Source organism: Macrosteles quadrilineatus, unplaced genomic scaffold (genome assembly GCF_028750875.1).
Source record: "Macrosteles quadrilineatus isolate MER2022 unplaced genomic scaffold, UCM_ALF_1.0 Scaffold_7__1_contigs__length_78375512, whole genome shotgun sequence".
Taxonomy (NCBI): domain Eukaryota; kingdom Metazoa; phylum Arthropoda; class Insecta; order Hemiptera; family Cicadellidae; genus Macrosteles; species Macrosteles quadrilineatus.
Window position 1 is genome coordinate 71,605,569 of NW_026542600.1, and position 288,358 is coordinate 71,893,926.

At 34.9% G+C, this 288,358-nt stretch overlaps 2 protein-coding genes and 1 long non-coding RNA gene across 8 annotated transcripts; 1 reads left to right on the top strand and 2 right to left on the bottom strand.

The window, feature by feature from the left end:
• The first annotated feature begins 958 nt into the window (after nt 1–958).
• On the top strand, nt 959–241,972 carry LOC128997802 (nuclear factor 1 X-type). 6 transcript variants are annotated; one of them, XM_054423519.1, is made up of 13 exons: nt 959–1,042; nt 108,237–108,392; nt 153,343–153,534; nt 166,690–166,873; nt 172,040–172,096; nt 200,401–200,496; nt 210,085–210,219; nt 213,431–213,628; nt 228,659–228,837; nt 229,863–229,974; nt 233,772–233,974; nt 236,561–236,843; nt 237,678–241,972. In XM_054423519.1, the coding sequence occupies exons 1-13, from the start codon at nt 1,034–1,036 to the stop codon at nt 237,821–237,823; spliced, it is 1,950 nt and encodes a 649-aa protein (XP_054279494.1). In that variant the 5' UTR covers nt 959–1,033; the 3' UTR covers nt 237,824–241,972. The 6 variants fall into 6 exon arrangements, with proteins under 6 accessions (XP_054279494.1, XP_054279490.1, XP_054279491.1 ...); XM_054423515.1 differs by lacking the exon at nt 959–1,042 and adding an exon at nt 66,881–67,488; XM_054423516.1 differs by lacking the exon at nt 959–1,042 and adding an exon at nt 66,881–67,488 and having other exon boundaries at nt 228,662–228,837.
• Nucleotides 219,817–223,813, bottom strand: LOC128997803 (uncharacterized). The gene is made up of 4 exons (XR_008491152.1): nt 223,604–223,813; nt 222,607–222,752; nt 221,594–221,704; nt 219,817–219,940 (listed from the first exon to the last, which is right to left on the bottom strand). It is a non-coding gene; the product is annotated as an uncharacterized LOC128997803 (long non-coding RNA).
• Nucleotides 241,973–250,077: 8,105 nt separating the features above from the next.
• On the bottom strand, nt 250,078–254,107 carry LOC128999165 (uncharacterized). The gene is made up of 3 exons (XM_054425540.1): nt 254,002–254,107; nt 251,550–251,633; nt 250,078–250,326 (listed from the first exon to the last, which is right to left on the bottom strand). Exons 1-3 carry the CDS (start codon nt 254,045–254,047, stop codon nt 250,184–250,186), a joined length of 273 nt encoding a protein of 90 aa, XP_054281515.1. The 5' UTR covers nt 254,048–254,107; the 3' UTR covers nt 250,078–250,183.
• Between the last annotated feature and the right edge of the window lie 34,251 nt (nt 254,108–288,358).

The following is a 288,358-nucleotide window of genomic DNA, read 5'->3' on the forward strand; positions in this document are numbered from 1 at the left end:
AACGGTAGGGGAATAAAAGATGAATTAGGATTTTCTTAATATTGGTAATTGTATAAAAAAGATTATGTACTATGTGAAAAAGTCATTGTGTTGATAAAATAAAGGTCATTCTTGAAATTCCACAAGATTTACGATAAAAATATTACATACACATTGGTGTATTAAATGAGATTCTACTTACTACTTATTATTATTTCTTTAACGAAGACGAAACACTTAATAACTGTTACAATCCTTATTTATATGTCGCGTAGTGCCAATGAAAGTATCAAGTATTATAAAAACTTTCTCTTAAAATTAACTTTAAATTATGTATGATAACCTTTAATAATTGCCGTCACATTGCATACTGAAATTCATGCGTCATTGTAAAAAAATTTATACTACTAAAAATTGATAATTTGAAGTACTGTATAATGAATTTAACATACTATTTTAAGTGCAAACTACTATTTTATTTGTTTTCGTTTCGTTTGCCTGCTTTTACAGTTCCGTGCGTATTATTCATCATTGGACTTTTACTGCAAAGCTTAAAATAGTCGTAATACTTATACAGTTGACTCTTTTAACATACCTTAACGGGGTTGCCTCGCTTGGATTTCCTAAAAGGTCAGTTAAAACGGGCAGTCATGTAATTGTGTAAAAATAATGTTGAAATAAATGTTTTTTTTCGACGTGAAAAGTCTAAATGCATATTTTTACCGATTAAGACCAGAGTTAAGATGTGTCTGTATTCCTAGGAAAGGTAGTTCAAATCAACCCATTAAAACTTAAGGGTGGATAAACCGACCTCTTGTTTTTAGCTAAGGAGAAGCAGTGTAGTGCGGCGTTTTATTTAGTGTTAGTTGAGGGTCTCTGAACCATGATACGGAGTTCCTAACGTATTGCACTCTTTGGTATGATGATTAGCAGAAATATATAATCTAGTATCGCAATCCTCCCCTAATAACTTTATTGTTCTAGGTAGGGATGAAATCGCTTCACAGACATCAGTAGTCGCCGGGACCGCCTCAACTTTTCCCCTTCGCACCTCATGGGGCTGGTAAGCATACAATTATTTAACAATGACCATTTTAGTTGTTAATTTTGAATAACAAACTTATGTTTTTGTTAAGTTGAAGTTGATTATAATCGATTATTTGTATAACATTTTGAACGACGTGATTGGGCAAGTTCCCAACCCAAGTATGAAGAAGAAAGTGTTCGCGAAACCTATGGCAGTTTAATATAAAAATAAACATTCTGCAACTGGTGAGATGTTTTTAAGGCGCTTTTATGTTTTCTTTTGACGTAAAGACGTGTCACACTTTGTAGTTTTTTTACGTTGTAAGCTTGGTATATAAATAATCACATTGTTTGTTTAAATGTTTTTTTTTATGGGGAATCCAATGGTAAGGTATCTTTTATAGGACAAAAATACCCCTGCCATACCTAACCTGTGTACTAAGAGAATTTCCATTTGCCGAATTGGATTTAACTTAAATATTATTATGTCTGATGTATTCCCTATTTAAATTATGAGATTTACCGAGTACTTAGGTTTTCTGCCAAAGGGGGAGGGTAATTTTTGTTCATGTTACCGAAAATTGGATAATTTTAATTATTTTAAAAGTTAGTTAATAGTTATTTTTAGTAAATTTGACTTGGCTAATGCATTTGTAATGTTGATCTGGCTAAATAAATGAGTTATTGAGTTATTATTGAGTAATATAGTGTGTTTTTTGTTTAGTATAAATTAAATAAGATTTACAAGTTGATATCCATAAACAAGGAAATTACAACAGTTTACTTATTCTCCATAAGAATAATACAGTCATTTTTATTAACCATTCAAATCAAATCAAAAAAATCCTTTATTCAAACAATATATTTTTTTCAAATTCTATGTTTTGAGGGTTAAAAAAATTATAAAACCCAATGTTTACCTTATAAACCCCGTTCCCTTAGCCCGACATGCTGGTTCGCGAACATGTTCTAATAAACATGGTGGTAACTGATGTGGTTTAGAAGTTTAACGGAATTTTCTAAAAATCCGACCATTTTTACTTGAATTATCGTGCTAACGGACAAAATTAATATATAGATATAAATAAATAAAATATATGCTACTGATATACATTTTATCAGATGGTTTGGCATCTGGAGACATCAAAACGAAAAAGTAAATCTGTCCCTGGTCCAGGTCCGGTGAAATTAATCGTAGGGTTCGAAACATGCACCTTTGTGTCGTTAGTCTGTTAGTCATAAAATGCATACACTGAGCCATTTTGTGAATAATATAGTAGTAATACGAGTACTTTGGTTGAAAGCGTGTAACTTAAAACGTAACCTTTAATTGTGGATGGCATTGACCCAATGAGAATAAATCCATTAATTGGGAAATAATATTCCAAATCTGAAGTGAGCATCATAAATGGAACGGGAGAACTCCTAAAGAAGTTGGCGTCGTCGTGCGTGCACATAAAACCACCAGACCGAGTCTTTCCTTCTGGACTCGGATGTCTTGATACTTTGTAACTATAACTCCCAACACCACCTAGCACTTATGTCAAATACAAGGAACGATATAGGAGGCTGATTCAGTGGATATAGATCCCACCCAATCAGAAGCCGATTCAATCTTGAAAAGTTCAAAGCCATTTTGATACCTCGAAACTAGATTCAGGTTGAAATGAAATGATAAATGATTAATTTTACACGCAAAGTTAACGTCACTCTTATACTTAACCCCCTTTCTTATCCTTAACCTTTACCTGGTGTTCTTAATCGTTGGGTTTTAATAAACATTCATGGATTAAGAAGCTAGTCTTAGGTTAGCAACAAAGCTGCCGTTTAAGTTATTCAATATTCCTCTTTCCTCATCGGCTTAAGACTCGCACTCTGGCATGTTAACGTCACACATATACTGTATATTATTAGAGATTGGTGGCCTGTTTTAACTTTGCATCCCCCCGACCACATAGGCTACGGACCTGTGCGTGGAACGTATCCAAAGCAAGGGGGAGCCGGTACACAACTACTCGAACCCACGAAATCGCTGCAATGGATTTGTAGTTCTTCGCAATACTGACTCAGCCACCGACCAAACAAAAATAAAAATAATATTTAGACACACGTAAATCTGCCTAAGGGATTCTTCTCAATTGATACATTTTTACTGAATTTTCAATTTTGAACGTTTCAAGTATTATTTAAAACTGTTTGCTTTTTAGAATGCAATGTTTTGCAGTAGAGCGTAGGACTGTAGGTGCCGGTGGAGACTAGGCGGTCGCCAACAATGCTGTCACCACGTGGTATTGATTGTCCGCCGCCGCCGTGCGTCGCCCGCGCCTTGAGCTGGGCCTCCAATGTAAACACGGGCCTCCTTCCATCCTACCATGCTCTGTTCAATTAAAATATATAGATAATTGACAATAAATCAAGGGAAAACTAATATAATATATTAAACTAGTAGAATTCGAAATATAAAAGTAGCTCTAGTTACTACTCTACTCTGTGGAAAAGTTTAACTCTTTGGAAAATTTGGCGAATTTTTTAAATTGCTGTAAAAGATGCCTATTGGAACTTTGTTGCAAGAAACACAAGTACATTTCCATACGGAGGATCCTTGCCAGATTAGTCATACGTCACATTCGTAACGCGTGTTTATTATACAGGGTGATTGATATAAATAAGTGTGCCAGCTGTTTTATGCGAATACTATAAGAGATATAAAAAAAAGTTAAATGTTAAAGTGCCTTGGATTTTTTATTTTACAAATTTTAGCCAAGTCGAAAAAAATATTTTAGCAGCCATTTTTCCAATATGACCAGCCAACTTTGATTTTTCCTATGGAACACCCTGTATTTTATGATGTATTCCGGTAGAAAATGTAATTTTAAGTCGATTTTACTCTTGTGTTTTCTTGTATAAACCTAACCGTTTCAAAGAAAACAATGGTTAAAGTTTTGAAATTTCGGCATGAGAAAGAGTTTCGATGTAGGCCTAAGCAAGCGTGCCAGCTGTTTTATTCGAAAACTATTCGAAATTTCACAACTTTAACCATTATTATCTTTGAAACGGTTAGGTTTATGAAAAAAAATCACAAGATTAAAACCGTCTTAAAATTACATTTTATACCGGAAAACATCATAAAATACAGGGTGTTCCATAAGAAAAATCAAAGTTGGCGGCCATATTGGAAAAATGGTGGCTAAAATATATTTTTTGACTTGACTAAAATGTTTAAAATAAAAAATCTAAGGCACTTACCATTTAACTTTTTTGATATATTTTATAGTTTTCGAATAAAACAGCTGGTACACTTATATCAATCACCCTGTATGTTAAAGATCGACTTTTATCCTTAGTACAGTATTTGAACGGAAGCAAACCAAATTAGTAGAAAGAAAGTCCATGACTGTTGATGAGACCCTTGCTAGCGGCTGGTCATGCCACTTATCTCCCTATAATTTACTCTAAAAGGACCCGTCAATTTATCGGGAGCCCCTACTTACCTCGCACACTTCCCCTCCCTAATGGTACCCACTGACCTGAGCTCAACATCAAACTCTAGTATTGAGTAAATGATAAGTGTCTTTGGCTTTGACAAATTACTATTTATGTTTGGGTCATTTAAGTCTCCGAATCACCGAACAGACGTTAACTGATTTAGATTACCTTATCTTCCAAGTGATCAAAAATTCAAGAATAGGCTACCGGTGTCGAGTTACAAGAAATATTCTTCAGGCGAACTTTATATCATGCTCTATTCCGAAGTGTTTGAGTAAGAAAACATTGTGACGCAACTACACTACGACTAAATATAAAAAATTTCCATTTGAGGTTCATATTTGGAGATAATAAGTTGATGTTATTATCAACAGCTCTGGGTTATTGCTGACATTTTCCATCACTAACACTGATGAACATTAAATAAATAAATTCAACCTTATTTGATCTTTGTCGGTCGTTCGCATCTGGAGGCAAGACAAATTAATTAAATCGTTTACAAATTTCCTCATCTATGATTAGGATTAGCAATTGAAGTCATTGTCATAATTATTTTACTATCATTTATTAATTTAATTAAGTGTGGAAACAGGTAAGTATATGCGATCCAAATGTACATTGGATGTATAACCTGCCTCAGATATGATTAGAAATAAATGTTAGTTATACTATTTTCAAGTTTGAAATATTTATAATTATTATTTGAACAAACATCACTATATAGTTGTTAGTACAATCTTTTGAGCCACAAAGAGTGTAGTTTAACCCCCCTAAACACGTTATGTACTAAAATAAAGAAACATATAATACGTAGTTGTAAAGTAAATAGTTTTCCGTTTGTTTGGCTGTGAATTTCACTTAGATTATCCATAAGCTAGTAATGTAATAAAACTATACGTTAGGCATTGTGTGTAGTTATTCATATACATGCAATCACTGTATTGCCTGAATTACCATTATAAATACACCCCTAACATAATCATCATGTGGCTAGGAAATTTCAAACAATCATCGAAGGAAAGTAAAATTAATCTACATTTCATATATCGACACTTTGACCACGTGAAACATCAATGGGTGATTCTACTATACAGCAGTTTGGGTCGGTTGCTGTACTGCCGAAAGACGGAAAGTGCGAGAGTCTAACGCTAAAAATACATCAGTGTAGACAACAATACAGAAATATCATCAGAAACTGCGGCCTCCTGGCGCGTGCGTTCACTGACCCTCTATCACAGCTTGCTTGATGCTTTAAACATGTTTGACAAGCAACCATCGCACTTGTCAAGCAACGGTGTTGTCTTGCTTGGCAACCGTCATCAAACACGGTTGACAAACTTCAACAAACACAGAAATGCTCGAAAGGCAGTCATCACTGTAAGGAAGCAACCGACAATATTGTCAAGTGCATGCTTTGCAACTGGAATGCTATAAGTCTATATTTTTGCTACCAAATAATTTTGCCCCCAGTGACGTTTGCTCCCAGTAGAAGCAGTTCCCTGAATTCCCTCCGTTACCGTTCCTATGCGCCTCAACCATTGTTGTACTTTTAAATTTGTTGATATTAAATACATGGATATAACTCGAATTACCACTGAGCATGGATCCTCACATCGCATAACCACATGTTAAACAGCATATGTTATGACATAATCAATGTTAACATTTCTTTTAGGGCCCAAGATAATATATCGCAATAAATAATATATTATGCGAAGTTTAATAGCCACACACCAAGTAGGCTACTGCTGCCACAAAAATGCCTTTACAGTAAAAAATTAGCTCGACTAACATCCTTTAGTGAGTGAGCAGATCTGACAGTGAGGATTTTATGATAAGACCCGCTTGTGTATGCCATTCTGTCTTTCTACCAGTAATGAAGTCAGGCTATTCTGCAGGATACCAAATGATCAAGTGTAGCTGTGTCATGATACGCAGAAGTTTAAGCTTCAACTTGTATACCTTTTCTCCAACAAGAGAAGGATGATAATATACTCTTGACTGCAAATCCAGTCTCAGACCGGCACAAGGTGAACAGGAAACTTGCGTCCTAGGACACCCTAAAGGATTTACCCAATATCTACCAGCTGTTCTTATCCACGCTTTACCTTCCAACTAAAAATACACATTTTCCTACTAGGGCTGCTTCCCTAGTATCCTAAAAACGAGTTCCCTGACTTAAAAAGTGAACCTGTTGACATTGGCTGCCCCTCCTAGTTAGATACTTGAAATATTCAAAATATCTTACTTCAATATACAGCACAGAATATTGTCAGTGCAATGGTAAAATGTCGTTCTTTTTTGGAAAGTTAAGATACAATAGTAAAAAGACTTACGTTTTACGTGGGAAAATATACCAATTCTTCTGGCTCTACAGTATAATTATTGTCTGCTTGGTGCCGTTAGTTGACTAAATTACTAGTTGTACTAAACACTTGGTTTAGCTTACATAAATACTCAGAGTAACGAAAACCTATTGCATTTAAAATACTGATGTATTTAAATCAGAAATATAAGAAGCGAGTAAAAAATAATGTTATTTATGACTACGTAAACAACCTATATATTTCTCCTAGCAAGTTATCCTCGCCCACTCAAGGCCAACAGGAATTATAAACTCCAAGAATCCTGCAGGTATAATGTAGGATTGTCCAAGAATCTAAATACAGTTACTTACACATCTTATAAAAGTAAGACTGCCATGTTTAGAAAACATTGTGATAATAGTTTCACAATTTGAATTTGTAATGAAGATGGCTTAACTTAATTGAAATATACTTGCAAAAATCAATTCATAGATCCCTCTACCTATATTTATAGATTGAAAAATATCAAACAACGTTAAATTATGTTCCTTTTAACCTCTGAAATCGACGTGCAACAATACACATTACAATTCACCTGAACGAAAGAAATTCGCGATATTTAAGCATCACAATAATATCTTTTTCGTTTCACTGTTTTACTGTATAACATACACAGCTTTGCTTTTTGACATAGTTTTATCGCAAACGAAAGAGACGATAAATACTATTGGGAGAGAGAGCGAGGGATGCGAACATAACGTTGTGTGTGTTGGTGTGTGTGTGTGTGGTGACATTCTGAGGTTTATTGCCGGGCTATTCGAGTGAAATGATCGATGTTTCTTTTTGGTTCTGGCCACGATTTCATGTTGAGCTTTACTATTTACGTTGTTATAGTTTGCTTGTGCCTCCTCCATCTCCGATTATAAAAACACAACATCTATTTGAAATAAAAATAGTTATTTGTGTCATTATTGTCTCTCAGGACTTTAAATATAAATAAAATATATTTATACAATTACTAAAACAAAGATATGTGTTTTGTAGATAATTGAGTTGATAAGTGACTCGATAATGAGAATATTTATTTGTACACCCTGTCATTCTTCATTGTACAATAATATCTGCCGAATGGAAATAAGTTGTTTAATAAATAGTTTTATTCTTTAGACTATCATCTGTACTATTAATTTTATTATGAGAGTTGCCATTGCTGATTCTAAAACTATGTAAAACTCTGATGCTTGTGGCTATGATTTGAATGTCTTTTTCGTCACAAAAATGGTTACTCCTAAGTGATAACGGTTCGGGTCCACCTTGAGCTGACCTATTTGACCTCAAGAACACACGACTTGCAGTGTTGGATATCTTAATATCACTTTCGAACTGTTGGATATACGAAGACATCTCACGCCCATGATAACGCTGTTGTTAGTTTACAAATGAACGTAGCTCAAATTGTGCTACCGATAGATTGAGCTGATTTTAATTACTGATTTCTGTGAAATGTTCTTTAAAACCAAGCCAAGCTGAAAGCAAATACTGTAAACTATCGCCGCTTTTATCGCATCAATCATTATAGTAACCAAAAACTAAGGGAAAATATAATTTTACACTGTGAGGAACCCATTCGACTATGTTCTTTTTTTTATAAAACGATGGCTACAACTGGACCATGTAGATGGAATCCAAAAGTCTTTGTTGGTTACGATACGCGGAACTCCTGCTGAGTGGTGAGTGCTGAGAAGTTGTGGGCGTGGCAGTGATGAGTTGCTGACTGGGTCTTGGTCTATCATCACTAGCTCTGCAGACAACCGACACTCCGACAGGCTCTCATGCGACCGTATATCGAACATTGAGCACGGCACACGGCACACGGCCGCTACCACCCACCAGCGTCGCCTGTCACCTTAACTCAATCTCTTGGGGAATCCGGTGGATTTTAATTATACCAAGAGCCGGTCTTACACCGGGCCGTCCACAGCTGATTAACTACGGCGCGTTTTATTTATAGAGTATTTCCTCTTACCGGAGATCATCTGGACGTCTGGATCGCTTCGCCTGCTGAGAAACAAGGTACTTGTGATCCGATGCTAATGGCCAGGGTAAATAATTCGTTCATATGCCCCAGTACGTATTTCAGTAGTCCACACGATTACAATTACACGCATTGGGTCAACAACAGATTTCCTTTTACAAAGAAAAACTGAAGTTAAATATCTTCTAATGGGGTGGTTGCCAATTTAATCAGAAAGGAATCAGACAATATCCAGTATTTACATGTAAATGTTATTTCTTATTTCCTGAACCATATTACAATGTAATGTTCGATCGATGGAGTCCAGTTGTTTTCACGAAGCGTGTAATAATTATTAAGCGTGACGAATACCTATGAATATATTTTTTTCCAAATGATTGCTCGGAAAATCAAATATTAGCTTATCTGGAAATGAGATTTAATAAATATTTATCGTATTATCTGTGATTTCATATTACCTGCAGAATCATCCCTGGAGCTGATCCCACTGATCTGAAACAATGTTGTGTGATTGTTTAGTTCAAGTGACATATCTGAGATTACTGTGGCTAATCATGGACATGGTATGTTCAAAGTAAATGTTGGCTACCTATAGAGACATGGTATGTTCAAAGTAAATGTTGGCTACCTATAGAGACATGGTATGTTCAAAGTAAATATGGCTATCTATAGAGACATGGTATGTTCAAAGTAAATGTTGGCTACCATAGAGACATGGTATGTTCAAAGTACACGTTGGCTACCTATAAAGACATGGTATGTTCAAAGTAAATGTTGGCTACCTATAGAGACATGGTATGTTCAAAGTAAATGTTGGCTACCTACAACGACATGGTATGCTCAATGTAGATGTTGGCTACCTACAACGACATGGTATGCTCAATGTAGATGTTGGCTACCTATAACGACATGGTATGTTCAAAGTACATTTTGGCTACCTACAACGACATGGTATGCTCAATGTAGATGTTGGCTACCTACAACGACGTGGTATGTTCAAAGTACATGTTGGCTACCTATAGAGACATGGTATGTTCAAAGTAAATGTCAGCTACCTATAACGACATGGTATGTTCAAAGTACACGTTGGCTACCTATAACGACATTGTATGTCCAAAGTAAATGTTGGCTACCTATAAGGACATTGTATGTCCAAAGTAAATATGGCTACCTATAGAGACATGCTATGTTCAAAGTACACGTTGGGTACCTATAACGACATGGTATGTTCAAAGTACACGTTGGCTACCTATAAGGACATTGTATGTCCAAAGTAAATATGGCTACCTATAACGACATGGTACGTTTTAAGTAAATGTTGGCTACCTATAGAGACATGGTATGTTCAAAGTAAATGTTTGCTACCTACAACGACATGGTATGCTCAAAGTAAATGTTGGCTACCTACAACGACATGGTATGTCCAAAGTAAATATGGCTACCTATAGAGACATGGTATGTTCATAGTAAATGTTCGCTACCTATAACGAAATGGCGTAGCCCAAGTACATAGAGAAGTATATTCCGGCTAACCATGACGACATGGTGTGGTCCAAGGGGTGTAGGGAGGACTCGGCGTCACACAGTCGCTTCACCCCACTTCCGCCCCCACTCATGTTCTCAACCACCCCTCACCAATCCTTAAGTCGCAGCAACTCATCACCATTCATTCGGTTTGAGTAACTTCCAGCTGGTATTCTCTGTTTACTACTAAATTCGCAACATTTTGCTTGTATTTTATAAATGTAAAACAATTAAAACATGTACCCATAACTGGCCAACAGAAAAAAAAAACATATACGGAATCTATGTGCCATTTTAGGCAAAATATGGAATCGTGCATTTTTTCGTATTTATTTAATCTAATTCCTTGGTTTTAAGTCCGTATTGTACTTGTGATGTTTTTGCTGAAGTTAAACAAAATTATCCAGTACTCAAATCCTTTGTTTTAACCGAAGCATTTAGAATACCAAAATGTTTCTATTTTTTTTAGAACTTCGCATAAATTGTCTACAGCTGTGGGGTAAAAAGCTACGGTATTCTTCCCAACTATGGTATTTGCTTACCAGCAAAATTCAAGTGACATTGTGGATCCATCGATTGCCCTCCTAACGTAAAGGTTGAATGTTGGTAGACACATCCCATATCCCATATCCCACAGATTAACCATGGTGTGCCCATAACAGTGTCTAGACAAGTTGATTACGTCACATTAGACCGACCCCAGCCGTTGCATCTACAATAACGTGGCCAACCTGGGCATCTTCTCGTCATGGTCATATGGTTAGTGCCCGTTTATTGCTGTTGTGAAAATAACACGGAATTACGTCTCAGAGTCGGAAGTCCACAGCAATTTTCTTCTCTTCTAACGGTAAACTTTTACTGTATCACATTATATAAACATGTAGACTATTCCCACATTCTGTAGAAGTAGGCCCATACTTTAATTAAACGAGATGTGTGTCAAAATATATTAAACTGAAGAGAAATAATTTTAGCTCAGTGTTCTTGATAGTTTATTCATGTTAAAGAACTTTGTCAAATACTCTCAGTTTTGAATCCAATGGCATAATTGCCTTTTAAGTACCACTTAACTTAATCTAAATGTCCGATTTAACTACAAATACCCTAATAATCTACGAATGTTTTTAATTGTTGTCGTTGTCACTGGTTTCGAAAATCACATAGCAGCCTTGAAAATTGCTTCATAATCCCGTAAGATCTTCTTGAAATACATGTATTATGTCGCACAGCACAAGTAAACTATTTTAAGTTAATTTATATTGAACAATATAGTCACGCAGATTTACTAAATACCCCCGCCGCAGCAAACCTGCAGACTAAGCGAATTTCCATATATACACAGCTGGAATTCCACTAAATTGTTCCCTTAAAATTGTCAGATTTATTTCCTATTTAAACATCATTAATACTAATGAGTACTTAGGTTTGCTGCTACAGGGAAGAAAATAGGGGGGTTTTATTGAAATATTAATAGCTCAGTATGAAGTAAACAAAATTTCAAAATTTCATTAATATATGTCCATACACAAGCAAGGTACAACACTGTATTTATTCTCCATAAGAATAACATGGTAATTTTAAATTTACATTATTTTGCGATTTTTCCGTAACCGTTATTCATGCAACAATGCTTCAATATACTAAATTATTTGTTTTTTTAAGCTCTACAAAATGGTTTAGAAAGAAATTGCAAAATTGTATGTTTTCAGGGTGAAAAATTAGAAAAACCCATTTTTACCCCATAAAACCCCCTATAAACCCCTGTTCCCATAGTCCGATCATGCTGGTTCGCGAACTCGTTCGAATAAATGTAGGTTTACACGTTTATACCAAATTTCATCAAAATCGGATCCGTTTTGCTCGAGTTATCGCGCTAACGGACACATATATAAATATATATATATATATATATATAAATATATATATATATAAATATATATATATATATGAATTTGAACGGATGGTGTTTTTGGCCTATGGGGACCTCAAAACGAAAAACTAAATCGGTCCCGGGTCCAGGTCTTACCATGAGACCTACGGTAATAGCTTATTCCCTATATGGGAAATTCGCTAAAAGAAAGTAATACACGCACAACCACAGGAAAGCATTTGCAACAGATTGATAACACTAATGACTAATATAAATTGCTGTCAAATAATAAAAATATGTATTTACTTAAATAGCTATATTATTCGAAAAAACTGTAATAAATAATGGTTCCAAACTTAACAAACGCGAGAAGAAGAAACCAGGGAATATCTAAATCGTACAGGCTTCTTTTTAGACATTTCAAAATGGCAGCCATTTTAATTTAGTTAAAAATTTAAATAGCCGCTATTTTCAAATGGATCAAGATTTTTTTTCACATGGGTTGCTTATACCTTAACCTACTGTACATACAATGTTTCATAAAGATCGGTTGGAACATCCAGAGATAAACAAGTTTATGTAAAAACAAAATGACAGATATCTGGTTAGCGAAGAGATTTTCGAAAAATTGTATCCTTGATTTTCTCTTTACTTTGACCCATAGAACCATTTCACAGCGTTTGGCTATTTATTTACGGGACACCCTGCATACATGAAGACTGTTTTAATATGTAGTAATTAAAACTAATGGTGCTTTAAGCCTCCAGGAGCATCAAAAAGAAAAAAGTAAATCGATCCCGGGTCTAGGTCTTACCACTTATAAAAACTGAACTATCTGTCGATTAATGAATAAAAATCGTAGGCAGTTGAACGTTATAACGGTTATTGTTTTAAAACTTCTTAAAAGTAGTATAACACAATATTTTATACATAAAAAACAATTGTTTGGTGATAAAACTGTTGAAAAATAATCGTAAGGTCCGATGAAAACTTTTGATACTTGTGCTTAATTTTTTAAAGACTTATTTCAAACTAAGTTTTTTTTCTCCCTAGTATACTGTATACAGTCGTATATTAATAAAACATTTTAATAGTAAAAACAGGTATAGCTGCGTACCAGTTCTTATAAAATTAACTTCGGTTCTTTAGTTTATGTTATTCACTACTCACCAGAACAGTTCACAAGGCTTGTAACAAAACTGACACAAAATAATCAGCGTGATAGATGTATATTTTAGCTATTTTGGAATTTATTCTGTAAACTAAACTAATTCACACACAAACTAAACCCTGACATGGATTGTGTTATTTTTTTCATTTTCTAGAAGGTCCGACATTATATACCTGAAAAAACCTATTGCCTAATTTTACCACACAACTGTACGAGTAATTTTGGATGTTGTTGTTATTAATATGAAATATTATCACATTATTTCAATATTGTGGTTTTTAATATTTTATTAAGACAAGAAAACAATACTACGTATTTTAACTTTAATATGAGCAAAATACAAGTGTAGAATGGAGTGAGATTCTTTGTGTAACCTTTCTACAGACTAGAACCCGGTGTTTCGTTATTCAGGCCCGTTTTGTGCCCAATGATCAAGGGCAGTTGGGTTCAGTTTCGAAACGTCAAAAAGTACGAACTACGGACGTTTTAGGGGTATATTACTAGGCTTGTAGTTACTATGCTACCAGCTACGTTGTTTTTGGATAGTACAGTAGAACCTTGATAACAAGACTCTCGTAGGGATCATAAAATAAGACTTGTTATCAAGGTTGACTTCTTATTGAGGTTTGCAATAACATGTGATTAGGGGTAAAATTAATTCTAGGGGATTTGAAAATGACCCTTGTTATCAAGGGTGACTTGTTATCGAGGGTCTTCTTATCGAGGTTCTACTGTAATTTATAATACTGATGAAGCAGAAGCAGTAGATGTTTGTTGGCGTCTCAGCAACCCGCTATACAAAGCAGGGGCTGTGCTGCAACCCGCACGGCATGCAAGTATCTGAATCACAGCCTGCGCCTACCCAACCATCTGTATGTTTGTAAAGGGATGGAAAATACAAAAACATCTCATCCCAGTAAATAAATAATAATCTTCTAGCTTTGATATGTTTTAATAATGTCTATGGGTTTTAAATATATGAAGAATTTTTAAAAACCCTTGTGGTCTACATGACGCTTTCTTTACTGTACAAATGGTTATCTCACAATTTGTATACCTTCTAACGAATCTTTACCTAAATCAGTCAAAATAATGAACGAAATAAATAAGCGCTCGCAACAGTTGTTGTCATTTCATCAAAAATAACTGATTTGTCACGCTCAGCACACTAGTGAGATAAATACCAATAAATTAAAATATAATTATATTTATTTTTGAATCGAGGCTGTAAGTGTGCGAGTTAAAGAGCGGATTCATTGTTCGTATATTTGAAGTGGAATTGTCATAGTAAATATTGGCTAATAATTTCGGTTCGTCATAACTAATAATACGTTTTTTTCTAACAGAAAATTAATGTAAGTTAGCCCGAGCTGCATTTATGCATTTCCTTTGGCTAACGTATTCATTATACAATACCTTAGAAATTACTATATTTTTGTTACCGGTCCTATATGTTTATAATGTTTCGTCCCAAAATATCAATAAAGGAAAACAGAAAAGGTGGGAGTCTCGACTTTTAATAGAGTAAAAGAAATAGTTTACTGCTTTTGAAGTAAATCAAAACATAGTAAGTTAGGTTTTTAAAAGTTTTATCATACAAAGTTAAATGAACTTCTTGTCTTAAGCACCACCAATCGTGGTCACATTCAAAAGAAAACGTTGTATCAAGTTAGGACCGACATACGTAGAATACTTTATCAATAATGGCTACAACATTACAAATAGGTGTATGATTTTATGGAGACTTTGTATTATAACGCACTTTGACTATCATATTTAGAAAAGTTTTATAAAAATTTAACCTAGAGTAAATACTTTGAGATTGAACCATATAAGTATTTGATTAAAATAACAGTAAGTATTAATGGGATATTTTAACTGCGAATATTTCGCGTATATGCAATTAACAACGCATCAAAAATAACACTCAAATAACTTTGTTTGTTGTCACAATTACAAATCACACATTTAATTTGTGATATAAATTAGATCTTACCCATAAAAAAGTAAACGCACATCGTACGTAGGCTTCTGGGTGACTACTATTACAACAATTCTTTACAGCTTATTGTTTAACGAAAAATTTAATGAGTTTTTACATTTCAAAATTCATACATAGTTTAAATCTTTCACAGTTTCTCGTTCAATGTTAAGTTAACCAATTTAAGGTAAGCTACTACTTTCTGCATATTATTACAAAGTTGTTATGAATACACTAGTTGTGGAGTTTTTGTGTGTGAGTTGGGGTCTGTTGCCGCATGCTGCGGCACCCCCTACGTGGCAGCTATTTTTATATCGACTGAATCGCCACTAGTTACAGGTTTCTCCACTACTCCGCGCCACTGCATGACTGCTACGCCAGAGATATCTTGTGGAAATACCGTTTACTAATTCAGTTCAAAAATCGTCTTAATAAATTAAAGAGCAGAATTTTAACTAGTACTAAAAGGTAAAAGTTATTTAAAGAAATGGCTATGTTACGTAGGTAAACAGTTGCACTTTCTCAAATTGAAACAAATTATATTATAATTAAATAACTTGTTTTAACATGCTTGTTGTTTAGAGAACCTTGTTGGATGCGTTTAAAAACGTTCTCAAAATATAATAATACTCGTACAGAAATTTGTATAAGTTAATCAAGTACAGAAATTTGGATATTAATAAAATATTATTTCAAGCGATCAAATTTGACTGAATATTCAGTATTAGAGGGAATATTTCTTTATGTAATATTTAAAAGTATTTTTTTTTACAATTCCAAGTTTTTAAATTTATAATTATTTAATGATAGTGGGCGAGGATAGACCTATTGAGTGTCTATATTCCTTGGTAGATAATGTTCTTGCATTCAATATTTTTTTCTGTAATGATAACCTTCTGTGTCAAGGTAAAAAGTTAAAAGTTGTATTTAATATTTTATGACCCATCATTACATCCAAGATTGCTGGGAACCTTTACACATTACTTAAGGCTTGAACTAGAGTGTTTCGGGATTATCACTTACATACAATCCATTTGTGATTAGCTGTATTCCAACCCGTAACCCCGGAGACCGAAACCCCGTGCACTACCACTAGACCAGCTCACACACCTAATATGTTTTACTATGCGTAAGATATAATATCCGATTCTTGAATGTACCTTCTACTATGTTTGTAAATATGGTACTTTCCTGTTAAAGGGAACATTCATTATTATCGATGGTTTATTTTTCGATATATCGATTTACATTACAAATTGACAACTGATCTTGTTTAGGCTAAAAGTCTATTATATGGATTAAGAAATGAAACTGTTGTAAGTTAAGCTAACCTAACATAACCAACCAAACTTGCTGTACCATTTAAAAATTCCGTTTGATAACAGTAAAGGCAAGTAAAACACGGAATTTTTAAATGCTACAGCAAGTTTGGTTAGTTATGGTTATGTTAGGTTATTTTTTTTAACAGTTTCATTGTATTATTGCTTGTTGATACTGGACAAAATTTATCGTAGTTGTCAGCTGATATGTTTCAATTTGTTAATATCGATATATCGACAAAAATCATCGATAATAATGAATGTTCCCTTTAACAGGAAAGTACCGTAAATATTTCCACAAACCAGTTATTTAGTTTTCAAAGACAACCAATTTAGTACAGCTCATTTTTATTCCGCTGCTATTGGTTATCGATGTATCAAAATTCTAATAAAGTTTGTAGTCTCCAATCTTAATGTTGATTTAGTAAACATTTCCTTTAATATACTCAGTTTCAATAAATACTGAATAAAGCAACTGGGAACAACTTTGGAAACTCGTTAAGAACGCTGTTACGTAGTACAGATATTTTTAGTTTTATAGCTAGTTTACAAGTGAAATGAAAACCCCATTATTCTTTTTGTAGATAACTCTTAAGCTATTGATAGTATATTTTTTAGTTTATTCAATGAAATTAACTCTCATATGTTTAACTTTTCTTTATCCACCCCTTTTAATAATCATAAAATATTGCTTGACCACCATAGGCAAATACAAATCCGAAGTGAGTACGTCACAATATTGATATGTAATCTGTATTATATTAGTTATTTTGTAACGGTTAACAAAAAATAGTATATTTCATCACCAGACTTGTGAAAGAAATGTTAAACCCTTGTTATCAACTACATTTTTTGTCTTACAAAAAGTAAATAAAATGTAATACATCTGTATTGAGACAAACTGAGACCTCCTGGACCTTGCTAACAGTAACACAACAAAATTTATAAAATAATACGAATTTCTTTCGTTTCCCTAACACGTGATCACACACACGCATGCATTCACTGCTGCACCTAATGCACGCCATAACATAACCTAACATAACCTAACCTAACCTAAACTAACCTAACCAAACCTAACCTAACCTAAACTAACCTAACCTTACCTAACCTTACCTTACCTTACCTAACCTAACCTAACCTAACCTTACCTAACCTAACCTAACCTAACCTAACCTTACCTTACCTTACCTATCCTAGCATAACCTTACCTTACCTTACCTTACCTAACCTTACCTTACCTTACCTAACCTAACCTAACCTTACCTAACCTTACCTAACCTTACCTAACCTAGCACGCGATCACAAACACGCATGCATTCAATGCTGCACCTGGGCCTAATGCACGCCATCCCGTTAAGTACATGCACCACATGTTGTACATGTAGGTTTTCATGGTTGATTTTATTATAAGCAGTTTCCCTTCGATGAGGAATAGCAAATACAATGTTACTTCACATTTCTTAAGCTGAATAGTTGTCAAAAGGAAAATGTACATTGCTTTGCTAAAAAAAAGCAAAGCGTAGCAAGTAACACTGGTAACAGCTGTTCGTTTATAAATATAAAAAGCTGTTACCTTACCTTTATACATTCATCTGAAAAGTGTTTGCAGCAACCAATATCCCCACTTCGACAGTAAAAACTTTTAAGAACCTTACAAACACATTCCAGTGGTAAACCTTTTAAAGGTAAAAGTAACGGTTTTTGTGGTTCGACATTTTTTTGAGAATCAATCTTATAAAATCTTCTTGCTGTAGATGTTTGGCGCTAGTGTCATATGAACCGCCCTAGCAAGTCAAACTATATTCTAATCTACTTTGTACTAAGGAAAGATAGAGAATTCTCTAAACTTCCACTTCTCTGATTTTACGTAAAAATGCTCTTAATACATTTTTTAAGTTTCCTTTTAAGGTTTAAAATGTGTTTCCCCTAGTTTAATTCTCTACCTACAATTTTACCCGAATATTTGATTTCTAGACTATCTAAGACAGTTGCACCATAATTGCACAAGTTGCTACTTATCACTTTAGCAGCACAATGTAGCCGGTATGTATATGTTATAATATTATAACTAGGGCGTATGGAATAATGCCCGGATTGCATGGCACTATCATGGCGCTACCCGCATATTGCTGGAATGCTTCAAATCAAGTCTGTGTTATGATCAACTGGTTTCGTCTTGCCTTGAAAGTCATCTGGTTAGCTCAGGAAGTGCAAATGAACAATAAAAGTTTTGTGGGTACAGTATAAACAATCATTATTATACTTAGAGAGAAATTTTCTACGTAGTTCTTAGCTATATTCTGTAGTGTTACAATCTTAATAATTTTCACTTTTGAATTCCAAACCGTTCAAAAGCTGTAGATTTTAAAATAAAGAAATACAACCCGGCCTCGAATAATCTATGTGAGATCAATTTCTTAAAATTGTCTTCACAATATTTGCATATTTCCATAGCTTAAGGAATGAACAGGAATATTCTACAGAATTGTCCTGTTCTGCTGTATAAAATATTTTAATATAACATAATAATACAATATAATTTTAAATGGATATACAATCGTGATTTGCTGAAACAACATGGTTGAGGATCAAGAATTTGTCAGACAGTATCGAATGGATGTTTAACCATTAAACACTATTTTTTGTCACCCTATGAGTAGGTTTTCATTCAAAATTTATAGTTCCAATAAAATGAAGCGTATAAGGTGTAAAGTTCGGCGTTAATTGCCTTACTTATTGTTAGAGATTTGTATAACACAACAGATTTCACAACAGAGTGAACAGTAACAGTGTTTTTAATCCGAATCCGAATAAACAAACAATTTAATAATGTGATTTAAATCAGATTGGTTTACTATCCCACGTACGGATACATGTACATGTGTTTCACTAAAAACATCGCCGTGCACATTTAGATTTAACTGAAATTGCTAATTTAGTTCACTCATTTGTATTGATGTTGATTCATACCGTGGTTAATCGTTGAACCCAGATTAAACAAATAATATACATGCAAAGCTTCATAATCGCAGAACGCTCTGAAGAAATAGGAGAAATTGACTGTTATTAAATGCCATCATGCACAATAAGCACAATCGACGTGCTTGGACCTAGGGTCTACCCTTTTCATGAAATTCACCAACACAAAATAAAGTCCAAGTCTGTTTGACTTCTCCTGAAGGTCCTGCTCGCTAGGAGCATATACTTTATAAAGCAAAGTGTTCAATAGGAAAGATACACCACTCTATTGTGAAATACCGGCGGGAGATCTCAACTATTGCAGAGCAATTGTAAAGATCATCAGGATTCGCACCGCGCTGTTGCGTTGCTACCTTGTCAGTTAGGTAGTACGGTCAGATCCGTAGATAGGTAGATAGGAGTCGGGGACGAGGTTTTAATTGAACGAGCTGCCGATAAGCACAGGAGCAGTGGCGCGCTGTAATCGACGAAATTGCCTGCTAATATAAGGAATCTGAATATTGAAACGTAAGCTAATTAAGAAATGGTCGCCATGATAGTCCTGTCATGGTCCATACTGACGTGAACTGACAATTAATTATGAGGAAATTTGGGAAAATTATGTATATATTTATTAAAACAGACTTAAACAAACTTACATTGAGGATTGTAAAATGAGTAAAGTAAGCATTGATAGGGTAAATTATGAACATTTTACAGGCCGATTTCGTTATTGTATACGTTTTAGGAAAGAAGCAAGTTTTGAAGTTCAGTGAAAGGAATTACTGATGAAAGGTGGTAGGAACGCTATATATTTTTTATCTTCACATTCTTTTTCGAATAAATGTGTATAATTGAGAAAATACGAAATCGTATATTGTAATAGCCTACGTCTTAATTAGAAATGCTCCAAGCAAGTCAACCAAACTATTAGTATGATGAGAGATATAAGATTTTATCGATAGCTATAAGTTTATACTGACGATATTTATATTTTAACATTTTCATATATGTAACTCTAAGCTAATATTTATACAAACACCTGTATTTTAGCAAGATAAGTCCTGCCTACGATTTTAAGTTGCCAGAAGCCAGAATCACTCAGCTTGTAATGACTATATTTCACGTACGTGTGTGTATTTAGCTCGTAATGACTATATTTCACGTACGTGTGTGTATTTAGCTCGTAATGACTATATTTCACGTATGTGTGTGTATTTAGCTCGTAATGACTATATTTCACGTACGTGTGTGTATTTAGCTCGTAATGACTATATTTCCTGTACGTGTGTGTATTTAGCTCGTAATGACTATATTTCACGTACGTGTGTGTATTTAGCTCGTAATGACTATATTTCACGTACGTGTGTGTATTTAGTTCGTAATGACTATATTTCACGTACGTGTGTGTATTTAGCTCGAAATAACTATATGTCATGTACGTGTGTGTATTTAGCTCGTAATAACTATATTTCACGCACGTGTGTGTATTTAGCTCGTAATAACTATATTTCACGTACGTGTGCTATTTAGCTCGTAATGACTATATTTCACGTACGTGTGCTATTTAGCTCGTAATGACTATATTTCACGTACGTGTGTGTATTTAGCTCGTAATGGCTATATTTCACGTACGTGTGTGTATTTAGCTCGTAATGGCTATATTTCACGTACGTGTGTGTATTCGGCGGCAGCGGTGTTGGTGCGACCACGGGATGGCGCGAGGCACTGATAGCAAACCCACCCAGCCGGTTTTGGCCCTTCTATCAAACTCCTCTATTAATCCGAATCAGACCATTTACACGTTCCTCGGTCCCAGACCAGCTCCACCTTAATTGAATCTGTTTAATTAAAATATATCTGCACAGAAGTAACAACTTAGCTCTCGCGTCCGATTCACTTCCCCCATAGTATTGTGCGACAGAATCCGTTACATTGGTTTTTGCTATACAAACCATATACAAACACGGACAGTTTTGGTGAGGTTTTGTTTTATTTATATTCAAGGGTGAGTCGAACCCTAATTTGTAATTTAATAATTGCAAATTGAAAATATATATTTTGCTCTAATAACTCCACCATCGATGGAAAGGTTACTAAAGTTCCTTACATTTTTCAAATTGCTACTCTGTTTTGGTCAAGTTTGGTGTGTTTCTTTCTAAGATGGGTAATCTTTAAGGTACACTTTTGGATGTAGGCATGCTACATTTCTTGATGGCCTTTACCATAAATAATTAGGATAATTTAAGAGGTAAGGGATCATTTTATAAGTGCATTACTAAATTGCAACCTTTTATTTTGCTTGATTGCATTTAATCATTAACTATCTAACTACTCCTCATGGATAGGGTAGATAAACTGTTTGTGGTTGATGTACCAGATATTTATCGTTTTCATAAACTGTTAAGATCAGACAAATTTTGTTTGACCTCTTAAGCAGCTAAACTATAAATTCGCGATAGTCTATTCGTTGAATTACATTGTAGATTTATCCTTCACGTTTTACAGCAAATGCTCGAACCATCCGAAATAATATTAGCCCATTCGTCATCCACGACACGGCCTACTTTGTTACATTAACGGAATGTGCTACGTACAAAAGTTATGCAGGTAAATGTCCTTTGGAGGCGCGGGGAAGGATGCGCGCTGGTAGCATACTGAATGATAGCCTGTGGGAACCCACTTGCGATGCCTGACAACAGGTCCATACCTCACGACCCATCTTCTATTAATTTACAATATACAAAACAGACATGACGAATCTCTTTGTTGCTAAATCAACATTCGTTATTCGTAGTAGGCTACCCACAGTTTATTACTTTCTGTAGTCTTCGTGTACCTTGTTCCGTAATGACTGTTTTAGTTCAATGATCTTTTGAAACCTAAAGTGACATTCTGACAAATTGATGGGTACATGAACCAGACCGATACGTTAATAAGAAATCATGTTTTGTCACTTATGCCCAACATCTTTTGTTCCCAATTCACAAGATCTTCAAAATACGTCAAGTATAACTCTAACGTAAAATTAAATGGTGATTAACTATGTTGAGTAAATGCTCAAAACGTATTACGTAGTATCCCATTTCATCAGTAAGGAACAATTTAATTCCCTTATAAATCTTATATACAAAAAATATCCAGCAAATTGTGTAAATTTCCTTATTTCATTTTACCCTCGTATAAAAAAAATATGTAATTACCCCTTGAGCAAATGTGGTTTTTAATGCAAATTTAAGTGTCCCTTTATTATGGACCGGTTACAATAGGTTGGTTTAAATTTTCCTAGTACGTGCAAACCATTTTCTGTTTATTGATTTATTGTTATTTATTTTATATTTTCGATCAAGCGTATTAAATACTTATGACCAAGTCATATTTTGAAAACAATTTTCTGTGTCCATAATGGTATAGAGATAAATTCAGTTAAAGTTTCATCGGTAAGGTAAAGTGTGTTTACTATTAGGCATGGAAAACTGAATAACAAAGTTATAATATTTTCAATAAGTCGTCCCGTCTTCTCATAAAACATATGATTGAGTTTGATATTCTATTCTGTAAGGTATTATCACAAAATCTTTAATGTTTTTAAACAGATTTTTATAATTAGTCTAATAACAAAAATACGATTTTCTGTATTTTAATTGTCTCAGAATCGGTGCCTGTATGCATCTATGAGTGAAAGTGTTCCAGTATCTTTAATAATATAGATCTATGAGTGAAATTGTTTTCGATAGTTACAATGAATGGCTAGTGTAGGGGTTATGTATAATCGACAACGAGTCAAAGATATTAAAACCAATCAAACACAATTGACGACACCATTTCAATCCAGAACAGTAAATTATTGAATATATTATTGTTGTATTGAGCGTCAGTGCGTGAACGGTATTAGTACCAACAAACACAATTACTAACCAACAGGTAATGCGATTGTTGCAATACCTCAAGCCTAGTCCACACATGGAGACTGAGTCGGCCGGCTTCGACAACAAAAATTTAAGTCAATTTAAGTTAATTTAAGTCAAAATTTAACCTAACCTAACCTAACCTAACCTAACCTAACCTAACCTAACCTAACCTAACCTAACCTAACCTAACCTTACCTAACCTAACCTAACCTAACCTAACCTAACCTAAACTAACCTAACCTTGCCTAACCTAACCTAAACTAACCTAACCTTACCTTACCTAACCTAACCTAACCTAACCTTACCTAACTTAACCTAACCTAACCTTATCTTACCTAACCTAACATAACCTAACCTTACCTAACCTAACCTAACCTAACCTAACCTAACCTTACCTTACCTTACCTAACCTTACCTTACCTAACATAACCTAACCTAACATAACCTAACCTTACCTAACCTAACCTAACCTTACCTAACCTAACGCGCGATCACACGCACGCATGCATTCGAATTCACTGCTGCATCTGGGCCTAATGCACGCCATCCCGTTAAGCCACGACCATCCGGTTGAGGTAATACTCTTTTAGCTCCATTGTCAGTCAAGATTAGGTTTATATGGATTTAATGGGATAAGGTAAAGGTACGAAGTTTCATACGCGGCATGCATGCACCACATGTTGTAGGTTTTCATGGTTGATTTTATTATAAGCAATTTCCCAGTGATGAGGAATAGCAAATACAATGTTACTTCACATTTCTTAAGCTAAATAGTTGACAAAAGGAAAATGTCGCACATTGCTTTGCTAATAAAAAAAGCAAAGCGTAGCAAGTAACACTGGTAACAGCTGTTCGTTTATAAATATAAAAAGCTGTTACCTTCATCTGAAAAGTGTTTTGCAGCAACCAATATCCCCACTTCGACAATAAAAACTTTTAAGAACCTTACAAACATATTCCAGTGGTAAACCTTTTAAAGGTAAAAGTAACGGTTTTTGTGGTTCGACATTTTTTTGAAAATCTATCTTATAAAATCTTCTTGCTGTAGATGTTTGGTGCTAGTGTCCGCCCTAGCAAGTCAAACTAAATCTACTTTGAACTAAAGAAAGATAGAGCATTCTCAAAACTTCCTCGTCGCTGATTTTACGTAAAGACCTCCTTAATACCTTTCTAAGTTTCCTTTTAAGGTTTAAAATGTGTTTCCCCTAGTATAATTCTCTACCTACAATTTTACCCGAATATTTGATTTCTAGACTATCTAGGACAGTTGCACAATAATTGCACAAGTTGCTACTTATCACTTTAGCAGCATAATTTAGCATAATGTATACGGTATAATATTATAACTAGGGCGTATGGTACAATGCCCGGATTGCGTAGCGCTATCGTGGCGCTACCCGCATATTGCTGGAATGCTTCAAATCAAGTCTGTGTTATGATCAACTGGTTTCGTCTTGCCTCGAAAGTCATCTGGTTAGCTCAGGAAGTGCAAATGAACAATACAAGTTTTGTGGGTACAATATAAACAATCATTATTATACTTAGAGAGAAATTTTCTACGTAGTTCTTAGCTATATTCTGTACTGTTACAATCTTAACAATTTTCAGTTTTCAATTTTAAACCGTTCAAAAGCTGCATATTTTAAAATAAATAAATACAACCCGGCCTCGAATAATCTATGTGAGATCAATTCCTTTAAATTTTCTTCACAATATTTGCATATTTCCATAGCTTAATGAATAAAAAGGGATACTCTACATAATTGTCCTGTTCTGCTGTATAAAATATTTTAATATAACATACTAATACAACATAATTTTTAATGGATATACAATCGTGATTTGCTGCTAAAACAACATGGTTGAGGACCAAGAATTTGTTGGACAGTATCGAATGGATGTAACCATTAAACACTATTCTTTTTTCACTCTATGAGTAAGTTTTCATTCAAAATTTATAGTTCCAATAAAATGATAAACAGAGTGAACGGTAACATTGTTTTTAATCCGAATAAACAAACAATTTAATAATCTGATTTTAATCAGATTGGTTTACTATCCCACGTACGGATACATGTACATGTGTTTCACTACGAACATCGCCGCGCACATTTAGATTTAACTGAAATTTATAATTTAGTTCACTCATTTGTATTGATGTTGATTCATACCGATGTTAATCGTTGAACCCAGATTAAACAAATAATATACAGTTGCAAAGCTTCATAATCGCAGAACGTTCTGAAGAAATAGGAGAAATTGACTGTTATTAAATGCCAACATGCACAATAAGCACAATCGACGTGCTTGGACCTAGGGTCCACCCTTTCCATGAAATTCACAAACACAAAATAAAGCGAAGTCCAAGTCTGTTTGACTGTGGCGACTAGCGCCACATCTCCTGAAGCTCCTGCTCGCTAGGAGCATATACTTTATAAAGCAAAGAGATCAATAGGAAAGATACACCACTCTATTGTGAAATACCGGAGGGAGATCTCAACTATTGCAGAGCAATTGTAAAGATCATCAGGGTTCGCGCTGTTGCTACCTTGTCAGTTAGGTAGTACGGTCAGATCCGTAGATAGGTAGATAGGAGTCGGGGACGAGGTTTTAATTGAACGAGCTGCCGATAAGCACAGGAGCAGTGGCGCGCTGTAATCGACGAAATTGCCTGCTAATATAAGGAATCTGAATATTGAAACGTAAGCTAATTAAGAAATGGTCGCCATGATAGTCCTGTCATGGTCCATACTGACGTGAACTGACAATTAATTATGAGGAAATTTGGGAAAATTATGTATATATTTATTAAAACAGACTCAAACAAACTTACATTGAGGATTGTAAAATGAGTAAAGTAAGCATTGATAGGGTAAATTATGAACATTTTACAGGCCGATTTCGTTGTTGTATACGTTATAAAGAAGCAAGTTTTGAAGTTCAGTGAAAGGAATTACTGATGAAAATAAAAGTGGTAGGTGAACGCTATATATTTTGTATCTTCACATTCTTTTTCGAATAAATGTGTATGGTTGTAAAAATACGAAATTGTATATTGTAATAGCCTACGTCTTAATCAGAAATTCTCCAAACAAGTCAACCAGACTATTATTGTATGATGAGAGACAATTTTATCGATAGCTATAAGTTTATACTGACGATATTTATATTTTTACATTTTCATATGTGTAACTCTAAGCTAATATTTACACAAATACCTGTATTTTAGCAAGATAAGTCCTGTCTACGATTTTAAGTTGCCATAAGCCAGAATCACTCAGCTCGTAATAACTATATTTCACGTACGTGTGTGTATTTAGCTCGCAATAACTATATTTCACGTACGTGTGTATTTAGCTCGTAATGACTATATTTCACGTACGTATGTGTATTTAGCTCGTAATGACTATGTTTCACGTACGTGTGTGTATTTAGCTCGTAATGACTATATTTCACGTACGTGTGTGTATTTGGCTCCTAATGACTATATTTCACGTACGTGTGTGTATTTGGCTCCTAATGACTATATTTCACGTACGTGTGTGTATTTAGCTCGTAATGAATATATTTCACGTACGTGTGTGTATTTAGCTCGTAATGACTATATTTCACGTACGTGTGTATATTCGGCGGCAGCGGTGTTGGCGCGACCACGGGATGGCGCGAGGCACTGATAGCAAACCCACCCAGCCGGTTTTGGCCCTTCTATCAAACTCCTCTATTAATCCGAATCAGACCATTTACACGTTCCTCGGTCCCAGACCAGCTCCACCTTAATTGAATCTGTTTAATTAAAATATATCTGCACAGAAGTAACAACTTAGCTCTCGCGTCCGATTCACTTCCCCCATAGTATTGTGCGACAGAATCCGTTACATTGGTTTTTGCTATACAAACCATATACAAACACGGACAGTTTTGGTGAGGTTTCGTTTTATTTATATTCAAGGGTGAGTCGAACCCTAATTTGTAATTTACTTTAATAATTGCAAATTGTAAATATATATTTTGCTCCAATAACTCCACCATCGATGGAAAGGTTTCTAAAGTTCGTTAAATTTTTCTAATTGCTACTCTGTTTTGATCAAGATTGGTGTGTTTCTTTCTAAGATTGGTAATCTTTAAGGTACACTTTTGGATGTAGGCATGCTACATTTCTTCATGGTCTTTACCATAAATAATTAGGATAATTTAAGAAGTAAAGGAATTTAAAAGGTAAGGGATGATTTTATAAGTGCATTACTAAATTGCAACCTTTTATTTTGCTTGATTGCATTATTAACTATATAACTACTCCTCATGGATAGGGTAGATAAACTGTTTGTGGTTGATGTACGATGTACCAGATATTTATTGTTTTCATAAACTGTAAGATCAGACAAATTTTGTTTGACCTCTTAAGCAGCTAAACTATAAATTCGCGATAATCTATTCGTTGAATGTACATTGTAGATATATCCTTCACGTTTTACAGCAAATGCTCGAACCATCCGAAATAATATTAGACCATTCGTCACCCACGACACGGCCTACTTTGTTACATTAACGGAATGTGCTACGTACAAAAGTTATGCAGGTAAATGTCCTTTGGAGGCGCGGGGAAGGATGCGCGCTGGTAGCATACTGAATGATAGCCTGTGGGAACCCACTTGCGATGCCTGACAACAGGTCCATACCTCACGACCCATCTTCTATTAATTTACAATATACAAAACAGACATGACGAATCTCTTTGTTGCTGAATCAGCATTCGTCATTCGTTGTAGGCTACCCACGGTTTATTACTTTCTGTAGTCTTCGTGTACCTTGTTCCGTAATCACTGTTTTAGTTCAAGGATCCTTTGAAACCTAAAGTGAAATTCTGTTAAATTGATGGGTACATGAACCAGACCGATACGTTAATAAGAAATCATGTTTTGACACTTAAGCCCAACATCTTTTGTTCCCAATTCACAAGATCTTCAAAATACGTCAAGTATAACTCTAACGTAAAATGAAATGGTGATTAGCTACGTTGAGTAAATGCTCAAAACGTATTACGTAGTATCCCATTTCATCAGTATGGAACAATTTAGTTCCCTTATAAATCTTATATAGAAAAATATCCAGCAAATTGTGTAAATTTCTTTTTTTCACTTTACCCCTCGTATAAAAAAATAATTACCCCTTGAGCAAATGTGGTTTTTAATACAAATTTAAGTGTCTTTTTATTATGGACCGGTAAAAATAGTTTGGTTAAAATTTTCCTAGTACGTGCAAACCATTTTCTGTTTATTGATTTAATGTTATTTAATTTTATATGTTCGATAAAGTGTATTAAATACTTATGGTCAAGTAATATTCTGAAAATAATTTTCTGTGTCCATAATGGTGTAAAGATAAATTCAGTTTAAGTTTCATCAGGAAAGTAAAGTGTGTTTACTATTAGGCATGGAAAACTGAATAACAAAGTTATAATATTTTCAATAAGTCGTCCCCTCTTTTACAAAACATATGATTGAGTTTGATATTCTCTGCTGTAAGGTATTATCACAAAATCTTTAATGTTGTTAAACAGATTTTTATAATTAGTCTAATACCAAAAATATGATTTTCTCTATTTTAATTGTCTCAGAATCGGTGCCTGTAAACATCTATGAGTGAAAGTGTTCCAGTATCTTTTATCGATCTGTGAGCGAAATTGTTTTCGATAGTTACAATGAATGGCTAGTGTAGGGTTTTTATAATCGACAACGAGTCAACGATATTAAAACCAATCAAACCCATTTGACTACACGATTTCAATCCAGAACAGTAAATTATTGAATATAGAATCGTTGCGGATATTTTCAATCTTGATTATTAAAAATAAACCTTCATGACGTTTCGGGATCCGAAAACAGATCCGTCTTCAGGTGAAAAAGTAGTCCTTAAAACTTAACTAAATTAATACACGAACCCATAGGTACCAGTGAGTGTCGTCAGTGCGTGAACAGTATTAGTACCAACCTCAAGCCTAGTCCACACATGGAGACTGAGTCGGCCGACTGTCTGCCGACTGTGCGCGGACAGTCTGTCAACACAGTTTCAGATACAAGTTTCCGATGTGTTTTGCGTCCACACTAGCCAGCCAGTGTTTCCATGTTTGTTGGTATGGTGACCGAGGAGGACGTAATTATATCCTGTGCGGGCTTCATTTTTCTGAACCATGGGCCTAATGAATCTAGGAAGAGACGATGATGGACCCAACATTTTATCGAGCAAGGTTCGTACTATGGCCACAATCTTCTATTAGACCCTCAGATTAGGTGGAGGATTTAGGATCTTCACGAGGTTGAATTCTAAAGATTTTGAAATTTTGCTGGGCTTTGTTGGTCTTAAGATTTCAAACTTGAAAATACGAACGATTCAATAAAATGTCATATAATGATATACATCATTGAAAACTAATTCCAAAACTTTCAAGAAACTCAATCCAGCTTTTTTATTACCGCCCAAAAATCGTAATATTACCGCTTTGCAGTCTACTAAATAAATATACTAAATAAATGGGCTGAATGTTGAACACTTTCGGCTTGTATCCAGTCTCCTGTCTCCAGACACGTCCACACATGCAGTCTTGAGACAAAAGTTTTGTCTCTTGTCCCAGTGTTTCCCATTCGAACGGGAAACTGAAAACACCGTATTTTGTCTCCAGAAACACCGAAATTTGTCTGCCGACAGTCAGCCGACTTACTGGAGGCAAAATAGCAACACTCCGGAGACAGTCGGCAGACAATGTTTCCGCAGACAAATCGCCATGTGTGGACGAGGCTTAGTTGATGAGTTTGGTGTTTGTGATGTTGTGTGAGTGTGGCTGGCGTCGCAGAGGCCAGGGAGGCCAGTACCAGTATACAGTAGGTGTTGTCATTGTAGAGAGTGTAGGTGACAATGGAAGGTGTGACGAGCGTGGGAGCCGAACCACAGGTAGGCCTACAGTCCACCGTCGCTACGTCTCCACTGAAAACGAAAAACTCCAAGATTGCCCATTGAGTAAATACTTGGCAAAAATTTTTATGGATTGGCACTACCTGTAGACTACCCATCCTACAGTAACTTTTAAACTTTTATGATAATGCTTTATGTTAACTAAATATTGGTTTAGGATCAATTTTACAGCGCACTTTATCTTTTAGTTACCAAAGTATCAGCTTTGAAATAGATCGTTCTATTTGGTAACGATAATTAAAAAAAATACGAAAACAATACTTTCTCCATATACATTTCTCCATGTACTATGGTATAGGGGGAGAAAGTAAAAAAATACTGGTAATAAAATTTAATACATTAACGCACACATAGGTTAAGGTCGTTCTCTACTAATGTATGAGAGTGACAAACTTGTAAAGATTGATGTTTCATCTAAATTACTACGAAGATAATGACGAGGTTAGTTTTATGTGCGCTGAGAAACGTTTTGTTTAATTTATTAAACCCACTTAATGCCTTAATAACTATATATTTTTGCATCTTCCAGAATTACATATGTTTCAGGCAGTGTATAATCAGTCGTTCTATACATCGCCTGAAATTTATCAGCAAAGTATGAAATAATAGCTTATATACACTTTGCCCTGTCATTCTATACAATGCACTACATGCAAAATATATGTTCTGTTATAGGACTTGAAAACGTTGTTTCTTTGTTTAGCTGATCTATAATACACTACCCTTAAAATGTAACCTGACCATACATAAATTGTTTCAATATTATAAAGAAGACTAAATAGTTTTATACCAAGTATCTTTATTTTATACTTTGCCTGAGACTCCTGTGGTCTTTCTATAGAATGCTTAGGCATTCATACACATTTATTACAAACACATTCAATGAAAGAACCTTGCTTTAGGGTGAAAACTGATATAGACATTACAAAAACCCAAAAAAGATGTTTGTTGGCAGTTAAATGAAGCCTACACTGAGGTGACATGACCTTTATTTCTCCAAAACAAAACTTATTTTTTTTTTTAACTTCAATTAGAAAATGAAGGATAAAAAGGTCAGGAGCATTTGAAATGTTTACAAACAAAGTTTTGCAATGCATTTATCTATGGGATTTGCACAGCCTTCTTTTGAGTTATTAATTATTTACTGCTTCCCAATAACGAGCGTGAAGAGAAGTATCATGGAATAATTTATCTGTAGGGTCCATATACGTCTCTACAATTGGTTATGGTGTTTTTTTAAGCGTGCCTGTGGGTGGTTGCATGATAAATAACACAAACTGCATGAAGCATAACTATGCTGCCATGTGTACATACACCTGAAATATTCTCATATTAGTCCTCGCATTTGAAATATATGGAAATGTAAATGTGTCTCTGATTCTCGATAAATACAAAAATACAGTTTTTATATAATGTCCATTAGTTTCGTAAAATACCTTCCGCCATTCTATTAGTAGTAACTCTAATTCAGAATGTTTCCCATTGTTTGTAAAGCAATAAAACAAAAGTTTCTTAACAAAAACTCTTAATGGTTTATTTAAAGCTGAATTAGTTCATCCACATTGTTTTCATCCCAATATATTTAATGGTTCGATGATTTTATTTGGTCTTAAGCATACAGCAATATACATTCAATTGTCAATTCTAGTGCAAAAAAACCATTAATTAAATCACGCTCTCATTTAAAAAATCTGTATTATAAATACAGAAATATGCTACCATACCAAAGACCCCAAACTACTAAAACCTATCAAAAAATAAATGCATTCATATACCTAAAGCTGGGTTTTCCTAGACGCGGAGTCGGCCAGCGGAGAGCGGACAACGGAGAGCGGACTCAGCTTGTCTTAGGTAATTTAATGTTACTGTTTTCCTAGCAGCGGAGCGGAATGCCATGTTAATTTCAATTCCGCTCTCCGTTGTCCGCTCTCCGCTGGCCGACTCCGCGTCTAGGAAAACCCAGCTTTAATCTAAGTCAGGAGAATTATCTCTGTTCCAAAAACGGTGAACTGTAGGGTTTTTATAATATAATTTATATGAATCCGAGTAATTTCGCCCACATTGGTTACTTTGTTTAAAGTTAATTTTTTGGAGAGGATAAGGTTACGTAGAGATCTTATCGGACTTTTTCCATCACAATTGATAAATACACGGTGAAAACGTTGGTGAATAAAATCAATATGACAGATACTACCTTCATGGGTAAGCGGTGGGAGTAATTATGATATTTTATAGGGAAAATCACAAAAGTTGCTATAGCTATCAATCCGTAATCTTTACATCAATGGGGGTTGTACCGTTTTGTACGGAGTTAAAAGACATAAGTTCTAATCAAAATACTTCTGACCAAATTTTGTGAAAAGCCAAATTCTTCCGTTTTTTATGGTTTTTATTGGAATTTCATAATTTAAAATTGAAAAAAAAATCTCGGAGACACCATAGATCCGTACACACTTACAAAATTTCACCAAAATCGGACCACAGGTGGGACCTATAGCTCTGTACACATCCACAATTTAGGTAACCAATTCTTTGGGTTGAGGGGGGCCCAAAACGGAAACTCATAATTTTTTTTAATACAATGCTTTGCCCATACTATTCATAGGGGTAGAAATTAAACAGATTTTTGGGCGAAAACTTGGTTTTTAGCAATAATACCTTAAATAACGGAAAATAAGTAAATAATAGACTGTTAAATAAATAGACGGTAAATATACAAATAAAGATGTTAAGTGGTGATCGATTTCGATTGGACACTCCAATCATCATCAGACCCAATAGGCGAATGACAAGAATCTTGTAAATTGTATATTTATAAGGAAACATGTAAAAATCAAAATAAGTTGATTAATGAACAAGTAAATTTCGATTCCAGTTATACTTATAAAAATGTATTGGCCGGTGCTTCCGGTAGCCAATAGGGTATAAGGACGCCATTCAAGATTCTTGTCATTCGCCTATTGGGTCTGATGATGATTGGAGTGTCCAATTGAAATCGATCACCACTTAACATCTTTATTTGTATATTTACCGTCTTGTGAGTAACAGTATACGCGTAAATATATGTTTTAAGTGTTGTAAGACGTTTCTTTTATTTACTTTCCGTAAATTTAATAACACCTACAATGCTGATCAAGAAGTTATTTACCTTAAATAACACATTGATTTTATCCACATTTTTAAATTGTTATTAAATATGCAGATAGAATCAGAATCAGAATCAATATTTTATTCCATTAAACATGTACATGCATTAGGATACGTCAAAAAAGTTGAATACATGCTGCAAAAACACAAGTCAAAGATAAATTACAGTACATAACAAATAAGGCATAAACAAAAAAATCAAATAGATACAAAGGTCATTTAGATGGCACAGTGAAGACTATAGTATAATTACTGAAAAATAGATAACAAGATATAACTTAGTAAAAAAAAAAAAATACTTAGAACAAGGCAGTGACTAGATTATGATTTCTTTGGTTGAACATTCAAAAAATTCTCCCAGCCCATAAAAAGGGTGTACAGTCAGCCACAGAAGAATTTTATTTTTGAAGGCTTTGTTGTTCAATAACAGTATTTCCTTGGGGAGTTTATTTAGAAATATGATATACTACAACACTAAAGAAAGCTTATTACCAACCTATCAAACTTTTAACTGTAAGGTTTTGTAAGGGTATTAGTCCTGTACGGATCCTACTATCGAGTAAGTGTCGACTGTCGGCCGACTGTCCACCGGCATATCAGTAGTATAAATCACATCGATGATTGTGGATGAGGTGTCGACAGTGTTGAAAATGGTTTACGTCGGTAAATAAAGCCGGGAGCCGTGTTCTGGCTTATTTATGGTCATTCAATAGGCATACATGAAGCCATCGTTTTAACTCACCGCCGTTCGTCACAAACGCAGGGCCATTATGTCATTTATCCTGTACGGTTGTGTTCGGTTGTACGAATGCCTACCTGGTGGTCGAGCTTTGCTACAAAAGTTATTTATATGGCATTTTGGGTGTTTTAGTAAATTCTCCTATAGGGAAGTAGCTATTATCTAGTGATACATAATATTCGTTTACAAATTAGAAAATCGTCTCACACAAATTCTCAATCGTTATGCTCTATCACATAAATTACGAGTATAATTGTTTAATGTGGCGTTGTGATGTTGAAAACAGTTTATTTGATCGTTCATAAAATAGTTTATGAAAACTTTCATATTTATAAATAAACGGTATCAGCATTCCATAAGTTTGTCAACAACCTTAATCATGTGTAAGCGGTGAGAGTAAATAATGTATACGGAAATGGGATAAGTACAATTTTGATCAGATTTTAAAGGACTATTACATACTAAATTGTTATCAAAATCGTTCGGGCAATTTTTGTGAAAATCCGATTTTACGGGGTTTTATGGGAAAATAACATAATTTACAATAACTTTTGAAACGTAATTTTTACAGAAATGGGATTTGTACCATTTTGTTCAGAATATATACATACGGTCTAAAAGGTTTAACGGACAAACTCGTTACCTTATTCGGTACCTTATTCGTTACTTATACGATATTTCTACTCATAATACAATTTAAGAAGATCAATAAGCAAAACATATTTAACGATTTTCGTTAACATGCATTCTTTGAATACACAGTTCAAGGGTGAAATTAATACGATTACTCAACTGTTGAGGGGTGGAATTTTACTTTACAATTAGCAGGGGGGTTTTAGAAAATTTAGCATTTACTGGATTTTTTAACAAAATAATTCAACTTGTTCTTTGCTGTTTCACTCCAAGAGATAAATTCTAGTTCTCTCATTTCCATATTTTCCCAACGAAACATTTTTTAAGTAGCCAAATACGACAATTTTCGTTAGGTTATCAAACAGATTTGTTTGGTTACTAATCATTACTTACACTTATCAGGGGTCGTCATTCTCACTTCACATAGATGGTTTATACATGGTTTGGAAAGCACTGATAAATGTATACAAGTAATATAAACAGATCATAACAATTAATAAAACATATTTTTCATCACTCCGTAACGAAAGTAACTATTTTCGATAACAGCTGACATCAATGAAAGTAGTCGTTTCCCAAGTTCTAATTTAGGGCGAGGGAAAATCGATCAGCTGATTTTCCCTCGCTCCAAATTTACTTTCCCTCGCTCTCAATTAGTTCTCCATTTATTCACTATGCGCGCTAGTGTTTTGTTACGGTTTAATTTAATGATTTGAATCAGCTGTCTGTATTGTTAAAAGTTGTTTTTTCTTTTATTTTCATGTTTAAACAAAGTTTATTGAGAAATATACGTAGGTTTCCTTTTAGAAGATTTTATTTTATTTTGATGTTCAATCAAATTAATTGAGAAATAAAATAGTTGTAATATTACTGAGGTTTGTTAATCTGTGTTCGTGTATTTTTGCGTCGTGATGTAAAGTATCGTTCATAAATCGTACCGAAAAGTTATTATCCAGCACTTGCTCCATTATTATAGCTCTCACATACTCGGCTTTGCCTCGCACGTGAAATTGGGGTTCCCTGTGTTCGGCTTCGCCTCGCACAAAAACTTCAGCGCGCGACGGAAAATGCTACTTTCGGTCCTAGTAATGAAATATACTAATTTTATCTTCAGATAGCAGGCAGTAGATATTAGACATAGAGTACTTCTTACTATCATAAACAACATTTAGTTCACCAAGAATCCAGTTTTGACGAATCTGTTAAAGTAAAGTGCTTGCCCAAAGATAAAATATTTTGGGGTAGCAGCAGCGTCAACTGGCATTGATGGGGGAAAATAGATTAGTTTATGATCCTTTTTATGTGATTTTATGTCATCTCACAGTGTTGACATTGAAATAATATCATATAATATACCGCTGGGAGTGAGCAGAGTGCGGGGCTTCGTCCCTGAGGTCTAGGGTTCAAATACCGCCAATCTCCAAAGACTATTGTGTAAAACGGTTGCGGGCATAAGCCTACCGTACTGGATGTGCAGGTGTGACATAAACATTTAAAAAATCTCTTGATTAAAGCCCAAGATAAATGAACAGATGGCATGGGTATTGTGGAAGGGGCTCATATGTGATGTGACTGTTTTTGCAAGGAATACTTTGTTTATGGTGTGGGGGTCCACGGGCCGGAAAATGTCGGAAGTCCGGAGCTCCGTAGACAAAGCTCGTCGACCGTTTGTTATGCTCGAGACAACCGTAATTCTAACACAGCCTAGTCCCTCTGTCTCTGACTAGCAGATTGTGTAAGACGTTTCGCGTTTCTGTCGACTGCTCCACTTAAAATTTAATGCTATAAAGATAATTCATCGGAACGAACTGATTTTAAATATAATTCGTGTGGAATCCTACTGCTACCTAATTTTAGTATTTTATGCTATTTTTAAAGATGAAAAAAAGATTGCTATATTGACTAATATCGTATATATCATCACTATGGTATAGAGTGACTTTTTTACGTAAGCACAGGTTTAACGATCGAGGCGAAATCAAGGTTGGAAAATGTGCAAGGTTGAAATAGTATATTACGTTACTAGTCCTGAAAATAAGTATTTACCGGACGAGTGACGTACCATATTTTATTCCATACTACTAAATCTGTATAAATCCTTGTATATTACTACCAACTAAAGGACTAAAAATCACTAGAGGTTATGTTTTTGTTTATAACCATTCATTGCCACCTAAATACAGTATAATCAGCTGATTGGTGTCCGGTAAAACTCATTACAGTACAGTAATACGCAATGAAACCCCATTTGATTAAGCTGGCGGCAAAAAGCTGTTTTCTGGACTAAATCCTTGCGTGGGGAGTTCGTCAAAATAGTGTAGTGTGGCGTAAAGATATTTTAACCCGAATGATCAACTATATTTTTCGTTTATACTGTATTATTAACTAAAAGACAAAACGATGGTTTGTGTTACTTACTTACGATATTTACTTTAAAATTAGCTTAGAAAATAATTTTCATCTTGTTTTGGTAATGTATAGTATACGAACATCTGTTACCACTGTTTAGAAGTAACATGTTTAAAACCCCGTCAATACAATGATACATTCAAGTTCGCAAAAAAGTGCAGTGAAACATACATTGTGTCACGATAATAAATACAAAATCATGATAACGATTAAATCATATTTTTTTCAACTGGGACCATTTTCTTCTGCAAAATCAGAAAGTAAAAAATAATTATAACTGGTGTTCTTGACCCCAGGGGATTATTTTGGTCTCTAGGGAGAAAAAGAGCTAATTTAGACCTGCATGGAATATATTTTGCTGCAGTATATTGTGCTGCATAATCAGTGGCGATGAGAGGTTATAAACGAAAACATAACCTCTCTTATACGTTATGAGTGATTGTTAGTAATTAAAAAAAGGTCGTAGATAAAGTAGTGTTCGCAACTAGCGTAATTAACTTTTAAGACTACCTTGCGCATACCTCTATTACGTAGTACATCTTATTACGTAGCCGATAAATTATGACAAAAGATTATCTACTTCACTTTAAATAAGGAATTTATGTAAATATTAAACATCAGTTTCAATATAAAATGCGTGGTTCTTCTGATTAACAGTATCTCTGAGCCTTGTTTAAATACTCAAACGGGAAATAGACACGGTATATGATTTCATGTTCTACTTTTTGCACGATGGTGTTTGGTCTATGTTGGTGGTGGATGTGGTGATTTATAATGTTGTGGTGGAATGGAATTCTTACAAATCAAATTACTATTATTCTTAACAGTATAAACTGATGACTCGTTTTGTTTTTCGTTAAGTTTACTCGTACGTTTGTGTTATTCACGCTCTAAGGTTGCCAATATGAACCAGAGGAACATCAAAATGAAACTGATATGCAATGGTCTATTGTGACAAGCAAGGGAGATCTTATCTAATTGAGAATATTAAATGATCACAACAGAACAGAAATCAAGCAGATTATGGTTATGTATTGTTCATTACATATCCAATGAAACTTCTCATGCAGTTAATTTATTACTAACACTTTTAAGAAATTCATTCCGCATCTCCAACTAAGGTAGAAATTATTTATTTTAATGTAACAAACCTGACCTAAATGATTCCTATGTGTAATTGATAGATTTGATCAAATACTTTAATCTTTCCTGATGGTTTTGATTTAAAAAATAAACCAAGATCAAGACAACAAAATGTGAAAAATAATAATGCGCTATTAAATCACATACCAGTTGATTGTGTTTTGCTTGATCATAGCTCATGTATACAATTCAAAGCAATATATTGAAGATTTATTTTGTTATGGAGAAAAGATATAATTTCTCTTCTCCAACTAATTAATGGATAAAAACCTTTATGGGCGCTTGTAACCACTGTGTCAAAGTAATTGGTTTGTCAAAAAATTCCCCACGAACGTTTACTGAAACACTTGGTGGCGTATGAAACTAAAACTACAATGGAAGTTCTTTAGGCTGGGCGCACACTGATCCAGCATTTTCACCTGAAGCAAAATGTTGCACGATTTGCTTGAAGCGTTTTGTTACTTTGCTTCTCCAGTGTGCGGAAGGTTCAAGCATGATTCAATATTTGGTTTAAGCAAAAATAAGAAAAAATAAATATTATTTTTACGGGTCCTCTACTAGAGTATGGTTTTAACATGTGAGACGAGGAAGTCAACGTAGCTATCAGTGTGTGGCAGGCCTTAGTTCAACAATAACCAAAGCGAAAACAGTTTCTTATGAGTCAAACGTCACAATAGTAACTTGCCTAACAACCGAAGTAAAGTTTCTTGAAGGTTCTGTGGTGAAAGATTGTATTCTTAACCCCTCACATAGGTAATATAAATAAAGACCGTTGACCAAGCGTGAGGGAGAATGGAGTCAAGTTAAATGGTGGGTGAAGTTTTATGATTCGCATGTGTGGAACCCTCATACATAAGTGTTTCATTACTCTAGAGAAGAATTTTCTTTTATTCGACCGGGTGCGTACGACTGTACTAATATATCATTTCACACCAGTCTAGCTTTGTGCTGATCTTCTCGTAAAGTTTGTGATGCTGATTTTTAACATACAGCATGAAGCACAAGTTGTGGTGTCTGTGTTATTTGGGTAGTATACAGCATCCTGGAATGTATTCATAACAAGTGTAAAACTTATATGTATTAAATTTCTATACCTATTAATTTTAGTGAAAACCCCGCAACCACATGGTATGATGATATGACCTCTGACACGATATGGAAAGTTTCTCGAGTGCAGCAAAGGCAGTTTGCACTCGTGTTACGCATTATATTTTCCTACAGTTACTATAAATCATATAAATAATTAGTCTTTTAAACACTGTACAACACGTTTTTAGGTTAGGTTAAATCCAAACATAGAACATTTAACATTGAATTGGGAAAAGCTGTACCAGCTGATCGTAGTCGTAATATCTTTAAGTGTTACCAACTTATTTTGAAGCGTACACGGATTACGTGCATAATAAAAGCACGCTGTTTTGTGTTGTTTGGTTTGAATACTGGTGTGCGCCAAAGTAAAAAGTGTGCGCCAAAGTAAGGCTTTCTGTACTATAATCTGTGCAAGGAAGCCCACTTTGTAAGGTGACTGTAGGAAAAATATTTTATAGTGTAAGAAGACAAAGAATGTACAGTACAGATGTAAATTAACAAGTATATATTTTTTATCCAGTTGTATACTGCTAATTTAATTTGTATCTCGTGTTTAAATACTCTCCGTGTGTAAATGTCCAATAAAATCCTTATATTTCGACATTTCGATAGTTCGGCTCACCCTTAGCCCAAAAAGTGTCGAACTATCGAGGTTCTACTGTATATAGCTATCATATGTAAACTCATTATCGTTCTTTTAAAGAATGAACCTCGAAGGTAATCTTAGTTAAAGAACTTTACTTCTCGATACGTAGATTTCTAATGTATTTGTACTGTAAATGTATTTGTACTTTAAATGTATTTGTACTGTAAATGTATTTGTACTGTAAATGTATTTGTACTGTAAATGTATTTGTATTGTATAACGTCGTATTCAAACTGTTTTACACATTACTGGCTAGACCAAAAGGGTCGCTGCATTATTAAATAGCTGAAAGTCATTAGTGTTTGGCGGGATTTGAACCCGGGACCTTGGGGACCGAAGAGCGTGTGTAAGTTTTGCGTGTGAGCACATAATAGCTTCTGCTCGACCAAGCAAATATGATATGTGTTGTAATAATGCCGTATTATAAAATGTTATAGTGTCGAATTGAGAATATTAGGGGAAGGCTGAGACTGGCATAAGGCCAGCCTTACCCTCCCGGCTTCTGCTGCTATTTAACATCAATCCTGGTCCCCTAGTTTATTTTAGACATTTAAACAGTCATACAAAATACCAGAAATTATGTGCATATGTTGATTTAATATCCACATCTGTACAATATCTATGACTGAAATAACAAGTAGATCAGCAAATATGTTTTCATCACTCCGTACCGAAAATATCTATTTTCAATACCAACTGATATTAATGAAAGTAGTTGTTTCCCAAGCTCTAATTTAGAGCGAGGGAAAACGATCAGCTGATTTTCCCTCGCTCTAAATATACTTCTCTCGCTCTCAATTAGTTCTACATTTACCCACTACGCGTGCTAGTGTTTTGTTACGGTTTATTTTTATGATTTAAATCAGCTGTTTTCATTGTTGCACTATCTAAATGTATACAGAAATAGGCATTAGTTTGTTATGCTGTGTTTTTAGTATGGTAAGTGTTAGAAATTGTTCAAAATATGTCTAAAATTCCTGATGATTTGATGAAAAAAAAATTTCAGAGATAACTAAAAACCTCCCAACAAATAAATCGCCGAAATCGCGGGAAATATAATATGAAGAGTAAACATGCAGTTTACTGTCTGGTACAAAGTACAAAATGTTAAACCAAATAATGTAAGTAACGAAGTATTTATTAATATATTTATATGTTAAATATAAACTCATGAAACCATATACGTTGTGAAGTAGATTTTCAATGATAGTGGTCTAGAACTAAAAGAAGATATATATGTTTCAAAACATCAAAAAACTTATAAACGAAGGAATGATTGTTATCCAACATTGAAAACGGCACAATAAACATAACCTTGAACTTATAATTTTTAAGTTATTATGTAGGGTTGATTAAAAAAAATTCTGTTATATTGATATTTAAAAATGTTAATTGAGAATAATAGTTTTAATATTACTGAGGTCTGTTATTTTTTTTTGTATTTTGTGTCGTGATGAAATTTATAGTTAATAACTCGTACTGAAAGTGATTTACCGGTACTTGCTCGATTTCCCGTCTTCGGCTTCACATCATACGTGAAAATACTCTTCACACTCGAAACTGGAGTGCGCGCTGGAAAATGCCACTTTCGGTCCAGTAATGAAATATAGGCTACTATTACGGGAGTTTTTTTTTCATAGTACTGTACCAACCGAGTTTAAATTAGAAGATCCATCTTTTAGCTCTTTATGAACAAGCTCATCGTAAAATTCACACCAGCATCATAAAAATCATTACCTGATATTAACACAGCTTTTTATTTAATATTCATATTTTTTCTTCGGATCCTTTATAATCATGCTGCTTATGTAAAAAAATCAAAGGGAATTTCTTCGATTGGGTTCATTTTTATACTCTCCCGCAGATGTACCACAACCATATTTACACAAAGATCCTAAAACCAATTTAATTTTTTTTATTGATTTGTTTCTCATTTGACGGGTTACAACACAACTTTAACTATAGTCTTCCTCCATGTACAACAACTTAATACTTATATAATACGTATAATATAATATGTACAATAACATTATATAATACGCAATGTTTTGCAAAAGTTTAAGTTTGTGAAACTGAAGTGACAACTCGGTCGTTCGTTTCTAGGGGAGACAGAGGCAGTCCATACTGGTACTGCGCTCTTTACAACCACTAAATCAAGATTTGCGCGTTGTTTAAGACACTAAAGGGCTGCTAAGCTGTGTCTCGTAAACCACCTCTGCGATTTAACTCGCATCTCCCATTTAATTATTGGATCCCAATCGTTATTCGCAGTAAGCCTCGTTTTACTCACGCTTATTCCACAAATCTAGTTCACAGTTAAGAGTAGACTAACTGAAATTCCCTTGCTACGATCAATATGTTATTTAATTGAAGTATTTTGTTCATTTTAGCTATATCTGCTTTTAAATGACGTTTATGAACCAAGGATTTTCTGCAGAGATCCAGCTATCTACCATTGATTGTATTATTGAAATAATTATTGAGCGGAGCGAGCGAAGCGAGCGAAGCTCTTATACGTCGACTTTTATGCATTTCGTAATACGCAAACTCCTCCTAGACGGCTGAATCAATCGTTTTCAAATTTTGGATGGTGATAAAGACCATATCGGTGAGTGCCAACATCTATATGGCGTTAAAAATAACTCTCAGGAATCCGCCCCACTGGGTCTCAAAGTTTCAATTTAATCCTTATGGAAGCAGTATTTGACACATAAACAAAGACATATGATCAGCTGTTGACTTTTGAATGCAGTAGATAAAGAAATAGCTGATAGCATTATTCCACAGATATTAGAATAGAAACGGTATGAATCATAAATATAATCAAATAACGACACTAGCTTGAGGTCCGTGACGTAGGAAGAGCTAAAGGATGTACTAAAGGGGAGCAGTCTGGAGTGTGGAAACTGTTTATGACTATTATATTTAGGTATCTGCATTCCAAAAACTATAAGGGAAGGGAGGAAAACGGGTCCGCGACGTAGGAAGTGATGAAGGAAGTAGTCAAGGTGAGCTGTCTGGAGTGTGGGATCTGCTTATGACCATTATATTAAGATATTTGCAATCCTATGATGCTATGGGAAGGGAGGAAAACAGGTCCGTGACGTAGGAAGTGGTGAAGGAAGTAGTAAAGACGAGCAGCTATGGGAAGGGAGGATAACGGGTCCGCGACGTAGGAAGTGATGCAGGAAGTAGTCAAGGCGAGCTGTCCGGAGTGTGGGAACTGTTTATGACGATTAGATCAAGGTATTTGCAATCCGTAAATGCTATGGGAAGGGAGGTTAACAGGTCCGTGACGTAGGAAGTGATGAAGGAAGTAGTAAAGGCGAGCAGTCTGGAATGTGGGAACTGTTCATGACGATTAGATTAAGGTATCAACAAACATAAAATGCTATGGGAAGGGAGGAAAACGGGTCCGTGACGTAGGAAGTGATGAAGGAAGTAGTCAAGGCGAGCTGTCCGGAGTGTAGGAACTGTTTATGACGATTAAACTAAGGTATATGTAATCATAAAATGCTATGGGAAGGGGGTAAAACGGGTCCGCGACGTAGGAAGTGATGAAGGAAGTAGTCAAGGCGAGCTGTCCGGAGTGTGGGAACTGTTTTTGACGATTAGATTAAGGTATATGCAATTATAAAATGCTGTGGGAAGGGAGGAAAACAGGTCCACGATTTTGGAAGTGATGAAGGAAGTAGTAAATGCGAGCAGTCCGGAGTGTAGGAACTGTTTTTGACGATTAAACTAAGGTATATGTAATCATAAAATGCTATGGGAAGGGGGTAAAACGGGTCCGCGACGTAGGAAGTGATGAAGGAAGTAGTCAAGGCGAGCTGTCCGGAGTGTGGGAACTGTTTTTGACGATTAGATTAAGGTATCTGCAATCATAAAATGCTATGGAAAGGGAGGAAAACAGGTCCGTGGCGTAGGAAGTGGCGATGGAGGTAGTAAAGGTGAGCAGTCCGGAGTGTTGGAACTGTTTATGACGATTAGATTAATGTATCTGCAATCATAAAATGCTATGGGAAGGGAGGTAAACAGGTCCGTGACGTAGGAAGTGGTAAAGGAAGTAGTAAATGCGAGCAGTCCGGAGTGTAGGAACTGTTTATGACGATTAAACTAAGGTATATGTTATCATAAAATGCTATGGGAAGGGGGTAAAACGGGTCCGCGACGTAGGAAGTGATGAAGGAAGTAGTCAAGGCGAGCTGTCCGGAGTGTGGGAACTGTTTTTGACGATTAGATTAAGGTATCTGCAATTATAAAATGCTGTGGGAAGGGAGGAAAACAGGTCCACGATGTTGGAAGTGATGAAGGAAGTAGTCAAGGTAAGCTGTCCGGAGTGTGGGAACTTTTTATGACGATTAGATCAAGGTATCTGCAATCCTAATATGCTATGGGAAGGGAGGTAAACAGGTCCGTGACGTAGGAAGTGGTAAAGGAAGTAGTAAATGCGAGCAGTCCGGAGTGTAGGATCTGTTTATGACGATTAAACTAAGGTATATGTAATCATAAAATGCTATGGGAAGGGGGTAAAACGGGTCCGCGACGTAGGAAGTGATGAAGGAAGTAGTCAAGGCGAGCTGTCCGGAGTGTGGGAACTGTTTATGACGATTAAACTAAGGTATATGTAATCATAAAATGCTATGGGAAGGGGGTAAAACGGGTCCGCGACGTAGGAAGTGATGAAGGAAGTAGTCAAGGCGAGCTGTCCGGAGTGTGGGAACTGTTTTTGACGATTAGATTAAGGTATCTGCAATCATAAAATGCTATGGAAAGGGAGGAAAACAGGTCCGTGGCGTAGGAAGTGGCGATGGAGGTAGTAAAGGTGAGCAGTCCGGAGTGTTGGAACTGTTTATGACGATTAGATTAATGTATCTGCAATCCTAATATGCTATGGGAAGGGAGGTAAACAGGTCCGTGACGTAGGAAGTGGTAAAGGAAGTAGTAAATGCGAGCGGTCCGGAGTGTAGGAACTGTTTATGACGATTAAACTAAGGTATATGTAATCATAAAATGCTATGGGAAGGGGGTAAAACGGGTCCGCGACGTAGGAAGTGATGAAGGAAGTAGTCAAGGCGAGCTGTCCGGAGTGTGGGAACTGTTTATGACGATTAAACTAAGGTATATGTAATCATAAAATGCTATGGGAAGGGGGTAAAACGGGTCCGCGACGTAGGAAGTGATGAATGAAGTAGTCAAGGCGAGCTGTCCGGAGTGTGGGAACTGTTTTTGACGATTAGATTAAGGTATCTGCAATCATAAAATGCTATGGAAAGGGAGGAAAACAGGTCCGTGGCGTAGGAAGTGGCGATGGAGGTAGTAAAGGTGAGCAGTCCGGAGTGTTGGAACTGTTTATGACGATTAGATTAATGTATCTGCAATCATAAAATGCTATGGGAAGGGAGGTAAACAGGTCCGTGACGTAGGAAGTGGTAAAGGAAGTAGTAAATGCGAGCAGTCCGGAGTGTAGGAACTGTTTATGACGATTAAACTAAGGTATATGTTATCATAAAATGCTATGGGAAGGGGGTAAAACGGGTCCGCGACGTAGGAAGTGATGAAGGAAGTAGTCAAGGCGAGCTGTCCGGAGTGTGGGAACTGTTTTTGACGATTAGATTAAGGTATCTGCAATTATAAAATGCTGTGGGAAGGGAGGAAAACAGGTCCACGATGTTGGAAGTGATGAAGGAAGTAGTCAAGGTAAGCTGTCCGGAGTGTGGGAACTTTTTATGACGATTAGATCAAGGTATCTGCAATCCTAATATGCTATGGGAAGGGAGGTAAACAGGTCCGTGACGTAGGAAGTGGTAAAGGAAGTAGTAAATGCGAGCAGTCTGGAGTGTGGGAACTGTTTATGACGATTAGATTATGGGATCTGCAATTTTAAAATGCTATAGGAAGGGAGAGAAAAGGTCCGAGACGATGTTGGAAGTGATGAAGGAAGTAGTCAAGGTGAGCTGTCCGGAGAGTGGGATCTGTTTATGACGATTAAATTAAGGTATCTACAAATGTAAAAATTCCATGGGAAGAGAGGGAAACATGTCCGCGACGTAAGAAGAGGTGAAGGAAGTAGTAAGGTGAGCAGTGTGGAGCGTGGGAATGGAAACCGTTTGTAGCGGTTAGATTAATGTATCTGCAATGCTGAAATGCTATGAGAAGGGATGGAAGCATCCCTACGACATAGAAAATGCTGAAAGAAGTAGTAAAGGCTAGCAGTGCGGAGTGTGGGGAATGTTTGTGGCAATTAGATTAATGTATCTAAAATACTAAATTGCTATGGAAAGTGATGAAAACAGGTCCAGGATGTAGGAAATGGCTTAAAAAGTAGTAAAGTATGAGCATAGTGTGAAAACCGTCTATGGCAGTTAGATTGATGTATCTTTAATCCAAAAATGCTATGAGAAGGGAAGGAAACAAGTCTATGACGTAGGAAATGGCGAAGGAAGTAGTAAGGCTTGCAGTGCAGAGTGTGGGAACTGTCTTTGGCAATTACATTAATGTATCTGCAATCCTAAAATGCTATGGGAAGAGAGGGAAATAGGTCCACGACGTAGGGAGTGGTGAGGAAGTAGTAAAGGTGAGCGTGTTGAGTTTGGGAATGGATTAATGTATCTGCAATGCTAAAACACTATGGGAAGAGACTGTAGACTGTAGGTTAAAATAATTACGAAGCACGAATCGATACATATTTCGATACATGCAATCGTTTATAATAGTAATTTACAACTGAGTTGACAACACCTGATTTTTACTCCATAGAGGATAAAAACTATTTTTACTTCCTAAAGAGTAAAAATGCTACTTTAGACCCGCAACGCATGCATTAAAAACGACTGGTATTACTGCAGTATGACCAAAACAATATAATATAAACCCTTGATGACTCCGCTCAATTTTGTGGATGCCTCTGCGAACGCCACCTAGTAACTATTTTCTTAAATCAGCTGTGTGACAGTGTTAATAAATTTTTGTTAATACATTTTTTTAGAAAAGTAAACCAATTATAATATTGCAGTTATTATTTTATCTGCTTATCTTGAAGGCTAATCATTATTTACTACTATAGTCCCATCTGAAACTTTAAGGAGTGGTTCACGAGCTAGGGACTTTATAGTCCGCGACCAGACGTTGGTCCTGGAAAAAAATAAAACTAAATAAAGAAAAATAAAAGCCTGAAAAAAGGCTATTGCAAAGTTTTATCCAATCGTACTATTTTGGTTTTACGTTTGACCCCTAGTCAAAAAATATGTTTATTCATGACATTTAATCCAGCTAATTTAAATTTAAACTCTATGTTCATCAAATTTTCATGAGCTTATGTCTTCGTTTTGCAATAATGTCCTATGGAGTTTGCTATGCTTTGATAAACTTTATTTGACACGAATGAGTTTAATATTTTTAGTGCTGTAGCATACACTGAATCGCGTAGGCTACAAATACAGCTCTTGTGTCCTCTGTATAATGAAAGTCTTGTAACCGGAATGAGCTTATAATACAGTTTACTAAAACTGAACTCTTTACAAAAACACTTACTTAAAATTATATATAATATATAGTAGTTGCGATACGTCCTAAGCTTTAAACGATTCCCTCAAGATAACTATCGATACACTCATAATGGGAAGTTTTAGAGGTTAACCTATTGTACAGGGTTATTACAAATGATATTCATGGCTTCGAGCGTACATAAAATACAGTTTTATTTGTTGTACAAGGAATAAAATGGTTACAACTAACACATGAAAAACAAAAAGTTTCGTCACATCTACACAGAACTATAAATGTTCGAAATGGGAACCACTTATGATACGACAGATGTCAATCCTGTAGTCAAGCTCTTGCCATACTTTGATAAGAGTGTCTTGATCGGTTGATTCGATTGCATTGGTAATCCAATGCATCTTCGTTTCTGGAACTAAGGTTTGCTATCTAGTAATGGTGGTGTGTATACATTATCTTTGATGTATCTCCACAAGAAAAAATCACAGAGGCGTCCGAAGATCTCGAAGGCCAGTTCAGGATTGTATCGTCGTTTGGACAAACGCGCCCGATCCATATCACAGGCAGCACATTGTTAAGCTCAGCCCTAACATCCACGGTAATATGGAGGTGATCCATCCAATTGCAGAATCTTGTTCTAATTGTGGAAGAAGTCATTCTGTCACCATGTAAGAAAATCATTCTCTTTACAGTTTTTACAATGAAGAAAAAATGTCTGTGTTGTAAACGAATGCACAAATTTCAATTAATCGCGCACGTTCTTAATGTAGGCGTGTGGGTTCTCCGAGCCCTATATCCTGACATTATGTCTGTTCATGTCTAACCTAACCTAACCACACAAGTGGAATGTCAATTCATCGGTTAAGACTAAAAGTATTACAAAGTTTTTTATAACGATTTGCATGTTCTCGCAAAAAGAATGTCTTATAACTTTGTAATTTTGTTTTAATGCTTGAAGCTGCTGAAATTTGTAAGGTTTGAATTTTAAACGTTACCTAGAATTTCCCAGTTGACTGCAGTAGATTTCTTTGGTCTACGGGCAAAACTTTCCCTCACCTGCTCTACAACTTAACACTGACGGCCTTCCAGTTTATTTCTTTATACAAATGCAGCTATTTCTAATTCAAATACCGATTGGGAATACTATAGTGGTAACTAAAAGGATCTTCATTAAACCTAGTTGTGTCTTTGCGTACTAATAACATATTGGTTAATGTAACAATTCAACACACAAAAAGCTTTCTTGTCTTCAAATTCATATTACACAACACTTACAACAATTGACTTGAAAAACAGCTGATACACAACCAATGTAAATTAAACTTTATGAGTTTTTCTTTTCAATAGTACCAACTAAAAGAGTCTTAAAACAAATTATCCAGTAATATTTATAATCAAAATCAGCAACATAATTGTTGTGATAACCCTGTAACATTTTACCTGTGAGTGAGTAAGTTAGTAAAGAGTATTTTATGATCAGTGTTCGCTACTAACACTATTTATTTGAAGGATTTCTCAAATAAATAGTTGTAATTAAAAAACCAGGCAACTCATACATTATCATACTTATATTATCGGTATTGCTATTAACACATAAACCATTGACAATGCGCAATGAAACTCGTATAGTAGTTTTCAATTTGTCAATTGCAGTAATCTAATTTTGATAAAACGCGGGTTCATTTTCTAGATATAAGCCCAATAATTCTACAACATTTACGCGCTATTATTGTCCCTCAACTAACAATAGGCCTAAACGATCACTAATCATAATTTATATACCAACACACTATGAAAACACGGACTCTGCGCTACATCGTCGCACTAGCGGTGGTTTTATGTTCGTCATGATTTAGTTTGCGGTGGGGGGAGTTTTCATTCATAAGGTTAGATTAATTGCAGAACTATCATCGGCACTTTTTAGAGTTATAGACTTGGGTTTTAAATAAATAATGAAGCCATGTGCAGTAAATTTATATCATAGGAATCTTTATTATACATTTGTTTATAACAAGGAACGCGACACAGTAAATCTACAGAGGAAGCTAATTCAACTAAGATATTGGTTACACACATAGTTATAAGATCGTAAGATATTAAGCTTCGTTTAAATTTTTATTTTATAAATTCAATTGGTTAATGTTAATACGAAATTACTCTACAAATGTTTACATTAAGTTAGGAAAATAATTCTTTGTGTTTTAAATGTCAAGGGGGTTTCCCATACAGGGAATAATCTATTACTGTAGGGTTCGTTGTAAGACCTAGACCCAGGTTCGATTTACTTTTTTCGTTTTGATCTCCCAGAGGCCAAAGAAACCACCCGTTCAAATTTATATATAGACATAGTAGTATCTCGTATATTGATGACATTCTTTACAAACGTGTAAACCTGAAAGGAGTTCGCGAACCAGCATGATCGGATAATGGCAACGGGGTTTTATGGGGTTTTGCAATTTTTGAAACGCTAAACATAAAATTTCGTAATTTACTTCTCAAAGATTTTGTAGAGCTTAAAGAAACAAATATTTTGATTCATACAAGCCTTGTGCGCCTAATGGTTACGGAGAAAATTAAAGACACAACCTTAATGTTAAAAAGTCCCTTTTAATACTGTTGTGTAAATAAACTGTTGTAATTTGCTTGCTTTTGGATATATTTTGATAAAATATTTGGCAAATTTGTCTATTTCATGCCAAGATTTAACATTTCAGTTACAAACACGCTTTATTACCTACCCTGTATCAGCAAACATAAGTTTTTTTTTTTTTATTAATGATCGTTAAATAATAAATAAATCTGATACTGTAACGTAATAGGTATTTTTTCATCCAACCAGGTAAATGGAAAGACGTTTAGTCTGCAGGGTTGCTGTGGCTAGGGTATTTAATGTTTAGTTGTGCTTAAATGAATTCTTGTAAACTTCCACTATTTCGAGGAATTTTGACGCACTATCAATAGTTCAAAGCTATTATACGGCGACAGCCATCAACAAAGAACAATTGCAAAGTACAACTTCTTGTAAACTTCTACTTTTTATAATAATTATCGAAGTGACGACAACTAAAAGATAATTTATAATTATTACAATAGATCACTTATTCAACGAGGTTCTATTTTAATAAAAATTGTATTTCTTGTTTCATACCAATGGGACGTCTATTGCAGTACGGTATCGAAAGTCAATGATAAAACTTGATCATGACATTAGCCATTTTAATTAACTATCAATAACTTAAATCTTGTTTTAGGATAAGGTCAACTAACCTTGGTGTTAGTCAACTATAACGTATTACAGCGATGTGACTGTTTTTATCATAGTATCCAGAGTCATTTGGTTGAAGCATGCAAGTGATGTGTTCCGTAACATTGTCCGATAATGTTATCACCATCACCAAAAATGAACTTTGTACATAGACATGCTACTTTGTATAGTTCTCGTAGTGCTAAACTATAGGTTGTATACAAATTTTACGTTGTCCATGAAATGGTATCAGTTCGGAAGATAGATGTTAAATTAGCAGGAGGAGCCGGGGGAGTTTGGCTGGCCTAATGCCAGTCCCATGCCTTACCGTTTACATTCTTCATTGGAAATGATAATATTGTATAACACAGTATTATAACAGTAGAGTCGCTTTCGCTTGGTTAAGCAGAAAGCTCTATATAGGCCTATATATCACGACTCTCCGTGGATAAGGATTAATCAATTTGTCCCATCGACATTGCGTGGCGCCATGCTACGCGTTTTGTTTTACATTTTATTTATGTTTAAGCCAGAATTTCTAAAAATTGTACAGATATGTATTTGAAAAAGTGTAAACGTGTAAAACGAAATGAATATCTATGTAAAGATATAATAATAGTAAATAGGTAAACTCTGTTTATAAAACTCATTTATAAGGGACCGACTTTAAGCTATCGATAGAATGGGTAAGTCTTGTTCATGTTCAACCTTGGGGCATGAAGTTAAACATTCGTTGATGGAACCTTAAGTTTTATTTAGTAGATTCGCCTACCTTAATTTAAAATTGATATGATATTGATTACTGTGAACATTTTGATGTATCAAGTGATTTATTTTAACGTACTATTATATTTAACCACTAGTCCTTTAAGTAAACCACCTCAAAGCAAGATAGTGGTTAGCGAGCGAAGCGAACCGAGTGCGGAAACAACAATTTAGCCCCGGAATGGAACTCTTGTGACGAGTAGTGAACGATACGTTTCATCACGATTCAAACAATCACATAACACTTATTGGTTTTGAACAGTAAAATAATATTCCATATTCTAGTAATTCACTTAAAAGTTCATAACTTAGTTTTAATTTACTTAAAAGCTAGATGTTAGTTAAATAGTTCCCATAAAAAAATACGTACATTTGTACTCCTTTTGAGCTTAACAGAAACTTTGTTTTCGCAGGAAAACGTTTGTTTGAGACAGGAAAAATCATATGTTTTGACAGATTGGAAATCGACGATTTTCACAAAGCTGTACGGAAATATAACAATATGATGCATAGGTTTATTTGCGAATTAACAGATGAAAAGGGATGATCAATAGAGATGATATTTTTTTGTTCGTATGCCTATTCGTTAATTGATAATGTTACACAAATATTTCACAACATTTTTTATAATAATGTATGTTGGATATTTTATGTTGTGACAAAAATATTAAATTGGTATTATTTGGAACTACATAATACATTATTATTATTCAAAACTGTCTTTAGTCTATGCTAATGCCATTCACATTTCTTAATTATTTTTATTTAGAGTATATGATACCATGTGGTAAAATGAAGCAGTATTTTCTATAGGAGTTGATGTAGGCCTCGCAACCGGTTTCGGTGCTAATCCGCCCGCTTCGAAACCGCTCTCTCCAACCGAACAGGCACCTCTTCAGTGTCTACATATTTGCAGAACAAAGCTGAAAGTATACGGAGAAAACGTAAACCTAAAATACTACATTATGCTTACAAAGTAGCATTAAAGTCTTGGTATCAGAAAATCGTTACACCGCCTCCGTAATAATATGCTAATATGGTATGCAACTGAGGAACCAACCTAACATATGTGAGTTTAGCTTAGGTTAGGAATTACCATTGCCCGACTATCAGTGTAAATAGGTTATGTTTGGGCAGCTGTGACTTTACAACATGCTTTATTACAGAAATGTTGGGTGTAAGGTTAACAGTACTAAATATCTGCTGAACAAAATTTAGACATTCTATAAATTGTATAAATTTCTGATGTGATTTTGCTGACAACATGGTCAAAATGGGAGTTCCATGAAATATTTTCATCAACTACTAAGCCCAAAAATGTAGTTGTAGTAACTTGATTAAGATTAGAATTTTTTTTAAATTAATCACTGGATCAATTGGATTTTTTTGTTTACCTGTTGAAAATACTATAATAATATATTTTACTTAACCGACAAAGTGCAAGAGACCTTATTGCTCTAATCTTAGCTTCAAGAAAGGTTGATATAAAATTCCAATGGTCACCAATCTCCCAATTAAATATTATAGAATCCATTAATAGACTAAGTAGTTCTAAGGCTGAAGACTATTATGGATTCTCCAATTATTTAATCAAAAAGATAGGCCCTTTTTTGATAAATCCACTGACAATCATATTATATATTAAAATTCTATATAATATGATGATTGAACAAAAAACTTTTCCAGAATGTATTAAATATCAGTTACAATACCAATCTTCAAAAAATGCAAAAAAAAAACAGATCCAAATAATTACAGAACGATATCTCTAATCCCAATTCATTCTAAAATATTACAACACTGTCTATACCAACAAATGTATTCATATTTTGAAAAATAAAAACTTGTTCCGTGATAGTCAGTTTGGTTTTAGATCAAATTTGTCCACAATCAAGGCCTTGGAAAACATAATCCCAGATATTTTTAACGGTTGTGATGCTAAAATTAATATGTCTGCTACATTTATTGATTTGGCTAAAGCTTTTGATCCTATCTCTCTGATTTTGTTCCTGTTATGTATTCCATGTCCATGTTTAATGTTTTAACGATAAGATGCTATTTTATATTATACCTACTGTATTATTTTTGGCAATGTCAATTGCTTTTGTAGAGCTGAAAGACAATAAAGAGATGGTAATGTACAATATATTAAAGGAAACACTTATTCCAACTGTTTCAGGTGTAATATTGATTTCAATAGCTCAATATATTTTCCATTCCGTTAAATCAAGGTTATTGAACATTGATCTCGCAAACTGTAACAATCGCACACACCTTTAAACAGCCGTTTTGCAATGTTTTATTATACTCTATGTTATAATATTGTACAAGTCTGATTGATAACAAAAAAAGAACAATCACGTAAAAGTATAAATTCATTTATACGTCTAAATATCACAAATTCGCTCAATAAAATCGAAGAGTGTGATTTTTATGTTATACACTATTTACAACCTGATTTAAGATTGAACAAAACTGCTACTTTAGGACTGCATGTTTATCGATATTAGTAGTATTCAGATAAGAAACCGATTGTCAACAGAGATTAGTAACCAGTCACTCTATTACTTTAAACAAGAAACTGTGTATTTATTTTCTTTCAATTCTGTGCGTACCTTTGTTTGATCCAATAGTAATGAATGCTAACGACAAGTTGTATCCTCATTACTTTCCAGAATATTTCATGACAAATTACGGCATTTCAACTATGACCACGCAAAATAATTGTGATTATCAGTAACTCTTAAAATCTGTCGTCGTTAGCTGTATCGTACCATGAAAATCTCGTGACAAATGCTGCCGACAAGTTCATTCCTTAACTCGTCCACAAGCTGGTTACATGGTATATTAAAAGCATGAACCTTATTATTATTGCATTATCTGCTTTCTCGTGTATAGTCAAGTCGTATTTCTGTTTTCAACAACCCTTCGAACGCTACAATCAAAGGAATGCTTACAGGATAGTGGATCTCCTCATTAACAGACATTACCCCAAGTTCGAGCAAGAGTTGCGGGATCTATTCGCCGGACCCGATGGGGATTTACTCACAGACAAAAACTCGTACGAGATTGCGATGCAAGAAGTGCTGATTAATCTGAGTCCTCAGTTCGTAGTGATACAGTCAGTGTTAACAGACATGTGTTGATACCACAGTGCAGAACTCCCAAGAAGCGTGCGTTTCTGCTGCAGTACAGGGTGTTACGGAACAAGAACTTCTCGAGGGCCTCCGTGGAAGATCATCTGGAGTACGAGGCTCACGTCGCTCTAGGAGAAGTTGACATCAAGGAACGAGCTCTGGAGTTCGTCTCAGAGTTCCGACACGTCAAGGAAGTGGTGAAGATAGGACTCGCTTTCTTCAACAGGTCCAAGACATCGTTTCTCCACAAGATAGAATATGTCAATCAGCCCAAGAAATTAGACTCGATTTATACTTACGATTGCGAGGAGTGAGCTTCATATGGAACGGCGAGTAAGGTATATACAAAGAGCACAGAATATCTTATATACGTGATGTATATAGGGTGAACTTTGCATTTAATGAATATGAAATTATATGTTGTTTTACTTCATAGTTTTATGTGTTCATATTGAATAACACGATTATCGTTCAACAAAGGCCTTTTTAATTTGACGAAGGTCTTTTGCACTCTTGTTAAATTGACCACAATATGAAAATACAGCATATTATATGATTTAGTTACAGTTTGCAAGTTAAATCATTTTACATATGGATTTATTTTATAACAATTTATAAGCTATATAAAATCAATATTACACATAGTTACCTTTAAATTGAAGTATTTACAGAATTAAACTTAATATTGAAAGAAAAAATACATACTGTACATCAAAATTAGAAATTAACAGGACTGAGTTATACAAATGATGGTCACAGTACCAAAATAATGCTCACATCTATGTTTATTATAAGCACTTTTAAAGTATTCCACTAAATTGACCCTTCTAAACTCAAATAAAGACGTGGGCCAAGATGTGGTTTAATTCGGTTTTATTAAAGCTATTATACTCAAGAGTATCGAACTCGTATCTTGATAATGAAAAATTTGATAAATTAGGGTCTACTGTGATAATGTCAAAAATCAAAATGCGTTTCAACATAAATTAATTAATTATTCATAACCGTTGTAATCTTGTAGCACTAGAAATGTAAGTGTGTACATTGAAATGTTTCTTTTGGAAAATTTACTGCGAATAAATTAAATAACTATAAATAACTTGAAACTCAAAATGTTATAACAAGAGAAGAATACACTTTGCTCTATGACTTTATTTATAATATTACTTATGCAATTACCCCGATCGGGGGATGCAATACCCGATAACTTACATTTAATTCAAGCCTATATGGACAGTGAGTATGAAATACTCACTTATAGTTTATATAGAATAAACATAACGAACGGACCGGACGTCATAAACGGATGTCGTGGGTTCGGATCCTTGTCACTGCCGAAAACATTTTATCAGTACATATCACCTTTCTACTGTACCGGCTCACTCCTTGCTTTGCTGTATACGATCCAGGCACGGGCGGTTAGTCTATGTGGACGGGCAAATGCAAGGTTAAAAGAGGCCGCCAACCTCTAAAAAATTCACCAAATTCTATTGCCATTGTCATCCAAATGTCACACACATGTAATGCATATGAGTTAAGTTGTATGCAGTAGCTCAACAATTTATCCGATCGGTTAGTTCGCTAGTGTGTCTGCCCTCTATAATGCAGTTGATGTACGATACTCGGCTATATGTGAACAACTAAGCTACCAGGCCTCCAGTCGCCGCATAGACTCAACAAATGAGCCAGTCGCCGCAACAGTAGCGCAATCTCCATCATTAATAATCGGCTCTATTCAATTTGATTGTGTGTTTTCTCGTGCTTATCCCGATGAATGATACGGGAGTGAGGCACATTAGTTTCGGAGATGTCTGATTTATGGAACAGCGCGTAGAGAGGCTTAACTGCACCACGCGGCTCGTCGGCGCAGTTGAAGGTACCCCACCACAACGGCAAGTCCTTACTCACTAGTGTTGTGTGTGACCAAGCTAACGCCACGCTTTTATCACAGTATTGTGATGTAAATAATGTCTTATCTCAACTCACTATTGTGGTTTGAGAACTGTTATCACAATTCACTTACCACATTATTGTTATATGAACAAATGTCGCCACTAACTGTGGTACCCAGTTACCACAGTTTGTGGTGACATTGCATATCCTTCCTCCTAACAACAGTAATGTGGTATGACGAAATCTACGAAACTACAGGTCAGCTATCTTTACCCAAATACCTCAGTGTTGTGGTATTAAAAACTTAAACTTAATAATTATTCAACGTTTTCCGTGTATGTGTCCTCACTACTAATCAGACTATATATATATCATATATAATATTGTGTTCTTTAATCCGTAAACAACACTTAATTAGACAATAACATTCGTAGTGGAATCATGAATACCCAGTGGATCATTAGAAATTCTGCAGCAACGTAAGGATCCTTATGGTTAGATCACATTATTCAATTGTTTTGTTGTGCATTGCTGCGCTATATATGTTAGTACAAATATCAACAGTCTTGTGGTGATTAGTTGAGAAGCCTGTGGCAAGACCGGTGTTAGTCAGTTCCAGTAGCAAGGTTATGACGTGGACTCGCAATGCGGAATCCAGGGACCGTGTACCGGGTTCCGTGGCTCCAACTCTGGTCAATTTATGTAGTTAGTGATACCCGAACATTGGTGTAATTTTACTATATAGTCCTGTTTTTTCATACAAATGAGTTTGTAGCTGTATAATTCTCGCAGTTGGACCACATACGTTAGTCGGGACAGAGTCATATATCGCCTTCACCGCTGGGGGCCTCTACCCGTGCAACTCACTCCGCTTATTTATCTTTTTCATATATACGCTTTTTCTCTATTCATACAATTCTGTTTCCCGTTAATTTATTCTCTGTTAAAAGTTATTTTGATGTTTCGATGAATAACTTGATTATGACATATCACAGTGCTTAAAAATATTTTATATTTTAATAAAATGAAATAAAATGAATTTTGCTTTCAACAGATAGTTTTGAATTACGAATAATTAAACGACGTAGTTACTTAGTTTCAAGCTTAAATTATGACTTTTGTTTAAACGATAGAATGCCATGACATTTGGAATAAATTTATTTAATATTTATTTTATAAGAATTACATCTATACTTTTCGAACATGTTAGGTGAAATTAGGTAAAATGTTGTAGACCTAAATATATATTGGCACACATCTGCATAGTCTTTAAACACTATGTTGGAGTCCTCTAAGAAATCTACCCCCATTGACTTGATTGGATACAAGTTGATCAACATGTAATTCATAAAGGTTCATATTTTAGGAAATGGTTACAGTTCTTTAATTTAAATAATCTCTAAATGTAATTAAAACGGAATTATAGAGTGAGAAACATTTGCCCCTATCACGATACGTTATACAACATATAAATGAAATACTGCTTAAAAAAACTTTTGAAATTTTAAAATTCTAATAAGTTGTGAAATTACGCCAACAGCCTGAGTAACCAACCGTTCACACTCAAAATGATAATGATGCCTTCACACTCTACCGATATTTATCTCTAATCATGTTAATACACTTTACAAATTTTGATCTATTATTATGCTTACACACTTAATCAATCCTTAATTAAAAAGCTATTCTTTTTATCAAAAGATGATTTACAATATATATAAAAACAAATATAATACTTTTTAGAACTGACAGCAAATATTTATCACAGAAAAACTGGACAGCAAAGAAAATAAATAACAGGCAACAAATTGTTCAAGTCAAATAGGAAATTAAAATGAACATGGTTAAATCTATGTTTGAAAACCAACATCAAGGATTTATTTATTTATGATAACGTACAGCTTGAAAAAATATAATTAAATACATGAAGAGTGCATCAATCTTACCCTAATACCTGGCGAAATCGGATCAGTAGGCCTGCCGTCGAAGGGATGAAATGTATGAATGAGTGAATTAAATTATATGTTTATTCAACTTAATATACAGCATGAACAAATCAAATACAAACTTAAGAAAACATAATAAATGACAACACTATAAACTAAAGTCAAGATAACGAAAGAACATTTCTGTATTACTTAATTTTATTTAACTTATGGAATCAGCAGACATATGCCTGTGCGCCTGCTGGCTTGATAGAAAAAAGTTAGTTAACCAAATCATAACGGAATTATTTGATGAAAAAAAAAACAAAATATATTGACTATTGTAGAACAACTGTAATATGATGAATTAAACCTTGAAAATTGCTTACGTATGCAACATAATTCCTAGTTTGAACCTTATTATGATACCAAATGTATGCAGCACAGACATTTGCTACATGTTGTTTAATGTATATATTAAATTATCATACACATGACGTATTTTATATGTTTCGATCGAGGGTATTAACTTTTCGATGCTGAAGTATACATGGAATCTATTTTTAACAGCTGTTATTCAAAAATAGCTTTTATTTTATGTATAATATAATATAAATAAGAATAAACATCGAATTCTAACGTTTGTAAATTGTAGCAAAATAATTAAAAATGTTATTAATTATATACTTGATACGTTTAGCAAAGTAAAACTGATTTTATCTTATTGCATTAAATAAAATTAAGTAAATTTTATCTTTTAATCATTTATGAGTACTTGCGTTTGGTGTTTTCTATTAGAATACTGACAAAAGTCTATGACTTACACTGTGGGTAAAATTGTGCATGAGTAGACATGTTTTGATATAAACGTCAAGTATTTTCAAAATATATTGCAGATTCGTGTTTGTATATAAAGCAACAAACAAACTTGGAACAGTTCGATATGAACAATTTGTTGTTTCAGCGAATTTCCCCATAGGGAAGTAGCTATTACCGTAGGTGGCACGGTAAGACCTAGGCCCGGGACCCATTTACTTTTTCATTTTGATGTCCCCAGAGGCCAAAAACACCATTAGTTCAAATTTTTATATATGTATATATATATATATATATATATATTTATATATATATGTGTTCGTGAACACGATAACTTGAGTAATTTTTGTCCGATTTTGATGAAATTTGGTTTGAAGGTGTAAGGCGGGATAAACTTGAATGAGTTCGCGAACCAGCATGATCGGACCATTTGAACAGGGTTTTATGGGGGGTTTTACGGGGTAAAAATTGGTTTTTCTAATTTTTTACCCTCTAAACACAAAATTTCCCAATTTCTCTCCGGACCTTTTTAAAGAGCTTAAAAAAAGAAATAATTCAGTATATCCAAGTGTTTTTGTACAATTATTGGTTACGGAGAAAATTCAAAAAAACGTTATTTTAAAATTCCCATGTTATTCTTATGGAGAATATTGTAAAATGTTGTAGTTTGCTTGTTTATGGATATATTTTAATCAAACTTGGTAAATTTATTTATTTTATACAAAGTTATTCATATTTTACAAAAAATACACTTTTTTACCCTCCCTGTAGCACCAAGCCTAGGTACTCATAAAACCTAATGTTAATTAAATACATTCAATTGAAAATCAATTCAGGCAAATGGAAATTCGCTTAGTCGGCAGGTTTGCTGCGGCGGGGGTATTTAAGATCCACGCGATGATATATGTAAAGGCATTTGGTCCCATTGGTGACATTAAATTGAAAAAAGTAAATCGATTTTGGGTCTTACCATTCTTACCTATAGGGGAAATTCGCTATAAGCTGTATTCCTTAACGGTTTAGTCACAAGTCATTATGACGTCAAATAATTATGATGCATTTTTTAAACTTAATAATCTACTATTTCCATACACTCACCATTTTTAACCATACATTATTAGAAGATAAAAGTAGGTTTTAATGTGCGTAATAGTATATTACGTTACTAGTCCTGAAAATAAGTGTTTACCGGACGAGTGTGATCGTTCCCGTGCGAGACGAAGTCGAGTACAGGATTACCATACGAGTCCGGTACACACATTTTGGACGAGTTACGTACGATAGTTTACGCCATACTACTAAATCCGTACAAATCCTTATATATTTCCACCAACTAAAGGACTAAAAATCACTGGTCATAACCTCTCTTAAGGGTTATGTTTTTGTTTAGAACCACTCATTGCCACCTAAATACAGTATAATCAGCTGATTGGTGTCCGGTAAAACTCATTACAGTACAGTAGTACGCAATGAAACCCAATTTGAATAAGCTGGCGGCAAACAGCTGTTTTCTGGACTAAATCCTTGCGTGGGAAGTTCGTCAAAATAATGTAGGGTGGCGTAAACTCATTTGCATTCACGAACGTATAGAAAACAACAATTTGGGACTAGTATCTTTCATGTAAAAGTGTTGACATTTTATTTTAACCTTAACGTGAGGATAATGAAGACAATCTTAGCTTCGAGATTGAAATGTATCAAAGGGGTATTACGTGTGCAGGGTTTCACCTCTGTACCTGCGCAAAGGGAGGTACCACCCCGCCCACTGCTTGAGACGCCTTCTCTCCCCTGCTTTAGCATTTCTATGACTTTTAATCCAATTTTTAGTTCAGAGAATATAAGCATGAATTTTTAATACACCATGTAAAATGTGTCTAGGCTAAACTATTTGGGCTAAGATCAATACAAATATAGACATGCATATATAAATATCCGTTAAAACGATAACTTGAACAAGGAATGTAGGGCTAATACTAAAACTAAATACTAAATCCACTTTCTGTATGTGCTACAATGATTTTGTGTCGCCACGGCCATCAAGCTATCTTTAGAACAGTCTTTGGCAAGTTCTGAAATATGTATAGTTTTCCTTGCAAGTACTGTATGACATATTTTAGTTCGTAATTTTAATGGATTAGATGTGACTGGATGTGACTTAAGAATAAAGATAATCAACTTTGAATCAGTTAATTAAAAGCACACTACTGTAATTGAAAAAAAACCAAGGATCCTAATGAATCGTTTACACTATTGAGGAATTTAATATTATTACGTATCTTTAGTTTTAATTGTAATACGTAAACAGTCAATGCAATAATTAAACGACCAATTAATCACGACTTCTTAACATAAGTACAGCTTTCGGGCAAATTTAGTATCAAGACTTTTCAATTAATTACTTGAAGGTATTGCAGTTTTAAATTAACAGTTTATTTGTATATTACACTTGATGTATTCATTAACTATCTTAACTCAGTGAAGTGAAAATTATGAATGCTAATTATTGATAATGACCGCATTTTGACTAAATAGAATGTCAAATATAAAACGATTTTATGTTTATTTTTTGCATCGAGTGTTCGCAAGTTTAAAATTTAGCTTTGAGTTTCATGTCAATTGATCCTGATGGACTCTTATTTATATTATACTAGGTAAAACCCGTGAATCGACGGTTACTTTCAAGGCATACGCTAATTCTTCTAACTGCGATAAATTGAGTGAAATAATACAAATTTTGAGCATTTAGCATGGTTTAATGAGTAATAAGTGTAAAAACAATAATGACTATTGCGTTAGTTACAAAATATGGTTAATCATTCAACGAATAAAATATTTCCCATACCGTACGACATCGGAGTTATTATTACTACGTTAACTGGTATCCCTTCTTTTGGAAGAACCTTTAAATAGTATTAAAATTGTATTGGTGGATATTTTGTTTTTGAACACTTCCCCGATTTCATCAGTGTACTGCAGATTAATCTATGCTTTTATTTGAGAAAAGATATCTGTAACACATTACTTTTGGCTAAGCCCTAAGTGTGGTACAATCATTAGCCTATCTAATAGCTAAAAGGCATTTTTGGCGGAATTAGAACTCCAGACTTAGGAGACCGAAGCACGACTCTTATACCATGTCGTTCCTCACATTGTTTATACGATAATGTAAACTTGTGTAGTTTACAAACAAATAAACAATTGTTATTGATATAGTGTAAAGATATAGTGTCAATGGAAAGGTGGCTAAAGCCTGGAAGCGTCCAACATTCAAGGCCAGCGATGTTGTGACGGGCCGAAGCTGGCAGCATCGTAGTTTTGACTCCATCCCTTGGCATCGTAGGGATCCACTATCGATTATACCGCCGCGGACAGGACACGGTCCCGTGTACGGTCGACCACGTGGGGACTTGGCACCGTCCTCGTACACACCTCTCGCTTGGCAATCCTCCTCCACATTGATCCAACTCCACTAGTCCACTGTGCCACAGCCTCCGGAATACGCGCGTCGTGTTATCGCTGACCCTACTCGACTCCATTTTATACAGGGTGTCCCGTAAGTAAACAGCCAAACTCCGCAAAATGGTTCCATGGGTCAAAATAAAGAGAAAATCAGGAATAACATTTCCAAAATCACTTCGTTAACCAGATATCCGCCTTTTTGTATTTTTTGCATAAACATTTTGATTTTTGATTTTTTTCAACCGATCTTTAAAAAACTTGGTGTTTAGGTAAAAGTAGAAAAGACCAATGTTATAACAAAAATTCATCTTGATTTATCTTAAAACTTCAAAATGGTGGCAATTTTAATATGTTTAACTTAAATTACTCAAAAACGGCTCATTTTATGAAAAAAATGTCAAGAACATTTTTATTTGGTATTTTTAACGCCCTATCAAACAATACCAAGTTCAACACGATCAAATAGCTGAAATATTACGATTTTTAGTTACAATATGGGGTAGAATACGGCAGAAGCTAGTCAGGTTTGCCCCATTTTACAACTAAAATCGTAATATTTCAGCTATTTCTTATTCGATCTTTTTGAACTTGGTATCGTTTGATAGGGTATTAAAAATATTAAATAAAAGTGTTCTTGACATCATTTCATAAAATAAACTGTTTTTGTTTTTAAGTAATTCAGGTTTAAAAAATTAAAATTGCCGCCATTTTGAAATTTTAAGTTGAATCAAGATGAATTTTTGTTCTAACATTGATTGGTCTTTCCTTCTTTAACCTACATACCAAGTTTTATAAAGATCAATTAAAAAATTCAAAAAAAATGTTTATGTAAAAAATACAAAATTACGGATATCTGGTTAACGAAGCGATTTTTGAAACAAATGTTATTACTGATTTTCTCTTTATTTTGACCCATATAACCATTTCCTGGAGTTAGGCTGTTTACTTACGGAACACCCCCTACTCATATCTAGGGAGATGAGTGCTGTTTACTAATCAGAAGGTCGCCGGTTCAATCCTAACGAAAGTCAGTAGCATTTTGATGGCTTGAAACTACAACCAGCTGTTCATAATTGGATTTACAGTAATTGGCCCTAATTTACGAAACAGCTGATTTAATCTCAATTCAACACTCTTTCAGTAATCTTTGCCTCAAAATACGTGCTCTAGTACAAATCTAATATAATCTATTGTAATATTGCCTGACGGCCATACTCCATAACCTATAAGTGTTTTACTTTTCACAAGAGTTTAAACATTTTTCTTATAGAGAATTGCGTGAATGTATGTTTTTGAAATCTCAATGTTCAGCAATTCACCTATCCTGAGACATACGTCATACGTGCAGTTGCTGCTGATCTAACTTAGAAGTTAGTTGTTGACTGTTACTATGTACCATACGCTATAAGTGCTCTACTTACTCAAGTTCACAATGTTCAAATGTTTATGTATGAATAATCGTGTGAATGCATGTTTTGATCCTTCATTCACGCAGTACTACCAACATGAAGGAAGTTTATTATCGTCACTAATGTTACTATAACATGTGCAGTCGTAGTTACTACCCTGTAGATCGGAGGGGAAGCTTGATGTAAACTTACTCTGCCGAATCATTAACTTGTGTATGCTAAGTTTAAAGATGTACTACGTACAATTTTACGTGTATCATATTTTACAATTACGAAATAACCGTAGACATCCTCCTCTTGATACTTTAAGTTCCATGCTGGCTATGTATACTATAGTTGTCTCTATATAAAACCCTTGGCTGTAGATAGAACTATCCATTCCATGTTAAAGCTATTGCAGGTTTTATAATAAACATGAATGTAGTTCGGTTGAGCCTCCGCTAGAGCGCCCCGTTGTAGATTACCACTTTCCATCAAACACTGAGACTTTTTAACCAAGCCAAAAAGTACAGAGCTTTGTTCACGATTGCATATTTTATGATTCATCAAATATTAGACTTCAACACTCTCTGTGAGCCAATTCAATTGTCTACTTTTAGCGAATATCTCTATAGGGAAAGAGCTATTTACCTTAGGTGGCAGGGCAAGACCTAGGCCCGGGACCGATTAAAGTTTTCATTTTGATGTCCCCAGAGGCCAAATACACTATTCATTCAAATTTGCATATACAAGCGATAAATTGAGTAATTTTACCATAGATTACTTACGTTCGTAGCCGAACTTATTATTTACTGTAACACGGGTAATTCAGTTTAGTTTCATGTGTTAATGGATGGGGGATTATTGTTCAGGTTGTCCAGAATATTTTTTAAGTAACAGTCTTGTATTCATATTAATATCATTGAACTAAAGTTTCCGTAAAATTTATATCATTATGGAGCATGTAATTTGATATAAACATAATAGACTAACATATTATGAACAATGTTCAGTGAGAATCGAATTACAGCCATAAATTTCAGTGTTTCGATACTATCACAGAGATGTAAGTACTAGACTTATATACCCCTGAGCCGCAAACCTGCATAGCCTACAAAGCAAATTTATTTTTGTCTGATTGGATTTTTACTCAAACCATTCCCTATTCCAATAACATTAGATTCAACGAGTATCGAGGATTGCTGCTACAGGGAAGGAAAAATTGTTTCTTTGTAAATAAATAATAGTGTAGTATAAAATAGATCAACATTTTCATTCATCAAATTTGATCGAAAAATATTTGTAACCAAGTAAACTACAACCATAAGAATAGCTTGGGCATTTTAAATGTACTGTACAGCTTTTTTTATTTTCTCCACTATCTTTAATTCTAAAACAACGCTTTATTATGGGTAAACCATTATTTGTTTTTAGCTCTACGAACGATGGTTTTAATGAAAATTGAGTACTTTATGTTTTAAGAGTTAAAATTTGAAAACTTTGACAACCCATTTACCCATTCTCCTGGATCTTGATGGTCCACGAACTTAATGAAGTGTATCAAGTCACACAGTTCATGTCAAATTTCTTCAAAATAGTACCAAAATTGTTCGAGTTATCGTGTTCACGGACATGTACATGCATTTTAACGAATAGTGATTTTGGCCTCTAGGGACATCAAAATTAAAAAGTAAATCGGCCCCGGGTCTAGCTCTTGCCGTGCCACCTACGGTAATAGTTCCTGCTCTATAGAACTATAGAGAAATTTGCTACCAGAGACACCATACATATTATTCTAAGACTGTTTCATCTTACTTGTCAAAAACTCGTAATTTACCATAAATCAATGCTATGACAGTGTAGTCTGTCCTATCATTGATTTATGGTTATCTATTGAATTATGTTTAACATTAAGATTTACGGTTCAACATAAAGTTTTGGATATACTAGGGACTAGGGAAATCGTTACGATGCTCTTGCAAGACAGGCTATAATAATACATCTCCCTCTTTAGCGTAAAAAGATTACACAGTAGCCTACTCATTCAAACCCTTGGCAGATATTGTCGAGTCACCCTTGTAAACATTGTCTAGTCATATGCCTAAACCAGCTGTTTATTATACCATCCAAAGTCTTAACACATTTTTGGGTTTTACTTCAATTCTCGCAGAATGTAAAGTACAAGGTGAAACTCAAGTACAACCGCTACCGACTCGAGTTTCTTATCATTCCTTATGTCGGACACGGGTGATTTCGTCGATCAAACAGGTGTCTACCTGCCTTGTAATCGGAACGGTAAGTCGATGACGGGTTGTAGTGTCTGTGAGGCGGTATTGTAGTGTAAGGACCAATGGTGACGTGGGGGCGGTAGGCGGCGCGAGAGTGCGCGGGCACTGGGGTAACGCCCCCTACCTCATGCCGTGGACCTGCTCCTCGACCACTACATCGACAGTCGCTCTCACACATCCCACTAGACACCATGCCTGTCACTGTCACTGCGTCTCTAGAACCGCGAGTTCACCTGTAACAGCTCCACAGACCAGCGCACTCCACATCACCACAGTCCCGCAGTGTCGTCAGCCTCTGGTCGCCCGCGTCGGATGCGCGAATGACGGATTCGCTCGGTGAGGACGTTTCGCAACCCTCGGTTTGAAAATAAAACTGTCGGTCCGGGGAGAGGAGAGAGCTCAGTGTCTCGCGGTCCGCACCACCGTCACCGCAGTCGGTTGTCTAGTTGATACCAGGACGGAATGCGGAGGGCGTGGAGGAATTGCGGGAGCCTACGCTCATTGGCAGCCCTCCGTCGCGGAAGGCGGGGCTAAGCTCCCGATCGATTTTTCCGCTATCGACGATCGAAGAAAATAGAGAAGAATAAGGAAATAGTAGTGTAAGTGTATGTGAACGGAACGAACTAATGCGCGGGTGAGTGAAGAAGTGCGGGTATGTATCAAGCTGGAAACTACGCGCCGAACGTGGGCTATCAAATAACTTCTTGGCCGTCCCAAGGCTATCAGCACAAGGTTAGACTAGAGTAGGATAGATGTATAGTGTAGAGTGTAGTGTGTAGTGTGTAGTGAGTAGTGAGTAGTGTATGTCAGTAGGAGTAGGTGTAGTGTGGCGTAAGAGACGGACTAGTGGATGCCACTGGCTCCGACGGGCCCCGATACTGATTCTGGCTTTGGCCGGGGCCCCGGATACTAGTACTGTAGTGGTAGCGGTAGTGTATAAGGCGAGGGTTGAATGGCGGTCCTACTGCCAAGCCGCTCGAGCCAATAAGGTATATACGAATAAAAAGCTATTTGACCGACTGTACACAAAATATTGGCAGAGAACGGAGAACGGGTCCGTGGGCACCCAGCAGCGCCGAGAGAGAGAGAGGGGGGCCACGGCCTCTCTTTCGACACTTATTCCAGTCAAAATTACAACCACACATATTCACTTGACCTACGGAGCGCTGGAAGGCTCGACTCTACTGCTGTATGGATCACCACTTAACCTTAGAACATCACGTGATAAAACGTGTTGAAACCCGTGTTACAATTCAAATTCGGATTTCGATTCGACTAAATATCTAAATAAGATAAAACCAACAAAACTAAATACATCAAAGTATTCAGCTAATACACACATTTTTTAATTAGATCGGAGTTTTTTTACACCTATATAGCAAGAATAAAAAGGAAAAAAACTTTAACTAAAGTTCACGCTATACCCCTCAAACAATATCAACGATGTCGTTCTTATCAAACGATAAGAAGGACCACTACCAATATGATTTTTAACATCGAATTAGAGGCTAGTTTTGGAAAAAAACCGTACTGTATTAAAATGTCACACTGCAATAACGAGTGAAAAGTCTTTAGCAATTTCAAATGATCGTTGAAGCCTGTGTTGACAAGTTAATTACAACAACAGTCAATAGTTATTGTAATCAATCGCTGTCTTCTGTGTATAGATCATTCAAAATTCACTGCTTCGTTTTCAAGAAGTTTACTTATACGAATAAAGTTTACAGACTCCTGAAAACTCAAATGCTTAGCTTGAAAAAAAAAATCATCTAGAAGTAATGCAGATCTCAGCTGAGTTCAGTTTTCAATAAATTGATAAGCTTTCTGCTCTTCACTAAATTTACCTCACTTTTCAACTCTTCTACTTATTTTCTTAGGCAGGATGCACACTGGAGAAACCCGTTTCAGGAAACTGGTTTCATCAAATTGGTTTCAAGTAACCCATTTCTTTAACAAATGCACACAGAAGAAACGGTATTCCATCAGTTTCGTGATATGAATTCGGATAATGATTATGGTACCTACTATATTGGTGGTGAGTGGCTAAAGAAAACTAAAAGAAGGAAGTATTGGGTCCATCGTCCACCCGTTGGTTAGGGGTGGTCAACACAGTACGTACATTGTAGCTAATTAATTATGCAGTGATCTTGTAATTTTATTTTATTTTTAAAATGCCAAAGCCTCTTTTTTGAATGTTTGGTGGAATTACTTAGTCCACTAATAACAAAGAAGGACACCAACCGGAGGTTAGCTCTGAGTGCTGAGGGAAAATAACAATACACTGAGAAGTCAATAAAACCAATAGAAACGTGAAACTGAAGCCTATACGAAATCTGTTTTTTGGATTTCATGTAAACCAGTTTCAAGAAACAAATGAAATTACAGTTTCATGCAACGCAGTGTGCACTGCCCTGTGTTAAACTAATCCATCTGTTGCGAGCAACTAAAGTTTCTCGTTTCATGAAATCGGTTTCCTGAAACGGATTTCTCCAGTGTGCACCCTGCCTTAGACTCGAATTTCTATAACGTTTATTCTTTATTGATGCTCAACTCATTGCATAATTTACAACACAGAGAAAATAACTAAAATATTGCTTCATGTTCGAGGATTAAACAAGGACAATATTTAAATCAAGAAATTTCAACAAACAATAAACTCAACCTTTAAAATAATCTTATTAATGCAGCATTTAAAGTTACTCTAACGAGTTAAATTATTTTTTTACGACATGATCTTCAATATGAACACCCTCTCTAACATCGTGATTAAAATATATCGTTGCTATAATTTCATCACATAAAATAATCATAAATCGACACCAGTTTCTTCTTATCCGATTTCCACTTTTTATATAAAAGAGCCTATAATGGCTCAATATTAACCTGATGGCTGGGTAATTATGTGTTTAATAACCTTGAAATGCAATTATGATACAATATTTGGCGTCAGTAGGTTCAAATACGCTTTTTTTATTTTTTTTTATTTATATTTCCCAATAAGTTGCTCAAAATGTGTTAAACTTAAAAACCACGCATTCCATATTCCATCAAATGAATTCTTTAAAATGTGCGAACAAAGTTAGGTAATTACTTATATAAAAAAAAAAAAAAAAAAAAAAAAAAATTATACCATTTCTGTCTTTAAAAGCTTGGAGGTAATATAAAAGATAAACTACGATAGTTTTTTTTTCATTAGAATTAAATATGGAATCTGATAATATCCATAAAAAAATTCCCTCGTAAAATATTATTTATTTTCATGATTCATTTTAATCAAGCTATAAAAAAAATCATCATTTCGAAATTGTATTTTTACGCAAATGAACCCCCAAATATAGTAATATGGTAAAAATCATGATAGAGGTTAAAATGAGTTTAGTATCCAACTGTTATATTTCTGTTTTAAATTTTATTTTTTAACTATCTTTATACTAGGCTATAGTTTTTAATGAATAAAAATCTAGCTGTAATTAAATACCTAAATAATGCATCCTGCGTGGTCCATAATTTCAAAGACGGATTAAAATATTTCCGTTCGTTTGTAATTAATCGTTTCTGTTGTTAATTTCACGGAATGGAATGTAAAATATTATTTAAACACATTAACTCCTATATTTAGGCTATATGTAAATAATAATGCTCGTTTTTGTGTACTTATAAGTCAATCTTTTTTAAGAAACGAAAGTTATAAGTTGAAAACCAATGATTTGTCTTTACAATATACATTATTAATATTGAATGTATAAATGTCACCTCATAGTATTTTCTTTTTATAATATTGACTCCTCGTAAAATCATAATAGTATACTTTATGAAAGATACCACAAAATCATCCTGATTTTATTTACGTTTAATCAGGAAATAATTGTTATTTAGTAAGACGAAAGATGTTCTGAAATTCACTATTTACTGAGAAACGATGGATCAATGAATCATTTTTATATATTTACATTAAAAAATCTGGTCTTTAGTTCCAAATTTCATTAAAATTCGCTGTTTTAAGTGTCTAACTTTTTTGTTCTCAAATGCAACCAATAGAAGTTTAATTTAACATTTTAGTATTATTAACATTTGACGTCAAAATATAATATACAAAAATTACTATAGGTTAAATTACAAGACGCTCATCAGAACTGCAATTGCAGGCAAATTATGGTGGCAATTTTAGTTATTATTTAAATTACCTATTAAGTACAAAAGTAGGCCAAATTTAACATTTGAAATTAGAAATCATGCATATCACACTATAGCCATGATTGTTAAAAAACGGGCTTGAATGTGTTTAGTCAATTTAAAGAATGGAGATTTTTTTTTTTGAAACGGTTTAACTTGTTTTAAAACTCATTATATCCAAACGTAGTCATGCATTTATATTGACAATTCTGAATTTTAAAGTGTTATGTTCCCGATTAAAATGTTTTGCTGAGGTTCTTGTGATTATTTGATAATTTGACATTATTAGGATTCAGTTTGATAAATCTTAAAACAGTATATTCTTCTGTTGAACAAATTTATGTTTTATATACGAATGATTAACATTAAAAATATAAACATAGCAATTAGTTCAAATATTCTGGTTAGCATTATTTATAATCGTATCCCTTGCTTTTTAAAAGTGTTTATATATACTTTTACATACACGTATTTATAGAATGTATGCATTTGCATTAAATTTGATACAAGTAAAATATAATATAAATTTCCTTTTTTTAATCGGAAAACTATATTTCCACATTTAACTAATCTTTTCTGCAATATTTCTTTAAAGAATTGTATGACTATATGAGTTGAATTTATGCTGTTTGAGTTGAATTTAAATACTGTATGAGTTGGATATAAAATTAAACGTAACATAATCGCGAGTTGTCGAAAATAGTTAATCTACTTAAAACAATCCTACATTAAATTCTAGTTATTCAATCGATACTTTGGATTGATGTAAATAACATTTAATTTTGCATTAACAATGTTTCCTTTTCATATGTGATGGACGGGTTCCCCTGTTAAAACCCAAACTGGTTCCTGTATTTGTTTGGAGGTTTTATTTCATTATTGGAATTTTTTTTAATACGGCAATAATTCCTATTTTTGGAATGTTTTTAAAGAGTGGTCCTGGAACAATTTACATATTCTCAGGATGCATATACTTTAAATCCCTGACTTTGGTGTATACAAATAGATATAGTTATTCATAATAATCTGTTTAATATATGATCTTCATCCTAAGTAAAAAAAATGGAATAATGTAACAGCTTTGGTGAATGTAATTTCTTATTTTTCCTATTAGAAATGCTGTGCTCAGATCTATAAAACTACATAAAGCGGATATTGTACCGTAATTATGGTTTTTACCAATAATACATATCTGAATTAAATTATATATCGAATATATCTGGAAATGTCGAATAGCCGGCATTCCATACGTCGGAAGCTGCTTTGGAATATTATTTTATCATGCCTTCTAATATATGTTAATGGATTTTAAGAATTACACTAGGCCTACTTAGGGAAGTTAATATCACATCCATGTGAACTATTAAATAATACTTATTATTCTGATCTCAGTTTGTCCTGAATATATTTTATACGATACGCTTAGCCAACTTTTTGCTCTTTTAATACATTTAAAATAATATTTAATGGTATTGAGAGTAATTACCAAGCTAAAAATATAAAAAATAACTGGGCACTGTATTTTTATCCAATGAAATTTGATAACTTTTTTAATGCTCGACTACAATTCTTACAGAATCACCCATCTGTACAAAGTAATTCACGCTTATCGTTAGCGGGAAAACATTTAAAGAAAAAAAAAATACAACAGCACACATAGGCCTAACAGAACCCATATCGTGATTTAAAAAGAATCAAAATATCACATTGGTTTTACGTAGTTGCGTATTCTTTGGATTGCGTTCTGATATCACAGAAAATCCACCGTATCAATGCTTTTTGCGAGCAATTGGGTTGAAAACTGCATTTAATATTGTGAGTAAGCTGTGTATATTCAAAAGTCTTGAACAAATTTGATATCACTTATAATTTTCTTTGCGTATCCTCTCCTTATATAACCTCTAGCTTCTTTGCGTATGCATAGCTAATAATCAAAGAATGGTTTTTTTCACTGTTACAGGAGAGAGAATCATTTTAATTTCTCTTATAGGTTCAATTATAAAACTAGCCTACTGCTAACACTACTAAACCACATACAGTTGTTTATAATGAGAAAGTATTAATAATCCTCCATAATCGTGTGATCGCATTTCTTAGTAAAAACTAAAAGAATTAAGTTACTAATTCTGGAAACAATGAAAAACAAATGAAGTTGTGGTTATTGAACAATAAAAATGAATTGTTGCCATATGGTTATATTCAAAAGGTTTCAATTATGTTGTCTACTCTCATTTTGTACAAGCCGAATTTATTTTGATCACGGTTTAATTTAATGTGATTTAATTTAATTCATGAAACTATTTGCCATAGTTTCAAAATGCCTCTATAAACGATGAGTCTTAATAGGTATAAAATGAAAGGCTTGTTGAAATTTTAAAAACATTAACATTTTGTTAACTTTAGAATGCACAGTTCCTTAAAATAGTTAAAAAAAATGTATTAAAATCATTTAGTTGTGTTGCGATATTGTCTTATTATCAGTCGCAATGTAACAAGTACCAGTTAGGTTTTCCAAACTGGTTTCCTGATATTTAACATATTTTTGATACCAGCAAAACTAATATTAAACCAAACAGTCCACCAATAAACATAAAATCCAGTCTGTGGTTAATGACAAACCATTGCAACTTATAAACGTAATAGGTTTAGTACAGTAGTTTGAATGTTAGTGAAATAATAGATTACTTTTAGCATATCCCTCAATTGTAGCCATGAACAGCCTGTAAAATTAGTTGATGTGAAGTTAGCATGGTATTTAAATATTTTATTTGTAGATAAAAATTGTTTTAATTATACATCATTATTGAAAATCCTGAAAATGCTCATGCGATAGTAACAGCACATTCCCTACAGTTATTTGTTTACCTTTTATTTTGTTGGTTAACGTTTAAAAACAAACTTGCTTCTTTTAATATTTGTATTTGTCCTAAATAAATGTTAGTATGTTTTCTGACTGCCATTTTAATTCCTATCAACATTACCAACACCTATTATTTTAGTTTTCTGATGTACAAGCTTTCTTTCTTTCGCACTAAATGTTTTGCAGTTATGACAACTTAACTTATTGCTTAACTTGTGTTACTCTTAACCATGTCAGTGTAAACAACCGAAAGATACAGCCTGCAGACTAAGTAAGTTTTCATTAACCTGGTTGGATTAACACCATCGATTAACACTAAAATATTTCCTTATAATTGCCATATTTACTATTGATATGCATACTATAAAACGACGAGTAACGTTTAAGCTCATTGATTTCGAAATCGGCTCCTATGATTTCGTCTTAACTGTTAGAAACATCTTATTTTCACGCTAAAACAATATCGATGCTAGCCACTGTTCTGGGAAAATTAGTTTTTCGGCAAAAACTTAAAATCAAATCTTAATATTTTTAACATTGGTCTTATGGAATGCCATTTATCCAAGACATTCCAACGAAAATGTAAATAATTAAGTGCAACACATGCTTATAACCAATCGTCTACAGTACAGTAGCAAATTACTAAATACAGTAGGCCTACAAAAGAAAAATACATTAATACCACTAAGCATTGATTATTTAATACACTTAGGGGGTTTTAATAATCAACGGGGAAATTACGATTGTTCAAAATCGTACAGTATTTTACCGCAAAAGATAAAATAAAATACAACAAATAAAATGTTGAACTAAAAAAACCATTGGGAAACCCAAAGGACCTTTGGTAGTTTTCGACGATGTGCCGACGGCGTTTTGTTTGACAATACCATGGATTATAAAATAGAAACGGTATGGATAATATTTATAGACAAATGGCCCAAAAATAGACGAGTTTGTAATATTATTAAAGTGCAACTGCATGAGTTGTGACGTGTTAAGTCTTGGGTTCGTGGAACATCGCAACAATGGGATCGTCCACGCATAGAAAAGAAACGGCATGGATAAAAATCATAAAAGATTCACAGGATGGAATCCAAGACTAAAAATCTCTACAAGTTTTTTTGACAGTTGTAGTAGTGCATTCCCTACATAGGAAATTCGCTAAAAGAGTAGTACATTTTATAAGAGGTTTGTTCAACTATTACCTTTGAGTAACAGAACTGGCCAAAATAGAAGGGGTGACTTCTTCAGTATGTAATTAATGAGAATACTCTGCTACACATATATTTTTAATTTCAATTCCATTTTCTAAACGTAACCTATAGAATATAATATCATCTGTTTACATAGTTTGTTGACGGTAGCTTAGATGGCTTTGATAGCAGATTTGAATAATATTGTCAGTTTTCACCAACAACATTTACCTGCTGATTACAATTTTTCTAGGTGTTTGGCCAGTTTTTCACTATGACACACAACACTAGGCTTAATCTAAAAGGTATTTTCAAACAACTTATGATCACTGACCTAGGTCCGGGTTGCACCGCGCGGCAGAGCCCTAGCTATAATTAGCCTATGTTGCCAAAAAGGTTTGCTTCAGAGCCAACGCATGTCTACTTAGCCGGAATACTGGTTGACTCATTCTCCCATGGCTTGACTGGTTTAAGCTTGGGAATCCTGTCCATCCCTAGGCAATCTTGTGAGTTTATTTTATTAAAGCCAACGTAGCAATAGCAGTGTATTGAACCTACCCCACTGATGGCCAGTTTTCATAATTTATGATATTTTCTTATAGTTATTGATACTTGTTACCATGATTGGATTTTGTTTCAGTACAAAAGAGTCCTAAGTTAACAAATACATTTAGTTAATCAAAGAATTAAGAATAAGAACCCAATTATTATTCATATACCACTCGTCATCATCAACTTTGAGTCCCTTGCACAATATTTTGTTCAATATATTCATTCAAAAAGACTATTTATGCAGATGAACACTGACCAGCTAAAGAGGATATTTTAGTTTTATGATTAAGTATCAGCGTGAAGTCGTCAACTGTTACCTCATTTTTTCACCATATCAATGGGGTAAAACTACGATCAGGAAAGTAAACCCCCCGCCGCAGCAAACCTGCAGACTAAGCGAATTCTGTTGGCCTTAATAAATTTCAATTTGAATATTTCCTTATACTGTACATATCAGATGCATTCCCTATTTAAATAACAGTATATAATCAATTAGTACTTAGATTTTCTACTACATAGAAGGTAATAAAGTGTGTAAGGTATTTTGTAAAATCGTAAAAGGGCAATATAAAGTAAATAAATTGTCCGAACGTAATCAACACATATTGATAAACAAGTAGATATTTTACTAATCACACGAAAAGTACAAATATTCAAAATGTTATTTCTAATCGAAACATGTAAATTTAAAAATTGTCCATCTGAAAATCGTTACTCCTTGATGTTCGATATTTAAATCGGCACAGAAATATTTATCAAAGTAAACTCGTCTATTACCTAGGTAACAGATGTACTGAAGATCTCGAGACCAACTAAACATGAACACAACATGAACATTTTTAGTTAATTTTATTCATTAAAGTAGTTAGCAAAATCGCTTTAGCATTTAACTCTTTGTTGTACGTGATATCGAATTTTAACTATATAATATCTGGTTAGATGAATTAAATGACTGTTTGGTGGTGTGTAATTTTATTCTGCCAGATTTAATTCATGTTCTGTTAGTTAAAAATATAAACATAATGTTTTTTTTTCTGGGTTATGTTCAGCACACTTAGTGTGTACCAGGCAAAGTAATGTGTACCAATGTGTATAAAACGATAAATCATTAATCAATAACATTTATTACGGCTTTTATACACAAAGAGTAGTAAGTTAATAAAATTGAATTGGTTCGGCTTACCCATTTTTTCAGTTTATTCATGTTTATTAGAGCTATATCTACTAACTACAAATCGATTTAATCATACTGTAGATGAACAATCAGCAAGTATAGAGTTTATCCATGGTATTACTTCTTCACTTGACATATGTTGCTATTTGAAACAGGCAACTGATTTTAAAATCAGCTGATTACTTTAAAAATATACAGGGTATCCCACGGAAGGTGTCTCAAACTGATTACGGAAGAACGGCTGAACGTACAAGGATGAAGTAAAATTATTTCCCGTTAAATCAACCCTAAGGAATAACGTAAAAATATTTTTAACTTTCTTCCGATACAGGGTGTGCTAAAAACTGAGGGTCCCTGGTTCGAATCTCGGAATTTTCAAATGTAAACATATGTCATGTTATACATCATTTTAAGGGTATTAAATACACAAACATTTTGGCATAAACTGAAATTAATTATCTTTTTCCGTTTCAAATGGCGTAAGTTTATTTGGAAAAAATCAATATGTTTGCAATACTCTGTGCTTCCTATACAAAAGTACTTAGCCCTTCTCCGGTTGAAATTTCTTACTCGTTATGAAATTAGCTTTACTGTGATATGCTAAAAGTAACGGGGTTATAAAACAGTAACAATTCAAAAAATAGATTTTTGAAAAATTGCAAATGCCCATTGGTCATCATTTTTAAATAGCAACATATTTCAAGTGACACATCATTTTATAGGTTTTTTTATTCTTAACAACTTTGTCATTTACACTTACTTCGTATCTCTTTTAGTTTTTGTGTAAATAACAAAAACCCTGATTTTCCTATAGCAAATGATTTGGGTTCAACACTAAATTTTGAATTTGACATATGAATTTGAACGGATAGTATTTTTGGCCTCTGGGGACATCAAAACGAAAAATTAAATTGGTCCCGGGTCCAGTTCTTACCCTGAGACCTACGGTAATAGCTTATTCCCTATATGGGAAATTCGCTAAAACTATCGTAAGCTAGCTAAAATTCCCAATACGTCCGCGGAACTATATGTCTAGCGTATATGTCACCCACTGTATACCACTTAGTGATTTACACGCGTGTACCAGGCGTGTGGTGTGTAGCATGTGGCGTGTAGGTCACCCAGTAGCCCACTGTCGCACGTTGCACGCGTGCGGGGGACATGCTATTTTGGGCTCTTGATGAACCCACGTTTTCTAGTCCACACAAGCACCGTCCCCTCATCTCATTACTACAACTTTTTTTACGCCCCTTCTTGTAAACGGATATTCCTTTAAAAAATACAATGATTTGTATATTTTAAAATCATTATAACGTTATACATCTTATACACAAAAGCTTATTGTGGACATTGTCCATTGCTATAATTGTTTTTTCTTTATTCACTTGACTGCTCTTTTTTTCTAAGTTCAGCTAATGTGTACTTACTGTGTATGCCGTGTACGCGTCCGGCTTGTGTAATAAACGTTTTCCTTCCCACCTGAAGACGGCCTCAGTTTCCGGATATGAAAACTTATATGACCTCAAGAAACTTGAGTTTTACTTTTCAGTGGTGGGAACCGCAATAATTGTTTTTTCGCACTTTTTAACTGACCAACACCAAAAATAAACTTCAAACAAACATCATACATAGTTATTCTGTTCTAGTACTTTGGTAGTTAGGAATTACTAAAATGTCAAATAGTGAAGGAAGGTAATAAATAGTTTCACGATATTAGTGTTCCACTAAAAAAATAACTTATTTAATTCAATCCAGTTTTCAAAACATAAAATCTTTGCAGGCATCGATGTTTGATTAAATCTGCTGACCCGGCTATAAAACTTGCTGTATTGCGTATAGGACCACTCTAGAGGAGGGGAGGTGCAGTTATACATACCGCTTTATTACCATTGTAAGATGCTTTCCCTCGTTTTGTTTTCATGCATGCCGGAGCCGACAATAGACTAGACGCACCCCAATCTATTACGTTATGCGTGGCTCGCCGGCATGTCGCTACCCCATTTCATATTTCCGAATAAATACCCCGCCTTTATATGCAAACTCGGCTAGTGGTAACGCTAGATTTGTATGCTACTACTTTGGCTCGACGGTTATTCCCCTTATCTTGTGTTCTTGAGAACGCCACATTCCGTCGCCGCCGCCGCGCCGTTTTCTCTCCGGCATTGCTCCCCGTTATTTTCCTCATTCTGTTTCTTTCATTACGTTCGCTAAAATTTGTTTAAAGTAATTGTATACCGAAGTAACGTAAAACCACAAAACAACAAACATTTTTGTGTTATTTTAGTCACGTTTTGCGTTTAAACTACTGTAACAACTATTTTCAGGTTTTTTGTAAGTATTTGCTATTTATGGTCACTGATACTATAACTTTATTATTAAGAATTTGTGTCACCTTCTCATACAAGGACGTGGGGTTTTAGCCTAGAACAGGTTCAAACATTACTTCAGGCATAAACTAACACAAGTATACTTCTTATCCATTGTGAAATCTGAAGATTTTTTTTGTCGAGCTCATAATGGTGACACTGAACACTAGTGTAGACGACATTTTATTCATATTTTCTAGGGTTAATTTTATTATTCGTTCTGTACTTTTTGGTATTATAACCAGAGGGCATATTATAACAGCATTATAATATGGGGTTTCATTATATCGTTTTATTTGGTTAAACGAGGTTTCAAATAACTTAAAAAAAGAGCAGATTGTAAACAAACACCCCCGCTGCAGCAAACCTGCCGACTAATCGAATTTCCATTTGCCTGGAATGATTTTCAATAAATATATTAAATAAACATTTATGTTGAACTCTAAAACTTATGTTGATTTTAAATTAACAATTTTTTGAATTTTCTTCGTAACCAATCATACAATTTTGTGTTTTAAGGGTAAAAAATGAGAAAAGCCCATTATTACCCTATAAAACCCCCGTTAAACCCTGTTCCCATGGTCCGATCATGCTGGTTTGCTAACTCATTTAAGTTCATCCCGCCTTACACCTTAAAACCAAATTTTAAGCAAATCGGACAAACTTACTCAAGTTATCGTCTGGATGGACATATATATACATATCTAAAAATTGGAACGAATGGTGTTTTTGGCCTCTGGGGACATCAAAATGAAAAAGTAAATCGGTCCCCGGCCTAGGTCTTACCATGAGACCTACGGTAATAGCTAGTTCCCTATAGCTAAAACACACACCTAGAGGCACCCCCCTAACACTATAGTTTTCTTCAGCCGATCCATAAGAGTGACATATACACTAAGGGAGTATGTTTAACGCTTCAGGCTAGGCGTACAGGCGGTTATCACATAGCTGGTGATTTGTGGGATTTGAACATCAGACACCGAAGTACCGCGCTCTACCAGCAGACCGTGGTATGGAGAAGGTAATACCGTAATCAATTGTTTACTTAAGTTGCCCCGATCATCATAATCGTTAGGTAGAACCATGATCGAATGAAGTAGCCCAATAAGTATTGTAGTGAAATGCATTGTCATTGGCCGAAGTAGTTCAGATGATTGATGCATGCAGTTCATCATTGTAGAGCTACATGATTAATTAGAACAATAAATGTTATTGGGGTTGCGTGGCGTTGCCTACTGATTACGACTGGTTAGGATGTACCAATACACTACTGATGTTATTGGTCTTTAGACAGCTGTGATTTGTATTTTTTTGTTTATTTAGTAACTAAGGAAATAATTGTAAGATTGTAAACTTTGTAAAGAAAGAAAGTTGATGCTGAATTCACTCTCATTTATTGAACATATTTAACTGATAAAAAGTCAAGCAGGTAAACTAAACTACAACTTAAAACTAATCTACGGATGTTCACTACATGGTAGCAGAGCAGGTTTCCTGCTTTAACTGTTTATTTAATTGAACTTTTTAAACTTGTTTGAAACTTTACAACGACCAACTGAAAATGAATTCAAAACTAGAACCTGCCTAACTACACATTCACATAAATACATTTATCACGGATAGAACTTACACTCTTTTATACCACGGACAAATTGGAACTACACTACGAATCTATTTAACTGATTTTATTTAAACGTAAAGCAACAGGTAAACTAAACTACAGCTTAAAACTAATCCAAGGATATTCACTACAACTGGTATGTACAGTATATACTGTAGGTTCTCTGTTTCTTGACCTTGACTCTAGTACCAGTACCAGTAGCCATGTTCCAGTGCCAGTACTGGTATGTACAGTATATACTGTATGTTTTATGTTTCTTGACCTTGACTCTAGTACCAGTACCAGTAGCCATGTTCCAGTGCCAGTACTGGTATGTACAGTATATACTGTAGGTTCTCTGTTTCTTGACCTTGACTCTAGTACCAGTACCAGTAGCCATGTTCCAGTGCCAGTACTGGTATGTACTGTATATACTGTAGGTTCTCTGTTTCTTGACCTTGACTCTAGTACCAGTAGGCCTACCAGTAGCCATTTTCCAGTGCCATTAATGGTATGTACTACAGAATATACTGTATGTTCTCTGTTTCTTGACCTTGACTCTAGTACCAGTAGGCCTACCAGTAGCCATGTTCCAGTGCCATTACTGGTATGTACTACGTAGAATATACTGTATGTTTTATGTTTCTTGACCTTGACTCTAGTACCAGTACCAGTAGCCATGTTCCAGTGCCAGTACTGGTATGCACAGTATATACTGTAGGTTCTCTGTTTCTTGACCTTGACTCTAGTACCAGTACCAGTAGCCATGTTCCAGTGCCAGTACTGGTATGCATAGTATATACTGTAGGTTCTCTGTTTCTTGACCATGACTCTAGTACCAGTACCAGTAGCCATGTTCCAGTGCCAGTACTGGTATGCATAGTATATACTGTAGGTTCTCTGTTTCTTGACCATGACTCTAGTACCAGTACCAGTAGCCATGTTCCAGTGCCAGTACTGGTATGCATAGTATATACTGTAGGTTCTCTGTTTCTTGACCATGACTCTAGTACCAGTACCAGTAGCCATGTTCCAGTGCCAGTACTGGTATGCATAGTATATACTGTAGGTTCTCTGTTTCTTGACCATGACTCTAGTACCAGTACCAGTAGCCATGTTCCAGTGCCAGTACTGGTATGCATAGTATATACTGTAGGTTCTCTGTTTCTTGACCATGACTCTAGTACCAGTACCAGTAGCCATGTTCCAGTGCCAGTACTGGTATGCATAGTATATACTGTAGGTTCTCTGTTTCTTGACCATGACTCTAGTACCAGTACCAGTAGCCATGTTCCAGTGCCAGTACTGGTATGCATAGTATATACTGTAGGTTCTCTGTTTCTTGACCATGACTCTAGTACCAGTACCAGTAGCCATGTTCCAGTGCCAGTACTGGTATGCATAGTATATACTGTAGGTTCTCTGTTTCTTGACCTTGACTCTAGTACCAGTACCAGTAGCCATGTTCCAGTGCCAGTACTGGTATGTACAGTATATACTGTAAGTTCTCCGTTTCTTGACCTTGACTCTAGTACCAGTACCAGTAGCCATGTTCTAGTGCCAGTACTGGTATGCACAGTATATACTGTAGGCTCTCTATACCTTGGCGCGCCTGCGCACGCCCCTCCCTCGGCGTAGACTCCACATTTCTGTGTAGGCTCGCTCCATTGTTTATGATCTCGTAAATTGCTAAGTCAGCCGTGATTGTCCAGTACACGATATTTTATATTTATAACTTCAGAAATTATCATTAGATCCACAGATAATTCCGTATGACTCGGTAACAAACCTTACGATTTAACCAGTGGGTGAAGGGACGAATACGTTTGTAGGATAAATTATGCAACTGTATCATATGTACTTGTATAACGATTCGGTTGTATTGCGGAAAAGTTAACAAATATGATAGGTCCTAAATAGGTCAGTTTTTTCTCAAAAGTTAAATAAAATCCTATTACATCTTCCTCGTAAGGCAAAAATTCTTATTTCACCAGTGCATAAGAAAATGTGGTAAATAGGAAATAAAATTTTACACTTGAAAATACTTTTACTATGTTTCGGGGTTCCTGGTGGTCGGTTTCTTCCCTGCAACACCACCTTGAATGAGCTCTGGGACAACTATGTAGTTACGAAAGGACATAATTTGGGTCTGTACTAAAAGTGTGCGACCTTTTTTTAAGGTGTACGACCAAGATGAAATTTAAATTGAACTCATGGCTTCCGTGCTGCAAAACATGTTCGAATTATTTCAATGTGTTCAATATAACATTTGGATTTAGAAAGATATCCAACCTTAATCGCCGTCGGAAAAGTGAATTCTTTTATCTTGTAGACGAAGATCAACTTACAAACTGCTTAAGGAACTCTCAACTTTTAAGGTCAAGCGTTGCAATAATGTTTGGATGGCACTCTTAGCGCAATTGAAAGCATGTGGCGACTTTGTGGTTGTGAGGATGTGTCCAGTGTGTCCCATGTCCAATGTACAGGATCGAGCGCGCCTGCCGACCTGTACGGCCACTATGCTCAGTTCCGTTAGAAGCATTTGCATCATTAAGTTCCCGCGTAGGCGTAGAACAACATATGTGCACTGTATAAGGCCAAATTTCGAAACGTTTAGACAAAAATGGAGTATTTGGAGGTTTATTGAAATTTAAGTATCTGTAGTTGACGATGTCACAGTATCAATATTTTAACTTACTGTTGAAAATCATGCGAATATACAGACACAGCCTAAACAACTTTGAAGAAAAACAAGATTTAAAGGTTTGAGTTTTTCTTATTTATCTATTTACTTGTGTTACTTATGTTGTAATCTATCTTTTCTATTTTTGTTTTAAAAACAAATCAATGAACCATACACTTGGGCTGCCCAAGTGATCTACTACGACCTACTTTAAGCCGGGTTTTCCTAGCCGCGGAGTCGGCGAGCGGAGAGAGAAACGCGGAGAGCGGACTCCACTTGTCTTAGGCAATTTAATGTTACTGTTTTCCTAGAAGCGGAGCGGAATACCATGTTAATTTCAATTCCGCTCTCCGCGTTCCTCTCTCCACTCACCGACTCCGCGCCTAGGAAAACCCAGCTTTAGACGAGGTGCTGCAGAACCTTCTGAAGCGTCAGCCAGTTCGGTCTAAATTCGTATAAGAACAAATACATGCCTTTGAAAAAATACAAGTAGAAAAACCACGATAGTGTTAGCCACACCATGGACAACTTTCACGGTTGCAAGAAAAAGGCCACTTGGTTTCAACTTTGATGTTAAAACTGCAACAGTGATCTACAACGATTATTCAAGATCTATTTGACAGAAAGATTGCTGCAGTTTGTTTGTCCGTTAAATTATCTATTTTTATTTTGTCAGAGAAAAGTCCTAAGTGTATTTAATTTTAATCTGAAAAATCCTGTTTACTCAACCATAGAGTCACTTTCAACATACTACTTAAGTGCTATACGTTCTTGAAATGTAAGAGAACCCAAAACATGGTTTAACAGGCAAATTTAAGTAAAAATTTAGTATATACAATTCCTCTCTCTGAATAAACCTTTTGACGTATTACTAAAAAGCGTTTGCCACTTGAATTTATTTTACAAATCTTGTGATTATAAGCGTGATATAAACACCAATACCACGTTGTTTTTTGTTATATAATACTCCAGGAAAGAAATGTTTATGTTGTCTATTGGCATTAAATTAATATATTCTACATACTTGTTTCTTTATGTGATAGCGAGTTTATGCATAAATGATAAAAGCTCCAGCTATCATTTTCGTTTTAATGTGTAGCTTGTCCTTAACAGCACTGACTGGCCTTGGATGCGTCAGTGAGGCGAGCAACGAACACTCTGGCCACGTCCGATGATACACACCATAGACCTTTCCCTTTATAATATGTGATTGAAAAGGTTTTTCCAATCCTCATAAATATACAACAGACACGAGTATATACTACCTAAGCGATAACATGCATGTTGCGGAGTGTGCCTATACCGGGTAGTGACTACGGGGCACGAGATCTACTAGAATGATCAGGGGGCGCAGAGTGGCAGAGTGTGCCAGTACCGGGTAGTGACTACGGGGCAGGAGATCGACTAGAATGATCAGGGGGCGCAGAGTGGCGGAGTGTGCCTGTACCGGGTAGTGACTACGGGGCACGAGATCGACTAGAATGATCAGGGGGCGCAGAGTGGCGGAGTGTGCCTGTACCGGGTAGTGACTACGGGGCAGGAGATCGACTAGAATGATCAGGGGGCGCAGAGTGGCGGAGTGTGCCTGTACCGGGTAGTGACTACGGGGCAGGAGATCTACTAGAATGATCAGGGGGCGCAGAGTGGCGGAGTGTGCCGGTAGCGGGTAGTGACTACGGGGCAGGAGATCTACTAGAATGATCAGGGGGCACAGAGTGGCGGAGTGTGCCTGTAGCGGGTAGTGACTACGGGGAAGGAGATCTACTAGAATGATCAGGGGGCGCAGAGTGGCAGAGTGTGCCGGTAGCGGTAGTGACTACGGGGCAGGAGATCTACTAGAATGATCAGGGGACGCAGAGTGGCAGAGTGTGCCGGTAGCGGTAATGACTACGGGGCAGGAGATCTACTAGAATGATCAGGGGGCGCAGAGTGGCAGAGTGTGCCGGTAGCGGTAGTGACTACGGGGCAGGAGATCTACTAGAATGATCAGGGGTGCAGAGTGGCAGAGTGTGCCGGTAGCGGGTAGTGACTACGGGGCAGGAGATCTACTAGAATGATCAGGGGGCGCAGAGTGGCGGAGTGTGCCAGTAGTGGGTAGTGACTACGGGGCAGGAGATCTAGAATGATCAGGGGGCGCAGAGTGGCGGAGTGTGCCGGTAGTGGTAGTGACTACGGGGCAGGAGATCTACTAGAATGATCAGGGGGCGCAGAGTGGCGGAGTGTGCCAGTAGTGGGTAGTGACTACGGGGCAGGAGATCTAGAATGATCAGGGGTGCAGAGTGGCAGAGTGTGCCGGTAGTGGGTAGTGACTACGGGGCAGGAGATCTAGAATGATCAGGGGTGCAGAGTGGCAGAGTGTGCCGGTAGCGGGTAGTGACTACGGGGCAGGAGATCTACTAGAATGATCAGGGGTGCAGAGTGGCAGAGTGTGCCGGTAGCGGGTAGTGACTACGGGGCAGTAGATCTAGAATGATCAGGGGTGCAGAGTGGCGGAGTGTGCCAGTAGTGGGTAGTGACTACGGGGCAGGAGATCTAGAATGATCAGGGGTGCCGAGTGGCAGAGTGTGCCGGTAGCGGGTAGTGACTACGGGACAGGAGATCTACTAGAATGATCAGGGGGCGCAGAGTGGCGGAGTGTGCCAGTAGTGGGTAGTGACTACGGGGCAGGAGATCTAGAATGATCAGGGGGCGCAGAGTGGCGGAGTGTGCCGGTAGTGGGTAGTGACTACGGGGCAGGAGATCTACTAGAATGATCAGGGGGCGCAGAGTGGCAGAGTGTGCCGGTAGCGGGTGGTGACTACGGGGCAGGAGATCTACTAGAATGATCAGGGGACGCAGAGTGGCAGAGTGTGCCGGTAGCGGTAATGACTACGGGGCAGGAGATCTACTAGAATGATCAGGGGGCGCAGAGTGGCGGAGTGTGCCGGTAGTGGGTAGTGACTACGGGGCAGGAGATCTACTAGAATGATCAGGGGGCGCAGAGTGGCGGAGTGTGCCGGTAGTGGGTAGTGACTACGGGGCAGGAGATCTACTAGAATGATCAGGGGGCGCAGAGTGGCAGCGTGCCGGTACCGGGTAGTGACTACGGGGCAGGAGATCTACTAGAATGATCAGGGGGCGCAGAGTGGCAGAGTGTGCCGGTACCGGGTAGTGACTACGGGGCAGGAGATCTACTAGAATGATTAGGGGGCGCAGAGTGGCAGAGTGTGCCGGTACCGGGTAGTGACTACGGGGCAGGAGATCTACTAGAATGATCAGGGGGCGCAGAGTGGCAGCGTGCCAGTAGTGGGTAGTGACTACGGGGTAGGAGATCTACTAGAATGATCAGGGGGCGCAGAGTGGCAGAGTGTGCCGGTAGCGGTAGTGATTACGGGGCAGGAGATCTACTAGAATGATCAGGGGGCGCAGAGTGGCGGAGTGTGCCGGTAGCGGGTAGTGACTACGGGGCAGGAGATCTAGAATGATCAGGGGGCGCAGAGTGGCAGAGTGTGCCGGTAGCGGGTAGTGACTACGGGGCAGGAGATGTACTAGGATGATCAGGGGGTGCAGAGTGGCAGAGTGTGCCGGTAGCGGTAGTGACTACGGGGCAGGAGATCTACTAGGACGATCAGGGGGCGCAGAGTGGCAGAGTGTGCCGGTAGCGGGTAGTGACTACGGGGCAGGAGATCTACTAGAATTATCAGGGGGCGCAGAGTGGCGGAGTGTGCCGGTAGCGGGTAGTGACTACGGGGCAGGAGATCTACTAGAATGATCAGGGGGCGCAGAGTGGCGGAGTGTGCCGGTAGCGGTAGTGACTACGGGGCAGGAGATCTACTAGAATGATCAGGGGGCGCAGAGTGGCGGAGTGTGCCGGTAGCGGTAGTGACTACGGGGCAGGAGATCTACTAGAATGATCAGGGGGCGCAGAGTGGCGGAGTGTGCCGGTAGCGGTAGTGACTACGGGGCAGGAGATCTACTAGAATTATCAGGGGGCGCGGAGTGGCGGAGTGTGCCGGTAGCGGTAGTGACTACGGGGCAGGAGATCTACTAGAATGATCAGGGGGCGCAGAGTGGCGGAGTGTGCCGGTAGCGGGTAGTGACTACGGGGCAGGAGATCTACTAGAATGATCAGGGGGCGCAGAGTGGCGGAGTGTACCGGTAGCGGTAGTGACTACGGGGCAGGAGAACTACTAGAATGATTAGGGGGCGCAGAGTGGCGGAGTGTGCCAGTACCGGGTAGTGACTACGGGGCAGGAGATCTACTAGAATGATCAGGGGGCGCAGAGTGGCGGAGTGTGCCAGTACCGGGTAGTGACTACGGGGCAGGAGATCTACTAGAATGATCAGGGGGCGCAGAGTGGCAGAGTGTGCCGGTAGCGGGTGGTGACTACGGGGCAGGAGATCTGCCAGGGACGTTTCTTGCAATTAATCTCACATGGGGAATCGTGCCATTCATCAGATGGGCGGATCTGGCACGGAGTTGAGTCATTAGAGGCTCGAACCCACACCTAGCATCTGCCAATACCTTACCTTTGCTCCATCGATTTTACTTTTCCGACCCCTAAATGTCATAATTGTGGATCTTCAAGCTAGTTGTCTTATAATATTAACAAATAATGATATTACCATATTTTTAAATATTAGTTTTATAAATTGTTATAATTGCAATTTGCGGGTAATTAATTTTATTTATTACTTTGCCAACTTTGAGGATCTTTACGTTGTTTCTTTATGCTTCAGTTATTATTCTTTATTTTTTTAATTTTCATAAATGTCTGCACATTTTATTTCTACACAATTGAAATTCCCAAAACAATTTAGAGTCTTTTTAGTACTTAGGTGATATATTAAATATTTACAGCTAATCACAATTTTTATGGATTTCAATTGACCAAGATATTGTCCTGCTAAATATCATATTACCCAGTGTTTGGCAGAGTCACACAACGGTCCTCCTCTGTTCTCCACTATGTGAGGTAACTACTGATCCCTACAGTTATACATCTACGCCTAAACAGCCTTGACGCCAAAACCAGTTTACAATTGGCGCTCAGGTCGATCGGCGATCCTTTGCCGTAAACATTTTTTTATTTTAGGGTTCGCCTTTAAATATATCAGTTTTATCACTGTCAGATGCGTTACACATTTCTAAGAACAGTCGAATCGTGAAGTGGTAGTATACGCAATATCATATGACTCACGGTGCTTTCATTTCCACGAAGATGTTGTTGCTAATCGTGTTCTATAATTTATTATCACAATTGATTATATTTTAATGCACTTCAAATATTTTAGTGACAGTTTTTTATAACAGGAAAATGTCGCATGTACAGGGTGTCACAAAAAAGTGTGATGGGCTATACAGGACCTAATTCTACATGCAAAAATAAGTCAAAAATGAAGAATAAAATTTTTTGGATTTCGGCTTAGTTTAGCCGTAATCCGCCATTTTGTTTTTTGGGGAAAATGTTTATTATTTCAAAATCCCTTTGAGATATTTTTACGAAACTTGGCCAAATTGTTTACACTATAGTAAGTAACATTTATAAAAAAAATTGTTATTTTAACTCTAAAAATTTCAAAATGGCGGCCGTTTAAATTTTTTAATGCCAAATTTCATGAAAACCGGTTCCTAAATCAAAATTTTGTAAGACACAACAGTTTTAGTATTTATTATGACAAATTCAACAAAACAAAAATGAATAAAATCGGTTCATAAATAAAGAAGCTGTGTTTATTTTAGTAATTTAGACTGAAATTACTTAATATGTTACATAAATTATTACATTACATTTAAAACATTTTAATATTAATAATTTCAGTTAAACAAACAACAGTTTCAGTTTAAACAAAACAAATAATGAAATAAATCAGTAGTACATGAATTCTTTAAATTAACTCCTACTTTAAATTTATTGATGTACAACAAATATGCTGCTGCTACAATGAGTTATTTTAAACACGTTTCTTGGCTTTTGATATATATTGACATACATTACGTTTTACATTAAATGTGAGCACACAAAAGTTGGTTATGTCAGGGTGCCGATTTTACGAGTTTTAAAATTCTTTTATTAGAACTAAATTAATAATATGCTTGTGATATCAGGGACCCGGTAGTTACTATACAATTTAAAGTTAACTTATATCTCGTAGTATATAGTTGATGGGGACCGTCAATGAAAATCTTAGGCATCTATATATGCTAATCATTTACAGAGTGTTTATAGATTATTTTTTTCAAATTTGAGGAACAATTCAAACACAAAAAATATTTTGAATGGGAAAAAGTTCTAAAGGGTGTATAGCATGTATCTCTTACCTGATATTATGTAAATTTTTAACTTAATTTACATTTCTTTATATACTACCATTTTTATTCTGCATGATGTAATACAATTTGGACTCAGTTTTGTCCGTAAAACCCGAATACTATGGCCACACATTTTAAGATATTCAAATTACAGAAAAAAACTGAAAAATTTTTCGGAAATGACGACGAAAAACGTGATTTAAAATAATTAAATATTGTTAAGAACCAAACGAGATCAACTGATCGGTTGAAACATTATTGAACGCTATAAACTGAATGCGGAAGCAGGCATTTAGTCGAGATGAATTAATCAATGAAACATGCTTTATTTCAATAACAAAGTCATTACTAATAAATACAAATTCGAAGTTGGAAATGGCTCCCCAAATAGGCTTATTGGTTGTTTCTGCTTGTAGCGTCTATTACATTTTATACTTCATCAGACATACGCTCGTTGTTAGGGTAAAGTTCTAAAGAAATACAGTTATTCCATGAAAAAAACACAGCTCTCGTTGGCATTGAATAAAATAACTGTTTTAGATAAACTTAACTAAGTATGTTCTTAGTCATAGGGAACTGACCATGGTGACGAGCTATCCCCATCACAAGACTACAACCCCTGATGGGTGAAATATTAACCGTGTGCATAGCTTAACTATCTCTTCACTAAACTTAAGCTATAAAAAACCTTCGGCGAATCTAGGCTATGTGTTAAACATACATTATCTTCACAAAGCTATAAACAATGGAATATAATATATAAGCTATAAGCTTGGCGAATCCTGAACATGTGGTTAGTTGAACATGCCTCCATTTAGGCTATAAACAAACGGTTCGCGAATCCTGAATATGTGGTTGGTTGAACATGCCTCCATTAAGGCTATAAACAAACGGTTCGCGAATCCTGAACATGTGGTTAGTTGAACATGCCTCTATTAAGGCTATAATCAAACAGTTGGCGAATCCTTAATATGTGGTTGGTTGAACAAGCCTCCATTAAGGCTATAAACAAACGGTTGGCGAATCCTGAACATGTTGTTAGTTGAACATGCCTCTATTAAGGCTATAAACAAACGGTTTGGCGAATCCTGAATATGCGGTTAGCTGAACATGCATCCACAAAGCTATAAACAAACGGTTTGGCGAATCCTGAATATGCGGTTGGTTGAACATGCCTCCATTAAGGCTATAATAAAACGGTTGGCGAATCCTGAACATGTGGTTAGTTGAACATGCCTCCATTAAGGCTATAAACAAACTGTTGGTGAATCCTGAACATGTGGTTAGTTGAACATGCCTCCATTAAGGCTATAAACAAGAGTTTGACAAATTCCTGATAGTTTATCAGTGGACGCTGGTCGCTGGAGCGAGGTATATGGCACAACTCACACCTGTAGAGCTAGAGACCTCGTGCACTAGCCAATGTTTACGTGGATGTGCCAACTCATGTTGCTCGTTAATGTTTTCACTAACACCTTATGTGCCAAACCTTCTGTGTGCCAGTGGATTCCATTTCTCCCAGTTACTTTGTTTCGATTAGTTTTAATACGTTATTTATATTTAACGCATATTTACATATATTAAGTATTTGATCGATTATTTAGGTAAACTCGTCCTTCTCCAGACCGATTTCTGCTCACTGATTTATTAGTTAATCAGACGTGCAGTCATAACGGTTCTAAAGAGGGATTATATTGGCAAAGTGATATACAATTTTTAATACAACATTCGCATATACAAAGTCCAAATTAATTTAATAGAACAGTAATGATAAGCTTTACTAGAATTAATATTTGGTTGAATCTACATGTGAGTTGTTTTTAACTTAAGTGCAATAATGGGTATTATCCCTCGAATTTGAGGATTTTGACAAATTTCCTCTAAAGGTGTTTACAAAGATTGTGGGAATTTAACAAAATAATGTTCATAGTAATAAGTAGCTTCTATTGTACACAGATTAAACGTGGTCTGCCCAGTAAAACCAGGTTTGAAATCGTCTTAAAAAGGTTGATTGGCTGATACATAAGATCATGATTCTATATCATGGGGTCTTGAGAGCAACCCTCTAATGGAAAATATCCATCACAAAACATACTATATTTTCATTTCTTTGAGAACTTTTGATTTCTCAGTTTTACAAAAAGGTTATAACTCAGAAATACAAACTAATAACAATAAGATTCATTTCATTATATTCTAATATAAGTTTATTTTCTATGATCAATTTAGACGAATGATTAGTTATCACTCTAAATTGTACAAACATCCCTTAAAAACTAACGTATATTGACACTATATTCCTTTTAAGTAGAATTAGCTACAAATCAACACCCCTGAAACTTGAAAGTCAATCGAAAGTTGTTATGACTTTTGGTTTTGATACCATATAAACAATTGTTTTGTACAAATATACTTGTCACGTAGAGTAATATGGTTCGTAAGATGGATGTAAGATTAGAAAAGGGAAACATAATTTAATTAAAAGACAAAATGTTAATCTAATAGGAAGAATCAAGGATAAGTTCAAAATCGCTCACAAATCATGTTACAAATCATCTAATAAAATATATTAAAAAATAAAAACAAACTAACCGTTATCTCTGTGCTTTCCAATGGAGAGAGGACGCTAAAGAGAAAAAAATGGTTCTTTTAAAATTAATCTACTGTGTCACATAGTTACATACCCACCCATGACTTTAGGAACAAAATTAAATTGTACTGCTTAGTTTGATTAAATCACCTTTCTTTAATTCTGGCTACTGGGGTAAACTACCTAGTACGATATAAAGCGCTTATGCAAGTATAACACATACTGTAACTATACGATTTAATGTTTAAAAGATACATACATAAAAGAAACCCCTACCTAAGTTTGAAGTAAATAGTCAAAAGAAAAATCTTAAAATTTCCTAATTAAAAAGCTTTTTACTACTTGAAAGCCTACTACTTTTTGTTGTCAATTAAACATAGCCCTATTATAAAATTAAGACACATATTTCATCAATTTAAACAACATACAAACAGCTGGTCAGCACCAATATGGTACATCTAATAGGAAGTGTAATTTGCACGTTCCATATTATATTTCTATGTTATTATTTACTATTAATTAATTGTAGAAAAAAAGTTAGGCAATTACCATTGATTTCCAAAAGGTCAACCAACTATGTACGACTTAGTTGTTCTCTTTGGTTTTATCTAAATATTTAGATCTAAACACAACCTATAAATTTGCCGAATTGTAAAAAATAGGGTTCAAACAATGATCACAACAATATAAGTATGTAATACAGCTCTGGGTGAGAACTTCAGAATTAGTCCTTGTAATTGAAAACCACAACTACAAATTGCATTTGATATAGGAAAATTGTGTTTTTTGTTATTTACACAAAAACTAAAAGAGATACGAAGTAAGTCTAAATTACAAAGTTGTTAGGAATTAAAAAACCTATAAAATGATGTGCCACTCGACATATGCTGCTAATTGAAAATTTTGAACAATGGGCATTTGCAAATTTTCAAAAATAATTTTGTTTGAAATTTGTATTGTTAAAAAAACCGTTACTTGTTGCATATCACAGTAAAGCTAATTTCATAAGAGCAAGAAAACTCAACCAGAGAAGGGCTTAAATTAATCTACTGTGTCACATAGTTACATAGTTGGAGTGCATTGGTATAGGAAACACTGAGTATTAAAAACATATTGATTTTTTCCAAATAAACTGCCGCCATTTCGAAACGGATAAAAATAATTCATTTCTGTTTTCGCCAAAATGTTTGTCTATTAAATACCTTTGAAATTATGTATAACATGACTTATGTTTACGTTTGAAAATTCTGAGATTCGAACTAGTGAACCTCAGTTTTTGGCACACTCTGTATTGGAAAAAAGTTGAAAATATTTTTACGTTACTCCTTGGGGTTGATTTTGAGGGAAATAATTTCATTTCATCCTTGTACGTTAAGCCATTCTTCCGTAATCAATTTGAGACACCTTCCATGGGAAACCATGTTTATCAATGTATATTTTTAATGTAATCAACTGTTTTTTTTTTAATCAGTTGCGTGGAACCGTGAAGTTAACTGCATTTGGTAGTTCTGCCTATTTACATTGAAACGTCAAAACACATTTACACATCGTGATTTTTCTCATAGTTGCCACGAATAGCAATCAATTAACTTTAAAAACCTCCCCTGAGAACTTTGAAAGCCCGCGGGGCAGATCCCGAGGTCATATAGAAGCGGGAATAGTTCTAAACAAATCCTCGGTGCGGTAGCTTGTCAGTTCAGTAGTTTTTGCGTTTATCTGGGTCTAACAGACAGTCACAAACTCACACACTCTTCTATGCCTCTTCTAAATAATATTATAGAATGAGGTCGTGAGCTGAGACGGTGCCTAATACAAATTACGACATAATGTTTATAACAACTACTGATTTCGTCATATTACATTTGTCAGATCGTAAATTCAGCAGAGCACCTACAAAACTTGAAGGTATGAAAAATATATAATTTTGTAAACTACAATGTGGTCAAATATATTACACTGTGGCATTTTACATTTTTTCAATTAGTTGCGAATAGGACTTTTTTAGGGAAATTGGGGATTCTCCGTGGTGTGCCAATAGAAGATTATTTTTATATCCAAAACGTAAAAGACAAGATACTAAATGAAACTCGTTTGATATAGTGATTCTCTCGTGGGATGGCATTGTCAGCGTTTAGGTCTATTTCAGCCTGTACGGTCCCGGCCAGTGACAGGAATAACCTCCGCTTGACGGAAGTGTCGTGACGTCATTGTATCACCTGATTTCACATCTCTATACTGTGATTATGTACATCAAGCCCCATATAAGTAGTAAAATATTGTTGGTTAAAGTCTGAAGTTAAAATCTTGAGTTATCTTGAGTACCTTAGATTTGCATTGTTATTACAGGGTGTCCCGTAACTCTCTGGACACTTGTATAGGTTGGTCGTTATTCCTTAGGTCAAGACAAACACATTTCACCATAGGAACATGGGTCTGTGGGTCTAGTTTACCGACTGTCGGTATTTATGTGTTTTTTACAAAAAAACTAATAACTCCTAAACAGTTTGAAATACAGCTTTGATATTTTGCAACAATGCCAAACAACAACAGGCATTATACAAGGTTGAGGTTATGAGGTTTATACTTCTTTTACGTTGTTTAGCATTGTTTAAATGGAGAAAAGTGGTCATACATTACGAAAACAACACGTTTAACTGTTGTTAATTATCCAATCTTAACAACTAAGGTATCATTGAAAACTACATACAATTTACAAATTTTTTTGTCTCTTGCAATTCTTTTGTAAAGTTAACGGTTTTCGTGAAATTTGACATGAAATATTTTAAATGGTCACCATTTTGAAACTGTTAATGATTTTTTAGTATAATTTCTAACAATAATAGGTCTTAATAAGATTAACATTTTTGCAAAATATCAAAGCTGTATCTTAAACCGTTTAGGAGTTATTGATGTTTTTGTAAAAAATACACAAATGCCGACAGTCGGTAAACTAGACACCACAGACCCATGTTCCTATGGTGAAATGTGTTTGTCTTGACCTAAGCAATAACGCTATATACAAGTGTCCAGAGAGTTACGGGACACCCTGTATATTATTCTCTTTTGAATCTCATAATTGTTTGTAAGAAAGCCATATACAGTACGATATTTTCATGAGGTGTCCATATTTTCTGATGAGGAAACGAAAGAAAAATACATTAAGTACTGCAAGTTTTACCATTTATAGCATCACGTGTGTCCTTTAGATGTCAGTTTTAATTCATAAAAATCCCCATTCAGTAAAAAAAAATACAGAATTTTCCTAAATTAATGCTGCAGTTTCCAATGTTATACAAAAATTACCAGGTGAGGAAGAAAAATGAGGTTGTTATCACTGAATTCTTTCGTAATAGTTTTGTTTTACTGTCTTGGAAAACAACCGTTTCATTGTTGTCGTTGAACTTTGCATTTGCTCAAAATATTTAATTTTGATCGAAAAATATGTTTTGTGATCAAGAGAAAGCGAAGTGTGTGCTATTGTTAGGTGAATAAAATCTGGTCTATAATCTGTTATAAGAGTAAGATTAGTCAGTTTGTTAGTGCAAATGACTTTTAGAAAATTATTGAACAAATCTGCTCTTCATAAAAATAACCTAGACGTTGGAGTAAAACAGTTTTGGGATACCACCTAAGGTAACAATTGATAACGTAAGAAAGTCTTGCCTTAGAAGTCCAGATTTAAAGCCATGAGATTTTATCTAATGGAAAAAAGTTTTGTACTCTAAGAAGATTCGTTATGTTGCTCATTTAAAGAAAATAATTTATAAATCAGTATCATCGGTAACAAGAGCCTTGTTGCACAGCGTATGGACGACACTGACCATCGATTAGATGTCTGCAGACCAACTTTTTTAATAAGAATTTTATAAAATAAATATTGATATGATACCTTTCACGGTACTCTTTTCTATTTATGCTAAATTAAAACCCGCACCATTCATTTAGGAAAACCCTGTGCATTGATATCGATTATGTGTCAAAAAGTCCTTTAAGACGATTGGTTGTATGTCGAAGTTTTGGAATTTGATTTGGTATGGTGAACAAAGTTTGTATACCAAGGTATATCGATCAGGTGCTCGGGATACGTTAGAAATATTTCTCATTATTTCTTCTGTTTGTTTATATGCTACAGAATTTGAACAACTTACGTAGTTCATGCATGCATAAGTACGCCCTATCTGTTTTTGTACTATTATCTGTGATTATCAATATTTATATCAATTTATTAAATTCTGTCTTTAACTTTTCCCAAGTTAGGATGATGCAAAACGTTTTGAAAACATGTTGTTTCCAATTTAAGATTATAGTAATAATTACAATTGCACTATCTAAATTTGACTATCCTTAATCTAAATGTACGTACCATTTTAACGTTTCAAAACGTGATCGGCCTACGCTTTTGCACAATTTGAACGTGTTTAACTTTATAGCTCAAACAAGACGGCGGCGAAGATGATTCGCTCTCGAAATGTGGGATTTGTTCTTTACGCTTAAATTGTTAATAGATTCTACGAAATTTTAATATGTTCCCATAAAATACACTCATAATTCGGGTTTTAAGTACTAGCCTATTAAGTCATTGATAATTATCACAGTAATTTACACGTTACCAAAATAAAGACTGAAATGTTCCTAGAACAGAAAAATGCAATTTACAGCGAGTTCGTGCTGGGAGCTAAAGGGTTCAATTTCCCGTGCATAAATACGTTATATGGAACCAAATAACAGTGAATAACTCTTGTAGATGACAATAGCCATCAAGTATTTGCAGTAGTATTGTTACTTGTATCCAAGCGACCATAAATTAGCCTATTTTGACCAAGGTTATTTTTAGATGTTCTCCTTGTACAATGTTTATACAGAATGAATTTCCACTGAATGTCAATAACTTATCATATATACTGTATATTAATATTTGTAATATGATATATCAAATTACACACGAGGCCAGTCCACGTCCAGACCAGACCTGCACATGTAGTGGCTTTTCGTTTGGCACACTCTACCCATTAATCGACTCGGAAAATCCAAAACAAGTGCCGTTAACTCGTCTATTCTAATTAAGGGATTCGATTTTATCAATAACCCCGAACCCCCGAACCATAAAAAGCTAGATTGTCGGAACCACCCGTTCACTAGATTTATCAGCTCTTCCTCAGTAACTGACCCAAGACCCTTCATTATCCGCCGCCTATTGTTTTCATCTGCTTTTTTTACACGAAGACAAATGTTTTGCTGGGATTTGTTTTGGGCGAGCTATTTACAAACTGCCCTTCCCCGCAACACGACATGCCCTTCTCTGCCCTCTCAGTTGTTTTGGCCGATTGAATCTTCCACCCTAATCCCCAGAAAGGGGTTATACTTAGTTTATTAACTTTAACAAAGAGACCGATTCGTTTTAGTTTCGTTAGTATTACAGATTGATCTACCATAAGTTATATTTATTTAAAATTCCTAGTAGTGTGAGTTACGAATAACGTTTATTTTAGAACATTACACCCAAGATAGACACGTTTTTCTTGTTAAAAGCCTCCCAAATGAAACATACATGCTTTGAACATTGGTATTCCATTGCCTTGTGATTGCCTAGTCAGGAGGCATCTGTTTCAGATCGTAATTAATACATACCCGAGACCATTACATTTAACACACATGCTGCTCTTGTTCCGTAGTGGGCACTCGTAGTAGCATTCCAGCAAAACTCTTCAATGGTCTGGCTCTACCGGGCGCATTCATTCATAATGTTTTTATACATCGGATTTTGCCAATCCTTTCAGTGTGTTGGCAGTCCGCTCGATCCGGACATATTTTTGGCAAGCCGGGTCCGTGCCTCGTATCAAACACCGGTTTTGCTCAGTTAAATGGCATCGCTGACAAGGTCGGTCAATGATTCATTCTATGATTTCAACTTATCTTCTTTCTCCTATTTTGATTCGGTCTCTTAGGTATTCGACAGCTAATTTGCCATTTGATAAGTATAAGGTACGTGAGAAGATGTACATGTATGCTAACGAACTTGAGCTAAGTAACTTGTTTACATCTTTATTTCTATCTGCTGAGCAACAAAATCTGACTGTTAACTTTAGTTGACATTGGCATTACCTTAATAACAACAGTTTCATCTATATTATTTTTCTATATTGTGTAAGTTTTTTACTGTGTCCAAAAACCACTTGTGGTTTGATAACATTTCTCCTCACTAATACAATAACTTCATCCAGGGGCGTCGCCCATAAGGGGGGATGTAGGGGGGAGCCACTCCCCCCAGTCATGTTGGAAAAGTGTAAAAGTTGGGAATTTTAGGGTATTTAAAGATATGAGTTGGGATTTTGGGGAAATTGAAACTGTAAGTTGTCAACCTAAAAGTTTATTTTAAAACTAAGCAGACATTTACCTTTATAAACTAGTAATAAAAGTAAAATAAATTGCATTTGTTGAGTATGGTACGTTACGTAACGAATGTGTAGTACACAGTAATTCAAGGCTTTTTAGGGACATTTCTTTCTGAGCTGCGCGTGAAGAGCCGTACTTACTGAGTTTTTATTATGAATTGATTTTAACAGGCTGAAAGATTAATGTATTATTGATCAGTAAGCCTACAGTGTGAACATTTGTTGAGACACTTAAGACACAGTCAACATTGAAGATTGGCAGTGAAACCAATAATGTGAGAGAAATCTTCTTGATATTTGTGTACGTCAGCTACTAAGAGGATTTAAAGGTAAAATATCCTTCTTACTGTCAAAACTTATAAATAATATAGTTGAAAAATTCGGGTAATATAGTTGGGAAAACCGTGTAATATAGTTGGGAAATTCGAGTAATAAAGATGGGAAATCCACGTAAATAGTTGGGGAATTTAAAGTGTCTCCCCCAATATTTTTTCTTGCGACGCCCCTGACTACATCTCTTAAAACAAATCAGAATTGCAAAGGAATTTAAGCTGATTCAAGAGAAGAGTGAGATTCTTTCTTGTTCGGACAGAGATGACGTTGTTTTAATTAAACGGCGGGCCTATTCTTGTATGTGTGCGAGTGCGTGCAGAGTCGGGTCATGTACTTCTACCCGGACATTGGAAGGGAGGCGCCGGCTTTTCACTTTACGACTCATGATATAAGACCCTTGCACTACATTTTTGTTTCGTGTCCTATCCGAGTCCCTACTGCACCGCTTTTCCTTTCCCTAAAAGCCTTTATTGCTGGGATAGACATGTGCAATTTGTCAAAGTTTACTCCCTTTTGACAGATATAATGTTCTAGTATTCAACAGTTTCCGTTTCCTTATCATCGAAGAAGAATAAAAATAGGTGTATTGAAAAACATTTACTCTGTAAGAAAAAACAGCTCACACTTGTTTAAAAAGTGGAAAGTGACGTTTTATCAGTTTATGGTCAGATAAAAAGTTATCTTATACTATACGATATGATGTTTTTAGGATCTTGTAGAAGTGGTGTATATTATTAGTTGAAACATAAAAGGGCGATGTTAAGAATGATCAAATTGAAATTTAAAATAATAATTAAATTAGACCGAAATTCGTAAGACAGTTCGGAACCGTCTTATTAATACTTTTTATATTGAGCAAAAATAACAAATACTGGAACCGTGTCTTCTGGGGATATCTTTCATCATTAGCACTATACCTTTACTAATAATAATGATACACAATAAGTTTAAACTTGTATTAGGAATTTCTTTGCATTAAAACATTAAGGATATATTAAGCAGTTATATTTTTTCACATAGTATTTAAAACAATTGCGTACTAACGTTATGAAAGTCAAATAGGCCTACTCTTGTTTAAATTGGGCCACAAGTACAGTCATTGACAACTAATCAGTAAGTTATTGCTGCTGCATATCCTGCTTAGTTCTCTTAGTTTCTCTCGCTGTCCCATAAGTATACCAAGAGCATAGAAGGTTTGTCGTCCCATGACTTGCACCTTCGGTCAGATATACGACTAGTTGAAGAGTCTGAGACAAGTGTTCTTAGCTTCAAGGAGGCATATTGAGGATACGTGACAACGTTTCGAAAACGGGGCGTTGTTTTCACCTCTTTACAATCTGGCACGAATATTAGATTTTAGTTTTTCCTTATTGATTTTATCTGGGATAACGCCGTTAAATGATTAAACTCTATCAAAGGATATATTCGAGAAGTTTTCGTTCAACACGCATCATTTGAAGGGTTAATTTCCCTCGGATCTCAGATGTTTCTTGAAGGCCTACGGTTGAATTATTCATACAGTCTTGTAGGCCTACCTCACCCCAAGTGCCACCCTACGTTCAGCTATAGTACAACGTAGACTTCAACATCTATATTTTGTTCTCAATTTAATTCCAAGCTGTCCGCCAGCGGGCGCTAGTCGCCAGACGATGTTTAGCGATGGCACTACACACTACACTTGGCATTGACGATGGGTTTGGCACAAAATACCAAATACCCGCGTCCGTTTACAACTTCTCCAGTATAACCGCCGTTTTCGCCAGTTCCTCCGTGGATGTTCACGGCGACGGTCGGTGCTACAGCACCAGAATAATATAGTTTCAAGATTGCACCTGGCGTTGGCCGGGCCCGGCCTTGCTTTTCTTGGCTGCTCGTCTATTTTCAGTGTCGAGCCCCGTCCGATCGACTCCCGGCGCGCTCTCTGACGCAATTTATCGAGCTACCGTTACCGTCGTCGCTCGTCTTTGCTCGCTACTGCAGATCAACCGTTACACATTCAAAACCGGGTTTCCAAAAGTTTAAATAAAATACGCTTTTGTCTTACAACATCGTGTTGAACAACCACGTTAAATATTTGATAGCCATTACTGGCGTGTCTTGATTACACTTAGGATAAAGGTAGGGTGTAACGTAGACCGTGGCTATACTTGAAAACGCAAGAGATTACATCAAGATATTTTACATGTAATTCATGAAATTGCTAAACGTATTTGTGCGTTTGCGATTGAAAAATTACTCTAATCGAGAGATAGTGTACAAATCGTAAGAGGGACGTAACTAAGAGGGTGTAAATAATCATGTTACAATTAATCACGCTGTACAACTTTCAGTACACATCTATGTTGAGTCAATGATTGCCATAATCTTGTATGAAACCACATCATGACCGTCGCCACTTACTTAAAATAAATTACATAGAATTAAATTTCTTGATAATCTAAAACAACAAAAAGACATTTTAATCTATAAAATGACAATACGTGGTTTTCGCTGATCCTGAAACAATACTAAAATGTAAATAATTTGATGATTTTTAAGTAATGTATGAGCATATTAAGTTCATCCCAATTCCGTCCATCATTATTTTCTTAGACTGTTAAAGTATTGGGTGTACTAAAGTCTTGGAAGAACAATTTCACTTGGATGGCGGCAAAAACGTGACGGTATCTTATAACTTCGTTGAATTAATGGTTCAATATTTTAAGTATAAGCCAATTTTGAACGTTTATTATGGTCTGCACCGAAAGCGCTAATGATCTCTTTCCAGATGATTTGGGGTAAAATCTCGCCGCTCACCTCTTGCTAATCCCATGCAGAGCTCATGTGTTGTACAGTAGTTCCACCTACTAGTAAACAAATATAATAAGTATCATGGGCGAGTAGAAATTCCCTTGGACTTCAGAATTCGTCCCATGATTTCCCGAAGAAATTAGTCCCGATTGAGAAAAAAACATTGCATCGTTATTAAAATGTGTTTGTGTTTATTTTTGAGTCACGTCATTGCATTGCCCTCTATCGACAATAAAAAAAAAACTTCAAGAATGTGAATTTATTATTGTATCGTTGTAGTGATGAGATTTGTATCTAAATAACGACAAGAGCTGTACACTTTGACAATAAAGAAGATAGACGGGACCCTTTTCGTAAGCACATCTTTGAAGGTAAATATTGTACATTTTCGCCTAATGACTTATCAACGACGCAAGTATGACAGAAAATATAGTTCATCACACGGGCCATGTCTTTTCGATCTTCGGCGTTACTCGGTCACTCGGTACACGAGTAGAAAAGGATTACTTTGAGCACTCAAATAAAACCATCACTAATACAAACTAGTATGTAATAACTAATTTGTAGTAATTTACTATAAAAAATAACAAATGTTTGATCGAAGAGAAACTGGACGATTGAGTGACCTGGCCTAGGGTGACCAATAGTCTGCCCACTACCCTCATTGTTGCAGCTGCATTTTATTTTATAGGGCTCTAGGATTGTCGCGTAAACCGTGGATTTATCGTGCCGTACAAATGAGGTCTCGGTCCGTACGTATTGTTTCACGTGGGCTCGACGCGCGCGACCGACGTACGATTGCCATGCTATTTTACACGGCTCGCGCCCTGCCTACGACTCTCGCCTCGGCATCGTCCTCCATCTTGTCCGATTGCTCATTGTTTCATCCGACTGACTATACGCTCGATGTTTATTGTTAGTTTATAACGCATAACGTAATTTCCCGTGATGGGTAGATCTGTCAAGTATACTGACGTTGGGTCTGAGGTAGTGTGTTCTTACACCGATAAATGACACGAACCTGGATTCCTATCCGACCACGAATCGATTCAAGTTGATAGCTGTACGGGGAGATTTTAAATCAAGAAACTCCGTTATCCAGAGTGGCAATTACGTTTAAATAGTTTACTAGTGATTTTTGCAAGGCATTCCAATCCACCAAGGCTTTGTGAGGATCTTTTGAATGCTGTAATTCTAGCAAGCAGGTCATATTGCAAAGAGATAAAAAAATCGCAGAAGTAGAGAACGATTGTGCGCATAGACCTAACAACACGTTTAAGAGGCTAAAACTATCGCATTCAAGTTTTAACTTACTAACTTCATTTACCCTTTTACATGTGCTCTCTGTGTGGAACGACTCAAACTAAAGGACAAACCAGTAAACGATACTGAAACACTATTAGACTCAGGATTCGTATTGGTTTGAAATGCCAATGCGCTGCCAATCGAGCCACCTTTAAGTAAATAGTCCAGTTTGCTATGTTAGTAATATTAAAATGTGTTTATTATAGAGCACTGTAATTGCATAGTAATAAATCCTGTAATAAAAATAATTATTGTATCGTTAATGTATTATTTCAATATTAATTTTCTATGGAACAATGATTACTTTTCCAAGTAATTATCCTTAATTTAATTTTCACTAAGTGTCCAATAAAATAAGGGATAATTTCTTAGCCTTTTCTGAATAATGATTTTGAAGCCATTATTTTCATTATGTTTGCAAGATTTACTACACCTACAACTATTGGAACCCTTTTTGATAAGTACCATCAAAGTCTATTTGAAATTGACTTATAACTGACTATGTAGTATATTGCCTGGAGGCGAAGATGCCACGTTGCTTATGATAAATCTTGCTGAAACATAAACATTGTATATTGAACAAAAAGCGGCCTGTTCAATGAATTACAACGGCTAGGAGATGAGCCAAGTCAATTTCATCCCCTTAGCTCTAACTCAAGACTGGTACCCTACACTCAGACTAGGCCTTACCCTACCCTCTCCACCTGCACACACACACACACACATACACTTTAATCAAGCCCACATTTCAATACAGTTTACATTAATTTAAGCCATTAAATTAAGTCGAATGATTATTTTAATAGTTGTCTAATGCTGACCAAATATCTTAGTCTATGAAAATAACGATTTCTAAATAATTCGAAAGGAACGAAGTTGTATAATCTTCTACTGTATTATTGTTATTTGCTATGTGAAAATACCTTATGTTGATATGAGTTCTTAACCAAGTATAAAATTCAAGTATGATTTGAAATGGTATTTATGCATTTAGATGAATCTTTTGGCGTTGTAATTGGTATTATAAATACGCGTGAGTGGTAGGGACTATAGAGCAAATAAAAGTTAATGTTTTGAAATGTAATATACTATTGTTTAAACATTTAGTCTTTTATTTTGGACTATAAGATTTGAAAGTTAAGTTAAACTAGCAAACACATCTTTCTGTAGAACCAAAAACCCGTTATATAATAAATGCTAAACAGTTTTCTCTGTGTAAAGAGCTGATACGAAACTGCTTCTAAAAATAAACGTCGCAAGCTCTTATTAGGCCGATCGCAGCAGCCTATAATAAACAAGCTTTAAAATGTTTTGTGGGGTCGGATTTGATAACATCTAGCTGGGCTGAACCTCCATTACATCTTACACAAAGTTATGTCTGGAAAATTAAGTTATATCAACCCTCCCTCGCTACCCCGGCTAAGAGCAGTGGTTTGTCCCCGGCATTGTTGCTCTCATCTCGACCGATTTTTGTATGTCGTATTTTGTTTTATATGGCGCTGTTGGAGCTTTTACATTTCTACCCTCACTTGACCTTGCGTCCTGCAGACTCCTATTTCGCCAAATAGTTTGCAAGTAAATCTCTCGTTTCGGGAGAATTGAAGGGTTTCGCTACTTTCCATACAGAGTTTGAATTGTTGTCTCCTTTAACGGTTCAGGATATTTTCTTAACATAATTACATACAAAATGTATTCCACGTTTAGTATCCAGGCACGGAAACTACGGACTCCTATGCAACGCGTGATTGATAACTTCCTATCTTCTTATCTCTCCATAATTGAAATGTTGTTTATCGATCATGAGGAAATGTAAGATACAAAGATTGGATTGTCCAGCATAATCGATCAACAGGTAAGGCGCCGAGACGCTCAGGGTCGTCATCTGACCTTGAAATCACCTCAAGTTACCTCTTCCTCTGAATCTCTTCAGTTGTTGACTTGAATTTTTTACAAGAATGTTGAGATCTGCCAAGTCGGTTGATCGTGATCTCACTGTCCACTGGCCTAAACTGTACTTGAATGCCTAAAAGAAAAATCATCAATCTATAATCTAATTATCAAAGAAAACCTATGCACAAGGCTATAACAGAGGTAGTAAGGTAGGAAAGTAGATGCACGATGTGGAAAGCCTTTCTACAGTACTGTTGGGCTCCTACGAAACCACTTTAGATTCAGGTTTGTTTCAATACACAATAAAATAGCTTAAACTGTATATGTTAAACTTCTAATACTAGTGTGCTTAAAATAAATCGTAGGTTCATGCATTGTCTTTGTATTTTGTTCAATATCCATGTTGATACCCTTGAAAACTGAAAAGACCTGTGTAAATTTAAGAACGAGTATGATCGCGAACCGGTGTTGTACATGAAACTTACTTCAATATACAGTGATTCGTAAATGTTAAAATTGCCAAATCTATTGTTACTAACTGTTAATATTGATTTGAAACACTTTTGTTAGTTTTCAAAAATGTATAAATAGTATAATTAGTGAGTATGTGTGTATTTTCAAGGTAAATATGTGGAGATTTTTTGTTATGTCTATAAGTGTTATTGTTGGCTAATTTAGCAGAAACGTATGGCGACACACAGACTGAAGAGCTGAAGAGCGGAGAAGTGTGTAGGAGCGAGAAAGTGGCACGGTCGAGTCTCCTTGGATCGTTGCACAAGATATATTCCTGTTTGTTTTATAGACGTGTTTATGAAATGACACCGTCGTCGTCGTTGAATATAGACGCCATTAACCGCAAACAAATACTTGTCAAGCCGTAAATCATCGGGTTCGTTTTGTCCGGTTATTTGATAAAATTCTCCGCAGTCGATGCTAACTCTAAATTGCGCAACGTACCGGGCGCGTAACTCACTAGCTCTGTGGGAACTAAGGACCACGTTGGAGCCGATAAAATAATAGGAGGCACCCTTGCTCCTTGATCCGGCCCGGAGCGCACCATATATCCGCGAGTCACTAGTGCTGCGACTTTTACTTCGTCCTGATGACGCAAGTAGAATAGCTCCATGTACAGTACACAGGTGAACATCGTCAAATTTCAACTAACATACTATTTTACCCAACTTTTTTTTACCGTGGTTAAAGATTTCTTACCCAGCTTCTAAAAAACTCACAGAAGACCTTACGTATGACATTAATTAGCTTATGTTGTTGGGTAAAAATATCACTATTTTGTCTCATTGCAGAAATGTCATTGTATTCGGTGTTACGTTTTCATTTCTTGAAGTTTTATTGCAATATTTAAAAGGTCACGAGAGTTGGTCACGACAACTCAAATGAACAAAACATTAATGATTACGGCACATTTTATAGTCATCAGTCCTGGCGTGTGGTAAGAAAGCAAATCAGACTGTATATTTGATGCGGTAATATGAAAAATGCGTCGTATTACCTACAGATTAAAAGTCTAGAGACCTCTCATCATTAACTTTTAAATGGGTTACACTAAGATAACCAAACTCTGCAGACCTCAATACAGAATAAAAGTGCACTTTTTTTGGTATCAAAATGTCGTCCGAAACCCCAAAATGGTTTATTTTGAGGGCTGCTCAAAGGTTTTAAATGCAAAGCCCCATCAAGTGACACCCCATTTTAAAGGCCATTATTTAAAAAGAATATCGGTGAAAACTAGAGGTTTCTATCTCAACCCATTACAGAATTACATCCATTTTTATTTGTCATCGCCCTGAGAGACCCCATCTAATAATCGCATGTAATAAAGCTCATACATCAATATCCCCTATTCAAGTTGTTATAGGTTTGCCAGGAAAACTAAACTCAGTATTACCGTAAAAAGAAACTAAAAACTACTTTTTGGTCGGTATGAAAATTTTTCCCGGGTCCCCGAAATGAGCTCAAGATTTTTAAATACTAAAACTAAACTTAGTAAAAATAACTAAATAAAACTAACTGACTATTAGTCTGTTATACCAATAAGATCAATTATTTTGACTCGTATGGTAATCCGGCACTCGACTTCGTCTCGCACGGGAACGACCGCACTCGTCCGGTAAACACCCATTTTAGGACTAGTAACGTAATATACTTTTAAACCCCACTCTTAGCCTAGTAAGACTTTGATTTACCTTTCCAAATATGTTTTATTTTATTACAGTACTAATCTGTGAATAAGACAATTAACAGTTAAGCGTCTATTAATTCCAGTTTTTGTATAACTAGCCATAAAGCTTACGATACAACGCATTATTTTTTAAATTTGATCAATCAATAATTGTGTAAGTTTCTTGATTCAACCATTTTTTTACAGGCGTGTTGCCGTAAATAGATCATTAATTCCAAAACACAAAGGTTCGAGTTTTTGTAAAACATCAAAGAATCCTCAGAGCATATAATTAAATTAAAATAGTTTGTCAAACAATGTTATTAAGGTTAAATAAAATATTTTGTCACGTCGGTCCAAACATCGAAGTACTATAATATTTACAACCTAGTCCGCGGGTGTAGCCTATAGGTGTATGGAGGATGGAGGCAGGTGGCTAGGTGGACTGACGCTTGGTCCTGCTCCAAGCACAGTTCAAGGTCCTGGCACAGTCAAACACTGGCTACCCCCCAACACTTACGAGTAATAAACTGACACTTAACCCAGTCACATTCTTACCATCAATTCGTCATCCACGAGCTAAAGGGTTTTATTCATCAAAGTTTGGGTTCCAGGATTGATTTTCCTTCAACCGTACCGTAATAAGGTACTTCTTGGTCGAAAACTGATAGCCTTACCACTATTAACTCAGCGATGAAGCTGTTGGAAATAATTCCCGACTCGGTAATTAATTTTCTTACTTCTTACACTTTCACAGAATATTTCGACACTATTGTAACTAAACTGTCTTAATGAAAGACAAGAAATGAATTATCATTACACCAAGTGGTTAATGATCGAGAAAGATTATTCCCAATTACGCCGAGATGATTCTTTCGATTCGTACCAACCGATGAACTGTAAACGTGTAGTTTGGTCTTAGAGTTTCTCTGGTAGTTTTAATCATTGGTTGCATGTATGAATAATGCACCCATCATATTTGTGCTCTTTAGTTTCTTTAGATAGTTGTAAACTGAAATAACTTCTTATAATTAATAGTACAGAGAGCAAACAGTAAAAATAAGATACGATATGAACAGATATCGCTAATAGCTATTTTCCTTTCCAGGATGAGTTTCATCCGTTCATCGAGGCACTTCTGCCCCATGTGAAGTCCTTCTCGTACACGTGGTTTAATCTGCAAGCCGCCAAACGCAAATACTTCAAGAAGCACGAAAAGCGGATGTCACTGGAAGAAGAGCGGCGCTGCAAGGAGGAGTTGATGGTGAGTGGGAACATTCTACAAATTATAGTACAAAATAGTGTTGCCGAAATCTCGTAGTGCGTATAGTGGTAAACGTTCGAAACCCAAATCACTAGGGTGGTAAGTTAGTTTCCAAAAGATGTATTTTTAACTTTTGCAAAGAGTTCCCTGAAGTCATAAAAGTTGAAATTATTGTTGACTCGTTGCAGGCCTATAATTGTGAATTATTCCAAGAGCTTTATTTCTAACAAATTCTTTTAAAAACTTGAAATTGTCAAGTCCTTCCCAATTTAACATTCACTACTTAAAATAGTACATGTCTCAATTTATGACATTAATGATGCAATATCTTGCTTTTTCTAACTAACCGTTTTATCTAAGTATTAAACGCGGGAACGCGTCAGGAACCCGGGTGTCTTTTCCCGCTGAATTTCTAGTGGAGACGGGGGGCATTAAAAGATGTAAAGGAAGTACAGGGGGACGACGCGCATCGGCACAATGGATGCAGTAAAAGATGCAGTTTGGCATCCAAGCAAATGCGTGAGCCAAAATTGAAGACAATCACTCCAACTGTTTTCTTGTCGTTGGCAAAGAATTTATCGTGCACTTACAGGAAATATTACAACTGGGCGAAAAGAACCATGCTACTAACTTACTTATTCTTCAGCCTTATATTGTTGCTCTTAAAACTGTTGAATCGCGATCGAGATTTATAAGAATATACTATCTGATTAATCTGGGTCGATTTTGATTAACTAAGTATTTATGTTAGTAAAATAATTTTTATAAGTAATGTCACTGTATACATTGAACTATGTTAATTTTCTAGATCAACTATGGCTCATTTTCGATAATTGGTTCATTTGAAATCATTCCGTATCTGTTGTGTACAAAGGTGAAATATTTCAAATGTAAGCATTGGTTGTGTGATACATCAATTTAAAGGTCTAATCACCCCGATCATTTTTGTGCAAAAAAGGTCAATTATCTTCAACCTTATTTCCTAACTACAGAACGGAACAGCAAATTTCTTACAAATCTTATTGTTGAGATACTTTTACACCTAAATATTTACACTTAAATAATAATGTATCAATCTTTGTTTGAGTGTCAGTTTGTCAGTTGCTCCAAATTAATGATACAATTGTCGTGCATGCTGAAGAAAGAGATGTTTTACATCCTTATCGTGTATATTCGTGTGAAATAAACAGGAATAGTTCTCCTTCATTGCGAGATTACTACTTATTTAAATTTAAAAACGAAAAAAGTGACTGTCTATAACAAAATATAATTTTTATATTACGCTGAATCTTATCACTTAGAAAATTTGGAAACTCGCATTCTAACGTTGTAACTACTGTATGATGGCTGTATTTTTGGAGAAAAGGAAAATGTCCAGGTCTGTGGTAAAAAAAATTTTTTTTTCCATTTCAAACTTCTGACACCAACACCTTTGGAGGCGTTGTAAAACTCAATACAACAAAACTCATGTTAACTTCATGAAAACACCTGTCAACCCAAGATGGTAAAAACTGTAAAATTTCAATTTACAGTTGTTACAGGCTGTTGATTTTGTTTATGGTTTGTTAAAGTGTTTTTAAATCTAGTGTTGCATATTTATATTTTTGGATACACCTTAATGACATGCGTTGAAATGCTAGTTTAATTTTTTGCGTTGGCGCTTTTTTACTTTGCGACTTGAATAACTAACTGTCGGAAAATCGTATCACCATTAATTGTTTGGGAGGTTACCTAGAACAGAAAGAAGCTCGACGCGCGACGCGTTGGACGAGGCTTGTAGCCTTGTACCCAAGGAAATGTGCGCAGTAGGAAAAGCGAGGACGCAATTAATAGCTAGTGCGGGTAGATTAATTACGAACGAGTAGAAACAGGTACTGTTTGAGACTATAAATCTGAGCGAGCTTGTAGCCTTTTCATACAACACTACTGGAGCCTACTGCACGAGTACTTCCAATTGTTCCCAAGTGCTGAACACAGCTTGAAAACGGATATCTTTCATGCCTTCGTCTTGTAATACACTATAACAAGAAAGACATTGACGAAACAGAACGCTTTCAAAAGTAACACTGAAAGTGATATGGGGCTATAGTTGAGGTGATGTTAAAATATACCTTTGTCACCAGAAAAATCCTAAATGTCTTGTGCATTACTTAAATAAGGACCCTTGTGGCTTTCGTTCATGAGAAATTGCTAAGCCCAAACACATAATGTTGTAAATTAAACATATGAACATTGTCCCTAGTTTTGTTCTGTAATTTTCGTAGCTATTTGTTACGGTCTGTCCTTAGTCCAATGACCCATTGGTTCAATGAATTTGTAAGATCTAGAATGGTGACAAAAACCCCTACAATAATAAACTCTGCTATGATTTTTTCTCTTTATCTGTTCATAAAATATACGCTACAACTTTCAATGACATAACACCAGACAATTATGTCGTACATTAATATAACGCGATATGATTTAGTTAGAACATGTATGTAATCACAATGTATTATCATTGCGAATGTGTCAGGGATTTCCGGCTTGGCCGGTAATGTGTGACAAATGTAATTAACCAAAAAATTCATTTTTGTTGTGTGTATTGTACTTGCGAAAGTACATATAATATTGTGATTGTCAAAAGATTGTAGTGTTTAACTTACTCAGAGTAGGCCTATGTGAGTCGGTGAAACAATGTACTCAGTAAATAACGTATATGAACAAATGTATTTTCTAAACAAAATTTTGAATAACACAATGAATAACAAATTGAAAATATTCCATCTAATTGGACAAAAAAAATTATATAAATTATCGAATCTTTTCAAAATCGCCAATAGTTGTATTCAAAGTCCGTAATAGTAAAAAAGCCCAGCATGGGTATGTCAAAATCAGCTGTTTTGAGATATTCTGGAACATGCCTCCCGCGTAGGATTTCTTAGCAATCAATTAACACGTTTACGTTACAGGAACACAGGCGTAAAGTCTATCATACAAGAGTAGTTTCCGATTACGGCTGTTTATGGTGTGTTTTACAACTTCTCGGTTGTTAAAGTTGATCTTTATTATAATTTAAATGTGGTTTCTCTAAATAGGTATACTGCAGCTATATAACAGCGATAGTTGATTTACGACTAGGTTTATTGCTACCGTAGCACGAGGCCGAAGGTGGCCTGAGCAGTGAGCAGTGAGCAGTGAGCATGTGAGGCTTGAGCATCGACCTCCGCGGAGATCCCGGGGATCCAATTGACAGCTATTTTTATTTACCTCCAGCAAGGGGTATAAAGGTCTCCTGTACAAAAATGAGATTTCGAGACAGTCTGTGGGTACTCCCCCTTAATAGTATCGTTTTTCTACTCGTACCTAAAACGATTACATATTGTATTTTTTGGATTACTCAGTATATGTAATTATAGTATATGTTATTGTTCTATTTTGATTATAGATTTTAAAATGTATTTAGAGAAACGAAGAAAACTATTTAACACGTATACTGTATATCGTGTTTTACGTTGTTTTTAAATCGTTGTTCTACTTTTCTATAGCTTCAGGGGAATGGTGGGATCCCTATTTCAAAATGTGAAATAAATCATGCTAAAATTCTCGGGTCACTAGAGTATGAAGTAGAGTATAACGTGATAAAACCTAGTAGAAACCGAAATACCAATTGTTTACACATACTCACTGGTACATAAACTCCCAACACAAGACGTAGGCTCAAACTGCCTTGGAGTGGAATTGTATAACGCCGATTAACCAGGGTGAAATGAAATTAAATGACAAATTCTTTATTTTACCAGGCAAAGTCTTTATTTTACCAGGGTGCAGGGTGTGTTGTATGTATCTTAAGGCGAAGATGAGTTAAATGTAATTGTTAAAAGGGTGAGAATAGTGTTGTTACTTACCAAGAATAGCTGGTCCTTTAGTCAGGGCCATCCACGGAAGCCCATGATCGAGAAAACTTCTGGGTCCAATTTCGAACCACAAAAAAGTACTATATCGATCGAACATAAGATTTTCTGATTACAGAAGTAGGTGAGCACTATATCCTCTTAGGTAACCATAAGATAATTCATAGCCAAACACAAGTAAAATAAATCCTTTTTTACCCAATATGATTCAAACAATACTATAGGTAAATATTGAGTTTCACCACCACTTGTTGAACTGTTGACGTAAGGTATACCTATAATAGTCTAATTAAACAGTTCAGGGGCTACACAATGGATTTATAATCAGGATACGCCATTCTAGTTGATGATTTCTTAACAAACGTAGCAAGATTTCTTGCCTTTGCGTGGAGCACTCTTGTGAAAGGAACGCTGAAGTCTGGCCTCGACAACTCAGAGGTGCTTCGACCAAGGCTGCCTAAACCATTTCCATACCTTATTTCTCTCCAGGTCGGTCCCACTACTCACTAATTAAGCACAAATCAGCGCTTTAGTATTTATTTGACTCGGAAAATGAAACAAAAACTAACCTGATATCTTCCACGACCGAATTACGACGAGAAAGAAAGTTAGTACAGCATGAGGGATTTAAATAAAAAGTATGAATATCTGAATCGTATTAAGCTCAAGAAAACGAGTTTAAAATGGTTTTTTATTTTGTAAATAGGTGTGAATTTTATACTAATGACTGTTCAATGGAGATAATAATTTATAGTTATATGAACTACATACTGCTACATACATAAACTAGTTTGTTCAATGTTCTCGTGATTCGGTAGACTATCATAAAATTCCCGATTCCTGATAGTTTTACTTTCTTTAGTAGTACTTTTGTGTCTATATATTCGTTGTTTGATTATTTTCAGTACGTATATAAATTTAATATGCTGATTAGGTTCCAATTGCATTAACTTACAAAGAGTTATTCAGATTTCAGGATTTAGGTTTTTCCTTTTAGTCACATTAGTTACATAGCAGCAGTATTGGTTGGTTTTTAGGATTAACTCTTTGGATTTACATGAACACGTGTAAACATAACATATAATAACTAACCCACTTATTGGGTCTTACATGAAGAGGACCGCCACGATTGAAATTACTTTGCCAAGGAAGGTAATGTAAATGAAAATAGTCGATGTATATATTCGTTCATACAATTAACAGAAATTAATTGTTTGACTTATATCCGTAAGGCGACCTAACCTACCTGCATTCGGGGAGCGAGCTGGCGTGGTGGTTAGAGCGCGGGACTTCAGTCTCTGAGGTCCCGGGTTCGATCCCCACCAAGTCACCAACGGATTTGATCTAAGTGATAATGCCGCAACCCCTAGGTCTAGCCTGAAGTAATGTGAAAAACAATCCCAGGCTCGTGCCTAGCGTCGTAGGAAAAAAAACCTACCTGTATTCACCTATCAGAACCCTAACCTAACTCAAACTAACCTAATTTAAATCACATTAATTTCCATAAAGAACATTTTAATAGTGTCGGCCTTCTGGTTGAACAGACCCACTGAACCTACAGGTCCGTAGTGCGGATTTTCTCCACAGGGTCGCCGATCCGGCTCGAAGGACCGTCACACCTTGTAAATCTCGCGGTCCGTGTACTCTCACCGTACTTGTAATTGGATTCTTTTTCTCGTGACGGAGTATCGTCCTGTAAGCGAACCGTTTCCGTGGCGTGCTGTGGCCGTGTTTTGTTCCCCCCTTGTACAATATATCGAGACGTTTTCACGTTTGTTTTGTTGTCAAACGGCGACGGGAGTTACGTCCGCCATTAGGCTCTGTCCGATATCAGTGCCCTCGACTGCGCCGAGCCGCACTCCACTGTCGCTGGTTTGATTACAAATAAAAATAGTTTCACAGGTATCTTTGTAAGGCTAACACCCGTGCTTTCACTTTATCTCGGAGTTTCGAAATCAGGAAAATGTCTCTAATTCGAATCAACTATGGTTCGAGTTTTGATAAACTCATAATACATTACCAGTGGTAATAACGTTAAAATAAATAAATAAATAATAAATTAATTAAATGATTATCTCGCAACAAACATTTGATAACTTCTTGATCAGCATCGTACGTGTTATTAAATTATCTGAAAGTACAAAAATACGTCAAATAACACTTGTAATGATATATTTACACTTATACATAACATTCAACTATTGGGTCTGATGATGATTGGCGGGTTCAATTGAAATCGGTCACCCCTTACCATCTTCTATATATATTTAACAAATTGTGAGTAAACAGGATAAGCGTAAATATACACCTAGTAAGAGCAATTTGACTGGGACGGGTGGCGTCGTCCTGTAATCCAGCTACTAGGAGGTCACGAATTGTGGATATTTATAGGCATGCACTGTGGATGCGATACTCCCCAGTGTGGATTAACGTCTGCACGGATAAGTACTACTACTATCCGCAGTACTATCCTGATAATTAGACCAATTCGTAATTACCAAGGCAAAATTGTGGTTCGGATTCCACTATAAACTGTAGGTCCCTTAGTTGCCATTAGCTGTATGGGCTATTATTTAACAGCTGTGTCTAAGGAATGTCGGCCTTAGTCACTAACAAGACTACAAGATCGCGCCACTCATCCTACACTCATCCCCATTCATACTTGGCTTAAAATACCTACTTTGTATGGTTGCCATTTCATAGAACAGTATAAACAGTATAAATAAAACGTGAAGATCACTAGCAAATAATTGTTTGAAAGTAGAAAAATACGTCAAATAATACTTGTAGTAATGCACTTGTAATAATACATTTGTAAAAATACACTTGTATTAATACACTTGTAATAACACACTTGTAATAATACAAGTGTATTATTAGAAGTGTTATTTGACGTATTTTTGTACTTTCAAACAATTATTTGCTAGTGATCTTCACGTTTTATTTAGTTTACTAGGCGTATAGGAAATTTGTTTGAAATACCCTGTGAATGATAATACTGAATTTTTTTAGTACATTACATTATTGTTCATAGTTATGAAAATGGTGTTTTATAACTCAACGGCATGTTTAATAATTGATAATATAACTGCTTTTCGTATTAGACTTTTTATAAACTAAAGAACTCATAAAGCACAACACTTAATCATAATCCAATAATCCCTGTTCAAAGTTCAAGACTAATATCCACAACAATATCTCAAACACCTAACTTCAAAACCAAATGTATTAATGATTGAAACATTGCAACAACACGTAAGACGTGTGTTTATATTTATATCGAGCAGTGTTTTCGAAGAAAAATGAATGCACAAATAATATAGAAAACACATTTTAGAAGGACGCTGTTATGGAGGTTTTGGGAAAGTTGAAAGTATCCATTCTGTGTAGGGCCGGTTTAAAAGGGAAGACATGTTGTAGTGCGGATACGAACTCGTCCTCTCCCACCATTATACCAACTGCCCCTCTCACTAACAATACGAATATATATCCCTTTAAAATACAATTTATATGATATTTTTCTATCAAGACACCAAACTATTTTGAACATACTCAAACACGAAAAAACCAAATTATTCTTTTTGATGACGAGTTTAGAATGATAAAAATTATTACTTATTATTTCATTATCGAAATTCCACCAACGAAGAATACTGATATAAATTTGGCGGAAAATTCAGATAGTCTTAATCATTAAAACGTTTAAACGAGTCAATTTCAAGCTGTACTTAAAATGCTACTGTAAAGTATCTAATTTCGAAAAATACTATACATACTGTACCACCAAAATAAAAGAACTGGTACACGTTTGAGCTGGAAAGAACTGCTAAGAATCTGTTGAACGTTTGTATAATTTCTAATGTTTAGATTTGAAAATAAACAGGTGCTTTGCTCGGGAATCAAATTGCCGGGTTATGCCTACTTATAAAAGCATATCTCTAAAAACAATTTTTTATATCAAGCTTGTCCATACTGCTCATCTGTCAATAAATAGCTAAAATATCTCGTAAAATATGCTTAACAATACATTTTTTAAGATAAAAAGTTTATTATGAACACTGTAATGTTTTTAACTGTAATAGTAATAGGTATTCTGTCCACATTGAGTACAAATTATGTAATCTATGCAATAAAAAGAACGTACCAAATTACCACATTATTGCAGCAAAATTGATTTGTATCGTGTTGCAATGCAATGTTTGATGTACCGCTCTTGAAAGGCGCTTGCGTTTGGCTTTGCAGGTAGAAGTTCCTCCTACGCAATTCGTTCTTTATTATAACTTTTTATTTTAATAGATGCTTAACAAATCCTTTTATGCAAATGCTCAGATTAAAATGCTTCTAGCCTGAGACTTCGACGACTACACACACTATCTAGCTCGGTATTTCATCCAGCTCTAGTTTAAGGCCGAAGAGTGAGACGCCACAACTATTGTGTTAAGGGCCTCAGTGTTATAGTTTACAGCATGTGTTGGTGTAGCGATTAGGGGCGAGCAAATGGCTGATTTGGGCTGTGGTTAGGCACAGTTTTGCGCCATATACGATGGCTGCAGAACATTTTGGAATCGAGCCATCCACTATCGATTCGTCGTTTCCTCGCACCTCTCCTGGTCCGCACAGCTCAGTTTTTGGTCTTCGTTAAGGCTTGTTCAAAAATCGCATTTGATGTAACAATTAAGTGTGTGTTCCCTTAATATGCCACTCTTTACAACTAAAAAGACCTTCTTGATCAGCATTGTACGTGTTATTAAATTTACGGAAAGTAAATAAAAGAAACGTCTTATAACACTTAAAACATATATTTACGCTTACACTGTTACTCACAAGACGGTAAATATACAAAAAAGATGGTAAGTGGTGATCGATTTCGATTGGACACTCCAATCATCATCAGACCCAATAGGCGAATTCATCTTTTTTGTGTATTTACCGTCTTGTGAGTAATATAAGCGTAAATATATGTTTTAAGTGTTATAAGACATTTCTTTTATTTACTTTCCGTAACTAAAAAGACTCCGTTCGTTTAGTGCACTGTGATTTTTTATTGTACGATGACGTTTAAATATTAGTACGCCGAGTCCCTTTAAGATTGTCTATCTAGCAATATGCAATGCCTTCGTGCCTAATGTATTACAGTGATTGGCAGTATCATAATTTACCAGCTGTTTTTGGTAACAAACTAAGTTATTTACTTACCATTAAACCATTTACTTTTAATTAAAATATATTTTATCACGTTTAGTATAAGTTTCACCTGACGGTAAATATCCATAAAAGCAGGGGGGGATGAATAGTTCGTAGGAATAAATGTACGTATTGAAATATTTGGTGTTATTTTTTTATTTTATGTTCTTTTGATCTTTCATACTTTTTGTTTTATATCCGACAAACAGCATATAAACATAGTAAATTGTAAATGACACTGATCAGAATTAAGCAGCTAACAATTGTGTTTGGGGAGGTCCCTTTTGAAATTTTAGAATAACAATAAATTAATTTTGCAGACAGTTTTGTTTACTTTTTTACAAGCATTTCGCAACAAACATGTTATCTTGTTTTTACATTTTTGTTATTCTTGGAGCAATTATTACAATAGAAAAATCCTCTCAATGTATTCCGTTTTGCCAGTGCATAATACTACGTAATCGAATTAATAAATATTTATATATTGATGCTTGAAAGATACATCATAAAAACTATTGGAATCTTAACTCTGATGGAATTTGAGTTAAGTAGAAAGAGTTTCTAGACGGCTCTTTGTAGGGAAATAAAATGATGAAGGCTTTTATCGAACTTCCTACATAGTGAAGAAGCTATTACCGTAGGTGGCACCGTAAGTCCCGGGACTTACTTTACTTTTTCATTTTGATGTCCTCAGAGGCCAAAAGATTTTTTTATTTGTAATATATATATAAATATCTTGTAGTTGTGTCCATTAACACAAACAAGCAATTTTGACCCGAATTCGTCATAAATGTGTAGGGTCATACTAACGTAATTAAGTTCACGTACCAGCCCAATAGTTGCGAATTAAGTTCCAAAGTTGTTTAATTCTTTTATTGTTTTTTTTATTTTTACTCTTGAAAAATTAGAATTTTCATTGCAGTCACTGTATAGAGTAGAAGTAAAAATAATTTAGTATATTGAAGAGTTTATTGAATTATTATATTGAAGATTCTAAAAAAACTGTAATTTTAAATTACCAATTTTATCCTCGTTGAGAAAATGTAACTATTAAAGTTTGCTTGTTTATGAATATAATTTTATCAAATTTAGAAAAGTTGTTTGATCATACTGTACAAATAACATTTTACAGAGAAAAAAAATACATCCTAACATGTAGCAGCAAGCGTAAGTAATCGTTAAACCTAATGTTATTTAAATAGGCAATAAATCTGGCATATTTAAGGACATATTTGAGTAAATGTTAAATGAGACAGATGGGAATTTGTTTAGGTTTGCTGCGGTGGGGTATTTTCTTTTATTTCACTGAAAACAGATAGCCTACGAAACAAAAATCCCAAATAGCCCTGGAACCGTTTGATATCTTACTAATAAACTTACAAAGTCCAGTCGTAATCATTATGCGGACCAACACTAATGATTTTAACAGTAAAGTTAATAGGGTAAGGTAATTAATGTGCATTTATACAATTTTATCTTAAATATGCAGCTTAACTTATTAATATCTTGATATTCATAACGCTTTAAGTATCAATAGGTATCCTAACCTAACCACTCAAATCTAATCTAATAAATACAATGTTTTAATACAATTTTAAATAATTTCTCGATAATTTCTTGACGTTCGCATATTGGGTCTGATGATGATTAGAGTGTCCAATCGAAATCGACTGCCACTTACAATCTTTTAAATATATTTACCCTCTTGTGAGTTAACAGTATAAGTAACTTCTTGATCAACATTGTACGTGTTATTAAATTTACGGAAATTAAATAAAAGAAACGTCTTATAACACTTAAAACATATATTTACGGTTATACTGTTACTTCATTCAAGATTATTGCCATTCGCCTATTGGGTCTGATGATGATTGGAGTGTCCAATCGAAATCGATCACCACCTACCATCTTTTATGTGTATTTACCGTCTTGTAAAACTGTATAAGTGTCAATATATGTTTTAAGTGTTATAAGACTTTTATTTTTACTTTCCGTAACAGTATAAGTGTTAATATATGTTTTAAGTGTTATTAGACGTATTTTAGTTTACTTTCCGTAATTGAATTTTCAACAATCGTATTTTTATATTGCGTATTTTCCTAATCATCGTGTCTGTATTTAAAGTTACCTTTCTAATCAATTTAAACGGCAATTCTGAAGCTTTGGGCTCACCAAAAGCTGTCTATTCTTACATAGAATTTAATGGAGAATACGATGGTAGTTTCAAAGTTATAAAAATATATGAAAATACTAGAGGATTTTTAAAATTTTGTAAATGTACAGGTTAAACAATTAAAATAATATGGAATACATTTTTTTAAATTGTGGATTTGAGGCACACTTGTGTTGCTCTACCACCCAAAAACTTTTTTAATGCTAGGTCCAGACCCTAGTTCATCAAACGGGCTAAAATATCTTTTTGACCCTGACTTATTTTCCCAACAAGAGCTCGTATGGGATAGGATACTTTACATTGGTTAGTAAGTATACTACTGTATTATGAATCTTTAGGTCGACCCTAAGCCCACTTTGTGGCATCAAATTTTATTACATTTCTGGCATTTCAAAATACATAATCAATTTGAATCACAATCGTAGGTGCTTCTCAGTGTTTGTAATTAGGCACTATTGTGCTGCGATGTCGTGGCCCACGCGTTCTTTGTCAGAACCTGCCATGCTGCCATGTGTTCAGGCCTCCAATACTCCACAGTGCGTCACTGACTACAAACCCGCTCTCTGCTGTAGAAATCACCCAAATTTGATTACCATTGCCTCTTTGATTGGTGTTACAAAGTAAAAAAATTAACCGAAACAAACATAAACCAATAAATAAATGTAGTAAATAGAACGACATACACAAATTTACGGGAAGAAAAGTGATAAATGATAAAGATGTAACACGTAAATGCTTTTAAAAACTGCACCCAAAGTAGCCCATAAAACAAGTATGTATTAATCATTCAATCATACTTGATTGTAGTAGTTAGGTTATAGCAGTTATTTTTTGTATTTTAACGAATGAGCAGCCGGTCAGCATGGATTTCAGTAGTATGTGGAGTTGTAAATATATATATTTTGAATTTGTGTCTACAAAACAAATTTAATTTTAAATAACGGATCATTTTGGAAGGAAAGCAACCCGATTAATGTAGATTTTTTAGTACTTAATAAAGGATGATATATCAGATCAATCAGCAGGTAGTGTTAGTTTAAGGGACAGGTTTTAAGCTTCAAACTAGTTAAATTTAACTACATTAACATAATTAGTGGGATATGATATATCGTTGATTGAAAAAAGGATTTATTTCAATTTCACAAGCTTGTAAAGTTGGCAATTTAAAAGTAATTTTGTTCTTGAGATTACGTTCTATATTTTATATTCTTAAATATTGATATAATATTATTTATATCCTATATTTATATTGTTTAATATTTATATGTATATAATCTTATTTATTTTCTATATTAATATTTCTACATTCTAGCGAATTTCCCATATAGGGAACAAGCTATTACCGTGTGTCTCATGGTAAGACCTAGACCCGGGACCGATTTATATATATATGTTTGTGTGTGTGTGTGTCCGTTAGCGCGATAACTCGAGCGAAAATGATCCGATTTTGACCAAATTTGTTACAAACCTGTAAACCTACGTTTATTCGAACGAGTTCGCAAACCAGCATATTCGGACTATGGGAACGGTGGTTTATATGGGGTTTTATGGGGTAAAAACTGATCTGTCCCTCTTTTTACACTGAAAACACAAAATTTCATTATTATCTCCAAACCATTTTGAAGAAAAAAAAACAATTTTGTATATTGAAGCGTTGTTTTATGCTCAACGGTTACGGAGATAATTTCAAAGATTGTAAATTTAAAATTCCTATGTTATTCTTACGGAGAATAAATCAACTGTTGTAGTTATCTTGATGGATCCAGTATATTTTAACCAAATTTGGAAACCATGACTATGACATAATAACCATAACATAATAAGCATAATAAGCTATCAACATTGCAATAAAAAAACAAAACACACCTCAATATCTTTCCTGTAGCAGAAAACCTAAGTACTCACTAAAATTAATGTTATTTAGATAGGAAGTAAATCTGAAAATTTTTAGGAAATATTTTAGTAGAAATCCAGCCAGATAAATGGAAATTCGCTTAGTCTGCAGGTTCGCTGCGGTGGGGGTATTTTATATTTCAATTCAGTAAGAAATCTCAACGCCTATTGCTTTACTAATATTTGCTCATGGTGACAAAATGCAGCGATGTTTCAGATTGAAAAAATATTGATACTACGTAATTGCTTTTCTTTTAATTGACTTCTTATTGGTAGACAAAGTAAATCCTCGCCAACAGAGAGAAGTAACTAGAAACGTTTACAAATCAAGTTATTGGTGTTTAACCAGTGTCGAGGTGTTTTCCGCTCGTTGACTAGGCAAGTAGCTACTAACCACAGTCTCTGTAGTCTGACATGTGGGTTCCATTAGCTAATTAACGAGTTATATGTTAGTCTGTGTTCTGCTCAAAATAGTGCCTCCTCACTTCACCATCGGTAAACAACCATTATGTCCTACTAAACATCGCCCCGGCCCCACCGTTCATTGTTCCGTAGGCTTTAAATTTTTGCTTCAACGATGTAAGTCTTTGTAATGGCTCGAACCAGTGGAAACTCAGTAGAATCTAAAACTAAAAGATGTAAAAACATCAAAAGGATTACGGGATAAAGAAGACCGGGTTGAGTCTGTTTTCTTTGTTCACACACGTAAATTGAACACAAGAACTTTTCTACAGTTCAATATTATTAGTGCGATCGACATGTTTGAAAATAAAAGTTGCATTTATTTCGATGTTAAGCAATAGGGGAACGTGTTAAAAGGGGAGTCCAAGTCGAAATTTTTTTATTTTTTTCAATTTTTACTTTTTATGTTCTTTTTATAGCACAGAATTTCTTCTTAAAAATGGTATACTTACATTTTTGATTACTAACCTAGAAATGTATAAAAAAATATATTTTCCATAACATTGCAGTGACGTTTTAATGGAGGCTTTTCTTGCCGATTTCCGCAACTTTACTTTTTTAAACTTAAATGTCATTTTTTTCAGGACTGGTAATACATACAGCTGTGAAATTTTTACCATGTAGTCTTAGTGACTTATTCTAAACACAGACATAAGGAATTCATCATATCTTTAGTAGAAGCATGTAAAAAAAATAATAAATTTTATTTTTGAAACAAACTTTTGTTAAATCTATAAAAACCCATATAACAGTTATTTTTAATTTTAAATGAAAAATCATGTGTCTGTGTCTAGTTAATTAGTTAATATAAAAGTATACCAAGTTTCACTATCCTACCTATTCTAACTCCTGAGAAAAGTGACATTTAGTTAACATTACTAAAGATAGGACCTCGGACTCCCCTTACTGTTTGACAGGTGTATACAGATGGTATATAAGCTCATAAAATAAACTTGTGTTTAGCAAGTATATGAAGAAAAACACTCGGGTCTTTTAATTTTGATTTACTGTCTTTGCTTTTAAGGACACTTCTCCGTCAGTAATAAATAATTTGCTGATACTAAACCGTCACAACTTTGCCATATTTTGATAATCGAATGGTGTTTGCGTTGGCATTATGTGAAATAAACTGATGTTTACAATAAAGCTATCGTGGTTTTTCCATTTCGTCACTTAACGCCACTACTGTTCCCACATAAACTCACTTGGTGGGGAATGTTATTTTTAATATTATCAAATAGTTCTTATCCCACTTGTACACAGAACGACTGCGCATGTCTTTAATAATACGTAAGGCTCTTTTGGGGTTTCATTAGCATAAACACCCATCATTCATAAATTGAATGCTTAAGCACAAAGTAGTTAGAAATCAAATAAAACAAATATTTCTTGCTGATCAATGCGTCGACGTAAATCAATAATTTAGTTAAATGTTGAGAATTTTCCCCATACAACTGCTCGAGCAGGATGAAAAAAATACTCATCAGCCACCAATCGGCGATTATGTTTAAAATAAATATTATTTTTGGAAAATCTAGGCTGCCAGTATCGCTAGCTTTCAAAGTGTACACCATTTATTTATTTACACATGCTACTTTTTACATACTAATTTACTATCCAGCCAAAGTTTGTATTACAAACCTTTTTACATGTTTTTTAGGTTATGTGTGTAGGGTTTTTAGTTTGTGTTTATCGAATAAAGGACTCTCATAGCTCAGAAAAACTTGTGAAAAACTTTAAATTTAGATCCAAAACTAATCAAAACCTCTGCTACAAGTTATTTTTTCACTTGTATTTTTATATATAATTTGAATAGTATAAGTACTGCAATTTGAGATGGCAAAATAAGTTTTTCCAAATTTATTCCGTAGCAAAATTCAAACTTTTTAGACGTTAAACTTTTAAGACAGCATATGACACATCGATTTATTAACATTGGGTTAAACAATCATTAGTTGTTGTTGAATGTGTTATCTTAATATAATTGCTGTCATCTTAAAAGTAGTGATGTTACGTTAGTTAATTCTTACGCGATACTCATCAGTGATTAAGTGCACAGGTGATCTAAATCCGACGTTTCTGTTTTAATAGAAGTAAGAGTTAAAATAAAATGAAATATCTCGAACATTGGCAAAGGTAAAGAAAATGAACTATGAAAACCCCATGGAATTTAGTTTTTGTTTATGATTGTACCAACCAAAGGATTAAATACAAGATGTGTGCCCAAGGCTTAAACAAATTTGTATTTTATACATTATTTCTTTAAAATCACTGTCCTTAATTGATAGATATCAATTAAGGACAGTGATTTTAAAGAATAGTATATAATGTATATAATGTATAATAATGTAAATAATGTATGTCACTTAACCACTAATCTTAGTGGTTGGTTGTCACTCAATCACCCTTGATCGTTCGTAAACTAGAATTAAATAGATATAACCCTTAACATAATTAACATTTCCACTCATACTGTCGGTAACGTCAAGTCTTTCAGCACGCCCAGTGTTGAAATCATGTATATTTTCACATATTCTTTCATTATGCTATGCTCTTCCTGCTTTTGCCTGTTGCCTTACTCGGGAACATTTGATGATCCTTACCCGGCTGCAGAACAGAGTGCTTAGATTTGTTTACAATCTGAAAAAATTTGATCACACTAGCGAGTACAGATTGAGTGCCAAGGTGTTGTCAATCATGGAGTACTCTGACATACAAACTGTTAATCTGGTTCACAAAATTCTTCAGACGGGAAAACCTGAATACCTTAGGAAAAAGTTGGTGTTTAGGCATGAAATAAATGAGCACAGTACTCGACAGGACAGCCTGTTGCACTTGCCAAAGACAAAACTTGAAACGGAGAAGAAGGGGTTTAGTTACTTTGGCCAAAAAAAGTACAATGCTTTGCCACCCACCTTAAAAGAGTACAGTTATAATAGGTTTAAGAAATGTGTAAAAAATGTTTACCTAAATGTTACTGTATAGATACTTTTATTTTTGATTTTATGAATAGATTATTGTATTGTTTTATTACTTAATTTGACAAAAGTTATCATGAAAAACAGAGTTTGTACTTTGATGAACGCTTGCAAATAAAGACCTTATTTATTTATTTATTTATTTATCATGATCTTTGAGCAACTATTTAGGGGGCTGCCCAAATAGCTTCGATACTGCATAAAGGATTTGAAACAGCCGGTGAGAGCCTAACCGGTGAGGTAGGGACCTACCAGCGCCGCGCCGAGCTTTACACAAATCATGTGTCATGTACGTCGGGCTTGTCAATTTTTAATGAGCCTCGGTATTTATGTCAAGCAGTTATTATCTAGGCGTACACGGAAGACGCAGAGTCCTTGTAAATATGTGCTGGACTATTGTTTAAAGAGCAGAGGCAGTCCAAGGCCAGCCGGTTACATTGCTAGTAAGTTTCGTCTTGATTAAGACTACTCTACTGGACACACACAGGCTCCAGCTATCTCCACTTTGTCAAAGATAGAATTTCCACATTCATAAGTAATTCTTTCTTGAATTCTTTGAGAAATGTAAACTTTATCGAATAAAAAAAGGTTTAAACTTTAAACGAGATGGAAAAAACAACAAACTAATTCGCACCATGACCAACTACTTAGTGATATTGTTACATTAAATACCCCCTCCGCAGCAAACCTGCAGACTAAGCAAATTTCAACTTGTCTGATTACACTTTTGCTAAAATATTTCCTTAAGACATATTTATTATTAGGTTTGCTGCTATGGGGAAGGTAAAAAAGTGTTTTTTGACCATACGTCAATAGTATAGGATGAAATAAATAAATTTGCCAAATTGTATTAACATATATCCATAAACAAGTAAACTACAACAGTTTTCATTTCCTCCATAAGAATAATATGGGAATTGTATATTACACTTTTTTTATTTTCTTCATGACCGTCAGGCATACATGAGAAAACCGGCATGAGAAAACAGCGTTTCAATATACTAAATCGTTTCTTCTTTTAAGCTCTACGAAACGGCTTGGAAAGAAATTGAAATTTTCTTTGTATTTAGGGTCAAAAATGAGAAAACCCCTTTTTATTCTAATACCGATTCTCGCAAAAATACTCAAGCCGTTGAATGCCTAATATAAAGATAACACTACTAAAATATATAAATAACTTCTTGATCATCATTGTACGTGTTATTAAATTTACGGAAAGTAAATAAAAGAATTGGGTCTGATGATGATTGGAGTGTCCAATCGAAATCGATCACCACGTCTTGTGAGTAACAAGTATAAGCGTAAATAAATGTTTTAAGTGTTATAAGACGTTTCTTTTATTTACTTTCCGTAAAATACATAGCAATTACGTACAGAATACTTTTAAAAACAGGCCTAGTTAAAATGTATAAAACTATCTTTATTTATTTTTCATTATTGCAACTTCTTTTACTACGAGTTTAAGCAACCGTGTCAACAATAAATCAGCATGCTTTATAGATGCTAGTATGGATTTGAACCCAGGACCTCAGAGACCGAAGTTCAGCGCTCTAACCACTACACCGAGCTCCCCCAGCTCCCCCGTTTTCGTGTTCAGTAGTGATGTTTTTAATTCATTATAAGTGAAATGATGATGATGGGTTTTTTCTCTTTACCGAGTTCGTTTGGCTCTTTCACCGAGCCGATTTTCATAATTTGGGTCTTAAATTGAAGCTATGCAAACACGGATTTGCCATAAAACATCATAATTCATTTATCCACTGTATTACTCGACCACAACACATAAATTTGATTAGTTTTCGAATTTTTACTTCAATTAAAGATGTATTTCAGTAGTTTTAATTAAATGTTCCTATATGTTTTTGTCCAAGAACCTTTAGTAAACCAGCTTTCATTTGAGCTATTGATTATTAAGATCGGACGTACCTGAAGCACGCTGCTGAATCACGAATCAACAATAATTATGATTGCTTTAGGACTTATCTGCAATCAATGATATGTAACTCTATTTTTATTTCAGTTATTTTATATGCCTTGGTCTTAAAATAAATACTCCTAGAAATTAAGACTTTCATTTGAGATGTTGATAGTTTGAATCAGTTAAGTTCAATATACTGTATCACTCACAAAAAACGTAAATTTGATTATTCCTCAGATTTGGAATCTAATTTGATATATATATTTACTCAATTATAATTACCATACATCGGTTTTTTGATCTAAGAACCTTCAGTGAAATAAACGCTTTCATTTGAATGATTGATTATTATCGGACGTACCTAAATAACACTGCTGAATCACGAACATCCCAAGTTTTTCAAAGTTATTTATTATTGATGTATAATTAAATAATTTTACTTAAAACTCAACATAACAGTAGCCGTCTACTTCAAAGTGTTTCAACAAGTGCCTTGCTCTGATTGTCGAGGCACCAGCTGTTGCAATTATGCAAGTGTCAATGTTGATGAGGACTAACTATCTTGACCACCGTCGCAATAAAGTAAATAACCATTATGTGTTAGACAAGTAAACGATTTTGGAAGTTAAACTGGTTTTGTAAAAAACTACATTTTATTCCAATTATTTTTTAATAAATGTTATAAAATTGAAATTAGTTTTTTTATATAAACCTATTAATATATATATATTTATGTTGGAGGCAATTCATCTAAATATGTGCTTAGCCATACATTTTTAGTTGTTTCTATTGTAATCATGAAAATAAATAAATTGGTAAAAGAATAAACTCTAAACTTTTATGGCCAATGGGTTAAACACCAAGACATGTGATTTTCGAAATCTGATTAGTAATTTGTCTGGTTCAGATTATTACCTACTCTAATGTTAAGTTTCGGCCCAGTTGGTTTCGAGTTTTGCGTTCTTACTGAAAATCGTTTTTGTGATTTATTTGTTTATAGTATAAACCACATTTATGATTAAAAACTGCGTTCTGCGTAAAAAGTTAAGATAATATAAAATGCCTCCATGATGACCTTAACTTTTAATTCGAGAAGGTGGCTATTTTGGAAAATTCATGGGACCTAAGCAGCCCCACCAAGTGGTAGATTTGTTACCATAGTCTTTTTAATCCATTTTTATGTCGGAATTGATTGACGTAAATTATATTACAATTACTTCTAGGTGCAGGAAGCTATCTTTACTAGTCTATTATGTTTTAACTTAGTTAAACAAAATTAAAGCTGTAATATTATATAAAAAATCTTACCATCCGAAAGAGCAAGAGTTTTTTTTTTATTACTAAAACAGTCGAAGGGGGGGGGCAGGGGGGAGGGCGAAGGGACCCAGATTCTCTTGTAAATGTAGCAAGTCAAACCTAATAATATAAATGTCAGGTTTGTGCACAGTAGCTGTGAAATATTCTCTGCAGATCCGAACCCTTCTACTAGTAAATCACAAGCCGGAACCCAGACTCCCCAGCGCTCCTCCCGCCACAGATAATTGCAATAATTAAAATCTGTTGTCTTTTGGATGGATTATGCGACTAAGTTTAATTGTCTGTTAAGTCTGCGGGCGGCGACTCTGCCCCACGGATACGCTCGCGTTACCATTTGTTTACGCTAAGTATATTTACGATTAAATCCACACTAACTTAATAAAATCTTAATGGCTTCACAACACAAGTATTGTTAATTCACCCGCAATACATCGGTTGGTGTACATTTGAGAGGTTATAGCATCGTTGAGCATTCATCTATTGCAATTGTCTAAGGGTTTTCTGTATTTGTAGCGTTTCTAAGATCAGAATACGAACCGTTGAAACTCGTCAATTGTAAGGTGGGAAACCAAGTAGTTATTGCGCTTTTATCTATCAGAAAGTTGGATGTTTGATCTCGAGAAGAGTAACTTGTTGATGGTTCGAAACTGAATCCAGCTCTCCTCATTGGGCTGTTAATGAATGTGGCCCCTCAATCTAAATAAAGATTAAACTTCATTTCATTTAGTTGCCGAGTGCCCAATTTTTAAAATGGTTAGGTTTTTAAACAAGAGAGGTTGGAGTTATTTCGGGAATTTTTTTCTTAAGCATAGTTTTAAAATAGGTGGGATTTGATTTGAGAGTTTAAAATCAATCTCAATTTTTATTTATTTATTTTCAGCTGAAAATAGGCATCCATATAAGCAGAAGCAAATAAGGTTTTTAGCGATTTTCCAATATAGGTAATAAGCTATTACCGTATTACTCATGGTAAGACCTGGACCTAGGACCGATTTACTTTTCCGTTTTGAGGTTCCCAGAGGCCAAAAACACCCTCCGTTCAAATGCATATATATATATACGAGTATATATGTAGCCTATGTGTGTTTGTGTGTGTCCGTTAGCGCGATAACTCGAGCAAAAATGATCCGATTTTGAAGAAATTTTGTAGAAACGTGTAAACCTACGTTTATTCTAACGAGTTCGCGAACCAGCATGATCGGTCTATGGGAACGGGGGTTTGGAGGGGGGGGGGGGTGGTTTATGGGGTAAAAATTGGGGTTTCCCATCTTTGACAAAAAAAAACATAAAATTTCACAATTTCTTTCCAGACCATTTTGTACAGCTTAAAAAAATAAATAAATGTTGTCTATTAAAGTGTTGTTGTATGCTTAACGGTTACGGAGATAATAAAAAAACTTTATATTTAAATTTTCCATGTTATTCTTATGGAGAATAATCGAACGGTTGTAGTTTGCTTCTTTATGGATATATTTTAATAAAATTTGGCAATTATGTTTATTTCATAATAAAATATTAACATTTCAATAAAAAACACACCTTAATACCTAACCTGTGGCAGCAAACCTAGGTACTCATTAAAATTAATGTTATTTAAATAGGGAAACAATCTGACCATTTTCAGGGAATATTTTTGTAGAAATCCAGCCAGGAAATGCGCTTAGGCTACAGAATTGCTGCGGTGGGGGTATTTCTGTTTTATAGCTGCTCTAGTTCAAAGTATTTATATATTTTTTGATTGAAACTAAATCTAACTTATTTCCTTGCAAAACCATTAAAAAATAGATGCTTGTTAATATTGTATTGTATACCAAAATACCATTGTTGTAAGTGTTAGGCCAACTTGAACTTGAACTTGAACTTGAATGCTCCTTAGTAAATAAACAGCTGTTCTCAGGCAGTAAAGAAGCTACACACAGATCATTCCATCCCACCTCATTCTTCACTTATATAATATTTGGGTTCAAATATGCCCAGTAGCGTCCCTATCTTGATTGACCAAAGTGCTACTATCTTCGAATTTAATTAGGTCACAAAACAGATAAATTAGGTCAAAATTTCACATTTTGTTAAATATTTTCCAGATCACAGTATACATAAAATAGTTCAAAAATACGTACTGAATGCCTCGTCAAAAAGTAAGTGCTATTATATCCAATACCTTGCATTACAGTTAGCCATAGAATGATTCTAGTGTACAATTACAATGCAACATAAGTTCCAAAGTCCCAGCATCACAAGGCAGGGTTAGCCCTAGCTGTGTTGACATCTCGGACGTTCACCTGTGTGGGGGTCGGCCTTGTACTTGGCTTTGCACCCGAAAATTCATACTGACCTTTCTGATTTGAAACATGGCATCCAACTCTCGCTGGCCCAAAGAAACCCCTATTTATTGCTTAGGTACTTTGTTTCTAGCTATATTTTTGGAAAAAGTTGCGTGTGTTTTAATAGGCACGGTTTTTAAAACGTATTTCTTTAGTGCCATGTTTGTTTATGAGATTCTATCCGATTGATTACTACACTGTGACCATCCCATAAATTGTTGATGAATGATTTAAATCTAGATACTGTATTTAACACAAAACACTCATGAACTCTACTGCCATTGGGAATATAGTCTAAACTGAATGTTCCTTTCATTACTTGGATTTAATATACGGTCATGGACTAAAACAAAATTTAAGTACACAACTTAGAAGTTATAGAAGTATTTAAGCTGAAAAGCTATTGAATGTGTAATAAAGTATACAAATTTGAGTACGAGATTTTTACTCGGACAACTGTCTTTAAATTTAAACATAATAATATGAAAACTATCACTTATTAGCTAATGTTTTCTCAAGGTATGCCACTTTGTCCAATAAATCCAAGACCAAATAAAAAAACCTACCTTCCTGTGAAAAGGACCTATGATGCAGTCAAGTCGCTCATTCCTTACATACAAGTCAAATTAAGAAGTCTCCGTGGTGTTTCTAATCGTCAAAGGTTGTGTTTATGTAGAAGCTAGGAAGTTTCAACGTTTTGTTTACTATCATTTAATTTAGTTAAAAAGTTTTCTAACGTCCAACACAAATCTTAAAGACAAGTACTAATTGTCTGCATTGTCAACATTTCATTATGTTTTTGCATTTTATGCATATTTTGCAATTTTTTGTGGGTATTTGTTTAATTTACTTTTTTTATAAATGCAGATATTTTAGTCAGCTACCACTCTGATTCACAGTAACAAAATATCGGTGAATTTCCTTGTCATTTGAATGGCTCAAATATAAATTCATGCTAGTGATTATTTAATAAATCAATAATTTTTTCTCCAATAATTTTCGTAAAGACAATACTGTATATTGAAAATTATAAATTGCTAGTCGAAATATTGTGCTATTAAGCAAACAGGCATTTTATTGAAAGGTTGTTCTTCACTGTAAGTACTGTGTCGGAATCGAACCTCTTTCTCGCCATAACGTCCGGGCCAACACGAAATGTAGTCACAGAGGGAGTGACCTAAGATTAACTCAGACAATATGTTTCGCAACAGAATGAGCTATCACCTATTGTACAGTCAAACTTGACTCTTCTAGCGTTGACTTAGTGTCACTGATAGAGTTCAGATAAAGTTGCGTTGGCTGATCGGTCAAGGCAAAGGATTTCAAATCTACACTGCGAACCTGTCGATTTCAAACTTGAAGACTAAATCGATGGCTACGACCTTTCCTTTCTAGTCAATTAGTTATCTGGCAACTGACATGTTCCGTCTACCACAAGCGACTCAAAGTTCCCTTAACGTTCTAAAACAACACTGGTTATCATTACAGTGAAGATACTTGTGTATGGATTGTATCTATACGCTTTTTGTATGAAAGCCACCGTTTTGTGTGACACTACTTGGTCTACTTAGTCGACAAGCTAGTTGACTGTAATTTTGAATTAAATAAAAAATACGAAATACTACCTTGACAGTCTACTGGCGTGAGGACCAAGAACTGAAACCCCTGATGTATTTAGTAAATAACTTAACTATTACTGTATGCGCTGCGTATCTCATCGCAAAGTGAAATGCTCCAAGTCAGTATCATACCCGAGTAAGCACCTCCGTTATCACAAAGGAGATCTTAGAGGTTAAGCAATATACATGTGTTCCTTGGCCGGACCTTGAAATGTCCGGCCTTTAATGATTAACGACTCCGTCAATCAGGTTTAAGCCCAAGATAAAGTACCCCACTCGGCGAAGCCTGTTCCCGGCCCTTCGTGCGACGCCGCACCTAATATGACTCATGCGAGTGACACTACCTTCTATCATAATTACAAGTAATGATAAAATTTGGATTTTCTTAGTTTTATTAAAGTTGCTGAAATTATTTTTGAGAAACACAATTCGTATGACATAGTTTGAGGATACGTGTATTTTACTCATCCTTCAAACGGTTTATTGTATTATTTCAGCTCTTACAGCAAATACGTTTTTACCTTTCCAAAGCTGTTTTAAAATTCAAACGCTATCCTAATGTCAGCCACTGTAATTTTTTGAAACAATAACGTTGAATATTATATATTTCAAAAGAACGTAACCTTGCAAAGAAAATCCTTATGAAATGTGTAGTGCTCGTATAGAAACCTTCAAGAGGATACACGAAGTTCTTTCTCATTATCCGGTATAAGGAATACCTGAGCTGCATTTTTCGTTTACAGAAACGTTTAAAGCACAGGTTTATTATATGTTTTGATTTGCCTGCTAGTTGGCGTACAATTTTATACTAACCTTACTGTACGAATAAAATGAATTCATTAAGTCTATTAGTTATTATGGTTATGCGTTTTCTATAACCACAACAAATAAAACCGTGATTATAAAAACTTTCATTACAAACAATTAAAGTACGCCGAGGACAGAACTTAAGTTAACTCATCTCTACAATTGTAAAAACTATGAATTCGTATTAAAATAACAATTATGGATGTGTTATTGGCTCTAGTAGTTTTTAACAAAGGTTTCCAATTGTAGCATGTTATCATTACACTTATTTTCTTAATTATTTATTGTTGTATTTTTTTAGTGTATATAGTTCAGTGGGTTACTGTACCACTGCCGATTCGGAACAAGGATGCGTCTTGAGGCGGATTAAAGCCCAAATATGAGTATGTGCGATGATTTTTGTAGTTTTAATTTTGTTATTGACTAAGATCAGCTATTTTTTAGCCGGGGCAATTTAGCCTGCTGACCAAGGACAACTAGCCAACTGGGTCCGGTTTCAACTAATCAAAAAATACAAACTTTTTCTAGAATTCTCATGTAAAGTCTCCTATGTAATTATGTATATTTACCAACTATTACTTCACTGTCACTATGACTATATTACTGTCGCGAAGCCTGTTACGTTGCTGTTAACCAACTGTTACTTCACTGTCACTGTGACTGTATGACTGCTGTGAGGCTAGTTTCGTTGCTGTTAACCAACTGTCACTTCACTGTCACTATAACTATATGACTGCTGTGAGGCTAGTTTCGTTGCTGTTAACCAACTGTCACTTCACTGTCACTATAACTATATGACTGCTGTGAGGCTAGTTTTGTTGCTGTTAACCAACTGTCACTTCATTGTCACTATGACTATGACTGCTGTGAGGTCTGTTTCGTTGCTGTTTACCAACTGTTACTTCACTGTCACTATGACTGGTGAAGTCAGTTTCGTTGCTGTACCGTAACGCGCCTGCAGCGACGGTCTAGGGCTCTCACTTATACTGTGTCAATATTTAGCCCATTCGCCCGCTATCACATTCAATACGCGTCCCTCCCTTCTTGCCCTCCTTCCAAGCAGTTTGTCTTCATTGATTACACTCCTCCCAAAACAAGGTCAAATCAAGTCACATGTTAAGATAGTTTTTGCCCAACGGTAGCACCAACAAGTAAAAAAACATACATTACAAAAACATACAAAAAACATCAAATAATATAAGTATTAGAATTACAAGAAGTGTATATTTTAAAAAATCTATATTTCTTAACAGATTTTTAGGATTTGTAACCTTCACAATAATTTATTTTGCCCTAAATGTGCACATCCAAGCATCTTTTCGTCGGGACTCTACTGTGCATTGTCAAATACAAAAGGATCACTCTGTGAGATATTCTGTAAACTTTCAAAATGGATTATCACTTTAGTTCACTTAATTAGTAAAAGAAAGTGATGTAACATTATTTTTTTAAATAAACTCTACATGGATTTTACGGATTATATTAATTTAGGTTTTTTTTTATTGAATGATCAGTACTCATAACATTTTATAATTCTTTTTGGTAATGTTTGACTTCCCTGGTTTTATTATAAGTTATTTTTTATGACGTGTTCCCATTTACTTTCCCCTCTTCGATTTATCTAATTCGTTATACAATAGTTATATGACCACAGTTCAAGCTGTTAATATACTTGGTAGCACGAATATTAGAAAAATACCGGTATAGATCATAAACATGAAAAAAATACGTTTTTGGCCGAAAGAAAACAAAATCCCTATACCAATAGCATTCATTAACATATGGTTTTGTTTACATTCGGGCCAAAAACGTCATTTGTTTGTGTTTATGATCCATACCGGGTCTTTTCTAGTATTTGTGCTTAGTAGTATTCTAGCCAGAATTGTAATAGATCTATAATATATTCTAATAAAAGAAAAAAATTTCACAGCATAATTAAAACAATTTTCCCACTAAACCAATTATCGTAGACATTATATTCAGGAAACCTTTTTGACTATAATTTAAAGCAAAGATATGTTTGACGTATCCTATGATATATAATCCGCTGAGGCAGAGCAGCAGCACAGGATCCGTCATTAATTGTGGAAGGATCACCATCGGTAGCAGCGGTAGCAGTCAAGCCCAGATGCTCTCCGAGCGATTTACCCATGGTGGAAGGGGGAGCGTCAAGGAGCAGTTATCAAGGGCCTAAGTGCCCGATTATCACTACGGAATAGTCCATAAAACCACTCACTAAATATTTCGTTCGTTATGCAGGCCTCAGTCGAGTGCGTTTCCCATTTTTTCAGCCGTTATCGACGGTCTCTTAATAGTGTACCGGTGGGGTAAAAGGGAATTAAGAGGTCCGAAAAGAGGGAAGTGTGCAGTGCAGCAAACGCCGCATATTTTGGCGCGAATCCACCGCAGTGTGTCAACAACATACGCGAACCTCATTCGCTTTTCTTTGGCTAATTTAAATCAGTAATTGATATCGTTTGAGTCCTGGGTCCTGTGCCTTTGTATGAAATGATTCTGATGAACATATAAGGATTTGTAGCAATAGTGGGAGGAAACATTTTCAGCGTGAGAGCAGACTATTTTTCTTCTTCCAAACACCCAAACTTATTTGATGGTATGGTGTTTTATCGAAGAATAGTTAACGAATTAAAATGCGTACTTGCTTAAAGCACTTTCTTTAAATATTTTATACAAAGAGAGATTTCATTAAGTCGATGGTTGGCCATTAATAACTAGTTAATTGTTACCATAAATCGTACACACTATATTGAAATTTCAAAATTAATAAGGAACGTAACAGTATGAAAATTTTTAATAATATAGTATATTACTTTTTAATATATTACAGATTATTATCAAACAGTCTGATTTTATCAAACAATTTATCAACATAAAGAATCGAATAAAGGAAAGAAGAACCGTTCTTGAGGACAAGCCAGTCATTAGACAATAAAGTGCCTACCAAAGACAAACGAACTCGCATTAGCTCTATAATTAAAATGCAATTTCCAACAAAAAGGAGGTACTAAATGGAGATCCCGTCCTCTTGGATTGTCCCTCGGTGCGAAATAAGTCATCGGGAATGGGCCGGGGATTAGGGAACACAAATCTAAGACGCCCTCCCCCGACATACGCCTCGCTCCCTTTTAGGCTTTACGTAATTATAGATTTCCGATCGTCGCCGTAAGGTAAAAGAGCATTTATTATGTTTTTGCCACGTCTTCTATTCTTCGTCGTGACTTACGGCCGCTCTTTTTCTCCGTTTAAAGCAACACCGATTCTGTTTCCTGGGACTCAAATTGTTGATCTAAATCTTTTCAGAGTAAAGCTAAATTTCACTCTGTATTTAACAAGTTTATGAAAGTAAAATATTTGTAATTTGATGATTGGTGTCTTCTTTATAATAAGTTTGTATTATTTTGTTCTTTTATTTCGATTTACTTTTCTATTGAGCAGTATTTACTTGTTATGTCCCCTTGTAATTTATACGTTCTCACATTGCTTTTACCTAGCTCAATTAAAATTATTTTTATGTTAACTCACTTATGATTATTTCTTTACGTACAGTGTTATGACGTCGTTTATGATACGCAGCATTCTTCTTTGATGCAGATGAAATTAGAAACTATAACAAACCATAACTTTGGTAGATTCCACAATTCTTTACCATAGTGATTATTAAATTTTTCATTACCTTGCATGCTAAATTATAATAGCAACCTTTGAACTGAATGAGTTATAAAAGTATCAGAGGGTCACATTCACTATTTAGCTAAACAATAGTGAGTTATTGTCATTAGCCCTGACCAGTGTGGCTACATAGTTTTGCTATTAATGAATCTGCTACTTACTGTCTCAACTGTACTTTGAATGTAAAATTATCATATGATCAGCTGACTGTTTGCAAATGTTATATTACATTTTATTGTAGTTCTTTCTTAATACAAAGTGTTTCATGATTTGTAATCTCTTATTTTAATTACCTTATTTTGTTAGTATATTTATATAAGGCACAAGCCTTACCAGTACCAACGGGTGCGAGGTAGCGATCTCGGAAACCGGTGCTCGGCGCGGCCCAATACATGCGGCTCGGCTGAATTATAAAGATTAATGACAGCTGTTTACTCATCCGCTATTAATGAGCTCCTTCCGATTTTCCCCTGTAATGATCGTGTGAGGAGCTACCTATCATAACAGTGTAAATTATGTGTCCAGTATCAGACTTGGTTGGCCAACAGTATGACAATCTTGTCTCTTACCTTTCACATACAAAATAAATATACGAATGTCCCTTTGTTTCAAAACTTCATGGGGGGTTCTGAGTCACCCCGTTGCTAGTTATTGTTAGATGAAGTTTGAGAATGTAGAATATAACCAATTATAAATACAAAAAATTAATGCTATAGGCTTTAGTCGAATCTAAATTAGAGATTACAGACAGGAGCAATATTACTTTAAAACAATATTACTTTAAACTAAATTGAACGCACAATCACACTAATTGTTATATTACCCCTCGGATCTTAATGCCACTTAGTATTGAAAAGGGATCAAAATCTTGTGTAATATTTGTCAATGAATTTCTAAAATTTCTTAAATAAATACATTGTAAAAGATCTAAAAAAAACACAGTGGAAATAGCAAGGTTGATGGCAAATGCAAAGATTTACATCAAAGGATAGGAAATCAAATTGGTTTGTTCCTGAACTCGACCTTAGCCTACCCCTTGGTCAGGTGCGAAGCATGTATAAGAATATTTCTAGTAGGTCCCGTCCGCGTACACCTGTTTAAGGGTTGACCATAGGTGCATTCTCCCGTAGTAATTTTCTGCATATTGTTCTCATTTTGGTAAATATATAATTATGTATCGATGACCTACCTTATGACGATAATTGCAGTAATATAAATTGTTTCAGAAATAATCTTGAGACAATATGTATGCTTTGGGTGCGAAAACCTTGTATTGAAAATCAGGTTTACATACCTCATAACTCCATAACTTTAAACGCCGTAACTAAAGTTTTATTTGGAAAAAATAAGAGTTTCCTGCATGCAACCGAAACATCGAAATGATGTTGCTTAGATAATGGTCAGTATAATCAAATATGTTCAACAAAATTCGGGTCGCAGTTCGGGCGTTGGTCACTACAAGCTTGGCCTCCATATTAACTCTACTCTCACATTAATATTTACAAGAGTGCATGTGACAGCGGATCGGGCCTTCCTGTGTTGTTGCTACCCCTCGTAGCATACAACATGCGAACAACTTATTTTCCCACAGTCTGATTCTGACTTCTAACTATTCTAGCCTACTTGTCGAACCCGAGGACACAGGTTTTCTTGCGACACAACTCGTGTTACATAGTTGAATCTTCCATTATCACAGGTTGATGTTTCATATGTACATAAACATTATTTATTACAGTTACCTATTATTTTGAAGGTATACTTTTATTATTTAATTCAAAATCACGTATCCAAAATTTAATTTGGCTTATGATGAATACTGCAGTTATATAAATTATTTCATAAATAACCATATTCAATATTAATGCATCGCGTGTGAAAAATTTCGAATTGAATATCAGGTTTATTTATTTATTTATTTCATGTCATTCCACCATTTGACAAGACATAGTGTCATATACAGGATAGCTAAAACTAAGAATAACAAAAATGTCTAACTTATTTATCCAACTTAACGTCCCTACTTAAATAACATTCGATAGAACTTTTTTTTACCAGGTCCTCAGGGTGAATCTGAATATTAGAGTGTGTTTCAATGATACATCCAGTGATTTTCAGTGATCATTTCCAAACAATCTCAAAAATAAAATGAAATAGTGAATAGAAAATTCCAAAATTAATATTTAGAGCGAGTTTTTGTACAAGTTTTCAGGTGGAGAAGAACCTTACTTAATCTACCTCCCCTCTCCGTAAATAAAACTCCTGTTAGCGGAGACGTATTTATTAAGTGCTGTCGTTTAAAACCTCGTTTATCACCGACATTAGTTATTACTCTACATTAGAGAGTAGCGTAAGATTGAATAATTAGCACAGGATAAATGGCCATCGGTGACTGTTGGCTCACAAAAACCCTGCTTATCGGCACTGAGTAATTGCTGAAGGCGTCGACACTCAGCACGCGAATGTAAACTGTGTCGAAACGTATAAATAAGTAAAACTGGCCTTATTGATCAACAATATAGAGTTCATCAAAGACTAAAAGTGAAATTACGTCCACTGATCTCACGCAAGAGCTCTGTGTGAGTTCGTGCAGTTACTAGACATAATCCACAGTCATTACAATAGTAAAATATTTGGAGCAAAATGTTATACAAGCAATACTTTTTTTTTATAAACTGTTATTTTTTATGGCTTTTGTTTATAGCAAATGTTGATTGAGTAATCGTTGCTCACCAGTTACCGGGAAAATTCCCTGTGTCCAATACCCTATGCTCAGTGCTCATTGAACACCCACTGTTCCATGCTCAATGCTCGCGCGGCGCTACAGCTGTGTGTGCGCAGTGTGCTAAGTGTCAGCCGCGGATGTACGATGTACGCCGTGTCGCCAGGCACGTGACGCGCATGCGTTGTTTCCACGGATACTTAGTACACTTTATAACCGATAGATAGCGTGGCTCGGTTCGGACAAGCATCCTAAATCCGGGTTACAATCATTTTCGTGTTAAAGATGAATGTCAAGTACCTGTGAGGTACGTGTACTGATTGAAGAGTCAGCCTGTGTATTCGCCAACGCCCGCAGAAATATTTGACATCGTTTTGTTGGTTAGGAATACACTGTTGGTTTTTATGTCGAATAACGTTTTTGCACTTTTGTAAGGATATGTGGGCGTACGACTTTCGTGACATCTCTTACAATGAAGACAGCGATTATAATACAACTTATGTTTCATATTGTACGTATTAGTACGTTTATCCCGAAGTCTGAATGATGAGTGTATTGTGCCTTGGTCGGCTTCTAAGCATCGTGGCGATGCATATTGGATCAAACTGTTGCACTTGTTCATTCACATTGTGTTATGCATTTTCAGCTCAGGTAGTACATTGGCGATCTGCCATTACACTGAACAAAGTTTGTAGTGGCCTTGAGTCATACGAGAATCACCTGTTTTACATAGCATAAAGTAGTAATGCAAATTGTGGTGCAAGTAAAATAGTGCAAGTAATTAATTGTTAGCTGCTCAACAAGGATAAGTTAATAAAAGAAATTTGTGAGGTAAAATCGTTAAGAAATTACAATGCTTACCCAACTAGCCGAAAATGCACAAACTTGAACAAGAAATTAAGAATAAGGCAGTGGGGTCTCACTAACAAGTTAGAAAAATGTGAATAGTTCGTAGACACCCTTAGGATAAATGTTGCTCTAGCTTAAACATTTTTATTAAAGATGTCTCTCTACAATCGTACAAAATTGCGAAATATATGCTGAAGTATTTAGTTGATTTAATTTAAAACCATCAAATTTCGGAAAAAAATCTATTAAATCCCAACAATCCTTTAGGACTGTTCTCAAAGTTAAAATGTCACTGAAAAGTATTGCACATTTAAAGTAAAAATGCCTGCAACGTTAGTTTCAAACGTATCCGTGAAACGGTATCTAAACTAAACCCACGGTGAGGTCTAGATATTGTCGAAGCGATCCTTTTAAGGAAACAAGCTCCGTCTTGATGTCAACGGCAAGGTATAGGCCGTAACTTTCCTTGACTGCAGATTTGTAATTACCAGGGAACCAACCAATTAGCATAAGCGATGCGGTTTCGCGGGGGTTAGAGCCGGTCATAAAACTGCACACCGCCAGGCCCCAGTCTTACCAACTCACAATCATCCCACATGCTCGAAACTATACGTTTACTCTTGAAACTATGTGACGAATGTGAAGTTATAGTTTTAATTGGTATTTTGCATTATCTTTCTTTGCAGTTAAAAGGGTGTTTGGAGATGTATTTGACGAAAGTGAAGTTATAGTTTTACTTGGTAATTTTGCATTTCTTTCTTTGTAGTTAAAAGGGTTTTTGGAGATGTATTTGATGAATGTGAAGTTATAGTTTTACTTGGTAATTTTACATTATTTTTCTTTGCAGTTAAAAAGGTTTTTGGAGACGTATTTTACGAATGTGAAGTTATAGTTTTACTTGGTAATTTTGCATTATATTTCTTTGTAGTTAAAAGGGTTTTTGGAGATGTATTTGACGAATGTGAAGTTATAGTTTTACTTGGTAATTTTGCATTATCTTTCTTTGTAGTTAAATGGGTTTTTGGAGATGAATTTGACGGATGTGAAGTTATAGTTTTGCTTGTTAATTTTGCATGATCTTTCTTTGTAGTTAAATGGGTTTTTGGAGATGAATTTGACGGATGTGAAGTTATAGTTTTACTTGGTAATTTTTCATTTCTTTCCTTGCAGTTAAAAGGGTTTTGGGAGATGTATTTGACGAATGTGAAGTTATAGTTTTACTTGGTAATTTTGAATTATCTTTCTTTGTAGTTTAAAGGGTTTTTGGAGATGTTTTTGACGAATGTGAAGTTATAGTTTTACTTGTTTATTTTGCATTATCTTTCTTAGCAATTAAAAGGGTTTTTGGAGATGTATTTGACGAATGTGAAGTTATAGTTTTACTTGTTTATTTTGCATTATCTTTCTTTGCAGTTAAAAGGGTTTTAGGAGATGTATTTGACGAATGTGAAGTTATAGTTTTACTTGGTAATTTTGCATTATCTTTCTTTGCAGTTAAAAGGGTTTTTGGAGATGTATTTGACGAATGTGAAGTTATAGTTTTACTTGGTAATTTGCATTATCTTTCTTTGTAGTTAAAAGTGTTTTGGGAGATGATTTTGTGGTAAAAGGTCATAACACTATTAGCATATCATTGCTTATTTATATCTTCTACAAACTAAACGTGGTTAGTTTGATTGTTATTTTTAAATACTGAATACAGGTTTAAAATTAATGTCATATATTGATATTTTATGTACAAAAAGGCGACAATTAAATTATATCAGGGATTAACTTAAAGTGTGATTTTCAATTCCCGGAGCTGTAATCATTACTTAAAATATCAAATATATGCGGTAGAAATATGTATGTATTTATAACACACGCATAACACTGGTAACGCTGGACATTAATATATCTGAAGACAATCGACATTTTCATAATCGCAATTTCTACTGTTGTTTTTAAATATATTATTCTTATTCCGAACAGATGGTAAATATAAAAAATAATCAGTTTAATTGAATGTTTCTTAACGTATTAAAAGTTTACTAATTTAATTCAATTTAATCGCTCAATGGAACTTTTTACCATATTTGATGTTTTGCGGAAAGTAAGTAAACATGTAATTTGATGTTCAAAATAAGTAATAAGTCACACCTTGGAAGGTCTAACAATTTTTCCTTGTAAAATATAATGTTGGTCAACATGATTTTTATACATCTTCACATGGGGAGGGCTATCTGCTAGATTTATCGACGAGCAGTGTCCACACCTTCGCCTTTTTACCCATGCAAGTCGGTTGGCGCTGGGAGGCCGTATTCAGCAGTTTTCACGCTCCGATGGTTTCCCTGTTTGTTATCCGAGTGGCGAGAAAGCAAGGGGCATACACAAGTAAATCAGCACATCTCGGCATATTGCTAGCCGATGCCAAGACTGCGAGTCTATTGTCTGGAAAGTGGAAAGGTGCACCTGATGCTCCGCACTCGAGGGAGAACACTTTAATTTACTCTTTCTTCTATTTTCATCTCTAAATGAAACCTTCTAAGGTGGAGCGTAATAAATTAGACTTTCTTCTCTCGTTCTCACGACTCGCTAGACTACGATACGATTAATTATTAGAATTACTTCGTTTAATCCGCAATCTCTTGTCATCGCGAATATACGGTTACAGCTTCGACACTACGCTCTATTTCCGTACTTTAACAGATCAATAATGTTGGCTTGTTATTATAGTGTTTAAATATTCTCGTACCTTTTCTTTACTTCGTCAAAAGTGAATGGTTCAGTACAATAGTATTTTATAATTTTATCAAATTCCTTAAATACACGAAACACATTTGGTTTAAGCCTTCTTTTAAAATTCAATGTTTTTACCAAACTTTCTATAGAATTCAACCGTGATTTGTACTTAACAAGTTAAATACTAAATAAAAAGGATGACAGTATAATTAGTTGTATAAGCTGCATACTACCCAGTAATATTGTACAAGTATTACTATCACGATTAAAATATAACACGAACGTTTCAACAGGGTTATCATGTGGGTTGTCCCGTATTTTACTTGTACGGGTGGTACTAATATGATTACAAGGCAACTTTTTTAATATTGCTAAAACTAGTTTTGATCAAACGTTGAGTTCATTTTCATGACATGGGAATGTTTAGTATAATACAGCGTATTAAATGAATAACTGCAAGGCAATATTCAACAATATTTCCCATGCATTTAATTAACTCCAAGTGTAATATAATGTCTGATCGATATATTCACACTTTAAATTAAACTCATTTTAATGTACGGTTATTTATATTAGTTAGGGAAAATATTATTACTTACATATTAAATTATTAGTTATAATAGCTATTACTAAACTACAACTATGATTGTAAAAAGTGCCATCGATTTAGATTATGTCCATACAAACAAGCAAAGTAAATCTTGCCCTGGAAGTAACTGGGACCCTTGGGGTTGGTTAAACAAATAGGGCAATTTTTGTGTCCTTGGGGAGAACCGTCTTGAGGGGAGGGCTACTCAAAACACCCCTATGGGACAGCAGGCTCAGGTCAGCAAACTAGGCTAATCTTTGCTGTAGTTGTATTTGATATTGGTAACGTTGGTTCTAGATAGAAGCGGGTACAGAACCTCGATAACAAGACTCTCATTGGGATTATTAAATAAGACTTGTTATCAAGGTCGACTTCTTATCGAGGTTTACAATAACATGTGATTAGGGGTAAGATAAAATTCAAGAGGTTTAGAAAATGACACTTGTTATAAAGGGCGACTTGTTATCGAGGTTCTTGTTATCAAGGTTCCACTTACAACTTAATGAGTTGAAAAGTGTCTTTGTAAAGATAGTACACGAAATAAACATAGCATATTTTCCATATAGCACTATTACAACAGTAGTCATATTGACCATCTGTTGCGGCTAGATTGAACAGCAATTGAGATAACTTAAAGGATTATAAATAAATTCAAAATTAAATGGGACCGACACAGTTTACTTTCACAGTATCATTTTAAAAGATATTATTGTTTATTTTATGACTATTTACACAGAGAAATAAAATGAAATAAATAAACAATCGGAAACTCTTAATTGGTTTTAATTTAGATTTTTTCGTAATAATTTTGATAAATTAATATAATAGTAACCTTATCATCTCTTTTGAACATGATACACCTATATAAAGTCCCATTTTTGTGCACAATCAAGTTTTATATTTTAAGCTTGTCAATTCCAGCCAATCTTTAAGGTTTCGAAAATATAAAGACTTGTAAAGCCAAAATAAAACAATTTTTTGCGGATAGATATTATAAACTTCTATGAAGTGAAATGAGTTTTCTGCTTCTTTCATGTTGCTAAGTGTGCAAGTTACAAACAAAATTAAATCATCAAAACAGAAATAAATGGAATAACAATTTGTAAATACATTTTAGTAAGTGGCCGTAATAACGCGAATAATTATAATCCTTCCCAGGTTTGGAAATTAGCTACTTTCATTCTTATGGAGAAGTATGTATAACCAATGGATATGCTCCAATGTATTTGCCTAAATACATTTTCGCAAATTGTCTATATTTCATGATATTCTTTTATAATGTAATAATAACGACTAAGTGTGTCCCATATAGCAGCTAAAAAGGATTTAAGCCCATAATGTTATTTGTGCTTCACATGGATTTAAGTTTGAATAAACATAGGCTATTGCATGTAGTTTATTATATTTTTGGATACAATTTGTATCAAGCAACTAGACATTCACTTAGTATACAGGTTTGCTTCTACGTGTGCATTTTACATAATTTCTGGCCAAGATATAATTTCGATTGGTTATCTTTTTTTATTCGTGAACAATTTTATATTTCACGAAATTTGTTTTCTAATGATGATCACGTGCCATCGATGATTAAAGTATTTCCCCCTACTTCATGTAGGTTGTGGACAAATATTAAACCACTCATTTTGTTGCAAAAGAATTTTAATATATTTGAAAAATAATTCGACTCAAAAGTAATTAAATAAGCCTAAGTTGTAGAAATAGATTTCTATGTGATTTTTACCTATTGTTCACACCAATTACTCGTATTTTGATGCGCATAAGCTTGCCTAAGACTTGATTGGTTAAAAGCGATGTCTTAACCAAGATTGATGAGTTATGTTAGACTGAAGTGGGTAATGAACTAACGAACTTACCAACAGACAGGGACCGGTCAGGGCTGCAAACTCTCGATGTCGAACCGTCTTTAAAATGTCAAATACACTTTCCGGCTCTTTATGACACTAATTCCTATAGATAAGTCGAAGTATGCTTGTTAATATTTATGTTATTGTTTTAAAAGTTTGTGGTAAAATGCTTCTCATATCTTATTGCATTATGTTGCGATAGTATTATTTTCTGTAATTTTCAATGGTGAACTATAGAGTGTGTATATACACTTCATGGGCAAAGTTGGTTTGTTTGTTCCTTAAATGAAGACAGATATAATGAAATGAAATGATGAAATGATAATGAAATGATATTTATTCGTCTATAGACATTATATAAATGCATGAGACACAGTCAAATTATATAAATACATGCTGGTAGAGGCACAAGTCAAGTTCAAGCAACTAATAGTAATAATAAAGAATTATTACAAATCATGCAAATAAATAATCATACAAAAGCAGATAAGCATAGACAAGCTGAAAATACATGCAAGGCTGGTATTAAATAATCATTTGGGGTTATGTCATTGTCATTAGTTGTAAAGCAAAAAACTCATCAATCTTATACAGGGGGTTTCTGACAAGCCATTCATAAATTGCATTCTTAAAACTATTGTATGGGAGTTGAATTATTCTTGGCGATAGTTTGTTCCACAACTTTCTACCCATAATAATATGGCTTCTTTTAATCTTTTCCAGTCTTGTAAAAGGAATGTCAAGGTTTTCTCTTTTCCTAGTGTCAAAGCAATGAAAATCACCCCTTAGAGCAAAGGTTTCATGCAACTTAAAACTAGATAACAATACATTATAAATATAAAGGTTTATCACAGTCAAAGCATTAAAGTTACAGTAATAAATAATGGTTTACAATGTTCATTTTGATCTTTGTTAATTATAGTTCTAATAATCTCTTTTTGGGCAACAAGAACATCATTGATGTGGTAACATATACAAATATATTTATATACAAATATATATAAACGTAATAAGTAATAAGTCAATTGTTATGTGTTATGTTTGTCTGATTTAGAGTTGTGTAAGTATACTCATAACTTGGTCAGATCAGTTATGCATATACCAATCATAATCGGTGTACTCTTGTTGATTTCAAGATGGTTTCCATTGAAGTATTTGAAGGCATTTAGTTTAAAAGCTGTAAGTTAAAAAACCGTTAACTCAGCTATAGAATTGAGACAAAAATAATAAGCAAATAATGACACATAAATAAAAACTTCATAACACTTTTGCAAAGAAACATTGACGTTGAACTAGTCAATTCTAGGCATGTATTTACAGCTTCATATATGATTCATTTTCATGTTTGCTTCTGTTTAGTTAATCTTAACTAAAATTTAAACTTGTTTATCCAATCCCTATGCCTAAAAGAACCTAAATGCGTTTTACCTCTTTAAATGTGTCTAAAATACAATAGACTTAGGGGATAAATTACACGACACTTTGAATATTATATTTATTGTAACACGACAAAAATAACTCATACTTCCTTAAGATGTTACTTACCATAGTGCCTTACGTATTAAAAAAACATCCACTCTAGTTCTATGGAAATCTCAAGAGTAAATGTGTGTTGGGCCCAGGATCGACCAACGTTCGTAGGCAGGGCCTTGTTCGTTATAATCATAGCAATTAGGCGCGCTCCAGTATTTGTGGAAGCCATCGTCCATAAACCATAATTAACCACCTAATTACTCAATATGTGGTTCTAATTTTACACTTTTATTGGCCGTCCATTATGTTTATGAGTTGGCACCGTCACCTCACCGCACCCCACCACCGGGCCTACACTATACTGGGCCTTTTCATTTATGCCATTAAAGTAATCACAATGGTCCATAGAAAATGTGTTTTCGTTATACAATGAATTGGTTCCCTACTATAAATGCGATGCAGGAATAAAGAAGTGTTTTCTATCTTTAGTCCAAAGTAGTTGGAGTCGAGGCTGTAAAGTTTTGTGACTTTAATATTCGTTCTTTCATTTTACAGAAGAAAATAGTCCATAGTTTAGATTAGTTGATTAGTACAAATATTATCGTATCATTATTATATTTCTAGTATATAATTTTACGTTGTATGCCTTTTATGTTAGACAATTAGACCATATTGAATGTAAAAATATTTTAGACTTGAAACTAAATAAATCGTTTGAATATGTATTGAACATTATTATGGTGGAGTAACACTTATGCAGATAAATAACTACATTTTTTCTGTTCATATTTAGCAGCAAAGTAATAAGGAAAAAAGACTTGAAGCTAATTTATAAGGAAAAAAATGTATGAAATTTACGTTTTTGAATTAGTTAACTTAAAAATTCTGCAGTAGTCCTATGACGAAAATACAGTTTATCACTCGGGTAAGGGTCTTATACCTTTTTTCATTTTTAACGTGACAAAATAACAGCATAATTCTTTGGTTTAAGGATATCTATCTGAAATTTAATTTTGTTAAACTACCGAATAGTTTGAACTAGTATTTTGTTTTTTGCCACGGTAACCCATAACAGTGGTTCTGTTCAATCTTCATCTATATTATCTTCTTTTTGGGTTTTGTTTTGTTTTAATTGAAAATCATTTAATAAGTACAACAAAATTTCATTAGAATTCCCATGTACATTACATAAATCCTGGCAAATCTCTGCTCTCGCAATATAATATTTCATGTGTCGCTATAATATTTCAGCCGAGGTATTTACATCAACGTTTAGTTGGCCTATTAAGGCTTTCAGTAATAAAAAATTGTGTAAACACTTAGAGAGTTGGAGACGGATTAGCAAGGGAATGGCCGATAGCCTACTGCTAGACCGGTACCTATCTACTTGGACTACGCGAATTCCTTAGTAATTGGGAGAGCATTGGATTTGATGTGTCTCATTCCCAGCACCCTTCGCCTAATTGCATAACTTTACACATATTATTGGACCTGATATCTGGTATTACCCGAAGCCACTCACCTTCGCTCGACTTTCCTACATTATGGCACAAAATGAAGAGTGTTTAAATGAGGCGACCTTTATTAAAATCAAAATATGTGACCAATTTTCAAAACAAAACTCGAATACTTTGTTCGAATTACAAGTTAAAGACTATGGTTGGATGTGTTTATAGCTAAGTGGTTGGCGTTTTGGACTTTGGTGCGAGAGGAAGGCATCACATTTTCGGCATATTTTAGCTATTGATAATTGATTTATATTAATTGATCGACGTAAGATAAAAATTAGGGGTCCAAATAAGTAGTAATTTTAACGTGTCAGTAAGCATATGTTATTGACCTTTGCACTAATAGGCCTACAGTCAGCATCTTAGATTTTGCCGTGCCTGACTACATTTCTTAATTCAATAGTTCAAATTCATAAAAGCTAATTTACAAATAACATAATGACCGGAAATAGATTTATCACAGTATTGATTATAAGCGTTTTTAAGTTTTGTGCCTCTTTTGCCACGTATTGTAATATAATAATTCTACAAAAAAATGGATACATTAGCGACAAAAAATCTGCTAGTTTTGGCCTAACAAGCCATTTTGCATTTTAAAATGTATGTTTATGTAGTTTAATTTACTATAGTTAATACAGTTGAATGGGTGTGCCACAGTTGATAGTATAAATTGGATGTTACATAGCAGATACTACAGTTTGGCTTGTGGAGGGAATCTCCAGGCTCACATTGGTCTGTTTACCGCCGCGCCGCGCCACGTCATCACTCAGCTTCCAGGTTACATCCGCAAATAAAGTAAATTCCATTAAGTGGTCGTAAATACAGCTTTCCGCAGTCGGACCGAAATGGAGCGGGTCTATGACCGTGGGAGGCGATCTGTCGCTCTCTGCAACTCCTGATTACCCGCATCAGAGGATTTACCACCGGTCCATATTTATCACGGTGTCAGGCAGAATTGGGCTTTTCATAATTTACATACGCTTTGCATGTTCTACTTCGTCTGCAAAGACGTGGTTAATTCAAAGTCACCGATTTGAAAACTGCGGATTTGCGGGTTGAAATCGTATAATCCGACGAGCCTATCCGAACTACTGGATTTGTTGACTCACCTGACAATCAACGGTGTTTCTGGGGCGAATGCAGAACACGCTGCATCGGCCACCCAGATATTATCGTCCGTCGCGGCCAAGTATGTTGGTGTGAGCGACAAGCGTTATATGTGTAACCCATCTCTAATTGGAAGAAGCCCGGGCCTGTTCCACCGCTTCCATCTACATTATGGAGCTGGTAGGCCCATTGATTCCTCGGTCCCTCATTAACCGTAGAAACGTGTACTCCACCGGTCCAATGTAGATCTTCAGCTCGCTACGTTCTGCTCACACAAGTCTAAATTTACAGGTCCTCGTAATATTAAACTAACAGTGGGTTTAGAAAGCTTGGTATGCGAACAGTAAAAAAAAACATTTAACCTGTAGAGGTTATGCTCTACCCCGGCCTGAACACTGTACACGATTCAACTTTTTTGCTAATTGTTGGAATTTTAATAATCCGGCTGAACAAGTTTTAATTTGATACTATTGTGCGAATTATGCACACGCTGAATATCAAAAATAATTAAATTACATTTGTAAATACTGTGTGATTTTCAAAATTATTCCATATAAAATGTGATAACCAATTCCATGGGTACAATCAATTAATGCATTAATTGTTTTTCAAATCTCGAAATTTTAATGTCACATGGCAGCTAGTGATTTAAATGGCATTTCGGTACTGTCTTATAATTATAAGTTATGATGTTCCTCTTTCAGCATGATAGCAAACATTTTTCAAATGGTAAAAAATAACGTTGTTATCTTAAAAAATTAACAGTGATATGCTTTCACCCGCTTAAATGTGTTTATGCTAATTTTCTATCTATTTACATACCTTATACTTATGTCAAGGCATAGTAAAATTGAGGTTCTAAATAGTAATTGATAAATTTATTTGTAAATAATCGTACGTGACACTTGTCTTTTACTAATGGTAGATAAAATATATTATACAAATAAAATACGGTAAAATAATAATACATACAACAGTTTTTCCACTCCTAACCCTCATTTTTTTTTAATTTGACCTAAGTAAGTAAGCTGTAAATTTTCTGCAATATAAAGTAAGATATTCGATAGAAGCGTTCTTTCCTCGATTCGAATAACATTGTACTGTATACTACATCCACACACATCAGGCTCACTATTATGTACTTGTGTACTTGTTATTGCACAGACAGAGTAGGCCTTAGGAGCCCAGTAGAACTCTCGTGGTCAGAAAGTGGCAGAAGGGGAAATGTTGTTTTGATTCTTACAAGTTTGTATAATAGAGCGAGGGGTTTTGCCGGGCCTTCCTTCCGGCTCCTTGTCATCTCCCCTTCCCTTTCCACCCGCGTTTACCACAACCAAAAATGTGCCACTAATTTATTTGATAACAATTTTGTTTATACAATTTAGAGTTGAGTGATATGTGATGGAAATACGGTAATGTTTTGTAATACCCACTAAAAAGCACATACTCTTCGGTAGGAAAGCGTGTTAAATATTATTGGGTGTTCAACTATTGGAATAGGCGTAATATATGATTTTTGTGAAATTTCTCGACTAAGTTCTTTGAATCACTCGAGGAATATTTAGAATGACAATGTCACTCAAACTAAGAGTTCTCCGTTACAACCATTTTAAATGTCAAGTTCCTTGAAATATAGATTTCACCAGGAGATTTACCTGGTATTTTTTTTTTACTGTACGCATCTTTACATAGTTCTTTACATACAGTGTTATATTACTAAAATACATATGGTTGCATGAAGCCATTCAATTAATATTTAATTTCAAATCACTCACCTATCGTTGGTTGCAGAGTTATTAGGTTCATGCATGTTTCATCACAATTAAATATTATAAAGGGGTTGAAAAAAATATTCATATAATATAATAGTAGGTATCGGTACAATACTTCGGAACTCATTCTAAATAAACGTTAAACTCATATAAGTTAAATATGTATTAATCTTTTGCCAAGTACACCTACAAAGTTGACCAAGTTATATCCGTTCATGGTAAATCCACAGTAAGGTTCGAATCCTCCGGGAGGATACTGAGCGACTAAGGCGGAGGTAAGGTTCCCTCACCGACAAATCAAGTGGACGTGCTACAGATTGACGTTTAGTGGTTACGGAGAGAGAAATTAACTCCCAGCTGATTTATACCCACATCCCCCGAGAGCTCTCGACCCCTATCATTTAAATGTTAATTTTCCCCGTTCTGAGGTCGGTAGGCTACTTCAAAAAAGCTGAAAACGCGGCTATTAATTTTTTTCACTGCGAAGATCCACCCCGTCCTCAGGCATTGCGGGGTGGTGTGGCCGTGCGGGCGCCTCTAAAGGCCAGCGTGATCGATGACTTCTCTTCCTTTTCCTTCCCATAACTACCCTGTGATACCGTCTCAGGCCAACTAGAGGTCGTTAAGATCGACAAGTTAAAGAATTTGTTGGGGGACACGTGCTAGACCGGACTTTGTAATTGTAAATAAATCTCTAACCCGCATCACATAGTGCAAACATGACCGATCTTACACGACTATTTAGCAACTAATCTATTTAAACCGAGAAAACATACCTGTGACATCACAGGTGTGGTTCTATGTTTATATTTTCTCTGCCGTAAAACTTCGTTAACTTTAACCGCTGAACAGGTTAACACCTTTTAGCAGTGGATATATAACAAAAATCAAAAGTCGTTATTATTTTATTAAGTTCAATAATGCATTACTCATTGTTACGAGCACCAAACAATGTAACAAGTCGTCGATGTTGTATCGTAGAAATGCACAGAGGAAACGATAAAGATGTCACTTGGCTGGCGAGTCAATTTGTGAACAAATGCAGCTGAAGAAGAAGAAACGGCTTGATTAGCTGAGTCGAGTGTTGATTTTATTTATTGCTACATTGTTCTGCGAATTTGTCCCCAGAAGACGGTGAACCGGTCGATAAATTACTGGAACTGTGGAGGGGCGGCGGACCACGGACCTTGGCGGCACACGCCACACTTGTGCCCGCGGGCGCAACGCATTAGTGCGCCACTGGGCGGCAAATTATAGGCTATTGGACGAGCCACTCCAGACGTTACTCCTGTTTGGACAATATTAGTTTTAACACTTGCCACCTTTTTATGAGGAGAAGGGAGAGAGCGATTATCTTCATCATTGTCCTCCGCAATGCTTCCACCTGTCAGTGTGTTAATCACACTAACCTCCTTGTAGTTCTTGCGCAACACACATCCTTTAGTCGGTCCTTGTCTTGCCAAACATCTGCCCATATTTGGCCTTCGTGAAGATACGCTAAATGCTGCCAGTGAGCCGGCAATGCAATTAGTCAAACTCACAATGTTTGGCGTTAACATGTAAAATGCATAGACCTACTCCGTACGAAATCGTATGATAGATAAATGCATACAGTTTACAGTTTTGACTCCCTATTTATTTTTTTCTTGTTTTCCAGGACACAGTTGATATAATCCAGAATTACACATTATTGTTTTAATGTACCAATTTTTACAATAATTTTATAGATAAAATATTGAAGAAAGGTCGTCGTCTGCGGGTGAGGAACCAATGATGCTGGCGACATTTCCTTTTTGTATGGCCATGGCAATTCTTTGAACTAGGTAGCTCCTCGCTTTATAGTCACCTGTTTTTTCAATTAGATTGCGGCCTATTTCATTTATCCAGTTCTTGCCTTCCTTGCACCATGGCCCAGCAGTTTCCACATAATCCAGATAATCCAGATGTAAATAGATCGTATACAGGACCAGTGACCTAGAAGTGGAAGCTTTGCCTTACATAGGCAAAGAATATGAGATCATCAATATTCACCTCTTTAATACTTAGTAATATATATTCTATAATTGAATCATGCCAATCTTTTTTTCAGAACGAAAAAGTAGAAGTGAAGCAAAAGTGGGCTTCGCGGTTGCTGGGGAAGCTACGGAAGGACATCACGCAAGAGTGCAGAGAGGACTTCGTACTAAGCATCACCGGCAAAAAGCCCGCCATGTGTGTCTTGTCCAATCCCGACCAGAAGGGCAAGATGAGGCGAATCGACTGCCTGCGTCAAGCAGACAAAGTAAGTGACTACTAGTATCATTTCATACTAGTGATTGAGACTCAGGACGGTTTCCCTTTAACAAATACATTATGTCTGTCGGCCATATTAGATGATTCTTTTTCATTCGAAGGTATTTTAAAATACTGGTAATATCCCTTGATAATGCTTATGACAATTGTAATACACATACTTTTATGATAGCACGGAAACTTGCTGATGATATCCATATATTTTCTAAGCAATTTTTTCTCTCGGTGTAAGCATAACTGATAACCGGAACCGCTAAAAGTGTTCCGATTCCAAACAGTACATGTTGTATACAGGCGAACAATTATCCAACTTCGCATGGTTAGTTTAGCAGACCTTACACGATCAATATTATTGACAATATGATATACTCAATAATACCGGGTGTTTTTATACATGAATATCGGGGTTTTAATGCTTTATAACGTTTATACTAATAAATTTACCGCTATAAATAACACATCAAATGAAAAATCAACGGCAGCCAAAAACTGCCTAAAATTTTTTTTTAAATAAACGTTTATTATGTAGACAATAGACATAGTAAACATTAATAAACGGTATCAGCATTCTGACACATACTTTCTCCCATTAGTTTGTCAACAACCTTTATCATGTGTAAGCGGTGAGAGTAAATATACGGAAATGGGATTTATACAATTTTGTTCACAATTTAAAGGACTACATACTAAATTTTTATCAAAATCTTTCGGGCCATTTTTGTGAAAATCGGATTTTTCCGTGATTTTATGGGGTTTTATGGGAAAATAACATAATTTACAATAACTTTTGAACCATAATTTTTACAGAAATGGGATTTGTACCATTTTGTTCAGAATATAAAGGACTATAACATACAAAATTTTTATCAAAATCGTTTTTGGGAAAATCCTATTTTTCCGCTTTTTTATGGGGTTTCATGGGAAAATTCCCATTAAAAATAAAAAAATTTAAAAAATGAAAAAAACTATCAAAATTTTAAGGGCTATAACATACTATGTTAAAATAAAACCGGATTTTTTTCTAAAATCCTATTTTTCGTTATTTTATGGAGTTTTTATGGGAAAATAACATAATTTACCATAACTTTTGAATCGTAATTTTTACAGAAATGGGATTTGTACCATTTTGTTCAGAATTTAAAGGGCCACAGCATACTACATTTTTATCAAAATCGTTCGGGCCATTTTCGAGAAAATCCGATTTTTCCGGTTTTTTATGGGTTTTTATGGAAAAATCCCCATTAAAAATCAAAATTTCAAAAAAATAAAAAAAACCCCTGGAGATACCATGGATTAGAACCTACATACCAAATTTCATCGAAATCGGACCACAGGTGTAGTCCCTAGCTCTGTACACATCCAGACACACACACACACAGACACACACACACACACACACACACAGACACACACACACACAGACATCACTTTGAAAACCACTTTTTTGGGTCCAGGGGGACCCAAAACGGATATATCCACTCAAAACTCAAACTCGAAAATTTTGACGAAAACAATACTTTCTCCATATACTATGGTATAGGGGGAGAAAGTAAAAATGGGGATTTTAATTTTTTTTTTTATTTTGAGGTTAGTTTTTGGCTACATTTATTGAATATTTTCGAGAAATGCATAATAGTAGATTGTAGGAAATTTTATTTTCTTTCGGAATATTACCTTCCACTTTGGTCGATTTCCTCACCATTTAAAAGTTATTTGCGAAAACATTAAGCAACCTCCAAATTTATAGTGGTGAAAAAAGTTGGAGATTTCTTTTTAACTTTGTACAATTAACTACCGGATCGATTATGTTAAATAATTTCGTTATAATAATCTTTGGAAGACATAAACTCTTTGTGTTATTTTTTCATTTGATGTTTTATTTATAGCGGTAGGTTTTTGTGTGCTAAACGTCTCGGGTTAGTTATTGTAAATTTAGTAGAATTTAGGTATAACCTAATTCCACAGAACACATAGGCGAAGTAGAGTGAAATAGTTATTTGTGTAACTAGGGGGCAAAGTGGCACTCGCCTGCGGCTCGTGCGTTAACATTGCTCTCGTGTGCAGCAAAGGCCTTTTGCACTCGTGTTACACATTATATTTTTCCTACAGTCACTATAAAGCATATAAATAATTAGTCTTTCAAACACTATACAACACGTTTTTAGGTTCAGCTGGCAACACAAATAGGTGCCCTAGAGAAAGTAGTACCCGGTCCGTATCACTCCGCTATTTTTCCTCGGCAAGAAATGTGCTCCGTGTTTTGAGAATATAGTTCCGTATGTTTTTGTAATTTTAAGTGGTTTCCGCACCTAAAAAAAAATGCTTTAAAGGTATATTCTTGTTTATTAAGATCGTAGGAATGTTTTAAAAACGTTTAAAAGAAAAATCCAGAAAGTTCAGAAATACCGAAACTATAAACACGAAATGACAGGTTAAATCGTAGTTATAATAGTCAATCAGCTGCTAATAGTATTATTATCTTTAAGTGTTGCCAACCTATTTCCAAGCGTACACGGATTTCGTGCATAATAGAACCACGCTGTTTTGTGTTGTTTCGTTGGAATCCTGATGTGCGGCAAAGTATAAACCGTACGACAAAGTATAAGCCGTACGGCAAAGTATAAATATGCAGCAATTAGCAGCTTTCTGTACTGTAAACAGTACAAGGAAGGCAATTTTGTCGGGTGACTGTAGGAAAAGTATATGTTCGACTTAGTTTGTTAGATAAGTACGTTTGTGATAGTTATCGTCCACGATGAAATACTACGAGATTTTGTATGTACACTCTTTATGCTGTATCTGTTTAGTCTGCAAATATTTGACCATCTATTTTGTCACACCTCAAAATTTTATAAAGTATAAAATCTCTCGATAAAATGCGGATGACCTGGATTAAATATGATACGCAATTTCATAGAAAGAGGGGTGTTTAGAAAACAGGTGATCAATATCTTTCCTAAGAGAGTTGCCGTGCTTTTTTATGACGGGTTAGTAAATGCAACTATACTCTCGGACTGTGAAGACATTTTTCTATCTTTGGCAGAATTTCATCAACGTTAAAAAAACCCCCGGAGAGAGATATTGAGACCGGAAATGGCAGTTTTAACCCACCGCTTGGTACAGAAGGTCAGCTCCAAAGTTCACCGAAATACCACGAGCGGTCTGATCAGAGTGACGCCCTCATCTAAATTCCATCAGTCCAGATCTAGTGTCATTGCGTTCCCAAGATCCCCAATGTTTTATGCTCAACATCGTATCTTAAACATTTCCTTATCATTAAACATCTCGAACAGCGCTTTACAATTTTGATTTACCGCCTCGATAGTAAGTAGAAAGTTTTATTCTAACACCGATTGTATCATTTTTATAGTTTGGCAAACCGTCACATTGGGAATTTGAAACTTGCTTATGCCCAATGCTAAATCTACCCTGATTTGTATTTGTATTTAGCTTTAATTACCAATCATGTAGTGCCTTCTCTCACACCAGCGCGGTGCGGGACCGTCCCGCACCGAACGAAGCTGTTTAGACTATTGAATCATATGGGAGCTTTCACACCAGTGCGGGTTGACCCGGACAGACCTAAACCTCTGTCCGAGTTGAAAAATCACCCGCACGAACCTAAACTTCCAATGCGGGACGAAACCGTATGAATCGTTTTTAGATCATGGGCTCTTATGTACGCTTTCACACTTGCGCGGGACGGGCTGGTTTCGCCCGCACATAAATCAGTATTTTCGACAGTCTTCGTCTATCAGTGGTTGAGTGTGGTTGATTTTGTAGCAATCCTGTTAACTTAATAGGGAAGTTTGTTGTTTTTGTTAGGGAGGTTGGAACATTTTTAGAGCCGGTTAGTTTGGACAAGCTGTTTATTTTGGTTTAGTTTGAAGGTCAGTGTGTAGGACGAGACCCCCACTGCAGCAAACCATCTTTCATTTGTATGTTTACCCCACAGCTGTCACCATAACTTTTAACAATACAACGAATTGACATTTTTACACACACGGCATCGATCCAATTAGGTTATTTAGCAAGGGGGCACTGTATTTTATTTCCGGAAACAACAAGTAGCATAACCACCTTTCTTTTATTTATTTAAATGGAATTCATCCAAAAATCACAAAGTTTCAGCCTGGAAACACCCGGGTACAAGCAGCTAGTGTGAAAGGGCCTTGCGGGTCGTCCCGCATCGACCGCTGGTGTGAAATAAGCCTAATTAGACAGAACATTATTTGCAGGTTGAAACACGTAGATTATCATACAATACCATGGACATAATATGCAAAATATGATTATCATATAGAGAATAACGTGCGCTTCATGGAACCATAGAATAAATGAGAAAATCGACCTTAATATTGGCTATGGATAAATAGTTAACTCTGCAATAATCAGAATCCCATGATTTAGCGATTTTAGACACCTTTTGCCACTCTCTTCTCCTGTCATGAAATTTTAATACCATAATATTTTGAAACCCTGAAATTTTGCTCTAAATGCTGCGATGTAAGAGCCTACAGCTTATAATGAGGAATGTGGTCTTGGCTATGATCGCACATTCATATCTCTTGTTTGGTTGGTCTGGTGCACCTAGGAAACGACCATCCATTAAGCCCACTTTGGTTTGTTAGAAATCTGATTATCGGCATTAGAGGGTTCCAAGGGGTTCAGTAGAAGATAGAATGGCAAGATCAAGGGTTGTGCACAGTGGATCAGCCCTCAGGATTATAACAATTATCCACCCGGTCTCTCTATACATCCATTGTGCATCAATCTTTAAGTCTGCATTTATCATCCGTGCTCTTTTTAATTTGTTTCATAACTATCTTAATTTATAATTTTTCTTAGGCAACAAATGTATACGTTTAAAATAAAGAAGCACAGTATTAGCATATATAATTAAATAAATTTTAGTAATTATTGATATTTAGAATGTTATTCAAGTAATTAAATCAATATAACAAGTAAACTCGCGATCCGAACATTGAAGATACGGTCTTGGTTGGGGTTATTTTCTAGAAAAATACGTTTCCTAAATGTTTGTAAATTTTCACACAAGCTTTATGTTACATTTTTGTGATAGGCTATTTAGTAATTTGTATTTTTTAAGTGGTAAGGCCAGAACAATGTTTTCCATTGTTGTCTTCACGCAGAATAAATTAACTACGGAACTGAAGACTGCTTGTTTATGGTTTAATCTGTGTACTAGTGTAATAATTTGTTTAGGTGGTTTTAGGGAACAACAATTTAAGCGAAATCTAATATTGGGAGACCCGTGAAGAAGCAAACATAAGTACCTGTGTCAAGAGGTTATACTTAAACGTAAAATAAATTTCCTTTCAAAGTGAATTCTGAAAGTCCGTAGTCCGAGGAATGCTGCAACGAGAATAATGATAACTGTGTTGTCAGTTTGTACCATTTTATATAACATGCTCATTAAACAAACAAGGGACTAATTCAACTTTATAACGCAGAAATTAAAATATATGGCACGATTTGTTTTTATTGTGTATTGTTGCCTTTTATATACTGATAAATTTTCTACAATTTATATTTCACATAATTGTTGAACCGCAATGACTAACATAAATACGCCTCTATACTGAACCAATAAAATCGACATAACACTAACGTGATTTGCCTCACACATCGTTGATCGACGAGCCTAAGGGACGTTACCGGGTTTTATGGTGTTTTCCGGGATGGGTTGTAGATGCGATGAGAGGCAATCTAAAGCAGAATTAAGACTTGCGCTGATTGTCACTGGTGGGAAGGGGGAGTCAAGAGCTTGATTGAATCTGTCACCAGGTCAGATTTGTGGACTTTCGTTCCCTCCTGATATCCGATACGCCAAACACCCCTACCACACAACCTTTGACACCGTAAATAATTACCTAAACCCGTCGTTTCTTCTTCGCAACCTTCATTCTGGTGTCGATGAGCCGAACAAACTGGTCGTGATTTTCCCTTACAAAATATATATGCCTATTTTAATCTAAAACTCTTTTTATTCTCTTCTTGAAAGATGAAAAAGTACAATTTAACAAGGGTATGCGTCAATATCTATGCACTGTTGAGGTATTTATGATTGGTTTAAGAGGATATAAATACACTACCAAGAGTCAGATATGCCAATATTGAAATTTACCCCGTACAAGTGTTGGCGAAATATGTGGTTGTCAAATACTGATTCCTTTATTAAACTTACACATTTCTACCAGGACGGTTGTGAAGCCTAGTCCACACATGGAAACTGAGTCGGCCGACTGTCTGCCGACTGTGCGCGGACAGTCTGTCAACACAGTTTCAGATACAAGTTTCCGATGTGTTTTGCGTCCACACTAGCCAGCCAGTGTTTCCATGTTTGTTGGTATGGTGACCGAGGAGGACGTAATTATATCCTGTGCGGGCTTCATTTTTCTGAGCCATGGGCCTAATGAATCTAGGAAGAGACTATGATGGACTCAACATTTTCTCGAGCAAGGTTCGTACGATGGTCACAATCTTCTGTCATACCTTCAGACAGGTGGAGGATTTAGGAACTTCACGAGGTTGACTTCTAAAGATTTTGAAATTTTGCTGGGCTTTGTTGGTCTTACGATTTTAAACTTGAAGAGATGAACAATTCAATAAAATGTAATATAATGATATAAATCATTGAAAATCAATTCCAAAACCTTTCAGAAACTCAATCCAGTTCTTTTAGTACCACCCAAAAATCGTAATATTACCGCTCTGCAGTCTAACTAAATGGGCTGAATGTTGATCACCTTCGGCTTGTATCCAGTCTCCTGTCTCCAGACACGTCCAAACATGCAGACATGAGACAACAGTTTTGTCTCTTGTCTCCGTGTTTCCCATTCGAACGGGAAACAGAAAACACTGTATTTTGTCTCCAGAAACACCGAAATTTGTCTGCCGACAGTCGGCCGACATACTGGAGACAAAATAGCAACATTCTGGAGACAGTCGGCAGACAATGTTTCCGCAGACAAATCGCCATGTGTGGACGAGGCTGAAGGGTTGACAGTTGCATCAGCGCTCAGCGGCGTTGCGTGTGGCTGCTGGAGAACTCTTGCCTTATTTGGAACCAGCTGAATCGACTGCTTGCTCCCAATACTCAATATCTTATTCCGTTTGTCGTGCAATAAGGCCGTAACCAACCTGGCAAAGTGCATTCTGCAATCTCAAAGAATTTCTGTGGCTCCACATATGACGATTTGTCAATTCAATTTGTTATACTCGTGGTTTAAAATTGTATCGGAATTTAATTTTACATAAAAAACATACAGTTTTCCATCGTAACGTGTTACAGGAAATAGGGAGAATATGGTACTCTTCTGAGCTATTGCTGATTTCATCGATGTTAAAGTCAATGGTTATATACATCGATGGCTGATTTTAGTGCAGTAAAAGATAATATGAATGTATGAAAACGCTACAAGTAGTGTGTTTAAGGGTTTATTTATAAAATTTGTTTATTGAAGTATTATTAATACAAAATCTTATTATTTTGTATTCTTGTATTGTTTTTATGTAAAAAAGTACTGGTTTAATTTAATTTAATTATACTCGAGTTTTTAGCAATTTTTTAAATGAGAAATACAATTTAAACTCTCCCCAAAAATCCAAAAGGTATTATATAGAGTTTGGTCGCCATCGACAGATTCTTGATAACGCCTTTCACGTTTGCATCAAAGACACTTCAGCACTACGGTACCATGTTACCAAAAGCCCACGAAATGTAAAGAATTAAATTTATAATAGTTTTGTTGCTTACTGAGATCAGCCATTTCTTTAGCCATAATCAATTATTAGCCCAATGATAAAGCTGGTCCAGGTTAACAGCTTCAAAAACCTACTGCATTTTTTCAGGATTCAGACTATTCTGGACCTTTTATAAAGGCCTTCTGATATAAAGTTAGCACTGTAAATTAGCTACCCATCTACAATCATCCTGTAGATCTTAAGACGATATAAAATATGCGAAATAGTTCTCTAACTTTCTCACATTCTATGTATATATACAAGTATATTTCTAACATTCAAATAAATTAATTTACTGGTGGGAAATAATTAATTGCCATCTCCTAAAACAATCGAGAGATTCTGACCGGGTGGTGGTCGATGTGGAGTATAAAAACGCGAAGAACATGACAAATACTCGTAGTAATTTGTTGCCGGGCGAGATACGCGCTAAGAGTACCATTGTCCTGCCGCGAGCGGACTTCCAGTACATTCTTTATCTGCGCCTGCCTTGCGCTACGGCACTTGTACGCGTGCGCAGTGAGTTAGTCACGATTTACCTCAACGTTAACCAAGGAGACCAAAACTAATGTGTCAAATAAATGCGTACTGAGTACGTTTTGAAATTGTACCACTTAATCAATCTAATATTTGAATATGAATGATGCCTCGCAACTATCTTATTTTAGATAATCCGATACAATATTTATACTGGAACATTATTCAGATGTTATTCGCTTATTTTTGCAGAAAAAGCATTAGGGTTTGATCATCCTAAAGATAAATCCTAAACAAATTAATCTTTAAGAAATGTATAATATGACATACTGACTACGTATTAATTTAAATCGTACATATTAATTTTGTGCAATATTCAATGTAACGGAAACTAGTGTCCTAAACATTATGAGTTATAATTGGAAATGTATTAAACAATTTATTCATTAAGCTTCCTTTGTTGCAGCAGACCTAAGAAATAATAATCGAACCATAATTTACAACCATGCGTGAATATATAGCTTATGTTCGTTATAAACATATTTGTTTAAAAAAATAAATATAAAGATTTTATCAATTACATTTAAGCAGCTTATTCTTTAGGTATTCTGCGATTTTAGTTATTGAAAATGTGATGTGGACAGTTTTTTTTATTAAATTAACGGACAAATTAACAAATGTACCTTATTCTACACTGATTCGAGGGTTTCCTCCACTGTGCATTGTAAAAAAAAACATCTTGTGTTTATAAATAAAAATAACTGCTACAATAATCAATGTAATACATTTATTGTCTTCATTTTCATTTGTAATTTGCCACATTAATTTTGTTCTGGTATTTTGGCTATGAAACACGTAACCGATTTAGAAAAGGTCGTGTGATTTCAGGTTTTATGTTAATTTAGTCAATTCTTTCTACAAAGATGATGATTTTTTTCCTTGATAATATTAATATTATATTACCAATTGCGATATGACGTAAATAGATGTATGTTAACCCTTGAGTGAAGGATGAGTGTAGAATGGAGTTGCATGCTTTATGTAGCTTCAAATCAAATAAAATCAAAATATACTTTATTTCCAAAAATATTGCAGAATATAAATTATAAACATAACTTCCAGTGAAACAGATTGCTATTGCATAGATAAAAATAATTAAATATAAAAATACATGTAAACTTAATAATAACAACAAATGATGTAAGGTCTCAGAGAAGTTATGTTAAACATATACACTAAGGAAATAAGCCTACATGGGCTGGAAGCCTGTGCGTAGGCTCAGTCGCTATCAGTGACTTACGTATTTGTTTTAAAAAAAATAATATTCATAAATATTCAGAAAATCTTAAAAACAAATAATTTAATATAATTGTAAAACTATTTTGAGGCTAAATTAGTGAAATGAGCAATTAGAGGAATGAGACAAGGCGGAGGGCACAGACATAAATATAGTTAAGAATGTTCGATGTTAGTAATTCAGTTAATCAGTAAAGATTACGAGAAAATAAAGTAGGGTCAAGTCTGCCTGTACTCTGCTTTGATTAGGAGTTCTGATTCATCTACACCCCACTCTATCAGACAGCCAGTGATACATTTTTTGAAAATAGTAATCGATGGAGAATGAAACAAATGATACGAATTACAACGGGAGATAACATTACGATAGAAGGCTTTATTACTAATAAACGTTTCTTTAGCCTGAAGAAGGACAGGCCTAGTTTTCATCCAAGAAAAAGTTTCTGACTTTAATCATGATCGAAGCCACAACCTTTTGATTGTTAGGTAAAAACAGTTTCCCTCAGATACTCAGCTATACATATGATTATATTAAATATTGTTGATAGTGGTTTTGATTTTGACGTGACTCTTTCTTCTGCCGGACACGGGACATGCAAAGGAGTGGCTCTGTATTCTTGTCGCGGAACGTTATGTCCATGTAGTCAGTCCGTAGGTAGTGGCCCACCCGAGGCGTGGGGGACCTCCAAACTGAGATTTGGCTCTTGATCTTCTTATCTCACACAAAAATCTGCCATGTATCTTACCGGATTGAAAACATTCGCATCGCCGTCAATACACAGTTTTATGTTACAGAATTAACGATTGAAAAATCCACTGGTAAGACTCATATAATTTAGGAGTGTTTATGAAATAAAGTGCCATAAAGAAAAACTATTTGACAACCTTTGTGTTTTTTTTTTACGAGAACAGTCCAAATTCTGGCTTCAGTATCATCCAACATCGACATTTGGTTGGATAGCATTATTAATTTTTCGCACAACGAGAAAACTACTTGGCCCAGAATCGATCTCGGTGTAACCAGCATCCTATGGAATTGAAAGCACCAAATCCCCTTGGCTACCTTGACAGATCCAAGATGGATTGGTGGTATTGTGTGAGTCGGTGGCTCAGTCGGTAGCGTCACGGACTTCGGGCCCAAGGCAGCGATGTCGTGGGTTCGAATCCTGGTCACTGCCGATTAAATTTATCAGTACAATTCACCTTTGTATAACCCCTTGCTTCGCTGGATACGTTCCTCGCACGGGTAGTTAGTCTATGTGGACGGGCAAATGCAAGGTTAAAAGAGGACGCCAACATCCTTTAAAAAAAAAGATTATCTGTATGATGAAATATGTGTCTATATCAAGAGCAAACTAAACACATGTCATCAATATGTATGTATATGAAAATGGAGTTTTCCGTCTGTAAATAAATAAACAATTATTCTGAATATGACCGTTATATTTTGGACATTTCTACTAATGTTATTTGTAAACAATAAACTTGTCTAACATTTTATTATTCTATCGCACACGTGAACAGAGACTGTTGTAATCATGCAGCCTTTGTCAAGTCAAGCTGATTTCCACGACCTGTCGCTGGCAATTTCTCAACACGAAGCTTTCACAGAACACGGCTGTTGTACTCTCACCTTGTATAGGATTAAAGGATGAATGGTCAGCATAAAAGGATAACGTTAAGAGTTATAACGATTTGTAAAAAAAGTGTTTCAAAACCTTTTTAGTGATATAAGTAAAATACACTGATAAGTTGTGTTGGATATCAGGAATGGATGATCTGATAAGATGGATATGATATGAATAGTCATACTACACTTAATACAGTAGAACCTTGATAACAAGACTCTCATCGGGATTGTAAAATAAGACTTGTTATCAAGGTTGAATTCTTATCGAGGTTTGTAATAACATGTGATTAGGGGTAGACAAATTTTTAAGGGTATTTGAAAATGACACTTGTTATCAAGGGCGACTTGTTATCGAGGTTCTTCTTATCAAGGTTCCACTGTACTGACATAGCATTAAAATGTTTGAACAAAAAAGTGTAAATATATTAATGTAAAATGATCAAAACTTAAAAAACATGGTACCAACTTGCATAAGGAAATGGACAAGAAATAAAGTAATCCGCTAGAATACGTATCCTTTTTTTTAACATTTTTGTCGTGATCAATGTCAAAGCTCAGTCCGACTCGACATAACCCACACTCAGCTCTTGCATTACGTAGATCACTGACTCCAATTTGTCATCCTCGGCGACTGGCAAGTGTTGCTGTTGTTAGCAGTTGTTATTCACTTATTTGCTGTTATTGTTGAGCAGGTGCTAAGGCCTAGCCTAAAATTCAGGCCGATCATGCAAGCAGAAACATTTAAATTTGGATAAATAATCACAAATGATCACCCGGACACTGTCTTCACGCACAATTTGTGTTCCATCGGTGCTGGGCTTGAATATAATTAAAATATAACATTTGTTTCGATTCTTTAATTTATGAGATCTAGGAAAAAAACTTGATTAAGGATATAGCTCTGATTGTCCTGAATGTAAAACGAATTTCTAGTTTGTGTTACGTTTATTGAAACTAACAATAACGTAAATCTTCGCTGTTATTACCGAATTTCCCCATAGGGAAGTAGCTATTACCGTAGTTGCTACGGTTAGACCTGGGCCCGGGACGAATTAACTTTTTCATTTTGATGTCCCTAGAGGCCAAAACACTATTCGTTCAAATTTTTATGTATGTATATATATATATATATATATATATATATATATTTGTTTTCCTCAGATTTGACCCTCAAAACACAAAATTTCCCAATTTCTCTCCTAACCACTTTGAAGAAATTTAAAAACAAATTATTTAGTATGTTAAAGTTTTTGTACTCTTATTGGTTATGGAAAAATTCAAAAAAGTGTTAATCTAAAATTCCCATGTTATTCTTATAGAGAATATTGTCAACTCTTGTTTATGGATATATTTTGACAACATTTGGTTAATTTATTTATCTTATACTAAGCTATTAATATTCTACTAAAACACAAACTTATTAGCCTCCCTGTAGCAGCAAACCTAGGTACTCGTAAAACCTAACGTTATTTAAATTGAATTAATTTAAAATCTAATCAGGCAAATGGTAATTCGCTTAGTCTGCAGGTTTGCTGCGACAGGGGTATTTGAAATTCCGCACAGTATTCATATTCAGAGGTGTCCTAATTAAATATAACTACAACACAAATGTAAACATAAACTCTGTGGTAAGTAAAATGTACTTCTTTGTTTGAAGTGCATTGTTTGTAAGTATGGTTTTAGATAATTTGATGAGGACAAATGTCTTCGGAGATCTTAAGTACCTGTAATCTAAAGTACTACAAAGTCAAAGCTTGTTTTCTCAATTATATTAATGTCTGTAAAAATCCTCTATTCATCACAGTCTTAACATACAATTTACGATAACAAAACAAAAAACACGGCATTTATACTGTATATGTCAATTATCATGCTAATACATGCGATTCACTTCAGCTGCTCTATGTGCAATAAGTAGTATTGTTCCTAAGAGCTGGCGTGCTCTACTAACAGTGGCTGTTTTGTCTTTTACAGGTGTGGCGCCTAGATCTAGTCATGGTCATCCTGTTCAAGGCGATTCCCCTGGAAAGCACCGACGGAGAACGCCTAGAGAAGTCGCCCGAGTGTGCGCACCCTAGCCTCTGTGTAAATCCTTATCATATAAATGTATCCGTCCGAGAACTAGACTTGTACCTGGCCAACTTCATTAACAGTCATGGTGAGTACTGATGTTTATGCCTGATCGGACGCACGCTCAGAAATGTTCAACTAGCCAACGGTAGTACGATAAAAGTCGCGCTTCTAGAGTTGAAAATCATGTTGTACCCAGTTTTACAATAACAATGAACGGAATTGAGGCATCGACACCAAGTGTACAGATGTTAATTACTCCTGCCTTATACGGTAACTTTCAACCAAGCCAAACCAAAAAAACTACTTAATACCAACTATAGTATCTCTCAAGTTACGTCAACTATCAGTAAAAATAAGTAAAGGAGAAAACGAAATGTTTTAAATAGCACACTGTGAGTGAATCGTTCAACTATGTGCTATATTTAAATTTAAAAACATTGGTTGTAACTGGTTTATATATTTGGGATGTTTACCTTCAATCACGGTACAGAACTCGTAGGACTAAACCATCCAACATTTTTAATACAAAATAATTTAATTTTATAAAGCATAATAAACCAAGTAACATAATACTTTTGAAAACGATATTCGTGTAGCAGATACTGTACAATTTAACGCTGTGAACAAAATCTAGAAGATCTTCAAATGAAAGGTTAAATAGATTATACTACCTTCATCGTTAGAAATATTTCTTATTATCAAAAACGTGTTTAGAATTAACGATTAAAATTTGTCAGAAATTGTCCCTATCAGTGATATTTTACAAAGCTATGACTTTAATAACTTTGTAATGTACGTGGCGGGAGCGGCTTCCAGAGAAAGATCAACTTTGCCAGTTTCAATGGTCGCGTCATATAAGGAATGGCACCCAAGACCACATGTTCAATTCCTGTCACATATTTTTTCTCTTGCAACTTGTCATGTACGTATAATCGTTTAATTTCCTCACTATTTCAGTATATGGAAGCCCTCTGCCAACCCAGGTTATGCTAAATCTTTTATTCAATGATGTTGATCTTGCGATTACTTACTATTGATTGATTTATCATATTGCTCTTCACAATTCGGTTATGCGATGTTGGTATCTTCCTATTTGATAATACGATTTACATTTTATTTCTGGGTCTAGATAACACTTGTATAATTTATTGAAATTATGTTCCTAATTTTCTTAGTGCTTTCTTCTTTTCATTTTAAATATGATTCGAGGAAACTAAACATAATGTATTTCATATAGTTCATAATATATTTTATGATCAGTATTTAGGACACGCTTCAATATTACAGCAGTTTGAAAATTGTTTAAACGAAAAATAAATGTTCACCAAAGTCCTTCCTTTTCTATAACTACACATAATTACTACAATATGGATTCACAATCTATTGTATAAACACCTGGAAACCAAATGAAATTTCTTTATTACTGTTTATACATTACACAATGTATACTACATAGTTTCTAATAGTTTCTAATCTTATACAGTCATAGTATGCACACAGAAGGAGAAATCATTGAATGCTTGTAACAAATGTAGTTTGCATTGACCTTTTCATCATATGATGAATTTATTTATGGGTGAATTCTCTGCATTCACGTTTAAGTGGTTTTATAAGAACATTTTAAACGTTTTGAAATTCAACAAACCTGATTATATTGTTTTCCTGTACGTTTCATTCTGTTACTATTTTAAAATTAAATGCATAACACAAACTGTTAATACAAAATAAATTTACTTTTGAACCATATGTTCAAGTAAGTTGATTATTAAAGTATTACAGCCACATACGTAGAGCATAAGCAGTTCTTACTGTTATATTCTATGCAATAAGTTTACAGAGATTAGGTTTACCCACTATAGGCTATAAGAAATATTATTTCGTAGGGCTCGACCTTGGTTATATCAGAGGGCGCTCTTTCTCCACTACTTATATTTTATTACGCTGTTATGACTGAGCCCTATTGTGACTGCTAGCATTGTATCTCCCCTCTCCATATACAGATATTTAACTCTCTTCTACATTATTTCATGACTCGGGATTCGCCCTAACGGCCCAGAAATAGGTTAACGCTGCCTCCACTTTTCTTTTACTATTTACAAAGCCAGACATTTAAGATGAGTTATGCGATAAAGTCCGGATAAGAATTCTAATTCTCTCGGCGAATGGGTTGTATCGTTGTATCGAGTTAATATCGTCTGAGGGGCCGTGACTGACTGTCTTCACCCCCTCAGCTTCTTCGAAATATGTTTCGGCTAAGTGGTACATTTTCATGTTTTCATTACACTGGTTATCGTTGCAGACTACTGTTCTTATTTCTCTAAACTCGTTAATACCAAACACTTCACATTTATAACAATGAGTTACTAACTATTTCTGTAAAAGACTACACAGACAACTCTTAGTATCGGGTAAGTTTAGCAGACTAAAGTTGCATACAATTCCTAATAACTTACAAAAGAATATAAATTTTTAGTAGATTATTGAAATATCCAAAAACATAATCTCAGAGTTATTCACTCTTTCATCGATTTTTTTGCGCTTTTGCGAGAAAATGGACTTTCAGGTAGGGTAATCTCAATAAAAATCAATAAAAATTGAACATTGCAAACTTAACGGTTCTCCTGCCCAGTGAGTGTATCGTATCGACGGTGTGTCGAGGTGGGTGCGGGCAAGTTGTTATGCAGGCGGGTTGCCGTGTACGGTCGACATTGTCGTCCGCGGTCACGGATACGGCTCTCACGATTGCCGTCATGTTCTCACTACGCTACCAGAATGCCCATTGCCCAGTGGCCAGTGGTCAAGTGCCCGTTCCGCACCCTGCGTTGCCCTCAAACCTTGCCCTTCTACTCGCCTACGTGACCTCCGCAACATAAAACTTTGCCTATCCAATAGTGTGTCAAGTTTTTCTGTTATGATTTTTAACACTAGTGACATTTTGTAATTAAGAACCATTATACAGACTGTCCCAAAAGTCCCGGACCGTTTTAATATTTTCAAAACGACAACAGATAAATCAATAAGATTTGGTACATCAACACCACACCTAAAAATCTACTTTTTTAAGGAAATATCAATTTTCTGTCACACATCATGGGGACGTCCCGCAAGGAGTCAGAAGGAAATCTTAAATAGAAGCATAGGTTGACATCAGTGGCGGCAGTTGGGCTTGAGAGGTGGGGGGGGGGGGGGCGAAATCTAGATTTACTCTTGATAGAATTCTATTTTATAATGTTGATAAATATTCCTTATGAATGTGGGGGGGGGGGCAACTGCCCCCCCCTAAACGCCGCCTCTGGTTGACATGCACATCAAATTAAAGGTCTTCACTAGTAGATTACAATGCCGTAAATTCAAGCTCAAAAGAACGCCTGAGTAAAAAATGGCAGTCGTTCAAAGATTCAAAATGGCAGGTTCAAGAAATCTTTGAATGGCTGCCATTTTTTACTCAGGCGTTCTTTTGAGCTTGAATTTACGGCATTGTAATCTACTAGTAAAGGTCTTTAATTTGATGTGCATGTCAACCTATGCTTCTATTTAAGATTTCCTTCTGACTCCTTGCGGGACGTCCCCGTGATATGACAGAAAATTGACAGTCCCTTAAAAAAGTAGTCCCTTAGTAGTAGTTATCTGTTTTCGTTTAGAAAATATTAAACCGGTCCGGGACTTTTAGGACAGTCTGTATGTTTTTAAGTTGAAACTGTTGAAATCCATTTTTTTTAAATAACAGGGACCAAACCCTCCCGTTTCTCATCGCATTGCGAACGAACTGAATAAACTCATTAATAAACCGAATAAACCCTGAATAAACCCATTAGGATAACAATACATCAAAAATTAGGAAAGACACCCGACAAAACAACCATACAGTTTTAGGTTTGAATAATGTGAGGAATATGCTGGATCATCCATAGCTGTTTCTCTAAATTGCTTCACTGACAGTGGGGTTTTAACTCTAGGGCTGTCTTATACTACCATATTCAATGTTTTGTAAAACTGAAACAATCTGAAACGAAACAAACTTAATTTCCATTGCGCTTGGCAGTAAATATGAGATGGGTTTACCTGTGCAAAAACGTTGTTACTGAAAGGGTGAAATAAGGTTGTACCTTTTGTGATTAATACAGGAATAGTGTTTGTTTTTATTATTGCAATCAATTCCTTTCCATCCATTTACAAATTAATTTTCAAGAAACAAGTATAATATATAAATTGTGCTTTACGACAGAAAATGTTACACGGAATGATCCTTCAACAAAGAGTTTTTGTATTGTTAATTTTAGCCCAGAACACTGAACATTCAATTCCAAGCAAGACATTTAAAAAAATTATAAAATCCATAGATTTATTTTTTTTCCTATACATTTTTTTGACCTCCCATTGAAATTAATTTTACGGCAACTCGAATCTACGCACAGGCCCTGCCTATGTAGGCTTTTCCCTTTATTATAGGATAATTATAGGACAATATAGGATAATGTATAATTTTTTTACATTTTTGTTCACTTTTTTCCTACAGTATATACTTTTTGTTATCTAAATAGTAATATTTGCTGTACTATTATTTATAAGTAAAAATTAAAATGCTCTGATGTATATAATTAATGGGAAATAAAATACTATTTAATTACATTTCGTTTGCAAATGCACGTTGGCATATTTAAATCAACAACTTTTTACGTTTGTTGTTTCGCAATTGGCTTCAATGTAAAAAATCATATCGTATTCTACAGCTGATCTACTAACTGTCCACCCGAACTGAAATATTTTACAGCTGGACTATGACTAATTCAGCTGTAGCTCAATCTTTAAAAAATGTCAAATACCGTTTACTAAGTTAAGATCTCTCGCAAACACACTTTCTTTTTTTAATTTATTATTTGTATTACCTAGCATGTGGGCAGTAAGGGAGAAAATTGCATAAACAGAATGGACATTTTGGCTTCACGTTCATCAAAATTCGACTGCGAAGAAAGCCACCATAGTCTTATTATATTATTAATTATTATTTGTCTACATGTTAACTCTAGTATGAACTTTATCCAAGTAAAGATTTTATACAAAATTTTGTGTTAACCTCATAAAATTTGGAATCATCATAAGTAACTATGCTAATTAGAAAACTATCCGATGCAAAATAAATTTACTCTTTTCGTTTCAATGGTAATGTTGGCAAGACGTCACTTGGTGTTCAAACATTAACTCCACTATTCCCCATTGAAATGTAGATCTGAGGTGTATTGTGGTTTTTCAGAAATATTGAGTGGGATATGTGATAACAGTAAAGACCGGGAGGGCAGACCCAACCAAGGTAAGGAAGGTACAAACTGCTGCTAGCTAACGCAACTAACTACCGTCCACACGGTTAAGCGCCAGCGCCTATATGTGTTTTCGGCTTCAAGAAAGTACCAAACTTTATGTTTTTACACGTTTATGTTTGTAGTAACATTGTAAGGCTAACACTAAATTTAACACGCAGTTGAGTATAAAATATAGAAAATATAACTGTATGATTTTTTACAATTTTACAATAAAACTTGGCTAATGGTTTCGTTATAGTATACTAATTACGATAAAATTTGATCCGAAGTTTTATAGAAAATGGTGAAAGTTTGTATATTATTAGCTGCAATCGGTTATGAACCAAGATGACATTGAGGCAAATGTATGATTCTCATAATTCTCTACTTTATCGTTTTCTTTCGATTTGCCCCATATCTGTGTCGTGTAGATGAAAAATGTTTAAATGTTAATAGGTTTAGGCCCTACACAGCACACACTTTGTACACTCGTAAGTGTATTTTAAACATTGCCTATCAAATGAAAACCATATTTATACTGAAGAAGATCGATGTTTTTATAAGGAATTTATAAAAATATAATGATTTTTGATTATAAGAGTACTAGTATTTCAATAATTGTTTACAAATACATGATTTTAAATACTGTATAGACAGAGATTATTTTGTCATTTTGGAATTGTCGATTAGTATATTATATCGTTGTATTTATCTTCATTCCATTATCTAAAAGTTATCCCAAACCTCAAAAAGAATTTCTTTCATACAAATCTTAGTCTACATTGTCAACCCATTTTGTATATTGAGTATAATTTTTCCTTCCCCGGCTTAAATACATTGTGTGTCCCTGGCTTTGCTTATTTAAAATGTGATTTGTGTGTGTTATACATAATATTTTACGTTTGTAAGTTACTTCTTGATCAGCATTGTACGTGTTATTAAATTTACGGAAAGTAAATAAAAGAAACGTCCTATAAGGCGTAAATATATGTTTTAAGTGTTATAAGACGTTTCTTTTATTTACTTTCCGTTTGTAAGTTCAAAGTTGTGTAGATCAATAGAATTTGAATTTTGTAATAATCTTAAATCATATTGTACCAAAATGTAAATTATAACAGGATACAATAGAATCAATATCTAATCCAACGACCTTGGACAGTTTTTCTATTTACAGTAAGAAGATATTACATTTTAAAACTCAGTTTTTAATAATATGGCGGGCGAGAAATCAATTATGTGTAAACTAGAGTGGATAAGTTGGTATAAGGTATAACATTAGCAAAAACAAGTAGGGAATTAAAAACTTCATATTACCTACATTTACTGTATCTTATAGGACCAAAAACTTCTTACCAAATAACTTCTTGATCAGCATTGTACACTTTATTAAATATACTGAAAGTAAATCAAAATACTTTGGTAACATTTATACTGTTGACTCGCAGAAAGTAAAAAAAAACTTATAAAAATGGTAATTGGTGATCGATTTCAATTGGACACTCCAATAATCATCATACACAATAGGTGAATTAAATATACATCTTTTATATATATTTACCGTACATTTTAGGTGATTGACATATTTTTATTTACCTTAAATTAATTTACAAACTTACGAAATTTAAAGCTCTCAATTAGCTTAGAACAAGGGATAAATAGCGTATACAATAAATATCAGAAATACAAACACTGTAACTTATTTTTAGATTGATTAAACACTAAGGTACGCCCCCAGCACTAACACCACAGAACAACAGGTGTCAAAACGAATTCCGCTACGAGATAAGAATCAAATGGTGCAAGTAAATTTAGGAATCGTCGGTGCTTTTAAGATCAGTCTCAACATGTTTCTTGTTACATCTTATCTTTCGAATCTTAAAAACCCTAACTCGATCTGAGAATTTTGTCTTCGCAGAAGATATGTTGGTAACACATGTCGGAATGTGTCACGTTCAGCATGACAGTTTATTGCTGTAATCGCAATAGATAAGGTACAATAATAGACGCTCAACAGGAGAGATAAAATGTCTAAGAATGAAAGTAAATCGTGGCCTTGAGGTGGCCTTGGTTAGATCGTCACTTGGCGTTGTGGCACGATCTTGCCTTTAGCGATAACTATGTCACTCTCATGCATTTGCCTACAACTCGTTTACTTTATTATCCAACAAAACTATGTTAAAAACATATATGACAATTTACTTTCTTCTTTACCATTTTTACTGTACCAGTTCTTGTTAATATTCTGTTTTTTAATATTCTTTAAAAAAAATTAAATATCAAATAATACCAAACTCCTTTCCAATGTGATTATATTTATTGTTTTATATGTATACAATGATTCAGATGTGCAAGAACTTTGTTGTTATTAATTTATACATTCCCTCTAAACTGTACAAAAAATAGATATATCGATCAAAATCTAAAAATGTTCTTAATGCGACTTTAGTGTTTGAGCGCCAAAAATAGTTTTAAAAGAAAATCAAATTGTATCTAATAGATCAACCAGAATGCAACACTTGCCATCCTTCCCCACTACAATGGGGTTAGATAAAGTATAAAGCAAGTTTAGTCACCTATCGGCCTGATACAAACCTTACCATCTCTAGCCACACATCGATAAACATTAACTAATTAAATATCTGATTAAAGAGTCTTCTAGAAATGTGTATCGTTATTTGTATAGTAGGCCTACAGCCTACTGTTATGGTGTCTGTGCAGTACACTGCCGTCTCACCGAGTCACAGATCTTACAAATTCATCGTATTTAAGTACAGTTCTAACAATATTTAAAATAATAAGACCTCCTTGTAAATCTCTCTTAAGGTTTATGTTGACTGCTGATGGAATTACCTTATACTTTTGATCGTAGACTTTCATGTTCAAAGTATTGCCTGTCAGAACTTGGTCTTCGAAAATGATCGCTTCGTTTGAATAGGTCAACATAATGGTTAACGTTTCGGTTGTGTTGTAGCAATCCATTCTGGACCAATTACTATTAATTCAACTTAATTCTTATACAATTCTATTAATTTTTTATAGTTTCTTCACCAAAACGTAGGGGAAATAAATACAGATTGCACTTGGTGTGAACTTGCGCTACTTGTACACCTGACACAATAGTTGCACTTATTTTCTTAACAAATCATGCTTAACCGGTTGAAGGTGTTGTTTGGTACACAACAGCGTTGCGAAATAAATATAGTGAGATCCAGGCATTCTGAAATCTATAACACCCACACCGGTGAACTGTCTGGCAGTGCACATTCATAACAGTGGAGTACTGCAGCATGCAACGCCACGATACCGCGGAACGCACACAATTGAACGAACCTCAACATTGATATTCCATAGAGAATGTAATACAATTCCCGAATGATAAACAGGGTCCAGATTTAGATTGAGATGAAGATGAAGATAGTGAGTGGAGGTAGACAATGACGGGCGTGTATGTCCTCCCGCAGACGTAGGGCAAAGCCTCATTATAATATTCACTTTTCAAGATACACGCAACGTCAGTGATAACCATTTTTCATTCTTAATACTTCATTCTCTGATATTCGTGCATACAATGAGGTTGCCATTTTCTGTGCCCCCGTCCCATACTCCCCCGCGCATTCTTAAACCCGTACGCGCAAAAGATCTCGCGAGAAGGATTTAGAGATATCGATTTCCATTGTTCGATGATAAATAACGAGTTAATTCAGCGCCTGCACTGGCATTCGCATTGCCCACTCGCTTACATAGTTTAGGAACTTTGCAATGTTGCTAGGTGCTGGTGTCAGGCGACCCATTTCCCGCCACGTAAACCCGCCATTTTATCGAGCCGCGACGCGATTATAGCGAGCAACATTGTCGTGCACCAACAGGTATAGCCATTATACCATACAAATTACACGCAGACCATCTTACTTAGCATACTTTTTATGGATCGTATTTCTATCTACACACGGTTCAAGGGCATTTTAATTGAACTACATAAAATGTCTAACGAATGGTATAGTTTTATCAGTATGATAATTGCACTGAGAAACCTTACACTGTAAATTTTAAAAACGAATAGTTTAAGTTTTGCATCTTGTCTATTTTCACTTGTTTTTTCATGCGTCAGAACTTCAACGATGCTGATGAAAACTTTGATTTCCAAAGAGCCTCATAATGCATCAGTTTATTTACATTTTTGTTGTGGTTAATGCGGACTAATTATTTGACAGTTAAATAAAAAGATTTAAGATACCTGATTGTCCATATCTTGCCCATGCACGCGTCGCAAAAAAAAACAATGTCAAATAACAATGTCAACAATGTCAATAGTTTAACGAGTACTTAGGTTTGCTGCAACAGGGAGGGTAAAAAGGTATTTTTTTTATGTAATAGTTCAGTATGAAATTAATGCATTTTCCAAATTTGATCAAAATATGTTCATAAACAAGGAAACTACAACAGTTTACTTATTCTCCTTAAGAATAACATGTGAATTTTAAATTTGCAGATTTTTGTAATTTTCTCCGTAACCATTAGGCGCATGATAACGCTTCAATATACTAAATTATTTGTTTTTTCAAGCTCTACAAAATGGTTTGGAAAGAAATTGCTAATTTTTAAGTTTTTAGAGTAAAAAATGGGAAAAACCAATTTTTACCCCATAACACACCTTATAAACCCCTGTTCCCATAGTCCGATCATGCTGGTTTGCGAACTCGTTCGAATAAACGTAGGTTTACACATTTGTACCAAATTTCATCAAAATCTGATGATTTTTGCTCGAGTTATCGCGCTAATGGACACATATATAAATATATATATATATGAATTTGAACGAATGGTGTTTTTGGTCTCTAGGGACCTCAAAACGAAAAAGTAAATCGGTCCCGGGTCCAGGTCTTACCATGAGTACTACGGTAATAGCTTATTACCGTAAGCTAATAATAAGGGAAATTCGCTAAAAGGAAGACCACACTTCTTTTGTGAATCATTTTACACCTTACAACTCTGTTTAAATTGTGTCACTAACATCCGAGAATTCCATCGATTTGCCCACCGGTGCTGGGAAATAAGAGCACGCGAAAGCGGGTTCGACGCGACGGCGTCTGGCTTCGGTTTTTTGGGCCGTCCGCGAGGCAAGGGCCTGTCAACGCGATGACTCTATTAACGGAATGAAATACAATCTCGCGATTGGCCGCTGCCGCTACGTCACTCGCTCCAAATGCGTTTCCTATCTCTGGGTTAAACGGCCCCATCGATATATCGTCTCTCGTCCCCTTAGATTGGCTGCAGAACACAAGCAGAGCTCACTGGGAAGACAATATGACTTTGCAAGGGACAGTCTTCCGTTGGTAGTTTCCTCTTTGTTTTCCATAGTGTGGTAATCGGTTTATAGATAATCATTAGGACAGTGTAATGTGTTACAACTTCAGAACAACTTATAATCAGTTCTATAATGTCTGGAATAGAAAAAATGTAGGTAATGTAGATTGGTCGCACGATGTCTAGTTAAATTTTTGTTCAAGCTGTATCGCTTATAACCATACGAATAACTCAATTACGTGGTAAGTACTTAATGGTGCGAAGGATACTAAAATAACCTAAGCAGTGGCTAAACTGGTATCTAAAGTAACATCTAAAGTAATGGTTCCACCGACTTCAGTTCCTGGGGAACAACTAATAATCACCAACTAAGCTTTTACAGATAAGGCTTACAAAGACTCTTCTGAATTGAAAAGTTCAAAATCATATCAATGTTCATTTATTAAAAATTGATTTAGTTTATTCCCTAATCTGATTTAGTTTATTCCCTAATCTTGTCGTCGTAGTATTGGACCCAACAATCCTTTACGTGTAAATGCAACAACGTCTACTTGAACCGTGTTTCTTAGTATCAAAAATAATCAGAATACAAATGATTGAAACTTTGCAAATTCCTTCTCGTGGCAGTGAAACAACAATCGGCGATTGGAAAGCAGCAATCAGAAATCGCACCGAGGACTGCTTAGTTATTCAACCTACCCTAACATATAACGGGGGACCAGACTTAACGAACAAGATTTGACGACCTCTCCCCATTTGGCAAATTTAATAGAACCTGTTTGTAGTGATGTGCCGGGACCGAGAGTGATCTGATCACTTAAGATAGTCTACAAGTGCGAGAACCAGTCTCGGCCTCCCGGCCGTCGGGGCTGGGCGCTGGGCGCTAGGTACAACCAGTCCTAGTTTGCCACTTAAACTGCACTTCTTTCTTTGATTTAGTTAACTTATTTTACGCCACACTACATTATTTTGACGAACTTCCCACGCAAGGATTTAGTCCAGAAAACAGCTGTTTGCCGCCAGCTTATTCAAATGGGGCTTCATTGCGTACTACTACTGCAATGAGTTTTACCGGACACCAATCAGCGATTATACTGTATTTAGGTGGAATTGAGTGGTTATAAACAAAAACATAACCCCTAAGAGAGGTACTAGTGATTTTTAGTCCTTTAGTTGGTGGAAATATATAAGGATTTGTACGGATTTAGTAGTATGACGTAAACTATCGTACGTAACTCGTCCAAAATGTGTTTACCGGACTCCTCGTATGGTAATCCCGTACTCGACTTCGTCTCGCACGGGAACGACCACACTCGTCCGGTAAACACTTATTTTCAGGACTAGTAACGTAATATACTATTACATTATACTGCAGCAAATAGGACTTTTTTCAATAGAAGCGTGGCTAAATTAAACCATTTCTACCTAGAGTAAAAAAATCTGTTGGAGTCAAGGACAGTTTTTCAAGCCATACATACATTTTTAAATGTACCCTACAATTTTTTCGTTAATTTGGCCAAAGTTAACCAGTGTATTTTTATTAACTAACATACACTATCGTATCGTTATTTAAGGTTGATATCGTTTCAAATTGTGTATCCTATGCACACTTTATAGGTGATTAGATTGACTATAATGTAAAAAAAAATACTTCGGTCATTTGAATATGAATTTATTTTTTTGTAGTGCGGGAAATACACATTGCATCTAAATAACAGCAACAAATGTTCATATAAAAGGAAAATAAGAAAGAAACCATTGTGGAAGCTAATTTATAAAGGTAAACACATTGCGAAATAAAATAAACACTTGAGATCGGATTGAAAATACAGTAGTTTCTTTATGGCCTAGTGACAGACTGAATAAATATATTATTAACTCGAAGTAAACGATAATAGTACATGCCAACTACACCCTACTCTATTTCAGTTACAGTTAATTGTATAACTGATAACTGCGGTCATTTAAATAGACGACGCAACAAATTGAACCACAAAAAAAAATAAGTTTGTAAAATAAATGCAGAATGAAATTTGTTTAAAATGTCCTCAATAATTATCTGTTATGGTAGATAATGTAAGCTTTCCACCACCAAAAATAAACTTTAAACAAAGAATTCATTTTATGTTTTAACCTATACAATAAATATCAAATGCAGTTTTTTTAAATGGTCATTAGTAGTTAATTTCATTTAAATTTTTCATTTAACTAATGACATTTCGAATATTTCTTTTGAGAAACCATAAAGTAGTAATTTTTTTACCAGTACGTACATAAATACTATACAGTTCATCAATCAGTAGATTGTGGAAAATATTTATCTATTCCAAACGTCCCATATAAAAATTACCAACGCTTGTGCTGAAAAGTTGTTTATTTTAGAAGGTACATGTTATTATTTATTTTATATTTAGATTTCTCAATATTTTATGGTTGATTTCATTTTTCCGACCACCCTAACATTACATAAACACTTCGTTCGTTCATTATAATAGCTGCAACGACTTTGCAGGAAGGTACAGATGATTTTTAGCGAATTTCCCATATAGGGAATAAGCTATTACCGTAGTACTCATGGTAAGACCTGGACGCGGGACCGATTTTTTTTTTCGTTTTGAGGTCCCTAGAGGCCAAAAACACCATCCGTTCAAATTCATATATATATATATATATATATTTATATATTTATATATATATATATTTATATATTTATATATATATGTGTCCGTCAGCACGATAACTCGAGCAAAAATGATCCGATTTTGATGAAATTTGGTACAAACGTGTAAAAGTACGTTTATTTGAACGAGTTCGCGATCCAGCATGATCGGACCATGGGAACGGGGGTTTACGGGTGGTTTTATGGGGTAAAAATAGGTTTTCCCATTTTTGACCCAAAAAACATAAAATTTAGCAATTTCTTTCCAAACCATTTTGTAGAGCTTAAAAAAACAAATAATTTAGTACATTGAAGCGTTATTATGCGCCTAATGGTTACGGAGAAAATTCCAAAAATTTGTAAATTTAAAATTCCCGTGTTATTCTTATGGAGAATAAGTAAACTGTTGTAGTTTGCTTGTTTGTGAACATATTTTGATCAAATTTGGAAAATGTTTTTATTTCTTACTAACTATTCACATTTTACAAAAAAAAACAGTTTTACCCTCCCTGATGCAGCAAACCTAAGTACTTGTTAAACTAATTCTATTTAAATCAAGAATAAATGTTATATTTTTAAGTAGACATTTCAGTGTAAATCCAATCAGTCAAATGGAAATTCGCTTAGTCTGCAGGTTTGCTGCGGCGGGGGTATTTTCCTCGTGAAAATTTAAAATCATTTGGTAAAGTAGTGCTTTACAGGCTGTCCCTTTTGCATGTTTTTGGAATTTTATAAAACTAAGCTAAGCTCAAAATAAACTTGTTCTAATTGATAAAACAATTACATTTTGTACCTTATACGATTTCTATCCAAAATAGATGTTGTATTGGCAATTTGCTCAACAAATAACTTTTAATTATTCGTACAGTAAATATAACCTGTTGCATGCTTTATTTTTGAAGTTCTCGAACTGCCGCAATTTTGAAATGTATGATGAAACTGGCTTAGTTAGAAATTCTAGGCTGTTTATCCAACAATGTGTTTTAATTTGCCTGTGCTAAGCTGTTATGAAGGTTTCAATGAAAAGTTGACGGAAGGACGACGGTCTTACTACAAATGAATCTAACCAGAAAAGGTGTATTCGTGGGATTTGCTACACAGTAGATTATGTTCAGACCACAAATATATGATCCGCGGATACTTTTTACACATTTGCCGGTAATCTTTTTTTACCATCACTATACACTTTACTGTTTCAATTTGACTGTATACAATCAAAACCACTTCTTAATTTTGAATTGAAATTCTCACCTCGTATGCGATGTTGATCACAACGACATTTGTTTACCTTGTATTAAAAGCCAGATTCGATCGGCCGTTTAAAAGCATTTCATCACACGCCCCCCATCCGATCCATTAATGATTTTAAATAGCAACCTCCCCCTTCACATGGTCATCTTATCTAAATATGTATCCAATATAACCATATCGAGATGAATGTACAAAACTAAATCAAGATAATACTGTTATAGCGTAGCTTTAAAGTTAAATATGCAACACGAACACATTAGAAAATGAGTATGTGCACAGCGCTCACAAATACACTTTAGTATAAAAATGCCAAATAACTCGGCATATTTTGCATATAATAATCGAATATAAGCCCATCATTATTTCAGGTTTAAAAAAATATCTCAATTTACTTGAGTATTGTCCAACCAACCTCAGTTGATAAAAAAGCAGAAAATATACTTACGTAAATGTAAAAGGCCATACGATAATCAATCATGTTATTTTGGCAGGATGCTAATCAAAATAATGTCCTCTTGATAAAAAAGGCTTATCCTCGTTCATTATTGCAACTTTTCTATTAGATATACATTCACCAAATTGCCTTTAACTTGAATAACTATCCGAAAATTTTTACCTAGATTCCATTTAGTGACAATCTTCTTAAAAGTTTGAATATCGATTTGCAAATTTACGTGTATGTCTTTTAAATAAAAAAAAACGGAAACCCTCGAATTGACTTTTCATAGATTAGTCATCTGATTAAAATAGTCTGAAAATAGATACTGTTCCTATATACAAATACTTTCTTACAGAGTTTTCTTGGCCTATAAATACGTAAATACAGTATAATATTTGTTGTTTTTGCTACATAAAACAAGTAGACAGATATTTTATGTTGTTTAGCCCTTTGGTTATGTTGTCGATTGCCTCTAGATTTAGACCCTACATCTTGGCTAGGGGTGGTGATTTACCGTTAATATCTGTTGAAGAGGAAAGATAACCCTGAACAAAATTGAGCCTTTTTGTTCATTGGTACACGTTGGTTCTGTACTATGAAAGATTCTGGGGCTTCATTTAAGAGAATATCAGAGATAAATTCATCATATTAGTTACAAATCGTATATTTTAATATCTTTTAATTATCTGTCCATAAAGAAATGGTTCACCGTTTCACATTGTAAGCGTTAGCAAATGTTTGTTATTCCGGAAATCACCTGAATAAAAAATTTTTACTTCTCACATATTAGTGAAATCGGTCTTTAGTTAAACAAATCGATTGCTGTTTTATTACCTAACTTTAGTTCGTGTAGTAATTTTGACGAGCGCATTGCAAGTCCGAACTAAAAAGCACGAAACTAAAGCATGTTCATGAACTACTTTGGGCAGTACAAATTAGTTTATTAATATCGGATATTGAATAACACATTGTTCTTTACGGATGTTGAGTGTGTAATAGGCAATATGTGAATACATGGGACATTCCAGATTTTTGTTGTAGGAAGCCATTAACAGCTCCAAGTGTGGAAATATCTCGGGAGGTTTTTGTCACACATTAGCCAGTATTTAGTGCGACGCACCGGCGTACCCTACCACGCTAAAAACAGCTCGTCCTCCTTATCGTGATCGCCGAATCTCTCCCCTCCTTATTTATGTGTCTAACCAGGATCGGACTAAGACTTTGCACGCATTCCAACCGCGTTGCGTAAGAACCCGTTAGCGTTTGCATGGATAACTATCGTCGCTATCTCAGAACCTGAGTCGACTGAATACTAACTGCTACTTACCTACTGATACTACCTCTCACCTACCGTTCATCAGGCTTACTGTCAAATTTAACGACACCAATATTTGTTTTATTTTTGTATTTAGGTTATAAGTTCGCGTGAATATATTAGCTTAAAAATTGAGACATGCGAGTCGAAGAGCAATTTTTAAAAGTAGTGCTAAAACTTATATTAGGTAAATTATTTTCACTGTGATTTTTCAGTTTTTTCTGCTTTCGTGGAATGTTCATCTTATAGATGCTCAAATGAACTTACTGCCATTGTAAAATAATACCGTATTTGTGACATGTTACTACTGCAGTAGTATCCCACCACGCTGTTCAATCACAGCGAATCACTGCACTCATTCTAATGAAAGTCTCCTCATTTTTATCTTTGATTAGAATAATTATATCAACGAGTCAAGGATGTTACCATCATCTATATGTAATATACACAGGATTATTAAGAGTGGTACGCACTATTTTCATTGATTGACTCGTTTTAAGAAACTATTTCGAATTCTCACAGTATTCTGTCCAATGATTTGTCAGTATCTAAGATATTCTAATATTTTTTGGTTTAATCAATTAAATCAATTGATTCTGTAGATTGTTTTCCTGGTTACAAATAATTTGTTAAGTAAACCATAGATTAAAACTTATTTTGTACAATCCTGGATCTATCTCTGAGGTTTAGGAATTCAACGAATGTTTACACTTCAATACGGTAAAATGAATTTTATTCTAAATTAAAGGTTTGGCTATTTTTGAAATTTAGCATAAAGTAAACCGTAAGGAAGTGTAAACACATAAGCCAAAACAGTCGATACACGTTCTTAAAAAAACTTGTGCAAGAAATTAATCTTAATTTCGGATACCGCATGGAGAATACAAACAATAATCCACATCGATCTGGAAAATCAAGTGCTTCTTAGGCAAAGAAAGCTTAATTAGAGGTTCCAATAATAAAATAACATCTCTAATATCGAGCTCGTAACTTACGTCAAGGGATATGTTTTTTACGAAAAGTTCGTTCCGTATTTAGCCCAAAGACGATGTCGCATATAACCAAGGACAATTTTATGGTACACGGATTTTAAAAGTACATCACTTTCACTTTGAGTTACAGTAATATTGCTTCCATCTGTGTTCATTAGTTCATCCAAAAAACTTCTTGGTTGAAATTGTCAGGCCAGTGAAGCTTATAAACTAAATGTTAATTGAGCTTGAGTTGTATAACAGCCTATTCGTCCAAGTACCTACTCTGAAATTTTTTTTCCTAGGACGCTAGGCACGAGCCCGGGATTGTTTTTCACAATACTTCAGGCTAGACCTAGGGGTTGCGGCTTTATCACTTAGATAAAATCCATTGGTGATTTGGCGGGATTTGAACCCGTGACCCTAGGAACCGGAGTCCGGCGCTCTAACCACTAGACCAGCTCGCTCCCCATACTCTGGACAATGTACCAATTGTGGTTTTAATCTCTATCTGTTATCCTAGCAGTACTTCACTATTAGGCCTGCTCTTTGCCTGCCACCTCTATATGCGGAGACTTCCTATACACTATTTTGCCTCCGTGTATATACTGGGTATCGATTGTCGGGTCGCCGGGTCATATCAGCTCTCCCTCTCGCAGTCGATATCTGTTTTTTCTACCAGGGGTTGGATCTTGTCTCCCATAACACGCTTCCATTGTATTCATTCAGTGCAGTTTTTCTCTGCCCCTCTTCTCAGATTAATGGGCTAGAATCAGCCGCTCTCATGTTCTACTGACGCCTCTCCCGCAATCCCCATTCATTTGTATTTATTACTCTTTATGTGTTCCAAATCTCAGTTATCTGTTTCCTATCTCGACCGACCACTTTCACCAACCCCTAACGGCTCTGGCACGTGTCATACGGTCGTGACGATTGTGTCTTGGGATTTCATCGTATTCTTGTATTTAATGGAAATTTATTGTTGGGGGTTTTAAAATTATCCGTCACCAATTCAAACAGAATCGGTATATTTAATTTGAGTGAACTTGAACATGGATGCTATCATCTTAACCTGTAGAGATTACACATAGAGTCGTTGATACGATTAATTACTTGATCGTTGGTTTTTAAATGAATGTAACAGGTAATACAAAAGATATTTTTGTTACAGTTGTTTGACAAATTAGGAGAAATCAGCGTTGATGCTATCAAGGCATAAAACAAAAAAATGAACTTGAAAATTAATTTGTTACGTGTTTTATTTTTATTTTTATCGAGTTTATTTAATTTGTCGGACATATAAATTATATATTCCAATTCCACCGTGTTTTTCAAAACTTTTTAATAGGAATCCATTAGGTGGCATAGCATTATCGCTATTAAGCGGTCACTCTTTTGCAAATGTATTTAATGGATCACGAGTTACTAAATTCCAACCACAAACAGTAAAGATCCAAAATAACGCCGAATATTTCAGATTTACGTTCTGTGAGCGAGGAAGCTGCAAGGTATAATGACAACGTTTTTTTACATTTTCATGTACTATATAATATTTTCGTGTACTATATAATCTTTTCGTGTAATATATAATCTTTTCGTGTACTATATAATATTTTCGTGTACTATATAATCTTTTCGTGTACTATATAATCTTTTCATGTACTATATAATATTTTCGTGTACTATATAATCTTTTCGTGTACTATATAATATTTTCGTGTACTATATAATCTTTTCGTGTACTATATAATATTTTCGTGTACTATATAATCTTTTCGTGTAATATATAATCTTTTCGTGTACTATATAATATTTTCGTGTACTATATAATCTTTTCGTGTACTATATAATCTTTTCATGTACTATATAATATTTTCGTGTACTATATAATCTTTTCGTGTACTATATAATCTTTTCATGTACTATATAATATTTTCGTGTACTATATAATCTTTTCGTGTACTATATAATCTTTTCGTGTACTATATAATATTTTCGTGTACTATATAATCTTTTCGTGTACTATATAATCTTTTCGTGTACTATATAATCTTTTCATGTACTATATAATCTTTTGGACAACTGTGTGGTGAGTGGACAATAAATCGCCACTAGTTTCGCCCGGCGATATACAACACTCTAAATTGCTCCGTTAATCCCCTCAGTGCGCGTTCTTTAAACACTTCGTCCCGCTAACTTTTCTTTCTCGGAGAAGTTAAAACGGTGTCGAAAGAAAATAAAGAAGGCGCCGAGCCGGACTACGTAATAGATGATCGGTGGGCTAGCGGTAAACTGACTAAAACTTTGGCTCACAATTCAAACAGAAATAATTTAGAAGTTTCGCTATGTTTCTTTTAGATAAGTAGGAAGGGGGAAGTTGTGTTAATTGTTGTTGTTAGTGATGGCGTCGTAGGCCTATCGCCTCGCCTCCCTTAACCGATCTTGTTTTTGTATTATTTTATTAGTCCTCCCTTCTAATACATTTAATCTCGAAGGAATCGCGTTTGATAATTAATTTATGTGACTCGAGGGTCGCAGTTTGGTGTTCTCGTTTGAAAATGAATGGAAAATCGGCCGCATTATTCCGCATTCAACGCTTCACTTTGTCTAATTCGATTTCTACGGTAATATTATTTTAGCTGTTCAATTTATGCTTAGTGTAACAATTAAATAGTTATATTGTTATGAAACACCAGTATTGTCTCTCCCAGTTCTTTTACATCTTAATTTATAATTTATCAATGAAAACTAACTAAAAAAGGTACCTTTTGGTGAAATCATAACTATCTTTAATCACCCAAAGAATCATTCGATTGCCATTCATCTTCCCGGCGTATCCTAAAAAATGACAGCCACTCAATAATAAACGCACATTTCCTCATTTACATACTGAAATTGTAAACTTAAATTTATTCTGTTCAGAATGCAGACAAATCAGCATTTTTTTATAAAAAAATGTGAATAGCGCAATTTTACATTTCAAACGTTAAACCAATGCTTACGTTCGAAAAACTAACATAATTTATTTTGGGTGGTATGTATTCGTCTACATAATATATATATATATATTGTACATAAGTATATGCCCCTCCTGCTTTTTTGCAGGAAGTTACGTTTACGAAAGTTCTATCGTAGAATAAAAATGTTCCATGTACCTATACATTCTGGTAAACGTGTTTGTCAATGTGCATGTTGGATGTTGCCTCATAGTGTCTTATACAGGAAATAAATGTACAGGTACATTAACATCATAACGGATCGCAAAATAAGAATTGTTTTGAATATTTTGTGAGTTGTAAATGCAAGGTTTAGCACTCAAATTCCAAACGACACCAGATAAAATTGAGTCTAAAGCGTGCCTCAAATGATATCAACCTCGGTAGATACATTTTTGCCAAAAAATCCTTTTGTAAGATATCAATAGCAAAGCAATACAATATGAAGAAGTTAAGTTGGGATTGTATCCTGCATTCAGTAACCAGTATCCAACCACCACGAGTACAACACACTATAGCCCTATCAGCTACAACTCACTTCCTCTTCAGTGAACCAATGAAATATGTCGTCAACCCACCCTCGGTCATCCGATCATTCTATTCTTTAAATTGATTTATCTCGTTGAACTAATTCCAAATTATAAGGCGAAAAGATAAGATTTGTTTTAAATTTAGTGTAATTACATGTATAAATGTTTATTTAAATACATTAAAAAAATTAAAATATATTTTTCGTAAATGTTCAACATCGTTATTTTTCAATGTAAGTCAAATGTATTCAATTGTATTATAAAATAAGGGTACGATTGCACAGTAAAATTTGATTACGTTATAATACTGATTTCAGTGTAATTCATAATTTACTAAAATAAATCTCTTCAAAAGATTATACTATTTTTAAGACAGCAGCCTACATAAAATAAGGTCAATGACATTAGTAAAAGTTATACATGAAAGAAAGGTAATGCAGTTTTAATACTTCATGTGTGACAATCCCAGGTTTTAAAATATTAGTTTTGACAGATTTATTTTTTTGGAAATGAATGTTCAAATACATTCACTGGCGTGGATGAAAAATATTAAGGCTTATTAACTGTTAACATACTTTTATAAAGCTCTTTTACACTGTATATTAAACCAGTTATATACTACAGGTATTAATGCAATTTAATAATATAGTTTGATGTTGTTAATAAATAAAGTTCCTTAATTTCTTAAATGTTTCTCATCATTAGAATATAATTTAGTCATGATAGATGTCTTTACAACTAATTTACCATCAATACTTTCACTCTTATTTTATTGATAAAATTTACACTCAACTATAAAGTTACATAAGTTTAGTTAGTGATAAAAGTTACCAACAAAACTAAACTTACCCAGCATTCCCAACCACTTCAATCGATTAAATTAATAATTTTTAGAGCCGACTAATTTATCATTCTGATTTGAATATGGTTTCTATGGGTACCGATTCTGAAATTTATATCTGGATATTGTTCCAGTATAAGCATTAAAACGACTAATAGAAAATTTAGATTTGACCAGCACCTTAATACAGCGTTGGTTTGAAAGGATAAATTAGCTGTCAGATATGTAACTATACTAATTAATCAAATTCTTTTATTTTCAAAGAAGTTGAAAATTATAACAATTCACTAATCGTTTACTTACAACAGTAATCAAATAAACAGTTTTTTAATTATTGCGAGATAGAAAAGGTGCCTACATTGGTGAAATAGTAGGCTCAAGCCGATTCCTTATATTTTACGATTAAATATGTTAACAATGGAAAATGTTCAATGTTTCTGCGATGTTAATTTGAGCATGTTGATAAAGTGTAACAATTATAGCTACTTAATATGACATAATACTGCGGCTGATTTGAAAACAATTAATTTTACAAGACCATGAATCACACTGTATGCACAATTTAAGAGATGGTTTATTATCAATTTCAATTACTTCAGATTGCCTCCACCACTGAAATAATTAGATGTACCTTACATAAGATCGTTAATCAACAAAATGCCGTGAGTGGCCCCAGTGGAGTGAGCAACTGAGCATTTAGGGAGGATTAGCGAGCAGTTTGTTGTATTTGTGAGCATCTGCCCCCTCTTGGCTCGTCGACATAACTCCATTACCAAGTGGACCAAGATGAGTTATAGCTGGTAGGCTCTGACCTGGAGTTACAAATTAAAAAGTTGTTAATTGAAATGAAAGTTAGACGAGTGCTAGTGCTAATTGTTCTTTGCCTGAAATAAAACACTAACTTTTGTCCGTCCCTGCGACGGCGTATCCGTTATAATAGCGCACTTAAACAGATTACTGTTAATTGTAGATGGAAATCTGTCCCTAAATGGGGTGGGAATGCTACCCATATAATCGTTCTTAATTTAGTTGTGTATTTATTTTCTACAGAATTTCTCACATTTTGTTAAACAGTCACGATTTAAACGCGTTCATATTTTGAATTTATTGCACATGCTGTATGTATGGTAGGTTTATTATACCTAAAATCTGAAACTAATTAAACCTTAAAAAATAAAAATGACGATTTCATAAAATACTCAGTTCAAGACATAACTTATGTGAAACTTGTATTTAACCATATTGTTGGAACTTATATTTTTAAAAATCTATTGAATTTACTTTGTCCTGCTAAACACAGATAGACATTTTTCAATTTTTGCAGGTGATAATATTTACTGCATAAGAACATCCATGTAAAACGTTCAAGTAGTTTAAATAAATTAAAAATACTATCCGAATAAACGTTAACCTTTACCTCTTGCTTTTTGCATTGGTTTTTGCAAAGTTTTTTTTTTAAACCATGAAGCTTACATTAATTAAACAGAAAATGTATCTTATGACATCTTTAGAAATAATAAAATTTCAAAAGTATTAAACTAGTTTGATTTTAAAAATATTTAACTAGCAAAACCTACTTAATTGCTATAGTTACAGCTGAAATATAGTTTAAATCCCAATACCATCAATAAAATAACCAGTCGTGTTAGAATAGCATTAAAATTGCAGTTTTGATATCTACAACAATTCAATATGTTTGTTATAAAATTATATGTTTAATAAAGAAGTACTTATAATGTACAATTTATTTACCAACCCACCACGGATGCACAATTATATAGTTTAGATTCAAACCATTCATTTTTTATTCGGATTGTTTACATTTTTATATGGATATTTCAGACAAACGGATTTTAGTATCCGCTTCGTTTACGTCCCCTCGAAATTGGTAATTTTTAACAAAAATGTGAAAGGCCTAAGCGTCACCCTGGGCGTAAAATAACTCAGCCGGGAGCAACTCCGAGGCGTATGCATAGGCTGTGAAAAATACGCGAACGTCGGGGCGGCACCAATAAATATAAGATCCGAATCCGCCTACCGATTTATCTAAACCCGGGCTTGTGTGACCCGACTGTGGTAAAAATAAAGTCCCATGGCATGCAGGACTTCCTTCCTCTCGGGGACTTATGTGTCGCCGTCGTTGTCGCCGGACATAGCTACCGGACATCAGCTGATCAGATGTTAACCTGCCCTGACCCTCTTCCTGTACACCCCACACCCCTACCTTACCTCTACATCATCTCGTATCGACTGGTCCAACCATAGTGTTTCGGGCAGTTTTGGCAAGTTTTCATTGTGTTTTTGCTTATAGCTATGAAATAGTAGTTCTAAAAGTTTAAAGGGTTGTAGTATAGTAAGGGAAATATCACTCGTACAGGTTCAAAACTACTCAAAGACAGTGACGTAGCTAGGGGGTCCTGGGGGTCCGGACCCCCCCTTCTGGTCTTAAATATAATATTTTTTTGTTAAATTAAATGTAAAATTATATAATCATACTGTATTGACGTTGGGGTTGATTATTTTCAGTGCCAAGAGAGCTAAAAAGGCCGTTTTAGGGCCTATATTCTTGAAAAATTTCCCTGGGGGTATCGAATACCCCCCAGACCCCCCGGTAGGTCAGCCCCCCTATTTTGAAATCCAGGCTACGTCACTGTCAAATATGACTCGTAATTTTCACACACATAGAAAACTATTCAGAATTATACAAAAGTTTCATATTAGTTTCATAAAATCAACATGTTAACTTCTACCCGTGGTGATTGATGTATTTTATTATCCAGATACAATGTGTTGTGCAGATGTTGTTTTCAATTTTCTGTGCAGAAGTGTGTTCTGGCCACTGTTTTTGCGGAGGTGTGTACTGTAGATACCAATAGTCTACCGTAGTGCGGGGGGTTATCTCAGTATACAGGACATTGTGACAGAAGCTATCTATAGCACCATTCCTCCACTGACACACTGTGCTAGTAATAGCCCACTACTGTTCGTTCCTAGTTTTATTGCTCCTATCAGCTGTGTTTCTTAGAGGTCAACTGAAAGAAAGGACCACGATATCCTAATTTCGTCAATAAAGAATAATTTTCATTTCAATCACCACTAATCGTCTTGCTGAGATTTTCTCATCGGCGAGTTATATTTCCAACGTGTGATATTCATTTATGGATTATTTTTGAATGTCCATTATTGGATGATGATTCAGTGGCACGACTGATTTTTTAACAAATGCAGAGAAATCACGGTTCATATTCAGGATTCGCTGCTCAACTTTATCACTACTGTACTGCTCTTTTCTGTAATGTATATAGCGAAACAAAGAGTGTATACCAACGTGATTATTGGTTTGATACGTTCCTCATACTTCCTATGTGGTCAGATGTCTCTTTATAGTGTCGTTTTACATCAGTTATGTAGTTTTATAAAGCATAAACTTTTCCGTCATGCTGTTTTGTATACCACAATAACGTCATAGGCAATAAAGAATAAATCAATCGTAACTGATTTCAGGATTTTGACATTTCAATAAATGATTTGTTTACCCGACAAACTTAAGAACTAATAATATTAATGCATTTTTACGGTATACTCTAGTGTCTCTTATTAGATAAAAATATTGATAAAATATTGAATCTTCTTAAAACTTTGGATTCTCTATAGTTCCCATGTTAATTGTATATGATACTGTGGCATTTAAATACCATTTTAGAGATTTGAACAGCTGAACTGACTTTAGACTTGCTGACCTACCACCTCCGTCTGTGCCCGCAGCAATCACTAGGTCTCGATCATGGTTTATTGGCCACCCTGTAATTGCCGAGGGGTGAAAATGTCGCATTAGAAATATGCTCTCTTACGCCTCCACTAATAACATCCGCCCTTCTTTGTAAAATGACGTAAACAACACTGTTTTCGCGAACATTTCATATTGAAACTCTTTTACACTCTCGTTTCTTTTTTTAAATTAAGGACAACCAAACCTAAGGGGATTTTATCACTGCAGCGCGAGTTCTTAGGCGACAAGTTTTTTATCGTCGCCGTAAAACTGCTATTTCAAAGTGAACGCATTTCTCAATTACTATCGACTGTTTCCAATATCCCCACACTTTCTTCGACGAAATGTAATTGCGAGTCGTTCCAGAGGGACTGTTTCGACACTTGTTTATCCCTTTCTTTCAGGACTACAAAGTATTAATAAGAGAGTATGCGATGAAATATTTTAATTGGCATATACATTAACCCATTCTTCTTTTGTGAAAATATTATACCTCAAAGTTTAAGTGATCATTGTTGTATATCTTTGCATTTAATTTCTGACTGCAGAACTTGTAATAAATCCTCAAACAGTCGCAACTAGTGGTCTCTAGATAAATATTCTGAGAGAATGCACATTTTTCACCGTGCAAGATTATTTACTACAGTTGGTTGGGAGGCCCGATTAAGTCACTTTGCGTTTGCTATGCGCCGATCAGAGGTCCCGCATCAGGGCTCCCTGCTGGGACAAACTAGTCGGGTCTCGGGAAACTAGGCCATTTAGTCCGGTGTCTTAGCCGGGTGACCTCGGGCCCGGCTCCCGGCGACTCCCACTCGGTCCTCCCGCAAGACACAGTTGTACATAGGTATCCTCTGAGCTTGAGCAAGTGTAAAAAGACAACCACTATGTATTTGCTTCGCATTCCTTCCAAATGTATATTATATATCAAATATTTTTTGCTTGAATTTCTGTATATTGAGTGAATGTTTTGAATTGCTACAACAATGGTAAAGCTATTCAGCTGGATTTTGTTAATTCATAATCAATTATGAATCAATAAAAAGTATCCAAAACATACAAGAAGTACCGTTCTAGAACTAACATTTTCAAGACCCGATCTGGATAGTTTAAGAAGTATTTGTTTCACAACATAAAAGTATTCTTATCAGGATAATTATTTCATTATCAGTATTCACTTAAAATAAAACTAATTAAATGGTTTTAATTGTCTATTGAACGTGCATAGCTAACCAATTATTTGGTTTATTTTGTGGCCCAGATGCTGTAATTTAATTAGTTACAATAATTCCAGAAGGTGTCATTCGTTCGATTCTAATACTGTGCTGTTGTGTGTAAATGCGTCTATTACAAGCGATGTTCATGATGGTAATAATTAAGTCTACAGTTACTACCTACTGATACTTTTTGTGTGCTGTACATTGACTACTGTATTTACTGTTATTAAATAATATTAAGGTAAGCACTTTCATACCTTTTGATAGAATCACCAACTGCCCCTTTGTTATATGTATCACCATAACCAATCAACCACTGCAAGGATCGTTGTTTATAGTAATACAGTGAGTATCAATTTATTACCTTTTAACGTGTCTTTTGTAACTAGAATCGCAAGTGATAGTAAATAGAATCGGTGTTAATAAGACCTTGTTGCCTGCAAATTTATCCTATGTTATTTAAATTGATAGGCTCAACATTAATCCGTCCAAACTTAAAATACCATAAACGATGTCGCAGTACCAGTAAATTTTGCAACCCCAGCCACTACAACCATGTGTTACCGTGTTCGTGTTCGCCCGCCACGCCGCACTTTTCGTTTTATACGGCTAATATTCGGTGGTATTTGTGTTAACGTGTTTGTGACCCCCTTTAGTGTGATGTATGCATGGTATAATGTAGACATGGACATGTACTTTTAAACATTTAATTTTAAACATACTGATTCAAATTTGAGTTTAATGTTTTTTATACTGCATTTATAAATATATAGATGACGACCTCAGGTGTCACCACCTAAACATGACAACCTTAAGGTGCTCGCTCACCAGAACATAGGTCAATTTCTGGTGAGCACCTAAAACCTTCTGGTGAGAACATGTTTTAAGACACCCTTCATGTGAAGTTAATTAACATGTGAAGTTTTTACTAATCGTGGGAAAATGTTCGCAAAGTTCCTTAAATATCATAAATTCACAACCACCGAAAATGAACTTTAATAACAAGAATCATTAACTTCTATTATCAATATTTAAAGCCAATCAAAAAGATTTTTACTCGATTGGTAAGTATATTTTATATATTTAACTTTTTAAATTTGTTCTTAATCTCCTTCAATATTTAGTAAAACTCTGGGAAACTACATCAGTAACTTGATTGGTATCCATAATCGGTTCCTATATTGAACACAATTGTATAGTTTTGCAAATAAGTTTACTAAATATATTAGAAACAATGCTGAATTGATTTTGAGAAGCTCTTAATTGCTTGACATCTCTCATGTCTTCTAGTTTTGCAAACCAAAACTCAGCACAAGCTTTAGTCGGCCAAACTGTAGTTAGAAACATTTTCAAACAAATTAAAATTGTTTTTATGAGTTGTTTACATCTACTAAATTATTTTTTAGTTTTCCTTTTATAACACTTCTGAAGTCATTCATAATTGACTTGCATTTTCATGTATTTAATTTGCAGAATTTTGTGCAGTAAAAGGAAAGTTGATTTAAAACTTTTAAAGGATTATATTGTTCCAGTAAAGGTTGTAAAAACAACTCTTCACTCCAATGAGGAATGTGGTACCAAACAAATCCCATATGAACTGAGATATTAATAAATCCCGTTCATAACTGAAATACACTTTTAGAGCAAAGGATTGTTAGATTGTAGGGTAAACAATATCTCGGTTATGTTACTATTATTCAATAAATATAATAAAATTTTTTTATGTTTTGAGAACCAAACGAACTTCCTTTTTCAATTCAATAAAAAAAAATATGAAAATATGGTTGTATGGTTGATACATAGATGAAACATCCAGAAACATGAACCTGCTGTTTAGGTATAAGCGCGCAAACTGCGATTGTAGTTTGGCAATATGAGAACTGTATCAAAATTATCTTCTCGCATAAGAAGGCGCACAACTATATTATTCGCTTAGAAAATAAGTACACACAATATATATATTGCAATATACTTTTACTTGTTTTATGTCCACCTCTTGTTTCTTTTCTACGCAACCCGAATATTTTATCATTTGTATTGAGTAGATTGACAATGATAATGAAATATAGAAAATGAAAAGCAATTTTCACTTAAGATTGTTGAGGAAAGTTTCGGATTCTATAATCATATTAGGACTGATTTAACCTCAACTATTACCTCTCAAATAGGTTAATTGACATTAATTTGTCTTGCATGGTTATATTGGATTTACCTTTGTCGTTGTTGCCTGAGTATTGTAGGTAGATGTTCTTGTCACACCTACAAGGTACTCAGGAACAATAAAGGTAAATCTAATAGAATTCAAGTTCTTGAAACTGGGATAGCAACAAATATTTTGTTATATATGTTACATATAGTTGTTACAATGAGACATCAGTTGAATTACACAATTGCAAAAGCCGTAGTTCATATCGTGCCAATCGTTCGATGTTTTGCATTTTCCTAGACTTTTTAGAATGTTTGTTTATTAAATAATAATATTTGTTGCCAAGTTGCCGCAACTTACTTATGACTTAGGTGGCGCTAACAGCAGGATCACAAAATTCTGTAAGCTAGTTGCAATTTTAATGTTTTATATAATGCTTTAAGCATGTCTTGAACAAATTCAAGACTCGTTGGTTGCTCATGGACACGATCCGGTCACGACACAACCAACAACACATGGCGACTGTGTATAATCCTTATCATCCCTCAATCCATTAAGTGATTAGCAATAACTAATTACAGTATCGCAGTAGAGTGAGCTGGTTCACCTTGGATTGGGCTCGTTCGATCTTAGCTGTGACAATATGACTTATAGAGCCGGTCTCTGACATGCAATACCCGACCATGTGTCAATGCTGGTGCGTTCCACGTTCCTGCCTTTTAAAAATTTATTGTTACATAGCTCCCAGCAAATAATATGCACTCAGCTTAATTTCAATTTAATGTAATTTACAAATAAAGATTTACGTTGTCTTACTGTCAAAGCGATCCTTCGTTTGACTGTTACTACAGCTGTTTGTAGCTTCACTCATTTCAGTACTTCTTTGGGTTTTAACGTCAAACTGATTATACATTTCTGATGGAGTGTTTGGCATTTTTAGCTTTATTAATAAACTCGCTGCAGCAAACCTGCAGACTATGTGGATTTCCATTTGTCTGATTGGATTTTTACTACAGTATTTCCTTAAATAAGCCAGATCTATTCCGTATTTAAATTAAATTAGGTTTATTTCTACATAGAAACTGTTTTTCGGCAAACTGCCAGGTATAAATAGTATGAGATAAATAAATTAGCTAGATTTGATAAAAATGTATAAATAAACGAGCAAACTACAACAATTTACCTTCTAAGAATAACATGGGAATTTTAAATGTACGGTTTTTTGGATTTCCCCGTAAACTTTTATTGTACAACAACGCTTCGATATACAAAATACATTTTTTAAGATCTAGACGATGATTGTGATGATAATTGTGCATTTTTGTGTTTTTAAAATAAAGTTTGAATAATTTCAAAACCCGATTACACTCTCTTTACATGACGTGATCTTGCTGGTTCTCGTTCTCACACAAGCTTATCGTCTACACTTTATAAATTTTGGACGAATAGTGTTTTCGGTCTTTCGGGACATCAAAATGAAAAGTAAATCGGTCCCGGGTATAGGTATTTCAGTACTGTATCATCTTCTTCCATAGGAAAATTCGTAAGTAACACAGACAAGAACGAAATCTAAATTTTTCTTAAATACTAGTTGAGCAAATAGTAACCATCATACGAGAAAAATTTTGAAGATTTGTGTAATATTGTGGAGCAAAAAATGGCTTTAGTTGCAATTAATTAAACTTCTGGGGATCTCTTTAGCGGTGCTACAGGAAACTTTTAATTTGTTTATAAAGAATCAGTGGGGAATCCATTACAACATAATTTGAGGATTATGCAGTATTTGACTTAACTATCAACATTTATTCGAATATTGCTGTCGTAGTAGACTGGTTAGTGTTCACAATATGATGATACCACTTTCTTTTCCTCAAATAGTAGTTTTACTGAGTCTAAAGTAACTGTAAACAACGCAATAATAATTTCTTCTAATTGGTTTAATGCAAACTTTCTTACTTTAAATCATCAGAAAACTGAACGGATTTGCTTTTCGCTAAAACACTTAAAGGTTCAAATATCCCGTCATCAGTAAAACTTTTAGGCATACATTTGGATGCAAAGCTTACCTGGAAACACCACACTACTCATGTTGTGTCTAAGATCTTCCGAGTCTGCTTTTTGTTGAGAAGACTTAAGAGTTGCGTATCGGATAGTATGCTCATTACTTTTTATTACAGTTTCTTCCACTCCCATCTATATGGAAACATTCTGTGGGGTAATAGTGCTGGAGCCAAAAAGGTTTTCAAGTGGCAGAAAAAAACACTAAGAATAATGTTTGATATTCCTCGCAGAACGACCAGCAAACCTCTCTTTATCAAACACAGAATAATGACTCTACCATGTATATTCATTTTTCAAAATTTGCTATATGTTAAAGAAAATCTTTCATCATTCCCAAAACGTAGCGAATTTCACAGTTATAATACTAGAGCATGTAACCAGCTAGATATTCCGATAGTAAGATTATCGAAATCAACCAATAGCCACCAATTCCTCCAAATACATCTCTTTAATAATCTACCTGTATTGTTTCAAGAGCTTGATTTTAATAAATTTAAAGACAGATTGGCTGATTGGCTTCTTGACAGAAGCTTTCATTCATTGGAAGATTTTTTTGGATGCCAAATATCTAATATATAGTTTTTTTTCCTGTTTTAACTTATTTTCTAACACTGCAATATACCTAATTTATACAAACATTGTATTTGTTCTGACGTTATCTATTGTACTTTTGTATTTAACGACAATAAAGATATTCTTATTCTTAATATAACCAAAATAGCGTTATATAACCTTGGGTTAATCAGTGCGTAGTTAAGGTGCAATAGTTACATAATATGTTGCTAATAACTAGTGATTTTTTAACAGTTGGTTGCTGTTAGTTCTACCTATGCTTATTGTACTTACGACTTCTTTTAACGCGATAAGTGCCATTCTTGAGTATAAATACTCCTATCTAACTGAAGCATTTACGCACTGAAAGTAATACATTTTACGTTTGCAGATAATTTACTTAGAAGGTAACTTTGTTGAAAATGTATTCCGAGCTTATTCCTCAATGTATTAAATACACTTTTGAATCATAAAATTTTTCACATGAACTGTTAGGTTTGGCAATTATTTACTATTTCACGAATTGTTTATTATATCATGAGTTACATTTATTTGTATTTACTTTTTTACCGAGGTAGGCAGCATTTGATTTTACTGTTGTGATTTATTACAGACACCGTAGCCTATTTATGATGACTAGTTTCAGTGTAATCCTAAATGTTATTTAGTGCGTCTGCTTAGTTTTGAACAAGGATTTCTACTTATTCAAGAAACCGTTGATGCTTGATTGAGAAAAAGATGCATGCTGAGGAATACTTATCGATGTCTTTTATGATAAACATACTTATTGACAATCATACGAATACTTAGACAATCCAATCAAAACTGATTTTTCATTACTTTTAACAATTAGTTTAATTCTTCTCTGCAAACTCTTGCATTGAACCTGTTTACTGTAAGGCCGGTGTGTAGATACAAGTCACGTAATTTTACTTTCAAAACTATTTGAGTTGAATCCAGTCATTAAATCTTAGTGCATAATAAAACAAAATTGTTTTCGAGTTGTTGGTTATTCAGATATAAACCTGAATGATGCAGTTGTTCACGTAAATGTTTAATAAAGAAACAATCGTATTTGAGGGCCTTTGGCTCTTATTTCCCCCAAAACCATTAATAAACAAAACTGTAAGACTAAAAGATAACCTACTGAAAATTAAAATGGAACCTTTCAATAACAAAGGTAACACAAGTTTAAACTATTGTAATTTGTTGTTGGAATTCGTAGCCATCAAACTAAAATATTAATGTTAATTAATTTCACCTAAATGATTTAATATTACGATTAAAATGTAGAATGTGATATAATTATTTCCTTTATTAAAGTAGGCCGCGGATAGTCCGGACAGCAGTATCATCGTAGAAGGTAGGTTTGTCATCGTTTTCAAGTTTCACAATTAATCATCAAAAAACAATAATATTCTTGATAAAACACGGCAGTTGACGTTAAAAATTGTTTCCCGAGCAAAGAAGCGCTTACAACAAACCGAACTTAGTTTAGTATTCCAAGAAAAATCCTCATACTTAAAAATAAGTCTTTCATTCTATGAAAGAAAGAGTTGATTAAGAAAGCGTTATTGTAATCTATAAAAAATCACTTTATAAAAGATATTTGATCTTAATTGTTATTTTTCATCCTAGTATCTTATGAAAACTTACTTACTTATATTGTTGTTACAGAGTACGAATTCAGTTGAAAAAAATTTTTGCTGTATAAATACACCGATATACTTTGGTCGAAACCAACTGATTGTGTAACTTTACAATCTATTTTTCGAATAACAAGTCTTGAATTACACTAATCGTACTAATAGATTATTCACTATCCTAAGGACTAAATTCACCTAGATTCTTAGTATAAACTACATTTAAAAACTTATACGAGTACTGTGCATTGATAGTTACTGTCATTATTTTTAGATCCCTCTTCGTCATTCATTAATAATAAAACTGTATTAACCTACACCAACAAAATCATGATTTTAAAGCTGTTCATTGTACTTACTCGATAATTTAGCTCAAATTGGTTTATATTATCTTAACTTTAAAATGCTTTGTATTTGTATATTTGTTCCAATACGAAACTACTGTTAACACATCAACAATTACACAATTAACTCAAAATCAAAAGGAACCAATGTTTTAATCGTTATTGACTCATGGGGCTAATATAGATTAGTTTAATATATTCCGATCGGCCAATCTAAATCATTGGCATTATATTTATTAATTGTAGACTACTTCTAACTAGGCTTGTCGGTTTGTTGTAGGCTATTCGCACAACCCATACAACGGTGTCGTCTGCAATGATACCATTTTAGCGACGGGCGTGTTCTCCTCCAAAGAGCTCTGGAGGCTTTCCAAAGGTAATTTCACTTTATTTTGAAACTATTTTTATGTTAGTACTCATAAAACATCGGTTCCATTACGGCTAAGTCGTTTGAGTTTTGCGAAAGAGCTTAATAACGAATAACTAAACTATAAAACCGTAATATAACAGGTAGATGAATAAATTTTCAAAAGCTTATACATGAAAAATATGTAAGTCAGTTAAAATGATTAAAATGTAAAATAAAACTTTATTTAGGAACAATCACTCAATATGAGTTTTTCACACCGTTGTAAATTATACCATAAAGTGTCAACTATTGTGTAAGAGGCTGGTTAGACCATTTTTGCTCACCATTCCGTAGTTTGGCTAGTTTTACAAAATGGTCGTTTGACATAAGTTCTACAATTAATGTTAGCTTTTGAATAATGCAAAGGAAATCTTTATTAAGTTCTATTTCAAATATAAAAACACAAATTTGCCATATATTAGTGATGTGGCAACGTCGTAAAATTTCATATTTTTCACAAGATATGCAAAATTTGCCTTAAGGTCGCATTTTACTAAACAAGAAATAGATTCTGCTTCAACATAGTTTTTCCATGGCCTTAACCATCTTATTTTACGTAAAAAAATGTGTAAGATGTTGGAGTACCTGCATATTTAATAATAGAGTACTACGAACAAGTTTATAGCGTTTATCTAGCATTGCTAAAGGTTTCAAAGTGTCGCTCGTAAAATTTGTCCCCAAAAAACGTACATAACTAAAATAATACAAAAGTATATTCGTAATACAGTACCTTATACTGTATTACAGTAATATAAATCATATATTTGCATGCTATTTTTATTATAACCACTCGAACTCGAAATTTATCATCTCTTTTTCATAAACTTTAGTTTAATGCAGGAGTATTTCGGTGCACAGACATTTCATGTTGAAGCTATATCTATTCCATATTGAGTTCGTCATTAATTGTTACATTCTTCTAGGCTGCATTTTAAACTGCTTTCTAAGCGCTCGGTCTAAATCTCCTTTAAACATAAGGTTGTAGCAGCAATCCTAAGTACTCATTAATTTTATAACATAGAATTCATGTGAAGAGTCTTTTTGTTTCCATCATTAATTAAAACCGATTATTTAATATCAAATATCAATGTGAGTAAAATCAAATAAACGGTATCATAAATCTGACACTTACCTTCTCCCATTAGCTTGTAGACAATCTCGTTTTGGGTTCAGGGGGCCCAAAACATATATTTGCACACAAAACGCAGACTCGAAAATGTTGACGTAAACAATACTTTATCCATATACTAAGCCTATGTATAGGGGGAGAAAGGAAAAAATGCCATTGTAAAATTGTTTAATGTCTCTACACACAATCAAAATAGTAGTTTACGCAACGATTGTGATAAGATAGTGTTAATGACACGAGTAGACAATTTAAGGTACGACCCTAAAAGGGTTGGGATCGCCTTGAAAACGTCTACGAGTGTCGTTATAGTATATTATGTTACTAGCCCGGTAAGTGGTGTTTTACCGTGCGAGCACGACAGTTTTTGCCCCAAAAAACTGAGATTTTCGTTTTTTTGGATTATCGTGCGAGCACTTTAAAGCTTACCGGGCGAGTAACGTAAGATACTTTACATCATAATACACAGAATAATTAGTACATTTTAAACGCATAACACAATTTATTTAGGACATAACATAAATTATAATATTTTTATAATACAGAAAATCAAATAGGCCGTTGCAGTTTGCTGTTTTTTTCATCACCTGACTAAGTGCATGGTAAAAGGTTTTTACCGTGCAGTGCATGGTAATAGTATATTACGTTACTTTTCCGTGTTTAGGCACGGTAAAGAGCAACTTTCCAACCTATCGATACAAATGGAAAAGTACCTGTTTCTGTGTAGTACGACGTAAACAGTATTTACGCCAGTTTCGTACACTACTTTACCTACGACTGGTTTTTAATTATTAATAATCACTACTCAAAACTTCTAAGAGAGGTTATGTTTTTGTTTTTAACCTCACATTGCCACTGACATTGATGCAACGACTCATTGTACCAACCACTAATTGCACCAATCGTTAACAATTAAATTGGTAAACAGCTGATTAGTTGAAGTTCGAAGCATTACAATTATACTTCTTATCTCTCAATCATTGAACCTCATTTGTCCGTTACCTGTGTTGTTAAGTAAATCTATGCTGTTATGTAAGTAAACAATGCTGTTATGTGAAACTTTTCAATTCTAAGAACTGAACTGAAACGACCACTTTAATAACGGTCGTAGGTAAACGAATTAAAAAAGTAATGGATATTTGATTCGTCTGTTAAAACTATTGTTTTTCACGTAATTTGCTGATACCAGGTTTTACATCAGTAGTGGGTAGAATCAACCCTCTCAGAATGCAATGAATTAGCTTCTATTGCAGACACATATAACTATGTATATTGATAATAGGAATTTAAATCCTGGCAAAATTTTGACTAAGATTAACTCTATAGGTATAGCTTTTATAACAATCTTGTCCTTTGAAAGTTCTATTTTTATGGCCAGACCAATAGTCTAATAACAGACTAAATAAATAGTCTGTTTGATGAAATTTAGATAATATAGAGGCAACCTCCTGACTCTTATACTTTTAAGATTCCTTAATTTTTCATATACATATCATACATTTCACGCAAACTACATAAATACTACGTAAATCTTTACACGGTGGAGTATTACATTCGGTACAGTAATCATATGAAAACTACGTAATACCTTTCAATTGATAATTTTGATTAAATAAAAGCCATACAAAATTTCATTTAGTACGACGAAAGAAAATCTTGTAGGGAGACTGTCAAACGCAGGGGTACAGCTGGGGATTAAAACGCTAACGGCAGCAAACCAAGGTGTAAGGTGGCGGGGAAATGTGCCGTGAATGATCTGTTTCTTTACTAGCCATTTAACTGTACAAGTGTGTGTGTGTGTGTAGGTGTGCGTATGTGTGATCTCACATTCTCACGCAAATCACACATACGTGTCACCCTCACCCCCACACCCCCTATGTACACACTATTAACTCTCCTCTGTTAAGCTCTACAAGGAGATCTTTAGGGCCAGATTTTTCCTATTCGCCACAGTGAATTCCTTTGCAATAAACACTAGTATAGAGTGTCCAATACATCTTTATATAGCATGGTATATGGAAGTAAAACACGTTCCAAAACAAACTTACAAACCCTTGTTTACTTCACTCGTCGGAAAAAAGTTCATTTTGTGATTGGCTAGTTTTCCGTCTGACTGATTTGATGTCATCTTGGCATTGAATTCAATACGAATTTCAATCTTCTTCGGTATTTCTTAACTGTATATCTCGTGAAATATAGGTCTACTGATTTGGAAGGAAATTGTATTTTTAGTCCATGATTCGAGAAACCACAAACAACTATGTTCTGTAATTCGTTTTTGTAGTCTACCTCCATTTACTACGCCATGTATGTATTGATATGTTTAGTGTCATTATAAAAGTATGGTCAGTTTAAGAATAAAATATTAACTTTTATTTCGAATGAATCAGAATATACACGATCTTCAAATACGTTTGTACCATATTTTATATTAAGTTTTTGTATTTCCTCAGATACTAAACATCCTTATATGACTAACTACGATGAGATCATGTATAAATCTATAGAATACTAATTATTTAACAATTTTAATACAATGACAATCGTAATGAGTTGTAAACATTTTAAGCTATGATTAATCATGGCCATTATTATAAAAAAATCTTGATTTGTGAAGACCCTTGACAAAACCTTTCACGTAGTACTGTTACAATTTCATGCAAGTAAACGGCAATCGTCCATTCACTATACGTCTGATTATTCTTGTCCATCTCTATTGCTAATTTTCATATGTCCAAGGAAGACTTGCTTTATGAAAACATTGTTTTGTAATGGGTTATTAAAACATTCGTCGATGTGAGTAGGTCTCTCATCTTATAAACACGAGAATTAGGAAATGAGATCATGATGAACTGATCATAACTGCAATGAACAGTAAGAGTTGATCGAAGACCAAAGCGGCGAAGAAAAGGAACCTCGACCCTCCTCTCAGCAGTGTGCATCAGTTCAAGTCTGGAGTAGCAGTAAAAATATTTTCGACTATTGGCTCGAGGCGTGGGAACTTGGAGAGGGTTTTGGCAACGACACTGAATGGCAACATGTAGTCGAACCACGTGGCCACGCAATAGCCCATAGACCACGCGCACCTTCTCAGCTATTTCCAACCTAATGCACCTAATGTAATGTAAATTTGTAACAATTTTAACATACAATATTTTTTACTTTCAAAATAGCATATTCTTTATCATCGTATGTATTTTATTAAAAACCTGGAGTACTTATACGTTTTTAATAGATTACTGATGGTCCTACAGACTAAGGTGGGCTCCGAACCACTTTGGAGGGGTTACAATTTTTGGTAAGTTGAAGGGATTTGAACCAACAGGACATATTCCAGGAAAGTAGCACAACTATACCTTCGAAGCTCAAATGCAAATCATAATGACTTGGAAGAACAGTTCTACCGGTTTATACCAAATGTCTACATGATAAATTCTTACCAACTGTGGGCCTTATCCTGAACCGTGTTTGTGTCATCACAATTACTCAAACAAGGAACTTCTTTACCAAATAGCAATTTATTACTTACTTTAATCCTTAAGAAAGAGTACACATTGTGATTTAAACAATAGTCAGTGTTGTCAGATACTGGTATTATTCAAACAAAAGAACTAGTCTCCTAATAGGCGTTTACTATACTGACTTAAATATCAATATCACATTGTCAAATGCGTAAAGAGATCTGAACGTGTTTGAATATTAACAACACTACCAGTACATAAACAACAATTAGTCATGTTCTCACGGTTGGTTTCTTGGGTAACTCACGCTACAATAATTAATAACGCCAATCTAACTCGAATTTTGTTTACAAGTTTTTTTACTTACCGACAATACCCAGATACAATTTGGCGGGTATAAATAGTCTAGACGGTTATGACTAGTTGGAGTAGACACAGCTGCAGTCGCAGGTTGAGAGAGGCACTCGTACGTATGTTTAGTGTGCATTAGCGAAGGATCAGTACGGGGCTTGCAGCTAATGTGGTGATTGTGGTCATATGGCGCGAAACGCTGCCAAATTCGTCTAAAGAAACGACTCCGTTCTTTTATGTGCATGTGTGCTATTCTACGGCTTCCATTTTAGTTTTAATTAAGTGCTTTAAGCAAATAAAACTTAATGGAATATTAAAACATTTTCTCCTTTGTGAATATTTTTCTACCTTTATAAGTTTAGTTTGTGGTACATGTAGACCTGTACTATAATACAATATTTTAAAATTTAGAACATTTTATAATATTTGGGACGGTATACTAGTAAATCCAGGGAAAATAAAATATTGATATGGTTTTTTGAATTTTATTCATGAAGAATGCCCAGTTTGAAACAATCTGCCGAAATACCTCATCGTATCCACAATATGAGTATAATTGTAGAACTTCCCCTAAGTAATAGTAAATAAGGACACTATGTATATTCTGTTCTATTTTTCTTGATCTTGATGTTGAGGTTACATGTCATCAAGAAATTTGTCTACTAAATGCCAATGGTCCCACACTGGTATATGAATTGTGAAATCCATTTACCAGGTCTGTTACTTTTGAAAAGTAATCCCCAGATTTAGAAAATTATTTTGTTGGCTATCCGTCAGAGATCATTTGCGTCTTGGAGTCGTTCTCTAGGTCGATGGGAATGGATCACCTCATGGAATCACTAAATTGTGCGGCATAATTTTTCAAATCAAGACAGAAATTTCCGATCCTAACCTATCTTAACCTAACATAACCTAACTTAACCTAACCTAACCTCATACCATAAAATATTTAGGACAATATTATTATTATATAACAATGCGATTTTACCTGTTTAAATTATTTTAATTAAGAAAAGTGCTGACAAATCTATACGAAGTAAATATTTCCGTTCACTATCCCACTAGTTCACTGTGTCCGGGTTTAGGGTGATAAGAATTAGGCAGGGAGAACAGGGAATTCCATTCAGTCCTAATGTCGCACCCTCAGAAAATGCCACATGACTGCCCCAGAGGGCTCAGGCTGGCCCAGGTCAGATGAAGTCCTGTTGTCACTTTACTTGACCTTCATCCTCGGTCGTTGATTGGCACATTTAGATTTTAGATATATATACAGGGTAGCAAAAATATCCCAGGGAAAATGGAACCCGTATAAAGATTCAAAATTGCAAATTCAATGAGTCTTTCAAAGGCTACCATTTTTTAGACTCCGTTGTCCGTTGAGTTCGGTTTTGTGGAATTGTGTTCCACTAATAAAGACCTTTTACTTGATATGCATATCAACCTATGCTTACATTATAGATTTTCTTCTGACTGCTAGCGGGCCGACCCCTTGAGAAGGTAGCATAAGTATCACTGAATAATCTGTTACAATGATTTTAGGTCCAGTGACATCGTTCCTAGGTTTGTAGTTTTTTTTTGTTACTTTTTTATATTTAGCTGTCCTGGAATTTTTACATTTTGTATGTATAAAACATTTAATAATATCTAGAAGAAATGTGTTGCACACTCACTATATGCTTAATGGCATATACTATTTTCATCATACTGCTTCGAAAACGGCTGTTTTCATAAATTTTTTTGTGTTGCGGGGAAAATTAGAGTTTAGCTGTACATTTTTCTGATTTTCGCCTGCTGTTTTTGCCGAAGAAAATAGTCCCGGTTATGAGTAACAAATATTGCAAGGATATCGACATTTATTTATGTTTATCATCTTCTCACATCGCATGTTTTAGTTCATTAACATCGTTATTACTGTTCTTTAACATCCAGATAAATTTCTTTAATTCGAATATATTAATTTGTTGCTTTCAATTAACGGTAAAATCTGTTCGTATGAAATATGATAACAATAAATAATTTGGGAACTAACTTACAAACGTAAACAATTTACAAAGTTATTCTTTCGTGATTCAGTTAGCTTAAATAAATGACGAACAATATTGTTCTTCACACAAGCCAGAAGTGTCTTTTCGACCCTTATTTTCTAAGCTCAGCTTCGATCGCCTCAATCGTAAAACTTGAGCTCTTGTCGGAAAGTCACTTTAGAACCAAGTGATGAAATATACCTACTATTCAAATTAGGACGCTCTAAAACACTTACATAAACTTTATACGTGATTATATATCAAATTACAATATACAGAGTACAATTGATAATTGTGAGTTGGGAGTTTTAACGCCTAGTGGATAAAGGTACCAAAATATTTTAAAATTGTTCCAACTTGTCCAGAAACGAAATCTATAGTAGGCTACTTATTGGTTTTTGCCAATAAGTCACAAGATTTGCATTAAATAGTTAATCGTCGATCCACTATAGAGTAACATAGTAATTTCGTTGACATAGACGTACTTCTAACGCAGTTTGTTTCTCCTAGAAATGAGGACAATGGTTGTGTATGGACTAGTCTTGAACTGTAGGGCGATAGGCTTAGCGTATGTAGGTTAATAGATGCACAAACAATATCAGAGGGTTATTCGGCTGTGAGCTGATATAGAGGCCCTTAACGACGATATAGCGACTTATGCAGGGGTTGGTGCCAAAACGCGAGCCGCCCTGATCCGTAAAATAGCCTACTTTGGTTGAGCCGAGATAAGATGCGCCACTTAGTGCAACGAGAAGAGCATAATTAGGTCTCCAGCCGGTTTAGTAGTCTACTACAGTATAAAAATAACTTACGATCAAAACACTACACCTAGGCTTTGATTCGCTCTTTGTTCATATTTAACAAAATAAATGATTAACTGACATTCGGTTAAAACACGTTTGTCATGCTTGAAAATTAAAGACGTGTATTTTATTCGCAATTGTTTAATAAAATTTTTTAGACAAACTTTTGATCAACATAATTTCTCATAGGCAATACGCTATTACCGTAAGTCTCGTGGTAAGACCTAGACCCGGGACCCCACTTTGAAGTTCATTGAGGCTGAAAAGTAAACCAACGTTTATTCGAACGAGTTCGCAAACCAGCATAATTGAACGGGGCTTTGTGGGTGTTTATGGGGTAAAAATTGGGGTTTCTCATTATTGACCACAAAATATTTTGAAATATTTTAAAACCAATTTGTTGAGCTTAGAAACAAATAATTTAGTAAGTTACATCAAAGCATCATTATACGTATAATAGTTTCAGAGAAAATAAACAAAATAGTAAATTTAAAATTTCTATGTTTATTCTTATGGAGAATAAATCAACTGTTGTAGTTTGTTTGTTTATTGAAAAAGTTTGACAAACTTCGCAAACTTATTTATTATATACTATAATAATCTATAAGATTGCAATAAGAAACACATTTTGTTACCTTCCCTATATAAGCAAACCTAAGCACTTAAAACCTAATGATATTTCAATAGGGAATAAATATGATAATTTAAGGAAATATTCTAGTCAAAATCCAACTAGGCAATTGGAAATTTGTCTACAGGTGTGCTGTGACGGGGGCATATTTTACAAGTTCTTTACGAAATATAAAAACGAAAACTTTGTCGTCAATAACTTCACCTACAATGTTCAACCCGTTCAACCAAACTTGTGCCCAAAGCTTTGTATCTTAAATGTGCAATAACCAAATTTTGCTTGCAGTTTTCATGGAATTTTATCACATTTTAGTTAGAAAGTTTGTGATATGGACTGAAACACTCGATAAGGATAAGACCGAACTAGCAATGACCTCCCCCTACTCACCTCCACGATAAGGGCGTATTCAGCCACACTGCTTCTTCGCGCCCCATTCGCTTCGCTTCAGATAACGCGCAAGAACCGCCAAATAACAATTAACCGGTAAAAAGTTTACTCTCAGCGCTTGATTCTTCTTCAATTGGTTATTGAGTTTGTCCGAACCATTGAATTCAAATGGAACCCAAGGTAAAAGCGGAGACGCAGAATACAGCAGACACGTTTTCTCCCTCTGAAATTATATTTTCTGTTAAACGTTTAGAAATCTTTTGTCATGCTTTTTCAAGTTTGTGTCAATGTTCGAAGGTTTGGTACTCTACATTATGAGTTTTATGATCAACAAATATCACTAAAGTACTATAATTACGCACAATCGGCGATACAAAATACTTAAACTGAAATGACTTAGTTGGATGTATAGTTTTGTAAAAAGTCGCCCCTCGCTTGTTCGATGTGTATAGTATTGCATTCGTTTTAGAAGATATAAATATTTTATGGTAAAATATTTCTAAATAATATGGCTAGAACTCATTTTAGTAATAGTAAACTGGATTTAACTACTGTACTACACATTACCTTTAGAAGCTATTAAATGCTAAACAGTACTCGTTTATACAATGTCAATATAACATTGCAACACTCTTATTATATGGGGATTAATACAAGGAAAATGATTTGTAATAATTTATCTACCATAAAATTGAACATTAAGCGTTCATGTAACTTGTTCTCTTCAAATAAATCGTAATTATGCTAATGCATTGTACTTTTTGTTTTTCAGCCTCCATAGTCCATAACCCCAACGGAATGCAACCTCCCATTAATGTGATCAAGATTGAAAACCCCGGCTACTACTGCAGTAGCTACACGCCTCCCGCACCGGACCATTCGACTATGATGACCTCAGGGGCCTACAGTAAGTAGTCCTACTCTACCTATTGATTCTGCCACATTTAATTCATCAAAACTCGACTAAAGCTCAATCAAACAACCGCATATCCTATGAACCATTTTGTATTTTTTTCACCTTATGAATTTATACAGTAACATACTGTAGTACTGAACTACTGCAGTAGCTATACAAGCCTCCTGAACCCGATATTCAACTATGACTTAGAACGATAGCCCTTCTATTTTGACCCGTTAACTAATTTTAAACGATTTACTAAGAGGTTGATGGTCAAATAAATTAAATTAAAAAAAATGTTGTAGTCGGTAAGCAATAGTAGGATATTTGCAACTGTTTAAATTCGAGTGCAATTAATAAATATTCTTTTTGCTGTTGGTAGATACATAATTGTAGGCCTAAATATGATAAAATCGTAGTCACAAAAGCGTTGAAAGGGCATTTCTCGGGTTGTTGTATGCGTGTAAATTAAGACAATAGACTACCATATGTGAATATTGAACTAACACATACCTAACCCATACTAATTACACAATGTCGAATTTCGCATATTGAATGAGTTGAGACCAGATTTTGTGTGTTTTACGTGATTTTACTTTGTATTGTTTTCTATCATTTATTTAAGTTTCTGATGGACGATTCGGAAGACCGATGCCTGACATACAGACGTGGACGTGTTATATTTAAACACAAAGATGGGACACGTGTCGGGACAGAGTCAACGCTCTGCTCCTGTTCAAACAATAATCGTCTATTCCCAATAAAACCACAGTCCAAACTTAAATAGAGCACTTGGCCATTCAAAGATAGCTGATTAAATGTCAAAGTAAATTGGCTTTGGTTTCGAACTGAATATTTCTAGCTTAAAACCCTAGTGTGGTTTTATTCAGAGGAGAATATTCATAAACAGTGGAAAATTATCACAACTCACTCTAAGATCTTTTAATTCAGAAAGATTTTATTGATGCAAAAAGTAGCATTTAGAAAACGGGGAAAGGAAAGAGTTTCGAGAACCAACTGATAATATAGGCAGTTTCAACCATACATTTAAGTACTGCATTGTTGCATTTTTTGTTGTACTAAAAATTAAATATATCGTAACTTACTCAATGTTTTGATACTGATTAACTGATTTTGCCTGACCAATAATAAATAGTCTTATTAAAAAAAAAAAAAAAAAAAAAAAAAAAAAACCCTATAGCCTATTGCTTATTTGGTATTAATCATTTCAGCAGTTAGTGGTCAAATGTAGGGCAAATACAATGTATTTTGGCCCTTGCTGTGATCTATAGTATATTACTGTATAAATTCATAAGGTGGAAAAATACAAAATGGTTCATATACGATGAGAAGTTGTTTGGTTTAGCTAGTGTTTAGTTTTTAAGCATTAAATGTCGCTCAGAAATGTTTAGAATCAATAAATAAACAAGTTTGTGTCTTCTAGTTCTATACCGCTTTGACATTGGTTTACTTAGCTACTGAACACTGTTCCAGTGTGGCCTAGTACTGTTTATGTTGGTTAGATGGAAGTGAAGAAAAGTAAAGGCAAGAGACAGATTTGGTGACATTTTAGTTTTATACCCTAGCTTAGATCCATACAGACAGTTGCGTAATTAGGGGGGGGGGCTTGGGAGTCAAGCAACAGAGAGAAGGTGTAATATTGTGTCACCTGAAAGCATATCAACTGAGACAGAAGTGTAATAGGGTGGCACCTGAAAGTCTATCAACTAAGGCAGAAGTGTAATAGGGAGGCTCCTGAAAGTCTATCAACTAAGACAGAAGTGTAATAGGGTGGCACCTGAAAGTCTAGCAATTGAGGCAGAAGTGTAATAGGGTGGCACCTGGAAGTCTACAACTGAGGCAGAAGTGTAATAGGGTGGCACCTGAAAGTCTATCAACTAAGACAGAAGTGTAATAGGGTGGCACCTGAAAGTCTATCAACTAAGACAGAAGTGTAATAGGGTGGCACCTGAAAGTCTAGCAATTGAGGCAGAAGTGTAATAGGGTGGCACCTGGAAGTCTACAACTGAGGCAGAAGTGTAATAGGGTGGCACCTGAAAGTCTATCAACTAAGGCAGAAGTGTAATAGGGAGGCTCCTGGAAATATATAAACTGATGCAGAAGTGTAATAGGATGGCACCTGAAAGCATATAAACTGATGCAGAAGTGTAATAGGGTGGCACCTGGAAGTCTACAACTGAGGCAGAAGTGTAATAGGGTGGCACCTGAAAGTCTATCAACTAAGACAGAAGTGTAATAGGGTGGCACCTGAAAGTCTGGCAACTGAGGCAGAAGTGTAATATTGTGTCACCTGAAAGTCTATCAACTAAGGCAGAAGTGTAATAGGGAGGCTCCTGGAAATATATAAACTGATGCAGAAGTGTAATAGGATGGCACCTGAAAGCATATAAACTGATGCAGAAGTGTAATAGGGTGGCTCCTGAAAGTATATCAACTGAGACAGAAGTGTAATAGGGTGGCACCTGGAAGTCTACAACTGAGTGGCACCTGAAAGTCTAGCAATTGAGGCAGAAGTGTAATAGGGTGGCTCCTGAAAGTATATCAACTGAGACAGAAGTGTAATAGGGTGGCACCTGGAAGTCTACAACTGAGTGGCACCTGAAAGTCTAGCAATTGAGGCAGAAGTGTAATAGGGTGGCACCTGAAAGTCTGGCAACTGAGGCAGAAGTGTAATATTGTGTCACCTGAAAGTCTATCAACTAAGGCAGAAGTGTAATAGGGAGGCTCCTGGAAGTCTAGCCCCAATGTTGCTTTTGCTATTTATAATTCAGCGGCTGTTATTATTATTCTTGCCAATAATAGGACGTCTATTCCCTCAGAGGAGTACAACAGTCTATTATGAAGACTTCATCAATGTAAACATTGCATGTCTTGCCGTTAATATTAATTCTGTGAAGCAGTAAAAAATAGCTTTTGTTTATCATTACATTTATTTTTAATTTTAACTTTTTTCCATTTTCCATTCTCTTTCATTCACCATTGATTGATAGTTTAGGTACAAGTTTTTGTCAAAATTCTTAACTATCATGCTTTTTCTTATAGACTTTATTTAATATATAAGAATAAAAAACTCAACATTTATTATATAGGTATTCAATATCTTTATTCAGATATAATTGGAACAGCTTTTTTATGTGCAAGTGTATTGTCATTGCCTAGGAGCGTTTAGGCAAATCATCAGAACATCTTTTTTGTGCAGGCCCGTTGTCATTGCCCAGGAGTGCCCAAAGTCCTAGTGAGCCGCGCAACAAGCGGCTTCGACGACTCAGCTCCACAGAAGAGGACTTGGAACTTGGAGCGGCCAGAGAAAAGGGACCTGGAGGGGAAGTTACGTACTATGGACAAAGCCCTGCCAGTCTTTCAAGTCAAACCAGCTGGCATTCTGATGTTGACCATGGTTAGTATTACAATTACCATTATTTAATTGTGTTTGCTTCCCATTTCTATAGTTTCTAAAGTGTGTAATACAATAAAACTTGATGTTTTGCAGTAGGTGCTGTCCACTCTCTGAATTAATCAGTATTAAAATAAAATAATGATTTCATCTTCTACTAGTAATAGTCCGTCAGAAGTAACTGCTTTTGCAAACTTTAGATTCCCAGTCCCATTTTTAAGCTTCCTAATTTGTTGACTAACAATCTTTTGTACCATGTAACACAGAAACATATTTTACCAACTCAGAGAGGGGAGTAGCTTTGGCACAGTATTTAGATTTTATTCTTTGTAGTTAACATATTTTCTTTCCATTGTGAAGCATAACTTTGTAAAATAATTAAAGCCCTACATAATATGTTGTCTTTGTAAATCTTATGCCACTGTAATATACATATTAATTTTTTAATGAGAAATATGTTTTTAAACTAAGCTGCTCGTATGCAAAAGAGCCTAGTAACTATCAGTGTTTGATGCTATTTTTTTTTTGTTATAGCAAACCTTAAAAGCACTGTTCAAAAAGTGTATTTTACCAACCATTGAGTATTTCTAATACAAATATGTTAATAAAACTATATTATTTCTGCTATATAAAAGTAGTTTGGTAACAATCCACGTGCTATTGAATGTCGTATTAAAAATTTAAACTCAATGTTGCAATGACTTAAATAAACAAAATTGATATTTTACCACCTTTGGATTTTGGATCAAAATTGAACTCTGTATAGTGATCAATGCCATGCTGTAAATTGTATTTCTTCTACTACAAATTAATAACATACCTCCCTTGCAATCATCTCAAATATAAAAATTCTGAAGTGTGTTTCCTAACAATTCATAAATTAGCATAGTTTTTTTGTTGTTTTGGTTTAGATAGATGAGTAGGCCTAACAGTAATCTAAAATTTTGATCTAGATTTAGAAAAAAGCTATACTTAATCATATATTATCTCTGTAGTAATTTTAAAATCCAGTTGATAAAACACCATCCTATTTCCTTCAGTTAACGGTAAGTAAAAAAATATAGTGTCTATTAAATTTTGGAATAAGGCAGGAACTATAAGAAAATGTCCATTGACTAAAACTATGTAAAACCATAGGTGTATTTTTTGTAAATATGTGAGAAAGTAACTGATAATCTATACTCCTGTAGTGAAGTCCTTTAGTATTCCAAGACTTTAGCTCTGAGGTGAATAAAGTCAAAGTGTAAATCAAACCTAAATTCACATAGCTTTGTATTTTATGATAATTATGTCAAGGAGTAGTTGCCTGGATATAACTAACGTAAATAGTCAAGAAGTTTTTACGTTAATGTCTTGTAAAAATCCATCTTTACTTCTTTTTATGGCAGGATTAGGCTACCAAATACAACTTTCAGATAACTTATACAATGATGAGTCATCTATAGTTCATATAAACATGAAATAATAAACCTCTCGTGTAAGCGATTGATTGAAGAACAGATCATATTCTATATTTGCAACCGGCCCAAGTGATTGCAGTCTGTATAGTGTTCATTGTGGACAATTGACTTACAGACACTTCTTAAGGTAAGAGGGTATAAATCTTAAGCAAAGAAACAAAACCGTATTGGAACAAAAGGATGTTTTCGATCAACATATATCTATGACTTTCTCCAATAGTCACCTTCAACCATACACACCTTGCCAACACATTGCCTTATTGGGAAGTATTCTCCAAAGGAAAAAGAGTTGTAAAATGAGTCTAAAAGGGTTAAAAGTTTTAAGTAAAATTTGAATTTCAACCGGCATACTATTAATATACACTTTAGCAAGTATAGATTGTTACAGTCACAATCAAAGAAAACTAACAGGTAGCCGCGTCCGAAGTGGTAGGAGATCAGCACGTTACGTGCTCTAGTAACATTTCAATAATTTTGTTTCAGTTCCTTACTTCTCCTTGCATGAGTCAGAATCATCTAACAGGTACTTACTGTTCAGTGTCTTGATGTCAACCTTCTATCCTCACTATTTAGTATTTGTGCCCGTCCACTCTTCCTTTTTATATATCAAATGTTATATCCAACTTACAGGCACCTCTCTGTGGATTTGGCCCTTTGCTTTACATGTGAACTGCCCCCTACCAACCCCTAGACAACCCAAACATCAATTAACATTAAATGTTAAGTGAAACTGTCCTACTCCTTTCAAAACTGGTCCTTTTCCTTTCTGCTTTAAATGTGTCAGTGTTTACCTTAATGATTATTTCTACTTGACACTTATATTCACACTTCTTTGCTTTGCCCTATTTCATAAGCACCTAAGTTTGCAATTTTCAATCAGAGAGATGTACATTTGAGAATCACTGCTGGTTGCTCTTACTATACTCAAACCTTTAAACTCTCACTAGAATATGTCAAAATGAGTGTACTTTTTTGAGCTTCAACACTAACGGCATCCAATAAGTAAAAGTTGTGAAATGTTTGCCATTTCATAATTTGAGAAATATGTAACATTGTAAATATTTAAAGCGGGATTATAAAACAGAATAGTCTAATCGTCATTGATAGAAGCTTTTTTATTTTGCTGAGTCATGTCATTTAAAGTCTGGTAAGCTCATAAAACTGCCAATTTACTTTTCTTTTACAGTCCACTCTAAACTGTAACCTTTTAAACCGTTTGTTGTAACTATCTTCTGTGTTATTTTATCAAGTATATTCATACTTTACTAAAAAAAAACCAATGAACATAAACAAAATAATTTAAAAAGCTCTCGCTGTATGGCAGCGCTTTTGGATCAAGAGAAGAAGAGTGACCGAGGTTTAATAGTAACAATCGGAACTTAGCATTCATCTGTTGGAGTCCATAATCCTGTGGATCTAACTTGTTTATAATTTTGAAATAATGTCCTCCTTCTAAAAATGACACATTCAAAAAAATATTTCCCGATGTTATAGCAATTGTGGTGTTGCATATCAATGATCAAATGAGAGTTTTAAAAACATCTAAGACAAATTGAGCTTTTCTCAAGTGTCCAATATATTATGGTATAGGTAAATATATTATTATGGTATAGGTGTTTAATGTAGTAAGACAAGTTATACTATTACTGACAAAGTGTCACCTTTAACCTTGTTATTAAATTACTAAAAACTCTTATTATTGTTTTAACATATGAACTGATTAAACGGGGGAGTGGAATAACTATCACACTGATCTGAACTGATTAAATGTATGAGTGAAGTAACCACCTACCTAGGGATGTAAAAAATTGCAGAACCTTTGTTAACAATCAACACCACAAACAGAATATTTCTATCTATTTCAGTTAAAAAAATACAGATTTGTTTCAAGACTTAATTTATACACTGTATATGTAGTAACAAACAGATAGAAAAGATAGGTAATTACATTAACAATCAACGTAAAATTAATGTAAAAATAAATAATGAGGAAATAATTGGTGACAAAAATAATAGTCTTATTTAACCTATAACCGAAAAGGTATAGAACTTCACAGACTATTACTGAAAACTAATGATATTTCCCATATATATATGTTATAACAACTGAATGATAAATAAATACAAACCTCATATAAAGGGTGTCCCAATAAGAACGCCGGATTTAAAATTTTAATAAACCATATATTTTCTCGCTAAAATTACAATATGAAACAGGAATCTTAAAGCATAGTATCTCCGATTAGTAATTGAATATTATGTCTCGTAAGTGCCCACCTGCTGCCTGCTGACAAGCCCGACATCGTTTGACAACGTTTTCCATAACTTTTTCACCAACTTGCTGTTGAATTCTATTAATGGCACAAATAATTTCCTCCTTCATGTCTTGGATTTTTTAAGGATTATTGGCGCAAACAAGCGACTTTAAATATCCTCAAAGAAACTAGTCACTCGGTGTTAATCGCACGATGAATGTGTGCTTCATTGCTGAACAGCAAAGTTTTTGAAAACATGTCATTTTCAGCTTGATTTCCAACCACCTATCTTACAAATTCAAGCCGTTTTATGGGATCTCTTGGCTTTGATCTCTTGTGTGAGTTGAATTTTGTAAGGGAACATGTATTATACAAAAATTCTTTGTACTGTGCTCCGAGCTAGGCCTAACTGCTGACTACGCCGACGAATTGATGTTCTTGCGTTGTCCTCTACACTATCATGTACAGCATCAATATTTTCAAGGGAGCGACCTGCCCGACTGCGCACTGGGCTTTTAATTTCCAAAACTGAGCCAAATTCTTCGAACTTAGAAATCAATCTTCGGACAGATGACTTTTGCGCATTGTCTCGGTCGAAAATTGCGCGCAGCTTCCGCACCGTTTCAGCGAAACATTCCCCATACTTGTAGTGCACTTTAACTATGATCACGTGTTGATCCGTCGTGTAACGATTCATGACTACAAATGGGACCTAATACTGATTAAATCACTAATAATTTGGAAATTCCTATTGAAATACAGATAAGAATAAGACGCTCCTAAAATCCGGCGTTCTTACTGGGACACCCTTTATTATTCACTGTAAATCACGGCCACTCTTCTTCCTCTTCTACTAGCGCTGCCACAACGTGGATTCCAAAAATTCTACCCTGTAAAAGTCTACTAGTATTAACAAACTGTCTGTTCTTTTGTAACAAGATTAATAAACAATATAACTGATCAAACCTGTTTAGTTGTATGCATTCGTCTAATGTTTGCTGTCAATTTCTTTTCACATCCCCTCTCCCAGCCAGTCCTCCTCTCCTTCATCTATTTGACTATCACTTAGGATTTGCAGAGGAAGATTCAGTCAGTACCTTCCTCTCCCAAGTGGCTAGGAAAGCCGCAGCATCTTACTTGGTCGGTGTTGGTGTTGGCAGCTTCATCTCTGGTTTTCTTATTCAAACTCACAGTACACTTTACTTAACCTTTTACTCAAATGGTATTATTTAGCATGCATTGGTGTTGACTCCACTATGAATATATTCTTTGGATTTGCACTTCTTAGACAGAACCACATTTTCTTAAAACAAAAGAAATTGTGGTTCTACCCGGGTCTATGTTGGATGTGCTTCTAGCACTAGTTTATGTTCAATGTATAGATCAGGGCTATGTATATGTTAAATGTTTGCTATGTTTCACCTTACACGATGTTTTTGCAACCTACTTATTACAATCTAAATGTTTGTACGGTAGTTAATTATTGCTGTTTTGATTGCAGGATTACATTTTGTACAGTTTTATATTTTAAACAATAAAGGGTAATGGGAGGGTATAGTCAAATAAAAACAGCAATGTTTGTTGTCTTATTGCCTGACATGAGAACATTTTCATCTGGTTCTAAAGATTTACTTGCAGCCAGATATGTTTTCACTTGTGTAACAGTTGTCTATAATTTGAATATATTTCATGTTAACTGTTAATTTGAAACATAGACATTGATCATCTTCTTAGACATTTTTTAGACTATGACAAAAGGAGTTTACATAATAATCCCACATAGCACCGAATATTTATTTGATATCAAATAGCTATCAAATTTTTGACATTTGAATATCAATTTGATATTCACGAACATTCGTTTGATATCAAATAAACGTTCAATTTAGGTTCAAACGTCACTCAATTTTACATCAAATAAATATTCAAATTGTATATAAAATAAATATCAAATTTGACATTCATAAATTTATTGGTAAAATATAATAAAGAGAATATGATTGAATTTACATTCACATTTTAAATATGATGGTGATAAATATTGATATAACATTTTTGACATTCGAATATTAAATTAATATTCGCGAACATTTATTTGATATCAAATAAATGGTCAATTTAGGTTCAACCTCACTTAATTTGACATTAAATAAATATTAAATTGAATATCAAATAAATGTCTCATACATTTATTGGTAAAATATGTTTAGAAGAATTAGGTTGCATTTTTTCACATTTCAAATTTCATGGCGATTAAAATATCAGTTCAGACTTCTTTACTGTTCTTACCTTGATTTGACTTATTATTCTGAAGTTATAGGTAGTTTGTTAAAGTTCTTGGGTGACCCAAAAATGTAAATATATATATATATATTTCTTATTTGACAAAACATTAACAAAAGTATCACAAAACATATTTGTTTAAAACAAAATTGCATTCAAGGAAAACATTTTAAAGAAAAAACTTGGTTTGTATGATAAAATAAGTTTAATTAAAAATTATTTAAACACAAATATAAAAAAGATATGTACAATTTACAAAAAAAATAATTCTGGTCTTCTTCATCTCCCAAATGGCCTTCTTGAGTTTTCTATTGTTCCTGTAAAAGAGGTTCAACAGAGTTATTTTCTAAGACAGCTATAGATAAAATATAATATGTTAGACAAGGGGTCTCCAACCCTTTTTCCTCGGTGAGCACTTTTTTGTCTAAAAACGCCACCGATTTAGCGACTAACGTTAATTATTCGCTACTCTATCGAATCACAACATCATCTACTATCGATGCGATTGTAGTTGTCGTTTGTCACAAGGTAAAGGCTTTTTGTGATACGGACGAAATGAGAGCATTCTATTATAAAATTAAAATGTCGTAACTTAACCAAATTAACCAAACTTGCTGATTGTGAAAAAATTGAATTAAGGTTTACTACGGACAAAATGAGAGCATTCTATTATAAAATTAAACTGTCATAAGCTAACCTAACTTGCTGATAATATAAAAAAATATACAAGATAAAAATTGAATGAAGATTAGATTTAACAAGGTTAGGTTTGCAGCCATGGAGAAGGTAAAAAGTTTTTTTGAGCATACGTCAATAGCATAGGATAAAGTAAATAAGTTTGCCAAATTTTATCAAAATCTATCCATAAACAAATAAACTACATAGGCTAGTTTCCTTTTTTAATAATCTAAAATATAGTTCTGTTCATAAAATAAAATTATAAATGCCTCTAATTCTAACGAAAGATGTGCAATTAAGAAGTAATCACATTCTAAGCTAAATCTTTGACAAAAAGTTCAATGATTTTTTAGTGAGAATAGGCTATAAAATTTGACACTTAAAATGTCAGCTAGTTTAAGATTTCAATTTGTAGTTCTACCAATTAGGATCAATTAAAAATATATATATTTAAATTAATCTGCCGCTACTTGACTACTACTAATATTCCCCTAGGCCTATTGAGAAAAAATTAGCAAGTGAGAGACATTTACTATGTTCCTATTTAAATACGTTAACCTGCCAACTTGGAGACAGGGTATTGTACACAAATTTTGTTGAATGGGGAAGAGACAGTTAATTGCTCTTAATTATGGTATGAGCCGCGAGGTAAATAAATATCCCATGGCTGAGCCTGCATTCATTGACAAAGTTCTCTTTTTACACTTCAAGGAAATCACGGTCAACAATGAAGGGTGTTGCTGGGATTGCAAAAGACAATCACGGCACCGTCGAGATTGCAGTATAATATGCTCGTGAGTCTTGGCGAGATCACAGGAGATGATCACGATATAGCTGAGACCACCTGACCACACGTGTTTACGCAATCGTGGGAGAATATAATTGGTGTTTGCTATAAAAAATAATAATTTTCAAAAACGTATGCTGGCTTTCTGCTGGCTGGAATAAAACTGCACGAGGGCCGGATGTAGCCCACAGGCTGTAGGTTGGAGACCCCTTCGTTAGGCATTTTTAAGACCTATTTTTTTACTATACCTGTACTTTATAATTAAATTTGTCGATAAGGCATTGAGTTCTTGACAATAAAGAAAATAGAGATGGATAAAACCGCAGATTAAGTTTTGCTCATTTGCATAGCCTGTCACTGAAAATTCACAATTTGAAAAGAAAACATCACAGTAGTTAGATGTCGGCCTAATCTGTTAATTATAATAAAATTTAAGTTCTATATTAGGTAATTAGATAAGCAATCTTTTCTTTAACCTAAATTATAAATAACACAATAAATTTACCTTGCATCAATCCTAAACTTTGCTGGGCGAAGCCAATTCTTGATTATAGTAGCAACAACATATATTTCCATTACACCACGATCCTAGTGTTCTTGCGTACCGGTTCTGCCTCTGTATAAAAGAGATTAGTATTAGCACTAGAATTTGTATATATTTTAATTTTCCTGATCAACACCCAGGATAGCCTACAATTAGGTACACATATTAAATTGTTAGTGAAATCTATTTTATATTTTGATGGCATTTGCTTCTTTTGAGTAGCCTTGTTAAAGCTAAATCTAAATCTGAAAATTGAAAATTTTGACCTAGGTAGTGGTAAAAGTAATCCTCAGTCACTTGAACGGACAAATATTGGGGTGAGCACTGACTGAAATGAGTGCAACGGTCGGATGTAGTTTGGTGTGTGTATAGGCCTATGTGTGCGTTTAAAAAAATTCAACTAATACAGTTTTCTTTTACACAAGTTAGCACTGCCGGAATATTTATATAGTGTAAATCAAAGACACTTTCCTATATAAGTGGGTCACAAAAAAGAGAAACTTTCTTAACTGTGTGATGAACCTTAGGCTACGTTATTACCCAATAGGTACCTATCATGAATTAGGTTGTGTTTTGGTGGTAGAACCTAACTTATCTACAGTTCCTAAGAGAACCTGCGATATATTATCGGACGGTATATAACCTGATTTGATATTAATATTGCAAAACCAATTCACCAAATCTGCAAATCATAACTCAATTTGATGTTTACTAGTGAAAAAACATAGGGAACGATGTATTGAATCGGATAATTATTGATATATAATGTTATTCATCCGATAATATATCGCAGGTTCTCTGCGGAACTGTACCCGTTATGGCAAAAAAGACATACACAGTCATGGCGAATCAAACAGAAAAATTGAAATAAAAACACCTAAGATTGAAACTTTTTAACTTTGAGAAAACCTAATTGAAATATATGTATGTCTACCTATTATTAATGTCTGATTGTAAATTAAAAAAAAACTTACGCAAGATAGCTGGCTTCAGATGCAGATTGCAAAAGAAAAATTTATTCCTCCTTACAGCCACTTTGTCACTCGGGAGAATTGGTACCGTAGGCAAATTATTCACTGCTACCAAATAATAAATTCCACCAAAGCTGCAGAGTTATCAACTGAAACAATGGAGAGAAAACTACTTTTAGTTAAATTCATGCATACCTTTCTCTGGCCTAAATATGTATCAAGATTAGTTAGGCCTAATCATTGGTTGGTAAAGGAAGCAGACAACAACTAAAATACAAAAGACTAAGAGACAATACAGGGGTAGACTTTCGTATCTGTTGTCAAAAACAACCGAATGAAAATATCGATCGTTATAGCCTATGTTCATTTAGTTGTTTTTGACAACAGACACGGAAGTGTACCCCAATTCAGTTTAAAAGGAAAATGGATTTCAAATAGGCTAGGCTATTTCTTTTATAATACCGGTAAATTGTAACCTGGTTGAGGTAGAATATGTTAGGCCTAGGCTAGCCTAAATTAAGTTAACTTATTCTTGATGGTGAATTTACATAAACTTAAGTTAGTGACTGACGTAAAATATAACCCACATAACTTAGTAATATTTCAAAATTAGCCTAACAAGGTATTACAACACAGTATGGTATTCCATTTGCCTTGTAAACCAAACCAGTAAGTTAGTCCTACTTACTAGCCTATATATTGAACACTATTTTCATCCGGAAGTTGCCCTTTGAAGCTAAATAAACTACTGGTTCAGTAAGAACTAAGCAAGCCGCCTAACTTAGTAGCTTACGCCTAGGCCTAATTAGTATGCAGAAAAATACTTCCTCTAAAACAGATTGCCTATTTTGAGGTTTCAGATTTATCTATTTATACTTAAGTTAAGGCATTAGGAATGATAAGTTGGCCAATTTAATTTGTACAGTAGCTTAACTTAGGTCTAGGTAAGGCCAAGGCCTAAAATACGTCTATGTTACTAGGTATAGTGACTTATACTTACATACTCCAAGGATCAAAACGTGAAAAGATGTTCGGTGTAGGTTATGCCAATACCCAGTCACAAAAATAACAACTCTAAACTAACAGTGACACACACTAAACAAAATATCAGCACACTTAAGTTAACTGATTTGAGGTTATGTCTTGTTCTTGTTCTTGAATCTTGATACTCTTGTTGCTTCCATAGTTTATTTTCACTACTTGTGTAGCCTACTCAACAAGTTAGTTGTCATAGGTACATTTTTCATAAATCGTGTACTTTCCCTCAAAATGGGCAATTTGTTGGTTAAAATAAATCCACACCGTGAGTAAACTGGCCACCACTGGTCGCGCGACGGATTTTGTATTTGTAATTTGTTTTGTATTGTAATGTTTTGTTTTGTTTGCTGAGTTAGGTTAGAATTAAGTAGGTGTTTTGTCTTCAGTCTTCCTCTCTTCCTTTCATACGAATGGGCCAAGTCAAGCTCAAACTAGATACTTAAAATATTTTTAGAGTTATATTACACTTAAAAAAATTTAAATTTACGTTTGGTTTAATTTACTAGTAAAAATAAAATGATAAGGCCAATCGTTAAGAGTTTGACTTTTTAATTAATAAACAAAACTTTTAAAAAAGCTGTGTTTCCTATTCACTTTTCTTGAAATGTGTAGTAAGCCTAGATTCAGAAAAATATCAGATGTTCCAACAACTCCCCCCCCCCCCCCGCGAAAAGTCAAAATCCATCATCAATTAATTAAAAATTACAGTGATACAGATAATTGACCTCCGACCTCCATGTTACAAACTGGGGCCCATTTCATAATAAAGTACAAACTAATATTATTAGTAAATCAGCTGATTGCCCAATGCAAATCTAATGGAAATAACAAAGTTTATTATGAAATGGGCCCCTGTAGGCTGGGGAGTAATTCTTTACTCTAAAAAATTTAAAAAGTTAAATCTAAAAATTTTTAAAACTAGTATATTTGGAAATTTTCAAAGAGAAAATCAAATTTTTAACATTAAGAATATTTAGATAATATTCTAAATTTGATGTTATTTGACTTTGATATTTTGAAGATACAATAAATATTCAAAGTTTGACATTGTTTGACTTTGACATTTTGAACATTAAATGAATATCAAATAAATATCAAATTTTTGATTTGACATAGTTTGATATATTGAACGTTTATTTGATATCAAATAAATATTCTGTGCTATGTGGGATGGGTACGTAATGCATTGTTTTAACCAGGCCCGTTTTAACAAACGGGCATACTGGGCATATGCTCAGGGGTGCCGGTGGTTGAGGGACGCCTGGCATCCAACTACCACCTGCCCGCACTAGGAGAAAAGGGGGGCGATTCTCTTGAGTTTGCCCAGGGCTCCACTGACCCTTAACGCGGCCCTGGTTTTAACTCAAACAGGTGATGTGACCAAACAAAGGTTAGCCTTCAAGAAGTAGTCAAGCTAGGCCTAGGTCCTCAACAATAGTTTTAAGGTTAATATGAAAATTGTTGCAAAGAATATGACCAATATTCATGATGAAAAAGACAATGTATGTAACACTGAAAGAGTGAAAAACTTAAATATAATGCAAAATAAATGTACCATTAGAACTGGGAAAACATACTGAAAACTGGAACAGCCTCAAAAAGTGTCAGTTGTTTGTTACTAAGACTTGGAGACACAAACCATATCATAAAGGAACATCTGACGGAGAACAGTGAAGTTCACTTTGAGGAAGAAAAAACAAAATTCCCAGGCTATAAATAATGTAAAATTGCTGTCAACTGTGAAGATAAGGAAAATGTCTTGAATTCAGAAATGTGGTCTACTCTGGTATTTAGAAATTGACTACAAACCTTTATTCAACAAAACGCTACCAAAATAGAGATTATTTTGTAGGCAAGAGAGTGAATCAAAACTTAAAAAGACCGTAACCTCGCAACATATCCTCAATGCTATGAGATCTTAGAGTGGCTAGCCTAAATGTTCAGTGTTGGAGGGCAAATTTAGTTTAGTTACATTATTTGTAACACCACTGTAATTACCAGGTGCAGGAATGTCGATGAGTTGGTTGTTAGGGCAGCAAATGACCTAGGGAAACTAGAAGTTGGCTTTAATGTAACAAGCTACAGCTAATTGCAGATAAGAAACAAACCTTTATTTGCAGCTTCAAGAGATGCAGGATGCAGAGTTAGAGAAGACTTATTTGCCAAACTTAGGCTGTCGACACACGGGAAGACTGTTTTCCAACTGAAATCGGCAACTAGTTGGACAAACTAGTCGCCAGCGTCCCAACCAATGTAGTTAGGTGAGACAGTACACACGGTGCGACTGCGATGCAACCAGTTGAGGACCTGTCGGCGATCAGTCGTTAAGCAACCGGACCTGCCGGCTGCTAGGTGATTTCAGTCGCCTGGTTTGAACAACTTTTCGCATATTTGTATTGCGCTTTTCAAGGATCGGGCATACCAACTGTGATAACTCTTCGTAAGTACTTTTTGACATCCTGTTCATAGACTGAAATTTTGCGTCTGTTTCTTTTAATGCAGCGGCAGCTACAAAGAGCCTACATTTAAGAATTGTTTTAACATATTAATGATGTACTCAATACCTTCTACGTTCTTGATTGTCTATAAAACACCAGGGCTTCTTAATCACTACCTCTCATTTCAAACACCATACACAGTACACAGTATCGTTATAACCAAATTAGAACTCATTTACTGTCTCAACTCAACTACAGTCGCGCCCGTGTGCGGATTTAACCAACGCAACTGCAATCCTAATCTCGTCACAAAAAAGTTGGTTCAACTTTAGTTGGGTTTCAGTCTTCCCGTGTGTCGACCGCCTTAGAGGACTATAGTACTACCATTGACTATATAGGTAGTCGATGGTACTACATATAGACAATAGACAGTAAAGTCAGTAAAGTATCTTGGTCAACTATGTGAACGTAGTGTGCATGAAGTAAAAGTAGACCATCTCCTTCAGAAACTTAAATATTTGGTAACACCACCGCACTTGCTAGTCGCATACTACCAGTACTCTCTATTCCACAGTCATCTTACATATGGTATTGTGCTCTGGGGACATTTATCCGGTTGCCGTAGATTTATATTGCATCAGGAGATTGCAGTAAGAATATTAACATCCAGTGACTCTAGAGGACACTATAGACCTCTGTTTGCTGAACTTGGCATACTTACTGTTTATGGTCAGTTTGTTTAGAATTTTCTGTTGCTGGTTAGAGAGAATCTTGAAAGCTATAAAACAAGAGACCAGGTCTACCAACCCATGCACTTCTTAGGGAGATAATACCTTTGTATTATCAGGTGGTTTAATATAAATTTCATAACTACATTCGTGACATATCCTGGATATTGCAAGTTTGACAAAAGATAGCAACCCAGCGCTTGCCCTCAAGATGTTTAATGCTCTGCCTCTATCAGTCAAGATCCTTCTTATTAGGCAGTTTAAACCAAGAGTCGGGATATGGCTAAGGAAATAAATATATATAGCCCTTACTCTGTCAAAGAAAAGAATATTTTATTAAATCCTTCACTGACTTATGAGAGCTCCTTGCAGCCTTGGAAACAGAAAAAGTTACTTTATTTTATTAACTTAACTTCAAATGTACATAGTGTTAAATATATGAATGTGAAAAAATATATATATATGAATATATATATATGATGGGCTACATTCAAGGATTTGGTAATGGTAATGGTATGCTTGGTTCTTAGTTTGTACCCAATTTCTTAGTAAATCCAGCAAGCATCAAAATAACTTTGATAAAAATACATTCAGTTTTAAAATATTGTTTTGCTATTTAAGAAAATTCACATTATACTAAAAATATCTTCTTCACAATACCCTGGACTTCCCCAGCTGATATTTTTAAGTATTTTGATTAAGCGTAGTTTTCAAGACAATAATTTGGCCTTTAACAATAATATCCAGAAATTTGACACTATGGAAATTATTGATTGAGGTAAAACTCAAATAATACAACTGACACAAGGTCATAATCCAGTTACATGCCTCTAACCTTATGGAAGGCACCCTCAAACTTCTGTGTCACGGATTTCTTCAAAATATGTGCTATAAACAACAAACTAATGTTGTTTGTTAAAATCATGCCTGTTCTAACTCATATTTAACATTACTTGAGGGATAAATTGTATAGTTCACTTGATGGTATTTAAAGTCTTTAGCTATAAGAAAATTTTGAGTTTTCTGCATATAACCAACGCTCAATTTGCGGGAGAACGCAGCGGAACACAAACAAATTGCATAAAGAGGTACAAATCACATAAAATAGGTTACAGTTCCGGCACCTCATTTTTTTAAATTGAACACCGATTACAACTACTCAATTCTTAATCCGTTCCTCTGATAAGTATTTTATCTTTCAACATCATCACACGTCTTGTTAATCTAAGATATTTTTTGATATTAATGTTATAACAAAAATGTATGTATAATAATGTTAATGTATATAATGTTTAGGATATTATCCTCCTATATGTATACATAAACATTTTAAATGGGCAGCATTAAACAGGGGGAAATTACCTATTTTTCCCTATGTCTTCTCTTTCCAATGATTTGGCGTTGGGATCATTTACCTAATATTATTAGAATATTGGATATGAAAAAGAACTCTTGGGTTCTAGCAAGGGAATTGCTATAACTCCACTGATCACCAAAAATGATCCTGTACGATTCGTCCTCAATACTATTGGTGAACTGCACAGTGCTCCCCTTACTGCTTAACTTTGTTGTCAACGTAGCTGTAACCCTCGAAATACTTAATTTAGACATTATAAACATCTGTGCTCAGTCGGTATAAGTTTGTAGCAGTGTGGCACTTTAGTCTGTTAAAAATACCATTCTGAAATACTTATATCTTTATTTGATATAAGAATTCTGTATTTACAATGGTGAAATAAGTTGTGAATGCAAAAAGGTGACAGTTACATTACGCTTTACTTAATAATCCAACTCGTTTGGAAATTCACACTGCAATTGGCTGAAGATATGAGTGTAAGTTTGGTGTGTCAGCAGGCCTGCCACCACAGCACAGTAGTGTGGCATCTCTGGCTACTTCCAGCTACTATCAACAGGGTGACCAACCTCAGCAACACAGTCCTGCCAAGTACCCGGAGAATGGACATGACACCCTCTCAGACTTTGTGACGTTTGTATGTCAAGAGGCAGAAAATACACAGCAAGGCTCACAGGTATTTACAACATCAATACATTACCATCCCAAGAAAAAAAATGAGAAAACTTAGTTTTTATGTGTTATTATTTTTTTTGTCCATTGTCAACTTTTTATACTTTATGTAATGGTATAGGCCAAACCCTAGTCTTGTTACTTGGTACCATCTAACATCGATCCTTTAGACATTGTCAGAATTGGTTTAGCTTAGAATCAAACTAGTAACTAGATTTAAATGTGATCTTTATAACCCCTCGGCTACCCAGGTAATTATGAAACTATTAAGTCCTTTGCAACTTCAAGCTTGTGCAAATAATAAGTCTAGTCTTGACTTCTGTCAGGATTTAAAAGTCGGCTGGTATTGAGTATACCATGTTTTGTATTGTATTTTTGTTTATGTATACTTTATTCTAGTTTTACGGTATTTTTTGAAAAGTAATACTCTTCAGTAAATCACTAACAAGATATGTTCTAGTACAGTCTGAGGATAACACCGCACTTTTGTGCCGAAACCAGTTGATGTTTCAGTTATAGGTTGCAATTATGCAGAAATTAACACCATATTCAACTTCAATCGGTATTTTAGAAGCTATATTAAAAGTAGCTTCTCAATAACCACAAAAATTGTTTTGACTTAGAAAAATATATATAACTGACAGAGAGAGCTCGTCACAAGAGGCTGTGCACATTTGTACAAGGCCAGCAACTGGTGTTCATAAATTTTTTATCAAGACAGTGATTGAATTTGAAGAAACTTTTCTTGCTGATCAGTGTGTTTAAGACCTTTTAGGGCTTTCTATAGTCCTTCATAATCTTATTGAGACGTCCCCTATCAGTTCGACAATCTTTCTCGTTCAGTCACACTGCATAATCACCTTGCGTCACTGTTTCTAACAAGACCAATGAAAGACCGCACCTGCCATACACCGTCGTACAAATGTTTACCACCCTCAATCTCTTACGCAGATATTCTACCTTAAAACATTTCCCTCTATGTATTTCTCTTGATTCAATATTATTACTATGATATAATTTTCCCTCTAGGCTGGTCCTTCCAGAAGCCCATCGAAACTGGCTCAGTACTACCCCAGCTCCATGCTGCCTCCACCTCCTCCGCCACCCATGGCAAGGCCCGTCGCTATTATCAGGTCTACAGGTAATTACAAAACATCATTAATACCTTCCGATGATTTTAATTCATGTAATTCTTGGTGGTGTATACATCATATGTTTTATCTTCAAGAAGAACTGGTAATATTGGAGTTAATATAAATTTGAACTAAAAACTTCAGAAATATTGGTGAAGTTTTTATTTCAAATTATCTTATGTTTTGTTCTGTTTTGAACTCAAGGAGTCTAATTTTATTAAAGAAAACAGTTGAAATCCATAAATTCCAGTAAGTCAAATCATTTTTTTTTTATAAAGTAGGTTGACCTTAATTAAACTTGTATTTTGCCTGACAATATAGGTCTAAGCCAATACAAGGGTTACTGAATACAAGGGTAATGAAAGGAATATCACTTACCATACCAACTGTTGATCAGCTAAAATGATAGCAGGTGGAGGTTATATAGTATTGCCACAAGTTTTACCACAATAATGGCATCATCAGGTAATGTATGGGAAGCTCAGCCCTGGGCTTCGTCAATAAAAACGGCGCAGGTTGGAGATAGACTGGCCATTTTGTCATTTTGGTCCATCACTGTTATCAGTTACGCAGTGGAAAGGTGTGTCTTTGTCAATTAGAGCTTTGAAAACTGATTGGGAGTTAAAATTGAGCTATTCATTGAATATGACTTGTCCTATTTCTGTGCTCCTAAAATATTTTGTAAATTTCAAACTTCTAAAATGTGTCCATTTTCCTCCCTTTGTTACAAATGTATTTCCAAATTGTCATCTATTGTTCCTATTGAGTAGTTAGCACCAACGGTTGTAACGATAACGCAGCTGCCCAATAACGTGTTGCGGCAACCTGTTATAACCTGTTAACGATTGCGAACTCGTTGCCGCTAAAAACCGTTGTCTGCCGGTCGGTGTTGCGGCGTTCAGTTATTGTTGTCGGTTGATCAGTTCAGTTTTCAGTTGTAGTTGAGAGTCGGGCGTTGTCCAGTCAGGATTTGTTATTCTAATTCTAGTTTGTTTCCGAAGTTATCGTTGCTCTAGTAGCGTTTCGGCAACGGCACTAATGGCAATGCATGTTTTCGTTTTCATTGTCCGCGCGGCTTTCCTGCAACATGATGAAGATAGATACGTTAACAGACGCGATAACGTTGCCGCGGCCGCAACACTGTTATGTTAAATAACGCCCATCTCTAGTTTGGGATCTTTCAATGGTTTAAATTTGTTACTCGTAATGTCTTGAAAAAGAAAATATATAATAGTAATAGTAAATACTGTTGTAATGATTCAGGCAAGTTACATCAATTGTTTGTGTTTATGATCCATACCAGTTTCTGTTCTAGTATTTGTGGGATGTCCTTAAAAATTTATATTTAGTTGTATTTTTAAATGTATCCTTAATGCCACATACGTTTTTTTAGGGGGTGGGGGCGCCAGAATCAAAATTTCCTTACACTAGAACAAATTCTAGAACCGGCCCTGGGCGGGTTCTTTGATCTCTGTAATGTTGCCGGTTTTTAGCCGTGTTTTCAGTTTTGTAATTTTTAATGTCATACATTAATTTTATACCATAATTGTAGAGCTGGTCTAGGTTGTCATATTTTTTATTTAGGAGAATCTTAAATCCTTATTCATGTTTCTAAATTTGGTAGCTTTCTTGTAGTTCCACTAATGGTTTTTAATGAGTTTTGTTTAGAATCGTGAAGGAATCGGGAAAATATATGTATTTATTTAATGTTTTTATGTGGGTTATGTTTCTATGTGTTTTGTGTAATTATCGTCTTAGCCCTCAGCTGAACTTCACATCCACTATCTTATGATGCAGCCTTAGTTTTGAAGTGTCCTAAAGTCTAAATGTAAACATTTGAGCTGATCAAAGATTGGTAATCATTTTTCTTCCTCAAGGGTTAAGGACTTCACTGTTGAATGTAATGTATTGTTTATGACAGCTCTGTGATACTAACCACACAACATGCAGCTATAGTTCCAAGGCACTACCAACCCACCATAGTTACTTAAACTTTAATATTCACCTATTCACTTAATATGATAGTTATTATAACTATAATGAACGAGAATTGAGATTGAATCTGTATAATGAAATGTTTCTCTTCAGCAGCAATGGAAAAATGTAAATTAATGCTTTTGGGTTTTAGTATTGCTTTGATGTTAATAAGGGCAATTAATAATGTAAGTAAGGGAGCTGGTAGATTAATGGTGTTAACAACCTAGCCAGCACTTGTTGATGGCAATAGGCCACCGTTTCGAGGTGTACGCATGATTGCTGTTGACATTTTGTTTTTATTTTCTGTGTATCACAAAAACACAAATAATCTCTGAAATGGCTCACCCCCCATCCAAGGAGAAGAGACTTACTTTTATAAATTGAAGCATAACACAATCCATCTTAAACTGAATTATTCCGCAACGGTCTAAATAGCAGACTTGTTTACTAGATTATGGGTTCAATTGAGTCACAACGAACAGTCTCTCTTCAAATCATTGCATGTGATATTTTAGAGCCAACAAGAGAAAACTATCCAGAAAATATGATATCGGGCTAATATAGGACACTATTTTGTGGTTTATCCGGGAGAACCAACAGACAAGCTCTGCTTACATCAGCCTTATCCCTGAACTTCTCTGCAGCCGTACATTATGCTTCCATCTGGCTAAATAGTGTGCAAAGTAATAGTGTTGATGTTAAGTGAAACAGGGTATTTAGAAAAATCCCCTAATGGTTCCACCTCTCACTCGGTATACATTTCTGAGTCATAGTTCTCTTTCTTGGATCATTTGTCAAAAGACACTTCATAATGGAAATATGCAAAAATCCTGTCTGCCCAAGGCTTACTTCTTGCAGAAACTTCTATTGGAAACTATCTAAAGTTTGGACATATACTTTTGTAGAATGCTTGTCAATTAATGAAGAATGAATTCTCGCTTAATACATCTATAGCAATTTGTGGGAAACTGATACTATGCAGGAATAATATCTTGATTTCCACATCAAAACAGTCATCTCACCAGCTCCCTTGTAAGTAGCAGACTTCCTGGAAGTATAAGTGGTAAGTGGAGACAGATCCCGGATCATTCATGTTACTGCGGGGACCACACTCCAACAACGAAATTCAAACCAAATAATTGCATTCTAGATTCTACCCCATTATGCTTTTTTTTATCAAATTCAAAATTATGAGCGTAACACTTAATGGAATCATTTCAAATAAAAAACAAATTTGAAATGTATTTATTTGTTATTGGCTAAACTGGTGTCTAATTTATACACAGTTCCTTTCTTTGTCAAGAGCCGTTTTTACCAAAACAAGAAGTATGGTGTTTGCCTATTGAAATCAGCTGGTGTGTATGGGATCATATAAATTGTGACCTACTCTTTTCAAATTGATTTACTGTTTGGTTTATAGGGAAATTTAGATCAATTAAACCTGACAACAAGGTGTAATAGGAAGACTGCAATTAATTTACTATCGTAAAATTGTAAGGTTATAGTCCTTAACCAAAAAAGAACTTTTTTTTAAATAAAAGATTATGTGGTATTTTAGAGAACTTTCAAGGTACATCTCATTATTTCAGATATTCTTTCCATGTTGAATCATATTCATAGGTACTCTGAAGTTTCTCTGGTTGTTCAGGAAGTATTATTCTTATTGACGGCCATTTGAGTTGAAGACTTGTCTTGAACTGCTAAAACTGTTGTCACTACTTTAGATCTCTTACTAGGCTTCAACCACTCACCTCTCCTTCCTTTCCTTGTTACTGTTGGCACTGGCATGGGTCACCCTTCGGTCTGACAGTAAGTTGTATGGTTCCAGGTGACTTGACAGTGACCACTGCTAGTTCGCCCCCTCCGTCTATAACCCCACCAGTCTCAGATTCCTCCCCAGACCGGGGCTCACCCCCCTCATCTCAAGTGGATGTTCAACTTCCCCCTGGCCGCACTGTGGTCACCAGCCCCTTCACAGTATCCAGAGAATACCCTGTACCATTCTCTCATATTCACACCCAGCCTGGTCAGGTGAGATTCCTTTCAATCTATTGCATGAAGTTATACTTTTGAACCTCCTTCCGCAAAACAACTCGCTTTAGATGCTTTTACTTATTTCTGGTTTGGTTTCATAACATCACTAACTGTTTGACAAGGTTTCTTCTAACAAAACTCCGATGTATTGTCTTTAATTACATTGCATTCCAAAATCCTTTCCTTGTCTTCTAATGTTTTCGCTAACACTATAACCGAGTGTTTTTGTTGTCTTGTTTGGTTGAAAGTGTGTAGTTGATCTGTTGAAAAATAAATTTATAACTTGTAGCAAAATGCAAAATATTTTTTACCTTATCTAGACAAGTACATTTGTTAACAAAAATCAACCGTACGTTGTAAAATTTACCCTCTTCAAGGCCTTACTGACCCTGAAACTTTAATTGTACGTTGTATTATAGGATATTGGTAGCCTTTGGCTCAGTCACCACATAATAACACAACCACACTATAGCCACTACTTCGTGCTTCATAGGCTACACATACCCTTCAAGCATGAAGTTCTACCACAACATCTCTAGTGTTTGGGGAGTAGTGCACTACACTTCCCTTACAGTGGAGTCTTGCTACTAAAAAAAAATACGAGTACTACAAAATACTCGTATTACCTTTGTTTGTGTAGCACTACTTTTTTCAAAGTAGTTTGTTTTTAGATTTTTACAACCACGTTTCCTGCAACAACTTTAATGCAAGCTGTCCCATTTAATTTAAGCTCATCATTGTCCGATTGTTCATTGATTTTCTGCTCAAGAAAAAGTCTTTGTACTTTAGCTGAGGTTTTATATATTTCTGTTATATCTCTAAAATTATCCAACTTTATTGTCATTCAATGAAAGTCCACTAGGAACTATTAGGATGATTGGATTATATGATGACTCCTCTAATATCTGGGACCAACCCGGATTCCAATGCTACCCTGATGGACGACAGTAAGTTGATGAGTCTCAATTTGTATGTCAGATCAAACCAAAATGTGCTATTGCACTCCGCCTTTCTCCCTCCTATGTGGTTTGAAGATTATGACCTAAGACTCTTTTGGACAAATTTTTAAGCATTTTTGCTGCTACAAACCTCTTGAGCTATACAGTGCCAGATTTAGGGTACTTGTAGCCCTAGGCCAAATTACTTGAGCGGGCCCTACCCCTGTGGTGGAAATTCCTTGCAATTGCAGAAGTAATCGAGAATATCTCCTATGCATCAAGGGGACATAATCATTGACACCCGTGATCGTGGATGAAATCGTGGGCATCTCTCCTAAATCATGTTAAAGCCATCATAGGTATCCGTGACCACGGCAAAATCATGAACATTCCCCGCGGGCTGCAACAAAGATGCATCATCTTTGACACTCGTGATCGCTGCGAAATCGTTATCATATCCCGTGAGCTGTAAACGTAAACCTTGAGGACATCATCACTGTCACCCGCGACAGCAGTGAAATCGTGTACACATCCCACCATCCGCAATCACGGGGACATCATCATCGACACTCGTGACCGTGGCAAAATCGTAAAAATCTCCCACGAGCCACAATCACGGACATCATCATCGACACTCGTGACAGCGGCGAAATCATGAACATCTCCCGCGGGCCACAATCAAGGGGACATCATCATCGACACTCGCGACCGTGGCCAAATCGTGTAAAATAATCTCCCGTGGACTGCGATAATGAGGACATCATCATTTTCACCTGCGGCCGTAGTGAAGTCATAAAAATCTCCCGCGGGCCACAATCACAGGGACATCATCTTCAACACTCGCGACCGTGGCGAGATCGTGAACATCTCCCACGGGCCGCAATCCCGCAGCCCCACGCAACATTAACATCACCATCGTGTCGGTAACATTATCATCGACACCCGCAACCTTGGTGAAATATTGAACATCTCCCGCGGACCGCAATCACGGTAACATTATCAACGACACCCACAACCGTGATGAAATATTGAACATCTCCCGCGGGCCACAATAACGGAGACATCATTAAAGTCACCTGCAATCGCGCATTGGTTAGCACATTGGTTAGTGCTAAAAAAGTTAGATGTATCAAGATTTGTTATGAGTTGTTCCTTCATTAGTGTCTCAATTACCTTAGCGAACACAGGCAGCAAAGATATTAATCGATATTGTTATAGCAGCTTTTGCTACCTGTCTTGTGGACAGGAATGACTACTGCCTCCTTTAGCCTGTCTAGGAAGGTGTCGGTTTATTAAGTATATAATCACATTCTATATTTTCAAGTGTACAGTACCTTTTTAGTTAGTAAAGAGCTAAAACCATCAACAACTTGGGATGAACAGTTTTTTAAAGAATTTGTTACATTTAATATCTTATCTGGTAACTCTGGATATAAAAACATACGAGTTCTTTGTTATTTTTTTTCTGAATAAATCGTTATATGGGAACGCATACACATGTTCTTTAACACTTAAAAAATACTTATGAAACGTATTAAATATCTGTTGGGTATCAGTTATTACAATGCTACCTTCTGTTCTGGCACTCATAACTGCTTGTATGTATAACTGTTGTCAATATTATCTATGCTTTTCTCTGTTACAGCTGTTCACTTATCCCAACATCAGTCCCGTGAGTGCCATGTCCGGAGTGATCAGTCCGACCAACCTCTCTCTCTTCTCATCCCCGGTGACTGTGAGCAGTGCCCCCCGCACTTCCTCACGACATGTGCCCCCCAGCCTACCCCGTTGGACGTCCCCAGGCCCTCCGGCCCCCTCTGCCCCCCCTCCTGGGCCCCCTAACTTTATCAACCTCGAGGAGGATTATATGATGACTCCTCTAATATCTGGGACCAACCCGGATTCCAATGCTACCCTGATGGACGACGGTAAGTTGATGAGTCTCAATTTGTATCTCAGATCAAACCAAAATGGCTTCAAATGAAAACTTATCTTGATAATGTAGTCAAAAGAATTATGAGGAGTTATTTGCTATGGCCATACTTATTTCTCAGGAAATAAACGTAATCACATCAAATATTAACTTTACTGCTCAAACTAAAACCCAGATATTGGTTTTCATTATTAGACTCTGTTGAAGCTAGAGAACTGTTTATTATATTCAAGAATTAAGAGAGTATGCGAACTAATTTATCGGTGAAATACGTACTGCTAAAGTATAGTTGACTGTAAGATTTATACTGTGTGGGAAAAAATCACAGGACGGTTTTATTATTTCTAATCTTATTATAAGAATAAGAATCCTTTATTGTCATTAGACACAGTTGTGCAATAGTCATTGTCAAAGCTATATAAAACAAAAAAAAGAAAACTTAACAAGAGTCATAAACATTATCACAGTGGACCTTGTGTAACACATGTAAAACTTAGCCTATATCACAGGAGATATCGTCAATTGAGAATATAAACAAAGGAAGGAGGAGATGTAAACAACTGAAGAACAAATTAAGTAGATTTTTATCATGCTTTCAAGGTTTTTATGAATGTTTAATGCTTGTGTGACATCTACCCAGCAGTTGGTGCCAATCATTACTTTGGTAAGAAATACTTTTTTATTTGGCATCAATTAAATCCTATAAAACTAAATCGTTAACAGCAAAAGTACTGACATTAAAGCCCTGGTTTGCAATCTTAAATCAGAATATAACTGCAGTTTTGCACATTTACTTTGATTGTACTATCTAACCTGTAAATTGTTTCAGAACGTTATTTCAATACAGTGGTTCACAACAGTGAGGGTATGGACACCAGTCAGTCGCTGGGAGGGCCAGGATCCAATGGTTCCACATCACCCTCACGGACACCTCCGCAGCTTCCACCCTCCACTCCTAAGTCACAGTCGTCATAAGTCTAAGTTTTGTCATGCTCAATCACCAGACAGGGCTATGAGCACAAACATTATCATCGGAGGTTGTAAGCCCTGAATTCTGGACTTAGGTGATTCCCCAGGAGATACCTTGCCTCCTCTTTATTTTTGTGTAAATTTTATTTAGTACAAATTGTTGTTCTCATGTGAATGTAATTACTTGTATGTAACTATAGTAATTTATTTTTAGTTATTTTGTCAAAGAGATTAGTTAAATGTTCTAAACGAGATTATAAAATGCGTTGCGCTACGAGATGGATAGACGTTTATCTGTTTAAGAAAAAAATTAAAATAGTGTTTTTTACGTTGTCTCAAATAATAATTTTTTGATTTTGTTTCTTAGAGGGAATCACGTTTGCTCTCTCCAATCTGTGTTCACCACAGCTCGTAGACTGAACACTCACTCGGGTTCTTTTTATTTGATCTAACCAGAATGTGATACGTTTCTAGTTTGAGTTTTCACCGATTTCATAATACCACATTATTTTTGTTTCGGTGTAGTGATTTCTTTTAATCTTACATTTTAAATCTATTGTAAATAAATTTATATACATTATATATTTTTTTTAGTTTGACATTAGCGATGGAAGAATTTTAATCATTCTCGAATAATAGTTTGTTATTTACCAATAACGTACCGATGTTGAAAATATATCGTTTAATCTTGTAAAAAGTCTGTCTAATAAGGTTAAAGTTGTCGGGATTTTTTTGGTATAACCGGTTCTATAACATGGTAGTTCAGTTGTCTGTGATGACATAGTTCTGTTTGCCACTGTTGTGGCTTAGATTGTTTATTTAGTCTAATCGATGCCTCAAAAAGGATCGCTTGTGTTAATCGTTTTGTTACCAAAGAGTTAAGTGTGTTTCAGTTTGTTAGAAAATTCGGTTTCACCATTAATCTTAGAATTCAAAAGATGTTCTTATAATCTGAACAATATCTTTTGACAAAGTCATTACTTATAAACCGGGCTTTATCGATGCTATTTTCCTTACAAAGGAACGAAATCTTAAACCTCAGTAAATCATGCAATAAAAGTCGATTATGAATCAAAATTGTGTTCTAGAGGTTGTAGTTGTTATTGATATTTGTTGACAGTTGCTAGTCATCAGCTCCGTAGGTAAGTCAGTCGTAGCTCAAGTAGATAAGCAGGTTCCCTGCATTAGGTTAAGGTACAGCATTTTTCTTTTCCAGCTCCCTCGCACAACCTCAGTTTTGAAATGCATTTCCATACTCTTATCATGTTTTGATTATGTTATATCTTTCCTTGACTTCTTACTGTTGAATTCTCTGCAAAGCTTAATGTTTTCGCTGCATTAATGTGTTAAGTTTCCTTCTATAAAGACCTGACCCCTACTAACAGAAACTGTGGCGTACTGTCATAGTTGGGGACCTGGGGCGGTTCAGATGAGAGAGCCCTTTTTACATACATGCATACATATACGTGAAATAATAAATACCATAGCACCATGTTTAAAATTATTTTAAAGAAGGTACTATGGTATTATTTATTATTTTACCTATTTATTAAAAATTTAACCCTAACAGTGAACAGAACTTTATATAGGTATATGTGCTTTTAATGTATTTGGTATCACTGATTGAATGATCTTATAGGTTTATGTAGGCTACGTCAACTATTTTAAATGTAATCTATTTTTTTTATTGATTTAAGAATAATTTAATAATGGTGAATTAAATTTTCCTTTAAGCTTTTTACATTTTATGTTTTTGTGAGCTGGGGATTAGTAATGAGCACGTGCACTCCAATAAATAACACAATTTGTTTTGTCTTATCTAGGCCAAATAAGGTTTTTTTTATTGTCACTCCTTTTAATTTTTTTTTTATTTAGGAGATATTTTCTTTGTGTAAAGTACGGTATTATTATATCTAAATTAAACATTATATTTTGTACCATAATTGGTCCAAACGACTTCTGCAATCGCGGCAAAAATGATTGATATTGCCCTCGGTAACGACAAAACTGTTAGCTTCATCTCCAGCGGTTGCGCGGGTTATCTTTCGAGATCCTGGAGCAATCATAAACATCCCCTACATTCACAGAGATATAGTGAACATCTTTCGTGGTCTCGGGGATGTATTCTACGTCCCCTGCCTTTAAGATGAAATCAATAACATCGCGGGGGATGATAAAGTTAAGTTAAGTTAGTGTGTTCACGGTGAAATTGTGAACACGAAACTGAATAGAAAATTAACAAAATCAGCCTTTGGTTCGAAACATTTGTAGTTGAGTCCCCTGCGGTCGTGGTGAAGGTAAAATTGTGGGAACTTCTGCGATCGTAAAGGAATCGTGAACGTATTCTAAGTCCACGGAGAAGTGAAATAATGAAAATCTTGCGCCATGGATAGGACATTACCGTCTATTACTAGGACATCATCTTCGTTTTCCAATATCCCAGCAAAATCATGAATGTCTCTATGTTCTTGGAGCAATCGTGAACATCATTCGAGGTTTCGAGATCTGATTATCATCACCCGCAATCGCTGTGAGTCTTTGGTTTTCGATCACTCAATCTTTGTAGACGCTTACGGCAATCGTGAGAATATAAGTGTGGGGCCTGGGGCAGACCGCTCCCCCCCCCCCCCCTTCGGTACGCCACTGAATAGAAATATGATGAATAAATGCTATTTAATTGTTATTGTGGTACAGAACAATAAAAATTTTCAGGTATTATTTATTCATTATAAATATTTAATTTAATACAAAAAAATGTATTAACATTGAACGTAAATATTTATTTATCACCACAGAAAAAGTTTGGTGTGAAGGTTATTTTAAATAGGTATAAAAATTCAAATTTTTTAATGGTTTTTAGCATAAACTATTGTATTTTTTACGATTTATGTACTTATCCACATTACTAAAAAATTTAAATTCAAATATTATTAACATAAAAACTAAAATATGACTATTGGGTTTGCTGGTACCAATATCTCTCGGGCCCATAGCACATCACATGCAAACCACGGGTTGGCTCAATTCATCTGAATGCTTTTGTAAGACTAGTACCATCTTAGAAACGAAAAGCACATTCATAAAAAACCAAAAGATTAATTATATGTGGGTTAGAGTAGATTGAAAATATCCCAAATAAAACTCACAACCAATTAGTAAAAATCCTCAACAAAACCAAAACATTGTTTTTGAACCAATTTGTCATAATTGAGAATTTTAGTTTTATCAACATTTAATCAACATATACAACATGTAAACAGAACAAAGATTTCAATATAGCTTTATTGTTATTCAATCCTTATAATCTTTTATAAGTCTTCTTTTTTGTATGAGGTTGTTAGGTCTAAAGCGAGGAGCTAGGAAAGGAAAGTTGTGCCTAAGCTTGAGGGTCTGGCCAGAGAATGTGCCATAGGACGCTGACGTTTTATACAAATACTGGTGCTATAAAGATTATTTTATCGTACCAATTTTGTGTTGTGCTACATAAACAAAGTTTTATATAGTTATATATTGTATAAAGTTAGTAAAGTAGGGTAAGATGTGGCATAAACCTATATTTATGTTAAATCTGGCTACGGTTCAATGAGTGTGAATGATTAGAGTCAATCCTCTTCCGGAATGGACTTTGATTTCAGATGTTATTAGTCAAAGCAATTCCACTAAAAACTTTTCCTCTGCACTCTCAGAGTTTTTTGTTACTAGAAACTTGAAAAAATATATTTTGTTTTGCATGTAGATTTTTTTCAAAAGAATTATCTCACCAGAGCGTACTTGAATATCTTAAACACTGAATGAAGAACTTGTTTTCTCTTCATTTAATGTATCTATTACCCAACCAATGTCTAGTTTTTAATATTTTTTATTTTTGCTTAGGCAAATAATATCTTAACAAAATATTCATGCAAAACGAACATTTAAAATGTAGCCCAGCACTTACCGGTATAGGTAGAAATGTAATTTACCTTACATACTACTATATAGTCAATTTTGTTATGCTGTTTTGTATTTATTAGGTTAACACAATGTTGAATTATATATTAATGTTTAATATATAATTTTTACTGTGTTTATTTTTTAATTTTAAATATTTGTCAAAAACAATTATGTTTGTTATAGATTCCAAATTTCTAGTAAACCATTGCAATAAGTATGGTATATATGGCTTTTATTTTAACAACTCTGATCATTACTAACACCCTTCATGTACACTGTTCACCTTGTTTGACTATTAGGCTTAATATCATGCCATTATAGTCGTACCTAGTTTTATGTCCTATAAAAACCAGCTGAGATAAGTAGTTGTGTACCATTGTGAGTTAAATTTTCAATAGTTAGAAATTTTGTAAGTTTTAGTTTGCCATAAAAAGTGAACGAATATATGGTTTTTAAGTTTAAGTTTCAAAACCTTATCAATTTACTTATCATGAATAGTAAGCTATGTATAGTCAGTTAGTAAGCAATTTCAATATTCTTGGTAATATTACATTTAAAACCAATCAATTAAATTCTCAGATGGTATAAAATAGCCCCATTACATGCCCATTTCAGTTTTCATAGTAAATAGTAAGGGTATCCATTATAAAATAAGGGGGGGGGGGGTTAAAGCATTTTTTCCATCTCATAAGTTGCAAATAGATACCAAATGAATATTCATGTTTTCAGCACAAACACTTGCTTGAGCCAAATAATATTTGAATGGTTAGAAAAAAAAACTGTTCCTACTATAAAAGTAAAATGTGTCACACACAGATTTTTTTTTAAATTTTGAAGTAGCAAAAAGTATCTAGAAGGAACCACTAAATTTTATTCCTAACATTAACCTGGAAATATTTAGTTTTTAGTGGAGTGGTAAAGTTATTCATACGCACATCCTAAACTCTGGTTCTAGCTAAAAACCTGTGTTAACCTCTTTTACAGCAGCCACCAGAGGTTTGCCCTCGAGAAAAAAAAAAACTTCACGTCCTGTAATGGTTTCAGGAACCCTTTTCACCCAACCACCAAAACTACTTATGAACCAATTGAATCACTTATATCCTCTACTTTGCCTTTAGTTTTCTTTATAAGTCTGCATCATATATGCAAAGCTATTGTATACATTTTGGTGCTTGCTAGGAACTCGTCCCTTAGCGTCTCGGGTTAATAAGCCGGTCATTGCTGGAGATATGCCTCATGCACTGGCTCGAGTTCATTTTGTCTTTATTTTACCACACTGATCAGTAGTTTATGGTGACAAGCTGTTAAGGAAGTGACGTAAAGAAAAAAAACTATAAAACTTATTTGATTTCTTATGATATAATTACTGGTACTTTTATAATTCTATTCAATGTATATTATTATATTTAACTTGTATGAAACTACTCAGATAACAAACAGATACCTAGCTTGTACAATGTTTCAAATTATCAGCCAATCCAATAGATACCAAGGTTAACTTTTTTGAATTTGTTAAAAATGCAAAACTATTCTGTAAGACTCAAAAAGTAGTTTTGAGATTGGTCAAACTCTGTGAACAATTATTTTCCTGTAATTGGATAGTTAAATGTGGATTGAGTTCTGTCAAAATTTCACTATGGTCAGCTGAAAGAAAAAGGTACAATCTGCTTTGAAAGTTTTATATCTTTTCGTAAGAATGGCATTAAAAAAATATCACATACCAAATCACAACATTTTACACAATTCATTTGCTAAACATTAATATAAAGTTAGGTTTATATATCATAACTTATATTCTGAGACAAAGAATATTTATATAGCCTTTATTTAGGATTATGTTTAGTACCGAGCAAAACCTATTGCATACAATGTGTCATTGTATTTTTACAACATTTATCTTTTTATTTATACGAGTCAAACCATTGTTTTTTTTTCTTTGATTAGTCCTGCCAAAATATTTACCTTAGTTAACTCATTATCTTTATACTACTGTTATAATCTTCTGTTATTGAAAGTTTCATACTTAAATGTTGACACAGTAATTGTTTTAAGGATTGTTGGTTAATTTTTAAAGTTTAGTGCTGATCAATTAGTAACGCTGATAATTATTTATGTAGAATTCAATAATTCTTCATCTAATACCCTGAGTGCTATTTTTAGTAACCAATAAATGTTAGTTTACCACAGTGATCAGCTCCCTATTCTGCTCAATGATATGAGGGCAAACATTTGATGTATCACTGAAATTCTGTATAAGTCATGTAGAAAATCATTTTGAACTCATATAGCTCATCAGCATTGAGAAGAATGTGCTTTATTACACAAACTTGAGAGTTCCTGCCATTCCTTACACATAATGCTAACCGTAAATTTCTCCATTGTTGATATTTTTGGTCAAAGTAAATATACAATTTAACGATCGGACACTTTGCTTGGCTTGCTTTTGCAAAAGCCCACTGTAATAAGCTGGAGCTTGTACTTAATTTTTGCGAAGATTCTACATCTTGTAAGGAAAATGTTTTTACCAGAACCAATTGTTGTATCTATGGATAATAACAGGCATTATTTTGAAAATGATTAAACTTTGTATCTGCAAGGCGTACACTTGTGTCTCCATTATTCTAATTGTGTTGAACCTACTGATGTTTATGGAACTATGATAAAATGTATAATGTTCATGCCAACTTATGTGACTCTCATGTTGTATATACCATTGTCATCGTAGCACTTGAAAATGTCACAAGTCAATTAATGGTCAACAATGTCATCATTTCAATACTGAATTTGTAAAAAGTCAGTTTGTTTTTCATGTATACATTTTAGATTTTGTAAGGTTATTTGTTGACAAACAATTAGCTGATCTTAAGGTATTAGGGTTAATACTTAGCTACGCTAGTGACAACTGGATTTTGCACATGTTATTTTGTTATTAGTTTTAAATGAAAGCGAACTTAAAAAAGCTCAATGTGTATTAGAACTAATATTGTGAACATATACTCGATAGATTTGTACATAATTATGTTAGCGACTTTGTGTAACTGCAGTAAATCTTTTAAGTTATAGAGGCCTTGTAGGAGCTTGTATACGGCAACTTTAATCTGACTTCTAAGAGATACATGCCATTTTTAAATTAATGCTCGTAAACATTCAGAAAACGTTTATTGTCTTTAGTAGTAAACGAACAACTAAACATCTTGCAGCTAAACATCGTATACAACCCTTAAGGTTGAATTTTCAACAGTACTTAAAAATTGGTAGTTAGTTAATTAAAAAAACCACTCTGACAAAATTAGATTGACACATTGAATTTATGAAGCTGATTCACTTTTAATTGGACATATTAATTTAATTTTTATACTTTTTTGTCTTTGTAGAAGTGGGGTTATCAACAATAGCAATGCTAAACATACAGAGTAATGCTGAACATTCATTCCAAGAGGAAATTTGCTCTAGAGGGATATATACCTATGTATTGAGGCCAAACATCACTTAGACTGTCCTACAATAGAATCTTACCAGAAATTTTAATCAGAGTTTTACAAAAAGATGCAGTGACAAAAGAAGGGCTATAAACATTTTATTTGGTGGGGGAAGTTTTCCAGTTGTTAAGCCAATGCATTTATGCATAACAAGCTTGTATGGTAAAATGGAACATTAAGTTTTTATTTAATCAAATAAATCATAGGATGTTTCAACATTAGCAAACTTTTATTATTTTTATTTAGCTAATTTTTTATTTGTGATTATTTGTTTTAGTTTAACAGTTTTTGAAATATATAGGTAAATTTTTCTTAATATGTATCGAACTCTAATTGACTGTTAGTTTTATTCCAACAATATTCACATGATTTATTCCCTCATGTAGGTGGTAGTTGAAAATCAGATAATGCAGTCATAGTTTAGTGTAATATCAAAGTTTTAAATCATGATGGAAAAATCACCATTAAAATTAAATAGGAATCAAAATCCCAATATGAACATTAATACCAGTTTAATTACCTGGATCCCATCTGTGAGTGTTGCTCTGTTGATGGAACCCTTGATTGAAGTTTATCTTTATAACAATTCAAACTTCTTTATTTCCTCCAAAGTCTTATTACCATCAAGTCTCTATTGTGCGTACATTTTCTGTTTTTGTGAGCCAAATTTGCTTTGTTCAGTTACACAAACCTCTATTCTAGCTCTTTGTCCATTACCACTTAATTGTAGTAGATTAAAGGAAGCGTCAAATGTAAACTGAGGTAGGCTACAGATGTAGACAGACAACTAGTTTAAAAGCATTTAAAGAACTAATATAAACTTGACATGATAACAGGGCTATTCCAAAGTGATGCGTGACTTTTGATTGTTTGACTAGTTCTCCTGGCTACAAACCACATATCGGTAATCCTCTTGTTACTGGAGTAGTATATTTCCACTATTTCTTTGTTCACTATCATGTGGTACACTAACTGAACATAAATTACGACTGCATATGTGTGGTGTTTGGATAGTTAAACTGCTCTGATCAAGATATACATTACTATACAAGTTTTGTAAATGCAAGAACGTGCAAAATCAAGTAATTATTAATTAAATGTAAAAATCTAAGGAATTTCATTTGTAAAAGGAAGAAAATATCAAAAGATGTAGTGAATTGAAACTTTACCATTTCTAGAGTTACGAACAATAAGTTATATTTGTAATTAACAAACATATACCAGTATTCTAAATGTATGAATAGATAAAAATGCAATACAAGTTAGATTTTCTAATTATGCTATCTATTATTGTACAATAGCAATATTAGGTAGCGTAAGGAATATTTTTATATTTTGTTATTTTGGTAATCCAATCCCTCTTTTTCCAAATGACATAGGTTGTTTAAAGGATTATTGAAGAAATTTTACATTACTGAAGGTTACAAGTTTCACAGCATTAGAGGATCAAGAGTCTTACCCAGTCTTCTCAGGGAAAGGAATCCTGTACATCCTCCACACAATGTACTTACTTTTACCAATAATGAACATTAATCAAAGAAATAACATGCGTTGAATTATCGAGAGTTGCTGTCTTTTTACCCAGTATGAAGATTTTTCACAATAAATTGCTTCAGCTTAATTTTTTTTAAATTTACGTAATCCATACTAGATATGGTACACGGTTTAAAACAAACAAAAAAACTAGAATGTTCAATAACCTTAATAAACTTATCGTCCTTCTGGAAAAAAATTGAATTCCATAGCAATTCACAGCAATTAATGACTGCAGTCAGACGCTTATACTACAGTATTGGTCAATGATAGTTTAGAGCTTTTATATCAAGTAGTGAAAATTGCATATATTATAGTTCATAGCAAAGCTATTACATTTGTTACCTAAATTTCTTTGAAAATTCAAAAACTTTCATCATAATGTTTATAATAAATTAAAGAGTAGACTATTAAAACAATATACAGTTCATATACTCATAAAACATGGTTAAAATACCAAAGAAAATTTGGTCTTGTATCAATAGATAATTGATAAGCAGTAAAAATGGTTTAAAGAAAATATTTTCAAGTAAATTTTAAACAATGCATATTTTTTTAATAATGATTTTATATTAATGTCCAAATATTCTGAATACTTAAAAAAGTTAGTATAATTAAAAAACTTTGAAGAACCTACTTTGTGAACTAATTTAAAATTGTCTGTATAACATCGAACTATATCCCATGATCCCCTCTAAATGTTTTGAAGAAGCTTCTGTAATGAAGGAGTGTTAATTTGAAACAGGTGAACACAAGTTACTTTTTTCAAAACTGAACTAGTTTTAAAATATAAAAGCTATAAAATTAATTTAGGAACCATAAATTCCTTTAGTTCACATAGAGATCACTAGGGGTTTTCTACTTCTGCTTTCTGCGGGTGCTTATGTATATATGTTTAAAAACTACTCAGAATGAAAGTTGCCTTAATCCTTATATTGAGCAAGGTTGTATGTTTTCTACAGTATAATATAAGCAATACTTTGTAATAGGGTAGTAAGTCTCTGTCTCCCATTTTCAAATTGGTTTCCTCAAGTCAGTTAAAGGCCGCTTAGCAAAAGAGGTATAGGCAGAGAGACCTGTAGTGCCTGATATATTTACAGTAAATATGTTCCGTACAGATGAACCATTGATTATAGTGTTTTGCTAAACTGCTTTACAAAGTTTTTAAAATAAGTTGTAGTAAAATATTTAAAAAATATACACCAATTGTAGTTTGTAGAGTCAAAAGTGTACCAAACTACTATAATGTCTTACTTCAATAATATACGTACTAGAGTTTCTTAAGTGACATTTGTAAATAAATAGCACTTTGGCCAGCCAAGCAGTATTGTTATTGATATATAACGTAGCGATTATGACATAGTTTGTGGTACTATTTAATTATATGCTGTTTTAGACGTGCATAGTGTTACTAGTTATAGCAATTGGAGGTTATTACAGACAAAAACCTTTTTATACTCTAGGAGTGCTTTGCATTACGTTAAAAGTTGTGCTGTTTTCTAGTTTTAAGAATGGATTAGAAGCAATACCATGAATCCAAAAGCAATAAGGTTTTAAGCAATATCTTGTGATAGTAGCTAAGGGCTAGACTGAAGCTTCCCTGCTGTGTTCATCTCTAGGTTAATATTTTTATTTTCATCCCAATAACTGTTTCACTGTTTTTGTTGCTATTTTAACTAATTGATTTAGCCACTAGAAACTTGGTTAGGATACCATGTTGGACTGTGAATATAGGAAGGTCATTTGTAAACCTACTTTTATCATTTTTAAAACTTTAGATTTGTTAACCAATCGATACTAGTCTAAGCAATGTGTATACTCTAACAACTATCTGTTGAAAAAACATAAATTAACTAAAAAATTTGTGACTTATTTCTGACTCCTTTTCTCTCAAAGAAAATAATATTATAAAAAACAATCATGTTTAAGTACCTAGACAAATATTTTAAGTACTGTACTTAGACAAATTTTATTTGTTAGGAAAAATTCTGTAGTGTAAAAAATACCCATAACATTTTCTGATACAAAAACTGTTTTTGCAATAATTAATTGCTATCAGGCCCGTTTTTGACCCTGTCAGCGCCCTAGGCACAACTAATAGTAGCGCCCCTTTGCAATATATATACAGGGTGTCCACTGACGGGGAAAACCGGGAATCCGAGAATTAAGATTGAGTTTTTAACCGGGAGTTATGCGTGAATTTTGTATATCCAACTGGAATTTTCAATTTACCGCCATCGCGAATGACAACAGTGATGTTTTTGTGACCACGGGAGACGATAATATGTCTACACACGGCCGAGAGGGATGATCAGAATATTGCTGCCATCACGGAAGACGATGATAATGTCCACACAAACTCGGGAATGATTAAAATTTTGCCCCAACCACGGGAAACAATAATAGCTACTTCCCTAATGGGAAATTCGCTAATACGATGTCTTCACGGCCGTGGGAGACGATTACGATATCTACAGGACCGCTTAAGATACAATAATGATTTCTACATGGCCGCGAGGGATGATCAGAGTGCCACGATCGTGCAAGACGATGATAATCTCCACATGTCCACGGGAAAAGATCAGAATTTTGCCTCATTCACGGAAGACGATGATCTATACCTACATTACATGGATGAGGTAGTGGGACCGTTTCATTTTGCCAAAATTGCGGGAGGCGATTACTATGAACAAACGACACCGGGGGACGATATAATGATGTCTTCATGGCCGCGAGGGGTGATCAGAATTTTATCACCATAGCGGAAGATGATGATAATGTTCATACAATCGCGGGAAAAGTTCTGAATTTTGCCTCATTTGCGGAACACAATGATGATCTCCACAAGATGGCAGGAAATGATTATCGTTTTGCCGCAGTCACGGGAGGCGATTACTATGAACAAACGACCGTGGGGGACGATTAATGACGACTTCAAGGCCGCGAGGAGTGATCAGACTTTTGCCCCTACCGCGAGACTATGATAATCTCCTCACGACCGCGGGATATCTTCATATATATCCGCGATCATGGAAGGTAATAATTATGTATACACGTCCGTGGAAAATAGTCAGAGTTTTGCCTCAATCGCGGGAGACAGTTACGATGTCTACACGGCCGGGAGGGATCATCAAAAGTTTACCGCAATCATGCAAATACAACCACAAAATTTTTTATTTTCCAATTATTTGGCGCCCCCCAAAAATGCCAATTGCCTCGCGCCCAAGGCACGTGCCTAACGTGCCTATTTGGTAAACCGGCCCTGATTGATATCGAAAGATATACTTTGGAAAATTGTGATAAAATAAACAAAAATTTTCCTTTAGCCATTTACATTTATATAACCTAACTTATATCAAATACAAATACAGTAGTTACAAAAATCACATAATTTTGTTTGTTAGTTTTATTTATGGACATGCTAAACCTCATTGTCCATCATGAATATGCCGGTTGTAGACCCAAGTATAAACTTTGCCAATGCAATGTAGAGGATGACACCCACGATGAGGAACCCTACCCCCAGTAGCAGCACATTGGCCCACGAGGGGAGGAGCGACGGCTCTGTAAAAAGTAAAAATATTTTTAATGGTCTGAAACTGAGTCCAGCTGTTCTGAATCATTTGGTTTTTAATAAATGGACCTATGGGACCAGCTGACCAAAAAGCTGTCATCTCATTCATTTATCTCTCATTGTTCACTCATGTTTCTCTTAAAATATGCAACTGGGTGTGGCCTCGGGAATAAAAACCCATCAATCTCATCTGTATGATTCTCATCATTAGACTCAAGAGCTTAGCTAAAAGCTATATTGTGGATGGATCCGAAGGAAATAAGTCAAATGAGCAATTTATATAAAAGTCAGGGATGATGAAGCAGTAACTACTGAGCATGAATTTTATTTTAGACCTATTAAGCATATGTTTAGGCCTATTAGTGAAAACCTATGAGATAGCAGATCCACGATACCTCCTGCTTTTTTATTTGGAGATAGATCACAAAAACTACCTTGAAATTTTACATGGAGGTTCCAGTTTAAATAATTAAAAACCCATTAAATATTTGACAAAAAGGTAAAAAATTTTGAAAGTAGAGTGTTTTTTTTAGGGGTGAAGGTGTAAGATTTTCAAGAAACGCTATAGTGGGCTTTGTAGAAATTTTAATTCCTGATAATGAAAATCCTTTCAAATCTTTGCTAGCTCGCAAAAAACATAAGTTGTGTGTCTACATATATTATTTCCTGATAGCAGATTAAATTTAATGTCATAAATATACTAATTGTCCCCTATAATAATAAATATGTCAATTGTTAAGATCATAAGGTTCAAGCCTATCAAAAATGCTTTGCAAACAGGAAACAGAAAAGCACTAGAGTGCGGAGGGAAATAAACTAGGCCCAAGGTTGACTTATTAACAGAAAAAGTAATCTTTGACCAAATTCACTACCATTCTCTAAAACATGTTTAACCGACTAACTTTCATGTGATCATCATGTACGTGTTTCATTTGAAGTAACACTCCCCCAACCGCAACATTATCTCCCTCTCAGCATGAGAGTACACAAATCATAAAGAATCATGATCTAATTAAACATTTCAAATTGTATTTTACATGCATTGTAATAAAGATAACTTAAACATTTTAAAGATTCTTCAATGGGCTATGTAAGCATTACAGTGCAAAGCAAATTCATCACTATACAATATTATTCTTAAAATGAAATCAGTGTACATCAATCTAAACTGTTCCAGGTTGTGATCGAAAGAGGTATTCAACAGATAACTTACTGTAGTATTCCCTTGTGATAGTTTTTCTTCCTTTTAGAATCTTTCTTCTGGCTTCCACTTCTTCAGTGAATATTGTGACAAGAACTGAAAAAATAGGTTACATTGTAAAGCATATAACTGTTAGGTATTTCCAGATTGTTTATGTATCAACTATGCCATATTAGCTAAATTGAAACATCAACCTTTTCCAGCGTGGTTGCTCTCTACCCGTCAGGCGTGCGCAAATGCAAGGGTTTTGGTTCTTACTGTTTGCAGCCCCAATTGTGAACCGATTTAAAAGATCTTGGTGTCTTATTTTTTGTTAAATATTATTGTAGGTCTTGCACTTTTTAAAATTTAGGTATATTAAAAAAAGTTGGGCTAAAAGGTTGGTGAAAATGTCAAAATACAAAAAAATAAGGTTTGCTGCAGCGGGTGTATTTATCATAAGTTTAAACGCATACAAATAATGTTTAGAGAAAAAATAACAACCGGGGGAAGTGCAGATTCCTAAAATCAAGAATCTGCTGTTAGTTTACTATTACTAGAAGGGTTAAGGATAACGTTGTAATGACCTAGATTCAGAAATCTCGCAAGCGCTCTCCATGGCACTGTTCAGTGCAATGGTATAAGAACATCGTGTGAAGCAACATCGTACTGAGAAATCCAAGCTGAAGTAGAGCGCACCCTTAACATTCACTGTTGGGAACACTCGCAATTTTCTCAGAAACACACAGTAGGAACGCCTCCACAGGTTCCTGTTCAAGGCGAGTATTGATTATAACGATCTCCATGGCCGAAAGCAGTGTTTGTGTAATGACAAAGCCGTCTGCCTGGAGTAAGGTACTCTGTGGTGTTCCTTAAGTCAAGGATCAATACTTTGCCTTTTAATTTTTACTATCTACAGAAACGACATCAGTTCAGCAGTTTTTTAACATGCCAAGTTTCATTCTTACGCTGATGACTTACAAATCTACGCTCACTTTAAAGTTAGTGAGGTGAATGAATTAATTGAATCAATGCAACAGAATTATGGAATGGGCAGCAAAGAATGGCTTAAAACTGAGCCCTGACAAAACCAAACTAATCATCATTGGACATGCACGATAACTCAACCGACATCACTAAAACATTTTACCTAACATAACTGTGAATTAATCCGTTGTAAACGTAACAGTCGGTAACCCCTACTGGCGGTTTACCCAATACTTTGGGCTACTCATTACATTTACATATATTGACTAAGTAAAATGTCTTTGTTTGACGATACACACTGGTTTCGTATTAGTGAGGTTTAAGAGTGCTGACTAAATGTTTTTTCTCATTTTTTTTGTTAGGGGAAATTATATTATTTTTGCTTTATTCTTTAGTCAAAATATACAGGCTAAGTAATGGTTTTCTAATGGATTGTTTTATTTGGTAAAACGTTTAAATCGGTTTTGATTAAAAGGGAACAAATGATAATCAATCAATTGCCCTCTACATAAACCAATAGGATCTAACCTTAAAATTGTCTTCAACATCTCCCCCAATCGTGTGGATACTGCTATCCTCTCTAACGATCCCTGGACATTTTGAAACAGATCGGCTATATTGAAGACATCATAATCGTATCCCACGATCGTGGCGGATTTGAGAGCATCTCCCGTGAACACCAAGACATCGTCTTTCCGGTCGCGACAAAATTCTGAAACACCTCGTGGATCCCAAAGACATTGTCATCGTCTACCGCGGTTTCGGAAATATCTTGAACATCCCCGTGAAGACCATAAGTCTCGATATAGTTTCCTGTGATCTGGACAATACCCTGAACCATGATTGCAATTTGCAAAGATATCATCATTGTGTTTTGCGATCACGGCCAAATCTTCATGTCGATCCTTTCAGGTCCCGCATGATCGTGGGGACATCATTATCGTCTTCCATGGCCATGGCGAAATTATTGCATTACAAACAATAAACCAAAATGTTTTTCACCAATTCCGTTTTTTTACAAATACCAGTAAACCAAACCCAACTTAAAAAATGGGTTTTATTTTGAATCCTCATAAAGTTCACACATTTTAGTTGATATACATATGTGTATGACATATAGCAAAAAGTCCACACAATATGTAAAAATATAAGTGCGTAAAAGATTCTCATTTCAACAAAATCCTGGATCCGCCTCTGCAAGAAGGTTGCCGCAGATCAATTTCAAACATCTTAAATAGTTAAAAAAATCTTTTTTTGTACTTAAACTTTTTACAAAACTTAACCACACTGCATCTAGCGAGGATATTTTTTCAATACCCAAGCAGGTAAAACATGTTTAAATCCTATTTTAACATTTCCTGGTGAAATATTGATAAGAATTCAAACCACCGCAAACTTCAAACAAACTTGTTGATATAGTATCAAAACAAATTATTGAAATTATTTGTAAAAATCAGTCATTGTTTATATAAGTATTTAAATAACTAACAGTACTTACATAAAGTAATAAAAGCACACTTTATAAATTTCAGGAAAACACCCATTTTGGAACAGCAGAATCCTAGCTGTGTGAGGTATGGGAAACTGACTGGGAGTGCCAGATAAACCTGTTATCAGTGTTGATAAACTCTCAGATATTAGCTCACCTAGCCTCACCTTAGTCACAAGCAGCACTCAACAATCACAACACTCACTCACTTACCCAGAATCATAGAGTCAATTGTGGCATTCATACTTTGTATCTTTATTACCTTTATTTGAGTCTACTTTGATATTTGGCTCAATATTTTCAAAAATTACCAGATGCAATAATAAATATTGTAAAAAAAGAAATATAATTACAATACTTCATTTCATTTAATTTCAATATCTTTATTCAATAATTGTTCATTGTAAATAGAATAGTGTCAAATTCCTAACCTAAATCCTAACTTAGTAAATACAGTTATAAGCTAAAATTACAATTTATACAATACTAAGAAACAACCAATAAAATCAGGTTAATTGATTGAGGAAACACCTATTTAATGGAGTAAGGAGCAATTTCTATAAGATAATTTTTTAATTTGTTTTTAAATTTGATGTTGCCTATGGTTCTTAAATGACTTGGAAGAAAATGTAAAAACCTTCTTCCGGCACAGGTGGGCTTTTTATTTTAAAATAAAAGATGGTTGCGACTACTTTCTCTTAGGGCTTTTCCTCTTGTATTGTAGCAAAATTGTGCGTTATGTGGTATACTTTCTCTCGCAATGAGAGCAGTTTCAAAAATGTATTGGGCAAAGACAGTTTAGTATTTAAAAATTGTTTAAATGAAGGTCCCGGGTCCAGGCGTTATCATGAGACCTATGGTAGCTTATTCTCTTCTATGGGAAATTCGCTAAAAGGGTTAATAGGAATAGAGTTAGATGAAGAGGAAAAGAGATCAATCACGGACACCTTTAACTCCAGGCCGCGGCCTGGTAGAACTGGCAACGTCGCAAGTAGTGTTGTTTAGTGCCAGACGTCCCATAAGATAACATGGCAACCAGGTGACATCAGCTCATCACGTATTATTTATTAAAATTCAAATTTATGAATAAAAATGTATTAAAAGATTGAAAATAAAACATATAGAATTATTTACAATTGAGTCAATATTTAGACATAACCCAGTAACCAAGCTTTCTTATTCTAAAAAAATACACACCCACACAACACAAGAAGATCCTTGGAATGTCTTGGGGATATCCCAGTGGGATATATCCTCTGTAAATCCCTTAAAGTCCTCAGAGTTTCCTGGGGGACTCAATGGGATATCCCTATGTCCGCCCAAATCCTGATCCCTGGAATATCCCATCAGGATATCGTACATAAAAACACAAAATAATAAAGGTTTTTAGTCTGAAAAGCACATTTATCAGTTGAGTATTTTGATTAAATAGTTTATAAAATCAAAAGTAAAAAAAAAACAGAAAAAAAATTGTTCCCCAGGGGGGTCTTGAACCTGATACCTTCAACTTATGAACCTCATACCTTACCTCTGAGTTATCTGTGATTGTTGATATTACAAGCTTTTCAAGCGGTTAAAGAGACGCCGACAGCTGCAATGGTTGCAATACTTAAATATTTTTGATACTATATGATTCTGTTTAGGCATCAAGTTGTTAAATTTGTTTTTCTGGGAGTTGGAGAGGATACTGGTATTTGAATATAGATTAATTAATTACCATTAGTAATGTTATTATAATTGTTATATGATTAATTAATATTTCTCCTCAAATTATTCAACTAATAACATTTTCTCTGATAAGTTAAAGAATGTTAATCAAACAAATATTTGCATCATTATTATTATATTATTATAAGCAGGTTTATTATCCTATACTCTAATACGAGCAATGTTTGCTTCTATGTATGCTCTGACGATTTTCTTCAAATATTGTAAATCGTTTATTTTTGGCCTAAAATCGACTTTACTGCAGTTAGAACTGCCAACAAAAATCTAATTACACGGAAAAATGAAACTGAAAGTCACATTTTTTAAACATTAGTCTTATGGGTTGCTAAGTAACCATGTTGGTTGAATTGAATAACAAGGAAAAAGTAAACAAAAGACTTGTAAGTTGTAACATGTGTTCAAAAAGGCATCTACCCACAGTATACTATAAATTACATTGACAGTACAAAAGGAAAGACATCACTTGTTACTATTGAGCAAAGATTATACTGAACCTTACTCGATACATTGTAGTTTTGTTTTATTACTCTGAGATTGTCGTAAAGGATAGCAGAGTGTGGAGTGTGGGATGTGTTATGAAAAATTTCCCATCCTTATGGATCATCTTAAGCCAATTTTATTGTTAGTTCTGTCCGGTTTTCTGTAGATGTCGTGCTTTGTTTACAATTTATTTCTTGCAAAAACACAACATCTACAGAAAACCGGACAGAACTAACAATAAAAGTGGCTTAAAGCTGTTCCATAAGGATGGGAAGGTATTTGCAATCCTAAAATGCTATGGGAAGGTAATGAAACAGGTCCGCGACGTAGGAAGTGGTGAAAGAAGTAGTAAAGGCAAACAGTCTGGAGTGTGCGATCTGTTAATGACCATTAGATTAAGGTATTTGCGATCCTAAAATTCTATGGGAAGGGAGGGAAGCTGGTCCATGACGTAGGAAGTGGTGAAGGTAGTAGTAAAAACAAGCAGTTCGGAGTGTGGGAACTGTTTATGGCGATTAGATTAAGGTATCTAAAATCCTATAATGCTATGGGAAGGGAGGGAAACAGGTCCGTGACGTAGGAAGGGGCGAAGGAAGTAGTAAAGGCGAGCAGTCCGGAGTGTGGGAACTGTTAATGACGATCAGATTAAGGTATCTGCAATCCTAAAATGCTATGGGAAGGGAGGGAAACAAGTCCGCGACGTAGGAAGTGGTGAAGGAAGTGGTGAAGGAAGTAGTAAAGGCGAGTAGTCCGGAGTGTGGGAACTGTTTATGATGATTAGATTAAGGTATCTACAATCTTAAAATGCTATCGGAAGGGAGAGAAACAGGTCAGCGACATAGGAAGGGGCGAAGGAAGTAGTAAAGGCGAGCAGTTCGGAATGTGGGAACTGTTAATGACGATCAGATTAAGGTATCTGCAATCCTGAAATGCTATGGGAAGGGAAGGAAACAGGTCCACGACGTAGGAAGTGGTGAAGGAAGTAGTAAAGGCGAGCAGTGTGGAGTGTGGGAACTAGAAACCGTTTGTAACAGTTAGATTTATGTATCTGAAATTGAAATACTGATATGCTATGAGAAGGGATGGAAACATGTCCACGACATAGGAGATGGTGAAAGAAGTAGTAAATGCTTGCAGTGCGGAGTGTGGGAACCGTTTGTGGCAGTTAGATTAATGTATCTGTAATACTTGAATGCTATGAGAAGGGAAGGAAACAGGTCCATGACGTAGGAAATGGTGAAGGAAGTAGTAAAGGCTGTAATCGCAGAGTGGGCTCGGTCCCCAGGTACTTATTATAAAAAGGTAAATAATTTGAGTTGGATAATTATTCTGTGGAGCTCTGCCCCATGGGGAATTCCTACAGATCTCCCAAGGATGTCCTATCTATACGATCGGAAAACTTGATTAATTTTTATAAATCATTGGTAATGTTTATGTTAATTCGAAATAAGATTGAAATGCTTTTTAATTACGTTTTTGGTGTCTCACAGCTTGTGAATTACCTTATTCATGTCAGCCTCTACAACTGTGACGGGTTCTTCATCTGAAGGCAGTTGGATGTTGAAGTTATTGGATAGAGCGGGGTTGAAACAGCACTCGCGGATTGTATTTAGGATTTCTTCAGAAATTTTGCTTTTAAATTTTTTGTTGAAATGCAAACCATGATTTGTGTGCATTTCCCGTGGCAAGAGGTGTAGTTCTAGTAATTTTCTTTTTTCTATGGAGTTGTTTAATTTTTCTTCAAGCCAATAGTTTATGTTACTAATTTTCATTATTGATCGGTTACTAATTTTGTTGTCTAATTTTGGCATGTCATGTCGCATAGGCAGTGATGCAATAATCAAGTTTGTTTTAGTAAAGTGTTGAATTCTTCTTTTATGCTGCTTACACTTTTGTCTTCGATATCATTTGTCCCACCTATTACCAACAGATAATCATTTTCACTCAAGTCTTTGGAAAGATCCTTAACATCCTTTACGACATCACACAGCAATGCCCCAGGTTTTACAAAGGAAGTTACGTTAGCAATGGTCTTTTCAGGCCCGTTTTTGACCCTGTCAGCGCCCTAGGCACATCTAATAGTAGCGCCCCTTTGCAATATATATATATATATATATATATAACAGGGTGTACACCGACCGGGAAATCCAATCATGCGGGGTATTTTTGAAGCGTGAATTTTGTATTTCTACATGGAGTTTTCAATTTACCGTGATCGCGAATGACAACAGTGACGTTTCCGTGACCGCGGGAGACGATAATATGTCTATACACACGGCCACGAGGGATGATCCGAATTTTCCGCGATCGCAGAAGACGATGATGGTATCCACAGAGCCGCAACGGATGATCAGAATATTGCCACAATCACGGAAGATGATGATAATGTCCACACGACCGCGGGAAACAGCAAGAATTTTGCCGCGATCGTAGAAGACGACGATGATCTTCAAAACTGCTGGAAACCATTACGATGTCTACAGAACCGCGGAATACGACAATGATTTCTACACGGTCACGAGGGATGATCACAATAATGCCACGATCGCTCAAGACGATGATTATGACCACACATGACCGTGGGAAAAGATAAGAATTTTGCCTCATTCGCCGAAGACGATTATCTCCATATGTCCGTGGGAGATGATAACCATTTTGCCACAATCGCGGGAGGCGATTACTTTGTCCAAACGACCGACGGGGACGATATAATGATGTCTTCACGGCCGCGAGGGGTGATCAGAATCTTATCACAATCGCGCAAGACGATGATAAATGGCCACACGATCGCGGGAAAAGGTCAAAATGTTGCATAATTTGCGTAAGAGGATGATGATCTCCACAAGACCGAGGGAGATGATTACCATTTTGCCACAATCGCGGGAGGTGATTACTATGTTCACACGACCGCGTGGGACGATATCATATGTCTTCACGGCCGCGAGGGGTGGTCAAAATTTGACTGCGATCGCGCAAGACGAGGATAATGTCCTCACGACCGCGGGAAAATATCAGCATTTTGCCTCATTTGCGGTAGACGATGATAATCTCCTCACGACCGCGGGATATGTTCATATATTGCCTCGATAATGGAAGACGATAATTTTATGTCCAAACGACCTGACTGCAGAAAATAGTAAGAATCTTGCCGCAAACGCGGGAGACGATTACAATGCCTTACACGGCCGCGAGGGGTTACCAGAAGTTTACCGCGATAGCATGCAAATACTACCCCGAATTTTTTTTAATTTTAAAATTTTTGGCGCCCTCCAAAAAAGCCAATTTGCCTCGCGCCCTAGGCACGTGCCTACCGTGCCTATTCGGTAAATCGGCCCTGGGTCTTTTGCTGTACAAGATTGCCAAGGCCACGGCCATGGCTATCAGCCAAAAATAGTAGTCTTGATTTGTTTGGTTTGTTGCGAGAAATAGTTATTTTCTTTGGTTTTACATGTGTTTTTAAATTTTGTTTGTTATTTTTTTATGTGTAGAGACTGTTACTGTTTGGGCTGTTGGAAGTTTATCCTTACCATTAGTATTGACATCCGAAAGAACTACAAACTTATTAAAACATTCAACTATTGGCCTACACATTTCTTTTTCCCCCTTATTAGCTTTTGATGGATTTTTCGGTGTTTGCCACTCAGCACATGCTGAATTTTTTGTATTTACATCTGATTTTCGGAAAACAATTTAAACATTTTAAACTGTACTGTTGGTTATTTTACAGCTGAAGGTTTTTGTTTCTGAGTTCTTCATTTTCACTTTGTAGAACACTAATGATAGACTCTAGTGATCTTATGGAGTCAATCATGTTTTTTTTGTTTCCTTACCATAAATATTACATCTTTCACAAGTGGTTTCACTAGACTTATCATTGGTAGAATGTACATCAGAGGTTGCTTGTAGAGTTAGTTGATCATTTAATTTTTTTAGTGTATTGACCTTGTTTTCTAAATATTTAATTATACCACCTAACTCATCTTCCTTTTCTTCTTTGGTTTTGATTAGATTTTTTATTTCATCATCTTTAACGATTAATTTATCTTCTAATTCAAGCTCATAGAGTGATTTTGAATTTTGTACATCATGTAAAGTTTGCTTTAGCTTTAACTCCTCATTCTCACGGAGAATTGCACTTCCTAGCTCAGTAGCTAAAGTGAGAGAATTTTCAAGGTCGTCATTAACAAGTAACAATTTTTACTGCTCTCCATTGTACTTGTGGTTTCATCTTCCTCATCTCCTGATTTTAAACATGCATTACACAGCCATAATTTTGCATTATCCAAAGATATTTTTTTTGCCTCATTGTAGGTCAGATTTACACACCTAAGATGGTACCACTTTTTACAGGGACCATTGCAAAATATGGCTCCAAAGGTAGCATTTTTCTCACCTACCCCACAAGGATACTTATTTGGTTTTAAACATTTTTTTCCATCTTAATTTCTATGAAATGCAAAATAAATTATATTAGTTAAGTAATGTTTTTACAAGTATAAATAATAAATAAATTATTGTATGGAATTTTCATACAAATAAGTTATTAGATAAGTTACTATGCATTGTTTGTAAAAAAAGATAACCAAGTGACAGTTCTATTTACAAAGGAAGAATTCAAACGAAAATCTGGTCAGGTTATCTTATCAGTAGCCGAGTATGGATTGAACAAACTTGCAGAGTTGAGCAGGAATGATCAGTTCAGTCCTCTTGTTTGAAAAGCCCAACTAATAATTGCAGTTTACAAAAGTGTGTTCATGAGGTTAAAACTAATATTAGTGCTCACCAGGTCTGTTGATGTTATGAGAAAAACAAGCACTACTTTTATTTTTGAAACAGTGAGTATTAATTAATGTTATTTAATTTTAAAGCACACACATTTGGAAGTCAACTTAGACTTAAACCAAACTATTTATGTGAGAAGGGTAAAAGTAGGCTTAAAAACAAATGATTCTAAAAATAAGTACCGGTACCTGCACTTTGCGAGAAACCAGCGTATTACCATTACTGAAGAATCCATAGTAATTGAGGGACACAAATTAAAAGTGTAGAGTTTTATATAAATGACTGACCTTTAAATTTTCTGTCACATATAAGTATTGTTTCTGATGTGATATTTTAGAAAATTCTACCTAAGCAATGTCCTCCATTATTAATTTCATATATTAGTAGTATGTTTTTCTTATGCCCGGAACTGAAAATGCGTTCATTACATGATATGGTGGTGGACATGATCTGGTCTTTGGACATCCATGTCACAGTTTACAAGCTTCTTGTATATTACGTTGTAACATTTCTCTCCGTGTATGGCTTCACAGGATTGCTTGAAAATTGATGTTGCCTTCTCCAAATGTAATTCACAAGTAGTACTTGCTAGTTGGCTGGGATGTTGGTAGTACAGTTTGTGGGTGATGATTTTTGTCGTGCCATTCCTGTGGTAGTATTTCCAGAAAACCTGGTCTTGAAAAATGATGGGCGTACAGGCTTTGGACTCATATAAATCAAATGAATAACAGCATCTCTGTTTGGCATTAAACACTCTCCTTTTCCAAAAGGATGACATATTTTGACATGTTTCAGCAGATTTTTTACAATTCTTTTCCAATTACAATGTACTACCAAGCAATGGGTGGTTATGTATTTACAGTTATAGGAGTCTTCTTTATGTTTTTCTGTGAAGCGTTGCACCCTTGTACCACCGCATTAGGGCACAGTTTAGGTTCACTTTCCATGAGTTTAGCCAACAAGGTGTTCTGGTGAAACTTAAATAGCAAATTCTTTTCACACGTAAGACACGTTTGAGTCTCATTCTTGCTTGCAAACTTCCTGCACTGCGTGGCCGTTGGCACAGAGTATAAAAATTGTATGCAATCCAAACACCAGGTGTCCAAATTCGTATTCCTCAATGATATCAATCTGGATCAATCAGTTGATCTTAAGGTACAAGTGTGATCACTTGAGGAAACAAATTCACTTACTTGATTCATTGCTAGTGACAAAATTTCGTTTATGGACATTTCAACGAACTTTTCACGACAATTGGGGCACTTTTTCACGTTCCGTCGGCAATAGCTGCAAGTCCCATGTCCGTTGACACACAAATTCTGGGTATCATCTATTTGGTCCAAGCACACTGGGCACTCTAGAATTTCTCCAAACCGACAAATAAACTTAATGACCCGAAAGTTTAAATTCCCTGAAGAGTTTTAGAATTTTCCTTTTTTAGGAATACTGGTATATTAAAGTCAGCTATAAATGGTTTTATTATTTAGTATAGATTATTTCAGAATTGTTATGATCAAAATATGTAAAAGCTCCAACTATCTTAAATGTTTTGACTACGATGGCCATATCCAAAAATAGATGGTCATGTAATGATGAGTAATAGTACCTTAATTGTAATTGTATTTAAGCAACTAAATTATAATTTTTAATAATTAAAAATTGATTTTAATTTCTAAATTACCATAAAAAATTATTTAAGTTTTTCTGTTTTGACAAAACTATTAAAAGCCTAGAATCAGTTATCTCATGGGCCGCACTAGTGCAGAGGAAGTCCAGTTTCCTGTGAGGCCTCCCCACTGTTTGGGAAAGCCATGACCAATCAGAGCAATCCTTTACAAGGATTCTCCTTATAAGGAATATTTTATTAATAAAATAATTGTAGTGAGGATCCCATCTACTGACCCTCCTAGATGAGTCTTACATGTCATTCTCACATCAGACTTCGATCTAGTAAGTAGTTCTCTCTCCAAACACTCTCTCTGAGACTTGTAAAATTTCTATCCTTTTAGAGATGAATCCTCTTGTTTAAATATAAATCTTAAGTTTTTGTAACTCAGTTCTTATTGCAATGTATTGGTTATATTTTATTTTGTGAACAATTAAAAACTATGTAAGAAATGTTCGTTCTTTTCTATAAATCCTGAGGTTCAGTTATCACTCTATATACTCGGCCATGTCAGGCATAACATTTGGTGTCAGAAGTGTTGGATATAGAAAACATTTTAAGGTCTTAAATGTAGTATCTAGTTCTTTGGTAACTTTTAATTATATTTATTGGTAAGCTATCGTTAATTGGTTTAAGTCAGGTGTTGTCTATATTTTTGTATTTTGTTTAGATGATTTAAACTTTTTCAAAAGGTGATATCTACCCCAGTTGCTGGCATAGCTTCTAGGTATTTGATTTCAAGTAAATTGTTACACAGTATCTCACTGGTAGAGAGGGAATTTTTTTATAAGTATGTTGGTCAAGAAGTAAGAATTGTTTTGGGGTTGGGATTAATGTTGGTGTTGGGTTCTTCTATTGGGAAGTGCAATTAGAGGGGGTTTTAGCTTATAGTAAATGGGAAAGGATTAAATTTGGTCGTAGAAAAAGTAAAGTGGACTTTAAGAAAATATCTGGAAAGGTAGCTAGTCGTTCTAAGGCGCACTCTGTGTGGACTTACAATAAGGGGAAAATAGCTTGGGTTGCGCAGGTCTATAGGCAACAGTAATGAAATAAGTAAATCTGGGCTCAAAAAGTTCCAAAAATTGTCTGATGAGCCATTCATGGACAAAAGAAGTTTCGGGAAACCACCAAACACGGGGTCAGCATCTTTGAATCCTATAGAAATAAAATCTGATCTATTTACTAAATCGGGACTAGAACAGCAATCATTACAGCCCATTACGAGCACATTTCAGCCTTGGCAAAGTGATAGTTTGATTGGTAAGGGTAAATCAGTAACTTTTTCAGGGCCTAGTTCGGAGGACAACAATGAACACGTTTATGATATTCCAAAACAAGTAACGAATCTGTAGTAGATGTCTGGGAATGAGCTAGATGAGTTGACCAAAATTATAGAAGAAGTAGAAGCGACCTCATTCAATGATTTGCCTAATGTAAATGCTTTAGTGGAACAATTTTTGAATTTTGCGATATCCGAAGAGGGTGTATTAAAAGCTGCAGAGCGATTCGGAAGGGTTGATTTGGACCAGCTTAGAATTGAATTGTTGGAAGAGTAGGTATTCCGTTTTGTTAAGGAATACCCCTGCATATTGGGAAGCCGTGAAAAAGAGTGTGAGAACAATTGTCATTTTTGATAGGTTTTTGGGAGATTGTTAGTGAATAGGTAAAACTATTGAAATCTTTGAACGTTTCTTGGGGTTATAAATTAGAACCGTTTCAAACTTTGTATATTTTTGTTAATTTGCTTTGTACAAGATTGATAGAATTTGTCTTTATGAGTCAGTCAGATTCGATTTATTATCTACCCATTCACAATCCTGATTAATTGTTGGAAGGTTGCGAATCCTTATTAAGAGCTCTAGTATAATTGCGAAATATTGTAGAAATAATAGTATTGTAGCGTATAATTGAGAAATACATAAATGGTAGTCGTACTAACTACACAAACGAGTCAAATGTATCACGCGTCAGAGTTACGCAGATAGTAGGCCTAATAGATTTTCTCGACTAAAAGTATTAAGGGACTCTGTAGAAATATTTTATCTTTTATCTGTGGTTTTATCGTGGCTGGAAGCGTCATTGTCCTTCCTTTATTGTTAAGAGGTTGTTATCGTTGCGCTTTTTGGTGTTTCATGGGCTACGACGATTAAACATAAGAGTTTTATTCGTAAATCTTCCATAAGTTTATTGTAAATTCACTATAGTGAACTATAATCATGGTAAATACTCCTCCACCTCTACCACTGCCTCTGGCGAGGGCAAACAGTAATGGTGATAGCTCGGGTAACTTGGGAAACACAAATACAAACCCTGCTGAACAGGCAGCAGTGCCGCACGTGCCTCCTAGATTGTTTGACCTTTCGGTCGCAAACTTAATTGTTTTTCGGGAGACGGTACCGGTCCTACAGCTAAAGATTTTTTCCGACTTTTTGAGAGTGCCGCGGCTACAGGGCGATGGAGTAGAGAGGATATGGTGAGGATTTTACAGCTTAAAGTTAAGGTTTCTGCCTCTACATTTTTGTCCACATTGTTAGACAAGTATGGGTCAGAGGTTGAGTATGAAGTCCTTAAAAGAGAAATTGTTGAACGGTTTACTGGGAAGCATACCCAACACTATCATTACTCCAACCTTACTAACGCAGTTCAGATGAAAAATGAAAGCGTCGAGGCTTTCGCCGATAGGATTAGGCAGTTGGGCACACTAACTATAACACCGAGGGAGGACGTGGCGGAACGGCGTATTGTGAGAGAGGAGGCTGAGAAACGAATGTTACAAGCTTTTCTGCATGGGTTGACTGGGGTTACAGACAGGTAACTCGTCACAAATTCCCTGAGCGATGGGAAGAGGAGGTTCAATATGCAGTCATGGTGGCCGCGGACAAAAGAAGCCACCCTTCTCGCGATCCGAGGCCAGTGTTTTCAACCTTGGCAACATGTTTTAATTGCAAGCGACCCGGTCATATGGCTCGTGACTGTAGGGCTCAGAGACAGGGTAATAATGCTGATGGAGGTAGATATGACCAGGTTAGGAGTACGAACTATGGGCCAGGGCAGAGTTCTCGGGGACGTGGCCAGTATTCAAATACGAGCCCCTCACAAAGACAGGGTGGTAGCAGAGGGCGAACGTATGGTTCTTTGCCTCGCGATGTAGGTAGAGGGCGTGAAGGGATCGATGAGGGCTGGGTTTCTAGACGTCCGTTATCAGAGGTTGAGTGCTTTAATTGCAAGGAAAAGGGGCATTGCGCTAATCGCTGCACTAAGCCGAGGACTAATTCAGAAAACTGGCGCGGTCCGGTAGCCTAGAACGGCGTCCATCTATCGGGCCAACTAGCAATGATTTATTAGTACCCAGTGTTCTTTCAACCACTAATGGGGACCTGACCATAGTAGGGGTGATTGATAATAATAATGTAACTTTACTAATCGATACTGGTGCTGTAATGTCATTGCTGAAAGAGGGCCTCAGCAAACAGCCAATATTACCGTGTGGGGATATAGCCAAAGGGGTCACAGGTAATAATTTAACGATAATAGGAATTCAAAAAATGGTTATCAGTATGGGTGATGAAGCATTTCCAGTAGTATTTAGAGTATGTAAAATGGAAATTCCTTATGAAGGGATTCTAGGGCTCGACATTTTAAGGCGAATCGGTGCGGTTATTGATCTCAGGAGGGATTGTATCACTTTTGGGGACGAGAAGTTAGAGGAGGACGACACACTGGTGGGCGAGGACGTCGCGAACCCTCAACCGCTGGATGGGGTCGTTTGGCGGGTAGTAACAGCGGAGAAACTGTCATTAGATCCAGAAAGTGAATTCCGAATCAGAGCCGTAATAAAGTCATTTCCCCTCAGCCGAGGAGCTGTAGTTCCGGACAAGGTTTATGTCCAACCAGTTGATACCGATATTTCAGGCGTACAGGGTGCGCACGTTGTTAGCAATTTGATACAACTTTACAAGAAAATTTTAGTGAAAACTTTAATTTAAACCCCTTTTTTCAAAATATAGACAAAGAGCATACTTAAAATTATAATACAAACAAATATAAGTATAACAAATACAATAAATCATGCTTTAAATTATTTTATACAATGGTTAACATTTGGCAATTGTTGTATTATAAACAATCAATTAATCTTGCAACATTTAGTAGTGCTCAAATTGCATTGCTCAATTAGTAGATTCGTAGATAGTTTCCCTATAAAATGCATATTGAATGAATGAAAACATTCCCCTCTTTAACATAACCAATCATTTAACTAAACAATGGTCTACGACCGTCTGTTTAATTGGCAAACCTGAATAATAAAGGAAAACATATATGAAAATAAAATTGAAACAAGATATACCTAATTCCTAACATACACAAATAAAATACCCAACTACATCCCTTTTATACAGAACAAAAAAATAACCTTTTTCCTATGACTTACAAGGTATTTATGGCACAGGCATAGATTTATATATGTGACATATACATATACAAAACACACACACATACATATAATATTTCTGTAATATCACAATGGTATAATTATGATGATTGAGATCTAATTTTTATAACGTTACTAATAGTATCATGTTTGCATTCAAATTTTTATAACGGCACAGTGAATTCTCAAAATCTGCGTTGGAGCGTTAGAGTTTATCTCGATTCCTGGAATCTGTGGGTGTCCTTATCACTTCCTATTTCTCTGCCTTCCATCCACAGCCTACCCCACATAAGTTAGTTGTGCAGTGTTCGTGTGTCCTGATGCCTCTACTGGAACTCCACACTGTCTGTTACGTCCGAGTGCCCCCCAACGACCACGCAACTTGGGTTTGGGTCGTAGTGTCGTTTGACCCAGAGACACTAACGGACACTCGTCCGTTGACCAACGTGCGAGGCGACTCCGTAGTTTCGGGTGTTGGACGTAGCCGGTCCCAGTCCTCGGCCTTTGCGAACCGTGTTCTGCCCGAGCCTCCACGCCCTGTAGAGCCTGTTTGGGTGGAAGAGGGGTCAAACGGCTACGTGACCATCAGGCTCAGGTAGTGCCGCTCCCGATTCTCGGCGGGGTCGCTCCTCGTCCTGCTGGCCACGGAGGTAGAACAGGTAGGCCTAGACACCTTAAACTCACAATACACATTACTGTCTGTGCCCTTTGTACATAAACTATGTGCTACTCAGCTATTCAGTCTCCCTGGATAAAAGTCACTGAAGTATCGAATTTCGCTGAACTAGTCTGTTTTATTATATTACACTCTTGGACTAGATGTGTCGCACTACGCAAAACCGAAAGTATTTGGGGTAACGAATAATGCTATTTCTAAATTAAAGCATTGATTAAAGTTAGTAAAGTTAGTCAACTCTTGATAGTTTAACTCCATTGCGAACTTCCGAGAAATTGTCATATCATTGAAATAATAAAATTAAAGCTTGTAAGGTACAGTAGAACCTCTTTAATCCGAACTAATTGGGACCGGGGTAGTTTGGATTTTTGAATAGTTCGAACTACAGAACATATTGTTGTTTTTACATAAAAAAAGCTAGGGAAAAGTTAAAAATGCTTTATAAAGTAAAATACAGTGTTTATTTAATACAATAGGTAGTAAACATAGGGAATAAACAGTACTATAAATTACAATTGAAATAACTATAGTGCGTATATCAATAAATACAGTATACAATGAAGAACTACTGTACTGTGTATAGAGTACAGCAATGAGGCGTTCATATTAGTGGACGTTCGGATTACAGGGGTTCGGATTAAAGAGGTTCTACTGTATATGTTTCACAGAAGATTATAATTTCTCAGGTCTGTGATATAAGTAGGTGTGGCAATTATTTTTGTAATTCTCTTTCCAATTACAGAATTCCACACTTTCTCTCTTGTAGCATTTCCTTTGATATATCTATATTCTTTGGTACTATTCCTTGGTGACTTTACATAAATATCGTAAATAATATAATATAACGATTAATTGATATTACTTAATGATAATAGCATAAAAATATATGGTAATTATTAAGTTATATTCATGATTAACTAAATGAAAACTTTCTCCACACAAGAGCTTTTGACTCCTGTAAGTATAAGTTAACATAAATATAAGATAACGATAACTTCTATGGTTTCCTTTGGATAAAGTGACTAGTTTGTTTTATTATCATATCACTGGCAAGATGCAAGGAACTATCAACAATATCATGTGACTGTCATTAGAAATTATCTGGAGAGAATGTTTTAATATTCACACCGAAATATATAATATCATTAAAATCTACTTACAGTATAGGGTTTTATATATATATATATATATATTTTATTATATATTATATATATATAATTTTTTTATTTTATTGTTTTTTTTACTGAACTTTATCGCGGCACAGTCTGTTCTTAATGTGAATTTATTACCATACAAGTAACATCTCCACACTTTGGTTAGTATAACTACAGCAAGCAATTCTCTTTCTGTAGCACCGTCATTTTGCTCAGTTTTAGAAATTGATTTGGAGTAATAAGCCACTGGCTTCTCCCCATCATCATACTGTTGACTTAATATGCCACCAATAGAGTACAAACTCGCAACACTGGTAACAATAAATGGTTTGTCAAATTGAGGAAATGCCAAAACTGGCAGTGTTGTGAGCGCTTGTTTCAGGGCCCTGAAGGCCTCTTGCTGCTGTTCACCCCACTCAAACTTCTTATCTTTACATGTTAAGTCAGTTAATGGTTTTGCTAATTTTGAAAACCCTTCTACAAAGCGTCTATAAAAGGAACAAAGCCCTATAAATGATCTCACGTCCCTAACACTACGCGGTACGGGGTAGTTTACTACAGCACTTATCTTATCTTCTTCCGGTCGCACTCCGCGCCTGCTCCTATAACATGACCTAAATAGTGTACTTCGCTATGAGCGAAAACACACTTTTCTGGTTGACAAACTAGGTTTGCCTCCCGTAACCGAGTAAATACCTCCCTCAGTCTATCTGCATGTTCTTCTATAGTCCATCCATAAATAAGTACATCGTCAAGATACACAAGAGCACCCTTCACACCCGCTAACACCGAGTCCATGACTCGTTGGAAAGTCAGTGGAGCTGTACTCAACCCAAACGGTAAACGCTCAAATTGATAAAGCCCCTCCTCTGTTACAAACACTGTTTATGGCCTATCCTCTTTGGTGACTTTAATTTGCCAATATCCACTCATTAAATCACACACAGAAAAATATTTACAACTACCAAGGGAATCTAACGTGGTTTGAATATTTGGCAAAGGATATCTGTCCATCCGGGAAATTGAATTTAACGCCCTGTAATCTACACACATACGCCATTTAGGTTTATAATCAGCACCCGCATCTACAGGCTTCTTCTTTAAAACTAGAACAATAGGAAAACTCCAAGCACTGTCACTTGGTTCTATTATATCTTTATCTAGCATATCTTGAATTTGTTCTCTAACGATTTCTTTTTGTACATGGGGTAACATAGGGTCTCTTCCTAATGGGTTGTGAATTTCCAGTATAAATGCTGTGCTCAATTTTACCAGTACATCCTAGGGTTCTCTTACCATCATAGAACATATCTTTAAACTCATTTAATGCAGCTTTAATAACTTCATTATCTCTACCCACTAAATGTGCTACTTTTCTCTCAATAAGATCGTCAATGTCGACTACACCTTTGCCTAAGACTGCGACCAAAGCATTGGACTTAACGGTCTCGGAGCTATCAACGGACTCCTCAATACCTCCGGTCACATCTAAATGCAAGGCTGGGCCGAGCTCCCGGGCTGAAGCCCCGACACCCCCTCGTGGCACTTTAACAAGTTGAGCTCCCTGCTCCAACCTTGTTCTAAAATTACACAAACATTTGGAAAATTCTCTAAATCTTCCACCGGGGTCGATATGGCCACTCGCGCCCCTTTTTCAATTACTAACACCTCTTTGCTCGAGTTCAACATATTTACAGCTACATAAAAAATTGTGACATTACCCTTAATGCCCTCATCTATATATTTATCTATATATATATATGAGTTTTTCTGTTTTGACAAAACTATTAAAAGCCTAGATTCAGTTATCTCATGGGCCGCACTAGTGCAGAGGAAGTCCAGTTTCCTGTGAGGCCTCCCCACTGTTTGGGAAAGCCATGACCAATCAGAGCAATCCTTTTCAAGGATTCTCCTTATAAGGAATATTTTATTAATAAAATAATTGTAGTGGGGATCCCATCGACTGACCCTCCTAGATGAGTCTTACATGTCATTCTCACATCAGACTTCGATCTAGTAAGTAGTTCTTTATTATTAAGCAATAAACACAGTATTTTCTGATACTTCTCTACATTGGCATAACCGCATAATTGAGGTTGCATCAATATCCCGCGGAAGTTGTAGCAGTGCAATAAATTATACGAATTAATTAGTAAAACACTAACTAATTAATTAATTAAATTAACTAACTAATTAAATTATGTATAGTGGTTTATTTAACTATTTTCGCCCTGTTCAAACATACAGGGTGATTGATATAAGTGTGCCAGCCGTTTTATTCGAAAACTATAAGAGATAGCAAAAAAAGTTAAATGGTAAGTGCCTTGGATTTTTTATTTAAAAAATTGTAGTCAAGTCAAAAAAAATATTTTAGCCGCCATTTTTCCAATATGGCCGCCAACTTTGATTTTTCTTATGGAACACCCTAACAAAATTACCCCTTATACCCCTTATGGTATTTGATGATGTATTCTGATGGAAAATGTAATTTTAAGACGATTTAATTCTTGTGATTTTTTTCATAAACCTAACCGTTTGAAAGATAATAATGGTTAAAGTTTTGAAATTTCTGCATGAGAAAGAGTTTCGATAAAGGCCTAAGCAAGCTTGCCAGCTGTTTTATTCGAAAACCATTCAAAATTTCACAACTTAAACCATTATTATCTTTGAAACGGTTAGGTTTATGAAAGAAATCACAAGAATAAAATCGTCTTAAAATTACATTTTCTACCAGAATACATCATAAAATATAGGGTGTTTCATAACAAAAATCAAAGTTGGCGGCCATATTGGAAAAATGGCGGCTAAAATAATTTTTTTGACTTGACTAAAATTTTTTAAATAAAAAGTCCAAGGCACTTACCATTTAACTTTTTTTGATATCTCTTATGGTTTTCGAATAATTCGGCTGGCACACTTATATCAATCACCCTGTAGTTATAATGTCTCTAAAACCACGGAACTTGCATCGAAATCATGGTTGTAGGGTAACTATTTTTGAGCTGGGACGAAAATAAATTACATAAACTTCTTCAGGGGCAATCATGAGGCCATATAATTGAGTAAACTAAATTAATATGCAAACTTAACTTACATTTTGTGTGGTCATTACAGGTTCAGGAAGATCCAGAGTTTAGGCTTGGCGGGAGTATACACAAGCCCGGGGACGTGTGATGGAGAAGTGCAGAAGTCAATGTGGCTGAGGGGAGTTTTCGGATTATCGTTTTTTGACCCTGAAGACGTCAGTACATCATTCGTCGAGGACTTCATGTCCAATTTGACTGTTGGTATTAAGTTTGAAGGGTTTTCAATCTACTAAGTTGAAAACTACATAAAAAATTACTCTAAGTTCCCGCCAAAAATGTGGGCTTCAATGTCTAGATGTTCAACTACCACCAACCCTGTGAATCCTTTCACGCCCATTTCAGAAAAAACTTTTATCATCCCCATCCTGATATAAAAATGTCTTCATAAGAGACCTTATCGAAACCCATACCTATGTGTATATTAAAATTAATTCAATAGGTGAAACTCCTAGGGCTGCAGGTGGTGAATTCAGAGAGGGCCAGCGAAGGCTGGAAAACACTAAGAGACTGTATTTGGATGGTTTGGTATGTAGGAAAGAATTTGTCATGGAGGGAAGCAAATGATATAGAAAATGACCAAACAGTAAGCATCGTCCCTGGTGATTTCATTTTTTGATTTTTTTTTAATGTCGACTATCTCATGTGAATCTGTCTACTTTTATATTAGTAGCCTACAGAATTTATTGTAATTTATTATAGCATTGTTTATCTCATTATTGTATAAATAGTTCCAGTGATTTGGCTTTTTATTTGTTTTTCATATGTACATATTTTATATTTTACTTGTTCTTTACTTAGTTAAATTGTTTTATTCCAACATAAATTTTATTATTGTATAGATCTTATTTGTAGACATTTTATTTTTGTATACAATTGTTTCGAATTTTTATAGCTTTTTACATATTACATCATAATCTATATCTTAAATTTGAATTTTTCCACGTAAATATTGTTTGGAGTTTTTATCATAATATACTGTACATACTGTAAATATATAACACTTTTATTCCAGAACAGCAATTTTGTGTTTTATTTATACATCAGGACACGTATCCTATTGTATGTGTTACATGATTTTCTTGTGTAATTTTGACGATGCCTGCTATATTTATAAACTTAAAATGTAGTAAATAAAAGGTAACTCTCGAGTCTAATGATAACAGATAAGTTTATCTGCAAATACACAAATCTAATATTTGTTTAATAAAACACTCTAATGAAGGACATTATTATTGATATTTCAATCAAATTTACACAAGTTCAAAATATATAAAACCTTGAGAGCAGAAAATACACTAGTATAAGCAAATCGAGTGTAATAGCAAAAGATAGCATATGTTATATGTTATGCAAAATATAAAATATAGTATGTTATAAATGGTTAGTTAGAGGTGATACAGACTTATAATTAAAACTCAATTTTGAATTTATTTTATAACAGCTTTATTTTTTATTCTCTCCAATCTTCTTAGCCTGGGAGCTGGAAAAATTTAAAAAAGGTGAGCTGTTAAAAAAGTAACCAAACACTCTTATAATTAGTAGTTATAAAGACTATATACTCAATACTCATTTATTAGAAAGTTTAATAACTCATCCTATTAATGGGTTTCCTAATTCTTATTGGTTAGTAAATCTTGGGTATCAGGTTTTAAGCTTGCGTATTGTACCCATACCTCTATTTACTAATATTTTGTTGATGCCCGGGGTTAAATAGTATAGGAATAATACAGAACGCAAGGTTTTGTCAATTATTTATGGAGTGCCTATGTATAAAAGTGTTCAGATGATAACGACGTATTTGGGGATGATATTTTACGCTGAGTTATTTGAGGCCTTAATAGTTTGTACGGGGGGGTTAGTTTGACCACGTAAACAATATTTACTGCGCTCTATCTGTCTCTTGTCACTTCGATAAGCTGTTTACATGAGTTGACGTGGGACTGTTTACCTCTCTTGGCTGACAGTAACGGCAGGATACCAATTATCTAAGCGCAGCGGGGGGCAGCATTTCCTGGCTAATCGATAGTTGTAATCGTAAACTTCATCTTCCCGAAAGTTAATATTCCTGGAAGCATTTTGTTAGATAGAGCTTGTTACTTTTCAGCTGTAAGCAATCTCTTACAGTTTCGCATATTTTTATTAGCGTTTCTTTAATTGTTGTGTTCAGTGGTTGACGCCCTCGGTAGAGGAGTTTGAAGGTTTTTTTAATGCTCGAATAGGTATTGCGTTGGAGGATTCTAATCAAATTCAGCCCATGAAATAAAACACATAAGCGAACAATAGCTTTATTGAACTACTTTAAATTATAATACAATATCTCAACTAATTCGTCTCAAAAGTATTGAAGCTAACTAAAACTGGTTAGTAGGTGCTATTCCGACGGAGCTACTGAGACTGTCCCTCTTCACAGCTGCTTGAGCTAAACCTTTATCTTTTGCATCTCAAACATCGATAGGGCCAGTCGATTTTTGTTGTTGTTGTACCCCTTTTATTGCACTAAATTAAAACTTTTCTTTTGGATGGTTCACACCACCTTTATTGGGGGTTTAAAAAATGGCTACAGTTGCAGGACATTTTCTTGGACATGAATTAAGGTGTTTGTACAAAACCTTTCTGCATACACTCTTAATATATGTATATATACAGGGTTAGTAAAAAGTCTGGAGTCCTGTTAATTTTTTAACGGCCCATACTAGAAAAACTAAACTCGGCACACCTTTATGTTATGTTATGAGGTACTTTTTGGGCATAACCGCCACTTGGTGTACATCCACAAAAAGGGAGATTTTGGGGGAAACTCAAAAATACAAATCCCCTATTTTGGGGATGTACACCAAGTGACCGTTATGCCCAAAAAGTACTTCATAACATGTCATAAAGGTGTGCCAAGTTTAGTTTTTCTAGAGACCCATTGAGTGACCCCTCATTTTTAAGGCCGTGATAAAAGAAAACTAACAACCCAAACTAGAGGTCTCTATCTTAACACAGTAAAGTATGGCAGCCAATTGAATATAAAATTGCAATTTAATCCTGATTTCTAAAGATTTAATTTATTTTACTGCAATTTTTTACTGGATTGAGATATCAAATCAAATCAATCAATCTTTATTCTGTGACATCAATGTACAAAAATCATACAATGCTGTATAGGCTGCGTCTTTATGTAAACAGTGTATTAATAAAACATTTCAAAGGTCAAAGCAATTGTCAAAATATTCTTTTAAGTCATAAAAACAGTATTCCAATAACAAATTCTTAAAGCTATTTTAAACTTATCTAATGGTTACTCTTGCATATAATTTGGTAGATGATTAAATAACTTAACCGAGGAATATTACAGGTTAAGTGTAAGAGAGGGCCATGTGGCCCTAACTTTGCCTGACTAAATAAATCATTTTCATTTCATTTCATTTCATTTCAATATTTAAAGTTTTTTTGAGTTATACTATAAGTACAGTAATAACTTCTCAGTTTAGCACAGTTTCTCGTCTTATAACTATGGATATCACAGTGGGAAGAAAAAGTGTTTACGTTCTTTTTACAATACATAAGACAGTGAAAAATATATATACAAACAAGAGGCATGACAGATAAACAACTAAAAATGGGCTTACAATGAGTTTTCGGTAGAACACCAGCAATTAATCTAAGAGCTCTCTTCTGCAACACAAATAAATAAATAGATAGAGACCCATAATTTGCGATGTTGGTTTTATTTTATCAGGACCTTCAAAATGAGGGGTCACTCGATGAGTCCTACCGTTTGAACCCAAAACGCAGAGATAGGTCAAGTGCTACAGTGTGATTGGTACTTGCGAGAGTCAAAATGGTAGGCAGTATTAGGCCCAATGTCAACAATTAAAAGACTCCAATGAGTGCCACTTTTCTCATCCCCACTAGACGCACGGTTATTTATACAGCAAAATGCAAACTGAACTGTTAACATAAACTGTGTTAACATGAACTGTTAGGTCTGTTAACATGTTTTGTAACATCAGACTGATTCCCATGTATTTGAGTGATCGTTGGCCCTAGGAACAGACTCTTTGAGTTTGAATTTCTATTTACACTAAAAGCATCAAAGTATGCTTGGATTGATCTGTCATCAAGCCACCTGCTACAATCCCATACCATTAATTTTTGTTTCTGTTGAAATAAGATTTATTACTTATTACCAATTTTTAAACTCAATATTTCATTAAATAAATTAACCATTACTAGTAGTTACTGAATAATAAATCTTGTGTTAATAAATAAGCAGTCTTCTATTATTTTTATCTTGCAAACCAATCATTGTTTACTGTAGAAAACAAATAAAGTAGTTTTGCCCTATACATTATAAGAAAACGAAAAAGATACATTTGACAACACTGTTTAATACTTAATTGACTTTTTTACCAGAATATTGTGTTTTTATGTAAACAAAGATTACGTGTTCAAATAAAAATCAAAACAGAATCGATATGGATGGTAAAAAAACAAATTACGTCACAGGCCCAAAATTAAAAAGGTTTTTATTATAAATTATTGGAACTGTACAAAAGGTCAAAATATGTGTTATAACATTTTTGTTAGTTACGTAATTTGTTTATGTTTATAATCCATACAGTTTCACTTCTAATATCCTAGGATTTCCTTAAATTTACTTGGATTAGTTGATATGGTGGGTTTGAAATGCACTCTACTGCTCTGCTAGTAGCAAAAGGCTTTCTATATTGTTCAAGATGAACAAGTACGACGACTATAATTGCATAACAACACCCACCCGTCGGCTTCATCTTCTAACCTTACCGCCAGGAACAATTATTCAAATTCAGCGCTGGCGAATAAATTGTATCGATCTTTTCAATTTCTGAAATAATAATACAAATATTAATCTCTCTTTGCTAAACTAAAATTCAAGAGTTGCCAGGACAAATTTTCAATCGAAAACCTTGCAATAATTTCAAGACTTGAATCCAAAAGTGTAAATGCTCATTGCTATAGTTCATCCTGTCCTGGTATACTCTAAAATATATTTTGTAACGGTTATTTAATAGATATTTCCTAAGTCATATCTCACACTACACATGTAAATGATGTAGATGATCGTTGACGGCCCTTACACTAAATCTTTGTCTAAACTATTGAAACATGACTGAGTGTCCAGACCCCGGAACTGCGTACGTGGAACCTTAAAACAATGTCTGTGTTCATGAGAGATCTGCGGTTGGCTAGTAAATACAACTGATATTGATTAACAACCTTTTAATTACCAACACAATCGAATAATTTACATATAACACACGTTTTAAATTTAGGGTCAAGTTGTACAACAGTTGACTTATAACAGCTAACAACACTCGTAGACCCGTGGTATTCCTTTCAAAACCTTTATAAGCTAACTTCTTAAGTCCAAAACTTGCAGCGACAGAGAAAGAATTAAATTTTCAAACCAGAAGCCCTTAAACAGATTTATAGTCCAGATATAAGTACGTAGTAGGCCTAGTTAAAATACAAATTCCATGCTTTTAGGCTACTAAATGTATAAGGTTAAACGGATATATTATTAATTTATGAAACTTGAAGTAAATTGGCATGAAAGTAAAATGACTGTTCTTGAAATTAGGCTAGTAGAACACGATTAAAGATGTGATAGTAAAATGTTGTTGATATCATCTGTTTGTTGTGATGAAGAGGCCCAGGAATGCTCCTTCCGCTGCGAGTTAGGTTATTCAAGAGGCATGGAGTTTCCTCTCTCCACTACTTTAAGAGTTAGGTCAGGATGTAAGATGTGTCATCTCTCTGTTGGTCTAGTGCGGGAGCCCTGGCTTAGTGTAAAAAAACTCTTAAAACATCATGGTCTCATTACTAGTAGACTTTTCACAAACTTTTCTTCTGGGGGCATTTCAAATTTAGAGTAGATGAGTCCTTAACAAAACATCCAATCTTGAAGCAGTTCAGAAGCAGTGGACTCGCACACAACCTTGGGCAAAAGCTGTGTACAGTGCTTCTCCGCAGCAATAAGATACTGTAAGAAATTCTCTCATTTCTTAACCGGAGCCGACCGACAAGGCTGAAATATGTAAGATAAAGATTCAATTCATAAATGTAATAAATGATTCAATTGCATGTTGCGGTTCCAGAATGGACGTTTGCTGCACGCTCAGCACATCCTAGCTCTCGTAGGCTTAGCTTGGCGTCCTCTCTGTCTATGCATATCTGTCTATACATGGTACATGTGCTGTGTATCTCATCCTGTTACAAACAAACGTGATGTCTGTTTATTTTGACTATGTATCTCAATTGTATCTCCCCATCATAATGTTGCGTTCCAATTACACTTTTGTGAGTCAAGAAAATTATGAAGTTCAAAGCTAATTATGTTTCATCGGGTTTTCTGTAAACATGTTTGAGTTGCAATTATTTGTGAATACAATCGAATATTATTTTCGTCGAGTCTAAAATTTCTAGGTTGAAGCTTAAAGGATTATGGGCTGTCAGGCGCCTCAGAAGATGGCATATTGGCAGACGACGTTGACGTTAAACATACCCCACCCTCCATAGGCGAGATTGGTGCTATCAGCAGTGACACTTATTTAAATCCCTTTCGTGATCGAAAGCGCTGTTTGATATTTAATGTCATGTTTCATGCAAATCTCCGGTTTTATTTATCCTACCAGGAACACTTTACTTTCCATTGAATAAAATATATTGTTACACGTTTGAAATCATTTATTTAACAATTACTTGGTTAAACATTACTTACAATACCACTCTAAAGCAATAAATATGTTCCCAATATGAAAAAAAATTCCACTTCTGATGAATAATTAAAATATATAAACTTCAGTTGCAGAACTGGACTAAAATTATCAAACTCCAATGAAATAGCTTGAGGGACCATAATTACTCATTATACTTAGTATTCTTAGTTTTATTAAAATTTTACATAAAGGTTTGAATTTTGTTTAATTTTACCAAATATGACAGACTGGGAACCTAGTCTGATATCAAGATCTTTCGATTTTAATGATTTCTATCATTTTTAGGTTTTGCCTGATAGTTTACCAGTTAGTGAAGCATGACAACAGTCATACTATTATTAAAAAACGAGTCTTTTCTACAAATAAAAGCTCTTTAATTGTCCGGATACGAACCCGTAAGCTAGGCTTTGTAGTCAATTCGGGTAATCAGTTATTCATAAATTTCAGGGTCCTTATTTTACTACAAAATATTTGTCATATATATATACAGGGTGATTTGTACTCAGTGTGACAAAATTTTTTTGGTGTAAGTACAAAGTAAATGAAGTGTGATGATGCATATCAAATGTTCCAAGTCTCAAAATTAGCGTCCCAAAAAATTATTTTATGTTTTCCAAAAATAACCATGCTTTTAAACTTAATACAGCGATTTCTCAATTACCTGTATATGGATTTGAGTAGATAATGTCATTTTCGTGTTCTACATTAAATTTTGAACAAGAATTATAGAAAATGACGGAGAATCAGTTGTAAAAACTCCATTGTAAATAGATTCAAAAATAACAATTAAGATGTTTGATAAAAATTGCAAAAACAATGGTATATTCCTTTTTTCACACCCTGTATACAAGAAAGTGTCGGAATATATTAAAAACTGCGCCATTTTATAAGCTTTCCAACGATATGCTACACTGTTGAGGTTTATGTCTGCTTATGTACGCTTTAATGGTTTGAAGGCTACAAAACATGGTGTCTTTAGCATTTAAAACATAGAAAGTTGGCATGTATTAAGCAAAAGTTGTATTTTTGATTCAGCTTGAACAGTAAAAACAGTAAAAAGTTCCCTGTTTTCTGGTATTCAAACCACTAAAACAAACAAAAAAATATCTAAACCTCAATATTGTAGCATATGGTTGGAAAGCTTATAAAATGGCGCAGTTTTTAACATATTCCGACACTTCCTTGTATACAGGGTGTGAAAAAAGGAATAGACCATTGTTTTTGCAATTTTTATCAAATATCTTAATTTTTATCTTTGAATCTATTTACAATGGAGTTTTTACAACTGATCCTCCTTCATTTTCCATTATTCTTGTTCAAAATTTAATGTAGAACACGAAAATGACATTATCTACTCAAATCCATATACAGGTAATTGAGTAATCGCTGTATTAAGTTTAAAAGCATGGTTATTTTTGAAAAACATAAACTAATTTTTTGGGACGCTAATTTTGAGACTTGGAACATTTGATATGCATCATCACACTTCATTTACTTTGTACTTACATCAAAAAAATTTTGTCACACTGAGTACAAATCACCCTGTATATATGTTATATATTTTGTATATATTACATACAAAGTATTTTACATACATCCCATGTAGTTTATTTTCATTAATTTATTTAATTTTACTTAATAATTAGTCATTAAATAAATCTAAAAGATTTCACTCTTGTTCTAGTTAACATTACCTTTAGCCATAGTTTGGAATTAGTCTGTTACTCAAACTTTTACACAATAACAAACATAGCAATCAAAATTGATTTTTTTACAAATACGTTATAAAAAAATATTCCATACTCCCTGCTATAATCTATAGCGGTCTATGTATGATCTATGATTCATTCTTTATTTGAATTTTAATACAACTACAATTACAATGATGCTAAAATACTATGCTTAGTAAGATTAAAGATTCATCCAGCCGTTCTGTTTTTTACAAGTTTCCAGGTCACTAAAACTAAACTGAAGATAAAAAAAAAACAAAGATGAATTTCCTGTTGACTCACAAACAAAAAGTCCAAAGAGCAAACTCAAAGTCCAAAAGAGCACACTATGCAACATAAATAAATAAAACATGCATAGGAGAAAATTTAAAACTAACAAAGGAGGGTAAAAGCGCAAAACGGAAAACTTAAAAACCACACTCATACCCGTAGACAGGGGTTAATTCTAATTTATCTCTCTTTAACTACTTCTTTTTATTTCATTGTGTGGCAATCTTAATTCCAAAACTCCTGCAAGGAGTAAAAAGTGTTTGCAAACAACCGATATGTAACACATTTTGCAAACGCTTTTGCAGGTTTTCTTCTTACTTGCATAGTCATTGAATAAAATTGTGTGTAAAAAATGCTATACCTGCAACAGGAAAAGAATTTAAAGTTTATTCTAACCTAGGATAGTCTAACCTATGTTTATGTACATTAGAAGAGCTCCTGGTAGCCTGTACACTACTGTTCAGACAAATTGTGTTTTCCTGAACCTACAATTTTGATAAACATTAATAAACACTTTTTTTAAATATATACATTATACACATTAATGATGTAGTTTTCATCAACAGGGGTTTGCAATGCGCAAGCTGCTGGACACTGAGAACCTTTTTTACTAAAGTAGAAATTTTACGACAGCAGGCGCATGTCTCCATAGTCTAATGTAGGTGGGAATGGAAGAAGGCCATATAAACAAGATGAACAAACTCCTGGGAACAGCTTTTAAACGTCGGAGAAGGTATATTACTCTGCTCAGTTTGTTACAAATTGGTTCTGGTTTGTTCAATTGAGGTGTGGGTCACGTACAAAGCCTAGCAGCTTAAAAGGCTGATCGAAAACATTATTCTTTGACAGACTTGTGATTTCTTTGTGATGGTTTGTGATTTTACATAATTTATAGTCAATTTATTCTCTCTGAACCAAACAGAAGCAGTTTCCAGCAACTGCTGAACTGCAAGCCCCGGAAACGCCCAAATCACTGTCTAGAATCGACAGCATACAACAGTACATTACCAGCAACTCTAAAATACAAATCATTCATTGGCACAATGAAAAGAAAAGGACCGAGTATAGAGCCCTGTGGTACTCCATACCCTAACATCCAGATGGTCTGAGTTCCTTCCATTCCAAGATACAGTTTACGTTCTGACAGATAAGTATGATCTTAGGATTGAGACCCCTCACTCCATTTTTCCAAATTTAGTCAGTAAGAGATTGTGGGACACACAGTCGAACGCGTGAGACAGATCACACATAATTCTTCTCTAAACAGACAGAGAATTCTTAGCTTCAAAGGAGTTCAGAATAGTTTTTACACGAAAGTCCACTGCCTGAATGGTAGACCTTTCCTTTCTAAAACCAAATTGAGCAGGAGGACTCTGACACCAAGGTAACGATGTCTCTGGCTCCTACTGTACCATTGCTTTACTTAACATCTTCAATGCACATACTTCAAGGTCCATGTAGTCAGGAAATGCCAGGTTTAAATAGACTGTGAAAGTTAAAAGGTACAATTAATTATCCCTTAACCCACATTAATTTAAAACCCACAGAAATTTGTCATCTCTTTAAAATGTGGTTGTCATATTCATACGTATGTAAGCAAACAAAGTTAGTTAAAACCAAGACGACATTTTAACTTGTGTCAACAGACAAGAGTTCATGTTTATTTGCTCAAACGCTTGTGTCACTCCCCAAGGCTAGAAAAAAAACCAGTATGAACGGCCATTTTGTCCTGTAAGGTATCTTGATGCTTACATTATATTTTAATACTCTGAGTTAAAAAGAAGCATTAGAATATCTGTAAATGACCGTTTGTAATATTCTCATATTTTGTTTTCTCTGAGTTCTTTCTGGGGTTATAATTTCTGGGTTTCTTCTTTTATGAATTTTTTTTTATATGTATTATTTTATTCTTTTGTATAACGTTTTAATTTAATACAACGCACAACTTTTCTTTCTTACTTGGTTGCATTTATAGATCTCCAAATAGCATCAAACTCAATAATTTTTTTTTTTAATACGGAAAGCTTATTATACATTGTGTGTAAGGGATGCCAAAATGTAGTAATAAGAGGTGACTTTAATATATATGTATTACATAGAGATAAAAAAATATACGGTTTCATATTTTAAATGTTCATAATTTTTTTTCGTGTCTGATCACTTTTGCGAGCCGTACTTTATCAAAATGCGATATCAAATATAGCCAGGTGGAAAAGGAAGCACTAGCCTTGATATTTGCCATACACAAGTTCCACAATTTTCTTTACGGTCGCAAGTTCACACTTGTAACATATCATAGGCCACACATATTTCTATTAGGTCCTACTAAGGGGATACCTACACTAGCGCCGGCCCGAATCCAACGTTGGACATTAACACTGGCAGCGTATCAGTATGATATCTAATATAGGAAAGGATCGGAAATATCCAACGCTGACACCCTGTCTATACTACCCTGTGAAGGTTCAGGGGATGAAGGGGAAATATCCTTCTTCTCAACATCTAACAAGCTGCTCATGACCTATATCCTCAGAAGAAACTTTTGAATAATTTTACTGTTTTACAGAATAATTCAGGTCAAATACTAACTAAAAATACAATACTGTTATAATAAAAGACATCGTATCATAAAATAGAAATATTAAATATAAATACAACTATTTTACCGTATTCATAAACTTTTAAAAGTTTCTTTTAAAAGCCAGGACCCCCAGCTGTTTTAGGTCCAAGGGGAGATCATTGTAGATCTTTTGACCAAAGTAGGAAAACCCTCTCCAACCCACTTCAAGGTGCACTTTTTGAAAGTGGAGCAAGACGCTGTGCCGGGTCTCGCGTTGGGTCACCTCCCCACGTGCCACAAGCCTTTCTACCAAGTACTTAGGCTCTTGCTGTACCCAAGACTCTTTTATCGTCTCATCTACAGACAAAGACATTTCTTTAGACACATCTTCCAAGTTTCTACGCCCAGCTGTTCTCTCAAATTAGTTGACACAAAAAACATGTAGCGTAATGAATTTAAAATATTTAATTGTGTCCGGTGTGGTAACATTGTGGTCGAAAATGTTTTACTCATTTTCATAACAAGGTTTATCGTAGGGTAATGCGTCATAAAAAATCAATTATTTAATTTGACTTGATGCTCACATCTCTCGATCAAACTTTTGAATTTATACTAAGGGTATGAAGCAGGTTTAATGTCAATGACATGACACTGACACGCCAAAGAAACTGTCCGAAGGGTCCTTGATTCCCTTGCCAACTACCACAAAAAACTATAATATCCCAACGAAGTAGTTGTGCAGAGGTCTGGGATCTAAAGCAGAAGATTATCCTTACAAAAGGATCATAAAAGGTTAAGCAGAGAAGTTATTGTGAATTTCCCAAAAAATGAGAAAAGTTTAACGTGGTCATGCAGCATAAAACTTTTGTGTTTCGTAACGTTTCAACTTTCCAACGCCTGTTTTAGTTTAACTCGTCAATGTTTGAGAAAGAGTTACTAGGGAAAATCTCATTCCATCAAATGCTTGACAGTAACAAGTAAACATATGTTTTGGATAGTACAGTTTAGCGTGAAAGCAGCATATTTTAACGAATCATGTGTTCTGGAACCGAAAACCACCGTGACAAAGTAAATGCCGCAACCGACTCGTGAACCATGGAAGTTGCAACGAGGAAACAATAGTGAAACCAAAACTACGAATATGTCACAGTGGTTTAAATAATACATTGGTATGAATTCCACAGTGAAGGTTCATTTAAAACGTTAAATGCCGGCGAATTTTAGTGGACATTTAATTAGTTGTGCGTGTAAAATTAGTGTGAGTAAGAAAAGAAAATGCTCTATTAAATCATTGTGTTTAATATAACTAAAATACACAAAATTAACTACATCAAAAATACATACAATTTCCACTATGAATCATCGTCGTTTAATATTTTCATCATATGTTTTTGATTTTCATCTTTTTCCACTAGACGTTACTCTCGTATCCTGTGCAGCTCCATTGAAGGTGTTGGAGCATACACCGTCTGTGCTCTGTACTATGTATGTAACGTCATAATGGTATACGCAACGTCGACGAGATGAGACCACTTTGAACAGAGCGCCGAGTGATAGCCTCGTTGCAGCCTCCACGGTTCGAGACTTGGTCGCGGCGTTCACTTTTTGTCACGGCGGGTTTTGGTAACTAACCACTTGGTAACTTGGTCCTATGGTTCCAGAAAATATGCTGTTTTCACGCTTAACTGGACTTTTCAGAACATATGTTGCCTTACTACGTATATAGCATCGTACACAGTCATTATTCAAGTATGTATACATACAAAATAAATTTGAGATATTTCTTATGAAAAACCCTAAAAAGCATTTTAAATTAATTTTACATCCAATATTTAACAGGCTCGAATATTTGCATAACACACCCTAAGAAAAGATTCATAGTTGTTTCAACAAGTAGATATAATAGGACAATATGACCCCACTTTCGGCGTTTTTTGGCCCAGAACTTTTAAAATTTTCGGCGAAAAAAATGTCCGAAGCCCCAGGAGCTTTTTTTGGCCACTTTTTTTAAAGACCCAGCTCTCGACCTATACACCCCTATATAAATTTTCTACTTTTTTAATACTAAAAATCACGTCTGGAAATGGTGAGCTTTTTTGGCCACTTTTTTAAAGACCCGGCTCTCGGCATGCGAACTTGGGCGTGCTCCCAACCCATAGGCATACTTCTGATCCCCAGCGATGACAAACTAAAAGTCTTATGAAAAAATGTTTGAAAAAAAAATTGAGGAACATCTAATCATCTATACTTCTTCCACTGAAAGTTTTTCTCTGACCGAAAAATAAAAAAAATCCTCGCTTACTTACTTTTTCATGTATGCTTAGAGTAACCCTTTTATATTTTCCTTAATTAATAATTATACACTGGCACAAATTAAATTATATTTATATTGTATTAAACAGTAGTTTATGTAGAATTTTAATATATAAATTTCATGCTATAAATATTTTTATTAGAAGCTAGACAAACATGTAAGTAAGTGATAGGAGGCGCATCACTTTGAACATCGTCACGCCTCCGACAGTGCCGTGCTGGTAACACCTGGAGTTTGAAACCATTGCTATTGCTGAAATTATATTATAACACATTTACATACAAAAGAAACTGGTAAATGGTTTTAAATTTTTAAACTTTTTTATGCTTTATGTAGAAGGCCATGTAGTATGTAGGCTGGAATTTTAGCTGTTTTGTTGTATATCAAGCCTTTTTGAGATATGAATATTTGTAAACAATAAAGCAGACCTTTATTTACTAATGCTGATATTATATTACAATGCATTGGCATACAAATGAAAACGGTTTGATTTATTTGTACTCATATAAAATAATATAATTCTTTTGAGTTATAGGGATGTCTGGTGATTAAATCACAAATTTAGAACATTTATAATGGACTTTTAAAATAATGGAATTAAGTATAGACTTATAACATTTTCATGATAACTGTTTGATTTATTTGTACTCATTTAAAATAATGTTAAAATAGTATTTGATTTTTATGTTGTATTATTGTTTTTTATCAAAAGTTGAAACTTATGTAGTGTGCTTAAATGTTTATTTACTGTTTTTCTGTATCTCAAGCCAATAGATAGAATAGGACAAAGAGGTGTTTTTGGTGTTTTACCTATGAGAATAACATGGGGAGATTTTAAGCCACATTTAAAAATTGTGCTTACTCTCTATACATTTCTATGCAAATGTCCATCTCCAAAAATATTTCCAATCCCCATTAATCTTTGTATCATGTGAGATTTGCACCAGTTGGTTTGAAATATTTATAAATATAACGTGTTGCTGGAATTGCCTTAAATGGCAATAAACATGTAGTCTTGGGACCTCTGGTAAAATATTGGATTTGTCCTAGTTTGGACTAAATATTTGTGAAAAATTGAAAAAAATATGTTTTATACTCAACTATTTTAGGGTCTTAAAACATGTATTACCGAGGAATCAGGCAAATATTTCGTGCCGAAATTATATTTTTACCTTATGTGAGGACTTGGATTTACTATTTAAACTTAGTCCTGCTCCACAGTATTATTGCAGGCTTGCTTCTCGTCCCAAGTGGTGAATTGTGTACAGTTTATGCGTGGTGCAAAGACTGGGTTTTCTTTTTAGTTGTGACCAGCTCATTCCTAAGATGCTAGATGGTATCCACTTTGCCTCTGAACATAAGCAAATTGTAATCTTCAGTTTAGGGCTTAAAATTAATGTCGGATGCTATGCCTCTTTAATCGGAAGTTTGGGTTGTGATGAGCTCAACCCCTATCACCAATATCAGCATAGATCCATTGAACTATTATGTGTTATTGTACTTTGTGCTGATTAATATGTGTTTGGTAAATTAGCATGGCACAACACACAATCCCACATCTTGCTAATCGTAGTTGGTAGTTTAACTTAGCAACGATAATAACAAATTATTATGTCATTGCATTATTATGTCATGTCGGGGGTCTATTTGGTGGTCAAAGTAGAAGTAGGGAGCATTGACTTTCTACAATCATGTTGAGATATCCAGCCAGAGCCTCAGACTGTAATAAAAAAATAGATGAAAATGCAAACTCTAAAGGCCCTGACCATGTTGTATACTTCCAGGCTGGAACAACCTTTACTTGGAATATTGTATATAAATTGTTTGTATACATAAGACTCTTGTAGTGAATGTACTCTTTGATGAAAATACAAAATAAAGATGAAAACTACTTTATGCAAAGAAGAGAAAGTAATTGTGAAGGGTAGCTACAAACAATTGCATTTTAGTGAGCAATGAAAGTTGCTATAATTATTGGGATTGTTTTGGGTAAGTTTATAGATATGCATTGTGTTTACAGGAATTAATCATAGTGGGGATGCCATTTACATCGAGACATATCGATTTAGTTAAAGTGATAAAACGAAGACCATGATAGTGGTGGATAAAGATTTTATTTGTTGAGCAATCGATATGAGAAGGAGTTTCTTGTTAAACAATAACCTGGAAAACCAATACAACATAATGCACTGTCATCCCTTATTGGTATTGTAACTTACAAGCTCTGTTGTTCTTTACTCATTTTCAAAAACATATAAATTATAAAATAAGCCATTTTGTTGTTTATTTTACTGTTATGTATTGTAAGTGTATATATTGAAATAAATGGTTAAATAAATGTAAGTTGAAAAATGAGCCTTATTTTGTCACTAGTTTATTTACATTGATTTGAATCACATTTTTGAACTAACAGATGATTAAATTATTAATTGCATAACATTTGAAACATAGAGATACAACATTTACATTATTAACTGGAAACTATAGATCTATATTATTGTATGAACATAATTTCTGTATTTCATATATGTAAAAGCAATGAGACCATGCTAAATTACAGGATTCAATAACAAAGGAAGCTGATATTGTGCTATATACCTGAGGGTGTAAATATAGAGGTGGGCATTTCCATAGAGACCTAATGGCGAATTAGAATGTGAAAGTTCTATGGTAGAAATATCAAGTATGCAAGAGTGATCATCAGAGGTAACATGGTCATCAGGCAATTCATAGAGAGGGGTC

What these genes read in the sequence shown, in the direction of transcription:
- LOC128997802 (XM_054423515.1), top strand. Translation starts at nt 67,411, where the DNA reads ATGTATCAAGCTGGAAACTACGCGCCGAACGTGGGCTATCAAATAACT. An exon ending in GATGACCTCAGGGGCCTACA is followed by an intron (nt 210,220 to 213,430) that starts GTAAGTAGTCCT and finishes TTTTTTGTGCAG; the next exon opens with GCCCGTTGTCATTGCCCAGG. An exon ending in ATACACAGCAAGGCTCACAG is followed by an intron (nt 228,838 to 229,862) that starts GTATTTACAACA and finishes TTTTCCCTCTAG; the next exon opens with GCTGGTCCTTCCAGAAGCCC.
- LOC128999165 (XM_054425540.1), bottom strand. Translation starts at nt 254,047, where the DNA reads ATGGGTGTTTTCCTGAAATTTATAAAGTGTGCTTTTATTACTTTAT. An exon ending in GTGTGCTTTTATTACTTTAT is followed by an intron (nt 251,634 to 254,001) that starts GTAAGTACTGTT and finishes CTATTTTTTCAG; the next exon opens with TTCTTGTCACAATATTCACT. An exon ending in TATCACAAGGGAATACTACA is followed by an intron (nt 250,327 to 251,549) that starts GTAAGTTATCTG and finishes TACTTTTTACAG; the next exon opens with AGCCGTCGCTCCTCCCCTCG.